The 243,793-nt window shown below is 41.7% G+C and overlaps 2 protein-coding genes across 17 annotated transcripts; one reads left to right on the top strand and one right to left on the bottom strand.

The window, feature by feature from the left end:
* The first annotated feature begins 421 nt into the window (after positions 1-421).
* Positions 422-85,927, top strand: slc2a12 (solute carrier family 2 member 12). 11 transcript variants are annotated; one of them, XM_048532000.2, is made up of 8 exons: positions 422-459; positions 575-708; positions 50,953-51,067; positions 52,380-53,687; positions 54,202-54,324; positions 59,954-60,086; positions 62,336-62,478; positions 83,866-85,925. In XM_048532000.2, exons 2-8 carry the CDS (start codon positions 703-705, stop codon positions 83,904-83,906), a joined length of 1,869 nt encoding a protein of 622 aa, XP_048387957.2. In that variant the 5' UTR covers positions 422-459; positions 575-702; the 3' UTR covers positions 83,907-85,925. The 11 variants fall into 11 exon arrangements, with proteins under 11 accessions (XP_048387957.2, XP_059501280.1, XP_059501286.1 ...); XM_059645300.1 differs by lacking the exons at positions 422-459; positions 575-708 and adding exons at positions 42,218-42,304; positions 42,516-42,713 and having other exon boundaries at positions 83,866-85,923; XM_059645299.1 differs by lacking the exons at positions 422-459; positions 575-708 and adding exons at positions 42,223-42,422; positions 42,516-42,713 and having other exon boundaries at positions 83,866-85,923.
* tbpl1 (TBP-like 1) lies at positions 83,198-127,982 on the bottom strand. Of its 6 annotated transcripts, none has more exons than XM_048532011.2 (10): positions 127,818-127,982; positions 120,762-120,975; positions 120,489-120,569; positions 103,438-103,518; positions 103,043-103,235; positions 97,523-97,605; positions 95,821-95,884; positions 92,549-92,652; positions 92,170-92,264; positions 83,198-85,590 (listed from the first exon to the last, which is right to left on the bottom strand). In XM_048532011.2, exons 5-10 carry the CDS (start codon positions 103,175-103,177, stop codon positions 85,511-85,513), a joined length of 561 nt encoding a protein of 186 aa, XP_048387968.1. In that variant the 5' UTR covers positions 103,178-103,235; positions 103,438-103,518; positions 120,489-120,569; positions 120,762-120,975; positions 127,818-127,982; the 3' UTR covers positions 83,198-85,510. The 6 variants fall into 6 exon arrangements, with proteins under 6 accessions (XP_048387968.1, XP_048387965.1, XP_048387966.1 ...); XM_048532008.2 differs by having other exon boundaries at positions 120,492-120,569; XM_048532009.1 differs by lacking the exon at positions 127,818-127,982 and adding an exon at positions 127,682-127,751 and having other exon boundaries at positions 120,492-120,569.
* Between the last annotated feature and the right edge of the window lie 115,811 nt (positions 127,983-243,793).

Below are 243,793 nucleotides of genomic sequence, written 5' to 3'. Positions count from 1 at the left end.
AAGAGCTTAAGGGCTTCAGTAAGTTAGCTGATCTCGCTTGCCTATTGTAACAAAGGACACAGATTGAGACAATGTGAAAAGTTTGTGGGAAGACCAGCCACTATATTTTGAATAGTGCCGAAAAAAGTCACCTTTGTTGAGATAGCAAGGCGTAGAGCTGGATGAGCACAGCAGCCAAGCAGCATCAAAGGAGCAGGAAAGCTGACATTTCAGGTCTGGACCCTCTTTCAGAAAACACTTTGTTGAGACTGTTTTGTACTCATCAGAACATTTCCTTAAATTTCAAGTGGAAAACCAATGAGGAGAGTGCTGATCAGTTTGCACGTGGAACTCATTTAATTTTATGAGGCTTCCCATCCCCCACCATCAAATAACTCTATAGTGAGGCTGTAAAATCAAGATCTGCATATTCCCCATTTGAAGCAAATGTGAATGACCAGAATCATTGCTTGATCTGAGGTGGAATCAGTGCCTTTAATGTTTAGATTGCAAAACTAAGTGCACTTAATAACTTTACTTTGAATGTCAGCTGGTCTTGTGTGCATGGTACTAGCTGTAATATTTTTCTTTACAGAAGTAATTGATAGTTACATGTAGCCACACCTTGGTTTCTTGAAGGATGATTTGAAAGATTAGCAGAGCCTGTTGGAGTTGAAAAGTGTACATGTGGGAAGAGGGCATCCAGCCTGAAAGAATCACATCATGAAGGTATTTTTTTCTGACTCTTGAATGGTTTGAAGAATGTAATTCCAACAGCATAGCAGGAAGGTGCTCAGCAAGACTGATACTTGGGGTGAAGCAAGCATTGTGTCAGCACGAGTAAGGAGCCAAATCAGCAATATGTACAACAGCACTTATCCTAGTTGGGGTCAGTTGCTGATTCAGGAACTGTACCAAGTTTTGAGAATATTAAAATAGATAGGACAAGAGACAGCTGGAAGGATAAAGCAAGAAGGAAATGTAAAGGAATCACAAGGCAGGCTACTGTAGTCTTATTGTTGGGGATTTCAACTTATAGTTAAGCTGGAGATAGTAAATTTCAAATGTCGTCTGACCACTGTAATATTTACTTGAATAGAAGTATCTAATTTGTTTGCTGTGTCAGTAAATGAGGATGCTTTATTGTCTGATTGGAGTATTCTGTGTGGGAAGACAGCACAAACTGAACACACAGAAGGAAATGTTTCTGCTTTTCTTAAAAAAAAAACTATTCTTAAATACAGGTATCTCTGTCAAGGTTGGCCTCTGTTGACCTTGAGCAGACGGAGCTGAGCTGCTTTCCTGATCTGCTGCAATGCATTTGGAGTGGATGTTCTCACGTTGTGTTTGGAGGTTTTGAGCATATTGAGTGTTGTTGATGCTGCGAGGAGTTCCATTGCATTGTCCCTTGTAAATGGGAGACAGACCTTGGAAAGTCTGTGTCAGATACTCTCCAAGAGCAACCAGCCTCTGACCCACTCTTATAGCTACATAATTTATGGGACTGGCCTAGTTAGGTTTCTGTGAATGGCAATGTTCAGTATTTTAATAGTTGTAGATTTAATAATGGTAATGCTTTTTGAATGTCATTGGAGGGTGATGATTAGCTTCATTATGGAAACAGTCATTGCCTGGCAGTTGTGCAGCATGAATATTACTTGCTATTTATCAGTCTAAGCCTGACTATTATAGAGTTCTTACTGCATGTGAGCATGGACTGTATCTATATCTGAGGACTTATGAATTATGCTGAACATTGTGCAATTATCAGTGAAAACTCTACATTTCTGATCTTTATGATAGAGAGAAGGTCATTGGTAAAGCAGCAGAAGATGGTTGGACTTAGGATCCATTGCCTAAGCAACTCTGCAGCAATATCCTGGGGCTGACATGATTGGTGTCTAACAGTCATGACTAGTTTTGTTCTTAATGTATTTTTTTGTGGGATGGAGTGTTGCTGGAAAGGCCAGCATTCCTTCCCACTGGTAATTGACCCTCAACTGAATGGCTCACCAGGCAGTTAAGACTCAATCATATTAGTATGGACCTGGAATCAGATACACGTCGGACTTGAAAAGAACTAACAGATTCCCTTCCTTAAAGGACATTAGTGAACCAGATGGGGTTTTATGACAAATAGACAATGGCTTCATGGCCATTATTACTGAGACTAGTTTTCAAATCCAGAATCTTTAATTAAGTTTACATTTCACCACTTACTTTGGTAAGATTTGAAACCATGTCCCCAGAGAATTATGAATGAATGATTTTTTGAATGAATGTTTTAATTGTCACATGTATTTTACAGTGAGGAAAACAATAAAATACATTGAAAGGTTTTTTCACTCTCACAGTGATCAGACGCCATTTTGTGTAGTCTTTAGAATAAGAAAAAAGCAGATATAGCTTGAAGAGAGTCCATCAGTTCTGAGCCAGTTCACCATCAACAATACCTGTGCCACCATCCCTCCTCCACTGCCTCACCACCGTCTACACTGGACCCAACCAACACTGAAGTCACCACCATTCAGGTGCCATCTTTTGCTGCTGAGCTGACTCCCCTCTGCTGCTGCCTACATTGGACCTGCCAGAACCAGGGTCATATTTTCGTCGCTGGGCCCACCTTGGTGTGGCTGTAACACCCTTCCAACACCGCTTTGGCACCGCCAGTGCTGGACCCAACCGATGATGAAGGTGCTGATCCTCTGGCACAATCTTTCGCCGCTGGGGCTACCTCGCCGCTGTCCCCTCCACCAATGTAGCATCCGCCATTTTTGATTCCAGGCCCCATGCTTGCCCCAGAGAAGTAATCGGTGGCTGACTCGCTGCCGACACGAGGCCTGTGCTGGACTCACACCAGCCTGCGTTGGGGTTCCTTGCCACATCGATGGTAGTAAAGGGAAGTAAGCAAGCCAGTAAATGAAGAGAAAATGTGAGGAGAGTGGTCTGAGTGGATGAGCCCCAGCACAGGAGCCCTACACTGCTACCATCTTGATGACGTTAACCTCAGTTTCTGAATTACAAGTCCACATAAGGGGCATAACTCCACCCACTGAGGAGTCGTTATTCACCTCCCCATTCCCATTTCCAATGGATTTCAATTTTACAAGTGCTCCTCATTATCACATTGGAATGCAGTCATAACATCAAGGGTATCAGTGAGTTTTGAGAAGATTTGTAGCTCAGGTTGAGGTTCTGGATGTAAGTTTGCTCGCTGAGCTGGAAGGTTAGTTTTCAGACGTTTCATCACCATTCTAGGTAACATCATCAGTGAGCCTCCGGTGAAGCGCTGGTGTTATGTCCCGCTTTCTGTTTCTGTTTAGGTTTCCTCAGGTTGGTAATGTCATTTCCTGCATTGGTGATGTCATTTCCTGTTCTTTTTCTCAGAGGATGGTAGATGGGCTCCAAATCGATGTGTTTGTTGACGGAGTTCCAGTTGGAATGCCATGCTTCTAGGAATTCTCGTGCATGTCTCTGTTTGGCTTGTCCTAGGATGGATGTGTTGTCCCAATCAAAGTGGTGTCCTTCCTCATCTGTATGTAAGGATACTAGTGATAGTGGGTCATGTCGTTTTGTGGCTAGTTGATGTTCATGTATCCTGGTGGCTAGCTTTCTGCCTGCTTGTCCAATGTAGTGTTTGTCACAGTTCTTGCAAGGTATTTTGTAAATGACATTTGTTTTGCTTGTTGTCTGTATAGGGTCTTTTAAGTTCATTAGCTGCGGTTTTAGTGTGTTGGTGGGTTTGTGGGCTAGAATGATGCCAAGAGGTCTGAGTAGTCTGGCAGTTATTTCGGAAATGTCCTTGATGTAGGGGAGAGTGGTTATGGTTTCTGAGCTCGTTTTGTCTGTTTGTTTGGGTTTGTTGCTGAGAAATCGGCGGACTGTGTTCATTGGGTACCCGTTCTTTTTGAATACGCTGTATAGGTGATTTTCTTCTGCTCTTCGTTGTTCCTCTGTGCTGCAGTGTGTGGTGGCTCGTTGAAATAGCATATTCAAAAAGAATGGGCACCCAATGAACACAGCCCATAGCCTTTACAAGACCTGGTGCACTCAGCTGATACTGTGTATCATGTGGGTAGATAGAATTGGCTGAAGACATTTTTGCTGTGATACAGAATAAAATATTGCATTAAGGAGGTGATGGCCTAGTGATATTATCATGAAACTATTAATACAGAGACCCAGTTGCTGGAAAAGCTCAGCAGATCTGGCAGCAGTGAAGGAAAAAGACAGAGTTAAATGTTTCGGGTCCGATGACCCTTCCTCAGAACCAGACCCAAAACATTAACTCTGTTTTTCCCTTCACAGATGCTGCCAGACCTGCTGAGCTTTTCTGGCAACTTTGTTTTTGTTCCTGATTTATAGCTTCTACAGTTCTTCTGGTTTTTAATAGTTCAGGGTATCTGGGATTGAATTCCACCATGGAAATAGCAGATAGTGGAAACTGAATTCTGTGAAATCTGGAGTTAAGAGTCGAATGATGACTGTAAAACTGTTATCAATGTTTGGGTGTAAAAACCCATCTGGCTCACCAATGCTCTCTAAGGAAGGAAACTGCTGTCCTTACCTGGCCTGGTCTACGTGTGACTCCGGATCCACAGCAATGTCGTTGACTCTTAACTACACTCTGGGCAATAAATGCTGGCCCTACTGCTCACTAATGCTCACATTAATGAATGAATTTTTAAAAAAGCTTGTGGAGATCTAAAATAAAAACAGAAAATGCTAAAAGTTCTCAGCCAGCTTGCAAGAAGAGAAACTGAATTAACGTTTTAGATTGATGAGCCTTCATCCAATGTCTTTAAGATGTGTTTGTTGAACACTTAATTGTGAATTGTACAGTGCAACTGTGTCTTATGTGTTTCTGTTCTGGGAACCAGTGATCATTGTGTATGATAATAAAATGTGAGGCTGGATGAACACAGCAGGCCAAGCAGCATCTCAGGAGCACAAAAGCTGACGTTTCGGGCCTAGACCCTTCATCAGAGAGGGGGATGGGGGGAGGGAACTGGAATAAATAGGGAGAGAGGGGGAGGCGGACCGAAGATGGAGAGTAAAGAAGATAGGTGGAGAAGGTGTGGGTGGGGAGGTAGGGAGGGGATAGGTCAGTCCAGGGAAGACGGACAGGTCAAGGAGGTGGGATGAGGTTAGTAGGTAGCTGGGGGTGCGGCTTGGGGTGGGAGGAAGGGATGGGTGAGAGGAAGAACCGGTTAGGTAGGCAGAGACAGGTTGGACTGGTTTTGGGATGCAGTGGGTGGGGGGGAAGAGCTGGGCTGGTTGTGTGGTGCAGTGGGGGGAGGGGATGAACTGGGCTGGTTTAGGGATGCAGTGGGGGAAGGGGAGATTTTGAAACTGGTGAAGTCCACATTGATACCATATGGCTGCAGGGTTCCCAGGCGGAATATGAGTTGCTGTTCCTGCAACCTTCGGGTGGCATCATTGTGGCAGTGCAGGAGGCCCATGATGGACATGTCATCAAGAGAATGGGAGGGGGAGTGGAAATGGTTTGCGACTGGGAGGTGCAGTTGTTTGTTGCGAACTGAGCGGAGGTGTTCTGCAAAGCGGTCCCCAAGCCTCCGCTTGGTTTCCCCAATGTAGAGGAAGCCACACCGGGTACAGCGGATGCAGTATACCACATTGGCAGATGTGCAGGTGAACCTCATTGTGTATGTCCTTCAGGTCTTTTAAGATTCCTCTTGATGCTATACAAGCTTTCATTCCATAAGTTTTTTTTCCCGCTTTCCTTCCCTGGATTCCTCAGCAATTTTTTCAACACTTACTTTCTTTGGTTTGGAAATGCACATATTATCTATTAACATGCAGTAAATATTCTAACACAATTGCATTGAAGAGAAAGTGCAGTTCCAAGGTCACGCACCTGATTCAAAATGCAGACGTGTTTCATTCTGCACGTGTTTTATTGATTACACCATAACATTAAGTGCATTTGACTTAAGTGTACGACAAAGTCAATGCCACGGTTCCAGCTGAATAACTAACATTAAATTCTAAGCATTTAGGTACTTGATTACAACTTGGTGCTTGAATTATACTTAAAAGGGAATGTTCTAACGTGTGACAAAAGCTGATATGCTTCTAAATGCCCCCGAAACCAGAAGGGTTCACTGTCCTAACACTGTGAGGCAGGCAAGTGGGAAATAAACAATATTTCTAATCCTGAGCCCTTTGTGGTAGCCATTACTAGAAAGTGTGATTGCATGATTTTAGGTGAGAGTAAGTATTAACACAGTTTCCCTGAAAAAAAAACAGTCTGAAACTTATAATATCACGCAAGCTGCCTACTTTTCCAAATTCACTGGTTGGACTTGGGTGTCATTGGCTGGGCTACCATTATTACTCATCCCTAGTTGCCCTTCAGAAGTTAGTGATGAGCTGCCTTCTTGATCTTGAACTGCTACAGTCCATGTGCTGTAGGTATATCCACCATGCCATTAGGGAGGGAATTCCAGGTGGATTTTAATTTTCATAATATCACCCTTCTCTGCCTTGGCCACAACCTCTTCCTTGGCTTCAATCCATCTGTTGCTGAAGTGTAGCTGCTGTAAAAGATAAGACAGTACTGTTTGAAAAATAGAAGCCAAATTCTTCAAATGCCTTGGCTAAAATTTATCTAATCTTTGTACATAAACAGGAGATCCGCTTGAATTTCACTAAGTTTCCTGAATCATCAACTTCCAAAGCCATAACCTCTACCATATTCCTACAAATATACCAATTAGATGCAGGAGTGGCCTGCTTTGCCATTCAATATGATCACGGCTGATCCGTTTATGTCCTGAATTCAAAATTCCCATCTGCCCAACCCCCAGGACCTACCACCGACCCATAACCTTTTGATCCCATTGCCTAACAAGGAGCTATATATTGTGGTCTTAAAAATATTCAATGACCCCACCCTCAATGCCTTTTGAGTCAGATTTCCAAAATGGTGCAAACTCGGAAAAATTGCCCTCATCCCTGTCCTCAAAGGGTGACATCTAATTTTGAAACAATGCCACTCCATGAGAAGAAACCTCCTTTCCACAGCTTGTCAAGACCACTTAGGACCTTATACGCTTTAATCAAGTCACCCTTCACTACTAAATTCCAGTAGAAATGAGCCTTGTCTGTCCATCTTTTCCTCTTAAAATAATTTGCTCATTCCAGGTATCGTCCCCGCTAACATTTTGTGGTGTGTGTGTTGGAAAACACCTGTAATTGTTCTTAATTTAACTAATTCTGCTCTTTCATTCTTCGTGTCAAGGTAACCTATTTCAAATATTCCCACCTTGTACTCCCTCTCAGATGTTTACTCAGCTGATACAGTGTGGAGCTGGAGGAACACAGCAGGTCAGGCAGCATCAGAGGAGCAGGAGAGTCAACATATTGGGTTGGGAAATAGAGGGAGAACGGGTGGGGCTTAGGGACGGTAGGTAGGATAGTGATAGATGGATGCAGGTAGGCGGTAGTGGGGATTGGTCAGTGAGAAGAGTGGGCGGATAGGTGGGGAAGAAGATAGATGGATTATGTCAGGTCAAGGAGGCGAGGATGAGAGGGACAGTTGGATGTAAGATGAGGCCGGAGGTGGGGTGATTTTGAAACTGGTGAATTCTATGTTCACGTCATAGGGCTGTAGGCTACTGAGGTGGTGTTGTTCCTCCAGTTGCGAGTGGAGTCAATATAGCACTGGAGGAGGCCCAGGATGGACATGTCACCCAGAGAATGGGTGCAGGTGTTAAAGTGGTTCACAACTGGAAAGCGTTGCTGATTACAGCATACAGAGAGCAGGAGCTCCACGAATCAGTCACCAAATCTACACTTGCTCTCATGGATGTGGGGGATGCCATTTTGGGAGCAACAGATAGAATAGACCAGGTTGGAGGATGTTCAGGTGAACCTCAGTCAGATATGTAAGAGCACTTCCTCTGGTTGCAGAGATTGGTACCGGGGGTAGTGGGGAGTGTGGAGCGGATGAGGGAATTGTGGAGTGAGTGGTCCCAATGAAAGGCAGACAGGGGTGGTGAGACAAATATCTCTTTGGTGGTGGAATTGGATTGTAGATGGTGAAAGTGGTAGAGAGTGATATGCAGAGGTGGGTGGGGTGCTACATGAGGACGATTGGGACTCTGTCCTTACTTTTGTTGGTGGGAGGAGGTTTGAGGGCAAAAGTGTGGGAAATGCAAGAGTTGTGGTTAAGGGCATTTTCAATCAACAGAAAGGGCATGTTGAGGTCCTTGAAGTAGGAGGACATCTAGGATGTCCGGGTATGGAATGTTCCATTTTGGAAGCAGATGTGGTGGAGGCGGAGGAATTGGGAGTGAGGGATTGCATTCTTGCAGGATGGTGGGTGAGAAGAGGTGTGGTCAAGTTAGCTGTGGGAGTCGGTGGGTTTGAAATAGATCTCAGTGCTGAGATGGTTACCAAAGAAAGAGACGGAGAGGTCCAGGAAGGGGAGGGAGATATCGGAGCTGGTCCAGGTGAATTTCGAAGTTGGGGTGAAAGGTGTTAGCGAAGTTGGTGATCTGTTCAAGCTTCTCATGGGAGCATGATCACTCACTTAACCTATTTATCACCGTCTGCAACTTCCTCATGACTTCACAATTTAAATTTCCACCTATCTGTCTGTAAATATCGCTTCCTTTACCAGAATCACTAAGAACCCACAGCAGGCTCTCATGGAACTCCACACATCACAGCAGAAAAAGACCCATTCATGTCCACTCTTTTCTTGACAGACAGCCACTTTTCTATCCTTGGTAATATGTTCATCGCAGCACCATGGAATCCCACTTTGTACAATAACTTTTGATTTGTAATCCTGTTAATTGCCTTCTGGAATCCAAGTGCAGCGACTACAGGCTGCCATAAGACCATAAATCCATAAGATATAGGAGCAGAAGATCAATGAGATCATGGCTGATCAAACAATCCTCAATTCTACATTCCTGTTATTTCCCCATAATCCCTGATTGCCTCACCAACTTAAAAGAATCATTCTATTTTCCTTTATAGATATATTTAAGGAAGCTCTCAACTATCCATTTCATATTACTCGCCAGTTTACCAATGAAGTTTATCTTCTCCCTCCATTATATTTTTGATTATCTTTTTGGCTTTTAAAATATCTCCAATCTTCTGGTTTACTACTAATCTTTAACGTGTTTTTACGATTTTTCTCTCAATTTGATACCATCCTAATGATCCAGCCTCCACTGCTCCCTGTGATAAAGAATCCCATAAATTAACTACTCGATGAGAGAAGAAATTTCCCTTCATTTTTTGCCTTAAATATATGACCTTTTACACTGAGATCATACCCCTGGTCCTGGCCTCTCTCACCTCAAATTACCCAGTCAAGCCCCCAAAGAATTCCTTTCTTTCAATAAGGTCTCTCCTGATTATTCTAAATTCCAGTGAGTACAAGACCAATTTACTCAACCTCACCTCATAAAAAAAAATCCAGCCCTAACTGGACTAAGGGGCTAAAATTGGTAACAGAGCAGTGAGCATTAGGCCCTTACTCTGTGCAAGGAAGAGAAAATGAATCTGGCTAGGGAAGTGAGGGACTGACCATTAGGAGATGCCACGAATTCCACGTTCAACCACAAAGTGAGCCGTATTGTGTAGTGTTGCATTGCTCTCACATTCTTAACTTGAAACAGCTTTTAGCCCATTTTCTCAACTTACCCCTGTGTATGGGAGGCATGTAACATTGCATTCTATTTTACAACTTTACAGGGGATTACACTGCCGTGCAAAGTGTACAATGGGAAGTTCACATCTCCACTCACCCTCATAGCTGAATGATCTGCCAAGAGAAGCTGCACAAAAATGCTGCCATTCAGAGTTCAGAAGTTGTCTTACAGGTTATTCAAGCATTTCAGGAGAATTCAGCATTACACACAGATTTGGCAACGTTGATTGCTAATGGATGATGGCAGGGTGTAAGGGAGGGGCCTCACAGTTGCTCACATCCTGTGGCCTATCATGACTGACTGAAAAGCATAGTGTTCGGATTCCATATTTTGGCTGAACCATCTATCCTCAGCGCCACGCAATATAATTGCCGTGTTTCCTTGATTGCTGCTGACTCCTGCAGGGTAAGGAAAGTTGTAAAGTGCAGATGCTTTACTGTTTGATCAGTTGAAAATCCCTCCCATCAATCACAATGTAACAGTATTTTATGGCTTCACACATTGGTCTCATTGCGAAGGCAAAGCTTCAGTGACACTTGTCATTGTCTCAATAAACAGCTCTGTAACCTTATGTAAATACCTGCTGCACAGCCAAACTGCAAAAGCTACATTGGATGATTTCAATGCAGTCACTTCTCCACTGACAGCACCCTGTTCCAAAACAAAACCTTGAACATCACAGAACTGTAATCACTTACTTAGGTGTGGGATGTTGCACTTGTGAACCGATGTTTTCCATGAAAAGCATGGATATGGAAATATGTCAAAAGAATTAAAAGCAAGGCAGAAGTAGCCAAGCCAGGTCAGACTTCAAGCATGTGTTTACCTATTCGAGGTGACAAGAAGCCAATTATTGAAAAGTACTATATAAGTCATGATTGCTTGAGCCATAACACATACTATTCCTGTCTGCCAAAAGAACGACCTCACAACAGAGTCCAAATTGTTGCCATTTTACATTTAGTGGATGTACAATTAATACAATTGGACCAAATAGGGTCTCATACACAGATCATTTGTTTTCACCCCCAGGAAGTAAAAAAAACTTTAATCTATCCTGCCTGCTAATACATGCATTGTCAGCAATTTCAGTCTCTTTTGTGTGGGGGAGTCAGGAGCAAAGATGGCAAAGTTTTATCTTAGCGTCTTCGTGAATAATTTTCAAGATCTGACTGAGATGCACAATGATTCCCTCATCCTTCATGTTCCCTTTTTTTGTGTTACTCTAACTGGGTCCCGAATTACCTTTCTGCATCCACCCCATTTCAGTTCAGCATCAACCATTTCCATTCAGCCCCTTTTCTTACATAACTGTCAATGCTCCCCATTTACCCCAACACTCTGCAAATTGTCATCTACTTATTTAGCCATTCATTCATCTCATATTGAGGCTAGGATAATTGTAAACTGTAATAATACCCTAATCCTGGTTCGCATTGCTCAGTCCTATGCTGTAGACAATCTCATCTTGCTATCTGCAATTACCATCTTTCACCATCTGTCTTTAATCAGTGACCCAGATCTGTGAAACTCCTTGCCTCAAATCTCTCTGCACCTTCTCTGCAGCTGCAACACTGTATTCTGCACTCTGTTCTGCTACCCTGATGCATTTTGTGTCATACAATCTGCCCATATAGCACACAAAACCACTGTGTCTCCGTACATGTCACAACAATAAATCAAACTCAGACTCAAACTCCGGGGGGACCGGGTGGGGTAGTCCATCTGGTCTGGGTAATTTATCCACCTTCGGACCTTTCAGCTTCCTGAATGCTTTCTCCTTCGTGATGGCCACTATACTTACCTCCTCATCCTGGCTCACATAAAATTCTGGTTTGCTGCTGGTGTCTCCCACTGTGAAAACTGATGCTAAGTACCTATTCAGTTGCTCTGTCATTTCTTTGTTCCCAGTATTACTTCACCAGACTCATTTTCCAGTGGTCCAATGTCCATTCTTGCCTCTCCCTTACCAGTTATCTAAAAAAATCTCTTGCAATCTTCTTTTATATTCCTAGCTAGCTTGCTGTCATATTTCATCTTCTTGTATCTTATTGCTTTTTCAGTTACCCTCTGCAGGCTTTCAGAGGCTTCCCTGCCCTTTGACTTCCCACTAATCTTCACTACATTGCCTGCTCTTCCTTTCACGTTTATACTGCTCTGAATTACCCTGCCCACCATGGTTGCCTCATTCATTCGTGTGCTTCTTCTTCCTCCAGATGAATTTCTGTTATGCCTCTTAAATTGCCCTAGAAATTCCTGCCATTGCCACTCCACCTTCTTCCATGTTAGGGTCTACTTTCAAACAACTTTAGCCAGCTCCTTTCTCATTTCTTTGTTGATACCTTTACTCAATTGTCATACTGTTGCATCTGATTCCAGCTTCTCCCTCTCAAGCCGCAGGGTGAACTCTTATCATATTATGGTCACTCTCTGGGAGGGGTTCTTTCACTTTAAACTCCTTAATCAAATCTGTCTCATAACACATCACCAAATCCAGAATTGCCGCTTTCCTAGTGGGGTCTACCACAAACTGTTCCAAAAATAATCTTGTAAACATTCAACAAATTCCTTTTCTTGAGATCCGCTACCAACCTGATTTTCCCAGTCCACCATTGAAGCCCACCATGATTATTGTGACAGTGTCTTTCCTATATGCCTTTCTTTTTATCTCCTCATTTATTTTCTGCACCGCATCCTGACTACTGCTGGAAAGTCCGTACATAACTCCCATCAGAGTCTTTTTTCCATTGTAGTTCTTCAACTCTACTCTACAAATTCAATCAAAGATAATGGGAACTGCAGATGCTGGAGAATCCAAGATAATAAAGTGTGAAGCTGGATGAATACAGCAGGCCAAGCAGCATCTCAGGAGCACAAAAGCTGACGTTTTGGGCCTAGACCCTTCATCAGAGAGGGGGATGGAGTGAGGGTTCTGGAATAAATAGGGAGAGAGGGGGAGGCAGATCGAAGATGGAGAGAAAAGAAGATAGGTGGAGAGGAGAGTATAGGTGGGGAAGTAGGGAGGGGATAGGTCAGTCCAGGGAAGATGGACAGGTCAAGGAGGTGGGATGAGGTTAGTAGGTAGGAAATGGAGGTGCAGCTTGGGGTGGGAGGAAGGGATGGGTGAGAGGAAGAACAGGTTAGGGAGGCAGAGACAGGCTGGGCTGGTTTTGGGATGCAGTGGGTGGAGGGGAAGAACTGGGCTGGTTTTGGGATGCGGTGGGGGAACCCCAACCTCACCATCAAACCCACAGACAAGGGTGGCACAGTGGTAGTATGGTGCACTGACCTCTACATCGCCGAGGCCAAACGCCAACTCTCCAACACCTCCTCCTACCGCCCCCTTGATCATGACTCCACCCCCGAGCACCAAACCATCATCTCCAACACCATTCATGACCTCATCACCTCAGCGGACCTCCCACCCACAGCCTTCAACCTTATTATTCCCCAAACCCGCACAGCCCATTTCTATCTCCTTCCCAAAATCCACAAACCTGCCTGCCCTGGTCGACCCATTGTCTCAGCCTGCTCCTGCCCCACCGAACTCATCTCCACCTATCTGAACTCCATTTTCTCCACTTTGGTCCAGGAACTCCCTACCTACGTCCGTGACACCACCCACACCCACCACCTCCTCCAGAACTTCCAACTCCCTGGCCCCCAACACCTCATTTCCAGTCCCTATACACCTGTATTCCGCATGCAGATGGCCTCAAGGCCCTCCGCTTCTTCCTGTCCTGTAGGCCCGACCAGTCCCCCTCCACTGACTCCTTCATCCGCCTAGCCGAACTCGTCCTCACCCTCAACAACTTCTCTTTCGATTCCTCCCACTTCCTACAGACAAAGTGGTTGGCCATGGGCACCCGCATGGGCCCCAGCTATGCCTGCCTCTTTGTAGGTTACATGGAACAGTCCCTCTTCCGCACCTACACGGGTCCCAAACCCCACCTCTTCCTCCGTTACATTGATGACTGTATCGGTGCCGCCTCTTGCTCCCCAGAGGAGCTCGAACAGTTCATCCACTTCACCAACACCTTCCACCCCAACCTCAAGTTCAACTGGGCCATCTCCAACACATCCCTCACCTTCCTAGACCTCAGTCTCCATCTCAGGCAACCAGCTTGTAACTGATGTCCATTTCAAGCCCACCGACTCCCACAGCTACTTAGAATACACCTCCTCCCACCCACCCTCCTGCATAAATTCCATCCCCTATTCCCAATTCCTCCGCCTCCGCCGCATCTGCTCGCACGATAAGACATTCCACTCCCGCACATCCCAGATGTCCAAGTTCTTCAAGGACCGCAACTTTCCCCTCACAGTGATCGAGAACGCCCTTGACCGCGTCTCCCGCATTTCCCGCAACACATCCCTCACACCCCACCCCCGCCACAACCACCCAAAGAGGAACCCCCTCATTCTCACACACCACCCCACCAACCTCCGGATACAACGCATCATCCTCCGACACTTCCGCCATCTACAATCCGACCCCACCACCCAAGACATTTTTCCATCCCCACCCTTGTCTGCTTTCCGGAGAGACCGCTCTCTCCGTGACTCCCTTGTTCGCTCCACACTGCCCTCCAACCCCACCACACCCGGCACCTTCCCCTGCAACCGCAGGAAGTGCTACACTTGCCCCCACACCTCCTCCCTCACCCCTATCCCAGGCCCCAAGATGACTTTCCATATTAAGCAGAGGTTCACCTGCACATCTGCCAATGTGGTATACTGTATCCTTTGTACCCGGTGTGGCTTCCTCTACATTGGGGAAACCGAGTGGAGGCTTGGGGACTGCTTTGCAGAACACCTCCGCTCGGTTTGCAATAAACAACTGCACCTCCCAGTCGCAAACCATTTCCAATCCCCCTCCCATTCTTTAGATGACATGTCCATCATGGGCCTCCTGCAGTGCCACAATGATGCCACCCGAAGGTTGCAGGAACAGCAACTCATATTCCCGCTTGGGAACCCTGCAGCCCAATGGTATCAATGTGGACTTCACCAACTTCACAATCTCCCCTTCCCCCACCACATCCCAAAACCAGCCCAGTTCATCCCCTCCCCCCACTGCACCACACAACCAGCCCAGCTCTTCCCCTCCCCCCACTGCATCCCAAAACCAGCCCAGCCTGTCTCTGCCTCCCTAACCTGTTCTTCATCTCACCCATCCCTTCCTCCCACCCCAAGCCGCACCTCCATTTCCTACCTACTAACCTCATCCCACCTCCTTGACCTGTCCATCTTCCCTGGACTGACCTATCCCCTCCCTACTTCCCCACCTATACTCTCCTCTCCACCTATCTTCTTTTCTCTCCATCGTCGGTCTGCCTCCCCCTCTCTCCCTATTTATCCCAGTACCCTCTCCCCATCCCCCTCTCTGATGAAGGGTCTAGGCCCAAAACGTCAGCTTCCGTGCTCCTAAGATGCTGCTTGGCCTGCTGTGTTCATATAGCTCCACACTTTATTATCCCACAAATTCAATGCCTTCTGACTCCATTTCACCACTTGCTATTGATTTAATTTCCTCTCTTACTAACAAGGCAACCCCTGTCCCCCCTTCCTGATCATCTGCCTATCCTTTCAATAGGATGCAAGTCCTTGGATATTTGGTTTCCAGCCCTTGCAGCCACGTATCTGTGATACCCACAACAACATACCTGCTAATTTCCATCTTTACCTTGTTTTGTATACTTATGAATTTAAGTATCATACCCTCAGTCCTGCGGTGTCTAGCCTCCTTCTGATTCCTGTTCCCTATCTGCTCTGCCTGAGTTTATATTCTTGACCGTTTCAATACTCGGTCCTCTTACTTGTTGTGGAAACTTTAATAACCTCTTCTGTGGCCTCCTCCAACCCACCTTCTTCTGGATTCCCCTTACCAACTTTACATAAGTTTATAAATTCAGCTCTCTGTGATCTTGCTAATCCACTGACAAACCGGTTTCTCTGGTCTTTCCTTGTAGTTCTGAAAACTGACCCCTGAATTATCCCAGATAATAAAATGTGAGACTGGATGAACACAGCAGGCCCAGCAGCATCTCAGGAGCACAAAAGCTGACATTTCGGGCCTAGACCCTTCATCAGAGAGGGGGATGGGGAGATGCTGCTGGGCCTGCTGTGGTCATCCAGCCTCACATTTTATTATCTTGGATTCTCCAGCATCTGCAGTTCCCATTATCCCTGAATTATCCCCACAGCTTTTCTTGTTGATTTAGAACTTAACACAGTATTGAAGGAACACATTATAGAGTGCGTTTTAGATGATCATGTACCAGGATGCATATTTAACCAATCTATGTAGAAAGTTAAATGCGTCATTTGCGTTGCTGGTTGATGTTCCAATCTTGATTGACTTGTGTTTTCTGTCAAGATTCAAACAAAGTTTGCCTTACACTAATGTTGTTTACCATGTTCTGGACATGAGGAATAAGCCAAGAACAAACACTATTTTAAAAGTAGGGCTGTTTTTTGCTTCAGTGCTCAGTGAAATGTATTCGTTTGAAATGATGTTCTCCATTCATAAAACTTTACAAAGTTCAGACTTAGTTACTTTGCTGCTCTGCCTTCAACGAGCATAGAAAAGGGAAGGGCAGTAAAGAATAAATGGGAAGGTCTGTCATATAATAGAAGGCAGAAGTTACATGAAAAATAGTCAAAACAGTTTTCTGACAATGATAATAATTCTAATTATGCTTTGCTCTATAACTTTGGTCTACAGTGGGTAGCAAGTAGTGTATTTCAGGATAATGATTCCAATTCATTCAGCAAGGGTTTCTTGTAACTCAGTAGCCATTTTGGCTGAATGGTGAATGGATAAACATATGGATGATAATGGAACAGTGTAGGTGAAATGGGCTTCAGATTGGTTTCACAGATCGGTGCAACATTGAGGGCCAAAGGGCCTGTACTGCGCTGTAATGTTCTATGTTCTATGATGTGCAGATGTCGGTGTTGGACTAGTGTGGACAAGGTCAGAAATCACATGACACCAGGTCATAGTCCAACAGGTTTAATTGAAAACACAAGCTTTTGGAGCCTTGCTCCTTCTTCAGTTGTTAGTGAAGTGCTAAATGGGTACAGTGCTAATAGAATACATTTGTTTCAAAGCCTCAATGTGGTACATAATCTTATTTGTTGTGCTGATTAGCATAACTTGAACTAGTTGGTGGTGCTAAACAGACATCTAAAGGCTCAGCATTTCAATGATTAGGTGCAACTTTTGTACAGCAGTATAGATTTGTTGCTTCCAGTCACTTCCACTGATGGAGTGGTCTATGCTGGCTGGTACACAAAAGTACGTGGCAGAATGGTTCAGAAACTGAGGGAACAAGCACATAGTTTCTCTGATGTGACACAAGAATTTCTAACAGAGTTTACTCCTGCACCCGCAGTAGAGAAGGATACCACCACTTTGCTTTCCTCTCTCCTGCTGTTTCTGGTGCTACTCTGCCTAGTCTTATGAATGGTCTTTATCAACCCAAAAGGAAACCCTTATGATGTTAGTGGTCCGTTGACCTAGTAATTGCTTGGTGAGGTCTTCAGATAATTAATGTCTAATGGTTGCTTGAGTGTTGGTAATATCACAAGCTCTCAGAAAGTCCCCTGTTGTATTAAATGTCAACTTCATAGCTTCAGTTGCAAAGGAATATGAAATAATGATTATCTCTTTTAGTGGTATGAAGTAACTCTTGACATTGACATAAAAGCCACACTTAATCCTAAACAATTGGTCACTGTTCTGAAGGAGGGGCTTATATGGTGTCACTTCTTTTAATGAGTGCTACCAGGTATTTTAAAGGTCAATCAGGCCTTTGGGCTGTCATTCCTATTGCAAACCCTTTATCAAAATGAGGCCTCATTGCTAAACATGGGAAAAACGAGCATTACAGTTTAAGGTGATAATGGGAACTGCAGATGCTAGAGAATCCAAGATAACAAAGTGTGGAGCTAGATGAACACAGCAGGCCAAGCAGCATCTCAGGAGCACCCTCTCTGATGAAGGGTCTAGGCCCGAAACGTCAGCTTTTGTGCTCCTGAGATGCTGCTTGGCCTGCTGTGTTCATCTAGCTCCACACTTTGTTATCTTATTACAGTTTAAGGTCACTGCTTTGCTGCTTTACTATATAGGGCATTGGTTAAAGCATTTCTTCCAATATCCAGCATTATGGTTTAATCTCAGAGTTATGCACATGGGTCACAGCATCATTGAATCATACAGCGCAGAAAAGGCCCTTCGGCCCATGGAGACAACGCCAACAAAAAAAACTCTAAATCTACACTAGTCCCACTTTCCAGCACAAGGCTCATAATCTTGAATGTTATGACATTTCAAGCACCCGTCCAAGTACTTTTTAAAGATTGTGATGTTCCCTGCCTCTACTGGTCACTGAGGCAGTGCTTTCAGGCTCCTGCCATCCTCTCTGCCAAAAACCTTTCCCTCAAACTCCTGGCTTTCACCTTAACATTAGGCCCCTTGTCACTGATCCTTCAGCCTCTCTTCATAGCTAAAATGGTATATCCCAGCAATATCCTGGTGAATTTCCTCTGTACCCTCTCCAGAGCAATCAAATGTTTCCTCCAATGCGGGAAACAAGAACTACACTCAGAACTCCAGCTGTGGTCTAACCAAAGTCTTGTACATCTCCAACAAAACTTCCCTGTTCTTATAATCTCTGCTATGTTTCCCCTACGCCTTGTTATCTACCTTACTAATTTGTCCATCTACCTTTAGGAATCTACAGGAAAGGACTCCAAGATTCCTCACTTCTTCTAAGCTTCCCACTGTCATTCATTGAGAAGTCTTATGTCTTGTTACTAAGTGCATCACCTCACACCTATCAGGGTTAAATTCCATTTAACCATCTGACAGATACATCTATGTCCTTCTCTAACCTAAGATCTTCCTGTCTCACTGTCAACTAACTAGCCAATCTTTATGTCTTCTGAAAACTTACTTCTCATTATTTCCCCTCCCTAACATTTTCATCTGCATTGTTTTCGATATATCACAAACAATAATGGGGCCCAGCCCTGACCCCTGTGTTATTTCACTGCACTTTAGGCCCCAATCACACAAACATTGCCCTCTTTCTCCTGCCGCTAAGCCAATTTTAGATCCTCTTGCCAAGTAACTCTGGATTCCATGTGTTGTCACCTTCTTTATCGGTTTCCCATGTGGGGCCTTGTCAAAGACTTTGCTGAAATCCATATAAACTACATCAACTGCACCACCCTCATTGACACACCTGGTCACCTCCTCAGAAAATTCGATCAATTTTGCTAGAATTGACCTCCCTCTGGCAAAGATTTGCTGGTTATACCTGATCAAATGTTGCATCTCCAAGTGGTGATTAATTCTCTCCTTCAGAATTTTCTCCAATAGTTTCCCTATCACTGATGTAAGACTCACTGGTTTGTAATTCCTTGGCTTATCTCTACTACTCTTCTTGAAAAGTGGAATCACATTAGCTGTCCTCCAGACCTCTTGTACCTCCCCTGGGCTTGAGAGATTTTGGAAATTTGGGTCAGAGCCATTATAATTTCCTCCCTCATCTTCCATAGCAGCCTGGGATACAACTCATCTAGACCTGGGTATTTATCCACTTTTAAGCCTGCCGAAACCTTCAATATCTCCACACTCCCTCTATTAAATCACCAAAAACCTTACAGCCCCTCTTCCTGAATTCTGTATCTACAGTCTTGTTTTCTAAAGTGGAGATGTTCACTGATGATCACAGAATGTTCAGCACAACTCATAACTCTTCAGATAATGAAACAATCTGTGTCCAAATGCAGCAAGACATGGACAATATCCAGGCTTGGGCTGATAAATGATAAGTGACTTTCACACCATACAATGCCAGGCAATGGCCATCTCTAATAAGAGACAATGTAACCAATTTCCCTTGACATTAAATGGTGTTACCATTACTGAATCCCCCACTATTGACATTTTGTGGGTTACAATTGACTAGAGCCTCAACTGGACTCACCATATAAGTACATTGACTACAAGAGCAGGTTGGAGGCTAGGAATACTGCGGTGAGTAACTCACCTCCTGACTTACCAAACCTGTTCATTATCTACAAGGCATAAGTCAGGAGTGTGATGGAATACTAACCACTTTCCTGGACAGATGCAGCCCAAAACAACACTCAAGAAGCTCGACATCATTCAGGACAAAGCAGCCCAGTTGATTGGTACGACACTCACAAGCATCCATTCCCTGCACCATTCTAAGTAGCAGCTGTTTGTACCACCTACAAGATGCACTGCAGAATCTCACCAAAGATTCTTAGGCAGCACCTTCGAAACCCATGTCCACTTCCATCTGGAAAGAACAACAACAGCAGATACATTGGAGACCCATCACCTTCAGGTTCCCCTCCAAACCACTTACTATTCCTAATTTGGAATAGCATCATGGCCCAGTGGCTCAGTGGTTAGCACTGCTGCCTCCCAGTGCCAGGGGCACAGGTTCAATTCCACCCTCTGGTGGCTGTCTTGTGAAGTTTGCACATTCTCCCTATGTCTACAAGGGTTTCCTTTGGGCGCTCCGGTTTCCTCCCACCCTCTAAAGATGTGCAGGCTAGGTGGATTGGTCTAGCTAAACTGCCTGTAATGTTCAGAGCTGTGTAGATTAGGTGGGTCATAAGGGGATCATAAGGGGTCTTGGTGGGATGCTCCTACGGGTTGTGTACTTGTTGGCCAAAGGGCCTGTTTCTGCACTGTGGGGATTCTTTGATCTATGATCAATGACATCGCTGTTCCTTCACTGCCACTAGGTGAAAATCCTGGAATTCACTCCTTAAGGGCATTGTGGGTTAACCTACAGCACATAGATTGCAGCAGTCCAAGACGGCAGCTCACTATCACTTTCTCAAAGGCACCTTAGGATGGGGAATAGTCACCGGCCAGCCAGTGACACCCATATCCCATGACTTAAATTTTTTAAAAAATGTGAGGTACTCATTTAACATTCTATCAACATTGCTGGCTGCATGCACAGATTGCGCTTTTATCCTCAATAGGCCCTATTCTTTCCTTGGTAATCCTCTTCCCCGCTCCTTGATATACCTATAGAATATCTAGGGATTCTCTTCCACCAGTGTATACCTATGGCCCCTCTTCATTCTGTTAATTGCTTTCTTAAGATCTCCCTTGCACTTTCTATACTGCACTAAGGCCTCCCTTTGTACTTGCTGAAAGCCATTTTTCTTTCTTATCCAGTAATTAATATTTCTATTCATCCAGAGGTCTCTGGTCTTATTGCTCCTGTATTTCACACTGAATGGAATGTGTTGGCTCGGTAATCTCACCAAATTTGTTTTGAATGCACTCCTCCCCACCATTCTGCTGTAGATTTACCTAAGAAGCAGCTGTTCCCAGTACACTTTGGCTAGATCCTGCCTTATTTTAATAAAATCTGCCTTAACCCCAATCCAAAATCTTTTTTTTGCACACCATTTCTTTCTTTTTGCATAGGAAGCTTAAAGTGTATTATGTTGTGGTCATTATAACCAAAGTGCTATTCTAATGCCACCTTGAAAATCTGTCCAATTTCATTCCCAAGAATTTGGAGGGTCTAGGCCCAAAACGTCAGCTTTTATGTTCCTAAGATGCTGCTTGGCCTGCTGTGTTTATCCAGCCCCACACTTTGTTACCACTCTAACCCCTGTTGGATCTTCTCCACATTAACATAAAAATCTTGCCTGAATATATTTCTACCCCTCGAAACATTTTACACCCTGACAATGCCAATTAAGGTTGCAGAAGGTGAAATTCCCCTATACCTTATCGTTGTTTTTACACACCTCAGCAAATTGTCTATATATCTGCTTATCTATTACCTGCTGATTGTTTGGGGTCTATAATGTGGCTGCAGCTTTTTCATTCCAAGCTCAACCCTCAAAGCTTCATTTAAAGACATTGCCAAGGGATCATCCCTCCTGACTGCAGGAACTGAATCCATAAATAATAATGCAACACCACCTCCTCTTTTACACTGTCCCTGATCCTGCCTGAAGATACTGTATCCTAAAATGTTAAGTTGCCAGTTCTGTCCCTCCCTCAACTACATATCTGTGGTATCAATAATATTACAATTGCACAGGCCAGTCCACATCCTTAATTCAACTGTCTTACTTATAATACTCCCCAGTAGAGGCCGTACAGTTTCGTCTTATTCCCTTGAATCTCAACATAGCTGAAGTTCTCTGTATCTTGGTTCCTTTACTATATTATGCTGCGTCCTTATTATACCAATGCTCTGTGTCCTGTCTCCCTGCCAAACCAGTTTACTTTCCTCCTAACAGCACAAGCAAACCCACCCACGAGGATGTTGGGATAACAAGGTGTAGAGCTGGATGAACACAGCAGGCCAAGCTGCATCAGATGAGCAGGAAAGCTGACATTTTGGGCCTCAGCCCTTCTTCAGAAATGGGGGAAGGGAAGGGGATTTTGAATTAAATAGGGAGAGGGGGGAGGCGGATAGAAGACGGATAGAGGTGAAGATAGATGGAGACGAGACAGACCAGTAAAAGGCCATAAGACCAGAAGACCATAAGACATAGGAGTGGAAGTAAGGCCATTCGGCCCATCAAGTCCACTCTGCCATTTAAATCATGGCTGATGGGCATTTCAACTCCACATCCCTGCACTCTCCCCGTAGCCCTTGATTCGTTGTGAGATCAAGAATTTGTCGACGTCTGCCTTGAAGGCATTCAACGTCCTGGGCTCCAACACGCTCCGTGGCAATTAATTTGACAAGCTCACCACTCTCTGGCTGAAGAAATGTCATCTAATTTCCGTTTTAAATTTACCCCCTCTAATTTTAAGGCTGTGCCCACGGGTCCTAGTCTCCCCATCTAACGGGAACAACTTCCTAGCGTCCACCCTTTCTTAGCCACACATTATCTTGTAAGTTTCTATTAGATCTCCCCTCAACCGTCTAAACTCTAATGAGTACAATCCCAAGATCCTGAGCTGTTCATCATACGTTAAACCTACCATTCCAGGGATCATCCGTGTGAATCTCCGCTGGACGCGCTCCAGGGCTAGTATGTCCTTCCTGAGGGGTGGGGCCCAAAATTGGACACAGCATTCTAATTGGGGCCTAACTAGAGCTTTATGAAGCCTCAGAAGCACATCACTGCTTTTATATTCCAACCCTCTTGAGATAAACGACAACATTACATTCGCTTTCTTAATCACGGATTCTACCTGCAAGTTAACTTTTAGAGAATCCTGGACCAACACTCCCAGATCCCTTTGCACTTCTGATTTGCGAATTTTCTCACCGTTTAGAAAATAGTCCATGCCTGTATTCTTTTTTCCAAAGTGCAAAACCTCACATTTACTCACATTGAATTTCATCAGCCATTTCCTGGACCACTCTCCTAAACTGTCTAAATCTTTCTGCAGCTTCCCCACCTCCTCAGTACTACCTGCCTGTCCACCTATCTTTGTATCATCGGCAAACTTCCATAGGATGCCCCCAGTCCCTTCATCCAGATCATTAATATATAAAGTGAACAGCTGCGGCCCCAACACTGAACCCTGCGAGACACCACTCGTCACCGGTTGCCATTCCGTCAAAGAGCCATTTATCCCAACTCTCTGCCTTCTGTCAGACAGCCAATCCTCAATCCAAGCCAGTAGCTTACCTCAAACACCATGGGCCCTCACCTTTCTCAGCAGCCTCCCGTGAGGCACGTATCAAAGGCCTTTTGGAAGTCTAGATAGATAACATCCACTGGGTTTCCCTGGTCTAACATACTTGTTACCTCTTCAAAGAATTCTAACAGGTTTGTCAGGCATGACCTCCCCTTACTAAATCCATGCTGACTTGTTCTAATCTGACCCTGCACTTCCAGGAATTTAGAAATCTCATCCTTAACAATGGAATCTAGAATTTTACCAACGACCGAGGTTAGGCTAATCAGCCTATAATTTTCCATCTTTTGCCTTGATCCTTTCATAAACAAGGGGGTTACAACAGCAATTTTCCAATCATCTGGGACTTTCCCTGACTCCAGTGACTTTTCAAAGATCACAACCAAAGCCTCTGCTATTTTCTCAACCACCTCCCTTAGAACTCTAGGATGTAGTCCATCGGGGCCAGGAGATTTATCAATTTTTAGACCTTTTAGCTTTTCTAGCATTTTCTCTTTTGTAATGCCTACCATACTCAACTCTGCCCCCTGACTCTCCCTAATTGTTGGCATACTACTCATGTCTTCCACTGTGAAGACTGATGCAAAGTACTTATTAAGTTCTTCAGCTATTTCCTTATCTCCCACCACTAGCCTTCCAGCATCAATTTGGAGCGGCCCAATGTCTACTTTTGCCTCTCGTTTGTTTCTTATGTATTGAAAGAAACTTTTACTATCATTTCTAATATTACTAGCTAGCCTACCTTCATATTTGATCCTCTCCTTCCTTATTGCTCTCTTTGTTATCCTCTGTTTGTTTTTGTAGCCTTCCCAATCTTCTGATTTCCCAGTGCTCTTGGCCACTTTATAGGCTGTCTCTTTTTCTTTGATATATTTCCTGACTTCCTTTGTCAGCCATGGCTGTCTAATCCCACCCCGGATAATCTTTCTTTTCTTTGGGATGAACCTCTGTATTGTGTCCTCAATTACACCCAGAAACTCCTGCCATTGTTGCTCTACTGTCTTCCCCGCTAGGCTCTGCTTCCAGTCAATTTTCGTCAATTCCTCTCTCATGCCCCTGTAATTACCTTTATTTAACTATAACACCATTACATCCGATTTTGTGAACTCTCTTTCAAGCTGCAGACTGAACTCTGCCATATTATGATCGCTGCCTCCTAAGTGTTCCCTTACGTTAAGGTCTTTTATAAAGTCTGACTCATTACATAGCACTAAGTCCAGAATAGCCTGCTCCCTTGTGGGCTCCATCACAAGCTGTTCCAAAAAGCCACCCTGCAAACATTCCATGAATTCCCTTTCTTTGGATCCACCAGCAACATTATTCACCCAGTCCACCCGCATATTGAAATCCCCCATGATCACAGTGATCTTGCCTTTCTGTCATGCCCTATCTATTTCTCGGTGTATCTTGCGCCCCTGGTCCTGATCACTGTTAGGAGGTCTGTACATAACTCCCATTAAGGTTTTTTTGCCTTTGTCGTTCCTCAACTCCACCCACACAGACTCCACATCCTCTGACGCTATGTCATTCAGTGCCATAGATTTAATTTCATTCTTAACTAACAGGGCAACCCCTCCCCCTCTGCACACCTCGCTGTCTTTTCGATAACTTGTGAATCCTTGGATGTTTAACTGCCAGTCCTGAACTCCCTGCAACCATGTCTCTGTGATGCCTACCACATCATAATCATTCTAGAGGATTTGTGCTGTTAATTCATCTACTTTGTTGCAAATACTACGAGAATTTAGATAAAGTGCCTTAATGCTAACTTTCGTATCATTATTGGAGAGATTGGAAATCCTAAGAAATCTTAAACTATCCTTCCTTTTTGCTGTATTCCTAGTCTGCCTCAAGCTTAAACCCACCTGTACTCATGCTATCCTGTTGCTTATCTTTCCATTTCACTCCATACTCCCTGTCTCTTTCACTTTCCCTTCCCCCCAACTCAGAAGTTTAAAGTCCTACTGACCACCCTATTTATCCTTTTCACTAGAACACTGGTTCCAGATCGGTTCAGGTGGAGACCGTCCCAACGGTACAGATCCCCCCAGTTCCAAAACTGATGCCAATGCTCCATGAAATGGAATCCATCTTTCCCACACCAATCCCTTAGCCACGTGTTTACTTCCCTAACTTTCTTTTCCCTATGCCATTTAGCACGTGGCTCAGGCAGTAATCCGGAGATTATGACCCTTGAGGGCCTGTACTTCAATTTCTTTCCTAGTGCTTCATAATCCCTGAACAGGTCCTCTACCCTAGCTTTGCCTATGTTGTTAGTCCCAATGTGGACCACAACTGGATCCTCCCCCTCCCGCTCCAATATCCTTTCAACACAGTTGAAGATGTCCCGCACCCTGGCACCGGGCAGGCAACACACCATGTGGGTCTCCCGATCCGGCTTGCATCGGATACTATCTGTCTCCCTAATAATAGGATCCCCTGTAACAATATACCTGTCTTTCTGCTCCCCCCTCTTGAATGGCCTTCTGCACCACAGTGCCGTGGTCAGCTGGCTCATCCTGTCCACAGTCCTTTCCCTCATCCGTACAGGGAGCAAGAATCTCATACCTGTTGGTCAAGGTCAAGGGCTGAGGCTCCTGCACTCCTGAGCTCAGAATCCCCCTACCTGCCTCACTTACAGTCACACCTTGTCCCTGAACACTTTCTGAATCTGAGTTATTTAACCTACTGGGTGTGACTGCCTCCTGAAACAAAGTGTCCAGGTAACTCTTCCCCTCCCGGATGTGCCGCAGAGTTTGAAGGTCAGATTCCAGATCATTTACTCTGATCCGGAGTTCTTCCAGCAACCAACATTTGCTGCAGATGTGGTCGCTGCCATTCACAATGGGATCAGCCAGCTCCCACATCATACAGCTACAGCACATCACCTGTCCAGCCATCACTAATTATTTAGTTAACTTTTACAATTTATGTATTAAGTGCTTTCTAGTACTTCTCTGCTACACTCTTTTTCAATTAGGCAATTAAACTTTTAATCAATTACACAATACACAAGGATATAAATCAAAAAGCCTTACCTCAAAAACACACGAGAGTCCTTCTCGGTTACAGCTCCCACTCTTTCTGCTGCTGGAACAGGATGGAAGGCTCCACCGGTCAAAGTAGGTATAAAGAGGCAGGGATGGAGCCAGTGTAGGTGGGGAGGTAGGGAGGGGAAAGGTCAATCCAGAGAGGATGGACAGGTCAAAGGGGTGGTATGAGGTTAGCAGTTGGAGATGGGGGTGGGGCTTGAGATGGGGGTGGGGACGAACTGGGCTGGTTTTGGGATGCAGTGGGGAAGGGGAGACATTGAAGCTTGTGAAGTCCACATTGATACCATTGGGCTACAGGGTTCCCAAGTGGAATATGAGTTGCTGTTCCTGCATCCTTCGGGTGACATCACTGTGGCACTGTAGGAGGCCCGGGATTTTCATGCCATCTGTGGAATGGGAGGAGGAGTTGAAATGGTTCGCGACTGGGAGGTGCAGTTGTTTATTGCAGACCAAGCGTAGGTGTTTTGTAATGCGGTCCCCAAGCCTCCGCTTGGTTTCCCTGATGTAGAGGAGGCCTGAATGGGAACAGTGGATGCAGTATGCCATGTTAGCAGATGTGCAGGTGAACATCTGCTTGATGTGGTATGTCTTCTTAGAGCCTGGAATGGGGGTGAGGGGGGAGGTGTAGGGGGCAGGTGTAGCACTTCCTGCGGTTGCAGGGAAAAATGCCGGGTGTAGTGGGGCTGGAGGGGAATGTGGAGCAGACAAGGAAGTCACGGAGAAAGTGGTCCTTCCGGAAAGCAGACAAGGGTGGGGAAGGAAAATTGTCTTTGGTGTTGGAGTCAGATTGTAGATGGCAGAAGTGTCAGAGGATGATGCTTTGTATCCGGAGGTTGGTGGGGTGGTATATGAGGACGAGGGGGATTCTGTTTTGGTTGTTATTGCTGTGAGGGGGTGTGTGGGATGGGTTGTGGGAGACACGGTCGAGGGCGTTCTTGACCACTGAGGTGGGGGGGAAATTGCAGTCCTTGAAAAACGAGGACATCTGAGATGTACAGGAGTGGAATGCCTCATCCTGGGAGAGATGTGGTGAAGGAAAAGGAATTGGCAATAGGGGATGGCATTTTTGCAGGCAGGTGGGTGGGAGGAGGTGTATTCTCAGTTGCTGTGGGAGTCAGTGGGCTTGAAATGGATATTGGTTTCTAGGTGGTTGCTGGAGATGGAGACAGAGAGGTCCAGGAAGGAGAGAGAGGTATCTTGAGGATGTTGGCTCCGTTTAGGTTCAGGTGCAGAGATCTTGCTTGGACAAATCCTACCATCCCCAGAAACAGTTCCAGTGATCCAGGAATCTAAAACCTTCACTTCTTGAGCCAAGCATTTATTTGCCCTTTTCTTCTAAATTTGAATCTGTATTCATTATCATAGGTATATAAATCAGGGGTACAGATTCATAGTGTCATACAGTGCGGAAATAGACCCTTCAGTCCAACAAGTCCATGCCGAACACAATCCCAAACTAAACTGGTCCCACCTGTCTGCTCCTGGCCCATATCCCTCCAAACCTTTCCTATTCATATATCTATCCAAATGTATCTTTTAAATGTTGTAATTGTACCCATGTCCACCACTCCCTCAGGAAGTTCATTCCACACACAAACCACCCTCTGTGTAGAAAACTAGCCTCTCATTTTTTTTTAATCTCTCTCCTCTCAGCTTAACAATATGGCCCCTGGTCTTGAAATCTCCCATGCCAGGGAAAAGACAACTATCATTAACTCTCCCCAAGCCACTCATTACTTCATAAACTTCTATCAAGTTGCATCTCAACCTCCTACGCTCCAGTGAAATAAGTCCCAGCCTATCCAGCCTTCCTTTATAATTCAATATGCCCAGCAACATCCAGGTAAATCTCTTCTGGACCATTTCCAACTTGATAATATCCTTCCTATAAGCAGCAACCAGAATGAGACTAAATATTCAGAAGAGGCCTCACCAATGTCCTGTACAACCTCAACATAATTTCCCAACTCCAATACTCAAAGGACTGAGCAATGAAGGCAAGCAGGCCAAATACATTTTTAGCCACCCAGTCTACACGTAATGCAAGCTTCAAAGAATTATGTACCTGCACCCCAAGTCCTTCTGTTCTACAACACGACCCAAGGCCGTATCACGAATTGTATAAGCCCGACTCTTGTGTGTTGTACCAAAATGCAATACCTCGCATTTATCCAGATTGAATTCCGTCTGCTTTTTTTCAGCCTATTGACCCATTTGTCAAGATCCCTTTTTAATCTTAGAAAATCTTCTTCACTGTCTACTATGCCACTAATTCTGGTGTTGTCCACACACTTACTAACCATGCCTTCTATATTCTCATCCAGATCATTTATATAAATGCCAAACAAAAGATGATCCAGACCCTGTGGAACATGGCTGATCGCAGGCCTCCAGTTAAAAAGCAGTCCTCCACTATTACTCTCTGTCTCCTGCCATCAAGCCAATTATGTATCCAAGTGACAATCTCACCCTGAATCCCATTGGACTAATTCATCTGCCATGTGGAATCTTCTCAAAGACTTCACTAAAATCCAATAAACAATGCCTGCTGCACTGCCATCAGCGACTTTTATGGTAACTTCCTCAAAAAACAACTTAATCAAGTTTGAGAGACACAATTTTCCTTGCACAAAATCACGCTGACTATTCCCTAATCAATTATTGCCTCTCTGAATGTTATAAGTGAGAGTATGTAGCCATTTAAACTCTGCTTTTGTTTTGGTTACTGGTACCTTGCAACAGAGCTATCATGGTGAATACAATAAGATCTCTATGATCTGAGCACATTTTGAGTTCAAGGTTACACATTTTCTATTGACTGTTTGGAATTTATCAGGATGGGTGCTTGGGCATGCGAAATCAGCAGATATCCGTGGTCACTAATTGAAAGCATACGTAAAATGCTCAAACTATTTGGTAGAATTCTCAGCAGAGATATGCACTGTTTTAAATTTTAATAATGTAAAACAGCTGTGTTCTAGAAGGACAGAAGGTCAGCTTCTGTGGCAGTTTTGTGGCTTAGGAATTCAAGAACACCCATGCTGGCTTTTGAGAGAATGAAGGATAAACATCATGTGCCGTAATATTGAGGCTCTCAAGGCTCTTTATCCTCGTGCTGATTGAGATGTGCTGGCATTAAGAAGAAAATCAAGAGCATTAGGGTATGAGGTTAAGGATTAAGGGGTAAATATTTAATTGATTGATTTAAAATAATCTTGGATGCATTATCGTTCATTAATTGCCAGATTAAAAATAGGAGGCAGTGTCATAATAGTAATTCAGTCACCCAAAACCCCAGGATAATGTGAAAATTTGGGTTTGAATCCCACTATTGCAGATGGTGAAATTCAAAGTCAATTAAAAGAAAATCCAGAATAAGAAGCTAGCCTAAATGGTGATCATGTAACCACTATTGATTCTCATAAAAACCCATCTGGCTCACTAATGCTGTTGGGTAACTCCACAGTAACCTATGGCGATGTGAGCAATTAAGGAAGATCAGTAAACGCTGCCTAGCTAGTGATGCCCACATCCCTAAACGTAAAAATGAAGTTTTTACTCATTTACGTTCTATTTATAAATTTTCATGAAGCAGAGATTGGGCTGTCTTGCAATCTATTGATTCTGCTACTAATTTGTGGAATGATGTCTTTTCTTCTGAATTCCTGCTTTACAATTTTTTTTGGCACATTTTCTTTTGTGTGGTTGTGGCTAGAGATTGTGGCAATGAGAAATAGGTATGTTCTCATGAAGACTTGACACAGCATTTTCCAGCTTTCAGCAAGGGACTAACATTCAACTGTTTCACTGTTGCACCAGTTCTACTGCTCATTTCTGGATGTTTTGATTTTGTCACATGCTCTGTAGTTAATTATACATTTCAAACAGTCACGACATGCTCAGCAGCCGGTCTTACATAACTATGAAATTCAGTAAATGTCAGTTTGAGATGCATTGTGATGTTTGCACAGAAATGTAATGTACCCTTATAAGCATTTAACTCGCTGGGTAATCCCATTTGAAATCATTTTAAATGTACATTCCTAAAAGTTTAAAGCACATATGTTGCAAAATCTTCACCATTGTTTCAGTTGATAAGATGTGTTATGCAAGAAGTTCAATTCCAAAGTGTGCATTTCTGGGTGTTCAAGAGGAATGAAAAAAAAATGTTAGTTTTGCAATGCATATTTGTCAACACAATGCACAGTAAACAGACTTAGTGCATTTCAGGGCCAAATATTAATCAGGACCATAAGACCATAAGACAAAGGAGTGCAAGTAAGGCCATTCGGCCCATCAAGTCCACTCCGCCATTTAAATCATGGCTGATGGGCGTTTCAACTCCACTTCCCTGCACTCTCCCCATAGCCCTTGATTCCTTGTGAGGCATAGTCACATAGGAATTTGATTTTGTCATTATAAAGAACGGACCCACAAAAAGTGCTGAACTGGACACAAACCTGAAAATGATGTGTTCAGGAGACGCCAGGAGCAGTGGCTGTGATGATCAAGGAAAATAGTAGAGAGCTGGAGAGAGGGCGAATGTCCTGGAGGTATCAAAGGCTGAAGCTATTTGTTTAGAGTTTAGAAACACTAGAGGTATCATCAATTTGCTAGATCTAATTTTTAGGGGTCATGGAGAGCTAGAGAGAGTGCTACCCAAAGGTTACCCTGGTACATCATTTTCAGGCCTGAAAATTGTTATTATCAGAGAAAACTGAGAGCAGCAATACCGCTACGCAGCTGTAAAGCTATTAGAACTTGGTCAGAGCGATATAGCGGTCATTGCTACCTCAAGGTTCACTGCCTCAAAATTTCAGCTTGTCACCCCATTTGGGATTCTGATGCGCAGTTTGCATTGCTGTCAGGGCCAGCATTTCAGGGCCAGCATTTATTGCCCATCCTGAGTTGCTTTTGTGAAAGTGGTGGTGAATTGCCATCTTGAATCCCTGTAGTCTATGTGCTGCAGGTAAGCACAATGCCACTAAGGAGGGCATTCCAGGATTTAGACCCAACAGCTCTGAAGGAACAGTGATATTTCTGCAAGTCAGGATGGTGATAGGCTTGGAGTCGTCAGGTGGAGATTCCCACTTACCAGAATCGATGTAGAGGGCCATCAAGTCTCTTTTGATGGGGTCTTTGAAACAGAGTTTTGAGTACTTTGCTGGTCTCTTGGCATGGGCTGCCCCCCTCCTTGTCCCTGGGAATATGGTCAACTTTCCTGTGCACATTGTGGTAGTGCTAGTCAAGTAGGGAATGATCAGCCACAATCACCGGCATCAGTTCTAACTCCTACCTGCTATGCAGCCTCCTCATTCACTGAACTCCTAACATATTGAATTAGGATATTCTGCTCAGGAAGATCTGTGTACTGTAGTTGTTTCTTAGCCTTTTGTCTACCTCATTATCTCCTTTAGCCTGCCATTGTTTGAGCTGTGGCAGGCCCAAAAATAATCCTAGCAATTCCACCTATACATCTCCTGTCCCATCACAGGTCATCCTAGATCATTGCTACATAACCATAAAAGATGTCTACCACTCCACCCCCACCTGTATTTTGGAAAATCAGACCACAACACTATGCTCCTCCTCCTAGCTGACAAGCAAAAACTGAAGTGTGAGGGTCCAGTACAAAAAGTAACGCAGTGCTGGTCTAAGGAAGCTGAAGGACTTCTACGAGACCGCTTAGAATCGGTGGATTGGTCCATATTCAAGAATTCAGTGGCCAAGCTAAAGAAGTATGCCACTACCATACCAATGACAAGCATCATTAGTAAACGTGCAGACAACAAGTGTGCTGAAGAAGTTAATACAAATGCCCCCCAACTAGAAACCATGGATGAACTGGGAGAACCACGCCTTACTGAAGTCCAGGTCTGAGGCGTACACGTCAGACAACCCAGGCCTAATCAGGAAATCCAGATATGACCTTCAAAAGGCCATGAGGGACACCAAGAGGCAACATCAAACTGGGCTTGAGACCCAGGCCAACCTCACAGTCACCCGTTGTTTGTGGCAAGGCTTTCATGACATAAGAAGCTACAAAGTGAAGTTGGGAACAGAATCATGGGTGACAGTATGTCCCCACCTGATGAACTGAATGCATTCTATGCTTGCTTTAAACAGAAGATCAGTGAAACTATGTTACTTATTCCAACAGCCTCAGATGCAACTGTGTCCATGGTCACCACAGATGTAAGATGAGCCTTCTTCAGGAGTGAACCCATGGAAAGCAATCAGCTGAATGGAGTTTCCCAGCCGTGCACTCAGATCCAATGCATCCAGCTAGCAGGACTATTTGCAGACATCTTCAACATCTCTGTACTATGTTCTGAAGTCCCCACCTGCTAAAGAAGACCTTCATCTCAGTGGCAATGAAAAATCATGCAGTGTGTCTCAATGACTACCCCCTGGTGGTTCTGACATCCATAATTATGAAGTGCTTTAAGAGGGTGGTCACTAAGTCCAGCCTCCCAGACTGCCTTGATCCCTTGCAATTCGCCTATTGGTACAACAGGCCCATGGCAGATGCCATATCCCTGGCCTTACACTCATCCCTAGAACATCTGGACAACAAGGATATCTATGTCAGGCTCCTGCTTATTGACTACAGCTCTGCCTTCAACACCATAATTCCAAACAAACTTAACTCTAAACTCCAGGCCCAAGGTCTTGGTGCTCTCCTCTGTAACTGGATTCTCAACTTCCTGACCAACAGACCACAGTCAGGAAGGATAGGAGACAACACTTCCTCCATGATAACCCATGACACCAGTGCCTCACAAGGCTATGTACTCAGCCTCCTACTATACTCCTCAAACACACACAACTGTGTGGCCAAATTCCACGCCAATTCCATTTGCATGTTTGCTGACACCACTGCTGTTGCAGGTCAGATGTCAAACAACAATGAAACAGAGTAGAGGAAGGAAATAGATGCTTGAAGACATGGTAACAATCTCTGCATCAAAATCAGCAAAATGAAGGAGCTGGCCATTTACTTCAGGAAGCTGAGTGGAGGGCACATTCATGTCAGCATCAATGGTGCTGAGGTAACAATGGTTGAGAGCTTCAAGTTTCTGACAGTGATGATTGCCAACAATCTGTCCTGGTCCATTCATGCTGACACTGTAGTTGAAAAACCACAGCAATGCCTCTACTTCCTCAGGAGGCTAAGGAAATTCAGCTTGCCCATAAAGACTCTTGCAAATTTTTATAGATGCACTGTAGAAAGTATCCTATGTGGATGCATCACAACATGGTGTGATAACTGGTCTTCCCAAGACTGAAAGAAACTACAGAGAGTTGTGAACACAGCCCGTCATGCAAACCAAACCCTCATCCATTGACTTCATCTATAGTTCCCACTGCTTCGGGAAAACAACCGTTATTATCAAAGACCCTCCCAACTTGGTAATAATTTCTTCAATCTTCTTCCATCAGACAGAAGATGTAAAAGTTTGTACACATGTACAAACAGATTCAAGAATAGCTTCTTCCCTACTGTTATTAAAGAATGGCCTCTTTAACATTCATGTTGATCTCTCTCTGCACCTTCTCTGCAGTAATATAATTATATCCTGCTCTCTGTTCTGTTAACCTGATTCATTCGTACAGTACAATTTGCCCATAAAACATGAAGGCAACAATTTTCACTGTATTTTGGTATGTGTTAGTAATGAAACAAATCAGTAATACCATTCTGTCTGATGTCCTACAGCCAATGATGTCAAACAGCTGAGCTGCAGCCAAAAATCAGCTCTCCCATTACTCTGCAATCTCAGTCTCTGCCAGACTAATTTTAAAAAATTGTTCAGAAAGTGATTTACCCTTAGTAGAGTTAAGAATTTATTTATGTGTTGTTATAACCAGGATGCTGATTGCCGGCATCATGTCAATCATGAAAATTTTAGTATCTTGAACAGTTACAGCACAAAAAGAGATCATTCAGCCCATGTTTGTGCTAGCCCTCTAAAGGAACAATCTATCTAATGTCACTCGCTTATCTTTTTTCATACTGCTGTGCAAACTTCTTTTTCAAAAATTCTCGTTTGACTAGACCTCTGCACCCTACTTTAAGACAATGCATTCCAAATTCGTTACACTTGCTGTTTGACAAAGCAATTCTCCTTATATTGTTACTGTTTCATTTGCTAAGTTCTTTACATGGGTCAACTTTGGTTCTTTCTCCTTTCACCAGTGGGAACAGTTTCATCTCATCTCCTCTGTTGAGATCCCTTGATACTGTATGACTCTATAAGAATCCCCTCAACCTTCTCATCTCCAGGAATAGTTCCGAGATCTGCAATCATTCTGCATAATGGAAATTCCTTATCCCTGCAATCATTTGTTCCAAGCTAATGATTCTGAAGGTGTTTCTTGGTGATCTGTTATCATGATACCTTGGCAGAAGAAGCAAACGTCACAGCCTTACAGAGACACGACTAAATGCCACAGTGGAATTATAGTCAGAAGCATAGGAATGCTACAAGCTACACTACAACACACTTTGTAAAAGAGGTAAGAATTCACAATAAGCCTACTTCACTTTTTGGTTCTGCATGCAGGTCTCAACTCTATTTCAGAAGACTTAGAAAAGGTCAACAACATCAAGAGGATCCCAGTTAAATACTGGGTGGATTGGAATTCCCAGATTCATGGCAGAACCCAAAAACAAGAAGGATCCAGTGAGAGCACAGATGTTGGCAATAAGAGAACTGTTTTTCTTCGTCTACAGAGAGACAATCACCGACTTCACAGGCTGTTGGAAATGTTCAACCCTCTTAACTAAAAGACAGTCATTTTCAGGGCAGAGATCTTAAGAGCAAACAACAGACTTTCAGCCACATGACTAAGAGTTTGAAAAAGCTTACTTCACCAAATAACCATAATGAGCTACTAAAGATGTTTAATCTGAGCAACAACTGCATTGGGAGCCGGACCAAGTTCACAGGTCCAGGGCTTAGCCGCAAAGAAGAAACTGTCTGAAACTGCAAGAGACTATATCTTACAATAGACTGATTGCTTGATCCTGCAAAACAGGCTACCAAAATGAAGAAGGTAGTTATTTCAGCAGAGCAGCTGTATTCCAGGCAGAAACATCAGGAGATGAGGAGTTCCCCAGATAAGGTACTGGATTAACAACAATGACTGTGAAGACAACATCCTTTGCAAAAGATATCCAAGAGGTAAAAGCTCCTTCAATAGAGAAGTGATCCGCAGATTACAGCCAGGGTCAAGTCTTCTCAAACAAGATGCCTCCCAAGATCTGAAGAGACTGTTGCAAAAAGAGTGTGGAAAATCTAAGAGATAATGGGAACTGCAGATGCTGGAGAATTCCAAGATAATAAAATGTGAGGCTGGATGAACACAGCAGGCCAAGCAGCATCTCAGGAGCACAAAAGCTGACGTTTCGGGCCTAGACCCTTCATCAGAGAGGGGGACGGGGAGAGGGAACTGGAATAAATAGGGAGAGAGGGGGAGGCGGAGCGAAGATAGATAGAAAAGAAGATAGGTGGAGAGAGTGTAGGTGGGAAGGTAGGGAGGAGATAGGTTAGTCCAGGGAAGACGGACAGGTCAAGGAGGTGGGATGAGGTTAGTAGGTAGCTGGGGGTGCGGCTTGGGGTGGGAGGAAGGGATGGGTGAGAGGAAGAACAGGTTAGGGAGGCAGAGACAGGTTGGACTGGTTTTGGGATGCAGTGGGTGGGGGGGAAGAGCTGGGCTGGTTGTGTGGTGCAGTGGGGAGAGGGGACGAACTGGGCTGGTTTAGGGATGCAGTAGGGGAAGGGGAGATTTTGAAACTGGTGAAGTCCACATTGATACCATATAGCTGCAGCGTTCCCAGGCGGAATATGAGTTGCTGTTCCTGCAACCTTCGGGTGGCATCATTGTGGCAGTGCAGGAGGCCCATGATGGACATGTCATCTAGAGAATGGGAGGGGGAGTGGAAATGGTTTGCGACTGGGAGGTGCAGTTGTTTGTTGCGAACTGAGCGGAGGTGTTCTGCAAAGTGGTCCCCAAGCCTCCGCTTGGTTTCCCCAATGTAGAGGAAGCCGCACCGGGTACAGTGGATGCAGTATACCACATTGGCAGATGTGCAGGTGAACCTCTGCTTAATGTGGAATGTCATCTTGGGGCCTGGGATGGGGGTGAGGGAGGAGGTGTGGGGACAAGTGTAGCATTTCCAATGTGTAACACAACAGCAGACTCAGTCAGCTCATAATCCAAGCCACTTCAGTGATACAATGAAATCAAATTCCATAAAGTCACAACACCTGTATTGTTGCAACACAATCTCCGTTCAATCATCTGATTTCAAACTATAGTAGGCAGCTTTGAAATTACGTACACAAGTAGCAATGAATTAAACATTTAGTATAAAAGCAAAGTGGAGAGGATCATGTGTGCTAGTTCTTGAAATTCCACCCGTTCCCCACCCCCACTTCTACTCTCTGTCTGCTTCTCTAGATTCCATTTCAAGGAGAGGGTTTTAATTGGCTGTCACCTGATAAAACACCAGCTCGGCGTGACCTCATTCGTCTTATTTAATAAACATACTGCTCCAACTCTCTACCGGCCCACTGAATTGTGCTGTATAAAATTAGATGGTAGAATCATTAAGTCATAAGGCTTTTGCAGCTCAGAAAGAGGCTGTTCAGCCCAGCATATCCACACCAATCTTCAGAAACCTCTATATTTTAATGCCATTTTCCAGAACTTGGTCTGCAGCTTTGTAATCTATGGCATTTCAAGTGTTCATTTAAATACTTCTTAAATGTATTGAGGGTTGCTACTTTTTCCACCCTTTCAGATGGTGAGTTCCAGATATACGCAATGCATCTGGATGAAACAATCATTCCTCAAATCTCCTCTAAACCTTATGTTCCTCACTTTAAAATCATGCCCCCTGGTTACTGACCTCTCTACTAAGGGGTAACATTTCTTCTTGTCGACCCTGCCTATGCCCTTTGGACCTTTGAACACCTAAATCAGATCCCTCCTCAGTCTTCTCTGATCTGAGAAAAACAGCCCAGCCTATCTAGTCTCTCCTCATAGATGCATTTGTCCAAACCAGGTAACATCTTGGTGAATCCTTCTGCACCCTCTCTAATGCAATCATAGTCTTCTTCAAATGTGGTGACCAGAACTGCACATGGAACTCTACGTGTAATTTTATATGCAGCTCTATCATAACTTGTTCTTATATTCAATGCCTAAACTAATAAAGGTAAGTATGCCACATGCTGCCTTAATCACCTTATCTACTTTTCGTGCTGCCTTCAAAGATCTGTGCTGTGAGATTTCTCAGTCACCATTTTTTTGTTTCCCACCAGTGAGTTAAAATCTTTCACGATAAACCAAAATAAAGTCCCCAGTCTTCATGAACCATGGTACTGGCTGCTGCTCACTTTCTGCCAGTTACATTTTTAGAGAAGGTTATTGCAGGTGGTGCTACTGCAAGCTTTGGAGAAAACCAGGAGCACCAAGCCACAGCATCTTGACTCCGGGCTTGAGGTTTTGCTCCGTGGGGTTCGGGGTTCGGGGGGAGGGGTTGCAGTGTGATGGTGATGACGATGAATTAATTGGCTGATTCAGATTCTCACTGTTCAGGTAAATATTCACAATTGTGTCATCCCTCTTTAGGCAGGAGATGACTCCCATCAGGTGGTGAGAAGCCTATACATGAGCACTTATATATTGAGTTGTGTGGCAGTATCAGTGTGCAAAATGAGAAAGATATTAAACAGATCTAGCAAATTAAGACATCCATGAGGCACTGTGCACCATCAATAGCAGCAGAATTGGACTCCAAAACATCTGCAACCTTATGGCCTGGTGTTATTCCCACTCTGCCATTACCATTAAGCCAGGGGATCAACCCTGGTTCAATGATGACTGCAGGAGGGCATGCCAGCAGCAGCATCAGGCTTACCTAAAAGTGAGCTGTCAGCCTGTAGAATCTCCGAAACAAGTCTACTTGCATGCTAAATAGCATAAGCAGCTAGCAACAGACAGAGCTAAAAGTGATTCCCACAGCCAGCAGACCAGATTTAAACTCTGCAGTCTTGCCACATCCAGTTGTGAATGGTAATGGAACAGGGTGTCTGTCTGTCTCTTATCTTGGTGCGTTTCCACTGGCACCACCCTGTCTCCTTCAGAAAATGGAGCATCTGGAGTGAGCTTGAGCTGCCTCTTCTCCCTCTCATGTAGCTGTTAATGCTGGGGATCCATGGTGAGAGAAATAGTGTGCGACACCAAGTGAAAATCTTGATGTGGAGGTGCTGGAGTTGGACTGGGATGGACAAGGTCAAAAATCACACAACACCAGGTTACAGTCCAATGGCTTTCACCCACCCTGCCCCATATGCCACAGTCATAATCTCAGCTCTCATTCTCCCCTCACTATCACCACTTTCACCTCCCAGCATTTACTTTCCACTTCACTACCCCAGCTCTCACCAGCCTTAACCCTGGCCCCAGTGCTATCCCTGTATATTTTTGAGTTTTGTTTGACAGCTCTCCTTCCTCCATGTCTACCGCCCTCGCCCGAAAACAGTCCCACTTACAGCCATTCCTGAGCGGAAGATATAAAATGAGATCAAACTGTGGAGGTGGAGGGTACGGGACTTTATGTCTCAAAACGAAACAACACTTTTGTCTTGGACACTGGTCCCAGCTCAGTATCAAAATAGCCTGGGCCACATAAAGCAGTGAGAGCGTTTCCACGACCTATGTCCGTATATTTCACTTCCCCCGCCTGACGTCTTGCGATACGAAACAGAATTGTTCACCAGAGATAATGGGAACTGCAGATGCTGGAGAATTCCAAGATAATAAAATGAGAGGCTGGATGAACACAGCAGGCCAAGCAGCACCTCAGGAGCACAAAAGCAGATGTTTCGGGCCTAGACCCTTCATCAGAGAGGGGGATGGGGAGAGGGAGCTGGAATAAATAGGGAGAGAGGGGGAGGCAGACCAAAGATAGAGAGTAAAGAAGATAGGTGGAGAGAGTATAGGTGGGGAGGTAGGGAGGGGATAGGTCAGTCCAGGGAAGACGGACAGGTCAAGGAGGTGGGATGAGGTTAGTAGGTAGCTGGGGGTGCGGCATGGTGTGGGAGGAAGGGATGGGTGAGAGGAAGAACTGGTTAGGGAGGCAGAGAGAGGTTGGACTGGTTTTGGGATGCAGTGGGTGGGGGGGAAGAGCTGGGCTGGTTGTGTGGTGCAGTGGGGGGAGGGGACGAACTAGGCTGGTTTAGGGATGCAGTAGGGGAAGGGGAGATTTTGAAACTGGTGAAGTCCACATTGATACCATATGGCTGCAGGGTTCCCAGGCGGAATATGAGTTGCTGTTCCTGCAACCTTCGGGTGGCATCATTGTGGCAGTGCAGGAGGCCCATGATGGACATGTCATCTAGAGAATGGGAGGGGGAGTGGAAATGGTTTGCGACTGGGAGGTGCAGTTGTTTGTTGCGAACTGAGCGGAGGTGTTCTGCAAAGTGGTCTCCAAGCCTCCGCTTGGTTTCCCCAATGTAGAGGAAGCCGCACCGGGTACAGTGGATGCAGTACACCACATTGGCAGATGTGCAGGTGAACCTCTGCTTAATGTGGAATGTCATCTTGGGGCCTGCGATAGGGGTGAGGGAGGAGGTGTGGGGACAAGTGTAGCATTTCCTGCGGTTGCAGGGGAAGGTGCCGGGTGTGGTGGGGTTGGAGGGCAGTGTGGAGCGAACAAGGGAGTCACGGAGAGAGTGGTCTCTCCGGAAAGCAGACAGGGGAGGGGATGGAAAAATGTCTTGGGTGGTGGGGTCGGATTGTAAATGGCGGAAGTGTCGGAGGATGATGCGTTGTATCCGGAGGTTGGTAGGGTGGTGTGTGAGAACGAGGGGGATCCTCTTAGGGCGGTTGTGGCGGGGGCGGGGTGTGAGGGATGTGTTGCGGGAAATACGGGAGACGGGGTCAAGGGCGTTCTCGATCACTGTGGGGGGAAAGTTGCGGTCCTTAAAGAACTTGGACATCTGGGATGTGCGGGAGTGGAATGTCTTATCGTGGGAGCAGATGCGGCGGAGGCGGAGGAATTGGGAATAGGGGATGGAATTTTTGCAGGAGGGTGGGTGGGAGGAGGTGTATTCTAGGTAGCTGTGTGAGTCGGTGGGCTTGAAATGGACATCAGTTACAAGCCGGTTGTGGCTTGTAACTGATGTCCATTTCAAGCCCACCGACTCACACAGCTACCTAGAATACACCTCCTCCCACCCACCCTCCTGCAAAAATTCCATCCCCTATTCCCAATTCCTCCGCCTCCGCCACATCTGCTCCCACGATAAGACATTCCACTCCCGCACATCCCAGATGTCCAAGTTCTTCAAGGACCGCAACTTTCCCCCCACAGTGATCGAGAACGCCCTTGACCGCGTCTCCCGTATTTCCCGCAACACATCCCTCACACCCCGCCCCCGCCACAACCGCCCTAAGAGGATCCCCCTCGTTCTGACACACCACCCTACCAACCTCCGGATACAACGCATCATCCTCCGACACTTCCGCCATTTACAATCCGACCCACCACCCAAGACATTTTTCCATCCCCTCCCCTGTCTGCTTTCCGGAGAGACCACTCTCTCCGTGACTCCCTTGTTCGCTCCACACTGCCCTCCAACCCCACCACACCCGGCACCTTCCCCTGCAACCGCAGGAAATGCTACACTTGTCCCCACACCTCCTCCCTCACCCCTATCGCAGGCCCCAAGATGACATTCCACATTAAGCAGAGGTTCACCTGCACATCTGCCAATGTGGTATACTGCATCCATTGTACCCGGTGCGGCTTCCTCTACATTGGGAAAACCAAGCGGAGGCTTGGAGACCGCTTTGCAGAACACCTCCGCTCAGTTCACAACAAACAACTGCACCTCCCAGTCGCAAACCATTTCCACTCCCCCTCCCATTCTCTAGATGACATGTCCATCATGGGCCTCCTGCACTGCCACAATGATGCCACCCGAAGGTTGCAGGAACAGCAACTCATATTCCGCCTGGGAACCCTGCAGCCATATGGTATCAATGTGGACTTCACCAGTTTCAAAATCTCCCCTTCCCCTACTGCATCCCTGAACCAGCCCAGTTCGTCCCCTCCCCCCACTGCACCACACAACCAGCCCAGCTCTTCCCCCCCACCCACTGCATCCCAAAACCAGTCCAACCTGTCTCTGCCTCCCTAACCGGTTCTTCCTCTCACCCATCCCTTCCTCCCACCCCAAGCCGCACCCCCAGCTACCTACTAACCTCATCCCACCTCCTTGACCTGTCCGTCTTCCCTGGACTGACCTATCCCCTCCCTACCTCCCCACCTATACTCTCTCCACCTATCTTCTTTACTCTCCATCTTCGGTCCGCCTCCCCCTCTCTCCCTATTTATTCCAGCTCCCTCTCCCCATCCCCCTCTCTGATGAAGGGTCTGGGCCCGAAACGTCAGTTTTTGTGCTCCTGAGATGCTGCTTGGCCTGCTGTGTTCATCCAGCCTCTCATTTTAGAATTGTTCACCAGATCACTTTCAAGCTTTGTCCCTCCCTAAGTCTATAATCTCTCACAATTTTAGAACTTCTGGAAAACTCTTTAAATCCTGGCCTCATTGTGCCTCTCCGTTCCACTAGCCTCACTTTTATCGGCAGGACGCCTACTGATTGGGCGGGAACTGTTATCAGGAACATATGTATACTGCAGTAAAAGTTCAGCGACATGCAAACCTTTCACCAAGGTGTGTCAATAAATAGATGCATGTCTATCAGAGACTTGCATAAATAGGTGGCGCTTCAGTGTGGGCGTGGAGCACTGTACACCGGCTCCAGTTGAAGATCTATTCCGTTTCCTAGTTGGTTTCTTCTTTATTTTGACAGGTGTTCTTTTCCTACTGTGTTGACACCAACCGTTTACTTTATTTTCACCCACTCGCTGGACGTGAACGTAGCTGGCTGAGCCAGTATTCATTGCCAGTTCCTTGTTGCCCTTGAGAAGGTGGCGATGAGCTGTTTTCTTGAACCTCTGCAGTCCGCGTGATGTGGGTTGATTTAACATCCTTAAGTTCTTTTGGTTTTCCTTTCCATTTAGGCTCTGTTGTATTGTTCAGCGTAAGCTGGCAACCAGCGTGGCACAGAGGCAGTTGGATTATATATACACGAGATTTGCAGGATTTAGAGTTCCAATCAGCTAATTGACATCCTGCACCCGGTAGTGTGTATTGCAGTTAAGGGCAGACATAGTATTCACGAAAAAGGTCTTGTTTCGAAAGTCAAGAACTGAACGGAGGTATGTCGACCTGTGTTTTTTTTAAAAAACGTTTATGACTTTTGCTCTTGTAAAACAGTCCAGTAGTTATGATAGGGTTTAATATATTGCAGTATTTGCTTTAGCTGAGGAGTCTACAACACAGGGATCAGGATACAAAATTAAGTACAGAAATGGTACGTTACAAGAGAAACTTTACGATCAAGGAACCCTGCGGATGTGGAATACTTCTGGAGCAAATGATTGAAACAGAAGGCAGAGAGAGAAATTCAACTGACGTGCATATATTTTGTGGCTGTCCATGTGAGGGTGGGGTGTTGTCTAATTGGAATGGAGCCTGTTATACTGTTCTTTGACTTCCAAAGTCTGTTTTGTGTAATTGTTATGTCTTACCTGAAAGACGCACGAGGAACTTTAAATATGAAATTGCAATCTCTGGTCAATTATGGGCATCCATTTGCACAATTTAAGAAACAAATGGATGAGAATCCAAGATAATAAAATGTGAGGCTGGATGAACACAGCAGGCCAAGCAGCATCTCAGGAGCACAAAAGCTGATGTTTCGGGCCTAGACCCTTCATCAGAGAGGGGGATGGGGTAAGGGTTCTGGAATAAATAGGGAGAGAGGGGGAGGCGGACCGAAGATGGAGAGAAAAGAGATAGGTGGAAAGGGTATAGGTGGGGAGGTAGGGAGGGGATAGGTCAGTCCAGGGAAGACGGACAGGTCAAGGAGGTGGGATGAGGTTAGTAGGTAGGAAATGGAGGTGCGGCTTGGGGTGGGAGGAAGGGATGGGTGAGAGGAAGAACAGGTTAGGGAGGCAGAGACAGGTTGGACTGGTTTTGGAATGCAGTGGGTGGAGGGGAAGAGCTGGGCTGGTTGTGTGGTGCAGTGGGGGGAGGGGACGAACTGGGCTGGTTTAGGGATGCGGTGGGGAAAGGGGAGATTTTGAAACTGGTGAAGTCCACATTGATACGATTAAGCTGCAGGGTTCCCAGGCGGAATATGAGTTGCTGTTCCTGCAACCTTCGGGTGGCATCATTGTGGCACTGCAGGAGGCCCATGATGGACATGTCATCTAAAGAATGGGAGGGGGAGTGGAAATGGTTTGCGACTGGGAGGTGCAGTTGTTTGTTGCGAGCTGAGCGGAGGTGTTCTGCAAAGCGGTCCCCAAGCCTCCGCTTGGTTTCCCCAATGTAGAGGAAGCCACACCGGGTACAGTGGATGCAGTATACCACATTGGCAGATGTGCAGGTGAATCTCTGCTTAATGTGGAATGTCATCTTGGGGCCTGGGATAGGGTCGAGGGAGGAGGTGTAGGGGCAAGTGTAGCACTTCCTGCGGTTGCAGGGGAAGGTGCCGGGTGTGGTGGGGTTGGAGGGCAGTGTGGAGCGAACAAGGGAGTCACGGAGAGAGTGGTCTCTCCGGAAAGCAGACAGGGGTGGGGATGGAAAAATGTCTTGGGTGGTGGGGTCGGATTGTAGATGGCGGAAGTGTCGGAGGATGATGCGTTGTATCCGGAGGTTGGTGGGGTGGTGTGAGAGAACGAGGGGGATCCTCTTTGGGCGGTTGTGGCGGGGGTGGGGTGTGAGGGATGTGTTGGGGGAAATGCGGGAGACGCGGTCAAGGGCGTTCTCGATCACTGTGGGGGGAAAGTTGCGGTCCTTGAAGAACTTGGACATCTGGGATGTGCGGGAGTGGAATGTCTTATCGTGGGAGCAGATGCGGCGGAGGCGGAGGAATTGGGAATAGGGGATGGAATTTATGCAGGAGGGTGGGTGGGAGGAGGTGGGCTTGAAATGGACATCAGTTACAAGCTGGTTGCCTGAGATGGAGACTGAGAGGTCCAGGAAGGTGAGGGATGTGCTGGAGATGGCCCAGGTGAACTGAAGGTTGGGGTGGAAGGTGTTGGTGAAGTGGATGAACTGTTCGAGCTCCTCTGGGGAGCAAGAGGCGGCGCCGATACAGTCATCAATGTACCAGAGGAAGAGGTGGGGTTTGGGGCCTGTGTAGGTGCGGAAGATGGACTGTTCCACGTAACCTACAAAGAGGCAGGCATAGCTGGGGCCCATGTGGGTGCCCATGGCCTCCCCCTTAGTCTGTAGGAAGTGGGAGGAGTCAAAAGAGTAGTTGTTGAGGGTGAGGACGAGTTCGGCTAGGCGGATGAGGGTGTCGGTGGAGGGGGACTGGTCGGGCCTGTGGGACAGGAAGAAGCGGAGGGCCTTGAGGCCATCTGCATGCGGAATGCAGGTGTATAGGGACTGGACGTCCATGGTGAAGATGAGGCGTTGGGGGCCAGGGAATTGGAAGTCCTGGAGGAGGTGGAGGGCGTGGGTGGTGTCACGGACATAGGTAGGGAGCTCCTGGACCAAAGGGGAGAAAATGGAGTTCAGATAGGTGGAGATGAGTTCGGTGGGGCAGGAGCAGGCTGAGACGATGGGTCGACCAGGGCAGGCAGGTTTGTGGATTTTGGGAAGGAGATAGAAACGGGCCGAGCGGGGTTGGGGAACAATGAGGTTGGAGGCTGTGGGTGGTAGGTCCCCTGAGGTGATGAGGTCATGAATGGTGTTGGAGATGATGGTTTGGTGCTCGGGTGTGGGGTCATGACCGAGGGGGCGGTAGGAGGTGGTGTCGGAGAGTTGGCATCTGGCCTCGGCGATGTAGAGGTCAGTGCGCCATACTACCACTGCGCCACCCTTGTCTGCGGGTTTGATGGTGAGGTTGGGGTTGGAGCGGAGGGAGCGGAGGGCTGCCCGTTCTGCTGTCTTTCGAATGCTGTGTTTCGCCAGCAATTTCTGCTTTTGGATGAGAATGCACCCTGTGCATACCAAGTGAATAAGAGATTTGTTTTTCTTCGCATGGGCCCAGAAGAAGCAAGGGTTCTCCTCTTAATAAAAACCAAAAGAACTGCGGATGTTGTAAATCAGGAACAAAAACAAAGTTGCTGGAAAAGCTCAGCGGGTCTGGCAGCATCTGTGGAGGAGGAAACAGAGTTAATGTCTCGGGTCTGGTGACCCTTCCTCAGAACTGAGTTTTGAGTTCTGAGGAAGGGTCACCAGACCAGAAACGTTACATCTATTTTCTCCTCCGCTGATGCTGCCAAACCTGTTGAGCTTTTTCACCAACTTTGTTTTTGTTCCTTTCTCTAATCAAAGTGGGTGCTCTATTATGTAGATGTTTGTCTGGGTGACCACCAGTATTTTGACTGTTCTGAAACAGTGCAATACATCTACACTTCTGGAAGTGACCTACAACCTTACGGCATTAGCGTTCTCTTGCTGTGAATTGGCACTGTCTATACCTGTGAGGCCTTACTATTCCCACAGCGCTGACACTGATTCTCAGCGTTTGATGTTTAGCTTACCCACTGGCCTGTCATATGCTTCTTTTGAGTGTCTGTGTTGATAAAGTAAATAAATTGAATTGTTTTTGTGAGGTAGAGTTATTAGGAAGTCTTTCTGTTTTCTGCTTTCAGCATGATTTGAATTGCTTTCTCCAAAGTTAACTCTTCTTTGGACTGTAAGAAATTTTAAGTTCATCAGGAATTCCAGCACAAATTCTGTTTTGTTTTACGATTTCTCATTTCAAAGCTCCATAGTCACAGTTTCTCAAGAATCTTTTTATTGACTTTTATTTATTTTTATTGTAATGCTCTTTAAATCTTAGTGCATGCCGATGCTTGTCTGCAGTCAGCTGACTTTGAACTTGTTTTCTTGCATTAATTCAATGCTATTTTAAATTCTACTGTCATAAAGTTACTTAAGACATTCTTTAAACACTGTATTCAGACTTCTAAGTTCTGTATGAAATTCTTCAAGTTAGGCTTCAAAGCTACACTGTGTTGGGTTACTTCTTTTAAGTTTCAAATTGCATTGAATGGCAACACCATATTTCTGGACAAATTGCTTTGTTTTCATATCATTATTAATGATCACAGTGGTGGCTTCCCTCATTATTCAGAGTTTCCCTGCCTTCTGCAGGCTTGGTGGAATTTCTCATAATATGGACAATTTCTCATCTTTAACAATCCAAAGCACAGTGCACGTTCTTCTGCATAGAGTTTTAAATAAAGTTCTCTGACTGTGGCAAAATCACAGGTTAATTACTGAATCTGGGCCCTTCCATTCTTTCGAAACATTTCTTCTTCTGATTTACTGTTTCCTCAAAGGTGGTGGAAACAGGGTCATTATTTTAAACTGAGGTGGACAGATTCTTACTAGGTAGTGGGATCAAGGGTTATCAGTATTTGATGTCAGAATGTGGAATTCAAAGTACAATTTTCAGCCATAATTGTATGGAGTGGCAGAGCAGTCTTGAGAGGCTGAATGGCTACGTCTGTTCCTAATTCATTTTTGTACGTTTGTATTCCTGTAATTTTGCTTTTTCCATCAAAGATGAATATTTAGGCCTTCCTGATACTTCAGCCCTGTTATAAGTTACTTTTCTGTCTATTTCTCTATCCCTTGAAGTTGAGCCTTATGCAGCTTTTTCACAATGGTGATCATGCTTGTTATTAATTTGTGAGAGGTTTTTTGTAACTGCCTTGCCTTTCCTTTTTTTTCACCATTTTTGTAGACCTTTTCTTGTTTTACATCAAGGATGTATATCGGTGCTCCTGGAGCCTTTACTCTCTCTCCCTACAGAGGGGCTTCCTTGGCAAAAACCTGTGTTTTTCTCAGTGTGGCTGGCTTTTTCTCATTCCCACACTCTTTCCCACTACGCATGTTACCAACGTATTAATGAAGGATTACCAATGGTGTGCTAAATTCACTGTCGCTGCTCCGATGACTGCTGACTTGTTGCATTTTGCATTTCACTTAGAGACTGGCTATGTCTTCTTTAAAGCAGTAATGCTGCTGGGTAGTGAACCCACATTTTATAAAACCATTTCTATCTTCTTTCTTCAATGGATTCTGTCTGACCCCCATGTCATATTCCAACTTGGATAGGTTGTTGCCACCAATTTTTCTTTCACTGTCCTGAGTTTAGGACCTATCTAATTATCACTGATAGATGATTAACCACTGGTCAGTCTAAACAGAAGAGGCACTTGTCTTACGTAACAAGGTAATTTATAACAGGATAGTAACAGGTACAGTTTCTATTTAGAGATTGTAGGAACTGCAGATGCTGGAGAATCTGAGATAAAAAGGTGTAGAGCTGGATGAACACAGCAGGCCAAGCAGCATCAGAGGAGCAGGAAAGCTGATGTTTTGGGCCTAGACCTTTCTCTTGGCCTGCTGTGTTCATCCAGCTCTACACCTTATTATCACAGTTTCTATTAGCTTGTTGGGCATCATCAATGAGGATAATTGGGAGCTATGCAAAACACATCAACTCTTCTCAGAAACTCATGCAGAATTCGTCTGCCTTTACCTGAAATCAATGTGACATGAATAGAATGTATGAGGCTTAATTCATCCTTGTCTCCTACATGTATCTCCTTCAGAACCATTACCTTATGTAAATTTCATCACTGCATGATTGCTGGCGGATTCAGGTCAGTCACTAATGAGTCTCTGTGGGACAAACAATTGGAAATTATGGCATATGGAAATAATGTGGTGATTCTCTCAAAGAAATAACATAAATTTAAAATTTTAATCTCTCTGGGCTTTTTACTAATTTCTATACAACAGCAGATTGGGCGAACCACTGCAGAATTTCAGTACCCTAGATTTTGGAACAGTCTCGGCCAATTGAAAGACAGCAAATGTTATATCTCCATTCAAAAACGAGGAAGAAATTGGATGATAGTTCATCAAATGTAAGACATTAGGACAATATTTAAATGTATTGATTAGGATGTAGGCAATTAAAGGCGGGGGAGTGGTGGGTAATAGACTAGTGGTAATGATGCTGGACTGTTAATCCAGGGACCCAGGTTTAAATCCTGCCAAGACAAATGATGGAATTTGAATTAAATAAAATCTGGAATTAAGAGCCTCGTGATGTCTAGTAATCCGTTATCAATTACCAGAAAAAATAAACATTTGGTTCAGTAATGTCCTTTATGGAAGGAAACTGCATCCTTACCTGGTCTGGCGTACATGTGACTCCGTACCCACAACAATTTGGTTGACTCTCAATTACTCTCTGGGCAATTAAGGATGGGAAATAAATGCTGGCCATGGCCAGTATGCCCTCTCCCTGTGATTGAATAAAAAATGTAGCAGAAGATTCAGATAATTTTGTGATTCCCCGCAGCCTGGTTTGCAGGTATAATTGGTGGGGTGGGATCTGGGAGAGGAGGCATTGGATGGGACCTGGGGGACAGGAGGGGGGAGAGGCAGGAGAGGGCAAGGGGATAGTGTTATGGGCGGGGGGGGGTGGGGGGTGGTGGTGTGCAGCGTGTTCTCCTCGCTTGCCGCTGCTGAAAGCTGTTTCATAATTGTTCGCGCTCCTTCTCTATGCATGTGTGGCCCTTGCGCATGATGCCACATGTACATTTTTTGTGATGACCTGTTGGGTCTGGAATTGTGCACATGCACAATGGCCTGCGTTTGTGGGTGCCAGCAGATATTTCTTTTCACTGCTTTTTCAAAGTTAAGTGCGTTATAATAGTTAGTTTTCTATTACTGAAGAAACCTGATATAAATTACTTTTGTCCTGAATAGCAATCAGTTAGACGAGTTGGTCACTTTGGTGGAGGTTGAGTCAATGGGTTTTAAAGTCATTGGTATTTAGAAGAAAGGGTGATCTTATTACAACAGAATTTAGAGGGGCCTTGGTAGAAAGGATACTTTCCCTCATGGATGATTATAGAACAGTTTAAAAGTAAGGAAACTTCCATTTAAGATGGAGATGAGGAGAATTTTCTTTCCTCAGTCTATCATTCGTCTTTTGAATTCTCTCCCACAGAGACCCTTCCTTCTGACCTGAAATGTTAACTCAGATTTCTTTTCATAGATACTGCCAGACCTGCTCAGCGTTTTCGGTAATATCTATTTTGTTTCTGATTTACAGAATCAGAAGCGCTTTTGGTTTTTAATAAGATCACCCCTGGTTGCCCTTTCTCTGCTGTAACTATTCTCACCCCTTATGCAGTTTCTGTCCATAATTCAAGTTCCTAAACCCAATTTAAGTTGTTCCTCACTGCAACTTCCTCAATACCTGCATGTCTTTCTCAATCTGATTGGATTGCAGACAGGATTTCACGTCTTACCAAACCAGCATTCTACAGAAATCCGTATTGCTTCTTGAGAGTTGTATTCTATTTCTATGATGATAGAATTCAAGATCCTATTTTTGAAAATTCCTCCCTCCCTCCTATCTCTTTCAGTTTGATATCATCAAACTTAGTAAGCTGTTTCTGTTCAGAATATTCACAAATCTAACAGAACAAGCAGCATTGATCTGAGACATGCCAATAATCCTTGCAACGTCTCACTAATTGTTGTCATGATGATTTATGGTTAGGCCACTCTTGGAGTACTGCATTCAATTCTTGTCTCCCTGCTATAGGAAGGATGATATGAAACTTGAAAGGGTTCAGAAAGGATTTACAAGAATGTTGCCAGGGTTGGAGGGTTTGAGTAATAGGGAGAGGCTGAAGAGGCTGGGACTATTTTCCCTGGAGTGTTGGAGGCTGAAGAGTGACCTTGTAGAGATTTATAAAATCATGAGGGGCATGGATAGTGTGAACAGCCAAGGTCTTTTCCCCAGGGAAGGGGAGTCCGAAACTAGAGGGCGTAGATTTAAGGTAAGACGGTAAAGGTTTATAAAGGACTTGCAGGGCAACTTTTTCACACACAGGACGGTGCATGTACGGAATGAGCTGCCAGGGGAAATGTTGGAGGCTGGTACAGTAACAATATTTTAAAAGGCATCCGGATGGGTATATTAACAGGAAGGGTTTAGAGGGATGTAGGCCAAATGCTGGCAAATGGGACTATGTTAATTTAGGATATCAGGTTGGACTAAAGGGTCCGTTTCCATGCTGTAAAATTCTGACTATGACTGACTGTAGTTCTGCATGAAAAATATTTCTGCATAATTTCAGAAGCGTACTACCAACTTTACAGACTAATCTTCTGCTTCATACTTTTTCAAAATCTAGATAAAACAGCATTTATTTTGTTTATACAATTCATCTTATTGTTAAAATACAAGAGCTTCATTTAACATAAAATGGAATTTGTGACTGATGCTCTATACAGATGGAAAAGTGCATTTCATACTTTTGTGTTGTACCTGAGTCATTAGCTGCATCTGTGCAGTCATGACATTAAGTTTACATTTTGTTTTCTTCTTTTCTACAGCAAGACATAACAATGAAAACCCAGACAGAAACCGAACAAGAAAATGATTCAACGTCAAATGCGAATCAAAACAATTTTCAATATTCTATCCTGCACAAAACAACAACTAAAAAAGGTAGATTGGCTAATTCTACCCACTAGCTTCTTCACTTCTGACTTCACCCAACACTTCCTGATGTCAGCTATGTGTTAATTGCAACAATCACATCTTCATCACTTCATCATTGCACTTGAGATCTTGATTAGTCAAGGAAATCTCTGACCTTTACCATTCAGCACCTCATGATCCTCCAGTCTACAATTCCCACTTCCATATCTTCAACGCCTTCACAAATTTCCAGCCTTTATCTTTGACCAAGCAGAAAACTGCGAGGACTATGGACCTAATCAATCACTGTCCCACCTCTACCGTTTAATTCTGTCACCTTGCAGACAGAGCTAGAGGAGTATACAACATTGAAGCTGGCCCTTTGGCCCAACTCGTTTCCTGGCGCCAACCAGGTTTTATAGAGTCATAGAGCCATACAGCTTGGAAACGGAGCTTTCAGTCCAACCAGTACATCCCAACCATAACCCCAAACTAAACTAGTCCCACCTGCCTGCGCTTTGCCCAAATCGCTCCAAACATTTCTTACTCACATACTTATCTAAATGTTGTAACTGTAGCCACATATACCACTTCCTTTGGAAATTCATCCCACAAATGACCCACTCTGTGTAAAAAAGTAAAATTGCCCCTTGTGTCTTTTTTTAAATCTTTCTCCTCTCTCCTTAAAAATATTTCCCTCTACTCTTGAAATCCCCCAGCCTAGGGAAAAGACACCTGCCATTCATCTTATCTACACTCCTTATATTTTTATAAACCTCTATAATGTTACCTCACAAACTCTTACGCTCCAGCGAAAAAAGTCCCAGCCTATCCAGCCTGTCCTTATAACTCAAATCCTCCATTCCTGGCAATGTCCTGGTAATTCTCTTCTGAACCCTCTCCAGCTTAACTATATCCTTTCTATGAAAGGGAGACCAGAACTGGGCACATCAATTCTGAAGAAGAGTCAGTGGATCTAAAATTTTGATTCTACTTTCTCTCCACAGATGTTGCCAGATGCCCTGACTTCCTCTCGCAATTTCTGTTTTAGTTTCAGATTTCCAGCCTCAGAAGTTCTTTGTGTGGCTTAATTTGGATGTAGAATGGCGAGGTGTAGACATTAGGTATTTGATTCGTTTAGATGAATCTAAATCAGAAATTGCTGGAAAAACCAAGTAGGTTTGGCAGCATCAGCAGAGCGAAAGCAGAGTTAACGTTTCATTAATCCTTCTTCAGAACAAGTTTTTCATTTTTGTTTTCATTTTCTCATGATTTGGTTTGATTGCCATGTACAGTTTGATTAGCCTTTGTCTGATGAAAAATTCAACTTTTTTCTCAGGACCTATTGGCCTAATTCTCATTGTTGCATCTATAATTGCTTCTGTCAGTGGACTAATCTTTGGTTATGAACTGGCAAACATTTCTGGAGCTCTTCTACAGCTGAGCACGGAATTCCATCTCACCTGTGAGAAACAAGAAATAATTGTAAGTGCAATCATTATGGGAGGCATAGTGGGTTCGCTTGCTGGTGGTTACATCATTGATCGATGGGAAAGACGGATCGCAGTCGTTGTAACATCTTGCAGTTACGTATTGGGAGCTGTCATTCTATCAGCATCTACCTCCTATGCAATGCTAATTGGAGGACGCATCATCGTGGGAATTGCTACAACTTCAGGTGTAACTGCCGCATGTATATACATATCAGAGATTGCACCATCAGACAGAAGAGGCATGTTGGTATCGCTGACTGAATTCATGACTGTTATTGGTGTTCTGTTTGCCTATGTTTTTAATTATGCTTTCTCCCACACTTCAAATGGATGGCGGTATATGTTTGCAATTGCTATTCCACCTGCGGCACTGCAAGTTATTAGCATATTCTTCCTTCCCCCAAGTCCTCGGTCTATGGTTAAGAAAGGAAATGAAGAAAAAGCAAGCCTTGTCCTGAAAAAGATCAGATCATATTCCACTGTTGATGATGAACTTGCAAACATCAAATCTTCCCTGAGCAATGAAAGCAATTGTAAGTTTGTAGATCTATTTAGGTCAAACAACCTGAGAATGCGACTCTGTATAGGACTTGGTTTGGTCACATTTTTGCAAGCTACAGGTCAACCAAATGTTTTATTTTATGCCTCTACTATTTTAAGATCTGTTGGCTTTGCAAGTGATTCAACAGCAACATTGGCTTCAGTTAGTTTTGGGCTAGTGAAAGTGCTTGGCACAATTTTGGTAATGTTGCTCATTGACAAAGTAGGGCGTAAAACATTTCTTTGCATAGGAAGTACCATTATTATGATATCATTGATTATATTAGCATTACTGATCCATAAAATCCCAATGCAGTTCACAGATATCTGCAATTATCCCAATCACACTAATCACTGGCAAGATAATATCACATCTTCAATGCATGGACAACATTCAGCAGCTGTTACTGTTTTTCCTTCAAGAATAAACTTTAGTTCATCAGCAACAAAACAAGACAATATGACAATTATACAAAATGTATACTCCTCGCCATTTATGGGAAGCCCTGAGACAGATGGACATAGGAATGAACCAATTTCTCCGGCGTTAAAGTGGCTTTGTCTCTGTTTCCTGCTTGTATACGTTGCTGCCTATTCTACAAGTTTTGGACCAGGTAAGTAACTCTTACGTAGTAATGAATCCCCCACAGATCATGCCATTGGTTGTAAACTTTATAAACCCTTTGAGGTGTAAAAGTTTAAAGGTAAATTCGCTCAAGTCCTATAAAACATAAGGCCTCTGTCGTTGGAGAGAGAGATGACTGGTAGTGGTTTAACCGGCAGGTCAGTACATCTCAGGTAAGGGAAAGAGATTGAGAAGGAAAGTCCTTCATAGTAACCTCAGCCAATGCAGGAACTGAACCTGCACTGTTGGCATCACTGTGTATCAGAAATCAGCCAACAAGCCAACTGACCTAACCAATGCTAAACTTTGTTTAGTTGATTTAAAAAATATTGTGGTATAATTTTGAATCAAAACATAATAGTGAGAAACCAACACTGATTCTGTCCTGTAGAATGATGTCTGCTGAAAGTTTTGTGTTCAAAATGATGCGCAATTTGACTTGTTTGTAAAAGGATTGTCAATGATACGTACATTTAATTATTTTCTTCTCTCTTTGGCTACAGTAATTTGGGTGCTCTTGAGTGAAATTTTTCCAATAGGGATAAAAGGCAGGGCTGTGGCTCTCATAGGATGCATGAACTGGGCCTTGAGTCTGCTCATTGCTTTGACTTTTCTGTCTGCGACAGGTAAGGCACATCCACAAAGGCTTTTGGCAAATGTAATTTTAGGATGAAACCCAGAATTTATATCTTGGGAATAATTGTGGCCGCAGATTGACTCACTATTTACTTGACTCATTTTACTGATCAAACCAGATCTTCCAAGTCTGACAAAAGTGGGCTTTTTCTGACCCAACTTGTGGGTGCACCTGCACCTCTGGCACAGCAGTAGTTTTACAATGGAAATCCTGTATTCCCTGCTATCTGTTAAATGAAAGGACCACAGGCATTGGAAACATTTGCATAGGAAACTTTGTACCTGAAGGATATGTTGGAATATCCACTCAGGGGAATATCTGTAGAAATGCTGCAGCTGGCCTATAAATAGTACATTGTAGCAGGACCAGAAAGCGAAATAACAGGATGCCAGGGGCATGATAGAAAATTTATTTCTTTTACTGTTAAAATTTGGAGATGCCACTGCAGGAGGTATACAGAAAGGGCAGGCCTATTTGCAACTGAAGACCACCCTCCAGCAAAAGCACGGGCACAAACAACCTCAAAGAACATCACATACTGAGACCACATGACTCCAAATAAGGAAGAACTTTGCTGCTGACAACAATCAGGTTTATCTTCTGCATTAAGCACAAATCTTGTGGATCCTATTCAGTTTGAAATAATTTTGAGATGGTACATTCATATCTTCTGTGGATGCTGTTTCCGAATTGTGTCCAATAATTGCAGTGCTTCATACACTCTTCCGTCATGTCGAACCAATATAGCAAATTGCAGATTCTCAAAATGTAATGGCAGATTTCACTTGCTTGGAATTACTAGTCCATGTAATTCATAGTCCAGATCATTTAGTTTCTAGATACCATGCACATGATGGTATTTCTTTGACCAGATACCTGCTAAACATGAATTGAACACAAAGTCATTCTTTCCATGAAGGCTAAAGTATTGCTGTGAATGGACACTATTCTGAAAATTGCCTGTACCTGAATGGGTAGGCCTGAGGTCCACCCATTTAAATGAGACTAACGAGCAGCGGGCAGCTGGTGGAGATTGCCAGCAAACTCATTAACAAAGGATTTGGAATATAGGGTCTTTGACTTGCCAGCAGTAGCTTCAGGTACCTGCTTAAAAGGAAGAGATTACACAAAGCTCTGATTGAAATTCCTGAATGTTGTTGGCTCCAAGCAGGTGGGGAGTATTGCATCACACTCCTGAATACAACATTCACTGTAAGTGCAATCTCCACCAAATACTCTGGTTTAGATATAGCCCTCTCAAAACTCAGAAGTCACAGAGATCAACAGCACAAAGTCTGCGCCAGTCAAAAGAGCCACCTAACTATTCTAATTCTATTTTCTACTACTTGATCCATGGCCTTGTATGCCTTGGCATCACCAGTGAACATCTAAATTTCCTTTTCCTTTGTTCAAGGGATCAGGGTGCTGCTGGCCAGGCCAGCATTTATTGCCCATCTCTAATTGCTCAGAGGGCAATCAAAGGTCAACCACATTGCTGTGGGTCTGGAGTCACATGTAGGTTAGACCAGGTAAGGGTGGCAACTTCCTTCTCCAAAGGACATTAGTGAATCAGATGGATTTTTCCCCTGACAATCAGCAATGGATTTACAGTCATCATTAGATCCTTAATTCCAGATTTTTAAAAAAAAATTCAAAGTACACCATCTGCCATGGCGGGATTTGAACCCTGGACCCCAGGACATTAGCTGGGTCTGTGGAATAACAGTCCAGTGATATTACCTCTAGGCCTTCATCTCCCCATAGGAGGAGAATGTAATGAGAGTTTCTGCCTCTACTACCCTTACATGCAGTCATTTCCAGATTCCCACCATCCTCTGGGTGAAAATAATTTTCCTCACATCCCCTCTAAACCTCCGGCCCCCTAACGTAGGTCTATGCCCCGGACATTAATTCTAATTCCACTAAGGAGAAAGGTTTCTTTCTGTCTACTCTCTCTATGCCCCTCATAATTTTATATATCTCAAAAATTTCTCCATCAGACTCCCCTCGTCTGAGGGAAAACAACGTCAGATGATGCAATCTCTCTTTATAACTAAAACTTTGCAGCCCAGGCAACATCTTGGTGAATTTCCTTTACATTCTTTCCAGTGTAATCCCATCCCTCCTATAATGTGGATTCCAGAACTGTACAAAATACTCCAGCTGTTGCCTAACTAAATTGTATACAGTTAATGTCAATTCATGCAGGATTAAGTAATAGCCTGACTTGTGGCTTGTGCAGGGTAGGCTTTGAAGAGATAGGAGATGAGTTACTCGCTACAGAAGTCCCGATCTCTAACCAGTTTTTGTAGCCACAGTATTTATATGGCCTGTTGAATTCAGTTCTTATCAATAATATCAACAGGATGTAGATAGTGGGAGATTCAGTTATGATAATGCCTGTAAATATCAAGGTAAGAAAAATGGATTTTCTCTTATTGGAGCTGGTCAATGCCTGGCACTTGCATAGCACAAATGTTACTTGGTAATTAGCACAAGTCTAAATGCTGTCCAGTTCTTGCTATATTTGGATGGACTGCTTTAGTTTCTGAGGAGCTGTGAATGGTGCTGAACATTGTGCAATCACAGGCAACATCCCAACTTCTGACCTTCTGATAGATGGAAGGTCATTGAAACAATTGAAGTAATTACTAATCTGAAGGCCTTCTACAGAGATATCCTGGAACTGAGACGACTGACCTCCAACAATCACAAACCTCGTTTCCAAAATTGGAGAATTTTCCCCTTTTGTCATTGACTGTAGCTTTGTTAGAGTTCCTGATGCCACACTCAGTCAAATGATGTCAAGATCAATCACCTTTGCTTTCCCTCTGGAGTTGAGCTTTTTTTCTTGTGTTTGGATCAAGACTGTATTGATTGAGGTCAGGAGTTCTACAGGATGTACCTGAGCAATTATCCACTTTTACGGATACATATCTGGCATGACAGATTATACTCAAATACAAGTACTATTGCTGGAATCAATATCCAGAATTTTCAGTCATTTTTGGGTATCATATGGCGTGAATTGAATTGACTGATGACTAGCATCTGTGATATTGAGGACCTCCGGAAGTTACTGTGATGGAGCATCCACTGGAAGCATCTGCTGTCCACCAGTCTTGCACAGCTCCATTATAATGAACAAAGGTTTCCCAATAGAGGTCAATTGCCAGGCAGAGCAAGTTTCTGTTCTGTGAGCATCTTTGCTGCCCTCAGGCTTGCTACCATAAGCCACAGTGCAAATCCGTTACTGTAGCAAGGTCGGATGGCGGTATCATGGTAAAGGCATTGAATTAGTAATCCAGAGGTTCAGATCAATGGTCTTGGGACGTGTGTTCAATTCTACCATAGCAGCTGCTGGAATTTGAATTCATTTAATAAGTCTGGTGTTCTGAAAGGTCTTTGCAGCCAAAATGCAGCATGAGGCCGGCAAGTTCATCACGGGTTCAAATCTACCTCAACTTTTGACTATGTATGAACAATATTGATCCATGGGATTGACGCAACATAATATTCTTCTGCATAATGCTTTGCTGCACGTTGACTGGATCTTTAGTTATTTTTTGCCTGTCATTTCTAAGCATTATGGCTAGTGTCTTCTGTCTTTATATCTTTCCCAAACTGCCATCCTCACCTTAGGTGAGTCTTGGATCTGATTAACCCACTTAAGAGGAAACTACTGGAAATTCTAACTAAGCTGAAAAGCATTGTACTTTGTTTCTAATATTCTGTCTCTAATTTGCTAAAACAAAGTTCAAATTCTCATGTCCCATCTCCAACATATGAGAAGTATATGGAATTATTAACATGCAAGAGCGAAAATAAATTGACTTAAATCTTAAGCCATTTTCCCAATGGTCCAGGTATTTAACTGGTTCTTCTGATTATGTAAATATTTATTAAATATTCAGTTGGTTGGCTGAGTGATTACTTTTAATATCAGTCAAACTAGAGTCGCCAATGTCACCAAAAAAGCAACATGCTAATGCTTTGATTGCTCATGCTTCATCAACACAGTTGAATGAACTTTTTCTATTGTATATGCCCAGAACTCAGTGTTCTGGGATAAATCACCCTTACTTCATATACATGACATCTCTCCAAGATTTATAGAATAGGACGTACAATTTTCCTATCTATCTCATGTTACTGAATCAGCCCTTGGCTGGGACAGCCAAAACTTCCTTTTCTAATTGTAAAGCTAAGTACAAAAGTCAGAAATGCTAGAAATTAGATGAGAATGTGTTTCAAATGATCCCTGTATTTATATAGACCTATATTTTGCATTAATAAGTTTCAAATATGGATAAGGAATGAGTGGAAATGGAAAACTAAACCAAGATGCAACCCAATAACTCTTTGGACTTTTTCTCCATTGACTAGACCATAAACCAAATGATGCAAAATGCTTCTGCCTATACTTGGATGAGTGTTCAGAAGAAACATTTAAATAAAGGCCCGTTCAGTCATTTTCAGAATATTGCCTTAACAGCCCTATGAAGAATAAACCAAACTATTTTCAAATTACTATTTTACTGGCAGTTAAGAGACTTCGACCTTGTTTTGTATTTGATTACCAAAGCTTGCAACAGCAAAACTGCACCCAAATGTTGGCAGTACTCTCTGGTGTGCTTTGTAGATTTCATTTTATAGGACCATCCTGTGAGCAAATCTACTGCCAAGTATTCTCGTTACAAAAGTGACCAAATTTTAAAGGTAGTTTATTAGATGCAAAGCTTTGGAGTTTTTTTAAAATAGAAAAACCCACATCATATGATCCTTAGGCTTCAGCAAAGCTCAGAGTGAACCTTTGTGGTGAGTAGGAAATCTGCCTTTATGGAGCTGAAGCCTAATGAAAAAGTGACACTATAGTGTCTTATCATTGTCAAATATCAACAACCACTTCATACAAGTAATTGTTTTGAAAATTCATTGACTAATGAGTATTGGCATATCACTGGAGAATGTTTGGCTTTGCACTTCCAAAGATTAAATCATTATTTGAAATGCTTTAAAGAATTCAACCACAATAAGGTACTATTGACTGAGATTCTTATCACCTAACATTAAAAGGTCAGATTTGGATCAACTCAGCTGCAGTTGATGGTAAATTGAGTCCAAATAACTCAACTATTCAGCGAATATGCACTGTGTATTTATCAAGATTAAACAAAGGTTCTTACACAGTGAATATTGAAACAATTGAAATTTCCAAGACTAAGATCAATAGATTTTTGTGGAATGGAGTTTTCAAGAGATATATTGGCAAGTAAATGGATTTATGATAAGGGTCAGCCAGAATTTAATTGGATAATAAGCTCAAGGAACACTCTGCCTCTTCATGATTTTGTGTTCTTATTGCAGGAATATACATTGACAAAGTATTTGTTTGACAAACAAGGAGGCCTTCCATGCACAACTTTCTGCCAATTAAAAAAATAACTTACAGCTGGCTGAGGCATACATTGAATTCACGTCTTTAGAGTGAACTAGCATTTGCATGGTAATTTTGATGTTGTTCTCATAGCAAACCTGTGGAGTGTGAACCTATCATAAAATTGTTTTGTTCTTCTTTTGGAAATGTGCTTACGTTTATTGTTATTTGATGGTTCCAGAATTAATTGGCCTCATGTGGGTTCTTCTAATATACGCAATTCTCAGTTTTGTGGGATTGCTTTTTATCATATTCGTTGTACCTGAGACAAAAGGTCAGACCCTAGAGGAGATATCTCAACAGCTAGACCAAGGGTAAGTTCACGTAAAATCCAATATTCCTATGGTAAGTACAACAGGTTAATGAATCAGATTTAATGGTGGCCAGTATTTTGAAGTTGGTAAAAAATTAAATACGATGGGCAATGTCAGTGAGGTTACACAGTTTGACAGTTTCTTGCTGCCTTTGTGATGGCTGACTCAATATTCTTGGCTGTTCTGACATTTCAGGACATTAAGCTTGAAAAAGTCGTTTTATTTTGTCCTAGTTTTTGCAAAAATGCAACAGAATTAAACCATCTTCAGTTTATTTCTTAAGCTGATTTTTAAAAGTCAAACTTTATCGGTATGTAGACTTATGCAAGTTCCAATTTAATCATGAATGGGAGGATAATGAAGGCAGTAAAGCACAGAAAGGCCAATTATTAAACTGCTTTTGGTTTTCTTCATTAGGCTGACCCAATGGGAAGTCAGTCTGATCAGAGTGTTATAAAACTTGTTTATTGCATTATGAGATCATCTACTAATGAAAACAAATGTCATAGGCCTCCTGATACTTGGGTACAGCTTGTTGTGTCGGGCTGCTCAGGATCCCGTAAGGCGCATTGAAAGCCTGAGCCAATGAGATAATGTGTGACCAGTTGTGCAGGGCCAAAGACATAAAGAATAGACACAAGAAATCACCTCTCAAGATTATGAATCTGTGCCATGTCTTTGGGTTTCCTGCAGTGGGAAGAAGATCACCCATGAGTACCATTATGAAAGTGAAAATTTGGGCCTGGCAAAAGACTGGTACATGTACAAGTCGGCAAATTGTGTACCATATGGCAAACCATGCAAATAAGCTGTGCTTTGCATCTCCACTATCATTCGCTAATCTTTCTGCTGTGGGTTCATCTGTCTTAAATGTGCTTCAATTCTATCCAGCTAAACAATCAACATCATTGGTTGGTTAATTTGGTAAACAGGTGAAAACAAGATCGAAATATGTGCAGTATAAACATGTTTGTTTTAATAGCTGGTTTTAGCACATAGAGTTCTCCCTAATTGCTGATTATTATAATTTGAATTTGTCTGGGGATGTTCAAAGATATTTCTGCAGGTTTAGCAATGAACTGCTGATTGGATTTTTTTTTCTATGGAGCGGTAAATGTATGATCCCCACATTCACTTCCACTGACCGCACAGCATCTGAAATCTTTCAGGATTCCATTCGGACTGAACAAGGGGGCATAGTGGACATAGCACTATATATCCTGAGGATGACCTGCAAAGGACAAATGTCCTGTCGACATGATGATGTGGGAAGGGGGAGAAGCAGTCCTCTTCACTCTCTTGCAGCTGGTGCTGATTCACTCATGGCCTCCTCCCACTCCTCTTGCACAACAAGAGCGCCCTCTATAGCAAATTATAGGTGACTCCAAGAAGAAGGTACTCATTCACATTAGATTAAATCCTGCAAGTATTTTCAGAACAAAACTCACTAAAGCCTTTACAAAGTATGCCAGAACATCTCCCAATCTCTTCCAAACATTTTGTTTTCCCAAACTCCAGCAGCAAAAGAATAGAAAGATCAAATACCTTGACATAATATTTGAAATTCTCAGAAATGATTATTTTGCATGTGTTAAACTAGTTGCAGTGAAGACAGATTAAGTGCTATCCAAACAAAAAAAAATGGTGTGCTTCTCTTGAATAAGCATTGGGTACGAAATTTAAATGTCAGTCAGCCCTTTAACAAACCTTGGGGCCTCTATTGGTACCAGCTTCAACTTTCCCTAGTAAGGCAGCAATTTTTGCCAAAACTGGGATTAACTGGTATTTCAGCAATCTACAATTTCTCAGACAGGAATTCAGCTAGTGTGAAATGTTAGCAAACTGCCATTTGTACCACTCCTTGACTGACTATAACGGCTTCAGATGTTGTGTTTCCGTTCCCATGGAATCAAAAATGAAGTTTGGTACATAATTTGTATGGTCAAAAGGCACATCACTGAATTTCACTTGAATAAGCTGTAGTCTCACTAGAAGATTTGTACTTGCATTCAACAATGTACTGTGTAGTATACATTAGTTAATGTTACAGTTATTTTCAGCTGTGATTGGGTTTATCCCAATACAGTTTCAGCCTGACCTGCTTTAAACAAAGGCAACTCTTTGAAAATTATTTGGCTTATCTTGATGCCTAGAATAGCTATGGATTTAACAGAAGAAATAGATCTGTTGCTGAAGCATCAAATACAAAATTGAATTCTAATAATTGTGAAATGTTGACAATCCTCCAGGTACAACAGAACTCCAATTTGCTGTACAACTGAGCACATAAAGAAACTTATTCCAGGAATAGTTCTGAAGCGGAGAGATGGTGAGCACTCCATCTGGGCTACTGACATCCAATACCATACAGATGGCTTGGAAAATTCTTTTGGTGACTGTACCTTTTAACTTGTACCCCAAGCAAAGAATTATTTTTGGAAGAGATGATGCATTGTTTTAAACCAACAGTGTCATTCATTCTCATTTTTCAAGTTGTTCTATCTTTATTGGTACATAATTTTATATAAATAAATTACAACACACATATACTCTTAATACTAACGATCTCAAAATCCAATTAGTCGAAAGTTTCTGTGAAGGGAATTTAATATTTTTGGCTGATGTGAAGTTTGCTGGAGGAGGCATTTAACCTGGCAAAAGTCACATGGATTGCTTTCCCAACCTACTGCCAACTGAATGCCTTAAGTGGGAATTTAATATTTTAATAAAGGGCTCCATCCTGTCACTGGTAGTATTAAACCGAACAGCACGTGAGAGGCCCGCTGCACAGTAAATATGACAAACTATACCTTACAGGGTGGTAGCCTTCTTCAAAGGCACTGTGTCTGATAGAGGGACCTGGCATCAAGAAGTGACAGCAGTGTAGGGTCGGCGTGCCATTCATTTGTCCTAGCTACTGAATCCTTCATTTCAAAGATACTGACCTCATGATTCTACTGTCATTATTACTGTGGCCTGGAGCATTGACACTGGGTCTTGAGTGAGTGTGGAACCAGCAGCAGCCACCATATATCTGGTGGCGCTGCTGTTCAACCCAAGCTGCCAGTCTCTGATTAGCTAACAAGTTTTGATGGGTAGGACTTCTGCCTTTGGTTCCTTGATCCTGGGAAGGATTTGCTGCTGACCAGTTAAGAGCCTGAATGGTACTCACTTGAGTAGATAGTTGCCAATGCTCTTCCACTGCTGGGTGAGACAACAATTCCTTCCATTAGATTTAGCACTGTAAAGTCTGTGCCACTTCTGGCAGGGGTACACATTACTTCTCTAAGTCTAACAAGTTCAGGTACAAATTGGCAGGTGTAGAAAAGTTGGATTTAGAGACACCTGTAAGTATACGGTATAGTACTAGAGTTTAACCCATTAAAACCATTAGACTTACTGGGTTCTGAACAATTATTTCAATGGCTAAATCTCAAGAGCTACTTTTCAATCTTCACGGACTATGTTTTTGACTTTATTCTCACCAGCTGCTGTTTCAGACCATGCGGTTACACAGTAACATTACTTTCTGCATTTGTGTTACTTTTTTTGGGGTGTTTCTTCCTTTGAAAGATAAGATAGCACAAATAGTGAAGATTTCATGAATACAATATATTTCAGTAAATCTTTTAACTTGGAAATCTATAAATTTGTTTTGTTAATTTATTGTAAACAAGTCTGCCATCCTCTGGATCTTTCTGTGCATTCACCAAAATAGATAATTGATAAATTCATGTAAAAATGACGTATATTTTAACAGAAACTAGTAAAGATATAATTTGTAAATAGCTTCTTAAAAAAAATGTAAAAATTGAATGTAAAATGCCAACTGTCATTTAGGAAATTGATTTGTAGATTATCTACAACTTTTTCTTCTGTGCCTCGATGCATAGAAAATATTTAAGACCCTGATTCCCACCCATTTACGGAAAGTCATTTTGTGTGGCCTCTCCTCTCAGCCTATTGAGTAAAACAACTGGTTATAAGTTCCAATAAATTTGGACAGCAATGTATAAAGTTACATGATGAGCAAGCATTGAGGAACCTACTTGCCTGAACATTTGTGAAACAACAGATACCGGTTTCTGGCTGTTTGCTCATTCGTATCTCCACCCCTGGGCTCTGTGCCCCACCCCCACCCCCACCCCTCAGCCAACATTTGGACTCTGCTCCCTTCCTCACTCCCCACAAGGTGCAACTCAGTCTCGACCCTGATGGGTACTCAGCATGGTGAATAGTCACTGCTTCACTGGCATGACATTCTCCTGCAAAGTGGCCAGAGAATTACCAGAGTAGTTTCTCCAGCTATGTCTATCCCTTCTCCCCAGCATTTTGCTCCTTGAATCACAGATTCTGCCTCCACAAGATTCAGAGGAAGGGAATCTGTGATGAGTAGAGCTGGAGCAATTTGCACTGGGGAGATAGACTCTCTGATTGGACGAGCAGCTGCTTACAATGTATATGAATGTCTTTTGTGGACATTTTCAGGGGCAAATTTGTTTGCTGCCCCCATGTATTTTGAGTTTTGCAGCTTATCTTGTAGTGCATCCATTCCTGCACAAACATCCAGTATCAGTCTGCCCATTAAGATATGACTTATAACATAGCTATCAACAACTATGTGTAAAGAATCCCAACCATAGTGACAGGAATACCCTTGTCAGCGTCCATCATTTAACTATACTGGCTGGACATGGTCTTAGTCACAGTAATCTTTCCTGGCTCTCAGATATCAGATTGTTGCATGTGTCAAAGAGAAATGAATTTCAACCACGGCCTCTGGATATGTAGTTTTGCCCAGAGATCAAAAAAAGCCTTTTCAACTGTTTACTGTTTGCTCAGACCATTTCTGGGTGCAGAGGGGACAGGTTGCATCTGAACAGGACTGGACAAGTATCACTACGGGGAGGTTCACTGGTGTTGTATGGGATTGTTGGAATGGGGTATTATGAGAAGGGAGTTGTATCATATTACATAGAAATGGACTGAGATTAATGATAAATACAAAAGCAAGTTCACAAGGCATGTGTGTAAATGCACAAGAGCACAGTGAATAAAGTTGTGAGTTAAATGCACAAACAGCCATGCTATCGTGGCAACGACAAAAATATGACTTAAAATGACGACAGCTGTGTGAAAAAATATCAAAAATATTAAGATAGACACAGGAAACTAGGAGGTGATTGAGCTTGGAGGGATTGATTAGGGAACTATTGCAATGTTGGAAAGAGATGTCCTTTTGAGGGCAAGGACAGAGTCTTTTTGGCTGGAGTTGCAAAGCAAAAAGCATATGATTACGCTATGAGGCATATTCTGTGGGTCTCCATATCATGAAAAATGGAGGAGCATATCTGCAGGGAAATCACAGATGTGCAAAAGCAAAAATGTTTTGGGGACTTTAATTACCTGAATATTGCTTGGGATGAAGCTATTGAATAGTGTGTAAAGAGGAGAAGGCATTTTGTTCCTGGCCTGACAGTAAAGGAGGCATTTGCTGGATCTGAAGCTGAAGAATGTCCAAGTGCTTGTGAGGGAACATTTGCTTTGAGTGATCAGTGAATTCTAAAATTTAGATTATTAGAGGAGAAGAACAAGGGTCGATCTAATTAGAACATCTAAACTGGAAAAGGATCAATTTAAATGGTATGACAAAGGACCTAGCCAAAGCAAATGGAATCCAGGACCTACAGGAAGAACGGTAATGAAATAGAGTCAGCCTCAAGCGGGAGATGCTTGAGGTACATGTTAAGTATATTGCAACAAGCATGAAAGGCAAGGGAATCAATGTTTTGGATGATGAGAAAAATAGAGAAAATTCTGAAGCACTTCGCATAAACTCTTCATGTTCGGGCCAGGCCAAATACAACAGGTTGAGAGCGGAAGTGAAGAGAAAAATAATACAGCAAAGAGATAAGGTGATAATAGGACTAAACCCCAAAATCTTCTGGGAGTGCACAGTTCGGACAACATCAGACAGAGTATTTGCAATACATGGATTCCCTGAAGTATTGGTCACAGATAACGGGCCATTTTTTACCAGCAGGGAATTTGAGTATTTTCTTAAGTTGAATAGTTTTTGATATATAAGGACAGATCCATACCATCCATCATCCAATGATGTGGCAGAGAGCACTCCGAACTTTGAAGGCTTAAAGAGATAGCCTGCAGCTTCACTTGATGCTGAACTGTCTTGGTTCCTATTTAAATATAGGGCCACCCCTCATGTAACTACGCAGTTGCTAACAGGCTGCAAACACCACACCATCTGATCTTCACAGACGTGCAGGGGGAGGATGAAGCAGCATTAGGAACACCAATGGTGGACATAAGACTCTGCTAAGCAACAGAGACAGATACTTCAGAGGACAAAGTTTGGTGTAGGAACCACAGGAATGGCCCTGCATGGGTAAAAATCATGGTCGATGTGAGGTCAGGTCCAGTGAAGTTCAAATAGGAGCAACAATCCAGAACAACCACATGGACCTAATGAAAGCTGCAAACTCACAAACGGTAATGGAGCAAAACATGGTGAGCTCCTGAACATCCCCTCTGACTGTTCTGAGTAGGTTCTCCCTCTCTTTCAGCATTGAAGGTACCTCAGAATCTGAGATAGACACAGCAGGTGTTGCTGCCTTGACACCTTTGCCACCTGAAGAGAATGAATTTCTTCAGATACATTCCAGGCACAAGAGGTGAGCTACAGTATGTTACACACCATTTGTATCAGAGGCAGAGTAGGTGGAAACTGACCTGGTGCTAAAACACCCCAGGAGGAGCTACCAAAAAGAGAACTGGCCTCTGTCTTTAGACCCAGAAGAGAAGGGATGTAGTGATTGTAATGAGATTAACCAGGTGGCTCTCAAAAAATATGAGTTCCCTGATTAGGGCTGTTAATCTGTCCTGTCAGGGAGCCCTGGCTGACAGATAAAAACAGGACTATTAGGCATCCTGTTCACTTTGAGGGAGCAAGATCAGTGTCAATGACTTTCCACATGTAAATAAAGGATGACTTGGTAATGGGATACAGGTCTCTGTGGAGTTATTTCATTTGGGATGGGCTGCAAATGCTACTCTTGCCAGTAACATCCACATCCTGTAAATTCATAACTTAAAACAGAAAATACTTTGTATCTATGCTTTTCAGGAATAGGATACTGACAAAGTTATGGGGGTATAGATTCGGTGAATAGTAAGAGTATCTTCCCTCATGTGAGGGAGTTTAAAACTAAAGGGCATATTTTTCAGACGAGAGGTGAAAGTTTTTGAAAGGACATGAGGGGCAAGAGTTGGCCCAGTAATCTTGGCAATCAGGGACACCATCCAAATTGCAGAGGAAGGAACAGAAGCACCAATGAAGTCTGTGGACTTAGTGGCCCTCATTACCTTGAAGCTGCAACAGTGCAAAGAATTTTGTGTTTGTCTATCTGTCTTCATGGGCAGGAGCATGTTGGCTGCTTTGGTTAGTCAGACCCACTATCCTCAGGGCATGCTGAGGATGCACACAGACTTGTACTCCATTGCACTACTCATTGTTCCTCAGGACCTAAGGTATGGCAATAGGGTAGTGTGAAACATTGAACCCACTGCAGGTCCTCTTCCACATTCAAGGAGACAGTACAGTACTGGGAGGCACACATTGGTGGATGAACCACAAACACCCAGCTGCAAAGTCTCCTCAGGACACTGCAGATGTGGCTAGGACTCCCACTTCCCTGCCCAGCTCTGACTTATGGACATCCAGGCTGAGGAGGATCAACTTGTCCATTGAGATACAAGCGTTCTTGGGGCCACCCGATCAAACTTGCAGGGCTACCAGGTTCCGTTGCTGAACAAGTTCCCTTCACTCCAGCTACGGAACAAGGAAATATACCAAGATGAGGTAGGAGGGACTGGAAGAAGAAAACTCATTTAGGGCACTTGGGTGGCACAGATGAAAATGGCTTGTACATGTTTCTCAGCTTATGGGGTGTAATACATAAAGAGAAGTTCAAAACCATAGGATGTCCCTGGGTAAGGCAGTCTCCATGTCTGTGTCCTGTACAAAGCATTGATCTGAGATCAAAATTCTTTCCCTTTTTAAGGCCTTGAGTTCAGAATTTCCTTCCCTTGCAAGTTGTTACCTACCCCACTTACTGTGAGTATGTTCGCAGCCATTTTCTTCACCATTTCACATTTTGAATTTGCAACACAAGAGAAAGCAAGTGAGTGCTCCTGTGCTAGTGGTTTCCAGCCTCAGCCCGAATGTGTCAGTGAGCCCCCAGACATTCACAATCCCTCCTTTAAGCCTCACATTATCCTGAGTCCCCACTCAACCCATCTACACAGATCTATATTTGCTCACCTCCACCACAACCCAACCCCCAGCCCCAGTATATGAAGTGAAACTGCACGCCATGGTCATTCACTGCCTCCCAGTTCCTTGAAGCCAGGGTTCTCCTGACTATGCTCAGCCCTCCCCCTCCTTTCCAAGCCATGTTTTATAATATGCCCTTAGCCCCTTGCAGATATTCTTCCCCATTCACAATTGTACTCTACCCTTCACCAATACCCTGAAGACTCCAATCCCAAAGGCCAGCCTGCTGAGAATCAATCCCATGGCTATGGTTGCCTTTGACCCCACCAAGTTCCCCCTTTCCTCTTTTCTATGGATGGAGCCAATGGACTGACCGTGTCCTACTTTGACCAACCTGACTCGATTGTCCTGACTGGTGCATATATTTTGACACTCCAACCCCTCCCTCTGGACTGTCGGCTATGAAGCCAAAAGACTGACCCTGACTCACTGTCTGGACTGCAGAGGCACACGTAGCCATCCTGAGTAAAAATAGGCAGCAGTTATTGCCCATCCCTAATTGTCCAGAGGGCAGTTAAGTATTGATCACATTGGTCGGGGTCTGGAGTCACATGTAGGTCAGACCAGGTAAGGATGGCAGTTTCCTTCCCTAAAGAACATTAGTGAATGGGATGGGGTTTTTTTCCCCCAATAATTAGCAATGGATACATTAAAAAATAGACTCTTAACTCCAGGTTTTTTTTTATTGAATTCAAATTTCATCATCTGCTGCACCAGGATTCAAACATAGGTTCACAGATCATTATCTGGATCTCAAGATTAACAGTCTAGCCTTAATACCATTAGGCCATCATTTCCCTCAGAAAATTGTGAGAGTTGGAGATACAGTAATTAGGAAGAACCTGTTTCCCTTTGCAGAGAGTTAAAAAAAAAGGGGTCATCGATTCAAGCTAAGTGGCAGAAGGATTGGAGAGGAAGTGAGGAAAAACTTTTTAATGCAGAGGGTCATGGGTGTCTGGAATTCATTGCCTGAGGTGGAGGCAGAGACCAAAGCTGTTCCAAAAAGTACCTGATTGTGCACCTTAAGTGCTGTAAGCTGCAGGTCCAAGTGCCATGTGCAAGAAGAGATAATGGGAACTGCAGATGCTGGAGAATCCGAGATAACAAAGTGTGGGGCTGGATGAACACAGCAGGCCAAGCAGCATCTCAGGAGCACAAAAGCTGACGTTTCGGGCCTAGACCCTTCATCAGAGAGGGGGATGGGGGGAGGGAACTGGAATAAAAAGGGAGAGAGGGGGAGGCAGACCGAAGATGGAGAGAAAAGATAGGTGGAGAGGAGAGAATAGGTGGGGAGGTAGGGAGGGGATAGGTCAGTCCAGGGAAGACGGACAGGTCAAGGAGGTGGGATGAGGTTAGTAGGTAGGAGATGGAGGTGTTGCTTGGGGTGGGAGGAAGGGATGGGTGAGAGGAAGAACAGGTTAGGGAGGCAGAGACAGGCTGTGCTGGTTTTGGGATGCAGTGGGGGGAGGGGACGAACTGGGCTGGTTTTGGGATGCGGTGGGGGAAGGGGAGATTTTGAAGCTGGTGAAGTCCACATTGATACCATTGGGCTGCAGGGTTCCCAAGCGGGAATATGAGTTGCTGTTCCTGCAACCTTCGGGTGGCATCATTGTGGCACTGTAGGAGGCCCATGATGGACATGTCATCTAAAGAATGGGAGGGGGAGTGGAAATGGTTCACGACTGGGAGGTGCAGTTGTTTATTGCGAACCGAGCGGAGGTGTTCTGCAAAGCGGCCCCCAAGCCTCCGCTTGGTTTCCCCAATGTAGAGGAAGCCACACCGGATACAATGGATACAGTATACCACATTGGCAGATGTGCAGGTGAACCTCTGCTTAATGTGGAAAGTTATCTTGGGGCCTGGGATAGGGGTGAGGGAGGCGGTATGGGGGCAAGTGTAGCACTTCCTGCGGTTGCAGGGGAAGGTGCCGGGTGTGGTGGGGCTGGAGGGCAGTGTGGAGCGAACAAGGGAGTCACGGAGAGAGTGGTCTCTCCGGAAAGCAGACAAGGGTGGGGATGGAAAAATGTCTTGGGTGGTGGGGTCGGATTGTAGATGGCGGAAGTGTCAGAGGATGATGCGTTGTATCCGGAAGTTGGTGGGACGGTGTGTGAGAACGAGGGGGATCCTCTCTGGGCGGTTGTGGCGGGGTGTCAGGGATGTGTTGCAGGAAATGCGGGAGACGCGGTCAAGGGCATTCTCGACCACTGTGGGGGGAAAGTTCGGTCCTTGAAGAACTTGGACATCTGGGATGTGCGGGAGATGTCCAAGTTCTTCAGGGCCGCAACTTTCCCCCCACAGCGGTCGAGAACGCCCTTGACTGCATCTCCCGCAACACATCCCTCACACCCCGCCCCCGCCACATCCGCCCAAAGAGGATCCCCCTTTTTCTCACACACCACCACACCAACCTCCGGATACAACGCATCATCCTCCGACACTTCCGCCATCTACAATCCGACCCCACCACCCAAGACATTTTTCCATCCCAACCCTTATCTGCTTTCCGGAGAGACCACTCTCTCCATGGCTCCCTTGTTCGCTCCACACTGCCCTCAAACCCCACCACACCCGGCACCTTCCCCTGCAACCGCAGGAAGTGCTACACTTGCCCCTACACCTCCTCCCTCGACCCTATCCCAGGCCCCAAGATGACTTTCCATATTAAGCAGAGGTTCACCTGCACATCTGCCAATGTGGTATACTATATCCATTGTACCCGGTGTGGCTTCCTCTACATTGGGGAAACCAAGCGGAGGCTTGGGGACCGCTTTGCAGAACACCTCCGCTCGGTTCGCAATAAACAACTGCACCTCCCAGTCGCAAACCATTTCAACTCCCCCTCCCATTCTTTAGATGACATGTCCATCATGGGCCTCCTGCAGTGCCACAATGATGCCACCCAAAGGTTGCAGGAACAGCAACTCATATTCCGCTTGGGAACCCTGCAGCCCAATGGTATCAATGTGGACTTCACCAGCTTCAAAATCTCCCCTTCCCCCACCGCATCCCAAAACCAGCCCAGTTCGTCCCCTCTCCCCACTGCATCCCATAACCAGCACAGCCTGTCTCTGCCTCCCTAACCTGTTCTTCCTCTCACCCATCCCTTCCTCCCACCCCAAGCCACACATCCATTTCCTACCTACTAACCTCATCCCACCTCCTTGACCTGTCCGTCTTCCCTGGACTGACCTATCCCCTCCCTACCTCCCCACCTATACTCTCCTCTCCACCTATCTTCTTTTCTCTCCATCTTCGGTCCGCCTTCCCCCTCTCCCTATTTATTCCGGAACCCTCACCCCATCCCCCTCTCTGATGAAGGGTCTCGGCCCGAACTGTCAGCTTTTGTGCTCCTGAGATGCTGCTTGGCCTGCTGTGTTCATCCAGCTTCACACTTTATTATCTTAGCCATATGCAAGAAGATGGGATTATTAACTAATTCTTTGTGGGATGAGGGTGTCGCTGGCTAGGCCAGAAAGGGCATCTGGGTGTCTTTCTGGCGGCATGGACAAAATGGACTGAATGGATTCCTTCTCTGCTGTATATTTCAATGGTTCTGTGGTTTGGAGAGGTAAGGTAACCCTATCAATGTGATTTTGGATAACATTTTGGAGTTAGGCACTTATGGTCGGGGCACAGCCCAAGCTATCTGGTAGGGGTCTGGTCGATTTAAGTCTTTCTGAATGCTACTGCACATTCTATTTTTACTCCCCCAGTGGCAAATATCCCCTGTGAAGTGCCCTCTACAAAAAAGTCTTCCCCTTTTCCTGGGGAATGGAGATCTGGGGATGGAGAGTGCTACATGCAGCAGTCCCAAGTAAGCATCATTTAAGTAAATTCATGGTGTACTACTCCATATGTAGTTTACGTAGCCTGGGTGAAAATGTTTCTCACATTTACGTTGAGTGTTTCAGTATGCAGCTCCTCTTGCATTTTTTATCAGGCTGCTTCACAGTTTCTGGTTGCACTTCAGGCCCATGCTCCTGATCTGTGGGTGCTCTTGGGCCTGTCCTAAGTTACAATCCAGGCAGTAGTCTGTGGAGGACGTTATTGTGTTTGACTGTCTGCACCTCTTTCCTAGTTGCATCTGTGTTTGGCTGACCATGGAGAGGGAGCATATGGTATACCCAGCATGATAGAGGCCTTTTGGGCACCACAGAGGCTGGGGTGCATCATCGCCTCAGTTAATGTTCCCTTACATAAGTGTCCGTTAACTGTTAGTTTGTAATTTTGTTACAGAGCCCCATTATAGGGGATGTTTAACCCAATTTTGTATATTTAAAGTTTAAAAGGATAAAAGTTTGCCTCGCTGCCTGGTCAACACGTAAAAGATGTAGAGAATTGCTCCTGATGTCGAGATACTGGATATCTCACACAATTCTGCCAAAAATCTTATCATTGCCTGCTGGTTCAGGCCTCTAAGACTCTGCCCATTGTTTGTGTTGGGATCTTTACATTGTTCCTTTTCTCACATTCTCCATTCATTTTTATGAAAAAAAGGTCAATGGAACTCCTTAATAACAATTAATTGTTAAGAAGATTGCACAACAAAAACAGGCCAGCAAAGCTCCAAATATGCCACCAATCTGGGCCAAGTTATCTGATCTCAGCCATTGCAGTTACTTGGGTAATACAACCACACTCAGCATGGAGAGGGGATAAGTCAATCAATGTGTCCATTACTGACTGATACTGAAACGGGAATTAGGCTAATCTGAGTACTCCAAAGTCTCAGTCTGAATCACAAACTGGCAGCCCGATTTCGATAGATCCATCACTTTCATTTGGTTCAAGTGTGCCCATGTCCTTTCCTCAGGCTGGCCAACAACTGGGTATTTTTTCATTCCCACGATCTCTGAACTATGAATCTTATGTTCCCTTACTTTCAAAAGTTGGTTTATCTTGGTGTCCTGAGACTTTGTCAGATCCACCTGCACCACAAACAAATGTTTGTGTTTATCTCAAAGCCAGCTCTACAAGCATTCAGGCAAAACTTCTGCAAAATCAACCATTAAGGGCAGCTGAAAAACATCTCCCCTGCCAAATCCCGTAACTCAACCCTCAAATGGCCAGCATTCTGGGGGGAGGAGGCATATAAAACACACCAAAGACACACTGAAGCACTACTTGAATTATAACAGCATTGACATTAATGACTGGGTTGTGCTTTCTGCCATTGCTTCAAATTGCCAACAACTTGCTTATCAAGCTGCATCATGCTGAGTCTAAATTCCTTAATTATGAAGCACGTCAGCAGCAGAGAAGATAAGAAAGCAAATCTGAAGACGTCATCTTGGACTCAAAACATTAATTCTCTCTCTCTCTTCACTGATGCTGTTAGACTTGCTGAGTTTCTCCAGCACTTTGTTTTTATTTCAGATTAGAAGTATTCTGGTTCAATTTTCTGATTGATACTGGTTTACTCATGGATTCTGAAAGCCTGGAGAAGATCAGCAGTCACTGCAGGTACATCGTTGCAGATTTGTTGGAAAAGAGAGAAGGAAGACTCCATCCTGTGTTCATTTTGTTCATTTGACCTTGGTTTTGTAGATGTCTGTGGTGGCTTAAAAAAATCTTTGGATTTTATGATAGTGTATTATCTGACTTCTCTGACTTTCTCTTCTTGCCACTGACATTTACCTTACATAATGTCCTTCAAGGTTCAGCTTTGAGTCGTTGGGATGCTATCTTCTTCACAAGTGAACATGGGTTCTGCCAGATGATGTAATGTGCTCTATTTGTATTCCAGGAATTTCTGCATTGCTTTGATTGAACCAATCCTGATGTTGATAACGTTCAAATCTTGTGCTCTGCACAGGACTCCAGTGCAACTGACTTTATTTAATCCCAATGTTCTGAAAGTAAGTTAGGTATGTGAAGATCTTCCAGATTAGTGGTGAGCAGCTTTTGGAATTCCTCTTTGGTCAAGCTGCTTTTGGGCTAAGACTTTTTTGTGATGTTTTATGGTGGTGGAAGCTCATTACCAGTGAAACATGCCAATGATTTGCCCAGTAGGCAACAGTTTCCTGCAAAGATCAATTGATATTGGTATCTCTTAGATCTATCACTGAACTAATAGCATAATTCAGAAGATGCTAACAATTTCATCTGAAAGTCTCCACATGTTTTTGTATAGGTCTTTCTGGGAAAGGTAGTATTTGTTACGATGAGATCATGCTGTGTACTTTTATTTAAGCAGTAGAACACCCTTTGCCTTGACATTTTCCCCAATGTTTTCCTAATGCTTCCTCTCCAGACATTGGGATTACAGCTGTGGCATTAAAGGAATAGTTTCTTCTTTTGGGATAACAATAAGGACTTCAAGGTCAGCATAGAACTTTTTTCTTGACATCTCTACCATAATCAAGAGTCAGAGCATAACCATTGATGACAATGGCGTATTAGTTACGGCTGAGCTCAGTATGTTGTGTCTGAGCCTTTCATTTATATCACTAAGGAGTTTTAGCACTGCATCCAAGATCCTAGCCCAATGGCAAGATCTATTTCTGGATACTATGGTGGCTATGAGTCTTGTCTTTTCAATGGAAGGTGTATCCCTTACTAGTTCCAACAACTGACCCTGCCAAGGAAAGCAGATCACAGATGGCCCATTACCTTCAGCTGTTTCATGACATCACAGAGTGAATCAAAATAACATCTGTGATGCAGGAGACCTAAAGAGGACAAATTAGGATAAGAAATGGATTTGTCTACTCATGTTTCTGGTTGAAGATGACTGCAGAGTTTAGATCTGATCCATTAGTTTTGTGATTACTTACTCCTATCTATTGCATGCTGTCTGCTGTTTAGCATGCAATGTGTCTTGTAACTCTGCAAGGGTAACACCTGATTTTTAGGTACGCCTGGTGCTGCCCCTTGATACCTTCCTATATGCTTCATTAAACTAGGTTTGATCTCTTAAAAAAAATTGTGTTTTTTAAAAATTATGGTCTGATTTAAGAAAGATCTGTTTCGAAACCAGTGTTTTTCTAGGATTGCTATGTTTGAAAAACAGGTGTGGTGAGCATCATTTAAACAGCTGCCTAATCAAGCTGTAATTGAAGTTTGCAGATGAACTGGCACTGAGGGGCTCTGTATTCAGATGGCGCTTTGGTTGGCGGCAAGAATTTGATTTGTCAATTATCAATAACAAAAGCCTTTCACCTGCCAACAACTACATGGGTGGTTCTCAAGTAATTGAAGAGGTTGAGGTTAGGAATAAGATATCTAGGTATCTTCCACCTCAGGAGCTGTTCTGGTTTTCTGCAGTAATCCACTTTGACCTGAAGAAAACTAGCTTATCATTCCTACAGCAGTTGCTGCAAGTTATGACTTTTCACTGACAAGTGAAGCAGCCATGCTGTGCTCTTTGTAAACCAGAGGAAGTATTTGGATAAGGATGAGAAGAAGTATTCTGATCAGCTAAAAAAAAACCTCAAAAAATCAAAGTCAATTGAACTGCTTTCCTATTTTACCTCAATGTACTTTTCTTTCCCCTGCGTCCGTCTGTGTGCACATAAGACAGAGTCTTAAGAAGCTTTAATTGGTAATGTTACTTGCTGATGGTTTATAAGGACTTACATGTATTTAGGTTCAAATGACTTAAAAAAAACACTAATACTTGTTAAGTGCAGAAACCCGCTTTGAATTTTCTAACAACCAGAGTTTGAAAATCAGTTAAACTGGGGAATTTTGCATGGTTTGGAATCATTAACTTTTGTGATAATTCCAGAAACTGCAGCACACTACCTCAGTGAGTCATGTCATCGCTCAGTTCAGTGATAATGTTCCAGTAGGGATTAAAAAGCCATAATGTTACAGACTGAAAAAAAGTGGATGCTGAAAAATGGAAACAAAACCAGAAGTTACTAGGAAAACTCAGTAGGTCTGGCAGTATTCTGAAGAAGGGTCATTAGACCTGAAATGGTAACTCTGCTTTCTCTCCACAGAAGCTGCCAGACCTTCTGAGCTTACAAATTGTGTTGGGTAAACAATTCTGTAGCTGCTGTTGATTGCCCATGGTGGCTCATTCATGCTCAGTTTTGAGCTGCTAGATCTATTCAAGGTCTGTCCGATTTAGCACAGGGATAGTGCCACAAACACACACATTAAAAAAAAAGTGAATCCTGGTAAGGACAAAGTCAAGATTTTCTTCTTCTTGTTGATATTTCATTATCTGTCACAGACCCAGTTTTAGTAGCTACATTCTTTAGGAGCTGGTCAGCAATGGTTTCATCAAATTACTCGTGAAGGACAGCCATAGTACATTCTGTGCCTTTCCCACCCTCAGTGCATCCTCCAAGTGCGTTCAGCAATGGGGGCTGGAAGGTTGCAATCAGCAGTTGATTAGCTGTAAGGTATGATTCTGTGAGAATGAGGGTATTAGGCTGCTTGACTACAGTGTGGGATGGCTCTCTCAGATGTTGGGAAAGAGGACTTTGCAAAGAATGACACATCTGCAATTGCTGTTGTCCTTTGTGTTGTCAGGATGGATGCTGGGCGGACTGCACAACTTCATTACTTTGTAGCTGCTTGATACAGCTGAGTGTCTTGCTAGCCCATTTCTGACAGCAGTTAAGAACCAATCACATTGCTTTTGGTCTGGAATCACCTGTAGATATGACAAGCTAAAAATGGCAAATGTCCTTCCAGAAAGGATATTAATGAAACAGTTATCAGTTTTTATAAAACAAACAAATGAAAGCAAAATACTATGAAGTTTGAAGATCTGAAATTAAAACAAACTGCTAGAGGCTTACCAAGTCTGGCAGCATCTGTAGAGACGTACAGAGTTAATGTTTCAAGAACAATATGGTTTTTCTTTGGAATTCACAAGTCTCTCTGTCACTTCCTGTTTTAAATAATGGGCCATACCTGTTTGATTAGTTAGCAGAAACATTTCTGCACATCTTTCCTCTAACATTTTTACAAAACAAATAGCTTGAAATTTGAGTATGTAATAGTTGAAATAACACCAGATTATTATTGATTTTAACTTGTGAAAACTTAGGAAATGAAACGACACCTCCAAGAACCAATAATAAAAAATAATGTTTGCAGACCTCTCATGGAAAGTTTCACACCCAGTCTGTCCTTTCAATGCTGACATTTTTGTGTTTCACTGCTGACAGACACTGCATATGGGACAAAATAACTCACATGGACCAACAGCAGGCAGGTGGGACGTGTTTAGGTGGGAATTATGTTCAGCATGAACTAGTTGGACTGAAGGGTCTGTTTGCGCACTGTACAACTGTATGACAATGACGATATTAAAACAAAATCACAGCAAAGGATTCTCTTTACCATGCAAAAGCCCAGATATTCCACAATAGTAATGCTAAACTCAACTGCAGTTCTGCTGCAGCCCAGAACATCCCAGTACTGTAAAATCCAAAAATTATTTTCCTGCAGTTAAAATACCTCTCTTCCTTTCAGTGCAGCTAAATACCAATACCCCAAACATTTTTGCCAAAGGAGGGCAGAATAAAACAGGAAAAGGGAGTGTTAGAAATCACAGTGAAAAGGAATAGTGTATCTTGTGCTAGCAATTTTCTATTCTTACACAATAGAAAGAGATAGGACAGAAAAAAGGGTAAATCCCTTGCTGTACCCAATTTCTTACCAAACCTACTTGTCCAAATGAGCAATCCTACCAGTTCTAATTTCATTGCAACCAATTCTCAATTGCACAAAGCGTATCTATCAATCATTTACAAGGTGCAACCATTAAATGGAGTAACTCTCCCTGTCTCACAAAAATTCAATCGTATGCGACTTACCATAAATACTACCTTTTCAAGTTTTCTCACCTCTCAATGGACATGTGCTGAAAGTATCACAAAGATCACAGGTGCCCAAACCCACTGTAACGATTCTATTCCCTGAAACTACTATGGGAATACACGGCTGCATTTAGGTGGCTGCAAGACCTGTCTTACTACACTTCCAGCAGCACAGTGAGGCTCAAGGAATCTTGAATTTCCTCAGATATCCAACTACATCTTGTGTGCCCCCTACTAAACATGTTCAGCTGAAAACTGGTAGCAATCAATTAATATGAAGTACATAAATAACATTGGATATGAGAACTTCCAATGATTGTGCAATCCAATCCCAAATCACCAGCATGCTATTAATTAGTAATTGTAATTGATTTATTCAACACATTACACATTAGTGGCTCTCATGTTATCCCTGACAACATAATTCCAGAAATTCACAACTCTGGCCCCCAACCCAAATGTAGTAGGGTAGAGCGTTAAGATGCAGTTAAGTTCTAAATTATAATGGCAAGGGTTTTTTTTTAAGATTCCTAGCTTTCATCATGTAATTGCTTTGCTACCTCTAACCTCAGGAATATCAGAATGTGTATCCTTCAATTCATATAATCAACATTAGATGAACAGTAATTTTGTGGTAAAGTCACTGGACTAGCAATCCAGAAGCTAATGCTCTGTGGACATTCCACCATGGTAATTTAACTACTAAATCTAAAACAGAAAAAAAGTCTTAGTAAAGTGCAACCTCGAAAATTAGCATTGATCATCATAAAGAACAGATTTTGTTCAGTGATGTTCTTTACAGAAGGAAATCTGTCATCTTTACCTGGTCTGGCCAAGTGGTTCTAGATCCATAACAATGTAATTGATTCTTAACTGCTCTCTGAAACGGTGTAGCAAGCTACTCAGTTCAAGTACAATTAGAGATCGGAAACAAAGTTAGCCTTCTGAGAATCCTATGAAAGAAAAAAAGGGTGATCTCTAAAACTTAAAAAAAAAATTGCGTACTTTTTAAATTTAATCAAAAATGTTGGCTCTGCAATGATTAGTACCTGGGACTTTGATGTTGTGGCCATCTTGGAGACATGGATAGAGCAGGGACAGGAATGGTTGGTGCAGGTTCTGTCAAGGACAGTATTACGGTGGCAGAAAGGACGTTGATATGGACTCGTCTACTGAGGTAGTATGGGCTGAGGTTAGAAACATGAAAGGAGAGGTCACCCTGTTGGGAGTTTTCTATAGGCCTCCGAGAAGGTCCAGAGATGTTGAGGAAAGGTTTGCCAAGATGATTCTGGATAGGAGCGAAGGTAACAGGGTAGTTGTTATGGGGGGCTTTAACTGTCCAAATATTGACTGGAAACGCTATAGGTCAAGTACGTTAGATGGGTCAGTTTTAGTCCAATGTGTGCAGGAGGGCTTCCTGACACAGTATGTAGATAGGCCAACAAGGGGTGAGGCCACTTTGGATTTGATTCTGGGTAAAGAACCAGGCCAGGTGTTAGATTTGGAGGTAGGTGTGCACTTTGGTGATAGTGACCACAGTTTGGTTACATTTACTTTAGTGATGGAAAGGGATAGGTATACACCACAGGGCAAGAGTTATAGCTGGGGGAAAGGCAATTATGAGGCAATTAGGCAAGATTTAGGATGCATAGGATAGAGAAGGAAACTGCAGGGATTGGGCACAATTGAAATGTGGAGCTTGTTCAAGGAACAGCTAATGCGTGACCTTTCAGGCAGGAAGTGGTCAAGTGAGGGAACCGTGGTTTACTAAAGAAGTTGAATCTCTTGTCAAGAGGAAGAGGGAGGCTTGTGTAAAGATGAGGCGTGAAGGCTCAGTTAGGGTGCTTAAGAATTACAAGTTAGCCAGGAAGGACCTAAAGAGAGAGCTAAGAAGAGACAGGAGGGAAGTTGTGCGTGGAGTCAGAAGAGATAGGAGAGGCGCTAAATGAATATTTTTCGTCAGTATTCACACAGGAAAAAGACAATGTTGTTGAAGAGAATACTGAGATACAGGCCCTTAAACTAGACGGAATTGAGGTTCACAAGGAGGTGGTGTTAGCAGTTCTGGAAGGTATGAAAATAGATAAGATCCCTGGGCCGGATGGGATGTATCCTAGGATTCTCTGGGAAGCTAGGGAGGAGATTGCAGAGCCTTTTGCTTTGATCTTTATCTCATCATTATCTTCAGGAATAATGCCAGAAGACTAGAGTATAGTAAATGTTGTCTCCTTATTCAAGAAGGGGAAGAGGGACAATCCTGGTAATTACAGACCAGTGAGCTTACTTCGGTTGTGGGTAAAATGTTCAAAAGGATTATAAGAGATGGGATTTATAATCATCTAGAAAGGAATAATTTGATTAGGGATAGTCAACACGGTCTTGTGAAGAATAGGTTGCGCCTCACAAACCGTATTGAGTTCTTTGAAAAGGTGACCAAACAGGTGGATGAGGGTAAAGCGGTTGATGTGGTATATAAGGATTTCAGTAAAGCTTTTGATAAGGCTCCCCACGGTAGGCTATTGCATAAAATACGGAGTCGAGGGATTGAGGGTGATTTAGCGGTTTGGATCAAAAATTGGCTAGTTGGAAGAAGACAGAGGGTGGTGGTTGATGGGAAATGTTCACCATGGAGTTCAGTTACTACTGGTGTACCGCAGGGATGTGTTTTGGGGCCACTGTTGTTTGTCATTTTTATAAGTGGCCTGGATGAGAGCGTAGAAGGATGGGATGACACTAAAGTCAGTAGATTTTGAGAAGATTTGTAGCTCAGGTTGAGGTTCTGGATGTGAGTTTGCTCGCTGAGCTGGAAGGTTAGTTTTCAGACGTTTCGTCACCATTCTAGGTAACATCATCAGTGAGCCTCCGACGAAGCGCTGGTGTTATGTCCCGCTTTCTATTTATCTGGTTAGGTTTCCTTGGGTTGGTGATGTCATTTCCTGTTCTTTTTCTCAGGGGATGGTAGATTGACTTGGAGCCAATTTACCATCCCCTGAGAAAAAGAACAGGAAATGACATTACCAGCCCAAGGAAACCTAACCAGATAAATAGAAAGCGGGACATAACACTAGCGCTTCGTCGGAGGCTCACTGATGATGTTACCTAGAATGGTGATGAAACGTCTGAAAACTAACCTTCCAGCTCAGTGAGCAAACTCACATCCAAAAGTCAGTAGAGTTGTGGATAGTGCGGAAGGATGTTGCAGGTTACAGAGGGACATAGATAAGCTGCAGAGATGGGGTGACAGCTGGCAAATGGAGTTTAATGCAGAAAAATGTCAAGTGATTCACCTTGGAAGGAGTAACAGGAATACAGAGTACTGGGCTAAAGGTAAGATTCTTGGTAGTGTGGATGAGCAGAGATATCTCGGTGTCCACGTACACAGATCCCTGAAAGTTGCCACCCAGGTTGATAGAGTTGTTAAGAAGGCGTACAGTGCGTTAGGTTTATTGGTAGGGAGATTGAGTTTTGGAGCCATGAGGTCATGTTACAGCTGTACAAAACTCTGGTGCGGCCACACTTGGGAGTAGGGCGTATAGTTCCGGTTGCCGCATTTTAGGAAGCATTGGAAAGGGTGCAGAGGAGATTTACCAGGGTATTGCCTGGTACGGAGGGAAGGTCTTATGAGGAAAGGCTGAGGGACTTGAGGCTGTTTTCATTAGAGAGAAAAAGGTAAAGAGGTGACCTAATAGAGACATACAAGATGATCAGACGATTAGATAGGGTGGACAGTGAGAGCCTTTTCCCTCGGATGGAGATGGCTAGCATGAGGAGAGCTTCAAATTGAGGGGTGATAGATATAGGACAGATGTCAGAGGTAGGTTCTTTACTCAGAGTAGTAAGGGTGTGGAATGCCCTGCCTGCAACAGTAATACTTGCCAACTGTAAGAGCATTTAAATAGTCATTGGATAAACGTATGGATGATAACAGAATAGTGTACGTTAGATGGGCTTCAGTTTGGTTTCACAGGTCGGCACAACTTCAAGGGCCGAAGGGCCTGTACTGCGCTGTAGTGTTCTATAACATACGTTCTGGCCCAGAGGTAGGAACACTGCCGGTACTCTGGAAGACCCTTTTACATGCAATTTTGAAAACCTTTTATATATTGTAATAGTTTTGGCATACCTGTAGCCTCTCTTCCCATTATATTTATTGGCACTAGAATCTTGATTCTGCCATACTGTTCCACCTTGAAAATCTTTCATTTGAGGGTCATATGGTCTTGAATGATCATTTGCAAGTCAGAAAAATAGCATTAATAAAAGTACACAACTGGAAATTAGTTATTTTCCAAAATGTAGTAATCCCCTTCAAAATAATCATGTATGGCTTTTACAATGTGCTTGATTGAATTTGAGCAGCTGTCAGAGATAATTCAGTAACGTTAATTCCACTAACCTGGAAATGAGATTCATTCACTAGGCTACTCGAGTATTGTACGTGCTCTTTTTCTAAAAGAATGACATTGAGGCAGAAATTGATTCCAATCGGCTAACTTCTAATTTGAAACAAGTCTAAAAACGTCTTTAGCTCACCAATACTATTTGTACATTGAGTGTCACTTGTATGAAATATGTTATTCAGAATTCCATTTATACTGTTCCTTTTGCAGATAGCCTCTAATACCATAATCACATCCATGTCCAGGGAAAAATTAATCCATGAATTTCCATTGAATCTGGAAATCTTGTAGATGACAGTGCACTAAGCTTGAACTATAATCTATCATAACTCAAAAAATAAGCTTATGACATTTATCTGTGCAGTACTATGTTATCCTATGGTATTCTAAATGCATGCTCATCACAACTCTGTACAGTATTTTGCAACTGTCAATGCTAATTTTGTTTCTGCATTACAGATCACTTATTTTGGCTTTCACTAGCCCATTAATTAAAAATTCACTCATGGAAACCCCAGAAAGTGTGTTTCAATCTTCAACGGTGAAGTGCTCATGCATGTCAAGCCAACACAGTGGCCTTGTTACTGAAAATTTTAAAAGCAAACCAAAAACACATTTTTCTACAAATAGTAGCTTTTGAAGTTCTTTTCCTGAATTTACAATTTTACATATGAAAGTTACATATTTCTATGAAAAAGTATACCATCTTAACTACATCTTATCAACACAAACATATAGCCTTTACAATACATAATTGTCCTTGCAACTCAAATACAACAGTAGAGGCAATTTGAAAGGTCTGGTAGAAAAGCAATACAATATTCCAGCTATTCGCAATCGGAATGAAGACATAACATCTATGCAACAATGCTGACATATACTGAATTAGACTATTTACATGACAGATGCACTCTGTCGTTCAACATAACCCTTTGAGAATAAGGAAGCATTGCTACATTAAATAAGCAACTACTACATAGTCAGGTCTACATTTATTGTGTGAATATTTGAAATTGATATGTTACAGTTGCATACATCCACCTACAATTTTGTTCAGGATTGGAAATTTACAGAAAACATATATAACAATAAAAAAGGGTTATTCAGAAGTGCTATCCAATACTCAAAGGATTATGTTTTATGTGAATTTTGATGTTAATTTAAACAAAGTAACAGTCAATTGAATTTTTTGTTTGTGAATTACCTTATTATTTGAAATGCAATTGTATTCTTATATCAAACAGATGCTATTTGCACTGCTCGTGATGATGGACATGCAACCTGAGGAAAGAATATTCAGATGGGAGAAGTGGAGCCAAATTAAGAACAAGTTCACTGCTATACTGCAGTATGCATTCTATAGCATAAAGTCAAGAGTTTCAAGCTTTGTAATCTGCAGAAAGGAAGCTTTGTTTTCATTACAAATCATTAAATCTAATGGAATACTGGCAATATCAAATGTTTATTATACAAGCAAACCGTAACCACAGGCTTATCCCTTTGGAAATGGTGAAGGGTCAATACCTTTTTTAAGTTACGTAAGTAATTTCTTGTTAATAGGTACATTACAAATTTCAAATCAAATTAGCGCATCATAAACACTTTTTTTCAATTAGTATTTATTAAAACAATAGACAAAATAAATCTAGGTTTAGAGAATAAATCTCACTGGTGGTGGGTAGTCACTCGCTTTCTTTCTGGAGTATGAAATATTCATAACTCAAAAGGTACACCAATCAAAGTTGACAGCAAACACAAATGAAAAATAAAACACTGGAACACACCAACATTAGTGAGATTCTCCTTATTCCGTGGCAGGGGTGGGATGTTGAGGCTCCTGTTTAAATTCACCATCTGCAGCATTATGGGCTATTTAGTTCTAATCCCACAAAATATTTTTTCAAATACAGAAATGTTTCCCATGGGACTGGCTTAGAATATTAACGTAACACTTGTTACTATGTTTTGACATATTTCCAATGGTTATGATAAAAGGTACGATCTTGGCATTTAAGTATTTTAATGAAACAACATCACACTGCCTTTTTGATCCATTAGGTGGTGCTGTATATGAAGTTCTCAACTTTGTTGATCAATTCTAAAATGTAAGACCAACCAGCAATCATGCAAATATTTAAATAATTTTTTCAGTTTGATGCACCAGATTTTTAAAAAAATTAATAGAATGTGATTTGACTCTAATTTTTAGGAACCCTCAAATTTTAATTCTCTCATAAAAGATTAATTTTAAAAAAATGAATGCTCAGTCCATGTCTACCTAAAATTTTAATCACTACGAAATGGGGATTTAATTTCAAGCACAGCTATTACTTGCAAGGATGCGTTGGTCAAAACTCATGGCCAAATAATGTTTTGGGTTTATTCTTGAGTACTAAACTGGTTACTCTATTTATACATTTAAAAAAAATGACTGATGGCAGGGTTCTTGCCTAAAATTAAATACACATCTATTAATTTTATTTAAGCTCTTTAACCAAATGAACAATGATATTGGTGGCATCTTTGGTTTTCATATACAGCATAAAATTTATTTTTTTTAAAAAAGACCTCACAATAAAACAATAAGCTCAACCAGAAAAAAAGTTCAACTTTAAATGTAGTGCACATTTTACAATCTTGTTCCCCTTACTGCACAGACTAAAAGAGCTCTCTCAAGAAAAACAGCAGCATCATGTCATGTAAACAGTTCACAATAAAACAATATTAACATCCCAATATGAATACATTTGTATTGTGTTCATACATTGTTATAAGCATCTCACAAGTCTCTCATTTACTCTATGTCCATTGCAGGAATTATTATATGGTAAAATCTGTCCTTGTAATCATCCATTCAATAACCAAAGGATGGTCCCAGAATAGGAATGGTTATTTGATCATCTTTCGGGATTCAAAGATTAAAGGATAGGTTTGTTCCACTGCAGTCGCAACACACTGTATACTGGGTGCTAAGGTAGAGATAGGAAAAAAAAAATACACAAATTACAAATCACACTTAATTAGTTTATTCTACTGTATGAAATTAACATTTTGAAATGAAACTCAAATCTATTAATATAGTTTTGCTAATTTCCCACACATTGTAGAACTTTCATCAATTTAAACCTGTTATAAGCTTAGGTTTTACTACTCACTCCCTTGGATACTACAACTATAGTCATTTCCAAAAGTGGCAACAGAGTGTCTTAGATACAAGGACATTTAAATACTGTACAATGCAGTGTGCAAATATGCAATAATGAAACTCAAATGTGCAACAAAATTTGACCATCACATCTTTCATACATGGTCTTACTTATACCTCTGCAATAAAGGCAATTGACTGGAGATGAGCAGATATTATTCCTTGAGTTGTCAGATCTAATAAGTGAACATGAGATGAGGACAATGCTGATCAGAAATACTTTATTTAATCGATAAAACTTTTTTTAAAATAAGGCTAAATATCAATTCTGCTATATTTTCCACATCTATGTGAATAGTGAAACAAAAAGCCTAACCTTTTAACATTTTTTTGGTTTGAATCAGATGGCTGTGTGGGCCTAATTCCAAAACTACAGGGTAATAAAGTTGGTGACTTAACTACACAAGGATCAACTGGAAGACAGTGTGAATGGACAGAGGGCATAATTCTTGAACTACATTTAAAAGAACATTTTTCAACCAGCATTTAACAAGCTTGATGAGAGAGGATGCAATTCCAGATTTAGTCTCAGGAAATGAAGCCAGGCAGGTGGACGAAGTGACAGTGAGTTTTTACAAGATAGCGATCATAACACAGCTAGATTTAGTAACATTGTGAAAAAGACAAAAGATAAAACAAGAGTAAAAGTGTAAAGTTTACCTTCATCAAATTTAGAAAAGTTGATAGATGATCTGGCAAAAATGGACTGATTACAGTCACTTGAAGAAAAGTCAATGATTAAACAGTGGGAGGCATTAAAAAGTGAAATTCTGAAGCACAGTGTAGATATATCTCCACCAAGATAAAGGACGGTACTGCTAAAATCTAGAGTCTTTTGGCAAGATTAGGCAGGAAAATTGAGCTTGTGACAACCTTAGAAAAGTAACACTTTGGGAAACTTAGAGGAACATGGAAAGTATAGGTTTAATGTGGAAAAGGAAGTTATGGAAGCATGGGAAAATACTGACCTGTAAATTTAAGGAAATTCCGAAGATGTTTTATCAGCTTATTAAGAGCAAGAAAATGATCAAGGAATAAAACAATTACAGAAACTTCTGGGAAAGCTCAGCAGATCCGACAGCATCTGTGGAGAAAATCAGAGTTAACGTTTCGGGTCAATTGGCTCTTCCTCAGAACCAACTGAGAACATTCACTAGACCTGAAATGTTAACTCTGATTTCTCTCCACAGATTCAGCCAGACCTGCTGAGCTTTCCTAGAAATTTCTGGTTTTATTTCTGATTTATAGCATCTGCAGTTCTTTCAGTTTTGATCAAGGAAAGAGTTGTGGAATGGGAGGCAGGAAGTTAGAATTTGGTGTTTGTAAAATGCCGGGGTGGGGTGGTGCAATAGCATGATCCCTTTAAAAGATCATGTGCATTTTCTTTGCTTACAGACATAAAAACAGACGCCTCTGAGTAGTAGCTTGAAAGTTTGTAAGCACACAGAGTGCCCAAATAGAAACATCTGTACCAAAAGGCCATATAGTTAGCAGGCTAAGCAGCATTTTTTTTTACCAAGACAAGCAGCTTTTGAACTTAGCCAATCAATTTGAATCAGATACTTTGATACCAAAAACCAATTAAAATTAAATCTGAAGCTTTTGACAACATAGGACCAATCCTATTTTAAGAAATATTAATATGTTACCAAGAGTATAAAAGAAGGGAGCAGTTGGACAAAGCTCCAGAGCTAATTGCTATCTACCAGATCTCAGCAGCTCTCAAGAGAGACTCACTGGCTCTCCGAGCCTCCTCTAGGTCTTAGAGAAAGCCCCAAAATAACAATGGTACCAACAGCACAACTAGTTAATAGCCCTAACAGAAAAATTATTGGAGAAGGCACAGAACATTCCAGAAAACACATAACCTAGCTGTAATATCGAGAGACTAAATTCTATTCTTTTGAATATATAAGTGGGACTTGTAAATATTGGAACAGTATACCATTAGACTCTTGCTTTATTTGGGAATAGCTAGTAGTAGGGATGTATTCGGTTTGATAATTGTTTAATTAGTTTGTCCATTGTTAGATAAATAAATTGTTACTTGTTGATTTTAGTGAGAGTCAGGGATTTATTTTATTTAACCACTAGAAGTTGCTGAAAGGCAAATTACACCACTTTTCACACATTTTACTGATTATGGGGCAATATGCTCCTCTTTGGGTGTTTCAGTTTTAGTTCTGAGGGGGACTACAACCTCTGTTTTATAACAGTAAGCTGTGTCCGGATGCAGAAGATGCGAACAAGGTTCTAAATGCGTACGTTTTTCTCGGTCCTCAGAAAGGTCAGAAATGCTGCATACATCAAAATTAAAGAGTAACATTGAAGTATTAGATAAAATAGGCATGATGAGAAGGGAAGTAGCGTAGGGACTGACACGTTCACAGTTGGATAAATCACCAGGCCCATATGAATTGCATCCTAGACTGTTAAGGGAAGTCAGCGAGTAATATTTTCAAATCTTCCATAGATATATTTGAGTTACCCGGGGATTGGAGGTCTGCAAACGCTGTGGGGATTGAGTGTGATTGAGCGATCGTGACAGTGCGTGTGATCGTGAGAAACAATAGGCCAATTAATTATAGGCTGATCAGTGGGCAAATTACTGGAATCAACCCAGAGATAGGATCAACTATTACCTGGTGAGGCATGGGTTAATCAATGTAGTTAACATGATTTTGTAAAGTCATGTCTTAGTAACAATTTAAATTTAGGAGGAAGTGACAAGAAGAATTGATGAAGGTAGTGCAATGGCTGTTGCTTAATTGATATTTGACACAGTTCCACTTGACATACTGTAAAAATAAAAAAATGAAAGTCCAAGAGATACAGGGAAGTGTGGTGAGTTGGATCCAAAATTGGTTCAGTTAAAGGCTGATATTTCTTTTTTGACTGGAAACTTACTGTCAGTGCTATTCCACAGAGCTCAATGTTCGGTGTCTTGCTGTTTATGAACAATATAGACTTAAATGTGGGAGGCAAGTCTAGAAAATTTGCAGGCAACACTAAAATTGCTTGGATAGTTGGCAGCTAGAAAGATGCTGTCGAATGTTGAAGGTGATTTAAGTATTAATAATTTAGTTGAGCAGGCAGAAAAGTCACAAATGGAATACAACCTGAAAAAGTCCTACTTTTTGGGGAGGAACACAGAACAAATGATAGTGTATTAACAGAGGTAGAGATAGTGAGAGATCTGGGTTCCCGAAGAGGGCAGGACAGGTGAATAAGTTGGTGGAAAACATAAATCGGATTGTTTTCTTAAATTGGTCAAAGTGTTGAATACTAAAGCATGAATACAGTGCCAGAATTAAACAAGAGACACTGGTTAAACCATAAGTGGAGTTGTGCATGCAGTTCTAATCACCACATTACAGGAGAAACTTAATTGCTTTAGAGAGTGCAAAGGACATTGACAAGAATGTAGCTTGGGCTTTAAAAACTGCAGATATGAGGAAAATCATAGAGTCCCTACTCTGTGTGCAAGCAGGCCATCAAGTCCACACCAATGCTCCAAGGAGCATCGCAGACTCAGCCCCCTACCCTATTACTGTAACACTGCATTTCCCATAGCCAAGCCACCTAACCTGCACATCTTTGGGCTTGATAGAGTAGGGCCGCTTTCCTTAGGGCAGAAGCTGAGGGTGAATGGTGGCACTTATTCAGGTATGTGTGTGCGTGTCTGTGCGCGTGTGTGCACGCGCACGGGGGGTGGGGGGGGGGGGGGGGGGGGGGGGGGAGAAGGTGGCGAGAACTGACAAAATTACCTACTCTTATCTCTCCTAGCCTTGCTCCAAAATCTCAAGTGGCAACTTTAATTTGATGCATGCCCCATGTATGCATTTTAATTTGCTCTCAGAGAAGTGATATCTGCACAGGCACTAACTTAAAAGCAAATCTCTTGCGTATGGACCATATTGCTAATGTAAACTTTAATATATGTAATTACAAAATGAAAACTAAGTACTGTTATTGTTAATTAACCTGATCTACTTTCTCCATTATTAAGACCCTGTTTTACAGCCAAGTATTTAAAATCTTTTCCCTGTTAAAAACCCATAACATCCTCCTCATTGTGGAACCAACAAATCAATGCCATGCCTCAAATGATGTGAAGGTACCAGTGTCGGGCTGGGGTGGACAAGGTCAGAAGTCATGGAACACCACGTTATGGTCCAACAGGTGTATTTGAAATCACTAGCATTTGGAGCACTGTTCCTATGTCAGGTGGAGTGAAGAGATGCACGCCAGCACATAGTTTATTGGCAGAGGGATCAAAAGATCATACTATTGGTGTGAGTGCAGTGTCAACAGTCTGAATAATAAGTTTCTGCAGGTGATCAAGTGTCAACAGCTGAATAGCAAATGAAGGGATGACCTATAAGCAAATAAATGAGGCAGAGAGATAATTACAAAACATTAAAAATAAGGTGGCTCTAGAAAAAAGCCAAATGCCTATAGTAACATGATAGGTATGAGAGTCACGTGCTGAGGGTCTAACCAAAGTGACAAGCAATCCAAATTGTACAAACTAATTAAGGCGGAGAGATCACAGCAAGTTATCAAGGTGATAGTGTTAAGATTTCACAGATACAAAACAATATGGTGGGGTTACATATAGTGCGACATGAACCCCAGATCACAGTAGAGGCTCTTTTCATGGGTACAGAACTTGGCTATCAATTTCTGCATCGAAATTCAGCAGGGCTGCCTTGGAGGATGCTTAGCTGAAAATCAGACGCTGAATGTCTTTGACTGCTGAAGTGTCCCCTGACTGGGAGGGAACATTCTTGTTTGGTGATTCTTGTGCAGTGCTCATTCATCCATTGCTGTAGTGTCTGCATGGTCTCGCCAATGTACCACGTCTTGGGGCATAATTGCTTACAGCATAAGAGGTAGACAATATTGGCTCAGTCGCATGAGCATCCGTCATGTACCTGGTGGGTAGTGTTCTCACGTGATGGTAGTACCCATGTTGATGATCTGGCATGTCATTGCAAGGTTGTGTGGTTTTGTGGTCCATGTTGTTCTGAAGGCTGGGTAGTTGCTATGAACAATGGTCTGTTTAAGGTTTGGCCGCTGTTTGAAAGTGAGAAGCGGAGGTATACAGATGATCTTGGCGAAATGTTTGCCATCATCTATGCTATTTTGAAGGTTGTGAAGAAAATGGCACAGTTTCTCTGCCACGGGGAGAATTTTAACATTTTTTTTGTAATTATCTCACTGCCTCAATTAATTGGATTATAGGTCATCCCTGCACTGTTTACTCAGCTGTTGACACCCTACTAACCTTTTTGATCACCTTCAGAGAGAGACTTATTATTCAACCTACTAAAACCCCACTGACACCATTTGTATGATTGTTTGATCTCTCTGTCTATAAATTATGTTGCTGCGTGGTTCTCTTCACTCCACCTGATGAAGGAGCCACGCTCCAAAAGCTTGTGATTTCAAATAAACCTGTTGGACTGTAACCTGGTGTCATGTGATTTCTGACCTCATACTTCAAATAAGTATTTGATTCCCTAAGGAAATAGTGTATTTTCAGCTGATGTAAAATTATTCTGACTAATTACAATATGCCATCTGTAAGGGGGTAAAACCAAGCAAGTGTCCAATCCAAACTTTTGATTCCATTCTCCTTTGTTGCAAAGATACTTTCAAGGAATTAAATACAAAGATCACAAGTTAAGAAAGTTGCCTATGCTGATGACCACTGACATTTAGGACTGAGAAAGCCAGAAACTGAAGTATGTTAACTGTCAGTCAAGAACAGGGCAACAGTAGAACTAAAGACGTAACACAAATGAATTTATTAATAATTGTGTAGTTTCCCAGCAACTACATACATTTCTCACTAGTACCCAGAACATCTGGTTGGCAGTATCAACTTGTTCATCAACTTCCATAATCAATTAACATTATTTGACTGGCTATTAAACATCATCTTCAAAAACAGTTATGAGTTTCTTTGACGACAGCACATTTGTAATATTTTTCAAGCTAATATTTTAGGAAGATCTCTGATCTAATAAAGTAATTTGGCTAGTGTAAAAGAGCAACTATATTTTTGAAAATGTACATTAAACATTTTAATGGAAAATGAACAGTACAGTACAGTGCGGATATGGCAGACAGTATTCTTGATGTTAACAAGAAATCATGCACAGCACCATAATAATGATATCATGCGATCCAACGGAATTTCTTTAAAAAGGCAGCTACAAGCTCTTTCTTATATAAAATAATTATTTTTAGAAAACGTATGAAATATAGAGAAATGTAAAAATGAAGAAATTTGTGGCCACTGCCATTGATTTTAAATTCAAGTCTACAAACATACCTGTTATTGTTATACTGCCAGTGGAAAAAATTTGAAGTGTGGCTTTTAACGCTTTAACTCTATAAGATGCTGCAGGGTGCAGTTCTGGCTCATAGCTACAAGAGAGAAAACAAAACAGCGGAATTTCAGGAACTAAGTAAAATAATAAAAAAAGCACAACTACTTACAACGTAGTTTGAGATTATTTAAAAAAAAATACGGGAAAGAAAAGAGTCGCTTCAATGGAACAAATCAAAATTCTGGACATACACAGCAGGTCTGTCATTACCTAAGAAGAAAATATGGGAGTTTATATTTGGGATAGTGACTCCTTATCTATTCTGGTCTTTTCCATTTGCATTAGCATCATAGTTATTGCCAATAATTTCCAAGTGCATACCTTGCAATTGGCCGATTTCTTTTTGTGAATTCTGGTAGCCTTATTTCAAATGGCATCGTGCATACAGCCAGGACATTGACAACTTTGTAACCAGCAAATTTTACCTTCAAAATATCAAAAAAAGTTATTTTAAAAACATGATCTAACACTGTTCTACAATGTAGTTAAGTACCTGCCCAGTATCAGATTCATAATCGACAAAGTGAAAATACTCAAATATGAAAACATCCAAACACCTGGCACATGTCATACTTAGACAATGCCTTCTTCTCTTTGACACCAAAGTTATATTCAAAACATCAAGATGGCATATACATCTTCCCTTTACTGGTTGTAATTATTTGATACATATTTGTAGCAATCTAATTATTAATCTCTAGGGGGAAGACAAATGGATAGCACAAATCTATCTTAAATTAAATAGTTGCAGAGCTGACAGGCTGTAGCAAATACTGCAAAGATCAATGTATGGGCCTAAGTCAATTATAATCCATATTCACAACTTAGGTGACAGGAGACAGTATTGTTTACAAGTGAGGGAAATTCAAAGTGGCTACAAAATGAATTCAATGGATGTGACCGGGCCAAAAACTTGCAAAATGGAATTATTACGTGGGAAAATGCGAAGTTGTCCATGATGGTGGGAAAAGTAGAAAACTGAATATTTTTAAATCATGATGGGAAAGTGTTCGTATTCACAAAGAGGATGCCCCTAAACGTGAATTACACAGAGTTAACAGGGAGATACAACAAGCAAATGGTATTTTAGTCTCTATTGCAAAGTGATTAGAAAAAGGACTACATAAGTCTAACTGCAGTTACACAGTACTTCTGTGGTCTCACCAAGGCCCTGCGTACAGTTTGCTTTCATTACTTGCCTTAGAGTAAGTGTACTAAATGCTCACCAAATTAATTTTGGAGATAAGTAGCAAACAAAAACAAAGTTGCTGGAAAAGCTCAGCAGGTCTGACAGCACTTCTGTGAAAAAAGAATCAGAGCTAACACAGTTCTGAGGAAGTGTCACTGGACCTGAAATTTTAACTGATTTTTACTTCACAGATGCTTCCAAACCTGCTAAGCTTTTCCAGCAACTTCTGCTTTTGTTCCTGATTTCCAGCATCCATGGTTTTTTTGGTTTTGAGATAAGTAGATTGCCCTCTGAGGAAAGATGGAGTAAATTAGGCCTAATATATAATTCCCTAAAGTTTTTAAGAATGAAAGGCGATCTCCTTGAAACATATAAAATTCTTTAGTGGTTTGATAGGGTATGTAATAGGCAGGTGTTTCCCTGGCTGGAGAACTATTGCCCCAGAATAAGAGGTCAACCATTTCAGACTGAACTGAGGGGGAATTTCTTCAGAAGGTTGATAACTTCTTGAATTTAGGTCATCCCTCATTGTAACGCAAATAGCACCTTTAAAAGACATGTGCAAGGCAAGTTTTTTTTACACTGAAAGTGTTAGGTGCCTAGAACACATTGCTAGGGGAGTTATTAGAAGCAAGTACAATAGCAACATTTAAGAGGGATTTGGACAGACACATGAACAGGCAGGGAATAGTGGGATCCAGACAATGTGCAGGAAGATGGGATTAGTTTAGAATGGCACCATGGTTGGCATGAACATAGTGGGTGAAGGGTCTGTTCTTACACTGTATTGTCCTATGTTCTATTAGTTACACACTGTTAAGCACCTCAGGTAAAACTCAGCTGCCCCACTACTTGGCCCTCACTGTACCTGGTAATATTCAATCACATCAAAAGGTTACCTCCAAAGCCATCATCATTTTTATATCTGCCTGTGAGATGTGGGCATTGCTGCCTGGGCCAGCATTTATTGTCAGTCCCTAATTGCCCTTGGGAAGGTGGTGGTGAGCTGCCTTTTTAAATCACTGTAGTCCATGTGTATTACTTCTGAAACTTTATTGCTGAAATTCTAAGTCGCTAACGTTTTCTAAGGGGTCTCCTCCAAGGTTGATTTTTACACTTGTGCAATCCACAAGCCATAAAAGACATGAATTACCGAGTTCTGTGTACTCATAACACCCACATTTTCATCACTCCTGGTCCCATCAACATCCAATGGCTTACTGTATTCTAGATTTCTTCGTCTTAATTTTCACATCCCTCCAAGATTTTGGTCCTGCCTATTTCTGCTGTTTCCTCAAGCTCTATATTGTTATATAAATTTGTGTCTCACTTTACAAACTCATCCCATCACATTCCTTTCATCTTATCAACAGCAGTTGCATCTTTAAAGTTTCTCTTTGATTACAGAAGTCCACAGTCTTTTTTGATCTGCTTTCCCTTAAAAATTGCTCTGTTACACTCTCTATAAGGTAATCAGCATGAAAAAATTGTTAATAATAGGCCTTATATTGTTGTGCATATGCTTAGGAATTAAGAAGAGGAAAGCCTCTTTAAAGTAGTATCACATTACAAATGCCCACAATTTTTTTTGCTGGAATGGAAATACTCCGAGTCACCCCACTCTAGGCTGCATAGGTGACAACTGTAACATCACTGGGCTCAATTTTATGGGATAGGAGATGTGAGGGGCAAAATAATCAGGTAGGTTGTGCCAAGGCTGTAGTGTCCATCACCTACCCGCCACCATAGTATTTTGACAGTGGCAGAGGAAGGTAGGCAATGTCCTTGCTGTCCAGAAAGCGACAGTGTCATCTACGTAGCTCCTTCCTTCTACAGTAGTATATACTAGGTTGTACGGCTCATGTAGGTCCCTTTCTGGGTGGCAGTGCCCCTTTCCCTGATCAATCACCACTCTGTCCTTTATAAAAACTCGCCTGACACTCCGAGGCTTCTTGTTGACATAAAAAAATCCATTAAACATTGAAGGAATATTTCACATTCATGTCCTCTTTACAAAAATCCTTACATAGACCTTACTAGTCCTTTAAGTAAGACAGAATAGTGGTGCTAAGGAATGGAACTATAAAGTATTAGCATATTTGGCCAGCTCAATTTAACATGACAGGTTTACATTTGAATGCAAGATAAATTTAATAAGTTGGGTAGAATTTAAACAAAGCAAGACATACAAATGAAATCAAACCTAACTCTTACCAGAGTTTAAATTTTAAACTTTACCAGAGTATAATGGCAAATGAGTGCAAAACATATAGAGAAAAGGACAAGTTGTGTAAAAACTAGGCACCAAGAATCTAAATCATTAGTTTAAACTTATGTGACCTGAGTGATTTCAACAGCTCGATATTTAGATTTATGATACAAATATAACGTACAAGTGAATTACCTGAAAACCCAGTTTCTGCAGAAGGCGGGCTAATCTTCGAGCACCAGTTTTTGCATCTTCTTCACTAAATGGTATTTGAAAATATTCGCTTAGCGTTATACAAAAAGATATTGTGACACATACAGTACTTCATTTGAAATAAAATAAAAACTATTGCACAGATTTTAAGTACTGCATTACAGGTGTGATTATCCCCTCTCTGGAGGCAGAGGGATGTGTTGACAAAGCCAAATAACAAGGTATATTGGTCCTACAGAAATACTCGCAGACCCTCTTGCCACCTCAACAATTAAGTGCTGGGCAAGAAGTTCCATTGGGGACTTCTCGAACTGCCATCAATTAAGGCCTTTTAAGAGGTCAAATCATTGTTATCCTAGGCCTCAACTCACCATCAGCCCGATTACCCGCTTTTCCAGTCGGTGATAGAAGAAAACTTGCCAACGTGGTTTGGGTTGGAAGGATCTCCACTGTCCCAATCCAGTACAGGAACGAGGGAGCAAGGAGATGGTTGCTGAAAATATACCCTCCACACTTGCCTCTGACCCTGCCACTCTCAAAGTAAACAACATATCTTCCTACCATTTGAAACTCTGAAGTCTGTACCTCCAGATACAATATCTGGGAGAAAGAGGCAGACAGCTGGTTGGTTGGCTGGTAGGGGCGGGATTTCACTACCAAGGCTCATGATTTGCAGAGAAACCCACCAATTAGATCTTCAGTGATTGTAGCTTTAGCTGTGAGCTCTCTTATTAGTGGGGAGTCAATCACTCCAGAAGATGATTACCCCTATAGAAATCGCAACTTAAAATTTATCTTTGGATCAGGGAGTATTCTTAACAAAATTAAAAAAAAAGCTAGTTCACACTGCAATGGTCTACTTTGCATTTTTGATTAACATAATTGAATAAAAATATACCGAACCATAAAATAATAAAATCCCTACAGTGTGGAAGCAGGCCATTTGACCCATCAGGTCTACACTGCCCCTCGAAAGAGCACCCCACCCAGATCCATCCCTCTACTCTATCCCTGTAATCTTGCATTTCCTAAGGCTATTCCACCCAGCCTGCACATCTCTGGAGACTATGGGCAATTTAGCATGACCTAATCCACCTAATCCGCACATTTTTGGAGGACAAACATCTGAGCCTATTTGACCTTACTGGGCTCAAAAACAAATGATTGCAGTTTAGTATCGTAATGTACACCTTGATCAAATGTTCCTTTCTATTGGTTCAATTACACATGATTCATAAAAGGCGGCCAATATACAACTTTCTACATTCTTCCTCATACCATCCCTAGCAAAAATGCCATATTTTCCGTGCAAGATTGTCTACATATTGATTGGTGAAAGATGATTAGAGCTCCTGAATTATGATTATACACTCCCAGAGCTTTAGCTCAGAACTCAACAGTTAGACTAAAATTTGTTTTGCAAATCCTGTTGAGCCTCTCATGCTAATGCTTTTTCTAACCTCCACTACATTAGTATTTATCCTTCCAAGCAGACAATAATCACTAATTTGTTTACAATTCTATACTCCACCCCTATTCATACAAACATGGATAGAATTTTTTGCACTTATTTGGAAAAGCACTGGTCAACATTTGTAAAAGTTATGTTTGTCAGATGAAGTATGTCAACACTCTGGGTTAATAGTAGAAAAAAGTGCTTTTAGAAAGAAAATGAAGTTCTTACCTCGTAGCTCCAGTGCATATAATTTTCCCTGAGGACCAGATTGTGGCTGTTATCCTAGGTTTCCTCAGTTTCATTAATACCTTCTGCAAAAATATGTAAGAAAATATCGCACTGTCTTAGACACAGAACTCATGCTACATTCACTATGAATGTAACATTTATACTTTAATTGAATTCTGAATCATGTTATATGTAAATTATGACGAGCTGCTTGGGTAAAAATTCTCACATATAACATGCGCCTAAAGTTTGCAGTGTTTGCGAATGTAAAAACATATATTGTATATGCTCTATTTACAGCTATACAGCCTGTCGTTTTATATTACATCAATGCGGCAATAAGATGCTAGTGATAATTTTCAGCACTTTGCTCTACCTTATCCATAATATGATTGGAATTTTACATACATGCTCTCTCTGTATTATTCCCTGGATGCAAGTCTAACCTATATCGATCAAGGATTGGCTTACTACTTTAATTGTATTAGCTTAAAAAAAAATCAATAAAGTATGATTGTTAATTTATCAATACTTCACACGTAAAAATCAAGTTATTATATACAAGACACTTACTATAACAGTGAAAAGTGTACATAAACTTTTAAAAACCATTTAAGATCTCTTTTCCTGTAAAATAAAATAATGTTTCTGTGTGAGCAGATGGATATTCGAGTCATTCGAACATTCATTAGGAACACAGGATCAGAATTGCACTTTTCAGCCCCTTAATCTTCTTGGTCATTCAATTCAATTAAATCATGACTAATTTGAACCCAAAACACTATTTGCCCACTTTTAATTCATATTCCTTGGTGCCTAATAAAAAACTTTATTATGGTGTTGAAAATTTCAATTCACTCATCAATCAGAATGTTTGGGAGAGTTACAGCTTCTCACAACAAATACAGAAAAATCTTTTTCCAATGTATGACATTGAATTGTTTAATAATAAAGGTGTTCAATTAAATAACTTGCCAAAACTCTGAACTCCACAGAATACGAACCACGTATTCCATTACTTCTAGCAGTTTTCGCTCCAAGATTACACTGCTTAATCTACAATGTACCCTTGCAAAGATCCACCTGTTTCTCCAGGAACATACTGCCCAAAATGAAATGTAATAGTGCATTACGTTCTGCATCTGTGGGGATCAATGCTCTCAATTATTAGTTTAAAAAATATGCTATGAAATATAAGGGTCAATTTCCAAGATATGCAACCATTATGCAGCCACTCAGGGGCACATATCAAGAATCACAAGCACGTACTCCATAATTTTCTAATTTATCCTTCACTAAATTTACTCTTTCACATTGTGTTGTAGTAATACCAACTTCATATATAAGACTGTATTAAATAAGCTGTCAAATGTAATTTTTAAAAAATTCGTTCTTAATTTTCTAAAACTCATCCTGCTTAAAAGCTAAACGAGGCCCCTGTATATATTTTTAATATAAAGTTCAGCAGGACCTGCAGACTTGTCAGTATGTAGTGCCAATAAATTGCTCAGTCCTCCTTTTGGTGATTGTAATTTTCTTTGCTTCCTCCCTCCTTTCCACTTCAATTTCCTGTTCTACAAACATCTTTCAGATATTACTTGTGTTCTCTGAAAGGAAGATCGGTGCAAACACCTGTTTAATTAAATCCTTATTTATCCATAATAAATTCACCAGACTCTGGGGAATTAATATCTCGGGCTGATGTTCATTTGGTTAACTCTTTTCCTTTTTAAATACCTATAGAAAGTTTTACCATCTATTTGTATATTTCTGGCTAGCTTTCTCTTGCACTTTAATTTTTCTTATTCATCTTTCAGTCATTTTGTGCATACCTTGCAATTTTCTGATATACATCTTTGCTCAATTAAATTCTTATTGTGGGTGCACACACTAGGATTTTTCTTTCTCATTGCAATGCATTAATTTAGTGCAATTTAAAATGCCCTTTTTATTTAATTTCAATGAGAAAATTCAACATTGTGTCTTTGACAGATCCCTGAAGTTGGCTCGACAGGTAGATAGAGGTGGCACAGAGATATATGGAATACCTTTCTTCATTGGTGAGATATTGGGTACAAAAGGAGGAGTGTAATGCTGGAACTTTATAAGATACTGGATAGGCCAGAGCTGGAGATGTTTATGTATGACTGGTTACACACATTACAGGAAAGACGTAATTGCATTAGAGAGTATAGAGGCGATTTAGAAGAATGTTGCCAGGGCTTTAAAGTTGCAGCTCTTATGAAAAATTTAATAGACTCGGGTTCTTTACATTAGAACAGAGAAGGCTCAAGGGTGACTTAACTGAGGTGTACAAAATTATGAGGGACTTGGATAAATCGTATAACGTTGACCTATTTCCCATCATGGAGAGTTCGATTATTAGGCCATAGTTTAAGGGTGATTTGTAGAAGCATTAAAGGAGACAAGTACCCGAGGGCAGTGAGTGTCTGGAATTGACTCCCCACTTTAACCGCATGCAACTAGATAACAAGGGGTTCTACATATGGCAAATTTACCCTCTTGTCTTTGTGAGGACATGTTTTTACTGTATTCAGTAAATCTCACATTTGATTGGCTCTCTCAGATTCGTAAATAATTTTCCTTCAAGTAGCTACATTCAGTCTACTTTTGCCAAATCATCTCTCAATATCCTAAGTTTGCTTTCCATAATTTGGAACTTTAGTATCATTCTAACGTGTCCTTTTCCACCCCTTCTGCCATTCTTATTGTGTTTTTTTAAAAGTTTTGTTCAATTATTCATTTCCTTTCTCATAATTTAAGCTTATAGGATAGTTCAACCAGTTTCATACACACTTGCTGAAGAAGGGTCCAGACCAAAAATGTCAGCTTTCCTGCTCCTCTGATGCTGCCTGGCCTGCTGTGTTCATCCAGTTCTATACCATCCAGCATTGACAGTTCCTATTGTCTCATACATACTTTGTTTTGTTGGAAGACACATTTGTCTTCACGGTTTGCAATCTATTGTTTTCCCTGAGCGTGTCTTAAACTGGATATCTCTGCAATGTGACGCACGTCACTAGCTCAATCCCTTGCGCCCAGTTCAAAGGTAAAATATGCATTTGTGAGGGAAACTTTGTAGTTAGCACTAGTCAACCTCCATGTTGATACTTATGTGGATTACACTCACTGAATCCTTTCATTTAAGTTCTTTCCTAATCATGAGAAACATTCCTAATGCTGGCACCCGATGAAATTCTCAATGCAGGGAATTTTATTTTCAACTGCACTATGTCCTATTTACTTCTCCCTTTTGAAAAGCCTCCTTCAGCAGTGCCATAATTAGTTTGCTCACATAGCCACCCAAAGAGCAACACTTACACAAGTAGGGAGCATTTTGAATTTTTTGGGTGACGTCAAAGGACAAGGCTTCTCCAGCACAGGTGGTGGGTCCCCCTAACCGCTTTATTCATAGCAACCGATCCTCAATTGTTAACCAGAAACATACCTTACCGAACAGGTAAAAAAAACAGCCTCCTGAATAAAAAAAAAGTGTTCAAAAAACTCTCCTGATGCCTAAAATTTCACCCCAAGAATTCTAAGTCAAAATTCTTTAATATGGAAGATATTTACTGCAAATATGGCTATCCTGGATAACAACAATTTTGACAACACCCCGGAGCTGCCGGCCCTACCTAACATTCTGTTATTTAATCACGGTAGATAAAGGAAAAAGTCAATTCCATTTTTACAGACTTAAAAATCATGTTTTGGGTGTACTTGCTAGAAAAATTAAACAATAACCCCACCAACTTTCAACCAAGGAATGGCAGGCTTGCATTACTAGTGAATATCAAACTTACCCTCACAAATGCACATTGCACCTTGGAACTGGGTGCAAGAGCTCAAGCTCATGATGTGTGTTACATTGCAGAGATATTCAGAGCTTCCAACATGCTCAGGCAAGACAATGGATGGCAAACAGTGGAGATCAATGTGTCTTCCAACAAAACAAAGCATGTGTGAAGCTGGCTAAGCTAAAAGTCATAATATTTGCTAACTTGACAGATTACTGTGACAAAAAGGAATTTAATGTTTGTGAACATCTGGTATCTCAATGAGAAGAGGAATCCACCCTGAAGGGGGTCAATACACCATGAGAAACAGGAATTAGCCACTGTCCTAATCATGAGAAGCAGATGTCAGAATGGGTCCACAAAAACTGAGTGGCATAATCATTATTAGAAATGCAACATGTTTATAAAAATTTAAATAGGTCAAATTAAATCCCAAGCCCATCAAACATTTCAGAGCAACAGGCAGTTTATGTGGCTGCTAAACAAAACAAAAAATGTCAAATGTCGTAGTTGAAAGCCATGATTACTCAGCGATTACTAAAAATACCTGTGCCAAAATTACCAATTACCAGAAGTTCATCAGAGTGAAAAATCATGAGCAGCTATGATATATTAGCAACATGAAGTAGTCATGAAGTTAAATATGCCCCGTAACTGAACTGTGGAATGGGAACATTTGGTCATAGATTTAGCAATAACCAAACCACGTAAGAAAAGATGGAATTAGGTTATGGATCAACAATGGGTGGTAGGTGTATCCTGGCGGCTAATATAAAGAATGCAATGTATTAATCTGGTGCACATTCAGATACCATGTAATTGACGAAATGAAGAGGTGCCTATGAAGCAAACATACACTCATTGCAGTAATTCCTGGGGGTCCAACAGCTGTGATTCAACCTTTGGATGTGTGCCTCGACAAAATAATCAAGGATCATGTTTACACTAAATGAAATTGGCAGATGGTTGTTACAGAAAAACCTTCACAGATGTGGAAATAGGCACACTATTGTTTTGTGCAGTTTTGTCCTTGCATTGTCGGATGCTGTTTTTCTACAAAGTGCAAAGCTATCATTCCGAGATGTGCAATTTTCAATGGATGAAGAGGAGAATGACTTGTTGTGGAAGGATAGTGCCAAAATCTGATCCAGGTTGCAATGTCTCCGGCGATGCCATAGCTAAGGTGACTCAAATGAATCTGATGACCTCTCTGCGCCAGATGCCAAATACAAAGAATTTGACAAGTGTAAAAATGTTTGCATTATAGTTAAAGGAATCCTTCTATTTTTTGAATTTATTCAATAAATTGTGCAACATTAACTTATGAACTTTTTCTCCATTTTAAAATGGTAACCTAATGGAAATAAGCACTCTGAAATCTATAGTAACTATTCACTTTTCACAAAGTTTAATTTTCACTTATCTCCTTTTAAAACAAAGTACTGATACTCAGATTTATCAAAATCATACAGTGTACATTAAGTAAGATGAGTGTTAAAAAGGTATGCCTTTACTAAAACTGAAGGTCAGTTAGCCACTTTGAAATTTCTATATTAAAGGTGTTAACTAAATATAGCAGAAAATATTAACCTACTGCTTATTGAATAATTTAGCAATCACAACTGTCCACCATAGATCGCATCACAGTTTACTGCAAATAATGTAACAATGCAGAAGTGATGACATGAACAGATGAACTTACTCCAACATCTCTTTTGTAGATCACATTCGTTCCTTCCAGTGCAATCTTCCGGAGATTTAAATGGCATCTTGTTTTAAAGACACAGACTACGTTTGTTATCAAAATATCCAGTGCAATATCATTGTCGGGTTCCATGGGTATGGCTTGTTATCCAACTGACCAACAGGCAGCATACCATCTAGATAGTGCTATACTAGATTAGAAGAACAAAATGTTAACTTGATATGTGGTGGTCTCTTTACAACAATAAATCTACTGTTATTCAGTATCTGGATCACCTTATTAAAATTGTATCCATGAAACAAGTAGTATGATACTGCACAGGAGTATAGTACTGAACAGACTCAAAATTATTTGCTCCTGCTCTTGACAGTCAGGAATCTAAAAGTACTTGCCATAGTCAGCTGGGCAGCCAATTCTCGAGTGTCAGTAAAGGCAGATATAAACAAAGTCTAGCAGAAAGGACACCTGTGAACCTACAAGTGAAATAAAAATTGTACCTCAGTTGAAATATCAACTTGTTTTATAGCTTAACACTCTAGAAATTGTTGTATGTAATGTAATAATAATCACAAAGAAGAAACTGGTCTTCACAAAAACCTGATATGATCACAAAAATAACTGCAATGGATGTTCTGCTCTTGAACTTTGAAAGCCAAACTTGGGAATATTGTTAAAAAGAAAATGAATTAGATATAATGTTTATGTGACAGATTGATAGTTAAGCTTGTTCTTTGTTCATGCTCAATATCACAACTTAACTAGGAAGAATTTGCTGACAATTGAGCCCATTATTCCATATCATAAGCCATCAGAAAATGGACAAATGTATAAAATCCAACTGAGACAACTAAGACACCAATTTACCTAACTCGCTGTTACTCAAAATAAAAGCAATCCACACCAGGTTTCTCAGTCACAGGAAAAAAACAACTATTTATTGCAACACACAATTCTTAACATGAGCAGTGAAAAGATTTATATTGATGCACATTAGCCATAATCCTTCAGAAAAAAAAACACAATTAAAACAGACAAATAAAACAATAATTTCACATATACTTTCCACCTGCTGCAAATGTACAAAATTTCAACGATCGAAAGTCCAAAGCAAAAGATGGAAAGTTATGTCCACACAATTCTTTTGACTTTTGCAATTATGAATTGTATCCAAGTAACAGAATATCTCAGACGCAAAATGCTAAAAAAATGTTCCCAGCCAACCAATCCTGGAGTGGATGTCGCTGAAAACTGTGGGAGAAAGGAACTGTTAGTTGATGTCGTGCATGATGGAAACGTGTTCTGAAGAATTTATTTTGAATACTCAATATATTCATTCTGAAGAATTTATAGTCCTAAATGTGATGGTTACAGGATTGCTCAGCAGAGGGTGGGTCCTGTTGAGAAACATTTTGAAGTGCATTTAGAAGGACTCTGTCCATAAGGTGATGGTTGTTCTTCAGCTTGATGTGCGATAAGGGGACCATAAATTTTCACTTGTTAGAATTCTCTTTTAAGCTAATTTGATTTTCTGTGTTTTTCTCACATGGAGAGAGAGAAAAAGAGTGAAGAGGGAGGAGCAGGAGGAGAAATGGTTGGTTACTATCAGCAGGCTCTGGAAAATTTTTTTCCTCTGATGTTCCTGGCACATACAACTTTTAACACGCTGCAGTTCAGTTGGAAGGGTATCAGGTAGAACCTTTAAATTGAAAGATTCTCAGCACAGCTCAGTCTCAAACTCTTCAGCTTACTGCTTTAAAAAGCACAGCTCAACAATATGCATCAGTTAGTTTTCAAGTTGCAAAACTCACCGGCTTTCTCAGTTACAGCATTCCAAACTCTATTCCAGTTCATTGTTCCATTAAAAAGTCTAACATGTAAATATAGATGAAAGTGAAACAGGAAAACTATTTATAATTAATAGCAAATTGATATTTGAACATTTAAAACAGCAAAGAGTATATTTTTGTCAATGCTAGTTTACTTTAAGCCTCAAAAATACAGTTCAAGATTTCTTTTACTCATAAATGGGATGTGGGCATCACTGGTTTGCCCAGCGTTTATTACCGATTTCTAATTGCACTTAAGAATGTGCTGGTAAGCTGCCTTCTTGAAAAAATGCAGTTCATTTTGTGCAGGTACACCCACAATGCTGTTGAGGAGAGAAATCTAGGATTTTGATCCAACAACACTGAAGGAACAGCAATCTATTTCCATACCAGGATTGGTTTGCAGAGATAATGGGAACTGCAGATGCTGGAGAATCCAAGATAACAAAGTGTGAAGCTGGATGAACACAGCAGGCCAAGCAGCATCTCAGGAGCACAAAAGCTGGCGTTTCGAGCCTAGAGTGGTGGACGGATTTCATGGCTACGGATGTGCTGCATCTTCCTGGAATTTGTCAAGCTTCTCAAATATTGTAGAGCTGTACTCATCCAGGCAAGAGGGGAGAATTCCATTACACTCTTGTTGTGAACGTTGTAAACGGTTGGTAGGCTTTGAGGAGTTATGACAAGGTACTTGCGGAAGAATTCCTGGCCTCTGACCTGCAATTGCAGCCACAGTATCTATATGCTACTCCAGTTGATATATTGATCAACATTAACCCCCAGCGTGTTTACATTGAGAGATTAATTGATGGAAACACCAAGGGATGATGGGTAGATTATCTCTGATTGGAGATGGTCATTGCCTGGCACTTGTGTGGTAGGAAGTCCAATTACCACTTGTTAGTCCAAGCCTGGACATTGTCTAGGTCTTGCTGCATTTAAATAATGTATTGCTTCAGTATCTAAGAAGCTGTGAATGGTGCTGAACACAGTTGGTTGATGACGGCACATCACCACTTCTGACATTAGGATCAAGGGAAGGTCACTTATGAAGCAGCTAAAGATAGTTGGGCCTCGGACACTACCCTGAGGAACTCCTGTTGAGATATCCTGGAGCTGAGATAACCAACCTTCAAAACCACGACCATCTTCCTTTGTGCAAGGTATGACTCTAACCAGAGAGATTTTGCCTGTTATCGTGGACTCCAGTTTTGCTGGGATTCCTTGATGTTTCACTGTCAAAAGTGGCCATGTGCCACAAACAGTAACTCTCATCTCACAATTGGAGTTCAGCTCTTCCATCTATCTTCAAACCTAGATTGTAATCAGGAACTGAAGTGGCCTCTGGCGTAACACAAACCTATCAGATTATTGCTAAGCAAATGTTACTTGATAACACCATTAATTATCCCGTCCATCATCTTACTGATGAGATCATGACTGTCCAGGTTGGATTTGTATTGCTGTTAGCATGTCCAAGACAGAACTGGGAAATTTTCCACATTGTCAGACACTGTGTAGTAGCTGTTCTGGCTCAGCTTGAACAGAGGCGCTGCAAGTTCTGGAGCGCAACTATTCAGGGCTATTGCCGGAATGTTGTCAGAGCCCATTGCCTTGTGATTTCTCAAATTCCCACAAAGTGAATCAAATTGGCTGAAGAATAGCATCTGTCATCCTGAGGACAACTGGAAGAAGGTGAGGCAGATCATCCACTTGGTATTTTTGGTCAATAATTGTTGCGACTCACCCATAACTGAGGATGATGAGGTCATTTGTTGAGTCTCCTCTAGGTAGTTATTCAGTTCTTCACCATTTATGATGGTATGCAACAGGACTGCAGAGCTCAGAATTCCTGTCTCCACCTGTAACAGCTCCACATTTATACCAGCTAAATCTATTGCTCTTCATATACTTCAAAAGGCTTTTATTGTGTGTCTCTGTTTCTTGCATGCTTGTATTCATATTTTCTTTTCCTCTTTCTTTTACCAGTTTCTTGGTGATACCTCTACTGTGTTCTAATTGCTTGCAATCCTCAGACTTACCACCTGGCATCCTTATAAGTGTCCTTCTTGGATCTCATGCAATCCTTAATATTTTTTATTAGCTATGGTTTACTCACCTTTCCCATTACTGTTTTTCCCCTCAGAGGACTGTACGTTATATAAATCATGTAATACTTTAAATACTAGCTATTGCCTGCCTATGGTCAAACCTTTCTGCATATTTTCCCAATTCACGATGGGCAATGTGTCCTTCATATCTTTACAGTTTCCTTTGCTCAGACTTAAGTTCTAAGTTTCAAAATGACCAATGTCCCATTCAAATTTAATGTATCACTCTACTGTATCATGGTCACAAAGGCCTGAAGTGCCACTACCGCAAGGTTCAACTCAGGTTAATATTTGTCTCAATTGGCATATACACTTCCCATAAATTCCAATGGTTGGTCAGAGCTAGAGGTAAATTTTCCCAAAATGTACAGTGGTGGAATTAGAATTGGGCCAATCTAGCAAAAAAATGGACACAGACTTCAGGAGTCAAAAGAAAATCTGCTTCATTCTTTGCCACTAAGCAGTCCAAACTTCAATTATCCAGTTATTGCAGTGTGATAAAATAGAAATAAAGCTAATTGTTTTAAGTAAAACATCAGCACTTGCACCTGCTGAAATTCTAGACTCTACAGTCCTACCAGACCTTAGGGCTGCTTTCTCATTCAAAATAGAGTCCTTCATGGCAACTTCTGCCAGTGTGGGAACTGAACCCATGCTGTCTGCATCACAAACTGTGTGCTGAAGAAAAAGCAATATGGAGTCACATATTGGCCAGACTATGTAAAGAATGCAGATTACATTCCCTGATAAATATTAGTAAACCAAATGATATTATTTTTATTTACAACAATTCAGTAGTTTGACATCCAGTTATGGGCTCTGGTGATGCAGTGATAGTGATCCTGCTGCTGAACCAGGAGGGAGGGCTCAAATTCCACTTGCTGCAGAGATGTGTAATAGCATCTCTGAACAGGTTGATTAGAAAATACCTAATTTCATGGCCACCCATGCTACCACACAACAATTTTTATTCCAGATTCATTTAAGTCAAAAAAAACATAAATTCCCAACTACCATTGTTAAATTTGAGCTTATTTTTTTTAAGTTTGTTCTTGTGATATAGCAATCCTCACTAGACCAGCATTTACTAACAATCTCTAATTGTCCCAAAATTGAGCAGCATGCTTGACTATTTCAAAAGGCAGTTAACAGTCAACAATGTCAATCTGCGTTGGTGCCACTTGCAAGCCTGACAAAAAGATGACCTTCCCTAAATAGTATTAGTGAATCAGATGGGTTTTTATGACAACTGACTTACGTTTTGCTTATGTTAGACTAGTTTTTAATTCCAGATTTTATTGGATTCAAATTTTTAACATTTACCATGGTGGAATTCAAGTCAATGTTCTAAGAACAAAAGCCTAAAATTCCAGATTTAACTAATACAGTAACATAACCATTCCAGTCTCTCAGAAATCTGGTTGCTGCCTAACTACTGCCTGGAATGGATGAGCAAATTGCATCATGAGGCAGCTCAGTACCACTCTCCCAAAGTCAATTTGGGTCTGAGCAATAAATCCTAGTCTTACCAGTGATGGCCATATTCTGTGAATGATACAAGACAAATAAAAGCAATTGCACCTTGCAAACCACATCTTAAACAATACCATCACCTTCCCTGGGTAAGTCTTCTTCCATGGGTAGGACAGACCCGGCCGAGGTGGCAGCATAATGGTATACAGTTGGGAGGAAGTTATCTGGAGATTCTTCATCAGTGGCACTGAATTGCATGAAGCCTCAAACTTGGGCAAGGAAACCAGCTGTGGAATTACACATAGCAACCCCAGCTGATGAACCGGTACTCCACCATGTTAAGCACCATTTGAAGCAAGCAGTAAATCACAGAATCATACAATTTTTACAGCACAAACGGTGATTATTTGGCCCATGGTGCAGGTGCCAGTTCTATTCGCTAGTGTCAATCTCACACCCTTTCCCATATCCATGCACGCCATTTCTCTCCAAATAACCAACTGATGGCCTCTTGAATGCCTCAATCGAACCTACCTCTACCACATTTCAGCGTGTGAAAAAGGTTTTTCTTACATCATCCTTTCTTTGCTTCCAAATTACTTTAAATCTACACTTTCTCATTCTTTTTACTTTTTACCAGCAGGAATAAAATCATAGAGTCCCTACAATGTGGAAACAGGCCATTCAGCCCAACAAGTCCACACCGACCCTCCGAACGGCATCACACACAGACCCATTCCCCTACCCAATATTTCCCATGACTAACACATCAAACCTACATATTCCTGGCCATTATGGGGCAATTTAGCACAGCCAATGTGAAACCTAACTTTCACATCTTTGGACTGTGGGAGGAAACCGGAGCACCCGGGGAAACCTGCACAGACACTGGGAGAATACAAACTCAACACAGGCCGTCACCCAAGGGTGGAATCAAACACATGTCCCTGGCGCTGTGAGGTCGCAGTGTTAACCAGAGCCACTGTGCCCGCTATCTACTCTAACTAACCCACTCGGGATTTTAAAACCTGCTATCAAAGCTCTTTGCAACCATTTTCTCTCCAAAGAGAACAGTCCCAAATTCTTCAATGTATCCTCATGACTGAAACTTCACGTTTCCGAAACCATTTTGTAGAACAGTATTCAATATTTTAGAAGAGGTCTAGCAAGTGTCTTATACATTTTAGAAAGTTCAACATCACCTCCCTGCTCATGTACTTCACGTCCCTATTAATAGGGCTGAGATCACTGTATGCTTTGTTCTGTCACCTTCAATGATCTGTGCACACATATACTCAGGTCCCTCTACTCCTGCACCTCCTTTAGAATTTTATATTGTCTTTAAATGCTTTTCTGATTAAAGTGATTTACCTCACACTCCTCTGCATTGAGGCTCATCTGCCAACTACCTTCCCACTCCATTGAGTTGACAGTGTCCTTTTGGAGTTCCACACTGCCTTCCTTAGAGTATACATTTCTTCCAAAGTTTAGTTTCAGGGCATGAGAGGGAAAAAAAAACAAGGTATTCCAGTTGGGAGAACTCAATGCCCATCACCAACAGCAGCTCAGCAGCACAACTACTGACTGAGTTTCTAGAGTTCACAAGGTCATAGATGCTAATTTGACTCTGCGACAGGTGACTAAGGAACCATCAAGAGGAAATAAACAGACTTGACCTCATCCTCACCAGGCTGCATGTTGCACTTGTGTCTGTAAAAGATAATATCAGCAGAAGTCCTGTTTTCACATTGAAGATATCACCATGGAGGGTATGTGGCACTATCACCATGGTAGATGGAAAAGATATGGAATAGATCGAGCAACTCTAGACAAGAAATCCTTAAACTGCTATGGGCCACCAACAGCAGCAGAATTGTACTCCAACATAATCTGCACCCTCCCACTCTATCTTTAGTGTCATGCCAAGAAATCAATCCTGCAGGAGAGCATATCAGCAGCACCACTAAAGATACTTAAGAATGAGACATCAATCTGGTGAAGCTATGTACCATGCCAAACAGCATAAGCAGTGATACAGAGTTAAATGATTCTACAACTAAAGGATCAAATCTAAGTTTAGAGACAAGAGAATTTACTGTAATGAACAGGTAAATGGCATAGTAGCTAAACGATTAGCTTGTTTCTGTCTTCTCAGAAGAATATACAGAGAATCGCTCCTAAAATATGACGGAACCAAATAACTTGTGATATTGAGAAACTAAAAGACATTATGAATAAAGAAGCTGTATTAAAAAAAGTTAGCCTGATTCAAAATTGGTAAATCCTATGAATGAGATGAGCAATAACACACATTCAATAGTGTTAAAGGAAATGATTTTGAAATAGAGGATGCATTGGTGATTATCTTTCAAAATTCCAAATATTCTGGAAAGCTTCCTGTGCACTAGAAAGTGGGAAATATATCCTACTATTTATTAAGGCAGGGTGAGGGAGAATAGAGAACTATAGGCCTGTTGGTACAACACTGGTAGCAAGAATGCTAGAATTTATTATAAAAATGTATTAACTCGACACTTTGAATATAATGGTTGACTTGGACACAATCAACATGTATTTAAGATAGAGAAATAATGTTTGATAAAATTTGTAGGACCATTGAGGATGTTATTTGCAATATTGATAAAGGAGAACCAGAGAGATTAGAACCAGGGACAATTTTTTTGAAAATGTATTCATATTTACATTTTGGCCACCATGTTTTCAGGGCCAGTAAAGTTGCCTTCTTGCACAACTGTGGTCCTTTGATGTAGGCACATTTGTAGTGCTATTAGGAAATGGGTTCCAGAATTTTTGATCCAACAAGAGTGAAGGATAGATATACGTTCAAGTTACATTTTTCCACTATTCTTCCATTGGATATCCATGTTTCTAGAAAAACTACTGATGAAGGGTCTAGGCCCGAAATGTCAGCTCTTGTGCTCCTGAGATACTGCTTGACCTGCTGTGTTCATCCAGCTTCACACTTTATTATCTTGGGTTCTCCAGCATCTGCAGTTCCCATTATTCCCGAGTAGTTTGATAGGTTGTTTTAGAAAGCAGTTAAGACTCAACTCCATCGATCTGGGTGTTTAGTCACTTGTAGGCCAGACTAGATAAGGAAAGCTTTCATCTCTCCCCAAGGGGCATGAGTCAACCAGATGGTTTTGTTCTTATAATAGCTGCAAGGTCACCATTACTGAGACTAATTTGCAACACTAATTACACTTTGCTCTGGCAGTGGTATCACTCTTGGTCCTCCATCTGCACCTCTCAGCAACAGGGAAAAATGCTGCACTTCAAACAAATTCTCAGATTGATCCTGAAGTTTGCAGGAACAGCACCTCGTATTTTGCTTGGGAACCTGCAGCCCAATGGTCTCAATGTGGACTTCACAAGCTTCAAAATTGCCCCACCCTCAACATCATCCCAACCTAGCCCAGCTCATCCCCGCCTTCCTGAACATCTTCTCTCCCACCCATCCACTCCTTTCACCTCAATGATCTACACCATCCCCAGCCCCTACCTACTAGCCTCATCCCCGCCTCGTTGACCTGTTCATCTCCTCTCCACCTACCTGCTCCTTTATCCATCTTCTATCCGCCTCCCCCTCGCTCTCTATTTATTTCAGAATCCCCTTCCCCTCCCCCATTTCTGAAGAAGGGTCCAGGCCCAAAATGTCAGCTTTCTGCTCCTCTGATGCTGCTTGGCCTGATGCGTTCATCCAGCTCTATGCCTTATTTTCTCAGACTGATATGTTTTATGATTAATTGTAGGTATTATAAAAAGAACAAAATTTAATTTTAAAAAAGGGACTTGATTACAAGTTTCGAAACCGCTCCAATTCTGTTTTACTGGAAGTCCAGAGTCCCAGCAAGCAATATTGCAGAACAGCAATACATTAGTTCAAAACTTAATATAGTTTGGATCTAGAACAGCATTTTTCAGCAATCTTATTTCAAATATCAAAAGTATGTTATAGTACAAGAGCCAGAGTGCTAGGTGATTTCCCAATCTTGATAACATGATCTGAAGCTATCGACAAAAACTGAACATTCATAAGCTGATGGCAATTTCAACTTTACCAATAATTAGTCCCAAATTAATTTCAACATGTATTCAATCAGGCCATTTCCTCACAGACAGCATCACAACGGTGCCTATAAAAATATGGACCAGAATAACTTTTTGGCAATGAACCATCACAGTTATTATCATTCCTGATATCTTATAAGTAACGCTAACAGAACCAAGATAAAATAAAAAATAAAATTCCAAACACTGTGCTGGCATATGTAGTTTTGTTTGCAATTAAAGAATTATTTAGCAAATTCTTCTGCAGCAAGAAAACTGAGTTTGCAAATATTGCGACTTGTAAGGGGCACCTTGTTTTATTTGTGAAAAGGTGAAGTGTGTAAATTGCTATTTTTGTTTATTCTTGATTACAGGTATCAAACAACCTGCATGCTTATTTTTGACTAGATAAGATCAAAACCCAAGATGGCCCAGGCCTATTCTTGAAACATCGGGCTCTCCTCATGGGTTGTGGTATTGGTATATGTGCATGATATACATCTGTGTATTAACAAGCCCACATCTGCAAACAGAGCTAAAGTAACAACATGTATGAATATTCACGGATAATACAATGTCTGTTAAGTTCCACATGTTTTCAGTGTTTGGAACAGTTCAAAGAATTTTATGCAGGACAAGGGTGGAGGTGAAGACCACATTTAGCAAGGTTCTCCAATGATGCTAAAATGTGGGGCTGGATGAACACAGCAGGCCAAGCAGCATCTCAGGAGCACAAAAGCTGACGTGTCGGGCCTAGACCCTTCATCAGAGAGCCTCTCTGATGAAGGGTCTAGGCCCGAAACGTCAGCTTTTGTGCTCCTGAGATGCTGCTTGGCCTGCTGTGTTCATCCAGCCTCACATTTTATTATCTTGGAATTCTCCAGCATCTGCAGTTCCCATTATCTCTCTCCAATGATGCTGTTAGTATAATCGCTCAGATTTGCAAAGCGTAAAGATTACAGATTTATAACACAGTAAATTATTTGTAGCTAGTTTTGATTGAGCCCTCATATAAAAAAATAGCCAACGTCATCACCTCTTGTCATAGTGCGATAACATAAAGCTGGATACATGTCCATGCCAGAATGGTATGATGATGCATGACTTGGGGCTAGAGAAGACGCAAATATAAGATTTTGAAAACTAGGAAAAAGAGTAAGAAATTCAGCCCCTAAAGCCTGCTGGAGGTTATGATCTGGTAATGCACCTGTTGCCTTTGTCCTTCAAAGTGCTGTAGAACACAGATTAGTGAGGTATTTCTAAAGAAATTTGGCAATCCATGAATAGTACAGACTACAGCCATACAACAAAGACAATTGATGAACAGGTGCCGATCAAACAAACTATGATAACAAAGTGTGGAGCCGGATGAGCACAGCAGGCCAAGCTGCACCTTGGGAGCTCAAAAGCGGACGTGTTCTGATGAAGGGTCTAGGCCAGAAACGTCAGCTATTGTGCTCCTAAGATGCTGCTTGGCCTGCTGTTCTCATCCAGCTCCACGCTGTGTTATCTCGGATTCTCCAGCATCTGCAGTTCCCATTATCTCTCTCAAGCAGACCATATCTGGGAGATGTTGAGCTTTTCAATTGCAATTGCAGTTGCATCCACCTTGACAAGTCAAGAGTACCCCATCACACTTCTGGCCTGTGCCTTGCGGTGGTGGAGAAGATTTCTGGATCCTAGTGTTTGATGTGTTGATGGTGTGAACTTGGCAATGCTGATGCTGCTGAATGTCAATTAGTGGTAAGGTGCTTTAAGCTGAAGATGGCCTCTGCCTGGTAATGCTTCAATACAACAATTATTTAAAGATTTAACAGCCCAAACCAGGGCTGTCCAGATCTTACTGTTTGCAGACATGGACTACGGAATTGCAAAGAGAGCTGATCACTATGCTGTCGTCAGAAGACAGCCCCATTTCTAACTGTACAATGAAGGAAAGATCACCAATAAACCAGCAAGGGCTAGGAAGGCAAATAATGTCCTGGGGCTTAGGCGTGGCTAGACTAATTAAAGGGGGGTGATTAAGAACTGAATTAGAAAGGATTTGGAATTAGAAGGGTTGTGAAGTTTGGACAACAAGTTTGAGGTGAATTGTCAGAGTGTAGGATGGTGGGAGTTGAGGAAGATGACAGATGACCTGGCTAAGTTCACTGCTTTGTTTTGCACATACTACTGTGATGCTATTACTCAATGTAACTTTCAGACAGCTTGATACAAATATTTTAGAAGGTAAACTTCCAAGTTTTGACCTCAAAATGTCTCAAAGTATATTACAGCCAATACTATTTTGGAAATGCATTTATTGCTATATTTATAGCCATGCCTTTAATCTCAAGGTGATTCAGAGAAGTTAAAATCAGACAAAACTGGATGCCAAAACGAAGAAAACGTTAAGGCAGATGCCAAAACAGGGGAATGAGCACACTAGTTCAGCATTAACTGAACTGAAAGATCCTATCCAATTGTGAGGACTGTGCTTTAGGAAGGATGTGAAGACATTACAGATGATGCGGAAAAGATTTTACACCTCTAATTTCTGAAATTAGGGACTTCAGTTAAGTGGATAGTTTGGAGAAGGTGGACAGAAGATTTGATAAAGTTGTTCAAAAACATAATCAGACTAGATAGAGTCGGTAGGAAGATGTTCCTACTGACAGAAGGACTGAGAACTGGCAGGCAATAATTTAAGGTAAATAGTAAAAGAACGCAGAGGAATGAGGATCATTTTGTGCAACAAGTGGTTAGGATTTGGAATTCACTGATGGATAGTACGGTGGAGGCAGGTTCAATCACGGCTTTCAAAGGCACATTGGATGATTATTTCAAAAAAAAAATTGGATTGTTACAAGCAGCGTTCTTATCCTCTTTTTTTCAGTGCAGACCTCCAAGGACCATGTGCTACAGCGACTCCAGAACCAAGAGTCAATGCAGTGAATTGTACTGGCACAAACATGCATTTAACTGAGCTGTTCTTATAGACAGCAGACATACACAAGTTGGGCCAAATACCCTCCTTCTGTAATGATTCTATAATTAGACATTTTAGACAGGAAACAAATACTTGGAAGGGTGGGAGAACTGTTTAGAAGGTGAGAGAGGTCCAGATTCAAGAAAATGTATTTTAAAATAGAGAGTGATAAGTTATTTTGAGAGAGGACTACCTGAGGGGCTGGATCATTTGCCAAGTCAGCTAACATGAAGACTCCAAGAAAGAAGGGTAGGCTGGTCAGGCAAAGAAGAGAAGACAGCAAAAGGGGAGTCAGACAGATAAGAATTTGAGATGAGAAACCAGGCACAAAGGACTTAAGTGAGAGAAAAACTAGGGTGACAACAGTATCGGCATAGCTATCAGGAAGGAGGAGTGAAATTATACGAGATAACTAAATGAATGTTTTCAATCTTAGCGTACATTAAGTCTTCAAACTCTATGCATGCTGACCATAGTTTGATTGAATTCTAAGTTCAGTTTGAGGATGAGAGAGTGAAGACCAACAGCAGAAGAAAGATAGTAAAACAGGTAAAAAAAATCCATGACTAAATAAGGAGGTCAAGAACAATATAAAATCTAAAACTAAGGCATACCGTATTACAAAGGCCAGTGGCAGGCTGGAAGATTGGGAAACTTTCAAACATAAATGAAGGGATGCTAAAAAATGAATAAAAAAAAGCTAAGATAAATTACGAAAGAAAACCAGCACAAAATATAGAAAAGGATAGCAAAAGCTTCTATAGGTAAATAAAAGGGAAGAGTCACTAAGATGGATGTTGGTCCCTTAAAAGATAAAACCGGAGAGTTAATGGCAGAGGTGCAAAATCAATATTTTGCCTCAGTTTTCACGGTAGACCACAACAGTTTCATTCCTATTGGAATGGGCAATTCAGAGGCAATAGAAAGGGTAGAACTTAGAACAATCAACATCAATAGGGAAAAGGTACTTGGCAAATTATTATGATTGAAGGCTGACAAGTCCCCTGGGTCTCATGGCCTACATCCTAGGATATTAAAGGAAATCGTGGCAGAGACAGTAGATCCATTGGTTACAATATTCCAAAATTCCCTGGACATGGAAAGTGGATTGGAAATATGCTTATGAAAATGCCCTTATTCAAAAAGGGAGGGAGGCAGTATGTGGGAAATTACAGACCTGTATGCTTAACATCTGTTGTTGGGAAAGTGTTAGAATCAATTATCAAGGAAGCAATATCAGGACACTTAGAAAGTCAAAACGCTGTCTATAGAGTCAGCATGGTTTTATGAAGGGCAAATCATGTTTGATTAATTTGATAGAGTTCTTCAAAGGTGTAACAAGCAAAGTGGATAATGGGGATCCTGTAGATATAATGTATCTGGACTTCCAGGAAGCATTTGATAAAGTGCTGCACAAAAGGTTAATTCACAAGGTTGCATCAAATGGAATTAGGGGTAATTTATTAGTTTGGATAGGTGACTGGCTGATGGATAGAAAACAGAGTTGGGATAAATGGATTTTTTTCTTGACGGCAAGTAGCAGCAAGTCGGGCACCACAGGGTTCAGTCCTTAAACCAGCTGCTTACAATCTATATTAACGACTTGGATACAGTGATATTTGGCTCTATAGCCAAACTTGCGAATGACACAAAAATACATGGGATGGTTAACAGCAATGAGGAAATAAAAATCTTACAAATGTATATAGGTAGATTAGGAGGGTGGGCCAAAACATGGCAGATGCAGTTTAACGTGGATAAGTGTGAGGTCATGCATTTTGGTCAGTAAAATGAGAAGGTGACCTACTATTTAAGTGGGGAGATGGGGAGAGGCTTCGGGGTACTCCGGTGCAGAGAGAGTCACAGAAAACTGGCATGCAGGTACAGCAGGTACTAAAGTAAACAAATGGAATGTCGGCTTTTGTAGCTGAAGGAATATAATGTAAAGGTAAAAAAGTATTGTTGCATCTATACGAGGCATTGGTGAGACCACACCTGGAATATTGTGCATAGTTTTGGTCCCCTTATTTGAGGAAGGATGTAGTGGCATTGGAGGGAGTTCAGAGGAGGTTCACTACATTGATCCCAGAGCTGAGGAATTAGTCGTATGAAGACAGATTGAACCATTTAGGCCCATACTCTCTGGAAATTAGAAGAATGAAGGGAGATCAAATTGAGGTATTCAAGATGATTAAAAGGTATAGATAAAATAGACGTGGAGCGGATGCTCCCTCTTGTGGGGTATTCTAGCACGAGAGGTCATCGTCTTAGGATAAAGGGTAGCAAATCTAAAACTGAATTGAGGAGAAACTACTTCTCCCGAAGAGTGGTGAATCTGTAGAATTCGCTACCCTAAAGTGCGGTCGATGCTGGGACAGTGAGTAAATTTGAGGTGAAGTTAGACAGATTTTTAATAGGTAATGGGTTGAAAGATTTTGGGGAGAAAGCAGGAAAATGGGGTGAGAGCAGATCAGCCATGATCAAATAGTGGAGCAGACTCGATGGGCCGAATGGCCTAATCTGCCTGTATGTCTTATGAAAGTGAGAGCTGTGGTTGGAAGTAGCGGATGGGGCTTTAAGTTGAACTGGAAAAATGTAGAACACTATTACTTTTCCATTAAAGCATGATCTTGGATAAGTGGGCATAGAAAAATGAGGCTAAATACTGCTTAGGTAGCTCAGTTTAATTTGGCAATTGACAACTTGCATGATTTATTAGGGCAAGTGTCCAGTTATGAGACTTAAAAGAGTGAGGATGGGGGCCAGCATAGGAAAAATGACTGGCATGGAGAGAAGTCCCAGTTTTGCCAGGCATAGCGTATGAAACATGTTGAAAAGACGTGGGCAGCTGAAGGTTAGCATGTTTTGTTGCAAGTAAACTTGTTAGGAGTGATGGAGTGGAAAGAAAATCCAATAGCAAGTTGCAGAAATATGTAAAGCTGGAAGGGAATAGGAAGAAATGCTGGTGGTGAATGATACTTGAGGGTTGGATGAAGATAGATATCTCTATGATTAAGGTCATTGGAGTACAGGCCATGGGGTTGACAACAGAACGTTGTAGCCTTTTCCAAAAAGAGCACATCAAACGAAGATGACCGTAAGTATATTTGAAAATAGAGCATGGTTTTGGGAAGAGGTTGCAGTGGGGTGGGCAAGCACAAGTGCTTAGGAGTGGAGAAGTAAAATGTGGCACGATTGCGTCCATAGGAAAAAGGAGTAAGTGAAATGAGAAGGCAGTGGTTTACAACAGTCAAAAACAGAAATATGGGAATTTCAGGATTACATATATTACAAATACGAGCAGCAAATGAGCAGCAAATGCAAAGAAGAGAAATATTACGTAGAGAAATATTACGTAGAGACAGGAGCCATAAAAATATTAAATAACTGACCAAATGTACTTTCTTTGTAATTAGCCAAATAATACATGCTTGCTACCAACTTAATCAGATCTTTCTGAACAGTATCACGATATCTTCTAGTCCAGCTGAGAACGCTTTAGTTAAAAATCTCACCGAAAAGATTACATCTCAAATCACACAGACCTCCCAATTTTGCCATGACAGGTCAACTTCAATTGTACTCTCATGTTTATGAAACTACCATGAATAAGATACAAAAATGCTACTGTCAGGCCACAGGACTCCCCACTTAATAGACATCTGCTACAATTACACGCACAAAAGCAAAAGACTATCCTCCAAATGAGCATGCAGTACATCAACTAAGTTGAAATTTCAACAGTATTCATCTGTATTACCACAACCAGTTGAACCTCAAAATACTATAGATGTTTTCTATAATTTGATTTTAAAAAGTGAAATAGAATGATAGCTAGTGCAAAAAAACTCTGTGTGGGTCTGATAGGAAGTAACATTGAAAGGTGTCAAAGAAAATTCGAACAGGACTGTGATCTCTTCTGGCTCCAACAAAAATGAGAGGCTGACGATCTACAAACCACCCCCAATAGATTATGCAGACACATGTTTTGTTTCTCCCCTTCGAAGGATACACAAGCACAGGGTTAAAAGGCAGTGGGACAGAACCTTCTCATGTATACCAGCCCGAGTGTAACGGATGTGAGTATTCTCATTCAGTGACTGTGACAGTCAAAAAACTATCCTCTAGTCACTCCCTTGCTGCAGTTAAATACTCTCTTTCACTCAAGAGTGTTGCAAGTGAGTTAAAAAAGGAAAAAGAGGATAATAAAAGCACTGTCTCATCCTGAATGCTGGAATTCAGTCATGAACAAATGGAATCAGAACTACGGCATCTCATCCTATCAGTAACTAAGGAGCACGAAACGATTGTTTGACGACCACTGCTGCCAACCCCCACTGCGATAGCTGCATCATTCAGCTCTCTATTCTGCTCAAAAAAATTGTGCAGACTGATCTATGTACTTACTGATCTATGTGAATGTATTGCAATTCTAGTTCTTCTAGCAACTAAAAATGCACGCTTTGTTTACTCAACACGAAAACTATTTATTGACCATTCCCAACTGCTCTGGGGAAGTTGTTGGTGAGCCACTTATTTGAATTGCAACAAACACATAGTGTAGCTGAGAAGTGAGTCCCAAATTTTGGCACACTTAAAGATCAATTTTAAACAAAAGTTTAAATAAAAGCATAGAGTGCAGGAGATACTCAGAGGCTCTGTGAGCATGTGTGCTGAGAGTGTGCGAACAAGAGTGAAAGAATGAAAGGGTTTGAATCTAACTCTTCCATGTTATAACTCTGAAGAAGTTAAAACGACCAAAACTAAATGTTGTTCTCTCCACAGACGCTGCCACAATTACTTTCTGCTGGCATTTCAGATTTCCAGCATCTTCCAATACTTTGTTCTTACTTTAAATGATCTATTCTCAGCTCTTGCACATCAACAGCCTTTTATACGGTTATCACCTAGATATTCCTAAGAAGTTTTCATTGGGGCTCCTAAGCTTATTACTGTGCATTCACATGCTGCATTTATGATTCAACAGATCTCACCACCTCCTGCTTCTTCAAATGTTGAAATTCATTTTCCTCCTAAGGCAAAACGATCTAGATTCAATTGTTGGCTGGAATTATCTGTGAAAACACAAAGTGAACATGACAAACTAAGACATTGTACTGCATAACTCAGGAAATTATATTTTAATTTTTCTGATTACATCACATGTTCAGAAAATGAGGACAAAGAATACAATACATGAGCACTCTGTAAAATAATTTTTATATCAGATTTATCCACATTATACGTGAATACATAAAATAACTCACCAGGCTTCAAAATCCTGTGTAGTTTCACCCTCCCAATGGCTTGCATTCTTTGTTGAGCAGAAGTCTTTTTCTTTTTTGTGGCACATCTCCAACCTGGCCTTCATTTCAGACCTGTACCATGAGTTACTTTTTAAAACCTGCCACCTTTTACAAGGCCATTCAGAAGTTGCCTTAGATTTGTTAGTTATCCTGATGCGAAGGATGCAAGATGTATCTAATGGAGAAAAGGTCAGTTGTTGTTGCACTTTGTTTGGAATGTGGGCAAGTCCTTAAACTATTGTGCAAGAATATGGGTCTCTTTCCTGTCAAAAGGTACACTTACCCCTACTTTATGATGACATGTAGCTTTCTTCATGTTAAAGCCATTTAACTACAAATTCCCTCTTAAACATTGAATGACTAGCCAATTCCTCAGTTCACTACCACCTTCTCAAGGGCTACTAGGGACTAGCAATAAATGCTGGCCCTCCAGTGACAACTAAATCCCACAAGCACATAAAAAATGGAGGCACCCTTGTCATGAGATTGAACATTACAGGGAAAATGAAAACAGGGAAAAGTGGGGCAGTTTCACCTGTATTCATAACAATGCAATCTATGTAACTAATAGAACATAGAACAGTATGGCATAGGGACAGGCCTGTCAGCCCAGTGTATTCATGCCAACCATGATGCCATTGTAAACTAATTCCATCTGTCTCCACATGGTCCATATCCTTCTATTCCCTGTTGTTCTGCCCAAATACCTCTTAAACGTTGCTACTGTATTTACTTCAACTACTCCCTTGGAAGTACGTTTGAGGCATCCACTCCCCATCTCACCTTTAAAATTATGCCCCCGGTATTTGACATTTCCATTTTGGAAAAAACACTGACTAGCCAACCTTTCAATTTCTCCCATAATCTTATATATTTCTATCAGGTTGCCCCTCAGCCTCCAACACTCTAGCAAAAACAATCCAAGTTTTGATGCAAGTTTGAAGGGTCAGAAGTAATAATCATGAACTACGGCAGTTTAAGGTGGAGGCTCACCACCACCTCTCAAAGGCAACTAAGGACAGGCAATAAATGCTGGTCCAGCAAGTGATGCCCACCTCCGACAAGCAAACAAAAAACAAAGAATTCGCTTGTGGGAGTGATGTACAAGGCTCCTAACAGTAAATGAGATGGAAAAGGTACCGTGTTAATCATAGAATATATTTTAACCTACATATCAACCAGCAAGTCAAATGGGCAAAGGGGCCTTTGATGAGGGTTACATAGCATTTTTTGAGATTGTTTCTCATCCCATTTCAAAATCACCTCAAAGTTAAGGTGCCCCTTGATAGAAGCGACCATAATTAGCTTGAATTTTACATTGAGATTGACAAGAGGGTACAGCAGAAATTTTTTTTTAAAGTGTAAACAAATGGGATTACAAGGGCATAAAAGAGATGACTAAAATGAAGTGATAAACAAGGTTAAAAGATAGGTCAATAGAGAAACAGTGGCAGAAATTTCAGGCAATCCTTTTTATAACGAATTGACCAGAAACTGCACATAGTACTCCAGCTGTGGTGTAACCAAGGTTTTATGCAGGTCTAACATAAACTCCCTAATGCTTCTAACCTACGACATAGCTGATAAAGGCAAGACTGATAAGGGTGTATGCTTTCTCAACCACCTCAACAGCTTCACCTGCTGCCTTCAGGGTTCTATGGACAAGCAGCAAGATCCTGCTGTTCCTCTGAGCCTCCTAGTATTCTGTCATTCATTGAACACTCCCTTGTATTGTTACTTCCTCCAAAGGGCATCACCTCACACCTTTTCAGGGTTAAATTCCATTTGACACTGAGATGCCCAGATGACCAATCTGTCTCATAAAATTATTTAGCAGCCTCCTCCCCCTCCCTCCAACCATCCCCCCGACCAATGGCATTTTCTTCTAATTTTGCATATTGCACCCTTGAAGTACCTGCAAGTTAGAAATTGAAAGGGACGAATTCAAGAAAATTAGTGATATTGATGGTGTTGCTGGGACTGGACGGTTTGAGAGGCTGAACAGTCTGGGGTTTTTTTTTCCATGGAACGTTGATGCTGCAGGGTGACTTTATAGTGGTTCATAAAATCATGAAGGGCATGGATAAGGTGAATAGCCAAGGTCTTTATCCCCAGGTAGGGGAGTCCAAAACTAGAAGGCACAGTTTTAAGGTTACAGGGAAAAGGTTTAAAACAGATCTGAGGGGCAGCTTTTTCAAGCAGAAGGCGATGTGAGTATGGAATGAGCTGCCACAGCAAGTGGAGGAGGTGGAAATATGAAGAGGAAGGGTGCAGAGGGAGAAAGGCCAAATGCTTGAAAATGGGACAAGATCAGTTTAAGATATCTAGTCAGCATGGATGACCTGGACCACACAGTCTGTTTCCATGCTATACAACTAATTGACTTTATGATAATTTTTGCAACTGTGAGTTTACAAGTCTCCAGATCTTACTGGATTTCATCCTAGGTTTTTGAAAATAACTCATAGGATAATTGACACCTTGGCTTTCATTTCTAACACTCATTTCTTTAGATTGGAAAATAGGTCGTGCAATTCCTTTATACAAAAAAAGGAGGAAGAAAGCAAGAAATTACAGACCAGTTATCTTAACATTTGTAATAGGGAAAATGTTAGAAGTTATTATTAAAGATGTTAGAAGAGAGCACTTGCATTTCTGGTGATGATGTAAACATCCTAAAAATTTGATTGAGAATTTGCTTTCCATGGTCTGGTCAATAGTGGTACGTGTTCTGATGGTACATTTAGTTTTAGCTATCATCTTCACAGCAGATTTCTTCTTCCATTCTCACAGTTTGACACTAACATTGAATTCTCTTGCTGATGCAAATATTTGATGAGTTAGCAAGTGTTAGGATTTCTGGCTTGAAATCAACTTTGTACTTCAATATTTTTTGTGGGAAGAGCTAGTTCTGTTGGTGCAGAGCAGACTACACTATCTTCTTAAACTCCCACCATCTTCTTGGCAAGAAAACGCACATATTGCCTGCTTGATCCTTTGCAGTGACTTATAAGTTGAGTAAAACATGCATTTCAGAGGTTTAAAAAAAATCAGGATTATCCCAAGTGTGAGTATCGCATGTGTAACAATAAAAAAGGAGATTCAAGTATATACCTAAATTCAATTTTTGGCATTGAAAAATGTTGTCGGCTTATATGCCAGGACAACTTATGTGGCCTCCAGAATATCCGTTTGGGCCCATGATTGCTTTGCTGAACTTAAGACAATGAGACAGCTGCCATCATTAGACGGGGTACTCCTAAGAGAACACAATTCCACCATCCAGTTTTTAAGTGCCTCTTCTCTTAATCAACACCTTCAGCCAAAGAATTGACTAGGATACAAGACAAAACACAGTGGAATGTTATTCTGTTTTTTATTCAGCAACATAATCCAACTAATTTAGTCTTCTAATAGAGGTGATGTCCATATAGATCCAGTACACAAATAGTCTATTTAGGTCCACCGTTAATATAATCACATTTGACCAAGAAGGGTCTAGGTCTGAAAGGTCAGCCTTCTTGATCCTCGGCCTGCTGTGCTCATGCAGCTCTACACTTTGTTATCTCAGATTCTCCAGGATCTGCAGTTCCTACTATCTCTGACCAACAAGTGGTTCAGAACTCAATAGGTCATGCTTTTTACATTCTGAAATAGCAACTTATTATTTATATAATGCCTTCATCTTGGTCAACTGTCCTAAGACATCTCATTGCAGCATCAAATAAAATTAGATGTTGGTCCACATAAGGAGGTATTAAGGTAGATAATTAAAAGCTTGGTCAAACATGCAGGTTTTAATGCAATCTCAAAAGGAGTTTTGGGCTATGGCAGCTGAAGGCATGCTGTCAGTGGAATGATTAATATCAGATTGCTCAAGAGGTCAGAAGTGGGCCGATCTAAAGATTATATAGGATTAAAAGTGGGATGTCAGTTGTGAATATGTTGGAATAATCAAATCTGGAGGTAACAAAGGCATGCACAATGGTTTCAACAGCATATTAAATCAGACAGGATCAAATGATGTTATAGAGCTTGGAAAAGGGGCGGCTTAGTTGAGTGGCAATGTATTTGGCAAGTCTTCTCGGGATTAAATATCAAACTAATATTCCAAGCTGTCCGGTTTAGCATCAGAAAGACGCCAGAAGAGGGATGGAGTCAGTGGCTCGCAAACAGGATTTGTGGTACTAACTGAACAGCACTATCGGTACTGCCAGCAAGGGGTTTGGAGGGCAGGATGGCTGTGGGATGACAGCAAGGGGTGGTCAGCAATTGAGATGGGACCGGTAGGACTGGTTAGAACTTTGGAGGGGAGGGTGTGCAGTTGGTGCTTTCAGAGTTAGGCAATGGGGTCAGCTGAATAGTTACTCAAGACTATATATTTACTGAATTTCACCAGAACCCTTCAAATCGTCTGATTTAATGACCAATGGCACTTTTAATTTCCTGGGCAATTCCTTCTGAGTATACTATGGTGGACATTCCACAGGTCTGCATGCACACCTCCATCTACACTGGAAATAACAACTGTCTTGCCATTTGGAAAATCTGAATCAATGACTTTGGCTTTAACAATACTACATTAAAAAATTGCTGCCTAAATAAAATTGGATGTTGGACAAGTAGTCAGAGAATTTTGAAACCATGGAGATAAAAAAGATAAAGGATGGGTGGTATAGTGTTATCAGTGTACACACGGACGATGACGCTGGGTTTCATATTTCATGAAGATTGTAGTGAAGATGAGAGACAAAAGGGGTTAAGAATTAATCCTTGGAGGATAGAGCTAACAATTCTAAAGCAGTTAGAGGAGCCATTGCAGGCATTTCATTGGCTATATTTGGATATGTAAGATGGAACCAGATGAGTACAGTCCCATCTAGTTGGATTACAGTAGATGTATCGGAAGTGGATGATTAACTGCGTCAAGGCATGCAGACAAGTTGAGGAGCTTTAGTTTAGCACAACCCGAAAGGTTTGCTTTTCAGACCATGGTATCAATGGGCAAGGGACTGCACAGGAAGGTACAGCAGAGTAAAAATGCAGAGATCATTTCATAGTCAGAGACCAATGCTCACTTCAATAAACAATATCATGAATGCTGAATGGTACGTTGCTTCCCTGATGTCAAGGTAGTGGTGAACAATGAGAGAGTGCTAAATATTCAACATTCTGCAGGCACATCTCAGTACCAATGACAAAGAAACAGCAGTTAATGAATTCCTATGATTGCATTTCAAGGTCAAGGGAAAATAATACAACATAGGAATACAAAGATAGTACCATGTGGTTACTGAATTATGTTAATAACAGTAGGATAAAGATCAGTATGTCATACAAAGAATGGCACTTGGGGAAAAGGTTGCAATTTTGGGGGAGTCCAGGCCTGTTCTGCAGGAATCACCCAATCAAAACAGAAGGAAGCATCTCTATAAGATGAGGACCAATGTCCTCAAAGTAAGGTTCACTCACAGTTGAGGAGCACGAGACTAAACTAGGCTACAAGGGGACTGGGAATCAGTGTAAAGAAGAAAAGAGGAAGAGGATGCAATGATGTGAGATTGTAAGGCAGTACCAAAGATTGGCATATTCCACATCCAAGTAATATGGTACTAAAGAAGGACAACAAGGAATACAGATTTACAATGCATATATGTAAATTCATAGTGGGTAAGGAGGGCGAGAAATGTCTTAACTGCATTGTCAAGAGCTTCCTTGAACAGTATGTAATTGGCCAAACTAGAAATTATTGAAAAAGTTTGTTATGGAACAATGTATGACCTTTAAGAAAAGGGTGCCTAAGGTTAAATGGCAAGCGAAGTGATCCAGATGAATGGCATCCAGGTTGCTAAAGGAAGCGGGGCTGGAAATAACAGGAGGTCTTGTCACAGTCTTCCAGTGTTAACACAATACAGAGGTGATGCTAGAGATTGCAAAGTATCAAATGTGTCATCTTTATTCAAGGAAGTATCAGGACAGCGCTAGTTACGCATCAGTCAGTTTAACCCAGCAGGGGTGAGTATGATCTTAGAAGGAATAATCAGGGAAAAAAAATGCTTGAAAAAGCATTTAGAATTGGTCTGAATTAATTAAGGGCAACCACAATGGATTTATATTTGGCAGACCATAATTGTCAGATAGAATAGAAATATTTAGAAGTAACGGAGGAGGTTGATGAAGACAACATAACAATCCTGAACGGAAAAAAAAGGAACTACAGATGCTGTAAATCAGAAGCAAAAACAGAAATTGCTGGAAAAAAAAATCAGCAGATCTGGTAGCATCTATGGAGAGTAAGCAGAATTAACATCTGGGGTCCAGTGATCTGATTCTGAAGAGGGGTCACCGGACCAGAAAGGTTAATTCTGTTTCCTCTCCAAGGATACCGACAGACGTGCTCTTTTTTTCCCCCCAGCGATATATCTGTTTTTGTTGTTGATGATAATCCTGACCCAGTTTTGTGCAATACCAGCTGCTGCCTGGTCAGACTGACTGTCCCAGCTCACTCTCCTTTGGCAAATGACCCCACTGAGATCCAGCTGGACCCTGCAGCAATCTAGACAATGTTATATTTATAACTGGGAGAAATCATTCGTCACTGTCTCATATTCGTTATGTAGTTACATTACACTCTAATCATGTCACATTATAGATTGAAGGACACATACTGAAGAGCGACGAGGGGACAGTAGATTCGGGGGAGGAGGGCGCTTTTACCCCTGTAATAACCGAGTACTTTGTGGACCAAACAAATCCTAAGCCGAGGTCAACAACCAGACACAGTTACACAGCGTCAACGTGTCGGTGGGCCATCACCTCCTGGAGATCCCTTCCCTCCCCGATCACACTCACAGGAGGTACCAGGCTCAACACAAACTCACCACCACCGATCCCTCTTTTAACACCGATGATTCTTTGTCATTTTTATTCAAAGGCCCCAGCAAACCGGATGTGGGAACTCCGCCGCGCATGTTCACAAAGTCCTAAAGAAAGTAGTGAAATGGAAAGGCTCCTCACCGCTCTCTCCTTCACACCTGCACAGCCCAAAATCCACGGCCGGACGCCTCTCGCCTGCTCCTCTTCCGATGTTGTTGTTGCTGCTTGGAACGAGGCGGTTTAACGGTCCAAGAGCGAGCGTTCCAACACTGACTGTTCCAGCACGCACCAAGACCCGGAAGCGTGCGGACATCCTCTGACCGACAGTCACACCCGCCAGTTGGAGCACGGTCTCTGTCGGCATCTAGCCAATGAGAGCGGTCGATAGGTGGGATTTCCTCTGTCCATGGATTTGAATAGGGAGGGGAAAGGCGAAGGATCGGGTGCGCGCGCCTTGGTCACTCCCAAGTTCGGCAGTGGTTTTGTTTTGGGGCAGTTTGAGTTCGCCGCATTTGACACCAACGGCGGAACAGAACGATCGGGGGCGGGGGGAAGCGGCCAGTAGCCAACAGTCGTGTATGGAAATTTCACATCTTACCGTCTTTACCATTCTTGTTTTAAAAACTCTGTCAAAAAGAAGAGAAAAAAATGACGCAAAATTGTTCCGCACTGGCCGCTTCTTACCCCATGTCGTCTTTCGTTATATTTTAGCCCTCTCTCCCACGTTTGCCTATTTAATGTCTTCTTAAATGCGTTCCTGAAAAACGCGAGAAAAAAGTAACAAATTTCCGGAGAAACTCAGCAGATCTGGCAGCATCTGTGGAGGAAATGCAAAGTTGAAGCTTAGAACCCAGTGACCATTTTTCACAAAATGAACCAAGGATTGGCATTCTTCTTATTTTTGGATGCAATATTTCAAGCATTTTCTTTTAAAAGAAGAGATAATCTGGATGAGGTAGGGCAGTTGATGTGGTGTACATGGACTTCAGTAAAGCCTTACTTTAATAAGGTTACACATGGTAGGCTATTGGAGAAAATGCCAAGGTATGGGTGAAGGAGATTTAGCAGTTTGGATTAGACTGGCTTTCTGTAAGGAGGCAACAAGTGGTGGTTGATGGAAAATATTCAGCCTGGAGTCCGGTTACTGGTGGTGTGCCTCAAGGATCTGTTTTGGGACCACTGCTGTTGTCGTTTTTGTAAATGATTTGGAAGCAGGCATAGGTGGACGCGTTAGTAAGTCTTCAGATGACACTAAAGTCGGTGGACAGTGTGGAAGAATGTTACAAGTTGCAGGGAGACTTGGATAAACTGCAGAATTGGGCTGAGAGGTGGCAAATGGAGTTCAATGCAGATAATTGTGAGGTGATGCACTTTGGGAAGAATAATAGGAAGGTGGAATACTGGGTCAATGGAAAGATTCTTGGTAGTGTGGATCTGCAGAGGGATCTTGGTGTCCCTGTACATAGATCCCTGAAAGTTGCCACCCAGATTGAGAGTTCTGTTAAGAAGGCATGTGGTGTGTTAGGTTTTATTGGTAGAGGGATTAAGTTCCGGAGCCGTGTTGTCATGCTGCAACTGTACCAAACGGTAGTGTGGTCTCACTTGGAATATCGTGTACAGTTCTGGTCGCCCCATTACAGGAAGGATGTGGAAGCATTGGAAAAGGTGCAGAGGAGATTTACCAGGATGTCGCTTGGTCTGGAGTGAAGGTCTTGTGAAGAAAGGCTGAGAGACTTAGGGCTGTTTCCATTGGAGAGAAGAAGGCTAAGAGTGGATTTAATAGTGACATACAAGATGATCAGAGGATTAGATAGGGTGGACAGTGAGAATCTTTTTCCTAGGATGATGATGTCGGCTTCTATGAGGGGGCATAGCTGCAAATTGAGGGGTGAAAGATTTAAGACAGATGTCAGAGGCAGGTTCTTTACTCAGAGTGGTAAGGGTGTGGAATGCCCTGCCTGCCAAGGTAGTTAACTCAGCCACATTAGGGGCATTCAGACAGTCCTTGGATAAGCATATGCATGACGATGGGATAGTGTAGGGGGATGGGTTTAGATTAGTTCACAGGTCAGCGGCTGAAGGGCCTGTTCTGCGCTGTATTGTTCTATGTCCTATCATGCTAATTCAAAATTAATGTAATTTAGATGCTTTCGTTCAAATGATCTTTGACGAAATATTGCATACAAATTTCCTGTCAACCGAATTATCTCGTTTGTCAGGAATCTCTTTGTTTCCCTTGATATTTTCTAATCCATCAGTTCAGAGATTGTTATTACACACCTCTGAAGCAGTTGGGACTTGAACCCAGGCCCAGAAATACAGACACTACCACTGTGCCCCAATGGCCCTGTTTGTTGCTCTTGCCTTTTGCAATACATCTGTGTCAGTCGCCCCTGTATTTGCGGATGGTGTCTACTCTGTTGCGGCTTTCTGCCTCATCTGTATTGCTGTGACTGAACAGGCTGGTTCTCGATTCATAGATCTTATGAAGTATTGGGCTGAATGCCTCATGGGTTGAGGGGGATGCAGGATTTGCATCTTTTATTTCTTTCACTACTGCCATTTTGCCTTATTAAGATGTTGAGACATACAAAAAAATGATGTGGTTTGAGCCGCAAAGTGCAACTTTGAACTGTTGGTTGCAAGCTCCATCCAGTCGTTAATGTCAATGTTGTTACTTCAAAGAGAGCTTTCAAGCCCCATCCTCCTAGAACAATGGCCATTTCATAGATGACAAAATGGATTGTGGCATGGGAGACCATTCAGCCATCTGGATTTGTGTTCCATTGAAGCTAATTTTGCAGAACACCAAGCCGATACTTAATTCATTATTATCAGCGTCAGCCACTTTATGTGGGATTAGGTTTCACATTTCCACCTCTTTAAATTGGTTGTGTGAAAAATTAATGGTCAACATATATTTATTCTCCCTTCTAGATTCATCCACTGTCTTAAATCTACTAACACCACCCACCACCCCAACAATAAAGATACGGCTGTTGTATCCACATTTTCCAGATGGATGTGTTGCCAGCCAAGAAATTTGTTTGCATACTGGCATCAGGCAAAAGTTCAGGCCACTGACTCCGAAGTGTGTAAATCAGCTGACCCTCCTCAAAGGGTGTCCAAAACTAGAGGGGGGAAAAAGTCAAAGGTGAGAGGGGAAAGATTTAGAATTGATCTAAGGGACTTTTACATGCAGAGGGTGGTTTGTGTATGGATCGAGCTGCTAAAGGCGGTGATGGAGGTGCGTACATTTACAACATTTAAAAGGTTCCTGGGAGTGTAGATGAATAGGAAGGCTTTAGAGGGATATGGGCTAAGTGCTGGCAAATTGGAATAGCTCAGTTTAGGATATCTGGTTGACATGAACAAGTTGGACTCAAGTGTCTGTTTCTCTGCTGTACAACTATGACTCCATTTATGCTTCCCTGACTTTCACTCTGCCACTGCCAGTTGGCCAGCACAGGTTGATGCCACCCTTGCTGACCTGGTGCAATCTAACATTGACCTTGAGGTCCAGAGTTTGTAGAGAAAAGCATCAAAGTTATTTGCAGTTTCCCTCACTGACAGGCAGAAGTTTTCTACAGCCATGCCACAGCCCCTGAAATAACACTGCAAAGAGCATTGGGACAGTTCAAGGCACACATAGACAGGCAGTAAGTTAATGCACAAGTTTAGTGTGGTAGAGGAATTACCCACAATGGGAAGATCAAGAATACGGGGGTGCAGATTTAAGGTAATTGAGAAAAGTGGAAATAGAAACATTTTTACCACCAGGTGAAGAGAGATCACAACTTTCTTCTTCAGGTTGACTGGGGTATTTACTTTGGCCATTCTCTCCGGCCTCTCTTTCTCTCTGGCCTGTGACAGCTTCCAGATCGCAACTTCTCTGAGTCTGTGATCTATATGTCGACTCACAGTCATTAGCCAGAATTTCTGCAGGTCTAGGCCCAGCTATCCTCTGTTCCTCAAAATGAGTATGAATCAGAAAGGGTATGATGTCTTTGAACTCATTAAGCAGAATTGCTTCATAATAAAATCATAATTAGCTTTAATTTTAAACACCCTTACCCACTACTCAAAACCAAACTATTTAAGATGTTGTAGGTATGTCTGGTTAGGCCATTTCTTGAGGGTATGGATTATTTTGCTGCTGGCACTCGCTGTACGCAATGAAAATAGCTCCTTTTGCTGTTTCATAGTTAGTGATCACCAGATAAATGGGAATAAATTTTGTGAACCTTCCCTATCAGCCTGCTCTCTAACAACGGTATCCAACAATGGGACTGGCTACTTTATCTGTTGGGCTAATCTTTCAAAAGAGATAAAGAATGGGCCCACCTCTTCTCATCAAATGTTGTGATCAAACAGGCATACTTCAGCTGTTTCAATTTAAATTGTCTTTCTGTTTCATTCTCTGTCACTTGGGATTCTCTATTTTTATCTCTGCTGATTCTGTCTTTTTCTTTCCTTTACTGAAATTTGAGTTTTACTCTTAGTTCCAAATTAATTCTCTCTGTTTTATTCTCAGTTTCTAGCTCTAGATATTTTGCCACATTTGCAATTTCTGTTTTCCTGGGTTTTGGATAGAATTACACCTCAAAATGCTTAACTATTGTCTTAATTCTTCAAAAGACAAGGCTTTTAGTTTTTAATAAGTTTTTCTATGAAGGCATTAGCAGCAAACATGACCAACCACCAACCATACCTTACCACTTTTAATCTTAGATTCAGCAAATGATTTTGAAGAAACAATTTGTTTACCCATTCTTGCTCTTTGGTTAGACAGGCAGTTTGAATCACAGATAATAAAATGTGAGGCTGGATGAACACAGCAGGCCCAGCAGCATCTCAGGAGCACAAAAGCTGACGTTTCGGGCCTAGACCCTTCATCAGAGCCTCTCTGATGTAGTGCCTAGGCCCGAAACGTCAGCTTTTGTGCTCCTGAGATGCTGCTGGGCCTGCTGTGTTCATCCAGCCTCACATTTTTTTATCTTGGATTCTCCAGCATCTGCAGTTCCCATTATCACAGTTTGTTTCACATGCTGTGCCCCCAAATTGGTGCAATCAGGTGAGGAGGACTGACAGTTTGCCTGTTCTTTTAACACCCTCTCTATGGGTCAGAGCAAATTTTTTTTAGCACATTTTGATTGATCACAGAGTCAGTACCCTGTTTTTCTAAAGTGAAAAGAAATGAAAAAGAAATGTAACAGGAAACACACAGATAAAGGTAACAAGCTTTCAAAGAAAGTTCAAAGTTGGCAGGAAGGATATTGGGTACGAACAGGAAGGCAAAGGCAGCTGCAGTTACAGTTTTCTTCAAGACTTTGAACCGCAAAAATGTAGGGACCCGAGCCGAATTGTTGAACTGCTGTTTAGTTTACTCGGTGCTATTGAAACTGTAGATGGCCTCGGGTTCCGAATGAATTGTTATTATTCTTCCAATTGCCTTTCATGAGCCAGGTCCTGAGGTTGGGTTTGTGCAATAGAGAATCGGAGGGAGAAAACAGGCAGTGTGTCTTCCAGTTCTTGTGCACAAACCCAGTTTTTGTTGTGTCTCCTCTGCTGCTCAGAAATAGCTGTTCATAAAAATTTATTTGGATATTGCTGAATATTTCTGTTTGTTATTTTCCCAAGCTGAATGTAGAACGTTCAATCTTGACGCGTAACTGCCAAGAAAGATTTGAATAAACTGGAGATACAAATGTGAGTTCTACATATGTTAATTTTGGCTCAGACTGATCCTCTTTTACTGATGGGTTCATGAGCTTGCTTGTTGTGTCATCTGATCACAACACCCATTTTATGTTGTATCAGTGATAATGGGAACTGCAGATGCTGGAGAATCCAAGATAACACAGTGTGGAGCTGGATGAACACAGCAGGCCAAGCAGCATCTCAGGAGCACAAAAGCTGATGTTTCGGGCCGAGACCCGTCATCAGAGAGGGGGATGGGGAGAGGAACTGGAACAAATAGGGAGAGGGGGGAGGCGGACCGAAGATGGAGAGAAAACAAGATAGGTAGAGAGGAGAGTATAGGTGAGGAGGTAGGGAGGGGATTGGTCAGTCCAGGGAAGATGGACAGGTCAAGGAGGTGGGATGAGGTGGTAGGTAGGAAATGGAGGTGCGGCTTGAGGTGGGAGGAAGGGATGGGTGAGAGGAAGAACAGGTTAGGGAAGCAGAGACAGGCTGGGCTGGTTTTGGGATGCAGTAGGGGGAGGGGAAGAACTGGGCTAGTTTTGGCATGCAGTGGGGGGAGGGGAAGAACTGGGCTGGTGTTGGCATGCAGTGGGGTAAGGGGAGATTTTGAAGCTTGTGAAGTCCACATTGATACCATTGGGCTGCAGGGTTCCCAAGCGGAATATGAGTTGCTGTTCTTGCAACCTTCGGGTGGCATCATTGTGGCGCTGCAGGAGGTCCGTGATGGACATGTCGTCTGAGGAATGGGAGGGGGAGTTGAAATGGATCGCGACTGGGAGGTGCAGTTGTTTGTTGCGAACCGAGCGGAGGTGTTCTGCAAAGCAGTCCCCAAGCCTCCGCTTGGTTTCCCCAATGTAGAGGAAGTCACACCGGGTGCAATGGATACAATATACCACATTAGCAGATGTGCAGGTGAACATCTGCTTGATATGGAAGGTCATCTTGGGCCCTGGGATAGGGGTGAGGGAAGAGGTGTAGGGGCAAGTGTAGCACTTCCTGTGGTTGCAGGGGAAGGTGCCGGGTGTGGTGGGGTTGGAGGGGAGTGTGGAGCAGACAAGGGAGTCGCGGAGCGAGTGGTCTCTCCGGAAGGCAGATAAGGGTGGGGATGGAAAAATGTCTTGGGTGGTGGGGTCGGATTGTGGATGGCGGAAGTGTCAGATATCATCCACACTGCCCCTTGAAGCATCCCACCCAGACCCATCCCCCTGTAACACACATACCCCCGAACACTATGGGCAATTTAGCATGGCCAATCCACCTAGCCTGCACATCTTTGGACTGTGGGAGGAAACCAAAGCACCCGGTGGAAACCCACGCAGACATGGGGAGAATGTGCAAACTCCACACAGATAGTCGCCTGAGTCTGGAATTGAACCCAGGTCCCTGGCGCTGTGAGGCTGCAGTGCTAACCACTGAGCCACTGTGCCGCCCAGCAAATGTGCTACCCGAGACAGCAAAGGATGCAGTTTCAACTGAGGCAGTTAAGAACAAATTGAATTAACATCAGTAAAGGAAGAATCTGTATGGCTACAGGCAGATGGTACAGTGAGTAGCACTGATTGAATTGTTCATTCAAAGGTACATTGGGCTGAATAGTCTCCTAAACTGTAACTGTCCTGATTTAAGTAAGGTCAGCAAGGTGGATCTCCTAGAATATGAGTGGGAACTGAATTGGGCTATTAAACTGCTCCAATTAGGAAGCCCTGGCTGACAGATATAAACAGGAGTGTCAGAGGTTCTGTTCAGTCTTAGAGTTGGCTCTGAGGGAGTCAGACCAGTGTCAAGTACTATGCACGTGTAAATAAAGGGTGACTTGGTGACGGCATATCAAGTGTGGAGTTATTTCAGTAACAATTTCATGATTCTTGATGATTACTTTGTATGGATAATGTCATGTCAACATTTTGGTTGGAACTGGGGTTTTGTACAAGTTGTATTTTTGCCTGAGGACAACAAGATAATGTTTTGGTGAATGATAGAGGGCAGGTAAGGGGTTTGGAACTTGGGTAAATTGCAAATTGCATTGAAATAATTGGTATGGCTACTGAATTATTTAAATTTGCAAATCTGGCACAGAAAACGCTAATTTGTTCCCGTTTTGTTCAGCCTTTACCTTTTCCAGTTTCTTCCCTACTAGCTGATGGCAAGGGCTTTCCCCTGTGACAGCAGTGTTGAACAGCATAGAGTGTTTCATAACAAATCTTGACACCAACACAGCAGAACACTGCAGGGCTCCTCCATATCCAGGCAATAGAGTCATTGCTTCAGGATGTCAAATTCCTGCTCCATTAGATTTCTTGCAGCAGCATGGCTCTTTTGAATGCCTCATGCACACGTGTGTGAATTGTGAACCACATTCACGAGCCATGTCATTCACAGATGGCTGCTGTGGATCAGTAGCCACAATAGTTTGTCATGATAGTTGATTTTCAATGAATTGCGGCAGAACAAATATATCATGACTGTTGCCAGGATACTACATATTGATTTGCTTGATGGTCACACAGTAGCTGCACAGATGGAACCATGAAAGTCCATAGCTTAGGCCAACCTCACAGCCCTGGACTGTTAATTTGATCTTTGTCGTTTTGTGAATTTTATATAGTGAATGCATCAGTTAGTAGACTTCCATAACAGTCTCCTTCACGAAACACTGACATTAGCAACATTACCTGAAGTTCAGTTAGAAAATATGACCATATGCTGAGAGCCATCTCCACCTCCACTAATAAAGGAATGAAAAAGGTTCTTCTGATGGGTGATCCTGATCATTTTTTTTGCTTCAATTATTCAATGAAATTATTTATTACCATAATTATTCTTTGTGGGATCCTCTTTTGCATAAACTAGCTGTCATTATTTCTACATTATAGGAGAGACTACAAATTTAGAAATCCAACATTAGCTATGAAATGATTTTTGACATTCTAGTATTGTGGAAGGTTCTAATATACAAGTAATTATTTTCTAAAAAGACAGCTCAATTACTGCAAGATAATTCAAATGTTGTGATTTCTACACAGGAAAGTATTATGAAGGAAAATTGGAGAGATTACCATGACATAGTTTGTTTTAATCTGAAAAGAGAGATCTCTATTTCTTATTTTGGAAATTTAAGTTTAAAAAAGGAAATATTTGCATATATATAGCGCCTTTCACAGCCACCGGACATCCAAAAGAGTTTCAAATCTAATTACATATTGTTAAGATATAGTCAAGTTCTGAAGACTGTAATGCATCAGACAGTTTGCACACAGAAATGTCCAACAAACAGAAATTCATTAACGATCATTTTTCATTTTTGTATTGTTGATTGACAGACAAATAGTGTCCAGATCACCAGCAATAACACCCCTGTTCTCCTTCAACAGTGCCATGAAATCTTCTGCAATCAACTGAGAGGACAGATAAGGCCTTGATTTACCATTATACTGAAAGACAACACGAACAATGCAGCATTTTCTCAGTGCTAGCTTGGACATTTATTTTTGTGTTTAGGTCCTAGAGTAGGACTTGAACCTAGAACCTGATAAGACCAAGGATTGGGAGCAACTTGGACTATAGAAGTGGGTTGCTAAGAAACTAATAAGGAGAAGGAAAAGATAATATGAATGTAACCAAAAACAATACAAACAAAGACTGCAAAATGTGTTTTAGGTATGTGGGCAGAAAAATATGAGCAAGATGAAATGTGGGTCCATCACGGACAGAAGCAGGAAATTTTCTAATGGAGAACTGGGAAATGGTTGAAAAACTAAACAGTTTTAAATCCATGCCAGTGGATGAGCTTTATCCCAGAATATTGAAGGAAGTGGCTATATAGATAATTGATGAGATGGTGATTATCTTTAAACATTCTATAGATTCTGAAAAGTTTCCTGTAAACTAGAAAATAGTAAATTTGACCCCATTATTTCAGTTGAACACAAGAGAGGAAATTGAGAACTACAGACATTGTTAGAAGTGAGTAGTAGGGAAAATGTTGCAAATGATTATAAAGAATTGATAATTGGATACAGAAAATAATGATAGGATTGGACAGAATCAGTGTGGATTTATGAAAGGGAAATAATATTTGATAAACTTGAGAATATTACTTGTAGCATAGCTAAAGAAGAAGTGGATGTGGTATATTTTGATTTTCAGAGGACTTTGGAAAAGTTGCCACCCAGAGGATTAGCAAAAGCATTAGAACATATGGGATGGAGAGTAATATACTATATGGATTGAGAAACTGATTCATAGTCAGAACACAAAGAACAGGAATAAACAAATCTGGCAAATAAGGTTAAGGAGAATCCAAAGGAAATTTTACAAATACATTAAGGGCAAAAGAGCAATGAGGGAGCGAATAGGGCCATTTAAAGATTGACAAGGCCATGTATGTGTGGAACTGTAAGAGATGGATGAGATACTAAATGAGTATTTCATGTCAGTATTTACAGTGTAGAAGGTTATTGAAGCAAGAGAACTTGGAGAAATAAAGAGTGACATCTTCTAAAATGTCCATATAGCAGAGGAGAAGGTGTTGTACATCTTAAAATGCATAAAGGTGGAAATATCCCTGGTACCTGATCAGGTATATCCCAGAACTTTGTGGGAAGCTAGGGAAGTTATTGCTAGGCCTGTTGCTGAAATATTTGTATCATCGATAGCCATGGGTGAAGTACCAGAAGACTGGGGGTGGCTATTGTAGTTGCCTTATTTAAGAAAGGTGCTAAGGAAAAGCCAGGAAACTACAGACCAATGAACCTGACATCAGTGGTGGGTAAGTTGTTGGAGAGGATTCTGAGGGACAGGATTCACATATATTTGGAAAGTCAAAGACTGATCAGGGATAGTCAACATGGCTTTGTACATGGGAAATCATGTCTCACTAACTTGATCTTATTTTTTGAAGAAGTGACAAAGAAGATTGATGAAGGTAGAGCGGTTGATGTTTTCTATATGGACTTTGACAAGGTGTTCACCCAAGTTCCATGGAGTAGAATGGTTAGCAAGGTTATGTCACATGGCATCTAGGGAGAGCTAGCCATTTGGATACAAAAATAGCATAAAGGTAGGAGACAAAAGGTGGTGGTGGAGGGTTGCTTTTCAGACTGTAGGCCTGTGAGCAGCAGTGTGCTGCAAGGATCGGTGCTGGGTCCACTGCTTTTTTTATTTTATATCAATGACTTGGGTGTGAATGTAGGAAGAATGGTTACTAATTTTGCAGATGACACCAATATTGGTGATGTAGTAGACAGTGAAGAAGTTATCTCAGAATGTATAAGCATCTGAATGGATACATGAATAGAAACAGTTAATAGGGATAGGGGCCAAATGCTGGCAAATGAGAGTAGATTAATTCAGGATATCTGTTTGGCATGGACAAGTTGGACTGAAAGGTCTATTTCCATGCTGTACAGCTCTATGACTGTGTGACTCTATTTTCAGATGGCAGGTGGTGACCAGTCGGCCAGGCAGCATCAGAGGAGCAGGAAAGCTGATGTTTCCAGTCGGGACCCTTCTTTACAAATTGGGGAGGGGAAGGAATCTTTGAAATAGAGGAGTGGTGGGGCTGGTGAAGGTAGTTGGGATGGTGACAGGTGAGTGCAGGTAGGCAGTGGTGGGGATTGGTCAGTGAGGTGAGAGAAGAGGATAGGTGGGACAGAAGACGGACAGGTTGTGTCAGGTCAAGGAGATGGGGATAAGAGGAAGGGTTGGTCATGGCATGTGGCTGGGAGTGGGGAGATTCTGAAACTGGTAAAGTCCACTTTGAGACCATTGGGTTGTGAGCTCCCAAGGCAGAATATGAGGTGCTGCTCCTCCAGTTTCCAGGTGGTGTCATTGTGACACTGGAGGAGGCCCAGGATGGTCTTGTTGCCATGGGAAGGGTAGTTGAAATGGTTTGTGATTGGAAGGTGTTGTCATTTGTCACAAACAGAGTGCAGGTACTCTACAAAGCGATCTCCGAGCCTCCGCTCGGTCTCACTGATGTAGAGGAGGCCACCTCCAGTGTCACAATGATGCCACCTGGAAACTGGAGGAGCAGCATCTCATATTCCACCTTTGGAACCTACAACCCAATGGTCTCAATGTTGTCTTTACCAGTTTCAAAATCTCCCCACCCCTGGCCTCATCCCATGACCAACCCTCCCTCTCATCCCTGCCTCCTTGACCTGACACAACCTGTCCATCTTCTCTCCCATCTATCCACTCTTCCCACCTCACTGATCAATTCCCACCACTGCCTACCTGCACTCACGTATCACCATTCCTCCTACATTCCCCAGCCCCACCCCTTCTCTATTTATTTCAGAGCACCCTTCCCCCACTTCTGAAGATGGGTCCTGACCCAAAACATCAGCTCTCTTGTTCCTCTGATGCTGCCTGGCCCGCTGTGCTCCTCTAGCCCCACACTTTGTTATCTCTGACTCCAGTATCGGCAGTTCTTACTTTCCCCCACACTGTGACCTGTGATGTATTGCAGGAATCAGTGTTGAATAACTGATCACAATCAGTATAAATGACTTAGATGTGGGGAAAAAAAAGTAACGTTTCCACAATTGCTTATGCCATAAAACTAGGTTTGAGTGAGTGTTGTGAAGAACATCCAAGCAGGTTTCAAAAGAATTTGGACAGGTTAAATGAATGGGCAAGAATTTGGCAGTTGGAGTATAATGCAAATAAATGGGACATTATCCACTTTGGTACAGAAAGCAAAATGGCAAGTTATTTCTACATGGTGAGAGATTGGGAAATGTTAATGTCCAAAGGGACCCTAGTGATCTTGTTCTCAAGTCACTTAAAAACTAGCATGCAGATGCTGAAAGCAATGAGGAAAGCAAATGGTATGTTGGCCTTCATTGTAAACGGGCCTGGGTACAGGAATAAAGATGACTGCAGCAATTGTATTGAGTCATGATGAGACCACACCTGTTATATTGTGTGCAGTTTTGGCATCTTTATCAAAGAAAGGGGGTTCTTGCCCTTTCAAAGGTCACTGGACTTGAAATGGTAGTTCTACATTTTCCCCACAGATTTTGCCAGACCTGCTGAGTTTCTCCAGTAATTTCTGTTTTCATTTCAGTTTTCCAGCATCTGCAGATGTTTATATATTTGTATTATTTGTTTAGAAACTTAAATTTGTGTTACACGTAAAATTTAATGTTTTCTATTTTGTCTTAATTTATTATGTGGAATATACTTAAGTTTTATTAATAGAATCCAATCTGCAACATTGCATGCTTATGTATCAATGACAGATCATCTCATTAAACCCAAGAAAAAAGAAATCAGACCAGATTTCAATCTGGGGCCTGACTTATCTGTTAAGAACGTCAGAATAAATAGCAGGTCATTTAGGATCGCGACAAGAATGAATTTCTTCACTCAGAGAGTAGGAATTTTTGGATACTCTATCCCAGAGAGGCTGCATACTCAAGACAAGAATTGATAGATTTCTGGAGACTAATCAGTTTGAATAGTAGAACTGTCTCAGCAGGCCTATTGGCTTACTGCTGCTCATTTTTCTGATGTTCCTATGTTTCCGACTTAGCAGAGAGAGTTATACCATGCCACAGCTGGCACATTGCATTAACTTGTTGCAAAGTCAGCAGGTATTTTCTGCCGCCAATGTAGTATCAAGAATTAAAATTGCAAGATAAACATAAATATTAAATTAGATTTACAAAATGTTTTATTTTCTCAAGTTCTGGGTGTATTTAATTTTTGGTAGTTTGGAGTTAAACACGAGAATGCAATGTATCTCTCACTGATTGCCAATAGATGGTGCTGGTGAGCAAGGAAAGCTCCCAATTTACCTTCTTTCTCGTTAACAATGTTTCCTCCGTTGGTGTACCTTTGCATGTAATAAACATCTCCCCATCATGTCTTGAATAAGTGTATAACCAAGGATCAAGACTCAATTCATTGCAAACCATTAGCAATTTCAGTCACATCTCGGTTTGACAATTGCTCTGTACAGGACCGTAAGAAACTGCAGAGTTGTGAACACGGCCCAGTCTATCATGCAAGCCAACCTTCCTTCCATACTTCTCTATCTACACTTCTCGCTGCCTCAGAAAAGTAATAATCAAAGACCCCTCCTACTCAGGTTATAGTCTCTTCCAACCTTTTCCGTCAAGCGGAAGATACAAAAGCTTAATCACATGAAGCAAAATATTCAAAAACAGCTTCTTCCCTGCAGTTACTAGACTTATGTATGAACCTCTCAAATTTCAAATTTAATCTGGATCTTGCTCTTTGTGTGCACTTTCTCTGCAGCCGTAACATTGTATTCCTCATCACGAAGTAATCGCCATCCATCAGGATATCAGGGACTGTTCATGAGAGGAACCAATGTCCTAAAGAGTTCTCCAAGAGTTGTAGAGGATCTGCAGTGTGCTTCAGTAATTGTTCTCAGTGTTAACAGCATGCATGTAGATAAAATAGTAATGTGTACTTCCTGTCAAATTGACCCTGATGCCTTTTATCTTAAATATAATCCAACTAGCTGTTAACCCATATGCAGTAAACCATTAGTGTTTCATCAGGATTGAGCCTATATACTGTCTGAGATGTCATGTGGGCAATATTCCCCAATTGTTATCAGTAGAATGCTTAATACAAGCAAAACGAAGTAGTGATGGGCAATCTACCCAAGGCATCTGGCATATTAAGATAATGACAATGCTGGGTCCCACTGTGTTCCATGATATAACAATTCAATGCTGGTCAATTCCTGCAGTTATTTTTGATTGACAACTTTAGAAAGCTTTAAAGAAGTTTCTTTGTTCGCTTTTTGTTTAGATTAGTATTTTTCAAGCCAAAAATGTAACCAACGCCACATTAAAAAATTAGACGTACATCTAAGAAGAAGAGAAATATAAATTTCAGGTGTTGTAACTCAAAGTTTCGAAGATTGACTTTTGAAGCTGCTTTCTCTGAAGAAAATATTTAAATTAAATCTACCTTGATTTGCATTGTATAAGAATAAGCAAGCTAATCCACATCAACAGCAACAAGAACCTGTATTTAATGGCATATTTGATGTTGTAATGCACTTCAAAGCACCTCACAGGAGCATTACCAAAAAAACTTTGTGCAAACACAGAACAGAAATGGTCTACTATAAAACAGTTGGTTTAAAGGAAGAAAATGGGGATCAGGGCAATAGATTACATTTAATATCACAAATACCAAACATCAGGTTTCTAGAAAAAACAGATTATTGCAGATAGAAATCTAAAATAAAATCATAAAATATTTGGAAAGATCTCAGCAGATCAAGCAGAGTCCTTGGAGGGAGAGAAACAGATTTAATATTTCAGGTCTGTGACCTTCACACGCTGGACAATGTAGGGATATAATAAGGTTAGAGCACGGGTAGGTGAGACAAGGACAAAATGGAATGTTTGTGAAAGGGTGGAAGGCAGGAGAGATTGAATGAGAGGAAGTTAATCTTACTGTACCAAAAGAATGGAAATAGAGCAAGAAAGGAAGCAAACAAACAGCTATGCCAGGAGCAGGTGTATGCTGCCTGACTGAAACGAAAGACGACAAGCAAAGGAAAGGTAATAAAAATGGGAATTGGCGTATATAATTTAAAATGATCAAACCCAATGTTGAGTCCAGAAGGCTGTAAAGTGTCTAAATGAGCTGATATGACTGAAGCTTACATTGAACCTCACTGGAACAGTACAGTGGTTCAAGGATAGAGATGTCAGCATGAGAGCTAGCTCAAGAATGAAAGTTGACAAGCTCTGGGTCATACTTGCAAACAGAATGGCTGTGTTCTGCCAAGCAGTTTACTCAATCTGTGTTTGCTCTCCCCACTGAAGAGGAGACCAAACTGTGAGTAGCAAAAACAGTGGAAGTAGATTGGAGAGGTACTATGACAAGAGAAGTAATGGGGATGATTGACCAGTGGAACAAGCTATAATGGGGGTATAATCCCATCAGACTATTGAAAGAGAAAGAACAGATGTAATGGAGATGGAGGAACTGAGAGATTATTTTTATTTCAATCTAATCTACTGTATGTGCTGCTCACAATTTGGAGCCTACACTGGAAGACCAAATGCAGATTGCAAGCATCTTTATTTTGTCTGCAAGCGTGACTTGATCTCCCGAGAAATCATTTTCCAGCTCAAAAAGCTCATTGTTTCACCTAATTCAGCCATACACTGAGTTTACTAAATCTCAGTCTACATTGCTGAGAATGCATTGGAAATGGAAATTCAACAAACTGGGTTTCCACATATTAGCTTTTATTTACAACAGACATGTGGAGACTGTTTAAGGAGCAGTTGTTGCATAAATTTGTTGCTCTGAGACAGGTAAGAAGGGGTAAGATTAGGGAGCCTTGAATGACGGGAACAGAGGTGCTTCTCATCAAAAAGGAAAAGGCAGCTTACGTAAGGTGGAGGAAGCAAGGGTCATGCACAGCTTTAGAGGATTACAGGCTTGCTCGGAAGGTGCTCAAATGTGGGGAATAAGAGAATGATCAGGGAGAAGGTAGGACCGATCAGGGATAGCGTAGGGAACTTGCTGTGGGCGTGATTTTGTTGTAGGTTGTGGATCTGGCTGGTGATAAAGTGGCTAACTGTTCGTGTGTTCATCCAGCTATTTAAAGGCAGCTTGCTGCTTGGGATGATGGGAAATCCAGCATCCTGCTCCAATTAAAGAGGTGTCCCTACCAGAGGTAAACAACGGAAAATATCATTTGTTATACTAGAATAGAAATAATTGCATAGTGCAATCATTAGAATATTAATGTGCATAATAGTGTAGTTTCCAGAACAGTCTTGAGGTATTAAAATTTATACTCTTAGGCGTACCTGACTGAAATAAGTTCTGGATGGGAAAGCCCACGGTTGACCTTACCACTCTGCCACCAGCCAAGTTCCAAAAGTGGCCACAAATGACCATTTTAAAAATTCACCTCCATGCTGGTGGTAAGCCGGTTATGGGTAAGCTGTCACCCTGTGGTATAGCACGGTAACTTAAACCATGCAGCTGGCTTATAACCTCCAGCATGAAAAAATGGAGCTTTCACAATGAATTGCACTCGTTGTTGAGAGACTGAGTATCAGGAAAAGGGGGCCCACCAAGTGTAAATGCCCTATCCTAGCTGCTGATAGCCCTGCACCCCTCTCCCCACATGCCGGTACTGATTACCTGAGCCCTGGGTTGATGTGCCTCAGGGGTTTCAATTCCAGCGGAGGGCCTGCCATTAGCCTTCCCACTGGCTGAAGAGACTGTCAAGGTTCTGTAAAGATTTTGCTTGAAGAATCTAATCGTCTACACCAGAAGGCAGAAAAATATAACAACTCTGGTGCAAAGTCATTTACTCAAATAAAACTCACCATGTCTCCACCCACTGTTCATTTCCAAATGTTAACAATTCTGCCAGTGACATGATCTTTACCATCCAAAAGAACAATGGCTGCAGGTACATGGGATCACCATGACCTGCAAGTTATCCTCCAAGCCACATACCAAAGAAAAGAAAGATTCTTAACAGCCATGGCTGACAAAGGAAGTCAGGAAATGTATCAAAGAAAAAGAGACAGCCTAAAAAGTGGCCAAGAGCACTGGTAAACCAGAAGATTGGGAAGGCTACAAAAACAAACAGAGGATAACAGAGGGAGAAATAAGGAAGGAGAGGATCAAATATGAAGGTAGGCTAGCTAGTAATATTAGAAATGATAGTAAAAGTTTCTTTCAATATATAAGAAACAAACGAGAGGCAGAAGTAGACATTGGGCCGCTCCAAATTGATGCTGGAAGGCTGGTGGTAGGAGATAAGGAAATAGCTGCAGAACTTAATAAGTACTTTACATCAGTCTTCACAGTGGAAGACATGAGTAGTATCCCAACAATTAAGGAGAGTCAGGGGGCAGAGTTGAGTATGGTAGGCATTACAAAAGAGAGAGTGCTAGAAAAGCTAAAAGGTCTAAAAATTGATAAATCTCCTGGCCCTGATGGGCTACATCCTAGAGTTCTGAGGGTGGTGACTGAAGAAATAACGGAGGCTTTGGTTGTGATCTTTCATAAGTCAATGGAGTCAGGGAAAGTCCCAGATGTTTGGAAAATTGCCGTTGTAATGCCCTTATTTAAGAAAAGATCAAGGCAAAAAATGGAAAATTATAGGCCGATTAGCCTAACCTCAGTTGTTGGTAAAATTCTAGAATCCATTGTTAAGGATGAGATTTCTAAATTCCTGGAAGTGCAGGGTCACATTAGAACAAATCAGCATGGATTTAGTAAGGGGAGGTCGTGCCTGACAAACCTGTTAGAATTCTTTGAAGAGGTAACAAGTATGTTAGACCAGGGAAACCCAGTGGATGTTATCTATCTAGACTTCCAAAAGGCCTTTGATAAGGTGCCTCATGGGAGGCTGCTGAGCAAGTTGAGGGCCCATGGCGTTCGAGGTGAGCTACTGGCTTGGATTGAGGATTGGCTGTCCGACAGAAGGCAGAGTGTTGGGATAAAAGGCTCTTTTTCAGAATGGCAACCGGTGACAAGTCGTGTCCCACAGGGTTCAGTGTTGGGGCCGCAGCTGTTCACTTTATATATTAATGATCTGGATGAAGGGACTGGGGGCATTCTGGTGAAGTTTGCCGATGATACGAAGATAGGTGGACAGGCAGGTAGTACTGAGGAGGTGGGGAGGCCGCAGAAAGATTTTGGGACAGTTTAGGAGAGTGGTCCAGGAAATAGCTGATGAAATTCAATGTGAGTAAATGTGAGGTTTTGCACTTTGGAAAAAAGAATACAGGCATGGACTATTTTCTAAACGGTGAGAAAATTCATAAAGCAGAAGTACAAAGGGATCTGGGAGTGTTGGTCCAGGATTCTCTAAAGGTTAACTTGCAGGTAGAGTCCGTGATTAAGAAAGCGAATGTAATGTTGTCATTTATCTCAAGAGTGTTGGAATATAAAAGCAGCGATGTGCTTCTGAGGCTTTATAAAGCTCTAGTTAGGCTCCATTTAGAATACTGTGTCCAATTTTGGGCCCCACACCTCAGGAAGGACATACTGGCGCTGGAGCATGTCCAGCGGAGATTCACACGGATGATCCCTGGAATGGTAGGTTTAACGTACGATGAACGGCTAAAGATCCTGGGATTGTATTCATTAGAGTTTAGAAGGTTGAGGGGAGATCTAACAGAAACTTACAAGATAATGTGTGGCTAAGAAAGGGTGGACGCTGGGAAGTTTTTTCCATTAGGCGGGGAGACTAGGACCTGTGGGCACAGCCTTAAAATTAGAGGGGGTAAATTTAAAACGGAAATGAGGAAACATTTCTTCAGCCAGAGAGTGATGGGTCTGTGGAAGTCATTGCTACAGAGTGCAGTGGAGGCCGGGATGTTGGATGCCTTCAAGGCAGAAATCGATAAATTCTTGATCTCACAAGGAATCAAGGGCTACGGGGAGAGTGCAGGGAAGTGGACTTGAAATGCCCATCGGCCATGATTTAAATAGCGGAGTGGACTTGATGGGCTGAATGGCCTTACTTCCACTCCTATGTCTTATGGTCTTATCCTATTATGACTTGGAAAAATATTGCCTTTTTGAAAAATAAACCCTTTTATGAGAACTGGGTATCTCTGGCTACATCAACATTTGTTTCTGTAAATGTACATGAGAACATGGTGATGAGCTGCCTTATTGAACCTTTGCATGTCCATACGATGTAGACATCACCACAATGTTGTTAGGAATGGTGACCTGGGAATTTAATCCAATGACAGTGAAGGAACAGTAATCTAGTTGACCTAAATTGTGGCTCAAAGCCTGGTATGGGAGATGTGGACTCCAGGCTCTTGCACCAGGTACAGCAGGCGTGGCAGCTGTGCCATTGGGGCAATCTATACCTGACAAATCCCGAGCCTAATGCTCCAGCAAAATGCACAACTAAGGAATTAGAGAGGATTTTAAACTAAGTAGTGGTGGTGGTGGTGGGGCGGGGATCACATTTGTGAAGATGTGGTAACTCAGAGTAGAGGTGTAACAAAAGAGAGAGGTGTTAAAATAGGAAATGATAAGCAGACTGTGACAGGTTGGGATAGAGAGTGCAAATCTAAGAGCAACAACAGATAATATAAGAGATTACAAAAATAATAAAAGGACAAAACAAAAGAATTTATCTGAATTCACATAGCATTCAGAATGAAAGAGATGAGCAGATAGTGTAAACAGAAGGAAGTAAGCACAATCTGATAGTCATTACATATACATGGCTGCAGAATGATGTTGCAGAATGAGAGCTGAATGTTGAAGTGAGTATGGGATGAATAGCAGCAATAAAAAGGCGAGGAGATTGGCTCTGTTAAGTAATGGTGGTATGAGCACAAGGAAGTGAAATGACCTAAGTTCAGGAAGCCAGAATGCAAAAGCAGCTAGGCTAGAGGTGAGAAGTTATAAAGGAAAGAATCCACTTTCAGAAGTGGTGTTCAGGACCCTCCAATGTAACTCCATGATGGAATGGAGAATAAAGGAAGGCATAATGGGAGCTTGCTGAAAGGTATGTTGTTGGTCATGGGAGTTCTTAATCAACACATGGAAACATTTTTAAAAAGTAGCCAAAATGAGGAGTTACAGAATATTTTCAGGACAGTTTCTTAAAATAGCTTGTTCTGGAGCCAAATGGAGAACAAGCTATGCTGGAGGTGGCATTATGCAACAGACAGGATTAAGTAACCACCTTGTAGTGAAGACACCCTGAGCAGCAACAATCATGATCTTATGATCAATTTGAAGAGAAAACAGAGAATCCAAGATTAGTTTTCTTAAACTTATATAAGGACAATTTTAAGTGCATGAAAGCAGCAGCTAAAGAAAACTAGCACATTAGATTAAGGGATAGGTCAATGGAGATGCAAAGTGTCAGAAATTTTGCTGAGCTTCATGGAAGTGCCATCATCCTTTTTGATGGGGCGGAAGTGCTCACTACTGTTGATACCCCCTGGATGACTGGCACTGGCAGTATTTTTAAAGGTCAGCCATGCACCAGGTCAAGTGCTGTCAGTCAGGTGTTGTCTTTCATGCACATAGTGGAAGGGGAACAAAAACAAACCATTGTCCGGGCAGATCAGTGGCACAATTTGCATTTCATTGCAACTACAGGTGTTCATTTGTAAATGTGTTGCTAATCAAGAACCAGGCAGGTTACCAGTCCCTGAGATAATGGGAACTGCAGATGCTGGAGAATTCCAAGATAATAAAATGTGAGGCTGGATGAACACAGCAGGCCAAGCAGCATCTCAGGACCACAAAAGCTGACGTTTCGGGCCTAGACCCTTCATCAGAGAGGGGGATGGGGAGAGGGAACTGGAATAAATAGGGAGAGAGGGGAAGGCGGACCGAAGATGGAGAGTAAAGAAGATAGGTGCAGAGAGTATAGGTGGGGAGGTAGGGAGGGGATAGGTCAGTCCAGGGAAGACGGACAGGTCAAGGAGGTGGGATGAGGTTAGTAGGTAGCTGGGGGTGCGGCTTGGGGTGGGAGGAAGGGATGGGTGAGAGGAAGAACAGGTTAGGGAGGCAGAGACAGGTTGGACTGGTTTTGGGATGCAGTGGGTGGGGGGGAAGAGCTGGGCTGGTTGTGTGGTGCAGTGGGGGGAGGGGACGAACTGGGCTGGTTTAGGGATGCAGTAGGGGAAGGGGAGATTTTGAAACTGGTGAAGTCCACATTGATACCATATGGCTGCAGGGTTCCCAGGCGGAATATGAGTTGCTGTTCCTGCAACCTTCGGGTGGCATCATGGGCCTCCTGCACTGCCACAATGATGCCACCCGAAGGTTGCAGGAACAGCAACTCATATTCCGCCTGGGAACCCTGCAGCCATATGGTATCAATGTGGACTTCACCAGTTTCAAAATCTCCCCTTCCCCTACTGCATCCCTAAACCAGCCCAGTTCGCCCCCTCCCCCCACTGCACCACACAACCAGCCCAGCTCTTCCCCTCCACCCACTGCATCCCAAAACCAGTCCAACCTGTCTCTGCCTCCCTAACCGGTTCTTCCTCTCACCCATCCCTTCCTCCCACCCCAAGCCGCACCCCCAGCTACCTACTAACCTCATCCCACCTCCTTGACCTGTCCGTCTTCCCTGGACTGACCTATCCCCTCCCTACCTCCCCACCTATACTCTCTCCACCTATCTTCTTTACTCTCCATCTTCGGTCCGCCTCCCCCTCTCTCCCTATTTATTCCAGTTCCCTCTCCCCATCCCCCTCTCTGATGAAGGGTCTAGGCCCGAAACGTCACCTTTTGTGCTCCTGAGATGCTGCTTGGCTTGCTGTGTTCATCCAGCCTCACATTTTATTATCTTAGGTTACCAGTCCCTAATGTCATTCCATCTTAGAACACTTTTTAAGGGATTCCTACTCATTACAAAATGCCCTTGTAACCTACTGTCTTTTCATTGTTCGGTGTGGGAGAATCACGTATTGGAAAGCCTTCAAACACTTAAAAACATTCATTTTATTCAATAACAGTGAAAATGAGGGAATAATAAGCAGAATGGAGGGCTGGAAATTCTGATTGCATCTTCCTGCTGGAAATCAAAAATGTGCAGTGAGTAAATGGCTAAAAGCATAGTCAAAGTGCGTTGGCTAATTGACTTGTGAGAGAAGGAGCTGCAGCACATACCGTTCAGAATGCTTTTAAACGGGAACAACATGAATCCCTGAAAGGTCTAATATGAATTTCTGTCGGAGTGTGTACTCCCTGGCTACTCTGCACTATTGACCATCTCTGAGGGTGGCACCTCCCTGTCTCAGTCACTGCTGAACAACTGTTTGGCAGCTACACCTTTGTGCACAGAGGCATTGTTATCAACAGAGTGAAAGATGCCAGCAGCATATAAAGCCATATGTACCCACTGTATCCATGATTGTAACTGATGCCAGCAGCCCTGAGTGCAAACCTCAGTCCATAAAACCTCTTGTTTGTCCATCAGCTGCCAGGACACGGTGTGACAATGCTTCAATCACCCATGTACAGAGAATCAAAATCAGGTGCATGAAAGGTATAGTCAACAACACTTGTGTATAAAATGTGAGAAACAATATGCATGTCTTCACCTATGCTACCAAAATACCCTCAATATGTTTTCTTCCTTCTCTCCTTCTCACTGCATCTAAGTGCACTCCCTAGTTCTGCATTGCGTTGGAGGCAGTCTGCTCTGATGTAGAGGCTGCTGGCTAGAGCTTTGTTTGGGCAATCCCATGGGCACTTGTAGTTGAAGAGGCCAGACTTGCTGGGGGTCTTCTTGCCAGAGACATGTTAACTCTCTGTGGCTTGACTTTTCAAGGGTTGTGGGGGAGGTGGGCAGCAGACAGAACTGAAGTGAAGGCCTGGACACTTGGCAGTGAATCACAGCACCACCTTCACTTTCTCTGACAAATTGTGGGCATGTCCTACAATGAGCAAGACCACTTCAAATTGGCCATGCTTGTCCAGATATGGTATCCAGGACTGTGGAGTTTTAAAGGTTGTGTAGGCACCAGGGATACCAGTCTTTGACCCAGATATCTGCTGCTTCTGAGAAGGGCGCATGAGAAGATGGGATGGCAATCAGACTTGAGTGATGTCATATGCATGGAATAGGCAAATGATGTGATGGGTTTAGTAAGTTAGGGTGAGAAAACATAAGAGCCAGTAGCAGCAGTAGGCAATTCAACCTGCTCCAATATACAACACAATCATGGCTGATCTCATCTTGACCTCAGTTCGAATTTCCTGCGCATTTCCCAGAACCCTTTAACTAGTTAAATAAATGTCTATCTCCTGCTTAAATTTACTCAATGTCTTGGCATTCATTGCATTCTGGGACAGTCAATTCCACAGATTCATGGCCCTTAGAGAGAAGTAATCTCTTCTCATCTCTGTCTTAAATCTGTTACCCCTTAACCCGCAACTATGATGTTTTGTTCCAGATTGTTCCAAGAATAAACATTACTTCTGTGTCTACTTTGTCATCTGATCTACTTCAATTAGATCTCTTTTCATGCTTCTAAACTGTAGCGACTATAGATCTAGACTGCTCAATCTATCTCCATAAGACCAATTGCTCATCCTGTGATAAGGATTTGCTAGGCGTCAAAGCAATAAGTTGAAGCAACTCCGACTTAGCCAATAGAAAGTAAGATTCAGCGCACATTTTATTTTGCATCTTTTTGAGAAAATGGAGTTCCACATTTTCCTACAATTTACTCTATTTGCTCGATTTTTACACACTCACTTAAACTATCTTCTTTTTTGTAGTAGCCTCCATATGTTCTCGTCATAATCTATTTTCCTGTCACTCTTTATGGCATCAAAGAATTTGACAAACATCCCTCTGAATCTTTATGTAAGTTGCAAGCAGTTGACATCCGGCCACTATCCCTATGGCACACCACTTGGTACATCCTGCCAACCTGGAAAAGCTCCATTTATGCCAACATTGTGCACCATAGTGATTCAAGCTTCTGGCCAAGTTTGGACCTTGAGCTCCTGCATCGAACAATACTTGCTGTGCAAGTCATTATTCAGAATATGAGAAGTGTTCCGGAGGTCCCACATGGGATAAGACATGGACTCCATTTTGTCTAGATTCCTTTCTATGTCATTTCTTTTTTTAAATATTAACTGATTAAACAGAAATAAAGTTTGAATAAATACTCACCAGCCACTTTTCAATCATCTACTTCCATTGTGCTGATGCCACTTTATTTTAGGAAGTTAACTTAAATAGTTTTGCTCAGCTTTTATTATCCAATATCCTCAGATTTAAATTTCCTGAAAGATTTGGAAATCTTTAATGTTACTATCCCATATTACTTAAGTTTAACTTTATCCTCTAGCTCTGATTGGTCAGTTGAGCATTGCTCGTAATTATTTGATAAGCTGTCATTTCGAATTTAGTTGTTACATTAATTTTTCATGTCAGTAAACTGACTGCTAGCAGCAATTCTAGTCTGGAATGTTTGGTTGGAATGTTTTGGCTAATTGTTGCAAATTATGTGCGAATTATTGCAATGAATACTCATTCAGAATGGTGCATAAACCACTTTGTAACTTGCCAATTTCAGCAAAACAAGCAGAAGGTTTTAAGTTATAGTTTTCTCGGTGAAGGTTCAATTAAAAAATTCCAGAGTTTCACTAGAAGCCAGAAAACGCCTTTGAAGTTTATATTGGAATTGCTGTTTATTTATTTTTTCTCCTTACAATGGCAGCAGTTGAGTTAAACAGTTGAAGTATAAGTAGAAGAAGCATCTGGTTTAGCTGGATTACTTGTAGGTCCTGGATTAGCCACAATTTTAGCTAAGTAACAAACATGACATTAAAAGTGCATGAGAATGTCCAGCTGTAGCATTCTGCTGAAGATATGGCCTACACTATATCAATTTTAACATTCTGATCAGAGGCAAGTTTTCTGTAATTGATGCAAGTTGCTTCTTTTAGCTAATTGCATATGTTTTGAGAATATATTCTTATTGGGATGGTCATACTCAAGTCTCTGATTCAAAGTCCAGGCTAATAGGATAAGTGGTTCCTATATCTAATGTGTCAAGGTTCTGACTTTAGGGAGAACATCGGAGAAGAAGCCAAGCAGTCTGGTACTGAGAAGAAGGGAACATTGAAGAGCATGGCTGCAGATGCTCAGCCTAGTGTTATGTACTGCACAAAATAAAACTGAAATTGCTATACCATAAGTAGCCATTATTGAGCATTTTTTAAAACTTTGTTGACAAGTCCCCAACAGAGAGGGTAATATACCAAAATCATAAAATCTTACAATAAACTACATGCCACCCTTCCTAAAACAAATCACACATTTAAATGGAAAATGACACATGTATATTATTTCCCAGAATACAATTTGATCAAACCAATTTCTACAATATTTGAAATTTTAACAGATTAGGTAGCATATTTGTTTTTATTGTAAGCATACAAGAAAAACACACATGGGTAATGCTTCCAGACGAACTTACATATTAAAATATGTTTTTCCTAAACACCAACTTGTGTTTAAGAAAAATATCATAATTTGACAAGAAATGATGGAAAAAAAGCAACTTTATTAGGGGATGCAATGGCCTCATGGTATTATGACTCAAGCACGACAAATGGTGAAAATTGAGTTCAATAAAAATCGGGAATGAAGTATCCAATGGTTGGTTGTTGATTGTTGGAAAAACCTATCTGCCTCACAGATATCCTTTAGAGTAGGAAACTGCTGTCCTTATCTGTTATGGCGTACACATCACTCCACAGCAATGTGGTTGGTTCTTATTTATCCTCTGAAATGCAGGTCATTGGGTTATACAAATCATTAGAAAGGCTCAAAAAGGAAAGTAGCTGGGCCCATCTAGCATCGACCTAGGCACTGGCAATGACAATGGCAAAAATGCCCTTCTGACTAGTGCATGAGACAGCTCCTGCAAAGTCCACCTTACTGTCATCTGGGGGCTCATGCCAAAATTGGAGGAGCTGTCTCATGCACTAGTCAATCAAAGATGACATCATAATACTCAATGACACAACCATCACCATTCCTCGATATATCCTGTCCCACTACCAAAACAGGCCCAGCAGAGATGGTGGCATAGTGGTATACAGTCAGGAGAGAATTGCCTTGGACTTCTCCAACTTTGACTCCAGACACCATGAAGTCTGATGGCACCAGGTCATACATGGACAAGGAAACTTCCTGCTGATTACCACGTACCATCCTCTCTTAAGTAATGAATCATTACTTGTCCATGTATAACAACACTTGAGAAATCACTGAAGGTGACAAAGACACAGGATGTGCTCTGGGTGGGGGATTTCAATGCCCACCACCAAGATTGGTGCTGGTCAACACCTAAAGAACATTGCTGGTAGACTGTGTTAAGTTGTGAAGGAAATAAAAGTAGATGGAAATAAAAAAGAAGGAAAAACATACTTGACCTCATCCTCACCAATCTGCCTGCCACAGATGTATTTGTCCACGACAGTCTCAATAAAAATGACCACCACACAGTCCTTGTGAAGACAAAGTCCTGCCTTTACATTGTATCTTGTGGCACTATCATCATACTAAATGGACCAACTTTGAACAGATTTATCAGCTAAAGACTGGGCATCCATGAGCTGAAGTGGGCCATCATACTCCAACACAATCTGCAACCTCATGATTCAGCATTTAACAAATCTACCATTACTATCGAGCCAGGTGATCAACATTGGTTAATGAAGAATGCTGGAGGACATGCTCACAACGGCACTGCACATACTTAAAAATGGGCTATCCACTTTGTGAAGCTACAAACAGAACTAAATGCATGTTAAACAGCATAAGCAGCAAGTGATAGACAGACCTAAGCGATCCCACAACCGACAGATGAGATCTAAGATTTGCAGTCTTGCCATATCCAGTCATGAATGCTGGTGGACAATTAAGCAACTCACAGGCTAGTACAATTACCAAATTTAAAAGACATTTGGATGGGAACATGAATAAGAAAGGTTTAGAAGGATACGGGCCAAATGCAGGCAAATAGGACTTTTAAGTTTGGGAAATCTGGTTGGCATAGATGGGTTGGACCGAAGGGTCTGCTTCCATGCTGTACATCTCTATGGCTCAATGACTCTATGCTGTTCTTTCAGTCTCATTTTGTAAAACCCTGGAATTCCCTCCCTAATATTATTATGGGTCTATCTATTACACACCTTCTCAAGGGCAACTACATTTTCAATTAACCTATCTTGCTTCTTATTCTGTCTGAGTGGCTCCTTCCATTTCTGTTAGCTTGACTCTGCTCTCCCAACATTTCTGACTGTGTCAAATCCAAATTTAGATATTGACAAAGCAATTCCTGTTAGTGGTTATGACCTGAGATAATGGGAACTGCAGATGGTGGAGAATCCAAGATAATAAAGTGTGAAGCTGGATGAACACAGCAGGCCAAGCAGTATCTCAGGAGCACAAAAGCTGACGTTTCGGGCCTAGACCCTTCATCAGATGGGTCATTTCCACTCACCCTCCCATTCTTTAGATGACATGTCCATCATGGGCCTCCTGCAATGCCACAATGATGCCACCCGAAGGTTGCAGAAACAGCAACTCATATTCCGCTTGGGAACACTGCAGCCCAATGGTATCAATGTGGACTTCACCAGCTTCAAAATCTCCCCTTCCCCCACCGCATCCCAAAACCAGCCCAGTTCGTCCCCTCCACCCACTGCATCCCAAAACCAGTCCAGCCTGTCTCTGCCTCCCTAACCTGTTCTTCCTCTCACCCATCCCTTCCTCCCACCCCAAGCTGCACCCCCATCTACCTATTAACCTCATCCCACCTCCTTGACCTGTCCATCTTCCCTGGACTGACCTATCCCCTCCCCACCTCCCCACCTGTACTCTCCTCTCCACCTATCTTCTTTTCTCTCCATCTTCGGTCCGCCTCCGCCTCTCTCCCTATTTATTCCAGAACCCTCACCCCATCCCCCTCTCTGATGAAGGGTCTAGGCCCGAAACGTCAGCTTTTGTGCTCCTGAGACGCTGCTTGGCCTGCTGTGTTCATCCAGCTTCACACTTTATTATCTTCGTTAATGTACAGTTTGTTTTTGACTTTCACTTTATGCTGTAAGAGAAATTTGAATTATAGAAGGTTTCTCTTACTCCCCTTTGTTATATTTCCTTATTCAAGCAAATAATACCCACAACACCAATAGAATCACTGATAGTTCAATGAGAAATGTGAAGTGCTCCTGAAATTTCTTATCATCACACATTTTACACATATCACACATGACAGAATTAGACACTTTATACTGAGCAGTTTAGCCTTGCATGTTCTTCACTAAATTCACAGGCCAAACTAGCACATCATTTGAATGTGTAAAATAATTCAGAGGTAAATCAATGGCTAAAAATGAGACAATATTCAAAAGAAATGTTGAAAGAATATCTGCACTTGCATGATCTGCTGCCTGTAGTAGTTAATATCATAACAATGGACCATTAAGATCAATGCCCATTCTTGTACTGAACTGTGACTGGGAATGGTACTCACTTCTTTGAAACAAATGGAATCATGAGGATGTTAGTTGTCAGTAAACAAAGTGAATTTCCCACCATTTAATCATTCATAGAACTTCATAGCACCATAGGCTTCTCCATGTTACCTTTACTTGAGAGAGATAACGTCACACCTAATCTCTACGAGGAGGCATTGCACATTAAAACTAATTTCTTATTAGGATCATGCTGGGTCAAAAAAAAACACAACTAATCAATAATTCTTTGCTTCTTCAAATGTTTTCTGTCATTCCAAAGAACAGTCCCAATATTTCATCTTTGAGTTATTGATACAGTCAGTGAATATATTAGCTAAGTCAAAGATGAGCTTAAAATCTTTTATATTCATTCAAGGGATATGGGCATTGCATTTATTGCTCATCCTTAATTGCTCTGGAGAAGGTAGTTTGACAGTGCCTTTTAAAACTGATTCTGTCCTTGAATCATAGGAATACCCACAATTCTGTTGAGAAAGAAATTCCAGGATGTTGACCCAGCAACACTGAAGGAATGGCAACATATTTGTGAGTCAAGATGGTGAGTGGCTTGCAGGGAAATATGCAGGTGGTGGTGTTCCCATGTATCTGCTGCTTTTGCCCTTCAACCCTCCAAGCCTGTGCCAATTGTCATGCCCTGACTAAATTAAAAAAAAACCTTCTGCCCTTATTTAGTCCATATCCCTCTATTCCCTCCTTATTCATATAACCATCCAGATGCCTCTTAAATGTCACCAGCGTGCCTTCTTCCACCACCTACTCTGGCAGAGCATTCCAGGCTCCTACAACTCTCTGCATGAAAATCTTTCCTTGCATATCTCCTTTAAACTTTTCTGTTCTCACCTCGAACCTATGCCCCCTTGTAATTGAGATTTCAATCCTGGGTAAAAGCCTTTGACTATCCACCCAATCTATGCCTCTCATAATTTTATATACCTCTATCAGATCTCCTCTCAGTTGCCGTATTTCCAGGGAAAACAATCCTAGTCTTGTTACCCTTTCATCATAGCCAATACTCTCGAGAGCAGGCAACATTTTTCTTAACCTTCTCTGCACTCTCTCCAAAGCTTTCTCGTCTTTCTGGTATTGCGGTGGCCAAAACTGCACATGATGCTCCAACTGTGACCTAACAAGGCTTTAAATAGCTGCAGAGATAGCAGGAATTGCAGATGCTGGAGAATCTGAGATGACAAAGTATAGACCTAGATAAACACAGCAGGCCAAGCAGCATCAGAGGAGCAGGAAGGCTGACGTTTTGGGCCTAGAAGCTTGCAACAAGTTTTGCCAACTCTTGTACTCCTTGCCCTGGCCGATGAAAGCAAGCATGTTATATGCCTTCCTAAGTAAGCTATATACGTTTTTAATCATGCCATATGCCTTCTTAATGAATGTCTGCAGTCCGCCTTGTAGATGGTGCACACTGCTGCTACTGACCATCAATGATGGAGGAGAAAATATTTGAGAATATGGGCTCATCAATTGGGCTGCTTTGTCCAGGATGGTGTCAAACTTCTTGAGTGCTGTTGGCGTGCACTCTTCTGGGCAAGTGGAAAGTATTCCATCAAATTTCTGACTTGTGCCTTCTAGAAGATGAAAACGCTTTGGGGAGACAGGAATGCGCATTTTCCATAGCACTCATTGCACATGACCTGCTGTCATATCCACCCTATTTGTAAGGTTTGTCCAGTAGAGTTTCTAGTCAAAGGTAACACCCAGTGGGGAATTCAGTGATGGTAATGTCATTAAATGTCAAGGAGCAATGGTTAGATTTTCTCTTGTCAGAGATGGTTATTGCTTGGCACTTGTGAGGTGCAAATGTTGCATGTTAATTGTCAGTCCAGGCCCGGATATTGTCCAGGTTTTTCTGCAGTTGGGCACTGAAGCTTCATAATGAAGACTAACAAACTGTGCTGAACATTGTACAATCATCAATGAATATCCCCATTTCTGACCTTATGATGGAGGAAAGATCATTGATGAAACAACCTGGCCTAGACCACCACCCTGTGGAGCTCCTGCAGTGATGCCCTTGGACTGTGATGAACGACATCTAAAATGATAATCAGTTACCTTTGTGCTAGGCTAAGTTTCGAACTCCAGAGAGCTTATCCCTAATTGCCATTGACTGTAGTTTTGCTAGCGCTCCTTGATACAATACTTGGTTGCTCTCACCTTAGCTCTGGAGTTCAGTTCTTCTGTTCATGTTTGGATAAAAAACTGTAATGAAGCCAAGAGCTGAGTGCACGTGGTACAACCCAAACTGTGCATTGGTGAGCAGGAATTTCCTTTGCAAGGGCTACTTGATGGCACTGTTCAAAGTCACTTCCATTGCTTTGCTCATGATTAAGACTACACTGCTTGAATGGCAACTGGTTTTGTTTAAAAGTGTGGCCTGGATTTTACTCTTTTGTAGGCTCCCTGTATGCATTTGTGCCATAACCACCCTGATATGAGAGAGGTCCTTTAATTCAAGAAGCTAATCTGCAACAGTTCCACTTGGTAACTGCTCCCTTTGGCTGAATGGATCTCTCAGTGTAGTTTCGTTCTCAGTTGTGCCTTAATAGAATTCCCAAATCCCATGAATCTCAGAATAGTCCATAGTATTGGTTTCATGGACAGCATCAGGTACCACTTCAAAAGCATTTGTGGCAAAAATTATCCGCACCGATTTTATTTGCTTTTAGCCAAATGTGAAACCTTCATACACAGCTGCACCAGTCTCCTTTGTTAAGGTTGAATTCCACCATTTTTCCCAAATAAGTCTTCAGTGTTATTCTTCCTGTTATTATAATGATGACACACCACCTGAAAGAAATGTGCATTTCTCTTCCACACATGCTCCAATTTCTGCAAAATCAACATTAAGAGTTCTAAAATTCTGCCACAATGTTCTTAATTTCTTTGTTTTTCAAATGAAATGGAAAAGAACATTTCATCTCAGCCAGATTGTTATTTTTTAAATTCATTCATCAGATGAATCTGGACTGTTTGGCCCAACTTTTATTGTCCACTCCTAATCGCTCTGTTTCTGTTGTGTATTGCAGTAAAACTGATACGTGTTCAACCATAAGCTATTATTATTGACCTAACTTTATTTACAACTCCTCAAAAGACAGGCAGCAGAGAGGCTAATACAACAAAATGCTCAGATCTTGCAATGTACTACATTCTGGAGGGAGACTTGACTGAGCAGTCAACTGTTCAGTTTGTGCTTTGGACCATAAAATATTTTTATTATTAATTCATGTCAAATGTCAATATGCATAACATAGGAAGTGCTAAAATGAAAAAGAGATCAAAGGTAATGAGATAAAAAAGAAAGATAACCCGTTTAGGCAATACTCTCGCCAACAGAGTTTAAAGCCCTGCAGAGGGTGGTGCGTGTATGGAATGAGCTGCCAGAGGAAGTGGTAGAGGCTGGTACAATTACAATATATAAAAGGCATTTCTATGGGTACTTTAACAGGAAGGGTTTAGAGGGCTGTAGGCCAAATGCTGGCAAATGGGGCTAGATTTATTTAGGATTATCCAGTCGGCCCGCCGATTTGGACCACAAGGTCTGTTTCTGCTCTGTACAGTTCTGACTTTATGACTTTAAGTAAAGAGTATGGACTTGGGGTGACGTGGGGTCATTGGTAAACTGTGAAAGTAAGAAGTGTTCATTGCGCCGGAGACTCTGAAAGTAACCTAAAATGGAGATTTAAAAATAAATGCTTTTGCGGAAATCATCTCATCTGGAACTGATTTAATTTTCATCAAAATACATTCATAAATTTTCTAAAGGTTTTTGACTTCTTTAATATTGGTTTTACAAGTTTATCTTTGTATAGTTTTGGCTTTCCAGTTGGAACATACTTATTCAATTTGATTGGAAATTTCTGTGATGTCAATTCTAGACTTACCCAGATTCAATGATTGTTGCCATTTTTATATCAGAGTGTGCAGCATCATAATCTTAGGGCCTGATTTTGCATCTCTCTTTATTCTATCTTGTATGGCCCTTCACACTCTCTGCAAGTTCATCTTGTCCATAAGACTTTACCCTTTGTTCTTTAAGGCCCCTTTCCATCAAACTGCTGACTACACATGTTCCCTTTCTGGTTCCTACATGAGCTGATAGTAATATTGGGTTCCACCCCAGAGATGCAGTCCTTCTGTTGTTCAAACTGGCTCTGACCTCTCTTCACTGCTTCCAGCCTCAATTTCCTTTCCAAAATCTTTGAATGCCTTGCTTGTAAATCAGTGTTCAACTTCTCTACAACTCCATCTTTGCACCTTTCTCAATGGGCTTCTGCTCCTGGCACAGAGCAAGAATTGCCCTAATCAAAGTTAAAATTGCATTCTATGTAACTGTGAACGTGGCAATCTAACACTCCTAATTCTTCTGGATCTATCTGTAGCTTCTGAATATGGCTTTAGATTTTCACATGGTTCACCACATCATCTTTCTCCAAAGGCTCTTTTTCTTCCCTCATCTGACTGGAATCCATTTGCTTAGTTCCATCCCTGTATATCCAGTCATGACCGCAGAATCACCTGTGATGACTTCTCTTCCTGCTTCCAAACAACTCACTCTGGAGATCGCCCGAGTCAATCCTTTGCTCCTTCTCATTTCTCATAAATGTTGTCGCTTTGTTCAGTCACATAACGGTGCAATGTCAAGCTTTATAAGAGTTGATTTGTCACATTACTTGTCCAATGCCTAGTACTTGATGAGCAGAAATTTGTTTCAACCGAATAAAGCAAAGAGCATTTGGCCCCTTCCGCAAACTTTAGCCATTGACTTCATGGCCAGGACTTTAGGGACTGCAGAGGACCTGCCCACTGGCTTGTGAGTCAGGTGCAACCCCAAAATGTTTTGTGGAAATTGGTCAGTGTTACGCTAGTTTTACCTCCTCTTCACCATGGACATGCAATCCCTTTACATATCCAACCGTCATCACGATGGTCAAGGTTAGAAATAACAAGACACCACGTTATATTCGAACAGGTTTATCTGAAATCACAAGCTTTTGGAGTGTTGCTCCTTCGTCAGGTGAATTTCAAATAAACCTGTTGGACTATAGCCTGGTGTCAAATGACTTCTGACCTTGCCCATCCCAGTCTAACATGGCGCCTCCACATCAGGATGGTCTCAGAGACTCCTGTTTTATTCCTGGAAAGAAGTCCTGAGCCATTCCCATCCATCACTAACCTTTTCCACCTGCCTAAGTTCGCATTCACTTTGAACAACTTCTCTTTTAATTTATCCCACTTTCCTCAAGTTAAAGATGTGGCCATGGGTAACCGCATGGTCACCAGTTATGTTTGTCTCTTTGTGGGATACATAGAGCATTCCTGGTTCCAGTCCTACTCTGGTCCCTCCCCACAACTCTTTCTCAGTAGACCAATGACATCATTGGTACTGTTTCCGTTCTTCATCTGGAATCGGAAAGGTTTATCAATTTCACTTTCAATTTACACCTTGCCATCACTTTCACCTGCTCCATCTGTGTCTCTTCCTTTCCCTTCCTTGATTTCTCTATTTCATTTTCTGTGGTGGGCTGACACCAATACCCGAAATAAACCTACCGATTTCTGCAGGTATCTTGACTACTTATCCTGCTTCCTATATGGACTGTACCTGATTCTGCCTCCATCGCATCAGTTCTGATGATACCACCTTCTGCTGGGGCCTCAGAAATATTCACCTTTTCCCTCAACTAAGAATTCCTCACTACTGTGGTTGACAAGGCACTTAGAAGTGTCCAATCCATCTCTTGCATTTTGGCCCTCATCCCCTCTCTTCCTTTTGACAGCAATGATAGGGACCCCAGTCTTCACTTCCCATCCCACCAGCATCTACACCAAAGAGTCATTTGCTATCATTTCCACTAACTCCAGCAGGATGCCACCACCAGACACATATTCTCCTCTACTCCTTTGTCAGCATTCCACAGTGACCGTTCCTACAGGACATCCTGGTCCACTCCTCCTTCACTCCCAAATCATTCCCAACTCAGCCCACAGCACCTTCACATGCTCCAGGTGAAGCAGGAATTTATCTATTCTTCATTGAATCTACTCTACTGTATACATTGTTCGCTGTGTGGTCTCCTCTATATTGGGGGATGAAATGCAGACTGGGTGACCATTTTGCAGAACAGCTTCATCTGTCTGCAAAAAAGATCCTAAGCTTCCCATTGCAGGTCACTTCAACATATTCCCACGCCAATATTTTTGTTGCAGGCCTGCTGCAGTTTCCAGGCAACCTCAGTGCAAGCTCAAAAAACAACATCTTATTTTGTACTTGTGGACCCTGCAGTCCCTAGAGCCCAACATTGAGTTCAATAACTTTAGAACTTGATTCCATCCTTCAATGTTTTTTACCCACCCCAAATCTCAGTCTTATCATGACATGGGGTGCTTTTAGCACAGCCTACCCATTCTCTTCCACTCTCAGTTCTTATTATCACTTATTTAGCTTCTCTTCTGTCCTGGTCTACCGTTAATAATCTCTTCATTTCCCAACCCCTTTCATCTCTCTCTGTCTCAGGGCTCTGTCTCCACCTATCCGCTCACCTCTGCCTCCCAAACCCTCAAATTCATCTTTAGCATGAATACCATGTTTTCTTAGCTGCAATCAGCTCTGATGAAGAGTCACTGAACTTGATATGTTAACTCTATTTTCTCCTCACTGATGCTACCAGATCTGTGGAGTTTTACCAACACTATCTGTCTTTGTTGCAATCCCAATATGGATGTTTGCAGGAGTCCCACCTGCCATTATGTGCAGCAGCCTTGCCATTGGGACTGTGGTCCCTTTAAACATCCATTCCCCCACCAGAACATAGTGAGTGCTCTCAATGTCTTTTTGTATGGAGGCACTGCCTGAGCTCATTTTATCACCTCTCTTCTCTGCCTGGTTGAACCTCGTCTATCATCAACCAGTATCCCTGTTACTCCACTTACTTCTGTTAATAAAATACCTTGATTTTGATTCTCAAATGTCTGCTATGATTAGAGATAATGGGAACTGCAGATGCTGGAGAATCTGAGATAACAAAGTGTGGAACTGGATGAACACAGCAGGCCAAACAGTATCTTAGGAGCACAAAAACTGGTGTTTCGGGCCTAGACCCTTCATCAGAAAGTTGCAGTACCGTCGAAATTTATTCTGTCTAATGCAAAAGGTCAAACAAACAAACCCAAAGTTCCCTGGATGACAAAGAAGGTGGAAATTAACATGACAAAGAAAAGGAGTGTTTATGATAGGCATAAGGCAGAAAATATAACTGAGAATCACTGGGAAATACTAAAGGTTTAGGAAGGTGGTGATAAAGTAAATAAACAAAGAGGAACTATGGGTAAGGACCAGCAGCTAACATATGGGAAATCCCAAAGCCTTTTAAATACACAGAAACAGTAAGAAAGAGGATAGAGGGGGAGTGTGACCAACCAGAGACCAAACAGAGGATTTACACATGGAAGCAGTACACGGCAGAGGTATTAAAAGAATAGTTTGCATCTATGTTTACAAAAGAGAAGGATTCCGACCAGTTCATGGTAACACAGGAAGAAGCTTTGCCACTAGAAGGGATCAAAATTAACAAGGCAGAAGCCTTGGATAGATTATTACACTTAATGTTAATGAGGCTCTTGGACAAGATGAGATGCATCCAACAATTTTGAAGGAAGTGAGTGGAACAATTGTGGGGGCACTGGTTATACTCCACACTCTTTCAGTCTTCCCTGGACTTAGGAAACGTGCCAGCAAACTGAAGAATTGCAAACTTCATGGCTTTATTCAAGAAAAGTTGTAAGGATAATCCCAGCAATTACTGACCAGTATTCTAACTTCTCTAGTGCAAAAACTTCAAGAGACAATTATTCAGCTTAGAATTAGGAGTGTCAAGGAAACAAGTGGATTGATTAGGAAAAGTATTTCTAAAGGGAAAATCATGTTTAACTGACATGCTAGAGTCTTTGAAGAGGTAATTGGAAGGATTGATGAGGGCCATGATTTTGCTATTTTATGTTGGATTTCCAGAAGGTATTTATGTAATGCATCACAAAGGGCTTGCAAGGGAAATTGGAGCTTATGGTATAGTAGCAACATGAATATAAAATCAGTTGAGTGATAGAAAACAGAAAGTAGTTGTCAATGGATATTTTGTGCGGAAAGAAGGTTAATTGTGGAGTACTTCAGGTGCTTGTATTGAGACCCTTGACTTTTCTGATATATTTAATAATTTGGATCTTGGTGTGCATGGGAGAATTTCAATGTTTGCAGATTACACTAATGTTGGAAGAATTATAAGCTGTGAGGAACTTTGAGGACTCCAAAGGACATTAACAAACTGGTAGAGTGACCAGAATTCTGGCAGATGAGCTCCAATGCACTTTGGTCAGAAGAACACTGAAAGAAAATATAAAATAAGAGATATAATTCTAAAAGTGGTGCAACCACAGAGGCACCTGGGGGTATATGTGCACAGATTATAGAAAGTGGTGGAATGGATGGAGAGAACATTAAATTAAGCATACAGTATTCTTGGTTTTCTTAGTAAGGCATATTATACATGACGGAGGACATGATATTGAACTTCTACCGGATGCTTGTTAAACATCAGCTGGGATATTGTGTACAGTTGTGGGGGCCACATGATGGGAATGATGTGAATGCCTTGGAGGAAATGCAGAAGTGATTTACAAGAATGGTTCCAGGTATGAGAAAGCTCAGCTATGAGCATAGATTGAAGCGGTTGGGACTGTCCTCCTTGTTGAGAAGATCTGTTTTACACAGCGAGTACTTCAGGTATGGAATGCATTGCATTCAAGTGTGGCAGGGGCAGGGTTAACTGAGTCATTTAAGAGGATATTGGATGATTATTTGGATAGAAATGGTGTGAAGGATGTGGGAGATTGGCAGTAGACAATGTAGCCATTGAAGGTGTAGATGGGCCAAATGGCCTCCAATGTAAAAAATCTATCTCATCTTCTCAGGGTTTTTGATTCCTTCTTATGTGCCCTGATAATGTTGCCTTCCATAATTGTGCTTCTGATATGTCTTCCTTTTTCCTCCACTGAGGATGCTCTTCCACCATGGTCATCAGTCTGTTTGAACAAAAGAACATAAGAAATAGGGCCATTTGTTCATTTAACTCCATGGGCTTAATCAACCATTCAATAAGATCATGGCTGATCTAACTGGGGCCTGAACTTTAATTTCCTGTTGGCTCTTCTTCAGTCTGACTCTGTTGCAGAATCTGCAAAATCTGCTGAATCTAGCCTTGAATATATTTAATGACCCAGATTCCACTGCTCTCTGTTCTTTTAATATTCCTGATAGTAAGAAACATTTCATTTCACACATCATAGTCCAGATTTTTGCCCAATAACTCAACCAATCTACATCTTTATGCCCTCTTTATAACATACTTCCCCACCTTTGTGATCTGTAAATTTAGAAACAGTGCCTTAACTCCCCTCTCCTAAGTCACTGATATAAATTGCAAACCATTGTGGCCCCAGCTAAAACCCTACAGGCTTCCACTAGTAATATCGTTTCAATCAAAAAAGACCCATTTGTATGTACACTCTGTTTTCTGCCAGCCAATCATCCATCCAAAGAACATAGAACAAAGAACATTACTGAACAGCACAGGCCCTTTGGCCCTCGATGTTGTGCTGACCTGTGAAATCAAACTGAAGCCCATCTAACCTACACTATTCCATTATCATCCACATGTTTATCCAATGACCATTTAAATGCCCTTAAAGTTGACGGGTCTACTACTGTTGCAGGCAGGGCATTCCACACCCTTACTACTCTCTGAGTAAAGAACCTACCTCTGACATCTGTCCTATATCTATCACCCCTCAATTTAAAACTATGTCCCCTCGTGCTAGCCATCACCATCTGAGGAAAATGTCTCTCACTGTCCACCCTATCGAATCCTCTGATCACCTTGTATGTCTGTATTAAGTTGCCCTTTAACCTTCTTCTCTCTAATGAAAACAGCCTCAAGTCCCTCAGCCTTTCCTCATAAGACCTTCCCTCCATACCAGGCAACATCTTGGTAAATCTCCTCTGCACCCTTTCCAATGCTTCCACTCCTTCCCATAACGTGGCGACGAGAACTGTACGCAATACTCCAAGTGCGGCCACACTAGAGTTTTGTACAGCTGCAACATGACCCCATGGCTCTGAAACTCAATCCCTCTACCAATAAAACCTAACACACCATACACCTTCTTAACAACTTTATCAACCTCGGTGGCAACTTTCAGTGATCTATGTACATGGACACCGAGATCTCTGTGCTCATCCACACTGCCAAGAGTCTTACCATTAGCCCAATATTCTGAATTCCTGTTACTCCTTCCACATGAATTACCTCACACTTTTCCGCATTAAACTCCATTTGCCAGCTCTCACCCCATCTCTGCAGCTTATCTATGTCCCTCTGTAACCTGCAACATCCTTCCGCACTATCCACAACTCCACTGACTTTACTGTCATCCGCAAATTTACTAACCCATCCTTCTACACTCTCATCCAGGTCATTTATAAAAATGACAAACAACAGTAGCCCCAAGACAGATCCTTGCGGTACACCACTAGGAACTGAACTCCAGGATGAACATTTCCCATTAACCAACACCCTCTGTCTTCTTCCAACTAGCCAATTTCTGATCAAACCACTAAAGTACCCTCAAGCCAATGCCTCCGTATTTTCTGCAATAGCCTACCGTGGAGAAGCTTATCAAACACTTTGCTGAAATTCATATACACCACATGTACACCCTCATCCACCTGTTTGGTCACCTTCTCAAAGAACTCAATAAGGTTTGTGAGGCACAACCTAGCCTTCACAAAACCATGTTGACTATCCTTAATCAAATTATTCCTTTCTAGATGATTATAAATCCTATCTCATATAATCCTCTCCAACACTTTACCTACAACCGAAGTAAGGCTCACTGGTCTATAATTACCAGGATTGTCCCTCCTCCCCTTCTTGAGCAAGGGGACAACATTTGCTATCATTCAGTCTTCAGGTACTATTCCTGTAGACAATGCCGACTTAATGATCAAAGCCAAAGGCTCTGCAATCTCCTCCCCAGCTTCCCAGAGAATTCTGGGATAAATCCTATCCAGCCCAGGGGACTTATCTATTTTCACACTTTCCAGAATTGCTAACACCTCCTCCTTATGAACCTCCATCCCGTCTAATCTAATAGCCTGTATCTCAGTACTCTCCTCGACAACATTGTCTTTTTCCATTGTGAACACTGATGAAAAATATTCATTTAGCGCCTCTCCTATCTCTTCAGACAACTTCCCACTACTGTCCTTGACTGGCTCTAATCTTACTCTAGTCATTCTTTTATTCCTGACACAGCTATAGAAAGCTTTAGGGTTTTCCTTGATTCTACCTGCCAAAGGCTTCTCATGGCCCCTCCTGGCTCTTCTTAGTTCTCTCTTTAGGTCCTTCCTGGCTAACTTGGCTATCCTTAATCAAATTATTGGTTAACTTGTAACTCTCAAGTGCCCTAAGTGAGCCTTCACGCCTCATCTTTACATAGGCATCTTTACATTGGCTCATACGATTCCCTTACCTATGAGCTTCTTCTGTACACTATAATCTTTTACATTGCCCCTTATCAAATGCCTCTGGAAATCCAATGGAGCCCATTCAATCACAGTTCATGTTATTCCTTCAAAGGAGTTTAATCATTTGTTAAATATGATTTCCTTTTCACGAAACCATTTTATCTCTTTGAATTACCTTGATATTTCTAAGTGCCCAACAATAGCCTCCTAAATGATCAATTAAGACCTTTCCCATGACAAATATTATATAAACTGGTCTACAGTTTCCCGTTTTCTACCTGCCTCCTTTCTTAAATGTTATTTTATGCTTCATTATTTTCACCACCTTCAGCATGTTATTACCACCAAACACCTCTTCCCCTTCCCTTTCAGAACTCTAACGGGACTAGGGATTCTGTGATATTGTGGTCACTTTGATGTTATCCCTTAGCAATGTGTCAATTCATGCCAACAAACATTCACACCTTTACTAATCCTTCCTTTCACGGCTCAAGCACTCTTAATAACTAAATCAGTAATTTACCTGTACTTATTTCAATATGGTATTCTGCATTCTCTGACCACAATGTGCCCTCTGCATTGAAAAGGCCAAACACAGAACCTGTGGCCGGTTTGTGGGTAATAAAATGTGAGGCTGGATGAACACAGCAGGCCAAGCAGCATCTCAGGAGCACAAAAGCTGACGTTTCGGGCCTAGACCCTTCATCAGAGAGGATCTAGGCCCGAAACGTCAGCTTTTGTGCTCCTGAGATGCTGCTTGGCCTGCTGTGTTCATCCAGCCTCACATTTTATTATCTTGGAATTCTCCAGCATCTGCAGTTCCCATTATCGCCGGTTTGTGGGACTGGTTTTGTTTACTTTCATACTCAGTTGAATGCTCTTCCCGATCAGCACTCTATTGCAAATTCTTGTACCACATATATCTCACAACTTGTGTAAAATATGACAGGGAATCTACTTCAGAAAGCCTTGTGTAACAATCTCTGATGAGATCATTACTTTAAGTAAGATTCAGACTATTTAGTTTAGCACTTTTTTTATTATAAACTTTTACCTTTCAAATGAAACTTTGCCAAGTAGACAAATTACTTTTTATTTTTAAGACCAGCTGAAAAAATCAAATACCGTATAATTAGACTGAAGCTGGTTAGCCTTAAAAAGTAGTAAATTTCCCATAATTTGCTTGATTCCCAGTAGCCTGTTAATTGCACTTTTAAAATTTACATCAGCACTACTCTCCTGAACTTAATAATTTGAACTTACATCATAATGGTTGTGACCATAGTAAAGTTATTTCTAATGAATAAAAAAAATTGTGTTACATCACTTTGAGTGAAATGGTTCTCCAAATCAGCAATATTGCAAAGATGTTGAGAATGTATGATTAGCATCTTTGGCAATGTGAACCTTTTGTTCACGCTGTCAGAACTGCAGAGTATTTCCAGCATTCTGTTTTTTATTTCACATTCTCAGTGCCTTTCGCATTTTGTTTATACAATTCTATGTAACAAAAAGCTGTTTTTTTGGGGTCAAAACCTGGCAATGAATTGAAAATATTTTGAACAAAGTTTAGAGAGATGTACTTTTGTATTTCATTGAATGCTCTTATTAATCTGCCTACTGCTCTTGTTCATCATGCTACACAATTCAATCAAAAAAAAGGAGTGGGGTAGTAATGCTACAAAAACAAATCATGCCAGTGTTTTCAATTAAACTATAGTCATAGAGTTTCTAACCATGAGTTCTTTCTGTTGTAAAACTACTTCTTACAACTTAAATCTTTGTATAAGTCATGGATTTTAAGGAACCTATATGAAATCACATCACCATAACCTCATTAAAGCACCCTGAATAGCCATGATGGATGATAATTATCTGCACAAGTGAGGCTAACAGAAAAATTCATAAGCTGTGTTATTTATCAGACTGCCTCCCTGGTCAAAATTCTTTTTAGTAATTTTTCAACTTCAAAAATTTTGGCTACAATATTCACCTCCTCTCTGCCCCCTCACTCACCACATGACTGATTGAACAGGATTGAGGGGAAATCTGGTAAATTAATTACACTATGTAGAAATGGGACAATTATATAATGCATTTAAATCAGGCTTACTAGTTCCAATAGGGAGTCGAAATAAAGGTTGAATTTTTCTACATCTGTTTATTAGAGGCCAGGAAAGCTGGCAGCGAAATTGCAGAATTATTGTGCTGCAGAAAGAGGCCATTCAGCCCATTGTGTTTGCACCAGCACTCAAATTGAACATCATGACTTAATGCTGTCCTTCTGCCCTTTCCCCCAATCCTGAATATCGGATGTTTATTTAAATATAGTTAATGTGCTTTTGAATGCCTTGACCGAATCTGCCTGCATCACACTTCCAGGCAATGCTTTCCAATTTGCTGTGTGTAAAGAGTTTTTTCAAATTGCATTTACATCTTTTGATTTAAACCACTTCAAATATATGCACTTTGTTCCCAAATCATTTATGAGTAGGAGCAATTTCTCTACAGCTGAACCGTTCAGATACCTCATCATTTTGAAAGCATCAATCAAATCTCCCCTTAATCTTTTCCTCTTCAAGGATAACAGTCTTAACTTTTTCCACTTATCTTCTTAACTGACGAGCCTCATTCCTGGAAATATTCTTGTAAACCTCTCCTGTACTCTCTCCAATGCATTCATTTTGGTTTGAAAGTGTGGCACCCAAAACTGTACACAATACTCCAACTGAGGGCTTAATACAGATTTAGCAAAAACTCCCCACTCTTTATTCTATGCTACTATGAATTATGCCAAAGATACCATATGCTTTATTAATTACATCCTCCAATTGTATTGCTACATTTAATGACTAATATACATATGCACCCAGGTCTCTCTGCTCCTGTTTCCTTTTAGAATTTTATTTTATACTGATTCTTCATGCTACACTTCTCCATATTGAACTTCATCTGCCACTTGTCCACCCATTCCACCAAATTTTGAATGTCCTTTCAAAGTTCTATACTGTCCTTTCAGAACTTCCAAGTTTTGTATCATCTATAAATTTTGAAATTGTCCCCTGCACTTGAACAATTAGATCATTAATATAAACAGGGCGGGACGGTAGCTCAGTGGTTACCACTGCTGCCTCACAGCACCAGTTATCCGGGTTCGATTTTAGGTAACTGTCTGTGTGGAGTTTGCACATTCTCCCCGTGTCTGCGTGGGTTTTCTCCAGGTGCTCCGGTTTCCTCCCACAGTCCAAAGATGTGCAGGCTAGGTGGATTGGCCATGCTAAATTGCCCGTAGTGTTCAGGGGTGTGTGGGTTATAGGGGGATGGGTCTGGGGGGGATGCTCCAATGGGCCAAAGGGCCTGTTTCCACAGTGTAGGGCATCTAATCTAATCTAAACCAGGAAGTGCAAGGCTGCTAATACTGACATCTTGGAAGCTCCACCACAGACTTTCCTCCAGTCTGAAAAGTAGCCACTAAGTACTACTCTCTGTTTCCTATCTCTTGGTCAATTTTAGAATCATAGAATCATGCAGTTCAAAAGACGGTCTTTGGCCATTTGAGACTGTATTGACAAATTCTGCTTTAAATCTACACTAATTCCACTTTGCAGCACATGGCCTATAGCCACGAATGTTATGACATTTCAAGTGCTCTTGCAAGTACTTTCTAAAGTTTGCAATGTTTTCTGTCTCGACTAGGCACCCAGACAATGCATTCCAGATTCCCAACACTGTCTGAATGAAAAAGAAGTTTCCTTAAATTTCATCTTAACCTCCTGCCCTTCACCTTAAAATTACACCTCCCATGGTTATTGACCATTTAATTAAGGAGAACAGCTGTTTTCTTGCACCCTGTCCATGCCCCTCGTAATCCTATATATCTCAGTCAGGTTCTCCATCTGCCTTCTCTGCTCTGAGGAAAATGGCACAAGCCTATCCAATTTCTTTTCATAGCTAAACTGCTCCATTCCATGCAACATTCTGGTGATTTTCCTCTGCACGCCCTCCAGCACAATCACGCCCTTCCGGTAGTACGGTGACAGGAACTGCACACAGTATTCCGGCTGTGGCCTCGCCAAAGTCCTGGCCAGGTCCAACATAACCTTCACACTTGTATTCACACTGCTGCTGTCTTTTCTGTTCAAAGTACAACCCTTTCCACAAGTCAATTGCATGGCACCATGTTAAAAGATTTTGGAAGCCTGTGCAATCACATAAAGAGCATTACCATCATCAACCATCTTTTCTTCAAATAACTTCACATTTAGTTAAACATGTTTTCCCTTAAGCAATCCATGTAGCACTTGATTGTTTACCCATAATTGTCAGCATGGCTATTAGTTCTCTCCCAAGTTATTGTTTTTAGACCTTCCCCACTACCACAATACTCTGGCATCTCTGAGTTCAGGGAAGACTGGAAATTTCAGATGTGTGCCTCTGCAATTTCAACTCACAGTTCTTTCAATATCCTTGGATCCATCTTATCTTGTTCCTATGTCTTACCAAATTTAAGTACCAGAAGCTTAGCCAGTAGCCTTTCTTTATCAATGTGGTAACTTCTGGTGACGGAGTTTCCTCCTCTGTCACCATGGCGTGGGTAACCTTTTTTTTAGTAAAAACAGATGGACGATATTCATTTAATACCTCAGCCATGACCTGACTTCCACGTGTTAATCTACATTTTGATTCATAATTAGCCCTACTCATCATTTTATCTTACTTTTACTGTTTATATGACTATGCAAGACTTTGGGATTCTCCTTTATGTTTACTGCTCGTGTTTTCTTTCCACAATCCCTCTTTGCTTCTCTTACTTGCTTTTCCAAGTCACTTCTGAACATTTTATAATTGTGTCAATTCGGAACTGTACATTCTGCTCACCACCTGCATAAACACAACGTCTCCTCTTTATCTTAATTTCTATCTGCCTTATTCATCTTGGGAGCTTTGGATTTATTTGTCCTACTTTTCCGTTTTGCAGGAATATGCCTTGACGGTATCAAAGCCACCTCGCCTTTCAAGTTAACACATTGTTCTATAGTTCTTTCTGCCTGTTTTTAGCCAGCTTTCCGCAACATTATATTTTTCCTTTACAATGATTTCAGCTATTAACTCACTATTCTCTATTCTGGAGCTAACATCAGCAGTATTTTGTGCACTCTAGCTTATTCTATAATATTCTCTCCCGATTCCGGTGAAGAGTTAATGTTCTCCCCAACAGCAATAGCAAAACACCCCGCACCCACAGGAATTTCATTTCTGGCTCTGTTTAAGGAAGGCCTTGGTGAATGGCGCACTAAAATATGTTTTTAACATCTACAGCATGTGCCAACAGCCTGCATGACAAACATACTGCCTACTTACTCAACCAAATGGTCATGGCAGAAAGTGGGAGGGTCATATGGGTTTCCACTACCATCTGTCACAGGTACAGTCTCACACACAGTGCAGTGCTTGGCCACAGTCAATCGTCTGTTTACACTAGTCACGGTGGGGGGGATATGTTTGATGACGGTCCTGGGAGTCAGCACTGGTCAGTCCTGTATGATGATCACAAGCAGAGTCAGTCAGGGAACTGCACACACAATGGACAGGGACCTGACAGTCAAGCTGATGGACTGTTGAAATTGGCAAGAGGTCTGGTGTGAATACAGTTCTGGAGATCTGTGTGTTGATTGTTGAGGAAGTTGCAAGGCAGAGAAAGAGGAGTCTCTTTGCCGAAATGGATGTGCCTGTCAAGACTTGAGAGGGCAAGCAGAGGAGGGATAAGGACCGTGACATGGGCTATCTTAAGTTCAAGGGAGTTAGGCGAAACAGCATCGGAGGGCATATTCACCTATGGGAGGGCTGTTATTGACAATGATCACTACCATGGCCTCCACAGAGGGAACATAGAGGGCCAGGGTAGGCATCAATGAGATGTAATGTCTTGGCTCAGAGAGCAGGAACTTCAATATGGTGGGTCTTCATACGGTGTTGATAGATGGAAGTGGGTGTTTGGAGTAGTGTGAGGTAACAGAGGATGGGGAGGCTCTGGGATGAATGGTGGTTCCTGTGCCGACAGCAGGGGTGTCCTGGTGGGAGAGTGGGCATTGGGTCCTGGGAGGAGGGGATCAATGTTGGGTCCAGCAGCAAGACCTGAGAGTTTGCCTTTTCCTGAGTGTTTGTTCACCTAACTTCAGCAGAATCCTGTGAATTCTCTGATTTAAATAAATACTGTTAGATGTTTTCTTTGCTTCAAAAGAACTGGGGCTTGTTTAGACAATACCTGCAGTACAGTATGCAGTTTTGTTTTCCTTATTGTCAGGAATGATATTACTACCATTGAGGGAGTGCAACAAATATCACCAGACTTGTTCCTAGGATGGTGGACTGTCATATGATGAGAGATTGGGCAAACTGGGTCTGTACTCTCCAGAGTTTCAAAGGATAAGAGGTGATCTCATTGAAACTTACAAATATACTTAAGAAAACAGAGGGGGAAGATGTTTCCTTGTTTGGGGAGTTTAGAATCATGAGGCACAATTTGAAAACAGGGAATGCTGTTTAGAATTGAGATGAGGAAACTCCTTTTTGATGAATCTTTGGAATTCTTTACTCCAGAAAGGTATGGATTTCATAGAATCTCTACAGTGTGGAAACAGGTCCTTTGGTCCAACAAGTCAACACCAACTGTCATAACATCCTACCCAGACCCATTCCCCTATAACCCACCTAATCTACACATCCCTGAGCACAATTTAGCATGGGCAATCCACCTAGCCCTCACACCTTTGGACCGTGGGAGGAAACGCACACAGATACGGGGAGAATGTGCAAACTCTACAGAGACAGTCGCCCGAGGGTGGAATCAAACCCAGGTCCCTGGCGCTGTGAGGCAGCAGTGCTAACTACTGAGCCACCATGTCACCCTAAACAGAGACTATCACGTAAGCTTCTGGTCAGAAAGTAAAGCATTCAACTCGTGGATGTTCAGTCTTTGAGTGTATGCAAAGTAGAGGTTGATAAACTTTTGATCATCAATAGAATGTGGTGTTAAAAGTGTTCTTTCAGTCTTGATCGTATTGAATAGTGAAGTAGGCTTGATGGGCTGAATGGCCTACTCCTCTTCCGATATTCCTAGCGGGGTTGCACTTGCAATTAGAATCTTTGATTTTTTCGACTTTTCCCTTGGAGTTTGCAGAGTTGGCAATTCCTTCGGTCCCACATGTACAGTTCCCATCTAAACTACAAAATAACTATTTGGCCATCAGAAAATCCAGTTCATTGATTTAACTCAAGTAATCATTCATGCCCTCTTGAATGCATTAAAGGTGCAATAGTCTCTGCTTCAATAATTCCTTTCAGTGAAGTTTTCCAATCTCTAAAAATAACACTGTTCCCGCTGGAAAGTAAAGGGATAAACCAGGAATATAAATAAAGTTTTAAAGACTGCACCACATGAAATTTATTTTGTCTAACCTTGAACTGAAACAGACCAGAAATCACATACTGGCCACTATATAAAAGAATATATCAGAATGTTTTATCACACTATATACTTGTGCTTACAACTGACATCTGCAGGATAACAACCCAGTTCAAAGCTAATTTTTTTTTTCTTTTTTTTAAGCCAGAAGGATGTCAAAAATTTGCAGTGTTCCATAGATTGTCTGCCTCCCACAGTTCCCATCAGGAAATCACTCTGAAAGTAGAAAGTAAACAAAATGCACAAAGACCAAGTAAGTGACTTGTAGCGGTATAACATGTGCGTTCAATAAGACAATTCTCCCTTAATTTCTTCCTGAAATCTTCTTACTTCATAAGCATTACTCCACACTGGTCTTGTCTGAGGTAATCTGGTTGTTGGTGAGTTGGAGAAGGTCTTGCTCCTCCTATTGTGAAATGGACTTTGCTGCTGTCTTTTGGAGCTCTGCATCGTGAACGTATAAGGAACTGGTAGACTGATAAACTCCGGCAGGCAAGTTCAATTCATTAACTCTAACCTGATAGAATCCAGTTGGAAAGGCAACTTGTAATCAGGAGTCACTAAGTTGCTAGGCCACTTTCAGATTATTTTAAAGAGATGTTATTACTTTGTGTGGAGATTTCTGGCAGCCTCAGCTACTGGAGTATTCCAGTCTATGAACTCTGCTCTAATTCTAGCTGGCCGTTAGGTCACCATGTAAGTTGGAGCTGCGGCCTAACTTTATACTTCAGTTATAAAACTTTTTAAAATTAACCATAAAATAATCATGGGTGTTATTAATTATAGGCAAACTTTGTACAGGTATTTATAATTGCTTGACGAATAGCAAACAAAAAAGAAGTTTCCTTGCTATTTTCCATCCCACAGTTACAGTCATTGGCTGCTCACTAAATTGGAACATTGCCAAAGTGGAAGGATATTCTTGCCAAGAATGCCACTTAAAAATTATTGTCTCACTTTAACTGCAAATTAATGTAGCTTGATCTTGGGATGTGGATGATACTGGCTCAAATGCATTTATTGTTCAGCCTTAATTGCCCTTGAGAAGGTGGCAATTACCCAGCTTCTTGAAGACTATTGAGCGCCTTTTTCAGCCATTTCAGAAAGGAGCCAAGAGTCAATCACATAACTGTGGGCAGAAAACCAGGCATGGGTCAGACTGAAAGTGTTGTGTGAGGACATAGGAACAATTCTGTGCTGATGACACAGAAATGTTTCCTATGGGGCATGAACAGAACAGTGTGAGTAGGATTATTTAGAAAAAGAGGATTGAAGAGTGAAGTGAGCCTTAAGATACATAGAATGTAAAGAATAGACTTAATAATGTTACAGTAAGATTAGACCCTGCTATATCTCAGATTATAATAGATGGTAACAACCAGAATTGAAATGCAATGAGTTCCAAAGAAGCCTAAATTGGAAGACAGTTCTTGACCTTCTCTTCTCCTCAACCAGTCTGTCTTGAACCCAAACTTTTAGATTTGGCAAAGAACTACCTGAACAAAGATTGTGGCAATGATGGGACCCACTGTACCACGAATCCACTGATAATGAAGATCATAAATCAGAACTGAAATCACCTGGAAGAGGGAAATCACTACTTTTAAAGCTAGTCAGTACAGCTTTAAGACCTGCTAACAGCAGGGGAACACACAGAGCTGATTAGCTGCCATGAAGCAAAATTCACTAAACAGAAACTCGCTGCAGAGAAATCACCAAAAACAACTCTTAAGTCAATAAAAGCTTTTTTAAAAATATAGCTAGCAACAGGAGAAACAATCGTCTAAAAAAAAATGCTGAGAAAATGTTTCCGTCATGGGAGAATCTAGGACCAGAGGGTACAGCCTGAGAACGAAATGACACTAATTTAAGACTAAGACAAGGAGGAATTTCTTCTCTCAAAGTATTTTAAGGCTTTGGAACTACTCACCACAGAAAGCTATGAGCAGAGACCTGTGTATTTTTAAGGCTAAGATAGATACGTTCTTGAAAAAAAGGTTAATCAAGGGTGATGGGAAAAGGGCAAGGAAGTGAGTATGAGGAATGTCGGATCAGCCATGATCCTATTAAACGGCAGAATGTGCTTGATGAGCCAGGATTCATTCTACTGTTCCTGTTTCTTATGGTCTTCTGGTCATAGGGGGAGAAGATTAAGCACAGGGAAAGTAAAAGCCCATTAGCAAACCAAGAGATGAATTTGGATCAAGCATGAAAAGAGGTCAATAACTGTACACCCAAAGCACATTTGATCTGTTAGAGAAAAGAAAAATGATAAACTAGACTGGGGAGCTGAGTTAAAACTTTGATAGTCATTTAGTAGTTTTAGGCCATTAAGTTGATAGTAAATTTGTTCACAAATTTAGAAAATTGTTCAGAAACAGAGGGGTGCATTGATTGGAATATGAATCATTTCTTGCATTCAGCATTTCAAATTTCTCACTATGAGGTTAGTTAAATCTTAAATTTTCTCACTGATTTTAGCAACAACTGCAAATTACATTCAGTAACTAAGAAGTTTTATTAATTTTAATAGTGAAAGAATGAAATTGAACACCAATATCATATCATAGGGAGGTGATGGCCTAGTGATATTGTCACTGGACTGTTAATCTGGAGACCTAGATAATGTCCCATGGATCTGGGTTTGAATCCCGCCACAGTAGATGGTGGAATTTGAATTCAATTAATATCTGGAATTAAGAGTCTAATAATGACTGTGAATCATTGTCAGTTGTTGGAAAAACCCAGCTGGTTCACTAATGTCCTTTAGGGATGGAAACTGCCATCCTCACCTGGTCTGGCCTACATGTGACTCCAGGCCCACAGCAATGTGGTTGACCCTTAGCTGCCCTCTGGGCAATTAGGGATGGGCAATAAATGCTGCCTAGCCAGCAATGCCCTCATCCTGTGAATAAATAAAGAAAAAATCCCACCAATCTAATCGTATGGCAACAATTTCACTGCAAAATATGTCCAATGCTAAATAAACCAGCACATATGGCAGCCATTTTTTATGTTTTCAAAAAGTCAATGAATCTTGTTGTTGGAAATAATTTTGAGGAGGTTTCCACCCATGAATCCTTTAGAGGTCTTTCTGTCATCTTTTAAAAAGAATATCTTAATTCTTTCTAAAGGAAAATCATCAGGTTAAAACATATGAACTGTTAAGCTTTTAATTTTACTACTATACCAAGAAATATTCAACAATAACTTTAATCAACAAAGTCATTAAAATAAGCAATGTACAAGGAGATCAAAATCCTAACAATCATCGTTTGGATCAAGAAAATAATCGACAACTTCAAGTCAGCAATCAACCAATGCAATAAAGTTTTCTGGATCTTTCCACCAGTGAAATTCAAGCTATCAGGTCCATTTGGTCGATCATCAAAACTGGTAAGTGTGGAAAGCACAATTTGGACACAAAATCAAATACAGAATGGGTTAGCACATCTCTGTACCACAGGGGAAGACAACCAGATCATGTGTTCCATTGACATTAGATCAATGAGAATCATATTATATTTGCCAACCTCTAAATACCCCAGAGACATGTCAGAGAAAAAAGAAAGAAAAGCATATCCTGAATTGCCCCCAAACATTAAAAAGAAAATCCGGAAGGGAGGCAGTTAGAACCCACCTATGGGAAAACAGGACATGTAAAGGAAAATTCGTATTGCTAGTATTCCCAGAAACACAAGCCACAAAGCCAGTGTCGATAGCATCAAATGCGGCCAGGATCTGCTGACGCAGGAAGGCTGATGTTTCGGGCCTAGACCCTTCATATTTCTGAAGAAGGGTCTAGGCCTGAAACATCAGCTTTCCTGCTCTTATGATGCTGCTTGGCCTGCTGTGTTCATCCAGCTCTACACCTTGTAATCTCGGATTCTCTAGCATCTGCATTACCTATTATCTAGGATCTGCTGAAGAATGCTTATTGATCAGGATCTGCCATCAGGAATTTGTGTCCAACAGAATGATGACCACAGACTGTTTTAAACAAACCAGAGAGATAAATCAGCATTCCCTGAGACACCACATGCTGACAGACTTTGCGAGTGGAGAAAATTAAAGATTTTCCCCAAGAAGCAAGTTAAATTTCAGTTTGCCAATAAAGGGCTGATGGGAAATAATATAGAGATGCTATTGTTAAAAGTTTGTTTAGAAAGCAAATTTGTCATGAGTCTGGTAATAGTGCTGGTAGTACCAAATGCCAGGGACAGACAGCTTATTGGAAAAAGACTTGGCTGGCTGCAAAATATGAATCTCAAACAGGAAGGGGAAGTTTGGAAAGGCTGGGAATGCAGGAGGGAGCTAGCAACAAGGTAGAGAGACAGCAAAGTGAAAGAAGTTCAGAAGCCCTACAGAGGGTGGGAAGACCAATGAGGATTGAAACGGCTCAAAACAAATGACTCAGATTAAATAATCAGGAATCAACAAAAGGAGGTTTGGAAGGTCCACAGCGGGCAGTAAAACCAATGAAATTTGGTGTAGCTTAGGGAAGGCCATTTGATTTAAATGGAGCTGAAGTCTAATTTCACAACAGGGAGTTACACAAAAAATAAATCCCAGGGCATATCCTGAAGGAGTTGAAAGGGCCAGAGCTAGGCCAATACCCATAAAAGAAGGCTAGAAGTGACGCAACGTGACAGTAGAGAACCAGAGACCCTGTTAACAGATATCTCTTGTGTAAAGTTTCAAGAGGACTTGTGGAATTCTTAAACAGGCCAGGAAGCGTAAAGGCACTTACTTAATGAAAGAGATGAAATGAAAATGCTACACTTGTCCCCACACCTCCTCCCTCACCCCCATCCCAGGCCCCAAGATGACATTCCACATTAAGCAGAGTTTCACCTGCACATCTGCCAATGTGGTATACTGCATCCACTGTACCCGGTGCGGCTTTCTCTACATTGGGGAAACCAAGCGGAGGCTTGGGGACCGCTTTGCAGAACACCTCCGCTCAGTTCGCAACAAACAACTGCACCTCCCAGTCGCAAACCATTTCCACTCCCCCTCCCATTCTCTTGATGACATGTCCATCATGGGCCTCCTGCACTGCCACAATGATGCCACCCGAAGGTTGCAGGAACAGCAACTCATATTCCGCCTGGGAACCCTGCAGCCATATGGTATCAATGTGGACTTCACCAGTTTCAAAATCTCCCCTTCCCCCACTGCATCCCTAAACCAGCCCAGTTCATCCCCTCCCCCCACTGCACCACACAACCAGCCCAGCTCTTCCCCCCCACCCACTGCATCCCAAAACCAGTCCAACCTGTCTCTGCCTCCCTAACCGGTTCTTCCTCTCACCCATCCCTTCCTCCCACCCCAAGCCGCACCCCCAGCTACCTACTAACCTCATCCCACCTCCTTGACCTGTCCGTCTTCCCTGGACTGACCTATCCCCTCCCTACCTCTCCACCCACACCTTCTCCACCTATCTTCTTTACTCTCCATCTTCGGTCCGCCTCCCCCTCTCTCCCTATTTATTCCAGTTCCCTCCCCCCATCCCCCTCTCTGATGAAGGGTCTAGGCCCGAAACGTCAGCTTTTGTGCTCCTGAGATGCTGCTTGGCCTGCTGTGTTCATCCAGCCTCACATTTTATTATTTACTTAATGAAAGAGCTGGAGGGAGTATAGCAGAAACTGAACATCCACCTGGTGGCAGTAGTGTTCCAGCGAAAGTGGTACATGTTGGAGGAAAACCATTCTAAAAACCGAGGGAATATCCCCCACAGATGAGACCACTTCTGGAGGCCATCAGAGCACATAAGACTTGCTCCACCATTTATTACAATATATATGATGAACATCAATGAATTAAACACAGAACCATCCACCAGGTGGTCAAAGAAACAGAATCAAGTTTTGATCTCCACCAATCCAAGCAGGTTGGTGGAAAGTTAAATGAGAGTGAGGTGCAGGACCCAAGTACTGTCATCCGCCTAGAGATAGACATATGATTGCCTCTCACCAACTTCCTGGAAAACAAGCTTGTAAAAATGTCTGAATCCAGTATGTGAATAATAGAACTGGGCAGCAAATGGGTTAAGACTTGAGGATATGGCCCAGCTTGGTTGTCAAGTCTAACATGGTTATGTTGAACAGAGTGAATGCAGAATGTGTGTGTTGTCATCTGAATTTTTATATTCCTATTTCATATTGACCTTGTAATGAAGCAGTCACCATAAACAAAAAAAAAGGAATATCTCTTCCACCTTCATTGGCAAAAGTGACTTCTTTAGGACAAAATTGCACTAAAACACAGTAATGACCATGTGACCACAAATGGTGGTAAGAATTGTGAAACTTGTATAAGATATGCAAGACCCCAACTAGACTGAAGTTATCATTTCATTGAAAGACAGAAACCAAACAAATTGGTCACCATAACAAAATTTGCAATTTGCTTTATTCACAAATACATGATCAGTTGATAAATTAGGAGAAGAAATATGACATGTGCAGTATTCAACCTGGAGAAACAAGGTTGATCTATTGTTATACCTATATAAGGGATAGAAAGGCATAACTATTTCAGCAACTACCAGGAGCAGCAAAGTGTTGGAATAAACAGAAATATGAATTGACAACAAAAGGTCTCTCTTAATCTTCAAGTCAGTGCCTAGTAAAAAAGCAACTTGACAAAACAACTCTTCATCAAGACATTAAGACCTACTAACTTTGCCACTGCTGCAGAGTACAAGCTAACAGTTAGACAACTGGCATCAAGTTAAAAACTCTAACACCTCAAAGACTAATAGGACTTTCTTTTTAAAATTGCCGAGCCTATCCTTTCTGCCTGTAGCAGACACATTTTTTCTTTTCAGACTCATTATCTATGTGTACGTCTGCGCGTGATGGCATATTTTGATTGTTTTTGCAGGATTAGTAGGTAATAGAATTGCTTGATAATAAAATGTGAGGCTGGATGAACACAGCAGGCCAAGCAGCATCTCAGGAGCACAAAAGCTGACGTTTCGGGCCTAGACCCTTCATCAGAGAGGGGGATGGGGAGAGGGAACTGGAATAAATAGGGAGAGAGGGGGAGGCGGACCAAAGATGGAGAGTGAAGAAGATAGGTGGAGAGAGTATAGGTGGGGAGGTAGGGAGGGGATAGGTCAGTCCAGGGAAGACGGACAGGTCAAGGAGGTGGGATGAGGTTAGTAGGCAGATGGGGGTGCGGCTTGGGGTGGGAGGAAGGGATGGGTGAGAGGAAGAACCGGTTAGGGAGGCAGAGACAGGTTGGACTGGTTTTGGGATGCAGTGGGTGGGGGGGAAGAGCTGGGCTGGTTGTGTGGTGCAGGTGGGGGGAGGAGACGAACTGGGCTGGTTTAGGGATGCAGTAGGGGAAGGGGAGATTTTGAAACTGGTGAAGTCCACATTGATACCATATGGCTGCAGGGTTCCCAGGCGGAATATGAGTTGCTGTTCCTGCAACCTTCGGGTGGCATCATTGTGGAAGTGCAGGAGGCCCATGATGGACATGTCATCTAGAGAATGGGAGGGGGAGTGGAAATGGTTTGCGACTGGGAGGTGCAGTTGTTTGTTGCGAACTGAGCGGAGGTGTTCTGCAAAGCGGTCCCCAAGCCTCCGCTTGGTTTCCCCAATGTAGAGGAAGCCGCACCGGGTACAGTGGATGCAGTATACCACATTGGCAGATGTGCAGGTGAACCTCTGCTTAATGTGGAATGTCATCTTGGGGCCTGGGATAGGGGTGAGGGAGGAGGTCTGGGGACAAGTGTAGCACTCTCTCCGTGACTCCCTTGTTTGCTCCACACTGCTTGCTTTCCGGAGAGACCACTCTCTCCGTGACTCCCTTGTTCGCTCCACACTGCCCTCCAACTCCACCACACCCGGCACCTTCCCCTGCAACCGCAGGAAATGCTACACTTGTCCCCAGACCTCCTCCCTCACCCCTATCCCAGGCCCCAAGATGACATTCCACATTAAGCAGAGGTTCACCTGCACATCTGCCAATGTGGTATACTGCATCCACTGTACCCGGTGCGGCTTCCTCTACATTGGGGAAACCAAGCGGAGGCTTGGGGACCGCTTTGCAGAACACCTCCGCTCAGTTCGCAACAAACAACTGCACCTCCCAGTCGCAAACCATTTCCACTCCCCCTCCCATTCTCTAGATGACATGTCCATCATGGGCCTCCTGCAGTGCCACAATGATGCCACCCGAAGGTTGCAGGAACAGCAACTCATATTCCGCCTGGGAACCCTGCAGCCATATGGTATCAATGTGGACTTCACCAGCTTCAAAATCTCCCCTTCCCCTACTGCATCCCTAAACCAGCCCAGTTCGTCCCCTCCCCCCACTGCACCACACAACCAGCCCAGCTCTTCCCCCCCACCCACTGCATCCCAAAACCAGTCCAACCTGTCTCTGCCTCCCTAACCGGTTCTTCCTCTCACCCATCCCTTCCTCCCACCCCAAGCCGCACCCCCAGCTACCTACTAACCTCATCCCACCTCCTTGACCTGTCCGTCTTCCCTGGACTGACCTATCCCCTCCCTACCTCCCCACCTACACTCTCTCCACCTATCTTCTTTACTCTCCATCTTCGGTCTACCTCCCCCTCTCTCCCTATTTATTCCAGTTCCCTCTCCCCATCCCCCTCTCTGATGAAGGGTCTAGGCCCAAAACGTCAGCTTTTGTGCTCCTGAGATGCTGCTTGGCCTGCTGTGTTCATCCAGCCTCACATTTTATTATCTTGGAATTCTCCAGCATCTGCAGTTCCCATTATCTCTAATAGAATTGCTTCCTTTTTCTCTCAAAAGCACCATGTAGTTCAGACCCTTGGTTTTTATCTAGTTATCATGTTTTAATTGAAACGTGTCAGCTGCATGCTAAAGACAGAAATTTTAAAAAAAATGTTGTGTCTGACTGAAAGGGGGTTATAAAGAATTCTGAAGAAGTCATACAGAATCCAGAATGTTAATTTTATTTCAGTCTCCACAGATGTTGCAGACCTGCTGACTTTCTCCACAAAATTTCTGAATAAATAAAGTGCAATTTCTGGTAAAGTGCAAAAGGCAAGGTAAGAGATGTAAGCATCCATATAGGCACAAAGTGAGACAGGACTAAGAGAGCAAGTGAAAAACATGGAGATCAAGCCTGGACCAATCCATGAGATGGGCACTGGTTGTGGGGGCAAAGCCAGCTGGCAGCAGCATTACAGTGAGCGATGTTGGTGTACTTTAAGGTGCAGCATTGAAGTGGAGAACTGCATTCTTAGTGAGTCGGAGACATGCCATGATGCTGTGGTGAGGCTGCTATATATCTAATGCCAACCTCCATGGAGGAAGGTGAAAATGATTGCTGCCCATGGAGCTTAATGTGAGACATTGAGCACTGCTGTCCAAGATGGATATCCAAAGGTGCATGTGGGAATCTGGAGCTGCCTTCCTTTCATACAAGGAGTTGTTACTGCGTAGACATTAGCTGTAAATCCATGCAAATAGGCTCATTGTTCATTAATGAGGCCCTCACCTCAACGTTGAAACTGTAATTACAGAATTGGACATTTTCTTCTCGACATCAAGAAGATCACTTTTGTGATCTTGCCAATCTTTTCTGATTGACTGGCCATTGCCCACATTGTTCAGTGGCTGGGAAAATTCAGCTTATTGTCTCTGACACAACATCCGAACACAATCTGGGCTTCGATCTACCTTTGAGCATGTAGACAGCTCTCAATCAATTATGGACAGAACATTGCTGACAGATTCACCTGATCTACAATCACCAAATGGATGGTTCAGTGGTTAGCACTGCTGCCTCACAACATCAGTGACCTGTGTTTGATTCCACCCTTGGGTAAATGTCTGTGTAGAATTTGCAAGTTCTCCCCATATTTACGTGGGTTTCCTTCGACTGCTCTGATTTCCCCTCACAGTCCAATGATGTGCAGGATAGGTGGATTGGCCATGCAAAATTGCCCATAGTATTCAGAGATGTACAGACTGAGTGTATTAGCCATGGGAAATGCAGGGTTGCCGGGATAGTGTCGGGACATGGATCTGGTGGATGCTCTTCGGAGCGTTGGTGTGATCTCGATAGCCTGAATGGCCTGTTTCCACACTGTAGGGTTCGACGAAATCCTCCCTGGCTGTGACTGTGAGAATAATTACCAAACCATGGAGTGTACAATGACATCTTAACCCTGAACAAATTTGAGAGTGAAATCCTGGTGTTAGATTTACTCTCTAGGTAGGGTGGCAGACTGGCCATGTGCTTGACTTTAAAACAAAGATTGTTAGCTTGTGCTCCTAAGGTCATATGAAAGAAAACTGCTATATTATTATATCCTGTTTGAGCAGGTCATCACCTGGCATTTGTGGTATATGTTATCTACCAGCCTGGAAGTTACTTAGTTGGGGATATGCTACTCCTTTATTTCACACTAAGGCAAACATGTGAAAGTATGTCACTGGGATCGAAGGGTTAGCTCTGCTTTCTCAACACAGATGCTGCCAGACCTGCTGAATTTCTCCATCAACTTCTTTTCAGTGTATGAAAATATGTTTCTGTTTTGATTCACAGTTTTCAGACTTGAACAAATTGAATGTTGTCTATTACAGAGAATGATCCCAAAGCTAGATACATTGCATGCGCCGAAAGAGACCAGCAGCCTACCACGTGAGGGTAATAATAATAATAATAATAATACAAGATGCAAAGAATAGATTATTACTAAAATACATACAGTGCAAACAAAATAAATACAAATAAATCATACAGCAAAACATTTTGGTGATTTATTCATGTTCATTCTGCTTTTTACTCAATCTGTCCCTCTCCGTGGATCTCTCTTTTAGAGTTATAGAGTCATATAGCACAGAAACAGGCCTTTTAGCTCACTTTCTCTATGCTGACCAACAAACACCAAACTACGCTAATCCTATTTACCTGCACTTGTCCATAATCTGCTGTGCTCTGGCATTTTAAGAGCCAATCTTGATGCCTCTTAAATATTATGAGAATACCCACCTCCAGCACCATCTCAGATGGCACATTCCACATTTCTGCCACCCTCTTGGTGATAAAGATTTTTCCTCCATTTATCCCCAAACTATTTGCTCCTCACTCAAACTTATGCCACCAGGAAGAGATTCTCACAACCTACTCTATCTGTGCTTCTCATAATTTTGTACACCTCAATCAGATACCCCGGTCAGCCCCTCTATCCCAGGAGAAACAAACCCAGCCTATCAAATCTTACCTCACAAGAGACTTCCCACCTCAGACAACATCCTGGTGAATCTCCTCTGCACTGTCTCTGGTGCAATCACATCCTTCTGATAATGTGCTGACCAGAACTGCACACAGCATTCCAGCAATGGCCCAACCAATGTTTCACAAAGTTATAACAAGACATCCTTGCTCCTTTAATCTGCACCCCAGCTAATCAAGGCAAGCATCCAATTTGCCAATTTCACCACTCTGTCTACATTTGCTGATACCTTCGGGATCTATGAATTGTACATCAAGGTCCTTTTGTTCCTCAATACGCCCTTGGAACCTATTTTTCATTGTGTGTATGCTTCCCTTATTAGACTTCCAAAAATGCATCACCTTGCATTTATCGGGATTAAATTCCATCTGCCATTGCTCAGCTCAATTTGCCAGCTGATCAATATCAAATTGTAGCCTAAGACCATCCTCCTCAATATGAACAACACCACAAATTCTAATTCCATTTATAAACTTACGAACATTCTACATTCACATCCCAGTTGTAATGTAAATAACAAACTGCGGGTCAAAGCACACATCCCTGTGGTACACCACTAGTCACCAGCTTCCAATCATAAAAACATCCCTTCACCCTTTGCCTCCTATTTGCAAGCCAAACTTGGATCCAGTTTGCCAATGTGCTTTGAATCTTTTGGGCAAGCCATCCAAGTACAGATAATGGGAACTGCAGATGCTGGAGAATCCGAGATAACAAAGTGTGGAGCTGGATGAACACAGCAGGCCAACTGTGTTCCTAAGATGCTGCTTGGCCTGCTGTGTTCATCCCGCTCCACACTTTGCCATCAAGTAGAACCTTGTCAAAGGCCTTACGAAAGTCCACATAAGCCATATCAACTGTACTACTCTCATTGGCATGTTTAGTGAACTTTTCAAAAAACCTGATTAAATTAGTCCGACAGTACTTGCCTCTAACAATCTGTGCTGACTATCCTGATCAATCCATACTTTTCCATGTGTTGTTTAATCCTGTCCTTCAGAATTTTTTTTCCAGTAATCTCCCTACAACTATGTCAGATTAACTGATCAGTAATTACCTGGCCTATTCCTACTGCCCCTCTTGAACAAAGGAACCACATTAGCTATCCTTTAGTTATCTGGCACTTCGCCTGTGGCCGGTGAAATATTAACTATCTCTACCAGGGCCCCAACCTCTTCCCTTGCCGCCCATGCTAGCCCCGGATACATCACATCAGGCCTTAGGAATTTTTACACTTTTTAGCTAGTTAAAACATCTAATGCCTTATTAATCTTAGCAAGTTATAAAATCTTATCATGCCAACTGTAATCCCTGACTACATAGTCTTTCTCCTTTATGAATACACAACTGTTATGACTGTTTGCAACTGTTTATTTTGCCAACAGTGTCCACTGTAGTTCAAAATATCTTACTGTTCCTAGTACACACCCTTGAGTGAAATTTTGGATTCTACTTTCTGGGTTTAAGCGGGGCCCCAAGGGACAGCAGAGCCCCCTGTGAACAGCAAAGCCCAGTGCAATTTTATCCATGACATATATGAGCTGCAAAACCCAGGATTAATAATGACCTCTGTGTGGTGATATGACTACCAGAGTACATGGCCTCCCATCTTCTCTGAAAAGTAATGGCACACTTGTGGATTCTTGATCATTTATTTCATCCATGGAAAAGATTTGAGAATGTGTGTATGTGCTGGAAACAAAATGATTAATTTTTAATTTGTTCTCGGGGAGATGGTGGCAAGGCAGTACTTGTTGCCCATCTCTGTTTATCCTGGGAAATACATTGGTGGGCATCAAGATACAACGACTGATCCACATTTAAGCCAGATAAAGGCGATAGACTCCTTTTAAATGCCAATTGTGAATCACTCAGACTCTCACAACTACCCAAAAGCCTTGATGGTAAATTTCTTTTCTGAAGATTTGACAAATTATTTGGAATTCAATATCCCAGTCTTTGGTCTGCTCCTTCAATGCTTTAACCACTAGGTTATCATGCCTTACGACGCACAGTTTTTAGTAATAGCCACAGGCTGAAGGGTGCGAAGTTGCATACTGAGGACAGATGAAAAAGTTCATGCAAAATCACAGCTTGCTATCTACTTAATTTCCTTATCACCAACACATTTGTTCAGAATGGACACAATTTTGAGACTATGGATGATTTTGTTTTTAAACTCACACTCCAAATGGGTTGAAGAAATAACTGGTTTATCACTGAATTATTCAAAGGGGAAAAGAATGACCAGCAACACAGAGGGCATTTCACCAGGTTGTCAACCAGTCAATTCTGGAATGAGACAATGAACTAGAATAGAATAGAATAGTAATTGTTGGAACTTGTATTTTTACAAAAAATTGCAGTGAAAAGTGTTTAAGCCATTATGGTCCAGTGCCTATATTAGTAATAGAAATTATACACAAACAAAAATTAAGACAAAATCCACCTTTGTTCAATTAACAGCTCATGGGTTCCCAAGATCAATGAAAAGATAGGAACCACATTTTCTAGCACTGCACAAAATAGACATGGAAGCCACCAAATCTCGGGCAGTTGGAATCCCAGGCCGGACCGCTGCATTGCTGAGGACAGTGCTGAGACAGACCAACACACCAGCTTTTGGAATCTGGGTTGGAAGATGCCACAGAAGCCACCTCAAGGAATCCACGGCCAAATCCACCTCACCTTTGGAGATACCACCTACTTCGGCCTTTAGAATCCCGGCCAGACCTAACATGCTGCCAAATACATCAAAGCCGCTGGGGCAGACCACCATGCCACAGGACACACCAGGAATCCTCCACATTGGCCATGAGAAGTGGCCCACACCACTTTTGCTGCTACAGCAACCTCCTAAAACATCTTTCCTCCACCAACATTGTCAAAAGTAACATGAATTTTGACGTGAAACATAAATAATTACAAAATAATACAAGAAGGATGCAGCAGGCCTGGTGATCAGAAGCAGATGGGCTCAGGAGCCTGAACACTTTCTACTTACCCTGCTGATACCATTTTGATATGTGTGCGTCTCCCTCTTCTAGGTGGAAGACAGGCTTAACTCAAACTGTGTGCTGGTCTGAACTCAAATGCTGATCAGGAAAAGTTAAGCAAACCCAGTTTTCATACCTCAAAGTTAACCAAAGCCAATGAAAGTTATCTTTCCAACCAATTAACACCCCTTTCTTCCCGTGGTATAAGTTATTGTTTGAAATTTGCCATTCTTCTGTTTGTCCTGCCGAATGCAAGATTAAAAGCTTTGGCAACTTTCTTTTCAGCGGTATTCGAGTTCTGTATCGCAAAATAAATCTTTTTCTTTATTATTTTCTTGTTCTCAACGATGTTTCTATCATTGGTTGAATCAAAGTAAGATTTGATTAAATTGACCACTTGCTGTCAGCAAAATGAAACCGCTAAATGATTCATATCTGTCTTTGAATCATTAAAATGATTTAGTCTACAGAAACTCATCTGAGGGCCCTTATGACAGACAAGCCAACCAGTCAAAATTCCTAGGCATCATAGCAGCATACCATTGTTTATCATTAGATATTACATGAGATAATAGGGTCTCAGTGCCAAAATCAAGATGCCAAGATTGCAAATAGCAGTAACTTGTGAGTCATTGACTGTTCAGGGAGCAAACCAAATAACTATTGGAATGTCATATTGTCAGATCACTAACATCAGCAATCAGAATTTTAATATGTAAGAAAGTATACTGGGGTAGTGATATCTTACAGGAAATTCTAAGATAAATTCACATATCCTCTTTGCAGAACATAACTTCCTTAGCTTTTAGTGTTCAGTGAGGTTATCATTGCCGTAGACATGCTGCTAAGCATAGTAATTCTTCCTCGTGGCTCTTCTACCATGACCTCATTTCCCTTTGGCCTTCTGTTGCCTACCATCCTTCATATTCGGCAAAGTGTGATTTACTGAGGCATTCAATGTTGCTAACTACTATGAAACAGCGAAGGCACACGTTACAGTATGCTGACTCTTTGCTGGAAGTGTTGGCTAGACCAATGCTAATTTTAAAGCAAGTTTCATTAAAATGATGCAAGATAGTAGCCATGTCAAACTTGCTTAATAGCTTTTAACACTTTTGTTAATAATCTAGAAACCATTAATGCTGAGTCAATGCATCAGATGTGTGTTAAACTAGTGTACTTTTGGGAAGAGTTCCGGTGCCAAGGCAGAAATGCAGCATTATACCTTTAAAATATAAATACACTAAATATTGCCAGACTAGTGCCCTCATGAATTCAATCTTTAAATCAAAGAGAAATTAGTTTTAATTCATGGGATGTTTTATTTAGACCCTAATTTCTAGCATTTCAGAATAACAGGATAAAAAATTAAAATAATCTGAACTTCGGCTGTAAAGTTGAATTTAAAATGGCATTCCACAAAAATATGGCCAGAATCAGTGATGTTCTTCCCTTCTGACTCAGGCCTTCGGATGGGCTGAACTTTACATTTTCTTGGGAAAGTGTGAGTTGCATTGAGCTCTTATCCAAAAGGCCTAGCCAGTTTTCTCTCCATACCTTATCAGGCTGACCTCCTTAACCACATACCCCACCCTCTCTTGTCCGATTCTAGCCATGTTTTTCCATGTGCTACTCCCAGAATAATTTCCGCATCCCCTGATATCATGGAATTGAATGGCATGCCTAGTGCCAGTGACATCTACAAAGGCCCATTGTTCCCTCAGACAAGTGTTGCTAACCTGGCGCTGCTCCACACTGTACTTGACATTTGCCCTAGACATGGCATCAAGGGTGAGTTGGCACCCCTGTTTGAATTGTATTTGCTTGTTGTCACATGTACTTAGATGAATACAGTGAAACATTTACAAGTCGACACTTGCAGTGCTATCTTGTATTCATAGGTACTTAGATACAGCTTCTTCAGTACAAGTTCTTTGGGAAAAAAATAGAAAATAAAGAAATTAAAAATCCAGCATTGTAGATTGCAGGTGTAAATTAGAAAATAGAGCGATATAAAGCTCAGCACAATGGTCCTTCCAACCCAGTCCATGCTGGCATCTAGCCTCGAGTCCGCATTGGGCCTTGACTCCAGACTGCACTAGGCTCCATTTTGAGGGTCCTGAGGCTGGGAGACTGCTCTGAAATCACCACGAGGCAGCAAGCCCATGCTGAGGCCTTGGCCACGAATCTGGAGATTATGCTGAGCAGGGTGGTGCATAGGTGGGACGACCTCTTCCCAAAAACCAGAAGTGGTGGCCATGTCAGCAGACATTACCAGTCTGGTCCAAGGTTTCCACCCAGGTTAGTGCGGTCTCAACCAACACACTCTGTAGGAAGAAGGTCTCCATCCTGCAGGTGTGTCAATATCCTCCCTCTAATGCCTCACACTCACTCTGTCTCTGCTTCTCTATACAGCTGCCACCAAGGTTCATGCTCTACCAATCTCACTACTGTTTGTAAGGTTTCTGCACTCATTCTCACCCAGACCAACTCTTCATACTCATTTGGGATACCTCCCCACCTACACCAGAAGTAATAGATGCTCCACCCACTTTCAGCTCCTGTAATGCCTGCCTCTGTTTCCATTCAGCAGGAAATAGAAAGATTCAGGATGGGTGGTAGGCTGCCTGACATTTAATTCCTCACCCCTTATGAGTAGACCATCCAAACTCTGATCATCCTGAGTAGGTGACTAAGCATATCCATCCCCACGGACTGGTATCAGACTCTGTCCTTGATTTACGGTGTATGGATCCGCGACAGAAGGCTGTAGCCCTTGTCTTGACTGGGGTCTGCTGACAATCATGACAAGCTTCCTGGCTTTGTATCTGCAGTAATTGCTAAGACACGACAGAACTAATGTGATCCTGGTACATCTGGCTGAGAGGGCAAAGTGCAAAGAAGTCAAGACAGGGTAATGCTAGGCATGGATGCTGTGAAGAACCAGGTTGGCTCAGAGTGAGCACTATGACAGCAAGTGTGCAGGTGGAGAAGCAGCTTAATCTAGTCGGTGAGCTGGGGGTATGTCCGTGAACTTACAGCGTCCTTTCAGCACCATTACAATGATTGATACTGGTGCTGCCTGCGACGCAGCATTGAAGTCCAGGGGGAACGCAGTAAGTGGATCAGAGATGTGCCATGAAGGTCTGAGAGACTGGCACATGCCAGATGCCAACATTTTTGGATATGAGGAGCATACGGTCAGTGATCACTGAAAGTTGATGCACAGTATCTAGCATGGTGGTCTTGTGAAGTAAAAGGTGAGATGAAGTCAGCAGGTAGCTGCTCCGACTTTCATAGGGAGGATTTTTGATCTTTAGCTTGTTTAATGAGTTTGGTAAAATCGAAAGCCAAGTATTAATGAGGCAAGTTGGATCATCAATAAGGTGTTTAACAAGCTATAATTGCACTTTATGAGTAATTTGACACTTTGTAGTGAGAAAGCTGTCACACCACTTAGCAAGTGTATAAAAGATACAGTGTGATGCTCCCAATGTTGAGACCAGCCTTGCCTTGTCTGATACTACCATAAGTCTCACCATAGCTCAAATCACTCAGGCCCCTATAAGATTCTGCATATTTTATCTTAATTGACTGAGATGTAAATGATATGTGATGTGATAAGTATAAAGCTGCCAAAGCTCCTTTGGACTGCTCTCCCAGTAGAGAGACAGAGATGACTGGTGGTGGGTTTACCCTGAGGGTCACCATGTGTCAGGTGAGGGGAGAGGTTGAGAAGGAAAGTCCTTTATGGTAACCTCAGCCAGTGCAGGATTTGAAACCCTATGGTTGGTTTTACCTTTGTTGCAAACCAGCTGTCCAACCAACTGAGCTAACTGACCCTAATATGATAAGCATTCAACTAATGACTGTGTATATCTCAAAATAATAAATAGGTCACTTTACAGGTGCAGCTATTTATTATAACCCTGGAAGCTTTCAGGAGGTGCTGTTGATCTAAATGTCCACTTAGATCCACCTTAAACCTTCATCACTGACCACAGCGCTTTTCATAGGTTTAGGCAAAAATCCATCATCTTCCTGCAAAAGATGAATTCTGGAGTTTCTTGGTGCGCATGTGGAACACCATCTGTTTGACCTAAGGCTAGAAAGTAAAGTAACAGCCTGAGGGTAACACATCTCAGGACAGATGTCCAGGTTCCTCTGCAGCCCTTTGCAAAAGTGGATGATTTAGAAAAAACGTTTAGGCTTCAAGCTTTGGGGTTAAGCTTTCAATCCCAGAGGTGATCCAAGGCAGTCCCCAAATCCACTGGTGGGCTACAATGCACTGCTAACATGATGAGCACCTTCTACAAGGATCCACAAGACTCTATAAAGGCTGAGGCAAGGGAAAGCACAAAGCAAGGGAGTCAATGGCTGTGAGAACAGACCTGCTTCTACTGTCACATTAAGACCAGACCACTTTCTGGCCACCTCAGTACATTTGTTCTAACAGGAGTTGCTAGAAAGCTGCTGACTTTTAGACCCATGTACAAGTGTGGTACCGGTGAAAAACACTTAAAGTGAACTTGCCTGACTTGACCTAAACAAATCTGGATTGGTGAGTACAGGCCAGCTAAACAGTCTAAATATTCAATTGATGCAGACTTTGCTTTATATTTACCTATGGCCAGAAATGAGAAATAAAAATCAACCACTGCTGCAGAAAGGCAGAGGAGTCTGCAGCTTGTGGTGATGGCTATTGACTTTAGGGTCTATAGTCACTGATTAAAAACAGGAGCTAGAAAATCATGGCTGTGCTATACTTTCTATAAGGAAGACTCTTAATATAATGGGACCTCCACTTTTGGCAGAGTGTATCTGTCCGATTTTTCTAGACTTTAGTAGTAATGAAGTGGGTGTAAAAATCATTCAGCCTCCACTATGTTATTATCTAGTATAGATGAGATGGGATATGCAACAAAGTTACTCCCATCTTATTTGCATTCAATTATAATGTGTCTTCCAGTTCTAGGCACAAGTCCTCTGGCATCCTTCAGGAAAATCCTCAAAATTGGACTTTCAATGAAGTGGAATGGAATGCAACAAAACTGATCACTTGCCTCTTTTGCTTTGCTTTGCATTGAAGAAGCAAGAATTCTGTGTGAGCAAAGCAGACGAATATTCCATTTAAAGTACACATTACTGTTTTTGCAGAAGATAAACTGTAATGAGCATATTTTTTGGCTTTTTTTTGCAGTGACTTTGTAATATCATTTATTCTAGCAGAAACTCCTTTACACAAGCATCATAAAAAATGCTTCAAAAATATTTTACAAAATACAGAACATTGCAAAAACATATTATGTAATATTGCGGCGTGGAGTTACTGTAGCACACTGTGAGATTATCCAGACACTTCAAGGCAATCTTAAGGATCTCAACGTTCTCGTCACATTCTTCACTTGCTTTGTCTGAAATTAATTCATACAGAATGACCTAAATATAACCTTTCTAAACAGGGATGTCTTGGTTTATATTGTCAGTTTTGTGAAATAATTTCCCTGGTGTTGCTCTGCCTTCATCAAAATAAAGACACATTTTTGCCATTTAACTTTCATTACAATATTTAATGAGAATTTTGAAAAAAATGTTTAATAACCTTTGGCTTTGAGAGAATATAAATATTAGTCTTCATACAAATTGCACAGAAAGTTCATTCTGAGCAACATTTGTAAGCTTTTTGCAATTATGAATAAAAACCTGCTGGATGAAAAAATGAAAAGAAGAAACATATTATTGGGTAATTTATTGCTTGTTGTCTATCTGTTGTCTGACATTCATATATTCAATAAAATGTGCTGGCATATGTTAAATGATTCTATAATAACTGAGCTACACATGGAGATGCTTATTTTTATTCTTACTTGAATTCTACATGAACCACTCATTTATGTTCTGTCAGGCTGTATCATAAAAAAAATGCAAAAAGTGAAGTTTTCCAAATAGTGGCTTTTTTTTCTGTAACAAACTACAGATCTTAAAAACCTAAGTCATATTCTGATAGAGAGATTAGAGTAACATTTCTTTACCGCTCATAAAATTTCCAAATTTTATGAACCTCTCCTCTCTTTCCAGAGTCTTCTCAATGTGATTCTGGTAAGTAGATTATACCCACTTAAAAATCTAAACATTACTGTTCCTAATTTATAAAATTCATTCATGAAATATAGGCCTTGCTGGCTGGTACAGCATTTATTGCTCAGAGGCCAGTTAAGAGTCAGCCACATTGCCAAGGGCCTAGAGACACATGTAGGCCAGACTAGATAAGGATGTTGGGTTGTCTGCCTGAAAGGGTATTTGTGAATAAAACACCATCGTGATTACATGGTTGTCATTAGTCCAGCTTTCAATTTCAGATTTGTCATTGAAATAAAATTTTACCACCTATCATGGGGGCATTTGCACTCATGTCCCTGGAATGTTAGCCAGGGATTCTGGTTACCAATCCAATGATGTAAGCGCTACCTCTGTTATTGCAGGGTTTTCAATAGCCTGTTAACTGGATTTAATATAATCTCATAAAACAAAGAAGTAAGCCATGTTTGAAAAACATACAATTAATGTTCTCAAGATTTTCCAATGTTTTGAACCATTAGGACAGAACAGCACTTTTAAGATGTTGCTCCATAGAAAAATAGTCTCGTCAATCTGTACACTGCAATTTCTGACAAAAAGCATGGCATTGCACAGCACAAGTTATACAATCAGCATGGCTTTGTGTGGGCAGGTCATGACTTACTAACTTGATTGAATTTTTCAAGGAGGTGATTGATGAGTGTAGAGCAGTGTATGTTATTTACATGGCTTTTACTATGGCTTTCAATAGGATCCCTCATGATAGGCTCATCCAGAAGATTAAGATGCCTGGGATGCAGAGTGACGTGGCCACCTGGATTCAGAAATAGCTTGGCTGTAGAAGACAGGCAGTAGTGGTGGAAGGGTACTTTTCAGGCTGAAGGTCTGTGACTAGTGGTGTTCTGCATCTATCTGTACTGGGACATCTGCTGTTTGTGATATATATAAATGCTTGAGATGAAAATGTTGATAGGTGGGCTAGTAAGTTTGCAGACAATACAAAGATTGGTAGAATTGTGGATTGTGTAGGAAGTTGTCAAAGGATACAGCAGGATATAGAATAGTTGCAGATATGGGTGGGAAAATGTTAGTTGTTATTTAATCCAGGTAAGCGTGAGGTGCTGCACTTTGAGAGATCAAATGTTGTGGAAAAGTATGCAGTTAATGGCAAGGCTGTGAACACCATTGATGTACAGAAGGATCTTGGGGTTCATGTCCATAGCTCCCTAAAAGTGGCCGTGTTAATAGATAAGGTGATAAAGAAGGCGTATGGCACGCTTGCCTTTATTGGTCAGGGAACTGAGACCAAGAGTCAGGATGTCATGTTGCAGCTTTATAAGACTTTGGTTAGGCCACATTTAGAGTATTGCGTTCAATTCTGGTTGCCACATTACAGGAAGGATGTGGAAGCAGTGGAGAGGGTGCAGAAGAGGTTTACCAGACTGCTGGGATAATAAAATGTGAGGCTGGATGAACACAGCAGGCCCAGCAGCATCTCAGGAGCACAAAAGCTGACGTTTCGGGCCTAGACCCTTCATCAGAGAAGCAGTGGAGAGACTGCAGAAGAGGTTTACCAGAATGCTGCCTAGATTAGAGAGAATGCGCTACAAGCAGAGGCTATAAACACTCAGATTGTTTTCTCTTGAGTGGCGGGGGTTGAGGGGAGATTTGATAGAAGTTTATAAAAGTATGAGATGCATAGATTGGGTTGATGGCCAGAACCTTTTCCCCAAAGTTGAAATGTTTAATATGAGGGGACATGCATTTAAAGTGAGAGGGGGAAAGTTCAAAGGAGGCTTTTTACACAGAGAGTGATAGGAGTCTGGAATGCACTGCCGGAGTGATGGTTGATGCAGATACGATAAGGGCATTTAAGGTACTTTTAGATGACCATATGAATATATAAGGAATGAAGGGACATGGGCCAAGGGCAGGCAGAAGGGATTAGTTTCAATTTGTGTCAACTTCAGCGCAACATGGTGGGCTGAGGGGCCTGTTCCTGTGTTGTATGGTTCAATGTTCTAAGTAATGAAGTGGATAACTAGATAACCTGATTTTTCATAGGATGGGTTGGAGAATAAATTATGTTTAGGTAGCCACTTTATTTCCTAATGCCTTTGTTTCAAAGAATGCATTTGTACATTGTATACTAGTTGACTTTCCATCGTCCTGTGACCTTTACCCCCAATGTATGGTGCTTTCATGCTAACTTAAAGTAGTCATTCATCACACTACATAAAGCACGATGTCAGAAAGCTCTGCAGGCACTTAGCGAATTGTCGGAGCTGTAGGAGAGCCAACCACTGTAAAATATAAAGCCAGGAAGAAGTAAAATCACAATCAAAGAAGATCCACATTTGTCCTATCCTGCTGAAGGAGTCCATGAGAACACAGTTTCTTCAGAACTTGCACAGTCTTCCCTTGTTCATGATGATGAAAATTCACCTTTTCCTAGTGTCCCACATGGAGGACCAGTCTGCAGTGTGTGTCAGTCCATCAACCTAAAAAGCAAAAATACATCTCATGGCTACAGAGGTGATGTCAACAAATCCCAGTTCAACTCAAAGTTCAAAAGTGCTTTTCCACTCAAATCATTGTCAGAGGCCGGAGCCCCATAAGTCTGGGCCATGATTAGTCCATTAGATCATCCAGCAGGAATGGAGGGGAAAGGCATCGACAAGGTGTGGCGTGGAGGAGTAAGGACAGCTGCTGCTATGGGAAGAAGACTCAGCACGTCTCAATCATTAAACCATCTTCAGCTGCTTTTTCAATGACTTTCCCACCATCATAAGATAACAAGTGGGGAATTTTGCTGATATAGTTGCACAATGTTCAGACCTAGTCATGGCTCCGTAGACATGGAAACAGTTCATGTCCAAATGCAGTAAAACCTGCATCCAATCTAGCTTTAGGCTGACAAGTGACAAATAACATTTGCACTTCTCAAGTACCAGGCAATGGCCAACTGTAATAAGACAGAATCTAACCATTGCTGTTTGACATTCAATAGTATTACCATCACTGAATCCCCCACTATCAAGATTCTGGGAGTTGTCCAGACACGGAACTAAACTGGCACATAAATACTGCAGCAACAAGAGAAGGTCACAGGCTAGGAATACTGCAGGGACTAACTCACCTCCTGACTCCCCAAAGCCTATCCACCATCTACAATGCACTAGGCAGGAGTCCGATGGAATACTCCGTACTTGCCTGGATGGCTGCAACTCCAATAACACTCAAGAAGATAGACACCATCCAGGATAAAGCAGCCCATTTCAATGGTACCATATATACAAGCATGCACTCTCCTCACCTCTGGGAGGTTAGGATAGAGAGAGACTGAGTGAGAAGAAAATATTGTATATAATGGAGAGAGTGGGAGAGCATGGGCTTTGGTGGGAGATGTGTGCAGCAGCAGAGAAAGAGTGAGTGTGTGGTAGTGGGAAGAAGAGTGTGGCGCTCACCCTGGTGCAGCGGGGGAGGATAATTGACCTTCCTGTAGCACCGCACTGTGGAAACAGCACTGAGCCAATTTGCAAGGTCATGCTGGGTTACCAGACTTTGGTGTTGTGGCCTCTGCTGGTGGTTCCCTGGAGGAAGATGAACCTCCTCTGCACCACACTGCCCACCAAGACCCTCAGGTCCATGTTAAAAAAAGAATCAAGTCCAATCTTCCTCTTTTGAGAAATGTTTAGATTCCATCGTTGACTGAGAAGGGTCGTTTCAGAATGTCAGTGCTTGTGCAGGTGCATAGCTGTCATTTAATGAAGGTGCCAATGCAAGGAATGCCCATTTTTTGGTGGATATATGCTACATAGTAAGTTGTTCCAGGATTAGCGTGTGGTAATGTATGGTCAGAATTGGATGTGATGTATGCCATATGGCAAGGTTAGGTCATTAATCATAGAATCATAGAATCCCTACTGCATGGAAGCAGGCCCTCTACCCTATCCCTGCAATCTGCATTTCCCATGGCTAATCCACCTAGTCTACACATCCCTGGGCACTACAGGCAATTTAGCATGGCCAGTCCACCCTTGCCTGCACATCTTTGGACTGTGGGAAGAAACCAGAGCGCCCAGAGAAAACCCATGCTGACACAGGGAGCATGCGCAAACTCCACAGACAGTCGCCTGAGGGTGGATTCATACCTGGGTTCCTGGGACTGTGAGAAAGCAGTGCTATCCACTGAGCCACCATGAATGAATTTGCGAAAACACAGCAAAAAAACATATTCGGCCTTGCGATGGAAATATGTGCAAAAAATGCCCAGCCTCCACTACCACAGACTAACAACCCTCTGAGAAAAACTGTTTCGCTTTATTCCCATCTTAAAAAGGGAACATTTTGTTGTTAGATTGTGTCTACTGGTTCTTGCTGTCACTCCCTACAACTCAGGAATGCAGCCCCTTAATATTTGCCTATCGTATCTAGGATCCTTCCAGGATCATATATGTTTCAATTAGATCTCAGTTTCTAAACTCCAATCTGTACAGGCTGAACCTGCTCATAGTTTCTTCTTAGGATGAGCCCTTCACTGATCTAAGTGAACCCTCTCTGAACTGCTTCTCATGCAACTATATCCTTTTTCAAGAGACCAAAGCTGCACGCAGTTCTCCAGGTGTGGTCTCAGCAAGGCTCTATACAGCTGCAGTAAAACTTCCTGACTTTTATATTCTATTCCCATTGCAATAAATTCCAACATTCCATTTTCTGGCCTAATCATTTGTTCTACCTGTAAACTAGCATTTCCTGATTTATGTATCAGGACACCCAGATCTCTCAGTCCCACTAGGTTCTGCAGTATCTCCATTTTTAAATAGTATGCTGCTTTTCCTTTCTTCCTGCCAAAGTGGGTAATTCATGCTTTGTCACATTATTCTCTAGAAAAAGCTTTTTGATTTAAAATGGGTCTAGATTATAAATAACTACATTATTTCCTAATTTTCTTTTCTTATATGTTCATAAACAAATGGTTCATGAACCAGCAGGTTGTGGGCGTCTGGAGTGCACTGCCTGGGAATGTAGTTGAAGCAGGAAAGCTTATGACTTTTAAAAAAGCACTTGGATGTGCACTTGAAGTGTCATAACATTCAAGGCTATGGCCCTAGAATGGGAAAGCTGGAATAGTGTTAGGCAGTGGCATATTTTTGGTAGTACAGACTTGATGGGCTGAAGGGCCTCTGCTGCATGATTCTATAACGTAAAACGGCTGCCACTAACTGGGTCAGCGTTTATTGCCCACCATGATTGCCCTGACAAAGGTGGTGGTGGGCTGTCTTCTTCAACTGCTTCAGCCCTTGGGATGTAGATGGGATGACAGGGGCAATTTGGGGCATGGGCATGCCATAATTCCTGTTTGTCATCCATTCATATTCACACTGATTTTTGGCATGAGATTAAGAAAAATCTCTTTTATCCCAGATGATTCAATTACATGTGCAGATGATTGTTTTATTGCAGTTCAGAAATCTGTTTCAGATAAATGGACAGCTGAGCAATATAATTTGGCTTCAAACAATGTTATCAATGACTAGCTGAACTCTTGAGATGTTCCACAGAATAATGGGTTAAAATGAGATGAATATGCATCTCCTTCTGGTAAATATCTAATTGTTTGTATTATACCTTCAAGTTATTCACTGCTACTGTCTGTACTTCTCCTTTCCTGCCTCTTCTTAACATGCTTCACTGGTTGGCTTTGAGACTGTTTTTGTTGTAGCTTTTGTTTGTCTGCCTACAATTTTTTCTCAATGTTTTTTGTAAGTTTTCATTAGTGTGCCATGCTCATGGCTACTCTGTGTATCCTTGCAATGTCATTTTTGTGTCTCTCTCTACATCTATATATCTGCATATAGCCCCAAAAATTCATCTACTGTCTACAATACACCTGACACACCATGACTAGGAGGTCAGAGACATGACTGGAACACAAATATTTTGGAACCCTGCCTTACATCTGAGATTTTTGCCTTTCAATTGGGCCTGGCCATTTCACTTGCTCCAGAAGTGGCCTTCATATGATGTTAGCACTTTTTCCACATTGCTGACGTAATGTTAGCCCATGTGCACATTACGTGAACACACTTACCAGTAATGCATGAAGTCAATTGCAGATCCCCTTATGGAGTTAATTTGGGATGTGCCCAACATTGAGTTTTTTGAGCCCATCTCTTATTCCCATGTTCTTTCCCAGTTAACTCACCACAGGCATGTTTTGAAAAATTATTTTGACTTTTCTTAAGTTCTTTTGAATTTGCAATGCCTCTTTGTTTTCTTACAGGAGCTTTGTTCCACCTTTATCAATCTGTACTTTTGAATCTAGCTGTTCTAATCTGTTGTCAAAATTGCTTCATTATGTCTATAACCATTGTGATTGTCAATTATTTGCTTTTTTGGCTGCACAAGCTGGGTTTTTTTTTCCAACTAGGTAGTACAATGTTTTTCAGGAAAAAAAAGTTTGGTTGAATATTTGGTCTGGTTTTTGTTCAGTTTTCAAACTGTAAACAACACGAGAGATACCAAATATGTACCTCCAGTTTGGAGAGATAGAGACTTCTCATTTAATCCAGAGTTTCTTTGAGTCTAGCCTGTTTGAAATAGAGTGGACATGTGGGAGTTGATTTGTAGCAAACAGATTCTTACTGAGCTTCCAGCCAACCTACACAGCAGCCGTTCTTGGCAGCCAGGTTAGTGTTTACCCGGTTCGTTCTTGGTTTGCCTTCACATGTGTCTCATATCTTACTCGAGCAAACTTGTTCAGGTATTGCAGAGGTGCCGTGGGGTGCAAGGAGCGTGTGTTGTGAGCAGACCAGCTTCAGAAAATTTTTGGGAGATTGTAAAGAACTAACAACTTGCATTATATGGGAACTTCTATCTCTCAAAACACCCTCACTGTTTGTGTGAAAATCACAGGCACATGAACATTGCATGCACATGTGGAAAATCCCCACATCCAGGAAAGGGATGGTGACCAGATCATCTGATTTTGGGTGTGTCAGTTGAAAGAAAAATTTTAGTTTAATTAGCACTGGGAGGACTTTTAGCTGTTCATCCAACAGTGCCGTGGGATACTTTACAGTGATGCTCATGGTATATGGGGTCAGCTGGCATTTCCTCACGCAGAAGTAGGAGCAAGGTTCTGCAAAGGCGAGGAAAAACAATTTTAGGCATTTCAACAAAAGAACTCACTTAACTGGAAACAGATAAATAGGGCTAACACATTACTTGCAAATTAATGTGGGCCTTTAAAACTCCAGGAGTTCAAGAGCCAATATATGAGACAAAATGTTGGGCATTGGAAGGTAACGAAAATGGGGCAGAATCTTAGGATGGGGAGAACTCTGAGTGATGTGAGCTCTGGCAAGATGTGTGGCAGAATCAAAAAAGAGGTCTGGAAAGGCCGATCTTGACATCAGGAACTCCATTGTGTAAGCCTTTTGCAAGTGACAAGGTCAGTTAGTCACCAGGCAGCAGACAGTTAACAATTAAGGGGGATTACTAAAAGAAAACAAAGAATTTCAGATGCTGGAGAAATGAGTCAAACAAAAACAGAAATTGCTGAAGGAACTCTCCAAGTCTGGCAACATCAGTGGAAAGAAAGCAAAGTTAATATTTTGAGTCCAGTGGCTGTTCTTCAGAACTGATAACAGCCAGGAAAAGGTGGTATATATGCTGATGACAGGAATAGGGTTGGGGGTTGCAGTGAATGGATTGGTGGGGCTGGAGTGCAGAGCGGTCAAGAAAAAGGTAAGGTGGGCAGGGAAAGCGACAGTTGTTAGCAAAATAGGGAAGAAGAGAAGCAAGATAGGTGATGAGGGGTCTTTTAGGGGCAGTGGTACAGGGTTGGGGGTGTGCGGACATCCCTGTCAGAGGAGTGTTGGTGCTAAGCTGGGAGAGGGGTGAAAAACAGTAGTATTTGCAGAGGTGGGTACAAGGATGATGACAGCTCAAACTCAAGGCCAATGGAGGAATGGAGAACAGCATTTGAAGGATATTGGAGTTGTGCTTTTGCCAGTAATGACAATTGTTGTCTTCACAAATGTCAGAAAATATTATCTCTTTCAAGAGCGAATCTAACCTTCATTCATTATTATTCAATAGAGCCACCATCACTAAAACACCTACTATCAAATTTCTGGTGGTTACCGTTGACGAGAAACTGAACTGGACTGGCCATGTAAATAACATGACTAGAAGAGCAGGCTAGAGGCTAGGAATCCTGTAATGAGTAATGCATCTCCTGATTCCCCAAAGCCCGTCCATAGTCAAAAGTACAAGTCAGCAGCGTGATGGAATACTCCCCACTTGCCTCAATAAGTGCTACCCCAACAACACTCAATAAGCTTGATAGCAGCCATACCAAAAGCAGCCTACTTGATTAGCATCACATCTAAAAAACAGTCAGTCTGACGGTCAACATCAGCTTCTACAAGATGCACTGCTGAAATTTTCCGAGGGTCTTCAGATAGCACCTACCAAACCCGTGACCATTTCCACCTTGCAGAACAGGTGGAGCAGGTATATAGAAACACAACACGTGCAGATTCGTCTCCAAGCCACTCATATCATGTACTTGGAAAAGTATCGCTGTTCCTCTGGAGTCATTGGTACATGCCCTTAGGACATTCCAGCAGAGGGACTGCGGGATTCCAAGAAAGCAGCTCACCACCAACTTCTCTATGGCAACCAAGATAGTCAATAAATGATGGTCCAGCCAGTGATGTCCATCCCCAAAGAATGAATTTTAGAGAGTATAGTGGAGGATAATTAAAGTGTAATGCCATAGTTCAGAGGGCAGGGATGGCTGCTGTAGATGACATTCAATGCACTGGGTCTCCACGTTGGTGTATAGGTGGAAATGAGGTGTTGGGTTAGTAAAAGGGGACATGGTAGATCTGGGGGCATGCCTGTTGACAAGGTGGGAGGTGTTGATGGTGTCTGCACTGAGCTTCTTTCCCTGCCATTACTTTCTGCTCTCTAGTTGTATTGTACTACATTCAAGGTGGGCAGAGTAAGTGTCACTTTGATGATGAAAGTTTGGGATCCATGTTTTCTAGACAATAGGACTTTAAAGGATCGATACATAAAGCAGCTATTTGCAAAACCCAGCTACATTTAATTTGTGATCAGAGATAATGGGAACTGCAGAAGCTGGAGAATCCGAGATAACAAAGTGTAGAGCTGGATGAACACAGCAGGCCAAGCAGCATCTCAGGAGCACAAGAACTCACATTTCGGGCCTAGACCCTTCAACAGAAGGCCCGAAACGTGAGTTCTTGTGCTCCTAAGATGCTGCTTGGTCTGCTGTGTTCACCCAGCTCCACACTTTGTTATCTTACATTTAATTTGTAACCATTTCATCACCACTTTCCTATGTGCTCAGAGTGCTTAAGGGGCAGATGCTGGTCAACAGCAAATTGCAACATGTCATTGGTGCTTACAGATTGTACTTAGCCATCTCAATGATATTGAAGATATTAGCAAAGATGTTATAAAAGGCCAGACCTTGTCTTGGGCAAACCGTTACTAATGCAGCTCCCATATAGGCACAATGTAAGCAGCATCATATCATTTTCTCATCCACCCTGCAAGAGTAACAATGCTCTGGATTGAATGCAGTGAGAAGTTGAAAGTTTGATTTCAGTCTGGGCTAGGATAGGCATTGGAACACTGCAGACACTCATACTCGAAGGCTTTGGGTGGTCAGGTATAGGGCGCTGACGGTTGTATATACATGGCACTGAGAGGATGGTATCACAACACTGAAGAATTCATCAACAGGAAGGGACTCCATCCCATTTATATTCCAGTGATCTGTGATCACTTTTACCACTTCCTGGAGGTGTGTGGACCACCACCATGGCAGCTGCCATGGCTCCTACCTTCTGGAATACTCCTGTGTATCAGGAACATTTGCAGGTCCAGGGACATTGTGAGGCTAGTTACTGGGCAATAATGGCTACCGACTGTGTCCATAGCTCTTGATACCATTACACATCCCCCCACCTGATGTGGAGAGAAGGTTCATTGCTGCCTATTATGTACCAGGGCTATGGTTGAACAGGATGTGGGCCTGTTGCTTACCCCGGTCTGGGGGCGGGGTTAGGTGTGGGTGGAGTTTTGGGGCCTGGGGAGGAATGCGCAAAGTCCCTCCAGTAAACAGAGTATGCTGCATCATCCTGGTTGATGTGCTCTGCCCAATAAGAGAAGGCAATGAGGTGATGTGATAGATGCTGAGAAACTGGGGAATCGAGAACAACATCCGAGAAAGAGGACAAAGAAATTGGAGAGGAGAAATCTGTCATTGTCTATGACAGAGTTCAGCAACAGGTCAGACTGGACTTCACGGACCCCACTTCTAATAGACGAGTGCTGGGTGCAGCAGACCATCAGTGTAAGATATTCATTCATTGTGATGTTCAAATCTGTTTTGCATTTTTGGGGTACACTTCAGCCTCTGTTGCTTTTGTCTGTGTGTGTCTTTACTGTCTATAATTTATAGCTCATATCTGGAATTGTCTGACTGCCAGTAAGTGATTGAAGTTTCCTTACATGGCAATGATAAGCTGCAGTGGGTACTGGAGATAGGGTAGTGCTGGTGTAGGAGGTGTTCACATAGGATGTATCTGCGGACTGATCGCCTGTGTGACCTAATGGTTAAACAGCAACCAAGGTGAAAGAACTGGGTTAGAGGTGCAAGGGGATGTCAGCCTTGTATGAGCTATGTGCCACTACGTACCGAAAATAGTCTGGTTTTGTGATTGGTGTGTCATGGTGTTGCCAGTGAAGAGCAACGCCAGGCTGCCAATTCTAGTCCAGATGCACAGAGGCCTTTCTAGGATGACATGGCACAAGAGATGCTCGTCTTTCGGCAGATATCCTGTGAATGACAAGTTATTTTGGGAACGATATGTGGTAGGATTGATCCAGAAATAGATGTGCATGATGCCACAGTAGAGGGTAGATAAATAACATGGTGAGTTTGGTAAGATATGCTGAGAAAACCCATGAGGCTTTGAGGCAGAAATTCCTAAAGAGGAACTGTGCAACCTGAACTTAAATGAAAAATGCATAAGATTTAGGCCACGGTGTTAGTTGTATAATTTAATATTGAACATTTTTTCTTCACAGTATGAATTATCACATCCCAAAAGAACCTATATTCTATTAATTACTTGAGTTGTAGTGCCTCTTAGAGGCAAAAATGCAGTGGTATGCATACTGTGACCTCACCAGTCCATGGGCTGCCTGTATAGGATCATGGCTTTTAGGTAAAGAAGTGTGTCAGTTATTTCTTTGAAATCAATTGTTGTTAACTTATTCCTGTTATTTTGTGAAGATTTAACTAAAATGGTGTATAAGAAAATAAAGCTTTCCTGTTGTGCTATGGCTTAGCTTTAATTGAGCTGTAATGATTATTGGAGATGTTGATCAATTCTTCTAATTCCACTTCTGTGTGAGTTAAATCCCCCACACGTCAATGCAAAATACAGACGGTATTGTTGGTAATTGAGTGCATCACTTAACGAAGAAGCTAATGAGGCTGAAAGTGGAGATCCTGAAAACTTAAAAGGAGTCCCCAAATACCAAAACTTGCCCCACAAGAAATCTCAAGAGGAACCCTTGGGGAAAAATATTTTGAACCATGCTTTATGTCCAAATTGAGATTATCTGATACGATTGGTTTCATGCCTCATCCAAAAGGCAGTACATCTGACAACGAAACCTACGTTCAGTAATGCGCTCCATGTCCTATTAGATTCTATGCTCAACACTGTAGTGTGATGTGAACACATTGCAAACAAGTGAATTACTCTAAGCTGATGTAGTACACAGTGTGGCAAGGCCAAACAAGACTAACAAAATGATTAATAATGGGAGACAAAGGTAAACTTCTGAAACCTCCACTTGAATTCAGTTATTGTTATTGAACTAAAGTCAAATTGTAACAGACGCTGCACAAGTATTCAAACTTGACCGGTTCACATGAATGGAAACTGCCTGTTATGCAGTTGTTCAACTTTCTGAAAATTAGCACAGGATTATAATGGACAATTGATCCACTGTCTCTGTTGAAGTTGAAATTTAAACCTATTCACTGTGTTGCAGACAAATATTATTTGGAACCATTTTATTTGTAGATTGAAAAGGCATCAGTTTTTATGCTTTATGTCTGCAAGCTGCTACAGTTTTCACACAATCATTTTTCTTTAAATTCTGTGGATTGAGAACACAGTTTCTTGATGGCATTCCACTGCATCAAAACTGCAATTGTTCAGTCTTTACCAAAAAGCAGATAAATAAAAGAGGATCTTGTTAAGACGACAGGTTGGAACACTGATTTATTACGGTCATCTTGAGATTTTAATTGCAACATGCGTTTTTTAAAAAAATGACTTCCACAGAGATAAGATAACGCAGGCGTAAATAATTCTGAATGGAACTGATGGGACATAGCACCAAAGAAACTGAAAAAAGACTGGTTGTGATCTCATGGCTACAAAAATAAAAAGGAGCCGATGGCCCTCTGCTCAATATTAAAGGATTATGTCCCAAACTACAAACACAGCTTGTGCATTCTCCTTTGAAGAATATACAAGTACAAGGGTTAAAACAAAGCAGTTTCACAGCAATTGGTGTTTGCTACTGTGACTGTATGTTCTCATATGTTCTAGCTTGTGTTTGAGTATTAATGTGCTGTGAAGGTCACAGTCAAAAAGACCTCCCCTATGCACCCCTGTGTTGCAGGTAAGGGATGTCTCTAACTCTGACTCCAGAAAGTCAGTTAAAGCATGGAATCAAACAAAGGAAATTCAAATAGGCTTCAAAACCAAAAGGCTCAAACTTTGACTGTTCAACTAGCACTGTCAATACTGCTGATAACTTCCACCATAGGAGCCACAACATTCAACTATCTATTTCTCATGAACAATTCAGAGACTGATCTGTATATTTTCCAACTTTTATCTTTTTATCCTTTTATTTCTAATCTGCATTTTTGCATGTGCATTAATATGTCTTCTCACAATAGTACAATTGTCATCAATTTTCACTCTACTGCCTGGAAATTAGCAACTTGTACATCCAATGAGGTGAGAGTAATAATGTGAGGTTAATACATGTAAAAAAAACTCTCCCTGCTCACTAGCAAGATTCACATTAAGTCATCAAAACTTTAGGTGGAAAGTTGAGACTTTTTCTTCACATCAAGATTCTCATTTTTCTGTTCTTGATGTACTTTTCCAAGAGGCGAAACATTGCCTGTGTTCTTCAGGACCTGGGAAAGTTCAGGCATTAGTGACTGCATTAAAAACATATTAAACAGTCACCAAAGGTATCTGGAAGAATCTTGTGACAGGGCTGAGCATTAACCTGCTAGAAGCTTCTCAAAAGACAAAAATCAGTCAGACAATGAAAGCATATTGATGGGACTGGAATGCTAACTACTACTTTACAGAAATAAGTTGGTCTTCAAGAAAAAAAGAAAAAGATCCTACACAATAGAATTATAAGTTATACCTATTATATGAAAAGTTGTGTTACTAACTTCCCGCTTAATCTCTGAGAGTGACAATAGAAAGTCGGTTATCTGCAATGCAAGCCTTTGCCTCAATGATAACTGTTCCCCATCCCAAGGAGGCTTAGTCACATGATTCCCACAGTGCTGAGCCTAACTGCATTTTAACCAACTTGGAAATATCTGCCAATTAAGTCTTCAACATTGCTGTCTAGAACATTCACTGTTCAGAACCACTAACAAGACCAAAGACCCTGGTGTTGTAAAGCGAAATGTATGTAAATGCACCCTGATCATCTTAACCAGTTTCCAGTAACACTGTTCAGCTCAGATACATATCACTGTGAGATAGGCAAAGGGACAAGAGTCAAAGGAAGATCTAACACAGTGCGGAGCTGGAGGAACGCAGTGGGTCCGGCAGCATCGGCGGAGTAGGAAAGTCAACATTTCGGATTGGGGACCCTTCTTCAGAATTCCCAACCTGAAATGTTGACTTTCCTACTTCTCTGATGCTGCCTGACGTGCTGCGCTCCCCCTGCTCCACACTGTAGACTCTGACTCCGGCATCTGCAGTTCTTGCCATCTCTGAGGGAAGGTCCACCACAACCTTTTGGGACATTTTATTAAGGAAAAGCAATATTTTTCAGACTCTACCATTGTACTCTAATTAAATTGCATCAATCTCTTCACAGGACTTTTCAGTCTCAAATCTACACTATCTACTCTAACACACATTTCCAAGGATTCAGTACACACTAGCCACTGGCCCCAACCACTGTATTTGAACTGTTGTCAGAAAAGATTGATAATATTTGTTTAATAAGGCTAGCAGAGGCTGTTCCTTGATCTTTGAGGATTTGCAGATGTAGCAGGATCTGATAATATTGACTTGGGCTTCCCATGTCACCTTGGGCTTCTTCTGGTCTTTGGGTCATCTCACCGAGGTGTCTTCTGGGTCTGGCCAGTCTGGTGATGCTTGGCAGGAGGTAGATTGAGCTGTAGATATGGTGTAGCTCAGCTTCCAGTCAAAACTGCTCTCTGGAGATGCTGTTAAAGGAGGCGTAAAAACAAAGCACCTAGGATTGCAGGATACACCTTTTATCTCCATCTTCATATACTTCTTGAAGATTCTGTGGCCTGTGTCCAATACCAGCATCGAGTAGGGGAAAGAAGATAAAATGCGGTGACAATTTTCCATATTTGGAGCTCACAAAACATGGTTTTGAAGCTTCAACTATCATATTGCTACCCGTGACTCACAATGTCTCTGGCCTTCCACCGAGCTGGGTGCCACCAAGTCTGCAGAGCATTGTTCTAACAAAGCAGGTTTACAGGAAGTGTAAACAATAGTTCATTCTGAAACAATGTGGCCACTAGCATCTGACCAGGCAGTTCTGGGCCTGTATGATTTTGACAGGAAGCTGATTATCCAAGACCTGGCTGCATGAATACAGTCTGCCCCAGTTCTACAGTTTGCAAAGTGCAGAGTCTGTTTAGGTTGAAACTTGACTTCCACATTTGAAATTCATATTGATGCTCATGAAAAGCAATTTCAATATTTCTGTAACAATCCTGGAAGTTGTGGACCACCTGACCGTACTGGGATGTCAAAGGCCTCTTGTTTGTAAAAAAGCAGTTACCAATCTGAGTTGGTGTTTTCTGCAAGTGATCAACTTTATTTAATCAAAACAGTCATGCAGAAGTTAACATTCCAGCAATATTCTCCATAAGGCCTTTGAAGAGATTTCTGTAGAGAGGAAACAATCTACAATTTCTAAACTGCTAGCTTTTCTACCAATCCCCTCCCACAAAGGAATTTAAGACTGCTTACTGTAGCTTTGGACTTTTGGACTCCATCTTGTGAGGATATTGATAGGTTGGTATTGAGCAGCTGCTTTGTACCTATGTTATTTCTAATTCAATAACATTTTCAATTCAATCACCCCGCCTTGAATGTTTAAGAGTGTGCCTATCCTGTGAAGTATTCCTGCTTGCACCCCAATTTCATGTCTGTCAGTAAGTAAAATAATCCCCACCCCCATTTACCTTTACAGCAATGATGTAGCAGTAATAACAAAGTCAGTGTCCACAAACAGGGCAGTGGGAAAATATAATTGTTCAAAGAAGGAGAAAAATTACATCATGATCTTCTTGGAGGTGATGACAGTCAACAGAAAGATCTGTTTTGAAATCTGCCCGTAACACCTCAGAAAGCAGAGATCATAAACGCGGAGCAAATCATTGACTGCATCATTGTCAAAGTTTCCTCTATTGTTTTCAAGCTCGGCCTCTTTAATATTTTTGGGTGTGCTGGGTGAATGAATAGCTAATGTGTAAGACTGTGGCAGATGGTGGTGGAAGGTCATGTGATGAAAAATCCAGGACTATGTTCAACCAGAATTCACAACCTCTATCTTAGGTCCAACATTAGTGATGCCTTGGCCATTGCTAATAGTATTTCCAATAGTAATTCAATTGCAATGCTGTTCATTCTTTCCACTTGTGTACAAAACAAGACACAAACTGCAACCATGACAAATTGCAAGCTGCAGCTGTACTAATGTTACCACACACTTGTGTTAACAATTTACAACAATCCACCAGCCTCAAAATTTAAATGATGGAAACTCGGGTGATTCGCTGAATTGTTGAATTGAATCCATTCTGTGAAAGTGCTAACAGCTTACAGATCAACGTCTGCAAATTGAGTGGGGTAGGTATTTTGTATGTGACAATCATTCTTCAAGTACATATGGATGACCCCAGTCCTTCTCCAAGCCACTGCCTTTGGAAGCTCTACATGAACCACATTTTAGTTGGGGAAGTATTCTTTTTTCATGTTGAAAATAAACAAAGGCTGTTACATTTGAGGCTGCAGTTAGTCAGTGTAATATGATGGGGGCCCATGCACTCAAACTGACTCTGGCCTCTATTTCATTTCATTAGAAAGCTGCAGACCCTTGAGTATATGTGCTGTTTTAAATTCTGATATACTATCCAAAGACCACGTGAATTCAAATTAAATATAAGCTACTGTTTTGACTGATTTGAACTAAATTTAACAGAAAATAAGTTTTTTGTGCATGTATTGTCTGGCACAGCTTGACCCTTTCTGGGATGTTTACTCCACTGAGAAATCCATCATATATAAAGTCTTTGAATGGAACATAACCCCCTCCACCCTTGGCAAAGACCTTAGTCCTAACGGTTCAAATATAAATATTTAGTGGTGAATGATACATGTTTATTGAGCAGAGAGCAAGACATTTAAATTGGAACTGAGTTGTTATACTTACCATGTCCATGGAAAATGTGGGGGCTGATGCTGTGCCAGCCATCGGAAGTTGTTAAGTAATTCTCAGTACTTGTCTTCTATTTTATCGGCTCTTCCCGTGTTCCAAAGAGTTCTTGGTGAAGGTTACGAGCTGGTCCACAGAGATGAATTGCTGACTCTTCTATTTTTTGTAGTGTATCTCATGGCTGAATTAATAGCCTTGTTGGGTGTCAGCCAAAGGTTGCAGGCCCCTTGAAATATTCCAGGAAAAATTTCCTCATCAAAATTTGGAGCTTCTCGTTAGTAACTCAGAGTTGTCTAATCTACAAAATAAATGTGAACAACTATTTTACAGAGACAGTTCAAGCCAGTGCTCAAATCCCACAGGATGTTATTAAAATACATGCATTACAAAAGACAATTTTGTTTCTTTGTACTTGTTGTAACCTTGTTGGGTGAAGGGAACAGCAGATCCTTTGGAATGCCTTACAGGGCTGTAACACATTGAAGGGTTCATATCACATCATAAAGTGAGAGAGCAAATTCAGACAACATAATAGCATCTGACCTGCAGGATGTCTTATAGCCTTGAATCATATTGTAAAATATTTTATATTCTTTGCAACAATAAATAAAAAATGATCAGAGCAAATTTCAGCTTTTGGTTGACATTGCTCAAAGGAAACCTGGTTTAGCAGCTTAACGATGAGCAAGATCTGGCTGAAACAGGAGTTGGCAGCAGTCTGAGTACCATAGCATGGGTAGTGTGGAGATTGTCACTGTTTTGTGACGTTCTAACTTGAAGTGATATGATGTAAAACGATTCATAGAAGTATAATTCATCGTTTAATTTGGGTTTTGAAATGGAATCACTCAATATCTTGTACATGACAAAACATACAGATTATGTTGAATGTAATGCCCAAGATGTTGGTAATGTTAAAGCAAGCAAACTTAAACATTTCAAACGAAATGCATAGCAATTGTTTAATGGGGTACCTGACTATGATCTTGTATCCTTTTATGTCAGCACAAATTAAGTTGCATTCTTAATAAAATGGTGTATGCAAAAATTATTCTGCCAGTAGAGAAGTTGATATGGAATGCATCCCTACTGATCAGGCATGTCTGCACTCATTCAATGCTCTAGGCAGTGTTACTTGTTTGGTAGTGGACTTGCCAGCCCTCAGTCAGGTCTCCTGCCTTGGAGAGCAACTGAATCATTAGATTAGCTAGCCGTAGTTCCAGCAACACCACTGGAAGTGGTGGCCTCTATAGGATTATGAACAGCCCCCAGATTTGGTGTGCTGAAGACCTGAGGCACAGAAAACTCCAGAATCACACAGGAGGAATGGAATGTGTTGTTTGTGTATCTTGCCTTTAAGGCAGATCACTTATAAAGATTTCACATGCTGTATGTATACAGGTAGTTCTGCTATAACGTGTGTTTCATTAACACGAACTGGCCGTGACATGATTGGTGAATAGTGGACATTTTTTGCATAATACGAACTTTCTGCTGCACCAGTATCGCAAGCAATCTTCTCTAGCGATTTCCCTATAATGTGATTATCTGTAGTGCGAGGCCATGTAAGAATTATAGGAGAACTATCTGTGCAATTTGTGTTGCCCTCCTGATAGCCTGCTATGGGTTTGCAAGCTGGGTATTCAGAAATCAACTGGTTTGATATATTGCTTGCTTCATAATTTCATGTTTTAACCTTATCAATAAACTAACTGACCTAGTTAATCAATCTCTTGCCAGCAATTGATTATTAAGCCATTATCATTAGCATGAGAGAATGGAGATTGTTGTTTGAGGGGAATGAGTCTGGGGGTGGGGCTGGGGGATGGTGGTGGTCATGATTAATGTGTCAGCTGGAGAGGCAGAATGTTTGGGGAGTCAGCCCAATTTTGCAAGAGGTCAGTTATAGACATGATGCATCCTTTTCCTGGCTGAGCCACAAACAAGGCTACCCACTGGGCTTCTGCCTGGATCCCTCTCCACATGTAAAACTGGTCATGAATTGGGATTAATCGGTCACTTAAGGACCTTAACTGGGGCAAAAACATAAAAAGCCCCTAGCTTTGCACTCTCCCCACCATCCCTAGTAAAATAGCAGTTAGGCCTGCAAGTGAAAGTGAATCACCTAGGAATTTTGCACATCCCCATACGTTTGTGTGTCGGAAGGTGCATAGATGTCTGTGTTCGATTTGAAGGAAATTAGAGTGTTGGGACCACCGTGTAAAGGGGTAAATTTTGAATTCTACCTACTTCATTTGCTATTATGTTTTATATTTTACTATAATAACTGGAATATTTGTACATTATGCTAATTAACCAAGACCTATGGGTCTACTTGCTAAATCAAAAAAAAACATCTAATTAATACTTAGCGGTGAAGAAATGAACCAAAATGAACCATATTGTTTAGCAAAAAGAGAGAATTCAGTTCAACAGAGGTTGAATGGTGTGTTTGGCAGAGATCAGACTCCATATGGAGTACAATATGTGTTTCTGGACTGCTCCAAATATGACAAATACTATTGCTTCAATGAGAAGGTGAGCAATATAGATCATTCTGGCTTTTCAGAAATTAAGTAATGAAGGCTACGGAAATTAGCCTTGTGTACTCTGATTGTAAGAAAAGGAGTAATGAGTTGAAGTTTTCGAGATTACAATGAGAAATGACAAATGGCTCACTTGGGTGATATGTTGTAATATTGAAAGAACCATGTTAAAACTGAAGATAATTTACATGGTCTTTTTTCACTCAACGGGTAATAAAGTTGTTAATTGTAATTCAAAAATTCATTGAACATTATTTCTACTACTTTATGTATCACAGCAGATTTTGTCTATTGCTAATCAGCTTAAATATGTTGCTAATTTAATACTAATTGTTACGTAACACTCAGTGTGATTATACGTGACTAAAGAATTATACTTTTTTATCAGGTCATATTTTGTTGTTAAATGGGAATACATCCTAGCAAAATGCAGAGTTTAATATGTTTTTAATGTTATTATTAGACTATATATCACTATTATGCAACAACTATTAGGTTACATATCACAATTAAGCTTTTCAGTAATGTTTGACTATCAGGTTATATTTTATTACTAGTATGTGGTCGTTAACAATTTTATCACTCACACACCTGGAAAACATATTTTTAGTTATCCTCATCCAACAACAAATGAAATGGAAAATAGATATTATTTGAAAACTATGATGAGTTATGGTGAACAATAAAAAAAATGCTGGCAGTGAGTTTAAAGTCGTATTCAAGTCTCTAGTGGCTCTGCTGATATTTTTAAACTGTTTCATCTTCTTCCCCACAGTTTATGATGCTATCAGAGCTATTTGGTTGAATTACGGCCTTGCAAGTCACTGCAACTCATCAATTTCCCTATATACGGTGAATGTGTCTAGGAAGAAAAGAAAAATAAATACCTCACATAACTGTGACATTGATATAAGAATAGCTACAGCAATGAGGAGCACAGTGAATAATATTTCAAGTATCAGGAAAAATTATTCTCTTCTTTGGCAATCAGAAGTCGCAGTCTGCCCCAGGTTACTATTACATGACATGGGCTGACCTCGTGTAGTGTGATGACAGGAAGTCAAATCTCAGGTGGCTCCTGTATCATTCTCTATCCAAGGTTAACAGGGCATTGTATGAGCGGAACCTGCTAAATTTCAATTCACATTAGCCGATAATTATACTGCCAAGGAGGCAGTGAAAAACGTGATGTGAGATTATATGCTGGAATTGGCCCAAACACGCTTCAGGTTCATCCAACTCCAATACCCAGTTTTTAATCAGTCCAAAATATTGAAGTTACCGAACAGGTAATCATTGGTGCAATAGGAAGTAGTCCGTACATTGGAGTCAATGGAAGGCAGGTAGAAAGTACAATAATTTTGAGCTGAACTTTACCAAAAATTGGCGAAGTGTCAATTTTGTGGAGTCTTAAGGAGGGTGAGCCCTAGTGAGTGATCTCTCACAATTCTTTGCTGCTCACCTCATTATGGATGCACCATGTCTCTGGCACTGTGTTCACACTGTTGGGCATTCACCAGCAACAATTCACAAAATGGCAAGGCAGTGCTGAGTTACTGTGAACATCAGAGAAAGTGCAAAGTCAGTAAGTGTGAAGAGAGCAAGCTCAGAGCCCTGAGAGGCATGTTGCTCTGATGCATGATTTGGATGCCTGTAGTCTGTGCGAAGTGGTCCATCAATGGGCCATGATGGTGTGGAGAGGTTGGTGTGGGTCCAATGCCAAACTCTTTGGATGAAGGATGTAGCTGGATGCTGCTCATGGAGCAAACCCTGAGGTGTGGGGAATGCTGACCAAGAAGAAACTCTGTCCATAATAGGTTACGAGTGAGCCGCAGCTAGGTGATACCCACTCAAGCTTTCTTGTCAAGAATGGTGGCTGCCTGGTTTCTCTCCACTACCTGGGAAAATTGCAACCTACATATCAAAGAAATTGGATGAGGCAATAATGAGATCTTAATGCATATAAATAACCTTCTCGCCACTCTAACAAGATTCTTGTCTCACTGTTAAAATCATCAGTAGACGATCAGACTTTTATTCTCAATGCCGAGAATCTCATTTATTTCAATCTCACCATATTTTCCCAACTGCTTCACTATTGCCTACATTGTTCTGCAGCTGGGAAGATGCCTCCCATTGTTTTACACTGATAACTTCTTAACTGGAATTTACATTTTAAGCAGCACTGTGTAATCAAGTACTGATCTATTTACAAAAGTTTCATTGTCCAATTGCTAAAGTTGACTTTTGCATGATTCATATGTTGGAAACTTTCCATCTAGTTAAATAATTCAGTTGCTCTTCTTACATGATTAGAAGTTTTTTTTGCTCTCTCATTATACTGAAACCCCAGCTAGGTTTCAATGCCAAGACTTTAATTTTATTTGGACTGAAAGACATTTTAGAAGGAGAAGTATTTTATTCATTTCATATGGAACTAGAAAAGCTCTTTGAATAATTAAAGCATCCAGATATCCACAATAACAGCATCATATTCACTCTTTGATTGAGAATGATCCTTTCACAGAGTATCTCAGATGCTGTTCCACTGAACCAATAGTTGACGTTTGGGATTCTGTGTGAAGGATTCTAACCTTTTGAGATGGAATAGTTGCAGTATTTTTTAACACCCTTGTATTTTTTAACAGAACAACTACAAACATACAAACTAACCGAATAAAAGAGCTATACTGGTTAAATTAAAATTTAATCAATTAAAATACACTAAAATTTGAATAGCCTTATGGAATAATTCAGCCTGCTTCTGCTCTTCGAGCTTTCAGATTGCTGAATCTGATATTTTGAGCAAAAGATTTGTCACGTGATTTTTAGTGAATTGCATTATGTTCTTTATATGTTTAAAATTCAAATTTGCATTTTGCTTGCTCAGCTTAATTAAATCAATTAAGTTATGTTCTGCAACACGGAAGGCTGATTCTATGCATGACCAATGAAATGTTTAAAAGTCCGAGGTTCATCCTATGGCCAGCATTTGAATCCTCCCTACAATTTCTTCAAAGTGTGATAATGTTTATGATTGTTGGAAGCAGGATGGTTGGGAATCTGTGTTTATTATGGACAGAAACCTGTGCTGAGTATCAAGGCCGACAAAGAAATATATAAAAAAAGAGCTGTCGGCCTTGTATGGAGTACAGAAAGACACACACTCAGACTCCTCATTGGAACTTTTTTCACAATGAACTCAGAAAATTTGGCAAAGAACCAAAGCTTGAGGAACTCTAGGCGATTGTATCACAAAATAGATAGCAAGCAGTTCCTTAAATTTGGAATTTCTTGATTATGATCTGAATATCTTGACTTTGAGTAAAATATGACGTTATAAAATAACCTGAAAGGGAAATGTTTTGTGGCTATGTATTTACCAAAATTTCAAGGAAGGTAAATTGTTCAGATGTTGAAAGGGTGGCAAATATAAAGTCCTTTCCAAAAAATGTTGTGAACTCAGCTATGTTAGAGAAGGCCTGCAAACAAATCCACCAATTTTTCTTTCTGCCATTTTATTTTCCATGGGATATCCTAAAGGTGACATGAATGTCTGTGAACACAATATACTGACTATATTCTGAAGGCCATTCTAGCATAGATTAACAATTGATCTGGCAGGTCAAAGAACATTATAAAAAATGGTAAAATAGACTGAGCAGCAAAATGAGAAATGGCAGAGTTCTGAAGGTTCAAGATATGTACATAACTAAAGTTGCAGTTAATTCAGCAGATTATAGGTCAGACCCAATAAAATATTTAATGGGCAGTGTGGGATGGACAGGAAGAAGTAATCAGCAGTGATAAACAAAAACATTTTTTTAAAAAACACAATTGAGAAAATGATACTTTTTTTAAAATATGCTATCCAAACAGAAATCCAGAAGCAAAGAGAACAGGAATAGCCTCCATTCATAATCATGGGTATTAGTAATGTACACTTACTTGGATCCACTACATAAGGGATGTGAGAGCCATGGTAATGGTGAAACATGAGCTGGCTGGAATGAAACCAGAAAGAAGATTATTTCATGGTGTTTAGAGCTACATGAGACAGCACCATTGCGGATGGAACAAAGAAGCTTTAAGGCAAAGGGCCAAAATATGAGGTGTCACAAAAAAAATTGTACACAGTGAATATGCAATTCTGTAAAGCTCTTTGAAATTGTATACTTATCGAGATACACTTAAATTCAATAGATGAACTGACAACTTTAAAGACATCAATAGAGGTCAAGCACCAAGAGGCTCACCTGTATTTTTGACTTAGCATGATAGACCAAATCACAGATTTAACAGAGATAGTAGGAACTGCCGATGCTGGAGAATCTGAGATAACACGGTGTGAATCTGGATGAACACAGCAGGCTAAGCAGGATCAGAGGAGCAGGAAAGTTTGACGTTTCGGATCGAGGCTCTTCTTCAGAAAGGATACAGATTGAACGTATCTATAGATGAGAGATAATGGGAACTGCAGATGCTGGAGAATCCAAGATAACAAAGTGTGAAGCTGGATGAACACAGCAGGTCAAGCGGCATCTCAGGAGCACAAAAGCTGACGTTTCGGGCCTAGACCCTTCATCAGACCCTCTGATGAAGGACCTAGGCCTGAAACATCAGCTTTTGTGCTCCTGAGATGCTGCTTGGCCTGCTGTGTTCATCCAGCTTCACACTTTGTTATCTTGAACATATCTGTAACCTGGTCTAATTGCAAGAGTTACACAATACAAGAAGTTGGGTGGAAGTGACCTGTTAGCAGTGCAGCTTTTAGGAAAACCTGTGACTTTTGGGCATTATCCATCAAATTCTTTACAACAGGTCTTTTTCAGAATAGTTGGCATTTCTACATCATTAGTTAATTCTTCAGACCTGGAATGGCATAATTTGCTATCAGGTTGTAGAAACTGACCGTAGGAGTTGAACATGGGGCATAGAGTACAAAGAACATAGATCTCTGGAAACAACTTTGATTTGGAGATAAAAGTATTAACAGTATTAAAGTAAGCTGCTTTTTTTGAAAAGGCATATGGCAGGATCAAGTCATGCAGGCAGAAATTATGGCAATGAACACTTCAAAGATCAAACAACAAAGAAAATTACAGCACAGGAACAGACCCTTCGGTGCTCCAAGCCTGCGCTGATGGAGATCCTCTGTCCAAGCCTATCATCTATTTTCTAAGGGTCTGTATCCCTTTGCTCCCTGCCCATCCATGTACCTGTCCAGATACATCTTAAAAGACACTAACGTGTCTGCATCTACCACCTCCACTGGCAACGCGTTCCAGGCACCCATCACCCTCTGTGTAAAGAACTTTCCACGCATATCTCCCTCAAACTTTCCTCCTCTCACTTTGAACTCATGACGCCTAGTAACTGAATCCCCCACTCTGGGAAAAAGCCTCTTGCTGTCTACCCTGTCTATACCCCTCATGATTTTGTAGACCTCAATCAAGTCCCCCCTCAATCTCTGTCTTTCTAATGAAAATAATACTAAACTACTCAACCGTTCATCATAGTTAGCACCCTCCATACCAGGCAACATCCTGGTAAACCTCCTCTGCACCCACTCCAAACCATCCACATCCTTTTTGTAATGTGGCGACCAGAACTGTACACTGTACACTAAATGTGGCTGAACCAAAGTCTTATACAACTGTAACATGACCTGCCAACTCTTGTACTCAGCACTCCTTCCAATGAAGGGAAAGCATGCCATATGCCTTCTTGACCACCCTATTGACCTGCATTGCCACCTTCTGGGAACAATGGACCTGAACACCCAGATCTCTCTGTACATCAATTTTCCCCAGGTCTTTTCCATTTACTGTATAGTCCGCTCTTGAAGATGACTTTGCTGTTTGGTGGCAGTAAGTTTGCATTTTTAAAAATTTGAAGTGGAGAATGTGGGCCAGTGGGAATACTGCGAGTGTTAAAATGTTTATTGGTTTAGATTTGGTCATGAGAAATATGCAATGGGCCTAATGTTCTGATAACACAAGATAAAGAAAATCCATTGGTCTTCAGGGCAAGGCATTGAACTCACCCTAAATTACATCATCAACTAATTTCAATGGACAAATGTATTTAGGCTGTAGTGCAGACAGATATTAGGATTTAAACAAGACGTAAGTTTACCTGGACAGTGGCACCGCTGTGGGTAGGATGCTTTATCTCCTCTTCAAACTCCACTTTGATTTATTTCCCTCCCTGATGTCCTCTCTCACTCACCTCCGATGGTTTACATTACCTTTAACAGTCTTTGAACTTAAATTAATCTATGGGAAGTGCAGATCATTTACCGGTGATGGTTAATAGATGAAAAAAAACCCACGGGCAATTTGGTGATGGTGAAAAAATATCAGCTTTGTGTAAGAGCAACTCTGGATATAAAAATAATTTACCTGGCAGGTCACAAGGTGCTTTTTTCAGAGCAAGCAACTAAAACATGTTGCTGCTTAAAGTGGCTTTGGAGGAAGCAATAGTTCTCTCACCAGTGGGCTTCCAGATAAGGAAGTGTGAGAATATGCTGCTTGAATTAACACCACAATTAAATTTCAAAGTCAGATAATTTAAAGGTAGAATCTCATAAGGCCCTCAATGACGTATGAAATGGCAAGAAATCTGGGAGAATCACGGGAGAAGTCCAGTGAGGACTTTCTCAATGTCAGGATCAACTAGTTACATTTTCCAACAGAGTTCTGGATGTTGTGACAAGATTCTTGCCAGGGAGTGGCATGAGGTGTTGGTGCCAGCTCTTGGTTGCAGTAGGCCCAGGGACTCTCAGTTATTGGCGAGGTGGCAGTGGCAGAACTGGGGTCTCCTGGTTGCGGGGCAAGCGTGGGCTCAGCACAGGACCTGGCGTAGGCCGCGGTGTTGATGATGTAGGCCCTGTGGCAAAGGCATGATGCCTAAGAGTCTAGAGCAGGCGTGGTGAGGCAGCGATGAAGGGGTAGCAGCACAGGTGTCATTGGTGAGCGGGCGCAGGACTCATGGCAGAGGCAATGGATCACGGTGAATTGTCTTTCAGTTAACACAGTGTGGAGCTGGAGGAACACAGCAGGCCAGGCAGCATCAGAGGAGCAGGGAAGCTGATGTTTCAGGTCGGGACCCTTCTTTATTTTGTTATCTCTGACTCCAACATCTGCAGCTGTTGCTATCTCTTTCAGTTATATCTTTTTATTCTTAAACTATTGAAAATTGTGGATTGTGGTGAGAGTTGAAGCTTTTCACCATATTTTTCTGTATAATTCACTCTAACATGCAGGGGACAATAAATCATTCAATTCAATTCCCTGTCTTCCCTCATCTTTTTGCTCTTTGATTCCTCAGCCAGAGCTCCGGAGTTCAAAGTACTGCTATTTTGCCTTGTTGTTTAGCACTAACACAAAACCAGGTAAATCGCCATGGTTGTTAGCAGTCAGCAGTCAAGGGAATTGGTATCTTGCTGTATGGCACATTGCTACAACAATCTGACCCCTGCATCATGTGTCGGCTGCATAAATGGTAGAAAAGCGCATGTGTTGTTACAGGCAAGTGCCATGTCTCAAAGTCAAAGGGAAATAACTGTTACTGATTTCCATATGACCACTGTGGCCTCCCATCATCTTGTAAATCATGTGTACAGTGGAAATGGAAATGGCTGCGACCACACCAGGAGTGGACGTGATTAATGCTGCCATCTTTGAGGGAGGGGTCAGCAGCTAATAATTTCAATGGGCCCTTCAACGAGTGACGCTAGCTGACCCCGCTCCAGCAGTGCAAAATGAAGTACACCTGCAAGCTTTGGTCCAAGCATGGACAAAAGAGCAGAATTCCAGAGCTTAGGTTAGAGTGATGGACCTTGACCTGAAGGCCACATTCAACCGGCATCAAGGAGCCCTAGCAAAACTGGAATCAATGGGAATCGGGGGCAAACTCTCCAATTGTTGGAGTCAAGCCTGGCACATAGGAAAATGATTGTGGTTGTTGGAAGTTAGTCATTTCAACTCCAAGACGTGTCAGCAGGAGTTCCTCAAGGTAGTGTCCAAGACCCAACCATCTTCACCTGCTTCATCAATGACCTTCCCTCCATCATGAGATCAAATGTGAGTATGTTTGCCAATAACTGTGTGACATTCAGCACCATTACTGAAGCAGTCCGTGTTCAATTGCATTGAGATCTGGACAATATCCGGGCTTCAGCTAACATGTGGCAAGTAACATTCATGCCACACAAGAGACCATCTCCAATAAGAGACAATCTAACCATTGTCCTTTGACATTCAATGGTTCTACCATCACTGAATCCTCCACTAACAACATCATTGGGGTTATTTGACCAGAAACTCAGCTGGGCTTGCCACATAAATACAATGGCTACAAGAACAGGTCAGAGGTTAAGAATTCTGTAGCGAATAAATCACCTCCTGACTTCTCAAAGCCTGCCCACCATCTACAAGGCACAAATCAGGACTGTGATGGAATACTTCCCACTTGCCCGGATGAGTGCAGCTCCAAGTACACTGAAGAAACTTGACACTATCCAGGACAAAAACAGCCCACTTGATTGGCACTGCATCCACAAGTATCCACTCCCTCCAAGACTAACGCTATTGCTCAATTGCAGCAGTGTGTACTATCTACAGGATTCATGGCAGCAATTCACCTAAGATCTTAGACAGCACCTTTCAATCTCACAAGAACTACCACCTAGAATGACAAGGGCAGCTGATACATGGGAAAGCCATCACCTTCAAGTTTCCCTCCAAGCTACTCACCGTCCTGACTTGGAGATATATTGCTGTTCTTTTATGTTGCTGGGTCAAAATCCTGGAATTCCCTCCCTAATGGCATTGTGGTTCAAACCACAGCAGGTGGACTGCAGTGGTTCAAGAACGCAGCTCACTGCCACCTTCTCAAGGGCAAGTAGGGATGGGCAAGAAATGCTGGCCCAGCCAATGACACCCACATATCACCAGTGAATAAAAAGATGCCCAGCTTTCCGTGAGACCCTGAGGCATTAACCTACTGAGTGCTGTCCAAACTCCTCCTGACTACCTTATGCAGGCTGATGACAGAATCCCACTGATGCCTGCAGTGCAATAGCCCTGCCTGTGCGGCCGGAGAGCTGGAGCCTGGTTGCCTTAGTCACAGGCCCCTGCCATTCCCCCATAATTTGCCCATTTCACACCATTGTCCACGAAACATCGTCTAGGAATAAAGATCGGTACCTTAAATAGTTACAAGGTTGCATTTTTGGCTACACAAAGACTTGCACAAGCAGTTGATAGTGAGAAAGTAGCATATATATTTACAAATGAGATCATGTATTTCACAATCAAGCGTTGCCCATGCCAGCAAAGTATCATCAAGTGGTTTACTTTCTCACCCTCTCAATATGTCTCAGTGCTGCCTGGGGTGGAGGGAGCATCCTGTACCATGGAGCCGGTTAGCCCTGGTACAGTGTTTGGCAGTATCTGGGGGCACTTGTGTCCAGTGGGTCCACGGGTGGTGAGTGAGTTCTTGCCAGGGGCAATTGCATCTTCCTCAGCTTGCACTCCACACCCTGAGGGAGCAGACAACATTCATGTAGAAAACCAGGCTAAGTTGAAAAGGGTACAAAAAAGATTTACAAGGACCTTACTTGGACTGGAGTTTTTGAGTTATCCTGAGAGGCTGGATATGCTGGAACCTTTTTCATTGGAGTTTAAAAGGTAGAGGGGTGACCTTATGAAAGTTTATACAGTCATGAGAGGCATAGATAAGGTGAATATCATTCATCCCTATGGCAGAGAGTTCAAAACTAGAGGCATAAGTATAAGGTGAGAGGGGAAAGATTTAAAAGGGACCTGAATGGGGCAACATTTTCACATAGAGGTTGGTGCATATGTGGAATGAACAGCCAGAGGAAGTGGTTGATGCAACATTTAAAAGACATTTGGGCAGGCACATGAATAAGAAAGATTTAGAGGGATAGGGGTGAAATACAGGCAAATGGGATTAGTTTAGTTTGGGAAACTTCGTTGGCATGGACAATTTGAACTAAAGGGTCCGTTTCCATGCTGTATGACTATGATTCTATAGTGTAAGACCAGATGCAATGCTCCCAACGCACTACAATGCTGACAGCATTGCCTGGATTACTGGCCTGTGGTCAATAACCTCCTCCTGTAGTCTGTACAATTCCCCTATTGACCTACCACCAATGAGGCTGGTTGCATTGGACCTGCAAGATTGAGTGTGGCCAATTTTCTGGACTCTGCCCAGCTGACCACAGTGTTCAAGCCCCTGTATTAAGATCTGATGTTACCCCTTGACTGACTTTGATAGGACTCCCTGATTGATAACAGTTGACTGAGGTCGATGACCCTTGGATTTTGAAAAGTAACCATTTGCTTGAATCACGTTCAGTGTGTTGACCTTATAAGGTAGCAACACATGTAGAAGATGTGAAATGGAGGATTGTGTTATAGGTGAGCCAGAGATGTGCCATGATGATGTGGTGAATCTGGTGCCAATCTCTGTGGATTGGAAGATACAGATGGTTACACAGAGCATGTCTGAAGATGTCAGGAACGATTGGCCAAGACGGAGATCATAGGAGAAAGAGATAAGCTGAAGCCAACAGCTACATGCAGGGCTTCCATGTTGAGAACTATCAGGCCATCTAGTTTTTCCCCGCTGAGTGGGAGAATATCAAATTACATGTAAATGAGTGAGAATAATGAGATGTTAATGCATACAAATAGGCCTCTCCCCACTCACTAGTGAGAATTGTGTCTTGGCATTAATATCTTTGGTAAAAAATCTGATTTTTTTGCTCGATGTTAGGAATCTTATTTTTCCAATCTTGCCAAATTTTTCTAATTGTTCTGCCAAAGTCCACATCATACATGGGCTTAGAAAATTCAAGCCTTTGTGTTGCATTCTGCAGTCATGAGATTCCACATAAAATACTCTTGTGATTCCCAAAGCATTCGCTGAATAAATAGAAAGGAGTGAAATGCAGGAAATGTATTTAAACAGAGAGAAAAATAAAGTACTAATTAAACTGATTCAAACACAAATGACTCATTTTCATCAAAGTAAAGAACTGAGAGACTCCAGACGTATAAATAAAATGTGCATTAGTTAATACTACTGCCTTGCAAAATTAACTGGCATGATAAATTTTAGTGCTATCTGACAGTTAAGTGTTGGAAGAAGAAGTGATGGGTGATCCAAGGAGACACAGTTTGAATGCACAGTGTTATCACTATGACCGAACTCCAGAGGAATATGAGCTAATCGTTGTGCAGTCAAGCTGTTGTGAGTAAATGTGGTTGACAGGGGTGGTAATGTCATGACCAATAAATAGCCAGCAACCTCTGGGCTGTTAATAATAGTAAGAAGCCAGTTTTGAAGAGGTATTTTAATCCTTAAAAAACCCTTTAGTTTATTAGAATTTTTACTTTCATTATTATTTTCCAACTTCTAGTTTGTTAATATTGTAACAGAAACGCCAACCTACAAATGTCAGTTTTGAGGAGATGCAGTCCAAATTTGACTTTTTAAGCTTTAGTGTAAATAACTGCACTTTGAATCTAATGCATTTTCAGAGTAAATGCAATGTTTAATGATGCACTCACTAGAACACATTACCTCCTAATATACACAGACAGAACATTTTCATGCTTAGTTCAGGACACGAGTAAGCCTTGTAGTTTTATTCAGAAAAGTAATTAAAAAAAAGTCACGGAATTCACTTTTCAGCTCCATCCTCTCAAAGTTGTATCAAGCTGTCTTAAAATATAATGTGCAGATGAAAATAATTATTCAATTACTGGGGTTGAGCATCAGATATTTTATGTGAATGCAAACAGATCCAAAGAGCCTGGGGGATAAATTCAATAGCCCCCGAAAACAGGCGGTGGGATCATGATGCATGATTAAATAGCGCCTTTTTTTTGTGGTGCAGGCAGCAGGCCAATTTTGTGCTGCCTGCTTATTTCAATGGTTGCTACATCCAGCCAGCGCTAACTGCACTGTTGAATAGCTGGATCCTTCTGCAGAAGGACTAAGTTCAAGACTTACTGAACTCTAGTTAAAGCTAATGTGCACCACTTAAAGAAGAAATGTGTTATGTCTGGAGAGGCATTGACAGTCGTGAATCAGATATGTGAAAATATCAAGAAGGTATAAAATGAGAGAGAGTAGACTTCCAGGACACTGCACTGGTCCGAGTGGAAGAATTAGAAAGGGTGAGAGATGACTCGTGTCCGCATGTCCTCCAAATGCTCAGGAGGCAGTGAGAGTAGAAAATTAAGGTGATTAATGTGAGGAGTCAAGCAGCAGAGATCTGAGTTCAATTCTACAAAAATTCACGTCATGTAGGTCAATGAATGCACCTTCAGATCTGAACCTGAAATTCTCATGACAATGGTCTCCTCATAGCTAATGCAGCTTCACACATCATACCTTGCTGTCATTCTACATTCTCTTTTCATTTACAAGCTGTAGATAATATAAACATGCAATTCCAACCAAGACCCTAAGATATGTCCAGCTTCTACTTGTGCTGATGATGTGCCTAGTTCTGACTGAGGGTCAAGGTCCCCATCATTCCTGTTTGCCAATAACTTTATAGGAGGAGTCTGTACCCTCGTCATAATGTTAGATTGGAAACTGAGAATTAAGATCATCACCATCACCATTTAAATGCCAGTTGCCACAACAAACTGTCATATGCAAATAACGAAATTTCCTCTATCACCGTCCTGGGTGAAAACGAGAAATGCAATGTTCAGATGTCTTTTTCTGTTTTCATCATGACGCAGAAGCACTTCACTGTTGTGAAAATCTGGGCCTCATGAATGTTTGCTGATCCAACAGTAATTTAAATTTTTAACATGTAAATAAGCACTAATAATCTATTATGAAAAGAATTTGAAGGTATGTTTTCTTTTCTACTTAATCAAATTGATGGAAGATGTTTGGCAACAATTATGCACTGAAATGTAAACTGACAGAGCACAATCTTCCCAAGCTCTGAATGAATTGGGCTGTGCAGAGAACTCTGGGAAATTTGGGTGAGGTGCCCAGTCTTCATCATCTTCATGTGGAGACCAAAATATCACATTCGCCAATCAAGCATTAAATGTCAAGACAAGATTCTGCCTAATGGAAAGACATTACTTTGCATAGGTGAAAAGCCTCATTTCTACTTAATCTGGCCTGATTAATATGCAGTCTCCATTCTATCACCTAATGGATTAAAACTAAATACCAAGAATTCTCAACATGCAAGTCAGACCTTATCTGATGACTCCATCTCACTACTTGCTCCTTCAGACTTCCATCGTGTACACCTGGTTCCATCAACTCAGGACATGCACCATAGGGAGTGGCACCCATGGACCTTGGCATCCAGCAGGTACTAGCCTCATTACGCCATTATGGCATATTCCTGGTTGACTTACACGATGGTTCTGTACTTCACTCTTGCACTTTGGGATTTGCAGTACACTAGATGTGGCCTCACAAGCATCTTGTACAGTTGCAGGAGGACTTCCTGGCTCTTTCACTCTAAACTCCTTGATAAAAGGGCCAATAACCCATTAAACACCATGATTACCTGATGAACTTGTGTGCTAGCTTCCTGTCTTTGTGCACTAATGTCCCCAAGTCCCTTTGTGTTGCAGCTTTCTGCAGTTTTACTCTCTTTAAATAATATTCTAATCTCTTTTTCTCCTTCCACATTATCCCACAGGATACTTCATTTGTCAACTTTTTGCCCAATTACTTAACCCATTAATATCTCTTTGTAAATTGTTTATACCCTCTTTCAACCTGCCTGTCCACCTACTTTTGTGTTGTCTGCAAATTTGGCTACAGTACATTTACTATCTTGCTCCAAGTCCTGAATATATATTGTAAACACTTGTGGTCCCAGCATTGATTCCTATGGAACTCCACTAGTCACAGGTCACCAACCTGGAAAAGAGCCCTTATTTCCACTCACTGATTCCTGCCCATGAGCCAATTCTCTCCCCATATCAGTATACTGTCTCGAACATGATGGGCTCTTATCTTGCAACTTAACCCTTTGTAATTGTCAAACACCTCCTGGAAGTCCACATAGAACATCCAAGTTTAGCGGGTAATAGGGAAGGTAAATAGAATGTTAGTTTTTATTTCAAAGGGAATAGACTATTAAAGTAGGGAGGAACAAAAACAAAGTTGCTGGAAAAGCTCAACAGATCTGGCAGCATCTTTGAAGGAGAAAACAGAGTTAAAGTTTCCGGTCCAGTGACCCTTGCTCAGAGCTGTTCCTCTTTTTCTCCTTCACAGATGCTGCCAGAACTCCTGAGCTTTTCCAGCAACTTCGTTTTTCTTCCTGATAATGATAAGAAAGTTAGCATTAAGGCACTTTATCTAAATGCTCATAGTATTTGCAACAAAGTAGATGAATTAACAGTACAAATCCTCTTGAATGATTACGATGTGGTAGGCATCGCAGAGACATGGTTGCAGGGAGTTCAGGACTGGCAGTTAAACATCCAAGGATTCACAACATATCGAAAAGACAGGGAGGTGGGCAGAGGGGGCGGGGTTGCCTTGTTAGTTAAGAATGAAATTAAATCTACGGCACTGAATGACATAGGGTCAGAGGATGTGGAGTCTGTGTGGGTGGAGTTGAGGAACCACAAAGGCAAAAAAAATTATAATGGGAGTTATGTACAGATTTCATAACAGTGATCAGGACCAGGGGCACAAGATGCACCGAGAAATAGATTGGGCATGTCAGAAAGGCAAGGTCACAGTGATCATGGGGGATTTCAATCTGCAGGTGGACTGGGTGAATAATTTTGCCGGCGGATCCAAAGAAAGGGAATTCATGGAATGTTTGCAGGATGGCTTTTTGGAACAGCTTGTGATGGAGCCCACAAGGGAGCAGGCTATTCTGGACTTAGTGCTATGTAATGAGCCAGACTTCATAAAAAACTTTAAAGTAAGGGAACACTTAGGAGGCAGCGATCATAATATGGCAGAGTTCACTCTGCAGTTTGAAAGAGAAGGCAAAATCGGATGTAATGGTGTTACAGTTAAATAAAGGTAATTACAGGGGCATGAGAGAGGAATTGACAAAAATCGACTGGAAGCAGAGCCTAGCGGGGAAGACAGTAGAGCAATAATGGCAGGAGTTTCTGGGTGTAATTGAGGACACAATACAGAGGTTCATCCCAAAGAAAAGAAAGATTATCCGGGGTGGGATTAGACAGCCATGGGTGACAAAGGAAGTCAGGAAATATATCAAAGAAAAAGAGACAGCCTATAAAGTGGCCAAGAGCACCAGGAAATCAGAAGATTGGGAATGCTACAAAAACAAACAGAGGATAGCAAAGAGAGAAATAAGAAAGGAGAGGATCAAATATGAAGGTAGGCTAGCTAGTAATATGAGAAATGACAGTAAAGTCTTCTTTCAATACATAAGAAACAAACAAGAGGCAAAAGTAGACATTGGGCTGCTCCAAACTGATGCTGGAAGGCTAATGATGGGAGATAAGGAAATAGCTGAAGAACTTAATAAGTACTTTGCGTCAGTCTTCACAGTGGAAGACATGAGTAGTATGCCAACAATTAGGGAGAGTCGGGGGCAGAGTTGAGTATGGTAGACATTACAAAAGAGAAAGTGCTAGAAAAGCTAAAAGGTCTAAAAATTGATAAATCTCCTGGTCCTGATAGGCTACATCCAAAAGTTCTGAGGGAGGTGGCTGAGGAAATAGCAGAGGCTTTGGTTGTGATCTTTCAAAAGTCACTGGAATCAGGGAAAGTCCCAGATGATTGGAAAATTGGTGTTGTAACCCCCTTGTTAAAGAAGGGATCAAGACAAAATATGGAAAATTATAAGCCAATTAGCCTCACCTCGATAATTCGTAAAATTCTAGAATCCATTGTCAAGGATGAGATTTCTAAATTTGGAAGTGAAGGGTCAGATTAGAACAAGGCAGCATGGATTTAGTAAGGGGAAGTCATGCCTGACAAACCTGTTAGAATTCTTTGAAGAGGTAACAAGTATGTTATACCAGGGAAGCCCAGTGGATGTTATCTATCTAGACTTCCAAAACGCCTATGATACAGTGCCTCACAGGAGGCTGCTGAGCGAGGCGAGGGCCCATGGTGTTCGAGGTGAGCTACTGGCTTGGATTGAGGATTGGCTGTCTGACAGAAGGCAGAGAGTTGGGATAAAGGGCTCTTTTTCGGAATGGTAACTGGTGATGAGTGGTGTTCTGTAGGGTTCAGTGTTGAGCCCGCAGCTGTTCACCTTATGTATTAATGATCTTGATGAAGGGACTGGGAGCATTCTGGCAAAGTTTGCCGATGATGCGAAGATAGGTAGACAGGCAGGTAGTACTGAGGAGGTGGAGATACTGCAGAAAGATTTAGACAGTTTAGGAGAGTGGTCCACGAAATGTCTGATGAAATTCAATGTGAGCAAATGCAAGGTTTTGCACTTTGGAAAAAAGAATACAGGTGTGGACTATTTTCTAAATGGTGTGAAAATTCGTAAAGCAGATGTAGAAAGGGATCTGGGAGCATTGGTCCAGGATCCTCTAAAGGTTAACTTGCAGGTAGAGTCCGTGATTAAGAAAGCGAATGTAATGTTGTCGTTTATCTCAAGAGGATTGGAATATAAAAGCAGTGATGTGCTTCTGAGACTTTATAAACTCTAGTTAGACCCCATTTAGAATACTGTGTCAAATTCTGGGCCCCACGCCTCAGGAAGGACATACTAGCCCTGGAGCGTGTCCAATGGAGATTCACACGAATGATACCTGGAATGGTCGGTTTAACATATGATAAACGGCTAAGGATCCTGAGATTGTACTCATTAGAGTTTAGAAGGTTGAGGGGAGATCTAATAGAAACTTACAAGATAATATATGGCTTAGAAGGAGTGGACGCTGGGAAGTTGTTTCTATTAGGCGGGGAGACTAGGACCCGTGGCCACAGACTTAAAATTAGAGGGGGTAAATTTAAAACGGAACTGAGACAACATTTCTTCAGCCAGAGAGTGGTGTGCTTGTGGAATTCATTGCCACGGAGTGCAGTGGAGGCCGGGACATTAGATGCCTTCAAGGCAGAGATCGACAAATTCTTGATCTCACAAGGAATCAAGGGCTACGGGGAGAGTGCAGGGAAGTCGAGTTGAAGTGCCCATCAGCCATGGTTTAAATGGCGGAGTGGGCTTGATTGGCCGAATGGCTTTACTTCCACTCCTATGTCTAATGGTCTTACGATCTTATGGCCCTGATTTACAGCATCCACAGTTCTTTTGGTTATTATTAAAGTAGGGAAGCTTCGCCTACGCTGTGCATGGCATTAATTAGACCACAGATGGAATAATGTCAACAGCTTGCACCTCTTATCTAAGCAAAGATACACTGCATTGGATTAGAGATTGAGTAGATTGCTCCTGCACTCAATACGCAAGATTGTTAGAGGAATTGACAAGGTGTATGCAGAAAGGCTGTTTCCCTTTGTGGGAGAGTCTGTAACCAGAATGCATAATCTCAGAAGAAGTGGGTGCACATTTAAGACAGAGATTATAAGAATTTCTGCTCTAACAGGATGGTAAATCTATGGAATATTTTGCTGCAGGAGATTGTTGAAGCATTAAGTCATTAAGTATATGCAAGGCTGAGGTAGATTTTTAATCAGCAAGGAAATTGAGGGTTATGGGGAAAAGGAAGGAAAGTGGAGTTGAGGATTAGTGGATTACCATGATCTCATTGATTGTCCGAGTTGGTTCAAAGAGGTGAATGGCCTCATCCTGCTCCTATGTCTTATCTCTTATTGTCTGGTCTGATGCTGTTATTGTTGTATTGATATTTCTAACATTGAGATTATACTTCAGAAACACATGTAGACAATTTGGGTGTAATATTCAACCTTGGCTACTAATTTTGTATCCTGAAAAGTTTCCCTTCCCAAAGAATGGAATATCAAAGTAATTAAGAAATAATTAATTCAGAAACAGGTCTGCTCTTGCTTGTTTTGTCCCATGGCCAAATTTGCACTTCAACATGTGGATATTTTTACTCAACCTGTTCCCATATGTTATGACACACCTCTGAAACAAGCGGGACTTGAACTCAGGCCTTCTGGCCCAGAGGTTCTATCTCTGTATACAAGAGCTCACTGGGTGTAGCATTTCAACTGGTATATATCAACAGGAGTTGTTCAGACTTCAGCTAACTACACCCTCTCCAACTGAACAGCTGTCGACTGATTCTAGCTCAAAGGCTCTGAAATTCCACCCAGTGGCTCTGTCTGTCACTATAAAAGTCTAGGAAACTCAGAACGTAGAGTCTTCCAGGATTCTGTGGCTCAATATCACAGTGTATTTACCAGATAAGCAACTGGAGTGCTTATCACAATTCTATAAACTTTAGACATAATTTATACTCATGAAATATCAATTTGCACCAAGATGTAAACAGTACAATTGCAAACTCTTCCTCACAAATAAGATAAAAATGCTATTCAACAGTCACCCATTGATTCTCACCAGCGCATTCACATTGGCCATAGAAATGAGCATTTATACTCTTCGAACACAACACCAAATGAATACTGTTAGGAACCTCATAAGTTTGGAAATTCTCCCAATAAAGTTTTAAATATTATTTGTTCTCATCACTGGTTGTTATACTCAACACAAAAAAAAACATTCACACAATGTTTGGCAATCACTCCCACTTTTTTTCCAAGTAGAGCATAAATACTTCATAAACTTATGATATCTTAATAATAATTGTTTCAAGTTACCTCTACGTGTTATAGGGCCAACATTTTATATTTTACTGACATGGCTGCAAGTTAAAACATTGCTATGCTTTCGCATATGCCAAAATCATTAGGGGAGAACCTGGGCTTATAAACATTGGGGTGTCCCGAATGCTCCATGTCAACATTTTAATTTTATTTTGTAGTTTTGTAGAAAACTATGAGGTTGCATAGGAAATAGTAAATGAAATGATAGGTAGCTAGTCTGTTTTGTCAGTGATATTGACACAGAGAGGAATGTTGACCTAGATAATTCAGTGTCTAATTTCCTAGCATGCCAAGGTTCTTTTAAGGAGAGTACCCCAATTTGAAGAGGAATTCCTAAGAAATGGAACTTCTGGTTGACTCCATGTACTTGTCCCAGTCTTTACATGTTTTCAGGATCAAGATACATGGTGACTAGTATCCTCCATAAGAATACAGCCATGACCAATATAATGATGGTGAGTCATGTTGGCTCTGCAGCATGAGTGCCAAAGTGGCACAAGATAATCTGGTGAGCCCTGGAGAAGTATTGTAAAGCATTAGGGATTGTACCATTGGTCAGAGGGGCCGACAGGTTTTGGCTCATAGAAGAGTGTTTCCCTGCATCTGGAAACTTTCTGTAGGAGATTCTGGTGATCCTGAATGATGGGAGGGAGCAGGTCCTCTAGTCTAGGTATACTGAAGAGATCCCAACATCCGAAGGCACTGAGGAAGAGAAGAATTCCAGGGGAATATACATTGATCTGCATTCATATACTGGCGGTCAGGTGTATCACCATGTGTGATCTGAGCTGGCAACACGCATCCTGGTCTGAATTCGTTTTTAGCATCATATGGACTTGGGAACTGAAAATACTGATAACATTTGGGGTGACAATTGGGAAATTGGTGTAAATTGTGGTAAGATTAGATGGGTAAGGACTGATGACTGGAAACAAACTATTGAATAATTCACAGCAACTTGAACTGATTAGAACACATCAGCTTTGGAAAGGCCTGAGTTAGTGCAGTAGCTACAGACAGCATTCTGTGTGAGAAAATAATTTATAGAAAGAATATAGCGGATATCCTGTGACATTGCTCAAGGCTGGACTAGAACCAGTTTCAAGGTTCCAGATCCCTCACAAAGATATGGTAAAAGATAAGAATTAAGCAATTGATTTTCACTTTAATTTTTTTCAGCCTCTTTTTCATTTGTAACAGGAAAACCATATTTTTCATTGCTCTGTGGCTGGTTAACTGTGTGTAAAATGTCTGATGATAAATCTTTCACCTTATAATGTGTGTGTTTTGATTTGGTTTACTATGTTTATGATTAGAAAGTTACAAAAAAGTCATGCTTGCATCTCAACCAATTGGTTCAAATACATTATTAATATAACCCATTTGTTTGCAAGTGTGATGTTTATTTTACCTTAAAATGGCCACTTCTTTATCTCTCTTCCTCTATGACATTAATTCCACTGGCCCTTTCCAGTTGGCTCAGTATGGGATCTTGGACAATCTTCTGTCCTCCCAAAACTGGGGACAGGATCAACATACTAAAGGAAATGTTGGTCTCAAAATGATTTGGACCCAGTATTTACAGAAAGAGGTGACTGAAGCAATCAGTCCACTGAATTCCCATCCATTTTGAGTGTTATATTGAAACAGAGCCACACTGCTAAATCTATTGTCTTCAACAGGCATATTATTTGTAATGATATTGCAGACGTTTTCATCTTGTTTACTTATTTGCAGGATCAGGGCATCACTGCATTTATTGCCCATCCTAGAGGGTAATTAACAGTCAACCACATTGCATTGGATATGGAGTTACTTGTCGTCCAGACCAGGTAAAGATGACAGTTTCCTTCCCTGAGGGATATTAATGAGCTTTTCCTGACATTGGCAACAGTTTCGCAGTCATCATTAGCCTCTTATTTCAAGGCTTTTCATCAAGTTCCGAATCCACCATCTGCCATGGTAGGTATTCAAATGAAGGTCCCCAGAACATTACTTGGATCTCTGGATTAACAGTCCAGTTGTAAGGTCGTCCCTTGTTCTTGTCTTCCGTATATAGAAAATAAATTAAACTGTCCTGAAAATTATTAGCTGTATCTTGTATACTTAATATGTCTCTTAGTTTTGCTTAAAGGGTTTTCAGAAGGAATAGTCAGGCTCCAAAAAGTGACCTTTCCAGTACATTCAGCAATTCCCCTCAGTCTGAAATTGCTACGATGTACAAACATCGATAACAACTGAGTTGTATTTCCAGTTGTTTTTGAAAACAAATTTAGTATATAATTGTGAGCTGGTATTCATGCCAGAAGAAGGGTCCCGACCTGAAATATTGACTCTCCTGCTCCTCTGATGCTTTCTGACCCGCTGTGTTCCTCCATCTCCACGTTGCACTGACTCTGACTCCAGCATCTGCAGTTTTTGCTATCTGCTAGGATTCAGTTCATTATTTCCGCCAGTCATAGTTCCTGGCATTCAGTACGTAGAGCAGTCTTAGACTATCATCCTCTTTACAGAGCTCTTCATTTGAACAAAATGTCTTTCCTGGCTCTTGCAGTCACAGCTTGCTAGTTTCTATTCAATATGTCTGGATTATTGAATGGGTTATGTCATCCAGGGGCCAGGAGGCTCATTTCCTTTTTGTTAATGTGCCAAACTGTGAGAATATGAGCTCTGATTGGTGAATTGCAATTCCTGACAGCTGGACATCAAGTAGCTCATGCCTGAAAGATATTACAGTCCTTCATTTTTCGTGACAAATTATCCTTTTTTGCCATTAAGTTAGCTGTTTTATCAATGTTTATGTTATAATGGTATCTGAAGAATGAAGAAAAGAAAAATAACTCCGCAGTTTTTGGCAAATGAATATAGTTTTTATAATTGTGTCTATCACTGTGTATTCGTTGGACAGTGTAGAGTTGACACTTGCCCAAGTGTTAGTGAACTGCTGCTGCCTGATTTTGCTAGGTCAACTTCACTTTGAAAATATGGATTGGCTTTGCGCGATCATTAGAGAAGGGAAGCAGCTCAGAAGCATGATTGGTGAAAATTCATAAAATACAAGCCCTTAAGGGAAAATGCTGCATGTCAGAAGAAAATATTGTGGGTCTTGAAGAAAGCTTTTAATAATTTAAGGACACAGTTTTGCTTTTGCACAAATAACTGACGCTATAAATAAGGCAGGAAATTGAGTCAATGGGCGGGTGATAGAGCAAAATCTCTTGTTTGCTGGTTGCCAATATGGAATGGGTGCTGTATAAACTGTTCACAAGGACAGAGGCAACCTTTATTTCCCATTCTATGACACTCTCCACAGGAAAACATTGACGCATGGCAAGAAGAAGGCGAAGGCAGAGAACTATATAGCTGTCCATTCCTTATATTTGCATCCTGTCCCTTGTTAGCTGCAACTATTCTTGCACCAATCAATCTCTGTTTCACAGGAGTTTGCAGACCCTGCAGGCAAAGCATCTCAGAAGGTTCAGATAGCTGTGTTTCTCTTTGCATTGCTTGCTCGGTATGTATTTTTCAGAGTTGTATGACCTTCCCGCTGTCTAATCGTCCTCTTAATCCATCTTCCTCATACAACTTAAGTCAAAGGGGATTCCCAGGGCAGTCCACAGTATTAATAATATTGAAATTCCAAAACCATGCAATTGCAAAGACATTTGGTGCTTATGCCATTGAGCAACTAGTTCCTAACAGAAAACAGAAACATGGATTAGCATCCTTAAAACACAATAATGTGTTTTAATAGCTAGTTTTAAAAGAACAGAATCCTGGAATGGTTTTAACACAGAGAACAAATCTCTGAATACAAGGCAGTCACAAACAGTCCTGCGTTCTATTTTTTACGGGCAAGAACATCATTCTGAACTATAATAACTAATGTGAATATCTAAATAGTGTTAAAAGCAGCTCATTATGTGCAACTGGAAAATCTTGTGTGCTTCTCCTGGCACTTGAAAACCCAACCAGAACATTAAGTAGGATACAAAACGGGTGGATATTTTTCAGAAATCCCATTCCCATATCTTGGATGAATGTAATACAATTTGCACACATTTATAGGAAAATCTACCATATGATATTGAGTGTAAGTTTGAAACAAATAAAGAATTTGCATTTCTCTGTAAGTTATAAAAAAGATCATTTTAAGTGCAAATTGTATATACTTTGTATTTCTCATATAATTTGTTACATACGCCATGACTTACTGAAAAGTTAAGAACTTGCTATTAATATGGTATTACTGCACAAGGAATAAGCATTTATAAGGGTTGTAATTTCTACAAATATAGAAAGTGTCATGCAATTGTGAATGAAACTTTTCTGACCTCATGGTTGTAGATCCCATCACCTCCTCAACTATACTCTTTGAGATGATTGCATGCATGATAGTTCATTTTATTCATGCCAGTGTTAATTCCTGTCCAACACAACCATAGCTACTGTGCATAAGGAGCAGATAGTTTTGCTGCCTGTGCATGGGCCCATTTGGCTGTCCACTGATGTGAACCTGCTGCTGTTTCAGTACAGCAGCCGGAAAAATTCTGCCCGCATCATTTCCTTTTCAATTGAAGTATTGGGCTGTGACACAGCACAACTAGCAGAGAGATAAATCAGCTCTCTCTGGACTATTTCTGGAAGACAAAAGGTCTTCATGCCCTGTTGCTAACAATGATAGTACTGTCAGGATTCATTTGCTTCTTGGAAATAGAATGTCAGTGGTTATTATCTACGATTTCATATACAAATAATGAGAGAGAAAAGCAAACAATGTCTTTTTAATTATTTGTTGTTTTCTCCTCATTTAAACAAAACTTATTTTGATATTTTGAAAACAATAATGTTTTATTTATTTTTGAAGTTATGATATTGTGAGGTTGCTCCGAAGAAAAGGAAACATCTTGTTTACATCAGCAGCTGGAAATTTTACAGTAAATATTCCCCAAGTAAATGTAATCCTTTCTAGTTTCTAATAAAATAGATATGCTGAGTGAGTGATAGTATTACTGCAGTTGTCTAAGTGTACTGGATTTTAGCTTAACTTGAACTGTACAAACATTATGATATTCTCCAACTGCCTGCCACATGGGTAAACTAAGTGGAATTGTATTTTTATTACTGTTTTATGGTTTGTGTGCATACTAGCAGATGCAGAAAAGCTGGTTTCAGATCTTCTGTAATATTCCATTTTGCTAGGGCCTAGGCTGTTAAAGCTGCAGGCACAAGATTCTAGCTTCACTCTCTACTTTGATCCACCAGTTCACAGGGTCACCCACTGAGTGCCATTTCTTTTCCAAAATGTGTTGATCATGTAATGATCATTTCTGAAGTCATTTAGGATTTTTAAAATGTTGCTTCATTGAGGCTGTGTACACTTTACAATGAACATTTTTAAAAAGGCAAGAGCAAAAATCAAATCTATCAAATAAGCTAAATTTCAATTATTTGTAACAAATAGTAATTCTTATTAAGTAAAAGATATGTTGTCTGTGCTTTTTGTCAATCTGAACAGGTAAATTGGGAAACTTTGCATACTTCTACCAAATCTTTAACTTTTGTGGTTACTTAAGGAATAGAAGGATTTGATTCCCAGTACACTAGTGCAGTGAGGCTAGACATTTAGTTGATGTTCATAGAATCAAATACAGTCACAGCACAGAAAGAGGCCATTCAGTTCATTCATCATGTCTGTGCTGGTTCTTTGAAGAGCCAATCCATCTATTGCTATTTCGCCATTTACTCCCCATATCTCTGCATATTCTTTATTTTCAAATGACAATGACTTGATTGAGCATTGAACTCTCAGGGAATGTAAGTCAGATCCTAAACAATTGCTGCCTGAAATTTTTTTTACCCATATTACTATTACTTTAATGTCAACGGCCTTAAATCCGCGACCTCAAGTTCTTGAACCTTCCATCGATGGGAATAATTTCTCCTGATCTTCTCAGTGTGGAATTCCCTACCTGCTGTATCCAGAGTCCCTATAATTTTGAATACTTCTATCGAATCTCTCAACTGCCTATTCTCCAAAATTGATTGTAATGCTGCTCTTGAGGCTGAACCAGTTTCTTCACAAGTTTGCATGACTTTCTTGCTTGTGCACTCTATGCCTCCACTGTTAAAGTGCAGGATATTGTGTACATTGTTATGTTTTTCCACAAAGATTTATATACACATAACACCCAGTGCCTCTGCTCTTGCACTCCATTCAGAATGCTAAACTTTAGTTTGTATTGTCTTCCCATTCTCCTTCTACCAAGACAAATCACTTTTTACATCTATGTATTAAATTTAATCCGCTTTTTGTCCAACCCAACCCATTCACCTGTAAATGTTCTGTTGAAGTTTTTACTATTCTCTTCACAATTCCAAATGATTCTAAAATTTGGATCATTTGCAAAATATGAAATATTGCCCTGTACAGCAAGATCAAGATCATTTATTCTGTCCAAATAGCTTCTTATAACCATCAATATCTGCTTCCGGTCATTTGGCCAAGTAGGTATTCATGTTGTTACTGTCCCACTTATTCCTTGAGATTTGCCTTTAGTTTTTCTTAGTGAACCCATATTTGCCCAAGTAACTATTGATTTTGTCCTGAATTATCATTTGCCAAAGCTTCCTGCTACTGAAGTTAGTGATAATGGGAACTGCAGATGCTGGAGAATCCGACATAATAAAATGTGAGGCTGGATGAACACAGCAGGCCCAGCCGCATCTCAGGAGCACAAAAGCCGACGTTTCAGGCCTAGACCCTTCATCAGAGAGGGGGATGGGGTGAGGGTTCTGGAATAAATAGGGAGTGAGGGGGAGGTGAACCGAACATGGAGAGAAAAGAAGATAGGTGGAGAGGAGAGTATAGGTGGGGAGGTAGGGAGGGGATAGGTCAGTCCAGGGAAGACGGACAGGTCAAGGAGGTGGGATGAGGTTAGTAGGTAGGAGATGGAGGTGTGGCTTGGGGTGGGAGGAAGGGATGGGTGAGAGGAAGAACAGTTTAGGGAGGCAGAGTCAGGTTGGACTGGTTTTGGGATGCAGTGGGTGGAGGGGAAGAGCTGGACTGGTTATGTGGTGCAGTGGGGGGAGGGGATGAACTGGGCTGGTTTTGGGATGCGGTGGGGGAAGGGGAGATTTTGAAGCTGGTGAAGTCCACATTGATACCAGTGTTCCCAAGTGGAATATGAGTTGCTGTTCCTGCAACCTTAGGGTGGCATCATTGTGGCACTGCAGGAGGCCCATGATGGACATATCATCTAAAGAATGGGATGCTACTGAAGTTAAACTGATTGGCCTCTAGTTGTAGGTTTCTTTACATCCTTTCATGAACCATTTATAATTTTCTCTTCCTCTGTCAACACCCTGATTATCGGCAAGACTGGAATATTGTAGCCAATATTGTAGCCAATACCTCTGCAATTTCATTCTCATTTCCCACAGTGTTCTTGGGTGCATCTCATTTAGTTCTGATGTCTTATCATCTTTAAGTACATAAAATAGCTCGTCTTTATCAATTTTATACACTTCAATGTCTGAATTGCCTCCTGTCACATAATGATTGGTGCAACATTTTATTTGGTAACAGATACAACTTATTAATTTAATATCTTAGCCATGTCTCCCACTCCCATGTGAATGTCTTAGTTTTGATCCTTAATAATCTCTGCTTTTACCAAGCTTTTAATATTTATGTGCCTCTCGCAGACTTTTGGATTAGCCTTTTATGTTATCTGTCAGTCTTTTTTCATTCTCTCCATTTGTTTGTCTTAATTTCTTTTTCAAATTCTCCTCTGAGCCTTCTTTTCTTACTCTGGCTCTGAATCGTATTACCCATCTGCCACAAGCGCACTTTATCACTCTTAATGTAATCTCTATCTCATTTGTTATTACACCTCATTGTGTCAGGCCTTCATTATAGCCTCACATCAGATCTCCCCCTGCTTATCTATGCCTGCAATTCACTGATCTGACTTACCACATACCTCATATCTATATGTGTGCACAATAACCATAATTACACTACATCACTTATAGTTAATTTTTCTACTGTATATGCACATAGTAACATTTTTATTTCTTACTCTAGTCCCATTTATTTCTCCCAATATTCCACGCACCTGAACTTACTTCTCCAATACCACCTCCTGGTTCCTTGCCAAGTTAGTAATAACCCTTCCACAGAGCAAACCGCCTCAAAGGAAATTGGCCCTAGCCTTTTTAGGGACAACCAATCAGCTGATACAGGTCCCATTGTCCTCCAGACTTGGCTGCAATATCCCAGGAATCTGAATCCTAGCTCCAGCACCATCATTCTGATGTTGTATCCTTGTGTTTTATCTTTCTATTCTATATTTACCTGCATATGGTTCTGGGAGTAAACCAGAAAGTACAATTTAATTCCCTACCTGAAATTTTGATTCTACATGACTCTTTCTGCCTTAGCTGTTAGTACTGATGCAGACCAAGACAACTGGCTATTCTTCGTTCCCAGTCAGTGTGGCATTTCTAACCCTGACACCAGAGAGACAATATATCATGTTAGAGTCATGTCTGCAGCCTCAGAAGCTTGTATGTTCACCACATTATTAATTTCCTATCAAATAGGCCTTACAATCTTCTTCACCATACCAATATGTTTGATTTCATAGATTAGCCGCACGAGTATCTGTGGTCGAGAGATGAAAAACCTATTCTAGGAGGCAGGTGACATTTATATCAGTTGAGTCACGAAGTCAGAATATCTTCAGTTACTGGGGAATTTCAACGTAAGAATGGTATGGACCATGAGTAATGGCACTTCTGCCTTGGACATCATCGTGAAGGAAGATGCACCAGAATGAACTGAAACTACTTGAGCCTTGATGTTACTGCAACATCTGTGTAACTAACACCTTCTTCCAGAATAAACAATGCCACAATATGTTGTGGAGACTTCCAAGATCAGGGCACTGGGACCAGCTGGTGTAAGGGGAACAAGGTCAGCCAGGTGGACCTCATAGAAAATGTGCTCCTTGATTGGGGCCGTTAATCTGACCTGCTGACACCCTGGTAGCTGACTTTGAATGAAGCGGTACTAAAATCAAGTACTGTTCATGTGTAAATACAGGCTGACTTGGTGACAGATACTGGCCTCTGCTGAGTTCTTTCAACTGGATCTGATAATCACTAGCATGAACTGCATTCTCAACACACACACACACTCAAATAGTGCTGACTATGATTCCAATCATTCCCAGCACTGCATCGTGTTTCGGATACAAGCCTTCAAGTTTTCTCATTTAAAACTGAAATGTCATCATCATAGCAACATCAGTCCAGCTGGATACTCAGACTAAAAACTAACAGTTCCTCAACTCAGATATTAAACACTCTCTGGCAGAGTACAGAAGTGAAGTGGAACATATTTCGAGAGACTGTCTACAAATCTGCACTGTAAATGTATAGGAAGCAAAAGCGGAAAAGGGCTGACTTGTTCAAGGCCATCATCACTGTTTGGAGCTTGGAGTCTAAGGCAAACTATCCACTCTCATTTAATAGCAAAAGAAATCCAAGTGAGAAAACTCTTGAGTGCACTGAAGCCCAATAGAGTCCGATGATGCACCAATGATCACTCTTGAAGAATTTGCAGATGTGCACTGACACAGGAGATGTTTGGGATTTATGCGAAAGCTTCAAATTGGTGGTAGAGTTCATCAGCAAAGAAAATGGCCCTATTGAAACTGAAGGCAGATGAAGTCAATGTTGCCTGCAATAAACAGCTGCAGAAATGCTTGGAACTCTACCATAAATTGGGAAGGCTCCTGATGTGTCACTCAGAATG

This window comes from Stegostoma tigrinum, chromosome 4 (assembly GCF_030684315.1).
Source record: "Stegostoma tigrinum isolate sSteTig4 chromosome 4, sSteTig4.hap1, whole genome shotgun sequence".
NCBI classification, from domain to species: Eukaryota; Metazoa; Chordata; class Chondrichthyes; order Orectolobiformes; family Stegostomatidae; genus Stegostoma; species Stegostoma tigrinum.
Note: the sequence above shows the minus strand (reverse complement) of the source record. Positions and strands in the feature narration are given on the sequence as shown.

Excerpts from the sequence above, each read along its gene's own strand:
- slc2a12 (XM_048532000.2), top strand. Across the intron at positions 53,688-54,201 it reads TTCTACAAGTTTTGGACCAG|TAATTTGGGTGCTCTTGAGT; the intron begins GTAAGTAACTCT and ends CTTTGGCTACAG. Across the intron at positions 62,479-83,865 it reads TGGCTTGGAAAATTCTTTTG|ATGCTATTTGCACTGCTCGT; the intron begins GTGACTGTACCT and ends TATATCAAACAG.
- tbpl1 (XM_048532011.2), bottom strand. The coding sequence starts at position 103,177 with ATGGAACCCGACAATGATATTGCACTGGATATTTTGATAACAAACGTA. Across the intron at positions 97,606-103,042 it reads TCTACAAAAGAGATGTTGGA|AAGGTATTAATGAAACTGAG; the intron begins GTAAGTTCATCT and ends ATATTTTTGCAG. Across the intron at positions 85,591-92,169 it reads TGGCAGTATAACAATAACAG|CACCCAGTATACAGTGTGTT; the intron begins GTATGTTTGTAG and ends TCTCTACCTTAG.